A 270,181-nucleotide genomic window follows, 5' to 3' on the forward strand; every position below is an offset into this window, starting at 1 on the left:
TACCTTCTTGCTTTACAAAAGTCTAAGGGCCATGTAACATGTTAACGTACATGAGCAGACAATGTTGACCATGTTTTCTTCATGTTCATTCCAAAGCATTTTTCCAAATTATATTCTAAAAGAAGAAAAAAAGTCATGACTACATTGTTCTTTAAACTGTTCAAAGGATTATTTACATATTTTGTTCATGATTACAACATGGCCTACCCTGGAAGTCCTTATTAACCTGCACCTTACTATTTTTCTTTTTTTGGGAAAGCAAAAAAGAGGAAAATATTTTGTTTACAGAAAACTCAATTCTACAAGTGTGTTAAATGGCAGTAAAAAAACAAACAAACAAAAAAAAAAACCTATGTATCCTTAGATGACGCAAGGAGCATAAGGTACTTTACGTGAACAGGAATGACGTTGCAAAGGGAGGCGGAGCCCTCGTTGATCATGTCTACATCCTACAAGGAACTGTCCATTCTGTGCAGGTGTTCAACAACCATTTAATGTTTTACGAGTCTTTGGAAATAATTTTACATAGGATTATTTTATCATCATTTTCAGACTTCTTCCATTGTCTTGTTTCATTTCCACAAAAAGGTTCTGTTTGGCATGCAGGAATCCGCAAACTAGACAAACGGCATCAGTACTTTGCGCTCAAGAATACATATTTGACTGTTTTCAGAGCAACAAACGCAGACCCTCTGTAGATTTAGCCTGGCGGTGTGTTTGTGTTTTTTTTTTTTTACTTCCATATACTTCTAGGCTGAAATGACAGAGAACTGCTCTATAAATATGATTTTCAGTACATTGTCATATTTTGTTCTTCTTCCATGGTTTTTCTTTAACGTAAGTTGTACACTTTTTTTTTTTTTTTTTTGTAAAATCAGGTGCCCTTCTCAAATGCCTTTTTTTCATAGAGAGCACTTTAGTTATGTCTTGATTGTGTGATTTATTATAAGTGAAAGTACCTGTGACATAGGAAAGACTTTGTATCCAATAACGTGTGTAAATGTCTGTATACTGAAATATACCAAACAAACTCTGCTTCTAGCATTCATTCAATGTTTGTCCTATTGATTTTATTTTCTTGACTGATTTACACAGATGATAAAGTTCAAATATGGATAAGCTATGGCTGTGGACGAGCTACATGTCTCAGCCTAGCTGCCTAAGGGGGTGCCTGGTTATCTATCTTTTTACCCTAACTAGTTTTTTTTAATTAAGTGTTCCATCCTTCCTTTTTTTTCATACTTGCATAAATCTATAGACTGACACCTTGTGCTCAAGAGAATGGACTGTAGCTCTACTGAATTGAATGCACTATTTTTAGTAGAGCTACATTCCCTTCTCTTCAGCACCAGCTATCAGTCTATAGATTTTTTTGCATCCTTTTGACCCAACGGTCTGTTCCCAGTCTGCTACCATTATTTTTGGCAGCTAGGAGAATAAGCCACTATATGATTGTCCAGCTTGGATGTCTAAAAATCTCTTGGAAAAAGCGCCAATATGTTTTTTATATAGCCATAAATCTCTCTGCATTAAAACAATTCTAAAAGCCATTGAGGTTGATTTATTAAAACTGGAATGTGAAAAATCTGGAGCAGCTCTGCATAGAAACCAATGGGCTTCAAGGTTTTTTTTTTTTTTGTCAATCCTTAAATTGTTAATAAACCCACACCCGTAAAATCGGTCTGTATATGCAGTAACGCGTGCGTGTTATACTTGCTGAGGAGTTAAACCTCCATCCATTGTGCAAAAAGGCTTTCTCTGATCCTCCTTTTACTGCCCAATCCATCTGCTGATAGTACAGAGCATTGGAGGCACTCTGCACATGCTCAGTTTGGTGTGTGTTGCTAGAGATATTTTTTTTTTTTTTTTGGGGGCTGGGTATATGTGATCAGCACAGGGCCAATCGGCACTGTCCAGACAGAGGGTCAGGCATTATACAGCCTCGGAAGAGAATGAAAACTCTTTCTACAAGCTTTAACCAGTGCTCGGCTGGACACTGATAGACTGCTATATACTGCTGATGAGGAAAGGTATTTAGCAGTTTATATTTATTATTGTTCATTTCCATGTACTGTGGGAGACCAGATATAGTGAATGCAGGGTTTAGTAACACTGTAATTGAATAAGCTGAAGTTAGAAGCCGATTGGCTACCATGCACAGCTGCACCAGATTTTGTACTCTCCAATTTTAATAAATGAACTCCACTAGGACCTGTGTCAAGGAGGTTTTGTTAAAGCGGGGGTTCACCCAAAAAAAAAATGTTTTTAACATGACATTCAGCCGAGTTGTCAGAATGACAATCGGTTGTTTTTTTTTTATTTCAGTGACGTACATACCGTATTTTCACCGCCGCTTCCGGGTATAATCTGCGGGACTGGGCGTTCCTAATTGACATCCTTCCGACCGGCGCATACAGCGCGTCACAAGTTGCCGAAAGAAGCCGGACTGCGAGTCGGCTCTATACAGCGCCTGCGCACCGACGTTCGGCTTCTTTCGGCAACTCGTGATGCGCTGTATGTCGCAGATAGGAACGCCCAGTGCCGCAGATTACATACCCGGAAGCGGCGGTGAAAATACGGTATGTACGGCACTGAAAAAAAAAACAGCCGATTTGTCATTCTGACAACTCGGCTGAATGTCATGTTAAATAAAAATGTTTTGGGTGAACCCCCGCTTTAACGTCGGAACAGATTTTTACCCTATACAAGTCAATGGAAATACAGAAGTGGCTTGATGCAGCAATGATCAAATGGAAGACAGGAGTAGGCCATCTGCAGGTAAAACATACCTGTCAATGAATTACAAAAACCTCAGACTGGTGGGGAATACTAGCAGAATGCACCTTACACAGGTCCTTAGTGTGCCTATAGCATATCCAAATACGTGATAACATGGCAAAAGTATCAGTGGTATTCAGTAGCCTGCTAAGCCACATATAATCTGTTAATTTACCATGCCCTAAATTGCAGAAAGACAATTTGAGTGACTGCTGGTTGGTTTGCTACAAATAGGTTTGTTGGAAACTTAAAAGACTCTGGCATCTTAAGCATCATCAGCGGCGCTATACCGTCGGATTTGCCACGGGATTCGGTCGCTAGCAGCCGATAAAGGCGCATTACGGGCGGTATTGCCGCAGTTTCCCATTGTTTTAAATGGGAAGGAGCGGTATACACGCCGCTCCTCTCACCGCTCCAAATATGCTGCTGGCAGGAGATTTTCTTCTCTCCCGCCAGCGCATCGCCTCAGTGTGAAAGCCCTCGGGCTTTCACATTGAGTATGCAGTGCAGGAGTTTTTCAGGCAGCGCTATTTTTAACACTGTACCGCCTGAAAAACTCCTCAGTGTGAAAGGGGTCTTAGGCCTCATGCACACTGGACGGTAAACAAATGCTGCTTTTAGGAGTGCTTGTTTTTTTTTTTTTTTTTTTCTGCCTATAAACGCGTGCTTGTGTCAGAAAAATACCCCACGTTCAGGAGAAGCAGCAGTTTTGGCAGAACAAATGCTTGACATGTCAAATGTGTCTAAACATACATTAACACTTGCCGTGTTAAGCACTTTGGCATTAAATTATTTCAATGGCCAGAAAAATTATTATCATGGCCAAATAAATAATTTAACACCCAAGCGCTTAATGCATCTAAACGCGCTTTTTTATGCTGCTTTTCTTCTGGCAAAGGAAAGGTGTTCAGGAAAGTTGAGCAAACACCCCAGTGTGCTTGTGGACTTTATACCTTTCTGTAGCGAGTTTGTGCTTTTACATACATTAAATAATGTTAAAAATTAGTTTACTTGCATCAGTTTAAATGCATTCACATCAGAAAACACATGCTTGCTACATGACGGTCTGACCAAAATTTGCTTCCATGTACATCGCAGGTAACCTGGTGCATATAGAAATACAATGACAACCATGTAAACTGCACTTTTCTTACTACACTGTATGTATAAACAAGTGTATGTGCTGCAAGTGTGAATGACGCCTTCATGAATCACTCCCTTCAGGCTCTACCTTTTCTTAGCCGTTTCCTTTTTGTTTTTTTGCATTTAATTTATTTTTACCCGGTACTTTTTTGTAATGCTAATTTTTGTAAATGGTTCGGATCTGCTCCATCAGCTGACGGCAGATAGTAGCCCACTGTCACCTGACTATGGGTCACAGGAGGACAAAAGAAAGTACCGTCCTGTATACCCTACAGTGTGGCCTAATTTTTTTTACTATTTAGCATAGTCGTTGGCAGCAGTGCTAAAATGTTTTGGAAGCTGTATGATAATAAGTGGAATTGAAGCTCTAGCTGTTTCCATTAAAATACATTGTATATTTATATTTTTCTTTTTTATTATCAGGGGTCAAGTCCTGGAGAAAAAGTGTGGGAACTCCCACCCAAGATCCACTCCCCCACCAAAAAAAAATGATACGCTCATATGCATAATTACTTAACCACATGTTTTTTTTTTTTTTTTTAAGCAAGTTCTTTCTAACTCGTGGCAGACCTCCGCAATGTCTCCTGGGAACAATGACAAAAGCTCCCAGGAGACATTGCGGCATCGAGGAAGTGACGGAATACCCGCACACTACCCTATGAATCCATATACAGGAAGCTGCCAGTAACAAAGGATTACTAAGGTTCGCCTGCCCCTGACAGTGACTCGAGCTGGGCATCGCCGCTTAGTGAAGGATTGGCTCGGGCGGCTCGCCTGCTCTAGTCTTGCAAAGGGAACTGCGTTCCTGCTGTGAAAAAAGTGCAGGGACTCCGTTCCCATGCGTTCCTGCAGGACTTGAGCCCTGTTTATTATGCTATATAATTTGGCAAATGGACGCTGCTGTAATAGCTAGAACTCCAAGAAACCACATGACACCCCCCCCCCCCCCCCCACTTCGATTGGCCTAATAAAAATTACCTGTTGGTGCTTAGGTTTTCATACCTGGCCATAAAGGTGTTCAGGTGTCTTATCTTTAAGCAGAGCAGCCCAATCGATATGTGTTTTTCAATAAAGGAGACGTGTGGGAATGCGCAAAAAAAAAAACATGCTCGCCATACTGCAGCTGTTCCCCCGTTGGCTCTAAGCCAGAGCACTAAGTGATCACATGACTGCTGATCATTCAGTTCTTCAGTCTTCCCAGGAGCAGAGAGGAGTGACTGTCAGTCACCACTGTCTTTTCTGCCCCTCCAGCACTCGCTGGAGTGCTGGGCTGAGGAGGTGGCAGAAGCGGCTAGCTCAGGCTCTCAGTGGCGCGCTGAGACAGCTGCAGATCAGCCATCTGAGTGGAGCCTGATATTGTCGGGATCCTTCCAGAGTCTGGAGTGGCTCTGAAATGTCAGCCGACTTTAGCCTGCTGTTAACTGGCTCTGGGTCAAAGGAGAGCACAAGTAAGTGCACACCTGTGACTCACAAGAGAAGTATGGCCAAAAAAGCTTTGGCCATGCTTCTATTTTAAAGTGGACCTACTGTAATTCTATTGTGTCCTGTTATTTTCTTTTTATTGAAAATGTAATTAATAGACATTTTCACTTTTGTAATTTTTTTTTTTTTTAACCTACAGATAAGCTTATAATAAAGTATAGTAAAATGAATATCCCCTAAACGGTTCCAGCGAGCAGCAGCCGGTCGTGATACCGCCCCATGCGTTCTGAAGGAACAGCATACCCATGATATTCGTTCAGAGCTGTGTGCCATGGCTGAGACTCCCTCGCGTATGTGCGGGAGTGATGTAATCAAGCAGCCGCAGCCTGCAAACCCTGGGGAAGATGGAAGCCTCTTCAGCAGTGACAACGCACTGCTGGAGGGCTTCATTTTAAGGTAACTTTCATAATGTGCTAGTATGCGATGCATGCTAGCACATTATGCCTTTGTCTTGCAGGGGGGAATCAAACATTTACTACTGCTTTAAGTCATAAGCTAGTAGCAGAGAACATAGTTTTACTATTATGAATGGAGCACGCAATGCTGGGCATGCCAGGCTCCACTCCCAACAGTAGAACTCTCTCTCCACAGCTGCTTTCCAAGAGGAGTTTGAAAGATACACATTGACTGGATTGTGCGCCCTAAACTAAGGCATGGGATGCTGAAAGGGAGGGTTTTGCTGGCTTTCCCTAATTAAAATGTTTGTTGGAATTCCTGAAGACCCCTTTACCAGCTCAAATTGGGAAAGAAGTAGGAATTGTCATTTTTACAATGGACACTACAGCAGCTAAAATCATAATTGTTGGATTTGTTTTCCTATTGTGCTGCAGGATATTAATATGAACTGACTCAACAGAAAATTACTTTTTACACATTTCCCTGGTAACCTCATCCATTACTTTTTACACATTTCTCCGGTAACCTCATCCATTACTTTTACACATTTCTCCGGTAACCTCATCCATTACTTTTACACATTTCTCCGGTAACCTCACCCATTTTTCTTTTACACATTTAACCTCACGCATTAACACTTCGGAAACACAGAGGTGTGAATGCAGCCTCAATGTTTCTGATGAATAGGGTCTAAAACCAACAAAGCGATAAAACAAAAAAGAAAAATAGACTGCTGCACAGGGAACCACTGCCTGGTGTGGAAATTATTAGGATAATTGTTAGCAGTTGGGTCTCTTTTGTGCATTTGGGTGGGGGGTCTCTGTGTGTTGTGTGGAGGGTGAGTGGGCTACATATAGACTCTGATCTCCTTTTGGGATGATCGAGTCTCTTTCTCTTGTTAGTCACTGGTCAATGCCGTCTTTTTGAGTGGGTAACTTTGGGGTACTCCTTGGGTAGGTTTATCCCATTCTGGGTAACCTTTGTTTTTAATGCCTTACATACGCATGTTCTGTTTTGATATTTATCATAATAAATTTGTAGTAAACTCTTCAGGGTGTGCAGCAGTCTATTTTTCTTTTTTGTTTTATCTCTTTGTTGCATTGTATATTGGATTGCACCCCCGACAATATCGGTGAGTACTACATAATTGACTAGTAGGTGGGAATCCCATGTCCTTTTCTTTTTTACTATAGGGTCTAAAACCAGGGGTCAATTTTGTGAGTGGAAAGCCTTGTTTTATTATATTTATCTAATATTGAACAGGTTGTTTCCAAGTAAACAAATCAAATGTTACGTAAGACTTGCAATCCACTGAAATTACAGCAAGGTGGTATATTTTGTGTTTTTTTGATAGGGGTAGGAGATGCTTGTCTGAAGTGGTTTGTTTTTTGGAATGTTTCGAAGTGACAACACCAAATTTTGGATTTCAAAGACCTAGGGCCAGATTCATGTAGAAATCCGGCGGCGTAGCGTATCCCATTTACGTTACACCGCCGCAAGTTTTCAGCGTAAGTGCTTGATTCACAAAGCACTTGCCTGTAAACTTGCGGCGGCGTATCGTAAAGCCGTCCGGCGCAAGCCCGCCTAATTCAAATGGGGCGTGTATCATTTAAATTGGGCGCATTCCTGCGCCGAACGTACTGCGCATGCTCCGTTTTAAAATTTCCCACCGTGCTTTGCGTGAAATGACATCGCCCCGACGTAATGTTTGGAACGGTGACGTGCGTTTTATGTGGCTATTAAATGCACAATTTTGGGAGTTACTAAAACACTTAAATTGGGAATAAATAAAAGGCATTTTTTTTTTTTAACAAACTGCTAAATATTCAGTGAGATGTTCCGTCGTTATAGATACAGGTTTTTACCTCCTAATCATGTTTACTTATGGATGAATAGCCCTATATATTTGTGTTTATGTTTTATATATGGTAATTGTAGAAAACAAAGCATAGATCTGTACTTCCCTTTTATAGTACTGTTTCTTCCTGTTCTATCTGTTTGAGTATCGTTTCATTGTATGGTATTCAGTATAATGTTACTATGCTTGGCCGCACCCAAATTATGCTCAAACAAATCCATAGCTGTGACCCTCTGGTCACTTTATGCAGGCCAAAACCAAACATGGCACTGTCTGAGCAGATCCAGATTTGACTAATTTGTGCACCAGAATGGCTGCACGTTTATGGGCATGCTTCTACGTTTGGGATGTTAGACAAATTTATATAGAGATTTCCATATAGTGTGAAATAAGAGTACCTGGAATCTTCAAAAAGCTTGGATGTTTCACTATCCCTATTCAAGATCCAAGTAAATATGTGGGAGGGGATGTCTTTTAGATTGTTTATGTCCATCAATTAGCAAACATGGTGTAAAATCATTAGCTAAACTAATTGGCAGTAAATGGGTAGTAGCTTTATTTTCCAGAAGCTAGATTCAGCTGCCCAGTTCTCACTCTGAGCTGGGCAGAGACAGCAGAAAGACTGGAGCATGCAGCTCCAGCTTTCATGTTCTCTGTGCTGTCAGACATGGCAGAACAGAGGAGTGGTCATTTCTAATTAAGGAAAGAGCTTGTGTACCTTTTGCTAATTAAGAGCAATGTCTGCTCCATTTTTATATTTAAGAATGGGGCTTGCATCACTCTGTTAATTCCTCCCATGGTGTTAATTTAATAGTAGGGAAATACTGACAAAATGTTGCAGGAAGTGGCATGCAAGTAGTCCTGCTCTGTTCAGCTTACAGAAATATATTTTTGCATTCACAAATATGAGTTCTAAATAGTTGAATCCACCTTTTAAAGTAGGGGGAAGATCACCGCTCAAGGTAGGTCTATTGTAGGGTCGTTTCACAAATATAGGACTCCAAGGGTGCAGGCAATGCACTAAGGCAAATATTGGTATAAAAATGAGGGATGGACAGCCGTACTCCAAACCAAACGGGTTGTCTTTATTCAAATCAACAGCAAGAACACAGCAGATCACAGCAATAGGAACAGGAGAATACCGACGTTTCGCAATGGCTTCAGTGCTTATTCATGACTGAAGCCAGTGCGAAACGTCGGTATTCTCCTGTTCCTATTGCTGTGATCTGCTGTGTTCTTGCTGTTGATTTGAATAAAGACAACCCGTTTGGTTTGGAGTGCGGCTGTCCATCCCTCATTTTTATACCAATATTCACCTTTTAAAGTAGATCTATGGTGTGCCATTAAAGTGATACTAAACCGCACACTATTTAAAGCAGAGTTCCACCCAAAAGTGGAAAGTGGAAACTTTCTGCGCTTTCTGAATGGCCCGCCGCCAGGCTATTCAGAAAACGCAGCGCGCTTTGCGCATGGACAGTAGGGAACCGGATTCCAGGACAAGTAAGTGTCCTAATATTAAGAGTCAGCAGTTTTTGCTGGGGGTAGGGACTGGTACTCCGCTTTAATGTACATTTCCCTTCTATTTCTGTATATGAATGATGACACAAATTTTAATAAAAATAATCCTATCAATAAACGGCTGTCACATGACCCAGCTCTTTCCCAGCCTGTCTGCAGGGAAACAGTGGCAGGAAGAGATTATAGCCCTCTGCTGCTGGTCACATGTTCAAAATAAAAAAAACAGCCTTTGGAGTAAAAGTAAATATTAAAACAAACCGTTAGAAATTATATATTTAAAATCAAATATTTAATATTTTTTGGCAATAAGATGGTGTGTGTGGATTTATGCCCGTTACAGGCTGTGTCACGCCCCTGCAGTCTGTCTTTGAATAACAGGGAGATGAAGCCTCCATCAATCTACATGTAATATTCCACCCCCATTGTGCTTAGCTGGTTAGTGGGCATGGAGGAGGGAGCAGACTGTCATTTACCACTATGTGTACACCCACATGTGTGACTCTATAGTCACATGGACGGCTCAGATGGGATAGGGAGGAAATGCTCAGCATAGAAACTCACTGAGCATGTGCAGAACTGCCACCACAGCTCTGCAAAATCCCTAGCTGAATTGGGGACGTAGACAAAAGGTGGAGATGGAGAACAGCAGATCAACCAGTTTTTTTTTTTTTTTTTGCAGAATACATAAAACAAATCTCATAGTGACGGAGTATGAACAGCATGTAATACACCATTTATTGATATTTGTTAAAACCACCAACTGAATGTAGGCAGTTTGGGTGGTAGGCAGAATTCTCAGGCAGAGGAAGCCAAATAATTCCTATGCTTCATCATATTTATAGTCCTTAGCTACAGCTATTAAGCCAGAGGTGGTATGGAATCGGCTCACAGGAGTGCTCTGGATAACAAGTAAACATTTGAGTTGTCCTAATCTATTCTGAATGTAAGCAGCATACTAGGCAGGCACATTTAAAGCCAATTTTTCACTTTAGATCCACTTTAATATAAAGTAGTGTCTAGCATTGTCTGCTTTCACTTTAGTGTTGTCAGACAATGAAATCATTGACAGCTAAAGAGCAGCTGTGGGTTACTATAATTAAATCCATTTCATGTGTACTGGCAACCTTAAAGTGTAACTATGGGCAAAATTAAAGTGACATATGATGCAATCTGCTACTAGCATTTACAGAGCAGTTTTCATTTTCCTAAATCCCCCCCGTAATATAACTTTAACCACTTCCCGACGGCCGTACGACTATATACGGCCGCAGGGTGGTTCTACTTCTCTGGGGCGCCGTGTTTTTACGGCCGAAAAATTACAGATCGCCGTGAACGGCCAATCGGAGTGGCCGTTTGCTAGGCGATCTGTGCGGCCAATGAGAGATGATCTCATATGTAAACATATGAGATCATTTCTCATTGCCGGCTCTCACACTGACAGCGTGCTGTCAGGGAGAGAGGAGACCGATCTGTGTCTCTTGTACATAGGGACACAGATCAGTCGCCCCCCTTCCCCCAAAGTTAGAACACTATATAGGGAATACATTTAACCCCTTCCTCACCCCCTAGTGTTAACCCCTTCCCTGCCAGTCACATTTATACAGTAATTAGTGCATATTTATAACACTGATTGCGGTATAAATGTGAATGGTGCCAAAAATGTGTCAAAAGTGTCCGATGTGTCCGCCATAATGTCGCAATCGCAATAAAAATTGCAGATCGCCGCCATTACTAGTAAAAAAAAAATAATAAAAAAATAATAATTCTGTCCCTTATTTTGTAGGCGCTATAACTTTTGCGCAAACCAGTCGCTTATTGCCATTTTTTTTTTTTACTAATATATATATATATATATATTCAAAATTGTCGCTCTATTTTTGTTTATAGCGCAAAAAATTAAAACCGCAGAGGTGATCAAATACCACCAAAAGAAAGCTCTATTTGTGGGGAAAAAAAGGACGTCAATTTTGTTTGGGAGCCACGTCGCACGACCGTGCAATTGTCAGTTAAAGCGACGCAGTGCGGAAACACAAAAAGTCCTCTAGGCAGGAAGATGGGTTTAAGTGCCCAGTAAGGAAGTGGTTAAGCCCGGTACACACAGTAGTTTTTTTTTTGTTTTTCATTCAACCCAGCGGGCTGAACAAACGAAAACTAAGGAGCTCATTGTACGAACTATGCGGTGTTAGTACAGTGTTCTCCTCACTGTGCTATTGTGTTCTAAAAGGCCCCCCCCCCTTCTGCCAGAATACACCAGTCAGCACTCCCAGCCATATACTGCAAATGCTGAATAGATGGCGATCGGCTGCTCAGCAGAAGTCGGTCATTAGATTGACTGCTGTCAGACAAGCACCTTTTACACACAGGCCGAATGTCGACTGTTTTCTACTGTACTGGCTGATTCCAGCCGATATTCTACCCGTGTGTACGGGAGCTTTCCTGTCTGTTGATCCCGTCAGTAGATGTTAGTTTTCCCACATCATTTAACAGGGTGACAACACTGCTTTTTTTATACAGTAAAATCAGACAGCAACATTGTTGCCCTGGTCTGAGATTATAATGTAGTTTTAAAAGGACTTTAAGTGGGAGATAAAAGCCCAACTACAGTTTTTTTTTTTTCGGATTGGTTTAAGCAGTATGAATAAAAGCTGACCATTCTAAGCACCCCTGTCAGTGTTATAGGTATGTTCCAACCCCTGCAGCAATCCTTTTAAAAAAGGATTTATTTTTATTTTAGCTAAATAGCTTCCTTTACCTTACTGCAGTCCTGGTTTCATGTTCTCATTGTTCGTTTTTGCTTTGATGTTCCTGTAAATTCTCTCTGTTCTGGACACTTCCTGGTTGTCTGTTTCCTGATAACCACAGTACTGGGAGATTTCTCACGGTGGTCACTAATCAAGGAGGTGTGATTACTGTGTGCAAAACGAAACTGGATTGGTGCTGAGGAGTTTTAGACAAAGTATCACTGCCCTCTATTGGCTGACTGCCCAATAGTGGCTCTCTGTACATCAGAGAACCAGCAAACAACAGCAAAAACGAAACTACACTGCAGGCACATTATATGATTGTTTGTTTTTTATCTATTTTTAATCATTTTTAAAAGGAATCAGTTAACTATTATGTCTCTATACCCTGTAAACAGTCATTCCAGCTAAACATTTTTTTTCCTTTAGTGACCCTTTAATTGAAAGCGTGGAAATGAAAAGTCAGCTGATATAACAATTTTACAGGGGGTATGAAAAAAAAGTTGCCGTGTTGATGCCAATGACAGACTCATACATGCCCATATAGCATGAACGGGCCATTTTTTCCGGCACCTCAACTTCAGGTGCTGCGTGCAGACATCCTGTTGCAATGGGTTAGGACACAGCAGCTGCACAGACGCACCCACAGGTCCTAATGTGACAGGCGTGTGGGTGAGCAGCCTGAATACACTGTCACTCACCCACACGCCGGTCGCATTAGGACCAGCTGCTGTGTCTTAATACACTCCAATGGGCTGTCTGCATGCAGCACCTCAAGTCAAGACAACGGGGAAAAAATGGCCTGTTTATGCCATACATGCATCATTGCCCATGTTATTGAAACCTTAACAGCTGGTAGTGTGTATGTGTGTTTTTTATTTATTTTTTATTTCTGTAGATAGGTTAAAAGAAATAAACATCATCACAGTTGCAGACGTCTTCCTAGTGGTGTTCTGTAAGCTGCCCAATTATTTCTTCCGGCTCCCAATTCCTGCAAATGTGATAGGCTCTACTGCATTGTACAGAGCAGACAATCTAACTGATCCACAATGCAGAACATTCTAATCTCTTGATCTGAGAAAAAATGGATATAAAATAGATGAAAGTTTTTTTTTTTTTTTTTTTTTTTTTATCCTCGGCATAATTGTGTAGATCAATATTTATCAGTGTCAGGCTTGGTTCACACCTATGCGAATTGGATACAAGTTTCCCTGCATTCAATTCGCATGACAGGAGATTGTGACCGGCACTCAATGGAGCCGGTTCACACATGTCCCGGGTGGCTGCGGAGCGAATTACATAGGGGTCCTGTACATCTTTGGCTTCATTTCAGGTCTGAATTCAGGCAAGAGTTCAGGCCTGATAAGTCCCTGAAACAGAAAACCGTGACGCACCAGACCCCTGCTCTCAGCCCCTCCTGAATTATTAAGTGTGAACTCCGCCTCCAATAGATTTTAGTTTATTGTGCCTCCATCGTTCAGTCGTCAAGATCTACTGGTACAAAAGTCCAACAAGCTGTGTTCCATAATCGCTATTTAGGGGCTTTTCTTTCACTTTCCTAAAGTATAATTGCGCTTTCCCCATTGAAGACAAGGCAACAGGTTTTCTTTTATTTTACGCAGGAATTTCTTTTCATTTCATGTGGCTGGAGAGGAGAGAGAGGCATTTAATTATCCTGCAGCGGAGGCCTACATTAAAGCACAGATTCACTTTAAATCAAAGATACCAGAAAATGTATTTCGTTTTAAATTTTGTTTTTATTCAATTTTTTAAAACACAGATATAATTTACATTTCATTGCCAATAAGCGCATAAAAAGATTCATATTTAAAATGAATTCAACATTTCATACACATAAATAACAATAACAACTACATAGATAACAACAATATGGGTCAATCCTGCATCCTCCTGATCTTTCTTTCTCTCTCTGCCCTCTCCCCCCCCCCAAGGGGGCGAAATGAAGAGGAAAAAAAAAGGGAAAGGGATTTCCTTCCCCTCCCCCTCTCAACTACCCCCAACCACCTATTTACGTGTTAAGTGCCCAATTCCCGTTTCTTGTCCTTTAGTGGCTGTGCCATCTATTATCTGTTATTATGAGGGGACGAGAGTAACTCTCCCATTACCTATATGCCTCTCTCAAAGGAGAAGGACAAAAAAAAAAGGAGGGGGTAGAAGGAGAAAATCCCGCTACTCACCCATACTATATTATTTAACGTGCATCGTGTACTTCTCATCCTTTAATTAACTCCTGTGACTTCTCTAAATTTTATTTGAAGTGAGGGAAGAAAAAATAAGGGGGGGTAAGAGGGGGAAACCCCCATACTATATTATTTAAGGTGCAACGTGCATATTTATCCCATCTCTTATCCTTTGATTAATTCATGTGATTACTGTACATTTCTATCTTTGAGGGGGGGGGGAGAAGAAAAAAAAACACCCTCCGATACCCGAAAATTTAAAAGGCTACATGAATATTTTTTTGACCTATCACAATATACACAGCAACAGTATGGGGGGAAAAAATACTTTTTAAAAACCTTTTTCAAACTTTCTGCGCTGTAATTGCAAAAAGAAAATTACCATTTTGTTAATTGCTTTTACCTATTAGAGCAAAAGGCTGACGGTTATGTAGATTTAGTTATCTTAGATGTTGATGCATTTACTTGTGTATATTTATGAATGCTTTAAGCAGCTCTTTTATATATAGAAATCATTTTTAACATCTGTATACATTTTTCTTTAAACTTTTGAAAATTCTGGAAGCAAAATCTCCTTACTTCTACTGCACACATCCCAGGAGGGGGGTCTCCGTCACTTTTGATGGATTATTATTCTATTTTCTATTGAGAATTAAATTGTGGCGGTGGACACAACCATAGATGGGACAAAGCTAGGAATCATGAAAAGATTTACCACTACAGGTGGTCCCCTACTTACAAACGACTCCTACTTACAAATGGAGGGACACAACAGGAAGTGAGAGGAAATCTTCCCCTAGAAAGGGAAATGTTCTCCTGTAAGAATTATTATGGTTAAAAGGTATCTCCACGGATGCTTTATCACCAAGGCTTGTTTCCACAATAACCCAACATTTTCAAAATCCAATTGTCATTGGCACAGAAAGTGAGGTGAAAGCTTCTCAACAGGAGCAGAGACGGCAAAACAAACTTTACAGGGGTGATAATTCTTCCCTATGCTATCCGAAAAGCTTAAAAAAATTTTTTTGGGCTAAAGCTAAACTTTAAAAAAATGCCCCTGTTCCGACTTACAAACAGATTCAACTTAAGAACAAACCTACAGCCCCTATCTTGTTTGTAACCCGGGGACAGTCCTCCAACCAGCTGGTGACTTGTTCCACCAGGCTTCACCTTATCTGACATAATTTTGAATGGGATGACACTTTAGTCATTTTAGCCCATGAACCTTTTTTCCCTAAGACCCCTTTCACACTGAGGAGTTTTTCAGGCAGTACAGCGCTAAAAATAGCGCTGCTATACCGCCTGAAAAACTCCTGCAATGCATACTCAATGTGAAAGCCCGAGGGCTTTCAAACTGAGGCGATGCGCTGGCGGGAGAGAAAAAAATCTCCTGCCAGCAGCATCTTTGTAGCGGTGAGAGGCGCGGCGTGTATACCGCTCCTTCCCATTTAAAACAATGGGAAACCACGGCAATACCGCCCGCAATGGGCAGTATTAACACTTCATCGGCCACTAGCGGGGGTTAATACCGCACCGCTACCGGCCGAATCCCGTGGCAAATCCGACGGTATAGCGCCGCTATTTTTAGAGGCACTATACCGCCACCGCACCTCCCGCCCCAGTGTGAAAGGGGCCTTAATCCCAGAATTTTCAGCAATGTCTCCATTCTGCACTTAATATATATTTTTGTATTTATCGTCTACTTTAACCTATTATACATATATACTTGTGACTTCACATGCCTTCCAGTGTAAGTAAACACAAAGGGAAGTGTGTTTACAGTGATTGGGGGGAAGACCAGGAACTAATCATTTCAGCTCTTGGACTTGGCGCTGGACCTTCTCTGTCACTGACAGCTGCTAGTGCCAGCGGAGCCACTGAGTCCTGGTGCCATTTTAAAACTGTGCTGGGACAAACAGGAGCTGTCCCTGTGCCATTTTAAAACCTTGCCTGGGACTCAAGTTATTAGAACTGCCCCCCATACAGTAAGTTGTCTTGCTAGGGCTTTGTTATTTTAAGTGACAGTTGTAGTTACTTTGGGATCCACAAAACATATGGTTATAGTTTTTACATTTTCACCTGGAAAAGCATGTTACCTGTGCCTATTGCTTGTGCTTTTGTCATATTTAGGTTTTTATTTTGTCATCATTTTTTTTGTTTTGTTTTAAATACAGCTTTTATCTCTTGATAAATGTATAATTGATGTCTACAGCTTTCTGAATTTAGCAGACAGATCAATGGTAATACAAGAAACCCTGACTGCCAGGCCGTTTCTGATGCATAGCAGATTAGTGAACTTTTTCCAGTGTTTGAAAAATGCTTCCACATGTTAACAATTCAGGATTCAAAAGAAACAAAGTAGATACACGTGTCAGTTTTACATTGCTCCTGCGGGTGAAAACAAAATACTTGTACTGTGTAATGCTCAAATGCTAGTTTAAAGCCCAAAACTCTGTGTAACCTGAGTCTTGTAGGAAACATTTTATGGCCTTTAAAAGCCCATTCACGCTGAGCCGCGGGGAGTGTTAATGTTAGAGCGCCGCTAGCAGCTGAAGAAAGGGTTAAATGTGCCTGTGTAGCACCGCTCCAAAATCGCTTTGTAGGAGCTTTGGCATAGGTGCCCATTCATTTCAATGGGTAGGGGTGGTTTAGGAGCGGTGCCAGCACAGCGCCCCAGTGTGAAAGCACTCGGGAGGGAAGGCATTTTTCATTCACTTTACAGGCGCTATTTTTAGCCCTTTAGCACCTGAAAAATGCCGCAGTGTGAAAGGGGTCTAAGCCCAGCAGTGTGATGCATTGTTTTGAATTCCACTAAAGGATGAGCTCAGAATGAACAGGCTACATTTTTTTTCCCCAGCTGCCTTTGTAAAATTCCCTTCCGTCTAAAGGCTTCCCTTCCGTCTAAAGGCTTCATTGTTTTTTACACATTCTTTCTTCTCTTCCCCATAATTGAATTACATTGTATTTTGCAGAGATAGGACCATCAAATGAGTGGTATAGAGCCACGTAAGCACTGGAAAATGGGCACAAAAAAAGGTTACATACACATCTCTGGAATAATAATAGCCTTTTGCAATATCCTAAGCTCATATTCCACAGCGCCAACCTAACTGCATTCAGCATGCCTCCCGTTCCCTCCTCAATACTGCAAAGTGAGCGTGCATTGTTTTCAATATGACTTGTTCCCACAAATGTGTTGTTTTGCTTGCTGCATTTTATGCACAGTAATCTGCATTTTGATATGAAATCAAATTGAATGGGGATTCTCAACCTTGTAACATGCTTTAAAGCTTATTTCCATGTTTCAGTGAACTTTAGTTTTCTTGGACCAAACAGTTTCAATCTACTTACTTTACTAACAGATGCAGCAGTTGTGTGCACTGTATAAACTATTTAGCCTCAGCTGATTTTCGTCCAGCTCACAGAACAAAATCGAGTCAGGGTAGCATTGCTCAGCCATTCAGAGAAAGTTTTTTTGTGTTCTATGAAGAATTCAAAGCTTCCTCTGATTGAGGCAACGAGGAGCAGATGATGTTGCAAGCCAATCAGAGTAAGCTTTTTATTCATTCACTAAATACAAAGCTTTCTGTGAATGGCTGAGTAGCACTCCAGTCTGACTCAATTTTGGAGAAGGACAGGAAGTCCTTGTATGCTGTATGTAACTGAGGCTAGATACACGGTCCACGTGAACTATTTAAAGGTAAATCAAACCTGGAGTTAGGCTTTAAGTCACATAGGTTGTTTACTTTGCATGGGGATTTTGCCTTAGCTTAGTGAATGAGATGATGCTCTTTTGACTTCCACTGAAAGTTCACTGAAACATGGAAATCGTCTGTAATGTGGTATGAACAAGTCCTGTAATGCACTGGATGGATTTACATGTGGAGCTGGTCAGTGAACAGCTTTCTGTTACCATCCCTATCCGTTGCTCTTCCAGATGGCATACAGTACAGACCAAAAGTTTGGACACCTTCTCATTCAAAGAGTTTTCTTTATTTTCATGACTATGAAAATTGTAGATTCACACTGAAGGCATCAAAACTATGAATTGACACATGTGGAATTATACATAACAAAAAAGTGTGAAACAACTGAAAATATATTTCATATTCTAGGTTCTTCAAAGTAGCCACCTTTTGCAGCAGACACATCTCTAGAACTGGTAAGAGGAGACTGTGTGAATCAGGCCTTCATGGGAGAATATCTGCTAGGAAACCACTGCTAAAGAAAGGCAACAAGCAGAAGAGACTGGTTTGGGCTAAAGAACACAAGGAATGGACATTAGACCAGTGGAAATCTGTGCTTTGGTCTGATGAGTCCAAACTTGAGATCTTTGGTTCCCACCCCCGTGTCTTTGTGCGATGCAGAAAAGGTGAACGGATGGATTCTACATGCCTGGTTCCCACCGTGAAGCATGGAGGAGGAGGTGTGGGGGTGCTTTGCTGGTGACACTGTTGGGGATTTAATCAAAATTGGAGGCATACTGAACCAGCATGGCTACCACAGCATCTTGCAGCGGCATGCTATTCCATCCGGTTTGCGTTTAGTTGGACCATCATTTATTTTTCAACAGGACAATGACCCCAAACACACCTCCAGGCTGTGTAAGGGCTATTTGACCAAGAAGGAGAGTGATGGGCGCTGCGCCAGGTGACTACCTCTTGAAGCTCATCAAGAGAATGCCAAGAGTGTGCCAAGCAGTAATCAAAGCAAAAGGTGGCTACTTTGAAGAACCTAGAATATGAAATATATTTTCAGTTGTTTCACACTTTTTTGTTATGTATAATTCCACATGTGTTCATTCATAGTTTTGATGCCTTCAGTGTGAATCTACAATTTTCATAGTCATAAAAATAAAGAAAACTCTTTGAATGAGAAGGTGTGTCCAAACTTTTGGTCTGTACTGTATATGTTCAATGTAGTAATAAGTATTCATCCACACAGTAGATTGATCTTCCGCACAGTTTTGTTCTTCCACACTCATTCCTGACATGACTTACAGGAAAGCAGTCTGGAATCGTGAGGTTTGCCAGTAAGAATATTTATTGATATATTGCATATAGTACAGGTCTGGGAGCATGAGTTTTTTTAGTTAATTATTATACGTTAGAAGTCTACCACTTGATTACAAACATTTCCACACGTGGAGGATCACAACAAAAGCTTTGGAAAAAGGAGAATTTCTTTCATAATGATCATTTGTCTTTCTTGGTCCTTGGTACTAAGCTCTGCACCTTACTCGCCCCACATGACCAGTCATGTCTGCATGCCATTCGCATAGATAGGCCCCCCATTCTAGTAAATGGCTCAATAGAGGGTGGGTGGTATCCTGCCATCAATAGAAAACATACAATAAATAAGGAACAGTATTTGGTTCCCCTGGTGCCTATATGTTGGCATACACATGGTAAAACACTCACTAAATGGGAGGGATGGATACAATATAGAATGTACTGCCAAATAAACACAGTGGATGATATAGTTTGTCTTCCAAATTGTACTGAAGAGAGCAGATCCATATTGTACTTCAACGATTCTCTGGTGTAGACAGCTCAGGAGAAAGCTACAATTCTAGTGGAGCAAACAGCTACTACTTGCTGGGGTGTAAGCTTGTTGAATCAGTTTGATTATCCAGTTGGCAATAGACCTCCTTGGAGGCCTCTTCCCCTCTGCTGGAGCCTGTAGGTTTCACAAATAACCTCTGAAAAGCCCTAAAAGGCATGAAGATTCTAAGAGCATGTACAGTTCATAAAGAATAATATCCCTTGACAAATAGAGGCAGCGAGAACCATCTACTGGCTTATGTGTAAGCTGGAAGTGACTTTGGGGAAAAATAGAATTGGCTGAAGCGCTATTATTGGGTAGAAAGCGATAAAAAGGTTGAAGTTATCTAAAAAAAAAAATCTGCGAGAGTCTATAGCTATATCCAAGACAGATTGTTGTACTGGAAGATTCAAAGAAGTGAATCGCTTGCTGCTAGCCAATGTACTAAACTTCTGCAACTTCAGTCTTTAAACATCCAGGCCTTTGAAGCTCGATGCTCTGGATTAGGGTGAAGACTGTTGTTCTGAGACGGGAACAGAGCAAACATTGGCAGTAGCAATGAATGCCTAAGGGAAGCATCCAATCCCCCAGTTAGCCAGCATGGATGATAATGAAATAGCTATGTTTCTTTAGTTCGATAACGGGGCTCCAACCTCCCAAATTCTTCACGATAAATCCTGGGAATTTTTCTAAAGTGAGCACCAGGCATACCCTCAAAAGGTGTTGTACTGTAACCTTCTGTGTAAACTCTGGTATTGATTGGGGTGAAAGGGTGACCCGGAGCAGCAACCTTGAAAAAGCAGAAATGGTAATATTCTATTGCATTTCTATCCTGACATTTCTCCATCCAAGCACGCACAATTTCAATTTGACCCTCATTGTGAGGCCCCGTACACACGACCGAGTTTCTCGGCAGAATTCAGCCAGAAACTCGATGGGAGCCGTATTCTGCCGAGAAACCCGGTCGTCTGTACACTTTCGGCCGAGGAAACCGACGAGGATCTCGTCGGGCCGAATAGAGAACATGTTCTCTATTTCCTTGTTAGTCAATGAGGAAACTTGGCTCGCCGAGATCCTCGGCGGTTTCACAAGGAACTCGACGAGCAAAACTATGTGTTTTGCCCGTCGAGTTTCTCGGACGTGTGTACGGGGCCTAAAGGATTGTTCTCTCCAGAATGTGCACACTGGGCCGTAGGAGAATGCATGTCTTGATCTAGATGTGTATAGTTGTTTGTTCATCCTTCTGTCTTGATGCAAAAGGCCTTGCTTACCTTTTGTCTATTGATGGCTACCAAACAGGGGGTGACTATCTAAGGAAGTCTTGCACCAGCTTTGTTTGGCTATAGCTCTGCCATCAACCTGCTTGTAACTTGGCACTGTTTCATTGAGAGACTAGCAAACATGCGGCCTGTCTCCATCCTAACAAACCGTTGTTTTGATGTACTCTATTCATGCTTTGATAGATTTGACCACTGTTGTTAGAGCTACTGCCAGTCTGCAGGCTCTCCAGTGGCTTAATAGACTTTTTTTGTTAAAAACTTTTTGCCCAACATCTAGCAGGGCAGCTAAAAACACAGAAGAATACAAGGTATGAGGATATAGAAAAGTAAGCAAGCAGTATTTTGCATCTGAAAGTAGTCAGGCAAACTCTGGTCATACCAGCAAATAAAGTAACAAAATTAAGTGAAGAAATGAGCAGTAACGTGTCACTTAAGTGTAAGGCCGGGTACACACGGACAAACATGTATGGTGAAAGCGGTCCGTCGGACCGTTTTCACCATACATGTCTGCCAGAGGGCTTCTGTACGATGGTTGTACACACCATCGTACAGAAGTCCGCGCGTAAACAATACGCGGGGCGTGTCCGCGGTGTCGCCGCGTCGATGACGCGGTGTCGCCGCGACAATGACGCGGCGACGTGGGCGGCCCGCCTTTAAAATGCTTCCACGCATGCGTCGAAGTCATTCGACGCATGCGAGGGACGGCGGGCGCCTGGACATGTACGGTAGGTCTGTACTGACGACCGTACATGTCCGAGCGGGCTGAATTCCAGCGGGCTGTTTTAAAACAAGTCCAGGAATATTTGTCTGCTGGGAAAAGGCCCGGCGGGCAAATGTTTGCTGGAATTCGGCCCGCTCGCACCTACACACGACCAAACATGTCTGCTGAAACTGGCCTGCGGGCCAGTTTCAGCAGACATGTTTGGTCGTGAGTATGGGGCCTAAGATGTACAAACAAATGACCTGTACGCACCAACCCTACAAAATTATATGCTAACTTGAGCAAAAAGTGAATCTCTCTATAAGATCTGAAGTAGCTTCTTATAGCCTTATTGATACATCTAATAAGGTATGGGACTGCATCCAGTGGAGGATGAAGCTGAATGGACTCTGACCAAGGACAAGCAGTATAAGCTAGCCATAGATGAATCAAAATTTAGCCAGTTCAGCAGAGACCGGCTGAATTTTGATCTATATATGGCTGTTCCTGTTACAGAGAAGTTGATCTAATAATTGACTTCCTCTCATCGGCATGTTGAAAAATATTACTTTGATCAGCGCTGTTGTGCTGATCAATACATTTTGACAGTGCAAGAGTCCTACTGTCAGAATACAATGGTCCAGCGGGAGGATTCCTGGTGTGGATGGAGAAATCCTGCTGGCTGATCAAAAATAAACAATCTATGGTCAGTCTAACACTTGTTGGGTGAGGATAAGTGGGCTGTCACTTCAAACAATGGTTTATATATATACCATGTCAATGGTCCTATGGGTTGATTATGGAGCAGAGCCAAGATCCATGTAGGCTGCAATGAAGGTACCAGGGAAGTGCTTTTGCAAGTTGGACAATTTGTGTTATGATTTCAATAGATGAACATTACACCTATGTGTTCTTGGGGTAAAAGAAATTCAGCGGTTTAAAAAATGTATTTGTGGAGAACCAAAATTCAGTTTACATGTTTAGGCAACATCGGAAAAAATGAGAAATACCGCTACTGGTTTACAGCTAGATTGCTTTACTTTCAAATGCAGTTTTCAGCTTGCATACTGTGGGCCTGAAACGGGTCTTAAATTAAAGTGGAAGTAAACCCTCCTATTGTTTTCAGCCAAGGAAGCTGCCATCGTGGCCTCTTTTTAATCTGCAACTGCCACAATGATGCACATGTGATCAGTTATGAAACCAGCCATTGGATGGTTTGACAGTTTGGATGAGAGCACAAGCAAATGTGACATCTAGCATTTCCGGCATGCCGGGAATGTTAACTGTTTTTTTTTAAACTATCAAATAGATGGGTTTACTTCCGCTTTAATATAAAGTCATTGAGTTGTACCCATAATCCTCAATAAGAATCGGACTAATGCCGTGTACACATGATCGGACATTCCGACAACAAAACCGTGGATTTTTTTCGGACGGAATGTTGGCTCAAACTTGTCTTGCATACACACGGTCACACAAATGTTGTCGGAAATTTAGATCACCAAGACCGCGGTCACGTACAATACTACGACGAGCCAAGAAAAATGAAGTCCAATTTTCGACAGGAACTTTTGCCATTGGAAAAAAAAAAGAACCAGCTCTCAAACATTTGTTGGAAATTCTGTCTGATGGAGCGTACACACGGTCCGAATATCCAACCAAAAGCTCACATCGAACATTTGTTGACGGAAATTCCGATTGTGTGTACGCGGCATTATAATCTGGCTACTGGTTAGCTGAAGGTTTAAATTTGAATAGCTGTAGACAAAACGGATACAAAATTTTTGTGGCACCTTTTCCATGCTAGTCTCCTTCATGAAAGGTTCTGAAAGAACTGGTTTTGTTCCCCATGCCAACCAATTGGGTCCCCTTTTTTGTTTTTGTTTTTATTCTTTAGACACATAGGTAAAAGACAAACATATCTTTTGGATGTCGTAACAACCTAAACTTCAATGGATGTATGTATGTCTTCCCAACAGCTAAGGGTGCACCACTGGCTCACACATACCCACCCCTCTTATCAGACCATTTTTTGACTACCTTAACGATGGACCCTTTGTAGATTGCACATCTTTTAAGTCTGTTAGCAGTTAGGCATTGTGCAGTACAACAAAAAAATGTCAATTGAAAAATAGCTTTGTTCCTTTCAGTAGCTCCCCCTCTTTTGACACAGGGACCGTTCTTCGCCGCTTCCGTCAACAGCCGTACAAAAAACAGGCTTTGCTTCAAGACTCCGTAGTGAATATCATATGACCAAATATACAAGGACTGTTATTTAAATGTATGCTGAGTGCTTTCTCTGTACAGTTCTGCTCTGTTAACATGTGTATCAGACTAGTGCCTGTTTTTCCTCCCCATAAAAAAATCTCCCCACAAGGTTATTCTCTTATAAAAAGAAGAAAAAAAAAAAACATATTTTAGGTTTGTTTTTCAGACATTGAATTATTTGCTAGTCCGTTTAAAACTGTGGTGTTTAAATTTTATATTTGTGTGTAGATTTTGATGGCTAAAAGACGTCGATAAATGTTTTATCTGAAGTTAGTATTGTTAAAAGAAAATGAAGTAACTGTTCCAAACACAACTGCTTTGTAACACATTAATAAATATGCTGAACGCTACTCTAGTCATGATCCATTGTTACCCTCCTAACCTTACCCTTTTCCTGCTTTCTTTTGTCTGGCTTATTTTTCTGGTGTGTTTAAAAAACACTTATTGCAGTTTTTATAAGGAATAACTACTTTTTTCATTAACAAGTGCAGCTAAATCTAAAAGATGCATGCTTTATATTTACACTATATTGTAAAAAGGTATTTGGTCGCCTGCACAGTCTTATGGCCCTTACACACGATCCGAATTTCGGGCGAAAACGATCGAGGACGAATCGTACGATTTTCGGATCGTGTGTATACTACTTTCGAGAGCCGATCACGACAGTTCATCTGATATTATTCGATCGGACAAGCACGAAAATTTTCCTTGTAAGATCTCAGATCGTACGATTTTCGTTTAGTCAGTATAGTTCTCGTCCGAAAATACAATACAAATACATTACAACACATGACATCACTTCCGATTTTTTTCCCCCTGTTGTACAAAAATTTTCGTGACTTTCATAACCTATTCAATTTTACTTGCGACTATTAAGCGAAAAAAGTTGTACAATCGGTCGTACGATATTCGGATCGTGTGTACGAGGCATTAGGCTGTATTCTCACCTATGCATTTTTAGTGCCTTTTGCAGATTTGCATTACAGACCGTGTTCCATAGGAAACCATGTGAAATGGACTGTAGTGCAAATATGTAAAAAGCACTAAAAATGCATAGGTCAGAATCCAGCCTTGAGCTTGGTACACACGATACGAACATCAGAAGAGAAAAATCTTAAAGCGGACGTGCCATGGGAACAAAATATTAAAAGCCAGCAGCTACAAATACTGCAGCTGCTGACTTTTAATATTAGGACACTTACCTGTCCTGGAGTCCAGCGCCGATCGCAGCAGAGCACGAGCGATCGCTCGTCACTCTGCTGCTCCCCCCGCCATCCACGCTGAGGGAACCAGGAAGTGAAGCGCTGCGGCTTCACTGCCCGGTTCCCTACGGCGCATGCGCGAGTCGCGCTGCGCCCGCCGATTGGCTCACACGCTGTGTGCTGGGAGCCGAGTGTTCCCAGCACACAACGGGCGACAGACGGGATGTGACAGAATGCCTGTCTTTTGTCCGTAGCGTGTGGACGGAAGTGGGTGCAAATACCTGTCTTTAGACAGGTATCTGCACCCCCCTCCCCCCTGAAAGGTGTCAAATGTGACACCGGAGGGGGGGAGGGTTCCGATCAGCGGGACTCCACTTTAGGGTGGAGAACCGCTTTAAGATCTGTGGATTTTTGGATCGTTAGTACAGTGCTTTCGACAGCTGATTTGACTTTTTCATGTGCAGGCTCTAAGGGCCAGATTCAGAAAGAATTACGTTGCGCAGCGGCGGCGTAACGTATCCCATTTACGTTACACCGCCGCAGGTTTACAGCGTAAGTGCCTGATTCACAAAGCACTTGCCTGTAAACTTGCGGCGGTGTAACGTAAATCGGCTCGGCGCAGGCCCGCCTAATTCAAATGGGGCGGGCACCATTTAAATTAGGCGCGTTCCCGCGCCGAGCATACTGCGCATGCTCCGTCCGTCAAATTACCCGACGTGCATTGCGCTAAATGACGTCACAAGGACGTCATTGGTTTGACATTAACGTAAATGGCGTCCAGCGCCATTTACGGACGACTTACGCAAACAACGTGAAATTTAAAATTTCGACGCGGGAACGACGGCCATACTTAACATTGCTTAGACCACCTAGGAGGCAGCCTTAACTTTACGACGCGTATCGCTACGGAAACGACGTAAATTTAGATCGACGGGCATCGCGGACGTTCGTGAATCGTCGTAACTAGTCATTTGCATATTCTACGCCGACCGCAATGGCCTCGCCACCTAGCGGCCGGCCTAGAATTGCAGCCTAAGATCCGACGGTGTAACACAAGTTACACCTGTCGGATCTTAGGGCTATCTATGCGTAACTGATTCTACGAATCAGTCGCATAGATACGACAATCGTATCTCCGAGATACGACGGCGTATCAGGAGATATGCCGTCGTATCTCTTCTCTGAATCTGGCCCTAAAATTTTTGTCGGATGTGAACTCAAGGGCTGATTTTCGGATGGTCAGTACAGAAATCATCATACAAAAGTCGAAAGTACAAACCCACGTGATCAGAATCGAGGAACAACTGGGAAGAGTTTGGTCTTGTAAACTACTGTTCGTAATCTAGAATTAACATTTGTGATGTGGCAATTGATGAAATGTCAAAATGCAGCGCACAGTCTCTTCTTCTTTAATGGGATAATAATGAAGCTGCTCTGCTGGTGATACTGATGTAGTTATGCCAGACGTATTTGAATATCGCGAATCAACGCTCACCAAACTTCTACTAACATGAAATTAGCAAAAGGGGCCCAAAGGGTGACACTTGAGAAATGAACTTCCTCTTTATTCTCTCATAGTACGTCACTACGTTTGTGTTTGTCAAACGACAATTTGCGGACAGTTAGTATGCTGGACAAAATCCTGCACACCCGCTTTTGACAAAAATCACACAGTCATACAGGTCTTCGTCCGTAGGGTTCAATATTGAGTTGGCCCACCCTTTGCAGCTATAACAGCTTCATCTCTTCTGGGAAGGCCGTCCACAAGGTTTAGGAGTGTGTCTATGGGAATGTTTGACCATTCTTCCAGAAGCGCATTTGTGAGGTCAGGCACTGATGTGGATGAGAAGGCCTGGCTCGCAGTCTCCACTCTAATTCATCCCAAAGGTGTTCTATTGGGTTGAGGTCAGGACTCTGTCCATGGCAGTCAAGTTCCTCCACCCCAAACTCGCTCATCCATGTCCATATGGACCTTGCTTTGTGCACTGGTGCACAGTTATGTTGGAACAGGAAGGCGCCATCCCCAAACAGTTCCCACAAAGTTCGGAGCATGAAATTGTCCAAAATGTCTCAGTATGCTGATGCCTTAAAAAAGTTCCCTTCACTGGAACTAAGGGGCCAAGCCCAACCCCTGAAAAACAACCCCACACCATAATCCCCATCACCAAATTTTTTTGGACCAGTGCACAAAACAAGGTCTATAAAGATATGGATGAGCGAGTTTGGGGTGAAGGAACTTGACTGGCCTGCACAGAGTCCTGACCTCAACCTAATAGAACACTGCGAGCCAGTCCTTCTCGTCCTTGTATCAGTGCCTGACCACACAAATGCGCTTCTGGAAGAATGGTCAAACATTCCTATAGACACACTCCTAAACCTTGTGGACAGCCTTCCCAGAAGAGTTTCAGCTGCGATTCAGGTCCACATTTTTGCCTGAATTCGCACCTGAACCGGACCCAAAGATGTACAGAACCTAGATCTCCCATCTAGACCGTGGCTGCCCTGGACCTGTATGAACCGTCTCCATTGAGAGCTGGTCACAGTCTCCTGTCGTGCGAATTGGATGCAGGGAAAACGCACATGCAATTTGCATATATGTGAATTCAGCTTTGGGCCTGTACACAGTAGTGTATTTGGGTTTTGTGCTACCCTAGGCCTGACTAAACTTGTGCAGCCCCTAATTTAAATATGACCCACCCCTTCCTGTCAAGGCCACACCCCTTTCTGTTTAAGACCCATCCTGAAATTTTCGAGTGGGGACACTAGTTCTTAGGGCCTGGGGGCAATGGATTCCCTTAATTTGCAGAGATTTCCTCTCACTTCCTGGGGCGGGAAGTGAAGGGAAATCTCTGCGATGGGACAGGGATGGTAAAAAAATAAACTGACAGGGGCTATAACACTCTCTTACTCTATCCAAAATGCCTATAGTTCTATTTTAAGCACAAATTTGTGATAATTTTATGGAGAGGACTATGAAGATATAACCATGCCAATGGTGCAGCAGAAAACATATAGCACATTGAGGAAGATTTTGTGGTCCAGGCTGATAGGACAGTCAAAATTAGAAGCAGCTTGCGTTAGATTAACAGTGTAGCACAATCCGGCGGGGACTCTTTCCATGCTGGCCCCCTGCAAAGTGCTGCCCTAGGCCTGGGCCTTGTTGGCCTAGGCCAGGATACAGCATTGCATGTACACATGGCATGGCTGCAATGCTTTTCTTCAAGGGCATGAGGAAAAAACATCACATTCAGAGTGCAACATTGAGGCCTGATTCACACCTATGCATTTTTAGTGCTTTTTGCATTTTGCAGATTTGCACTACAGAACGTGTTCCATAGGAAACCATGTTACATGGACTGTGGTGCACATCTGCAAAATGCAAAAAGCACTAAAAATGCATAGGTGTGAATCAGGCCTTAAGTTATTGGGGTCGTGCCACAACTGCATGCAATGAAGTATGGTAAGGACTCAGAGACAACATATCACCTCCCAACAGCCTGTCTAACTGCTCTCTGAAAAGCAATCAACTGTGGATTTTCAAAGGGGCGGCAAGGACTGCCACACATCTGGACAAGCCCTTACTGATCACAAAGATCTGTGTGAACAAGCTCTTAGGTGTGTTACAATTGCAAAGCTGTGATTTATCTGTGTCATATGCCTTCAGTACAGTACAAAAGATCACATGGCAAAAACAAACAGCCAGCACACACAATAACAATGTGCAAAGAAACAAAAATGTTTAAATCAAACAAAATAAAGCATATAACAATAGTCTGTGGGGTAGATTCAGATAGATTAGCGGATCTTTAGATCCGCGTAATCTATCTGATTTACGATCCGCCAGTGCAATTTAGCGAGGCTAGTGCATGATTCACCAAGCACTTACCTCGAAAATTGCACTGTCGGATCGTAACTCCCCCGGCGGAATTCAAATTCCGCGGCTAGGGGGAGTGTACAATTTAAATCAGGCGCGTTCCCGCGCCGATTTAACTGCGCATGCGTAGCCGGCGAAATTTGCCAGTGCGCATGCTCCAAATGACGTCGCTAGGACGTCAATGTTTTCGGCGGCTACGTAAATTCCGGCCATCCGTATTCCCGATCGACTTACGCAAACGACGTAAAAATTTGAATCTCGGCGCGGGAACGACGGCCATACTTAACATTAGCTACCCCTCATATAGCAGGGGTAACTATCCGCCGGAAAAAGCCGAACGCAAACGACGGTCTTGAATCGGCGGTTCTCCTCATTTGCATATCCAACGCGTAAAAAACTGCGACGACACCTAGCGGCCGGCGGTAGATTGCAGCCTAAGATCCGACTGGTGTAAGTCACTTACACCAGTCGGATCTAAGGGAGATCTATGCGGAACTGATTCTTATGAATCAGTCGCATAGATCCGACCGTCGGATCTCAGAGATACAACGGCGGATCAGGAGATCCGCCGTCGTATCCCCTTGATGAATCTGGGCCAGTGTCTCTATGTACAATCTCAAACAAATCCACTCACGTAGTACTATATGTGCAGTCCCACCACCTACTAGACTGCAGCTCACCACACCAAAATGACTTCTTGTTCAAAGGTAAGTCAAAAAGCACCTCATAATCTTCTCTTCAAGGAGTCAAACTTCCTTTCCATTATGACATTGAACTTCATGTAGATGGATATTTTCACTGACAAGTTAATAGATTCTTGTACCAGCATACAGCGAGGAAAGAGAAAAAAGGCTTCTCATACTTTCGTCGCCCCTCCAGCCGGAGGGGGTATAGTAGGGTGACCACATTTCCAAACTGCCACTCCCCTCCTTCACAAAAATTTGCCAATTTTAACGTTTTTCAGGAGCAGTGATTCTAATTATGCCTAAAGTGCAACAATAAAAATGAACAATTCCTCTAAATATAGTGCCTGGGGGGTCCCCTTAGTCTGCCTGTAAAGTGGGGCATGTGTACCATGTATAGAACATGCTGAAGCAAAAACGAAATTTATAAAGAAAAAAAAAAGAGTAAAATCACATATGCAATTGCTGGCACCCGGCTATTGAAAAAAATAAAAAAAAACTAGTGCCCCCCCCAGTCCATACCAGCACCCACGGGCTCTACCCCCCACCTCAAAGCATCACGTCCCCATCTTACCCTGGCTGGTGGTTGTGGTGGCATGCAGGCAGGGGGGTTATCAGAATCTGGAAGCCCCCAAAGGGTCTGGAATGGACAAGGGGAGGGGGACCCCACGCAGTGTTTTTTTATTTTTTTACTTTTTTTTTTACTGGCAGCTTTATTTTTTATTTAGCTGTCAGTGGGAAAGCCTATTGACAGCTGAAGGCTCATCAGTTGTTAGAGACGCCGGCTTCCCAGCCCCCCTCTCTCATCGGGTGGCTGTGTCAGTTTCATTCCGGGACATTGTATTGTCCTGGAATGAAGGTGCCCGGGACCTGGGACAGAACTGCAAAATGCGGGACTGTCCCGGGCAATCCGGGACACGTGGTCACCCTAGGGTATAGTGTACCTGGACAGGCCTCTCACACCGACCTGGCAGCCAGGGTATCACTCGGAGCACTGGCAAGAAAGAAACAAGTCTCTGCCACAGACCTGGTGCAAATGAATATCAGGAAAGAACCTCTGCCACAGGCCCTTCCCCCGAACGTAGAATTATGAAGTGAATCTTCCCAGTGAATTTAGTGCCTGAATCTCCCTCAGGTAGCTTTCACTTGGTCACCGACTGACAGGTTGATGACATCCAACCTCTCAGTGTCCGGTCACCTCGATCCCCGATGGATTGTCTAGGCCCTGTTGGATTGCCTGCCTCTCTGGCTCTCCTCAGACTGACTCGCCACCGAACAGCACAACTCGCTTGGGATCTCTTCTCAGGATTTGGGGACCCAGCAGACTGCTGGGGCCCCACCATAGCTTCAGTTGCTCCTGGCCATCAGGGTCCCGGAACCAAGAACTCCGCGTAGCACGTGCGCCCCGGCCTGGTAGGCCATATCGCCGGGGGCCCGTGATGTGTGGTCACCCTGAAGGTGGGTGCCACACCTGAAACCAGGGAAAACGAACCCCGCCAGAATGGCGTCTGTCCCTAAAGTATCCTCCCCCAGCATGCTTCGCGAGGGAAAACCCCTCCCGATTGGCTGCTGGCAAGAGGCACTCCCACCCAGACTCCACTGGCGCCATCTGTAGCCCCGGGGTGGAAAAGCACCCCAGGAACACAGAATGAACACACAATAGAGCCCAGCTGAAACAGAGGCTTAATTTACACAAATTACCTGGATGAGAGTTAACTAAGGCCCCTTTCAGACTGGGGCGGGAGCTGCGGTGGCGGTATAACGCCGCTAAAAATAGTGGCGCTATACCGCCGGAATTGCCGCGGGTATCAGCCGCTAGCGGTGCGGTATTAACCCCCGCTAGCGGCCGATAAAGAGTTAATATCGCCCGCAATGCGCCTCTATAGAGGCGCATTGCGGGCGGTATTGCCGCGGTTCCCATTGTTTTCAATGGGAAGGAGCGGTGAAGGAGCGGTATACATGCCGCTCCTCTCACCGCTCCAAAGATGCTGCTGACAGGAGATTTTTTTGTCTCCCGCCAGCGCATCGCCTCAGTGTGAAAGCCCTTCGGCTTTCACATTGAGGTAGCTGGGCAGGAGTTTTTCAGGCGGGATAGCAGCGCTATTTTTAGCGCTTTACCGCCTGAAAAACTCCTCAATGTGAAAGGGGCCTTACTCTCTCACCCCCCTCTAAATTTAGGATAGCACCTGTACTGAAGGTACACAGGCGCTACACAACTATTCCTTTTATATTGGCTTTTGGAATTTACAAATCCAGCAATTTAGAAATCAGATGAAAGGTTTAGGATGTGCAGAATGTGCGGTGGAGGTATAGCGCCACTATTTTTAGCGCCGCTATACCGTCGGAATCGCTGCGGTATTCGGCCGCTAGTGGTGCGGTATTAACCCCCGCTAGCGGCCGAAAAAGTGTTAATACCGCCCACAATGCGCCTCTGCAGAAGTGCATTGCCGGCGGTATTACTGCAGTGTCCCATTGTTTTCAATGGGAAGGAGCGGTATACACGCCGCTCCTCTCACCGCTCCAAAGATGCTGCTTGCAGGAGATTTTATTTTCTCCCGCCAGCGCATCGCCTCAGTGTGAAAGCCCTCGAGTTTTCACATTGAGAGTGATGGGGCAGGATTATTTCAGGCGTTATTTATGCAATATTTTTAGCGCTAAGACGCCTAAAATACTCCTCAGTGTGAAAGGGGCCTTAGTGGTGGGAAACACTTTCAGGCTGAAATGAGGGACAAATGAGGAGGAATGAGGGACAGAGGGACATTGCTCCAAATCAGGGACAGTCCCTCAAAATCGGGAACAGTCGGGAGCTATGCCTGAAGCCTTTAGGCTGCATTCACACCTTGGCGTACAAAATCGCGGCGTTTTGTCCCGCGAACTGCGGCGACAAATTGTGGCGTTTTGTACAGCGATTTGCGGCGACAAAACGCCGCGATTGTGAATGCAGCCTTACCCCCTCTATGGAGATGGTTCACATCTCCAATGCCGCCTGAAAAAAAGGTCCGGGACTTGTTTTCAGGCGGCAGGCGTACGGCGTTCGGCGTTCAGCGTGGAGATCTCCATAGAGGGCAATGTGAAATCATCCCTCCAGCGTCTCAGGGGCAGGTGCGGCGTCGCACTACAGGCGTATATACGCCTAGGTGTGAACGGGGGCTTAGACCTGCATCACAGGCATGGTTTTACTAGGAGACCGTAATAATGATAGCCGTCATATTTCCACAGCACAGGTTTAAAAGAAAAGAAAAGTTGTTCCTGTTTTTTGACCTTGTAGTATGAATCATCCTCAGTCTGACAGTGCGTTTTATATAAGACAGTATTTACATCCTGCCAAGCACCATCGTCAGAAGAATGTGTTTAGTCAGAGACATGACAACCAACACGTTTGGAATGTGTGTGTTATAAAACATCTAATCTTGAAAAATTGTGAATTATTTATTTCTGAAGCCAAATCTGTATGGTGGCTTTTGTAACAAGAAATAGCCAAAGGAGCACAGCACCCCCTTCAGGACACCTTGTGAAATTAGCAATTCTGCTGAAATGCTGAAATAAACCGTGGGGTACACATTATAGGAAAACCAGGGTCCGATTTTCCTTCGTTGTTTCACAGCAAATCACAACCGATGAATGAAAATTTGTACGAAAATTCTCATACGACAAAGGCTTTTTTTTTGTTGTTTTTTGGTTCTGATCATGCGCAGTCTTTCTTTTCTGATTTTTCTCGTACGAAAAGCGCACACATTAACCACTTGCCGACCAGCCGCTGTCAATTATACTGAGGCGGGTTGGTTAGTTCCCGTAATTCGCCGTCCTAGTACGTCGGCTCAGAAACTCTATTTTGTGGTCAGCGGGGGAGCCAATCAGCGGGTTGGGCGGACTCGATGTTCGCCGGCCACCCGCGATCGTATCAAAAATGTTGGTTTTGTGTCCGATCTGTCTGCCGCAATGTCGCAGTCCTGCTAAAAATCAAAGATCGCCGTCGAAAAAATAAAATAATAAAAATGCCATAAATCTATCCCCTATTTTGTAGACGCTATAACTTTTGCGCAAACCAATCAATATACGCTTATTGCATTTTTTCTTACCAAAAATATGTAGAAGAATATAAACTGAGGAAAAAATGTGTTTTATTTATTTTTTGGGGGGATATTTATTATAGCAAAAAGTAAAAAATAGATTATTTTTTTCAAAATTGTCGCTCTATTTTGTTTATAACGCAACAAATAGAAACCACAGAGGTGATCAAATACCACCAAAAGAAATCTCTATTTGTGGGGGGAAAATAGGGCACAAAATGTACCCGTGTTCAGCATCGCATGACCACGCAATTGTCAGTTAAAGCAACGCAGTGCTGTGTCGCAAAAAATAGCCTAGTCATAAGGGGGGTAAACCTTCCGGGGCTGAAGAGGTTAGCTGGTAATTGCGCGGTCATGCAACGCTAAACCCAAATTACATTTATATAATATATTTTTTCAAACTAAAAGAGTTTTATTTTGGGGGTAACCACTGTGTTTTTTATTTTTTTATTATTTCAACGAAAAAAAAGACCAAACATTTTGAGAAAAAAATAAAACATTTATACCTCGAACAGTATTTTTTACTTTCTGCAATAAAACGTATCCAATAGAAAAAAAATAAAAAATAAAAATTTCTTCATGCCCCGAACACACGCTCGGGATTTCCGACAGGAAAAAATCAGTCGGGAATCCCAAACTGAAAAAGGAGAAAGGGAAAAGGAGAGCTGGTTCTCTTTTTTTTTGCCGACGGGTTTGGCAGTTTTCCCATCAGAAAAACTGCGAGGGAGCATACACACAGCCGGGATTCCCGGCCAAAAGCTCTCCTCGCAGTTTTCCTTTCGGAAAACCCGGTCGTGTGTACGGGGCAATACATTTAAGCCAAAACATGTCTTTGGTAAAAAAAAAAAAAAAAACACAATGGGGAAGATCCACAAAAGAATTACGCCTGCGTATCTATTGATACGTTGGCGTAATTTTAAATGTCCCGCGTCGTATCTTTGTTTTGTATCTACAAAACAAGATACAACGGCATCTGGGATCGATCCGACAGGCGTACGTCTTAGTACGCCGTCGGATCTTAGATGCAATTTTTTGGCGGCCGCTAGGTTGCGTTTCCGTCGAATTCCCGCGTTGAGTATGTAAATTAGCTAGTTACGGCGATCCACGAACGTATGTCCGGCCGGCACATTTTTTTACGTCGTTTGCGTTTGGCTTTTTCCGGCGTATAGTTAAAGTTGCTGTTATGAGGCGTACTCAATGTTAAGTATGGTCGGCGTTCCCGCGTACAATTTTGAATTTTTTACGTCGTTTGCGTAAGTCGTTCGCGAATAGGGATTTGCGTAGAATGACGTCACCGTCGTGAGCATTGGCTTGTTCCGGGTTAATTTCGAGCATGCGCACTGGGATACCCCCACGGATGGCGCATGCGCAGTTAAAAAAAAACGTTTACGTCGTGTCACGACGTATTACCATAAAACACGCCCCCATTACATCCATTTGAATTCCGCGCCATTACGCCGCCAAAGATACACTACGCCGCCGTAACTTACGGCGCGAATTCTTTCAGGATTCGAAGATATAAAAATAAGTTGTGGCGGCGTAGTGTATCTTAGATACGCTGCGCCCAGCGTATTAATGCGCCGAGGTACGTGGATCTACCCCAATAAGTGTATATTGATTGGTTTGTGTGAAAGTTATAGCGTCTACAAACTATGAGATATATACTGGATTTTTTTTATACTAGTAAGGGTGGTGATCAGTAGACATGTGCAATTCGTTTAGTTCCGAATTACCGTATTTATCGGGGTATTGCGCGCTCCGGCGTATAGCGCGCACCCCTAATGTGGACCCGCAATTCCTGTAAAAAAAACATTTTAGTACTTACAGTTTTGGTGTCTTGCGCGGCATCCATCGGCAGCCTCGTCGGGTCCGGCGTTCGTCTGCGGCTTCGGTGGTGTCCTCCCGGCTTCTCCCGCGCTGTCTCCCCGTCGAATCGCCGCTTCCCGCGCTCAGTTTGAATGCCTGGCCGAATGTAGCCAAGTGTACTGCATTCGGTATATGTCGGCGCAGGCATTCAAACTGAGCGCGGGAAGCGGGTATCAGCGTATATCGTGCTCCCACGATTTTCCCCTTATTTTAAGGGGAAAAAAGTGCGCGGTATACGCTGATAAATACGGTAGTTTTTTTTATGAATTTCAACAAATTTGTTCATTCGGAAATATTCGAATTTATGAAAAAACGTTAAACAAATTTTTCCGAATATTCGTAGGTTCGAATATTCGAAAATTCATAAATTTGGATATTCGAAAATCAAAAAACCCGAAAATATGAAAATCCCAAAATAAGAAAGAAAAGCGGAAAATTCTAAATGTAGTTTGGCTACAGAGTAGAGGTGGGGGTTCCGGAGAGTAGAGGCAGGGTACTGCAGATTAGAGGAGGGGGTTCTGGAGAGTAGAGGAGGGTGTACCGCAGAGTAGAGGAGGGGTTCCGGGGAGCAGGGCGGGGTCCCGGAGAGTAGAGGTAGGGGTACCGCAGAGGAGGGGGTCCCGCAGAGTAGAGGCGGGGTCCCGGAGAGTAGAGGAGGGGGTCCCGCAGAGTAGAGGCGGGGTCTCGGAGAGTAGAGGTGGGGGTACCGCAAAGGAGGGGGTCCTGCAGAGTAGAGGTGGGGTCCCAGAGAGTAGAGGTGGGGGTACCGCAGAGTAGAGGAGGGGGTTCCGGAGAGTAGAGACGGGGGTCCCGGAGTATAGAGGTGGGGGTCCCAGAGAGACGAGATGGGGTTCCCGGAGAGTAGAGGTGGGGGTCCCAGAGAGAAGAGATGGGGGTCCCAGAGAGTAGAGGTGGGGGTATAGCAGAGGAGGGGGTCCCGCAGAGTAGAGGCGGGGTCCCGGAGAGTAGAGGTGGGGGTACCGCAGAGGAGGGGGTCCTGCAGAGTAGAGGCGGGGTCTCAGAGAGTAGAAGTGGGGGTACCGCAAATGAGGGGGTGCTGCAGAGTAGAGGCGGGGTCCCGGAGAGTAGAGGTGGGGGTACCGCAGAGGAGGGGGTCCCGCAGAGTAGAGGCGGGGTCTCAGAGAGTAGAGGTGGGGGTACCGCAAATGAGGGGGTCCTGCAGAGTAGAGGCGGGGTCCCGGAGAGTAGAGGTGGGGGTACCGCAGAGTAGAGGAGGGGGTTCCGGAGAGTAGAGACGGGGGTCCCGGAGTATAGAGGTGGGGGTCCCAGAGAGAAGAGATGGGGGTCCCGGAGAGTAGAGGTGGGGGTACCGCAGAGGAGGGGGTCCCGCAGAGTAGAGGCGGGGTCCCGGAGAGTAAAGGAGGGGTTAGGGCAGAATAGAGGAGGGGGTTCCGGACAGTAGAAACGGGGGTCCCGGAGAGTAGAGGTGGGGGTCCCGGAGAGTAGAAACGGGGGTCCCGGAGAGTAGAGGCGACACGGGAATGTCTTGTATGTGGTGGATTTCCAGTAAAGATGGCGGCACTGGAGAAGAAGGAATAGGGAGACGCTCTGCTTCAATCAGGACATTGCTGGACTGTGCATTGTATAGTATTGTATGTGTTGTTGTTTTTTTTGTGACAGGGATGAGGGGTAAATATATTTTTTGGGGGGTGGACAGAGTGTAGTTCCCTTTTATTAGGGGTGTTAATATCACATTTTTATATTGATAAGCCCTTGTGCTCCTGTGAGGGATTAGAGGTCCGTCCTGTGGAAAGTCTCCTCTCTCTTCCTTATTCTGTGAAGTCCCCGGGGATGCCACACACAAGATGGCCGCCGGGGGCGGACGTTCTCTGCCTCCCTCACACAGGCGGGATAGACATGGCTATGTGTAAAGGGAAGTGATCCCATGTGATGGAGTTTTTCGTTAGGTGGTGTGTATGAGAGGAGCCGGGCTCTGTACACCGGACACCATGTCCATAGAGGACATCTTCCTCTACCAGGTCCCCGCCGCCGTCATGTGTAACTTCTATGAGGTGATGGACTCTCTGGAGGACTCTGACTGGAAGAAGTTCGGTGAGTGATGACAGCTGACAGAAGAGGGGGAGGGGGGATACATGTGAAGGGACAGATGATAATGAGGGGACAGTTGATGATGGGGTTAGGAGGGACAGATGACAGGACATGTGATGGTTAGGGGACAGATTATTGAGGAGGGACATATGGTGATGATGACGAAGGGGGACAGCTGATAAAGGTGTGAGGAGGTATAGATGAATGAAGAATGATGAGGGACTGATGATGCTGAGGGACTTATGATGATGAGGGACTGATGATGGTGAGGGGGTTAATGAAAGACAGATTATGATGATGATGATGGGGTGAGAAGAGACAGATGATGATGATGGGGTGAGAAGAGACAGATGATGATGATGGGGTGAGAAGAGACAGATGATGATGATGGGGTGAGAAGAGACAGATGATGATGATGGGGTGAGAAGAGACAGATGATGATGGGGTGAGAAGAGACAGATGATGATGATGGGGTGAGAAGAGACAGATGATGATGATGGGGTGAGAAGAGACAGATGATGATGGGGTGAGAAGAGACAGATGATGATGAGGGGGGGTGAGAAGGGACAGATGATGTTGAGGGGGGGTGAGAAGGGACAGATGATGTTGAGGGGGGGTGAGAAGGGACAGATGATGATGAGGGGGGGTGAGAAGGGACAGATGATGACGAGGGGGGGGGGGGGAAGGGACAGATGATGACGAGGGGGGGGGTGTGAGAAGGGACAGATGATGACGAGGGGGGTGTGTGAGAAAGGACAGATGATGACGAGGGGGGGGGGGTGTGAGAAGGGACAGATGATGACGAGGGGGGGGGGTGTGAGAAGGGACAGATGATGACGAGGGGGGGGGTGTGAGAAGGGACAGATGATGACGAGGGGGGGGGGGGTGTGAGAAGGGACAGATGATGACGAGGGGGGGGTGTGTGAGAAGGGACAGATGATGACGAGGGGGGGGTGTGTGAGAAGGGACAGATGATGACGAGGGGGGGGTGTGTGAGAAGGGACAGATGATGACGAGGGGGGGGGTGAGAAGGGACAGATGATGACGAGGGGGGTGTGTGAGAAGGGACAGATGATGACGAGGGGGGGGTGTGAGAAGGGGCAGATGATGATGGGGGGGGGTGTGAGAAGGGGCAGATGATGATGGGGGGGGGGGGGAGAAGGGGCAGATGATGATGGGGGGGTGAGAAGGGGCAGATGATGATGGGGGGGGGGGTGAGAAGGGGCAGATGATGATGGGGGGGGGTGAGAAGGGGCAGATGATGATGGGGGGGGGGGGTGAGAAGGGACAGATGATGATGAGGGGGGTGTGAGAAGGGACAGATGATAATGAGGGGGGGGGGTGTGAGAAGGGACAGATGATGACGGGGGGGGGGGGTGAGAAGGGACAGATGATGACGAGGGGGGGGTGTGAGAAGGGACAGATGATGACGAGGGGGGGGTGTGAGAAGGGACAGATGATGACGAGGGGGGGGGGGTGAGAAGGGACAGATGACGAGGGGGGGGTGTGAGAAGGGACAGATGATGACGAGGGGGGTGTGTGAGAAGGGACAGATGATGATGGGGGGGGGGGAGAGAGAAGGGACAGATGATGATGGGGGGGGGAGAGAGAAGGGGCAGATGATGATGGGGGGGGGGTGAGAAGGGGCAGATGATGATGGGGGGGGGGTGAGAAGGGACAGATGATGATGGGGGGGGGGTGAGAAGGGGCAGATGATGATGGGGGGGGGGGGGGTGAGAAGGGGCAGATGATGATGAGGGGGGTGTGAGAAGGGACAGATGATAATGAGGGGAGGGGGGTGTGAGAAGGGACAGATGATGACGGGGGGGGGGGTGAGAAGGGACAGATGATGACGAGGGGGGGGTGTGAGAAGGGACAGATGATGACGAGGGGGGGGTGTGTGAGAAGGGACAGATGATGAGGGGGGGGGTGAGAAGGGACAGATGATGACGAGGGGGGGGGGGTGAGAAGGGACAGATGATGACGAGGGGGGTGTGTGAGAAGGGACAGATGATGACGAGGGGGGTGTGTGAGAAGGGACAGATGATGACGAGGGGGGGGGGGTGAGAAGGGACAGATGATGACGAGGGGGGTGTGTGAGAAGGGACAGATGATGACGGGGGGGTGAGAAGGGACAGATGATGACGAGGGGGGGGTGTGAGAAGGGACAGATGATGACGAGGGGGGGGGGGGTGTGAGAAGGGACAGATGATGACGAGGGGGGGGGGGTGTGAGAAGGGACAGATGATGACGAGGGGGGTGTGTGAGAAGGGACAGATGATGACGAGGGGGGTGTGTGAGAAGGGACAGATGATGACAAAGGGGGGGGGTGAGAAGGGGCAGATGATGATGGGGGGGGGGGGGAAGGGGCAGATGATGATGGGGGGGGTGAGAAGGGGCAGATGATGATGGGGGGGGGGAGAAGGGACAGATGATAATGAGGGGAGGGGTGTGTGAGAAGGGACAGATGATGACGAGGGGGGGGGGTGTGAGAAGGGACAGATGATGACGAGGGGGGGGGGGAGAAGGGACAGATGATGACGAGGGGGGGGGTGAGAAGGGACAGATGATGACGAGGGGGGGGGGGTGAGAAGGGACAGATGATGACGAGGGGGGTGTGTGAGAAGGGACAGATGATGACGAGGGGGGTGTGTGAGAAGGGACAGATGATGACGAGGGGGGGGGGGGGTGAGAAGGGACAGATGATGACGGGGGGGGTGAGAAGGGACAGATGATGACGAGGGGGGTGTGTGAGAAGGGACAGATGATGACAAGGGGGGGGTGTGTGAGAAGGGACAGATGATGACGAGGGGGGGGGGGGTGAGAAGGGACAGATGATGACGAGGGGGGGGGGTGAGAAGGGACAGATGATGACGAGGGGGGTGTGTGAGAAGGGACAGATGATGACGAGGGGGGTGTGTGAGAAGGGACAGATGATGACGGGGGGGGGGGGGGGTGAGAAGGGACAGATGATGACGGGGGGGTGAGAAGGGACAGATGATGACGAGGGGGGTGTGTGAGAAGGGACAGATGATGACGAGGGGGGGGGTGTGAGAAGGGACAGATGATGACGAGGGGGGGGGGTGTGAGAAGGGACAGATGATGACGAGGGGGGGGGGGTGTGAGAAGGGACAGATGATGACGAGGGGGGTGTGTGATAAGGGACAGATGATGACGAGGGGGGTGTGTGAGAAGGGACAGATGATGACAAAGGGGGGGGTGAGAAGGGGCAGATGATGATGGGGGGGGGTGAGAAGGGGCAGATGATGATGGGGGGGGTGAGAAGGGGCAGATGATGATGGGGGGGGGGGGGTGAGAAGGGACAGATGATAATGAGGGGAGGGGTGTGTGAGAAGGGACAGATGATGACGAGGGGGGGGGGGTGTGAGAAGGGACAGATGATGACGAGGGGGGGGGGGGTGAGAAGGGACAGATGATGACGAGGGGGGGGTGTGAGAAGGGACAGATGATGACGAGGGGGGGGGGGAGAAGGGACAGATGGTGACGAGGGGGGGGGTGTGAGAAGGGACAGATGATGACGGGGGGGGGGGTGAGAAGGGACAGATGATGATGGAGGGGGGGTGTGTGAGAAGGGACAGATGATGACGAGGGGGGGGTGTGAGAAGGGACAGATGATGACGAGGGGGGGGGTGTGAGAAGGGACAGATGATGATGAGGGGGGTGTGAGAAGGGGCAGATGATGATGAGGGATGATGAGGGACATATGAATGAGGGATGATGAGGGACATATGATGACGATGAGGGACAGCTCATGAGGGGGTGCGAGGAAGAACAGATGAATGAGGAGTAATAAGGGATAGATGATGATGATGATGAGGGACAGATGAGGGATGCTGTCTCCATGTTTGTATGTTGATAGCTCTGTGGGGTTTTTCTGATTATTGATGACATCTCATTTTCAGTTCTATCAAGGGAGGGTTGCTCGGGTGATTTGCGTCTAGGGTTGCCACCTCATCCCTTTAAAAAGGAACACATATGAATTACACAGGTTCTGAGGTTAATTTAATGCAGGTAAGGCACCAAATGAGTCTAATTACCACCTTAATTAGCCACAGAACCTGTGTAATTAATATGTGTTCCTTTTTAAAGGGATGAGGTGGCAACCCTATTTGCGTCTATCATGGGAGGGTTGCTCGGGGGATCTGCGTCTATCATTGGAGGGTTGCTCGGGGGATCTGCGTCTATCATGGGAGGGTTGCTCGGGGGATCTGCGGCCTGTTTTAGTCAGTTTGTAGATGTTGGAAACTTCTGATCCTGACAGGTGAACAATGAGACATTTATAGGGGAAGTGATGCTCGGTTGTTTTTCCCCTTTCTGTGACGGTATAAATGTATTTACTTCTAGGCAGAAGATATTTTTTGCATTGGAACTTGAAAAGCCACTAGAGATGAGCTCAGGAATTCTCTCAAGTCCAAAACCTTGCTTTTTTTTGGGGGGGGGTTCTTTCACTTTCAATGATAATGGTAAACGGAGCAAAGGAATCTCCCTAAAGGGGGCGCTGACAGCAATAAAAAATTACAGGGGCTCTAATCCATCTCCACGCCATCCAAAACTAAAATAAACATTTTTTTTTGTCTGGTGATCACTTCATCTGACAGAATTCTCCAACAGTGGCCCAGATTCAAGAAGCAATTGCGCCCGTGTAACCATAAGTTACACGGCGCAATTGCTTACTTGCTCCGGTGTAACGAGTGCTCCTGATTCAGGAACCTCGTTACACCGATTGCAGCCTAAAATCTGCGCGGCATAAGACTCTTATGCCTCGCAGATTTTAGGCTGCATTCTTGTGCTTGCCGCTAGGGGGCGCTCCCATTGTAATCGGCGTGTAGTATGCAAATTGCATACTACCAACTGATTCACAAACTTGCGCAGGCCCCGCGTAAGCCAGGTACGGAGTTTCCGTACGGCAACTTTAGCGCAAGGCTGCCCTTTCTAATAGCAGGGGCAGCCAGTGCTAAAGTATAGCCGCCGCTCCCCGCGCCGTGAAATTTGAATTTCACGGCGTTTGCGTAAGTGATTCGTGAATGGCGCTGGACGCCATTCACGTTCACTTTGAAGCAAATGACGTCCTTGCGACGTCATTTGCCGCAATGCACGTCGGGAAAGTTTCCTGACGGAGCATGCGCTGTACGCTCGGCGCGGGAGCGCGCCTAATTTAAATGATTCCCGCCCCCGGCGGGATCATTTACATTGCGCGCGCTTACGCCGGGCAATTTTGCCGGCGCGCCCTCGCAATTCACGGAGCTACTGCTCCGTGAATCGAGGGCAGCGCAAAATATTTGCGTGGGCGCAGGGAAAGATCGTTGCCCTGTGCCCGCGCAAATATAGCGCAATTCTACCTGAATCTGGGCCAGTGAGTGCAGAATCTGGTGGAGCTCTGCATAGTAACCAATCAGCTTCCAGGTTTTATTGTCAAAGCTCATTTGAAGAAGCTGATTGCAAAATCCGGTGCAGCTGTACATGGTGTTGGCCAATCTCCTGTTTTAGTAAATCGATCGTACTGTGCAGCTTCTGTAGCCCAGTGTGATTATGTCATTGACAATACCGATCACATGACTCCCTGCTCACCCCCCCCCCCCCCCCCTCTCACCGTTCCACAGTCAGTGCAGACTACTCCCAGATTTAATCTTTCATTCATTAGTACACGTGGTTTCGATTAAAAGTAACTGAAGCGACGGATGACTAGTAATTATACCTGTTCGAGTTTCACAACAAGTTGTGACTTTTGTTGTTGTTGGCAGACACGTGTTTCAGTTAATGGAAACGTTTTTTACACCTTAATGCAATCTATGCATTAAGGTGAAAAAACATCTCATGACGCCGCCCGAGCCCCCGTTTTACTTACCTGACCCCTCGAAAGTCCTGTTCGCCGCTCAGCCTGGCCGCTGATTGGCTAGAGCAGATGGATTGAGAGCAGCGCAGCCATTGGCTGGCGCTGCTGTCAATCATATCCAGTGACGCGGCGCGGCCGAGTGATACAGCGAGCGGCTATGGCCGCTCGCTGTATCACGGGAGCGCGCCCGCAAGGACTAATCACCATGTGAGCTCTCTCGCATTAAGGTGTTGAGTTCTTGCGGGGAGGACCAGAGACAGCCGCCGAGGGACCCCAGAAGACTAGGTTTGGGGCCACTCTGTGCAAAACGAACTGCGCAGTGGAGGTAAGTATAACATGTTTGTTATTTTAACCACTTGCCGTCTGCCTTATGCAAAAAGACGTCGGTAAAGTGGTTTCAATATCCTGAGTGGACGTCCTATAACGTCCTCAGGACATTGAGCCGCTGCGCGCCCCCGGGGGCACGCATCGTGGCAATCGTTGTTGCAGGGTGTCAGTCTAGGTAAAGAGTCTCTGACGAAGACTCTTTACCACGTGATCAACCGTGTCCAAAGCCCATCCGCGCCGCCTATCCGTGCCCATCCGCGCCGCCTATCCGCGCCGCCTATCCGCGCCGCCTATCTGTGCCCATCCGTTTCGCCTATCCGTGCCGCCTATCCGTGCCCATCCGCGCCCCCTATCCGTGCCGCCTAACCGTGGCGCCTATCAGTGCCCATCATCAGTGCCCATAAATGCCACCACATCAGTGCCACCTCATCGGTGCCCATCAGTGCCGCCTTATCAGTGCCCGTCAGTGCAGTACCATCAGTGCCCATCAGTGAAGGAGAAAACTTACTTATTTACAATGTTTTATAACAAACAAAAAAAACTTTTTTTTTGTCAAAATTTTCGGTCATTTTTTAATTTTTTTTTTGCAGAAAATAAAAATCCCAGAGGTGATCAAATACCACCAAAAGAAAGCTCTATTTGTGGGTACAAAATGATAAAAATTTAGTTTGGGTACAGTGTAGCATGACCGCGCAATTGTCATTCAAAGTGCAACAGCACTGAAAGCTAAAAATTGGCCTGGGCGGGAAGGTGTATAAGTGCCCGGTATGGAAGTGGTTAAAGACATTTTTTTCCCCTTTAGTGACCCTTTAAAACCCATCTATGGGTAAAAATGAAAGTGTATGTGAACCCTCACTTTGTAAAATAACCCATTCAGTTTAAAATAGAAATGTAAGGCAAGTGATCACATACCCTCTGTTCTCAGCTGCATAAAGCACTAGGGGAGGAAAAAACAACAACGCACTGAACGGCTGTGCAGGGGGGGGGGGGTGGCAGGACAAGTCTGATGGAGAACAGGCTGAGTTCCCAGCACAGCCAGAAAAACTGACCATGCTGTGCTTGCATACCTATTCTGGTCAGTTTTTAAAGCAGAGGAACTAGCAGGATCCACCGGGGATTTCACACAAAGAAAGCAATTTATAGAGAACAGAATGCCTTTTCATACAGAGAAGAGGATGGAGAGAGAAAATATGTGCTTGGTGACAGGCAATGGGATGTAAGGTGTTGTCAGAAACCATGAATCAGACCGAGACAAGGCGATCTCAGGACGACTTCAGGGGCGACTTGCAAAATGACTTCTTTATTGAAGTCAATGCAAGTCGTACAAGAACATTTTTCTAAGTCAGAGCGACTTGAGTCGCTCCTATTAGAACGGTTCTATTGAACAGAGCGGAGCGCGACTTGTCAGGCGGCTGAGTCGCCTGACGAGTCGCCCCTGTGTAAACCGGCTCTTAAATCACACTAGTTTAATAATAAAAACATAAACAGAGTAAGCGTAGTCAAAACATAGCCAGCGTTCAGGAACCGGATCGGATAGTCGGCCAAGCCAAATGTCAGAGAGCCAGAGATATATACGTAGTAGAACAGCAAGCAGGATCTGGAGCCAGAAGAGATGTCAGCCGAGCAAAGTCTTTAACAGGACCGCAGGTGAAAGTCTCTGTGATGTCGGTGAAGGCAGAGCGCAAATGAGCTGGAAGGCTTTAAGTAGGCAGGACTGACGGGCAGAATCATCAACAGGTGAGTCACTGTGGAGAGATAGGAGCTGGAAATTAGCCAACAGCTGAGTTGTAGAGCTGCACTATTCTGGCTAAATTGAGAATCGCAATAGATAGATTGCAATTTTCTCACGATTCTCACATTAACCACTTGACGACCACTGCATGTAAATATATACGTCGGAAGAATGGCACGTACAGGCAGATGGACGTGCCGGTACGTCCCTGCCTAGACGTGGGTCGGGGGTCCGATCGGGACCCCCCCCCGGTACATGCGGCGGTCGGTAAGCCTCTGGGAGCGATCCGGGATGAGGGGGCGGTTGTTCGTTTCTGGCCACAACCTCGCGATCACTCCCAGCCAATCTCCTTCCGCCGAAGGACTTCCTCTGCCTGTGTAATGTAAACACAGGCAGGAGGAAGTGATGTCATCTCTCCTCTCTGCGGTATTTTCGTTCGGCGAGAGGAGAGAAGACATCACAAAGTGAGTTGCACCAACAGCACACAACACACAGCACATTTAACCTCCCCAGTGACCCCCCCGATCACCACCCCCCCCCAGCCCCCTGTCACAGTGTCACTGATTGCAGTGATCATTTATTTACTGATCACTGCATTTAGTGACAGTTAAAAGTTGCAGGGCAGTTAGTCTTCGGCCCCTTTAGGTCCAGTGTAGCCCCCTACCCCCCCCCCCTAATAAAGGTTTAACCCCTTGATCACCGCCCTAGAGTTAACCCTTTCACCCCCTATTGCCAGCGTCACTAAGCGATCGTTTTTCTGATCGCTGTATTCGTGTCGCTGGTGCCGCTAGGTAGCTAGTTATTTTTTGAGGTTCGCCACCAGGTTTTTATAGCGTTGGGTACCCCCATAAATTTTCTAAATAAATGTTTTAACCCCTGATTGCCCCTAGAGTGAACCCTTTCATCAGTGATCACCGTATAAGTGTTACTGGTGACGCTGGTTAGCCAGTTAGTTATTTAGGTTCGCCGCCAGGTTTTTATAAAGCGTCAGGTACCCCCACCCGCCATGGGCATACGTGGAATTACACCCCAAAATACATTCTGCTGCTTCTCCTGAGTACGGGGATACCACATGTGTGGGACTTTTTTGGAGCCTAGCCGCTTATGGGACCACAAAAACCAATCACCGTCTTCAGGCTTTCTAAGGGTGTACATTTTTGATTTCACTCCTCACTACCTATCACAGTTTCGGAGGCCATGGAATGCCCAGATGGCACAAACCCCCCCAAATGACCCCATTTTGGAAAGTTGACACCCCAAGCTATTTGCTGAGAGGTATGGGGAGTATTTTGCAGATCTCGCATTTTGTCACAAAGTTTTGAAAATGTGAAAAAGAAAAAAAAAAAAAAAAATTCTTTCTTCATTTTTAAAAATGAAAGCTGTAAAATTCTCACTATGCCTCTCAGCAAATAGCTTGGGGTGTCTACTTTCCAAAATGGGGTCATTTGGGGGGGGGGTTTTGTGCTATTTTGGCATTTTATGGCCTTCGAAACTGTGATAGGTAGTGAGGAGTGAAATCAAAAATTTGCGCCCTTAGAAATGCTGAAGGCGATGCTTGGTTTTTGGGGCCATACGCGGCTAGGCTCCCAAAAAGTCCCACACTTGTGGTATCCCCGTACTTAGGAGAAGCAGCAGAATGTATTTTGGGGTGCAATTACACATATAACCATGGCATGTGTGAGCAATATATCATTTAGTGACAACTTTTTGTACATTTTTTATTTATTTTTTTGTCATTATTCAATCACTATTCTACATGCCTCTCAGCAGTTTCCTTGGGGTGTCTACTTTCCAAAATGGAGTCATTTGGGGGGGGGTTTTGTACTGCCCTGCCGTTTTAGCACCTCAAGAATTGAGATAGGCAGTCATAAATTAAAAGCTTTCTTTAAAGTATTCCTTTAAAGGAAAAAAAAGCGGAACGACAAAAAAACGCTAAAAAACATACTCTACATCTAAAGTTACTGTCTTTTTTTTATATAACGTCCAGTGTGCATGAGGCCTTAAAGTGGAATTATAGACAGCAAATTCTAACTATTCAATCTACCCTGTAAAAGAAAAAGATGTCTATACTTGCCTATTCTTAAGCTGCTGTGGTCCGGTCACATGGTCGGGTCCCAGCGCTGACTTCAGTGTTGAGGAGATGAAGTAACAATGGCTGCAGAGCAAAGTCTTACCATGGGGTATCCCGTTGTCGGCTGTCCCTCCTCTACACCGAGGCCGGTGCTGGAAACCGGTCATGTGATTGGACCATCTTTTCTTTTTCTCTTATTTAGAATTTTACCGGAAATCCTTAGATAAATCTGCTGTGATTTTGCCCTGATGGGTAAAGTACAGGTTCTCTTTAACTGCTTTAGAACTTGCCACGGCACAATCGCTCTCCTGCGCGAATCGCTGTAGGTATATGGCGGCTCGCGCAGGCTCAGTTGTGGTCCCACTTCACACGTGCACGCGGGTCGGGGTGGACTCAATGTCCTCCGGCGGCCTGCGATTGCCTTGTACAAATGCCCCATCATTGGTGTCAGTGATAGGAATAGTGTCCCATCATTGGTGTCAGTGGAAGGAATAGTGCCCCATCATTGGTGTCAGTGGGAGGAATAGTGCCCCATCATTGGTGTCAGTGGGAGGAATAGTGCCCCATCACTGGTGTCAGTGGAAGGAATAGTGTCCCATCATTGGTGTCAGGGGGAGGAATAGTGTCCCATCATTGGCGTCAGTGGGAGGAATAGTGCCCCATCATTGGCGTCAGGGGGAGGAATAGTGTCCCATCATTGGCGTCAGTGGGAGGAATAGTGCCCCATCATTGGTGTCAGTGGGAGGAGTAAGGCCCCATCATTGGTATCAGTGGGAGGAATAGTGTCCCATCATTGGTGTCAGGGGGAGGAATAGTGTCCCATCATTGGCGTCAGTGGGAGGAATAGTGTCCCATCATTGGCGTCAGTGGGAGGAATAGTGTCCCATCATTGGCATCAGTGGGAGGAATAGTGCCCCATCATTGGCGTCAGGGGGAGGAATAGTGTCCCATCATTGGCGTCAGTGGGAGGAATAGTGCCCCATCATTGGTATCAGGGGGAGGAATAGTGTCCCATCTTTGGTGTCAGTGGGAGGAATAGTGTCCCATCATTGGTATCAGGGGGAGGAATAGTGTTCCATCGTTGTTGTCAGTGAGATGAATAGCATCTCATATCGGTGGGAGGAATAGTGCCCCGAGGGCCTGATAAAGGTAAGCAAAGGGCCCCCAAGCCGCAGTTTGGAGACCCCTGGCCTAAACTGACGAAGAAATGTATTTAAAAAATAAATAAATGTGGGATATTTATTATAGTAAAAAATATTGTTTTGTTTTTTCAAAATTGTTGCTCTTTTTATTGTTTTTAGCGCAAAAAAACAAAACCACAGAGGTGATCAAATACCACCAAAAGAAAGCTCTATTTGTGGGGAAAAAAGGACACCAATTTTGTTTGGGTACAACGTCGCACGAACCGCGCAATTGTCAGTTAAAGCGACGCCTTGCCGAATTGCAAAAACTGCTCTGGTCATTAAAGCGGTAGTTCACCCTCCTTTCCATCATTAGACCATTAAATTCGGCATCGTAGCGCGAGCTACGGTATGCCGGTCTTAAATTTTTAATCCCCGTACTCACTGTGGTATCGCTGATTGAAGAAATCGACTCCCGCGGGGAATGGGCGTGCCTATGGAGAGGGAGGATGATTGACGGCCGGCTCTGGCACGTCACGCTCCCCGAAGACAGCCGGAGTAGGTCTCGGCTATTCACGACGCCTGCGCACAGGCTATGCGCAGGCGCCGTGAATAGCCAAGCCTATTTCGGCTATTTCCGGAGAAGCGTGACGTGCCAGGGCCGGCCGTCAATCACCTTCTCTCACCATAGGAACGCCCATTCCCCGGATTCTTCAATCAGCGATACCGCAGTGAGTACGGGCATAAAAAATGTAAGACCGGCATACCGTAGCTCGCGCTACGATGCCGAATTTAATGGTCTAATAAAAAAAAACTTTTTATTTTTTTTTAACAGGGCGAACCCCCGCTTTAAGGGGGGTAAAACCTTCTGGAGCTGAAGTGGTTTAAGATTAAAAATAAGCCACTTCAATGCATTTTTTTTTTTTTTTCCCTAAATACACATCAAAGCAAACCTCAGAGATTACTTGTCTTCAAAATCCCGGTATCTCGCGGGTTCCAGTAATAGGCCACATACCTGTAAAATAGTATTTTAGTGCTTTGAATAGCTTTCTCTGTTTCCTTTGTTGGCCATGTACCGTATAGCAGATGTTTTACATTCCAATCTCCCATAGATACTGCTAATGTTTAACTCTGGGTTACCTAATATGATTTACACACAGCTTGGTCTCTCAAATTTCCTGAGTACCGTATATACTCGAGTAAAAGCCGACCCGAATATAAGCCGAGGCATCTAATTTTACCACAAAAAACTGGGAATACGTATTGACTCGAGTATAAGCCTAGGGTGCCCATCTGCATGCCTCACTGTGCCCATGCCTCGACTAACGTTTAACATGGGAGTCTATAGAAGGGGTGCCCAGATTTGAAAAATCAGTGCTTCCCAGCCGTAGGTCCCCCAGACAACAAACTTTGCACACTTGTAGAGAAGAAATGTGGCTACATGTGTGCCAAGTTTCCGGGTCCACGGGACCTACGACCGGCCGGTATCGGGTCCCCAAAATCACCGGAGAAATTACCATTTAACATGGGAGTCTATGGAAGGGGTGCCCAGATTTGAAAAATCGGTGCTCCCCAGCTATAGGTCCCCCAGACAACAAACTTTGCACACTTGTAGAGAAGAAATGTGGCTACATGTGTGCCGACCGGCCGGTATCGGGTCCCCAAAATCACCGGAGAAATTACCATTTAACATGGGAGTCTATGGAAGGGGTGCCCGGATTTTAAAAATCGGTGCTCCTCGGCCGTAGGTCCCCCAGACAACAAACTTTGCACACTTGTAGAGGAGAAATGTGGCTACATCTGTGCCAAGTTCCGGGTCCAGGGGACCTACGACTGGCTGGTATCAGGTCCCCAAAATCACAGAAGAAATTACCATTTAACATGGGAGTCTATGGAAGGGGTGCCCGGATTTTAAAAATCGGTGCTCCTCGGCCGTAGGTCCCCCGGACAACAAACTTTGCACACTTGTAGAGGAGAAATGTGGCTACATGTGTGCCAAGTTCCGGGTCCAGGGGACCTACGACCAGCCGGTATCGGGTCCCCAAAATCACCGGAGAAATTACCATTTAACATAGGAGTCTATGAAAGGGGTGCCCGGTTTTTAAGAATCGGTGCTCCCCGGCCGTCGGTCCCCCGGACAACAAACTTTGCACACTTGTAGAGGAAGAGTGGGGCTACATGTGTGCATGTTTGAGGTACATGTTTGTTGTCCAGGGGACCTACGGCCGGCCGGTACCGGGTCCCCAAAGTCTGGGAGATCAGGCGCAAAAAGGTGACTCGAGTATATGCCGAGGGGGGCATTTTCAGCACAAAAAAATGTGCTGAAAAACTCGGCTTATACTCGAGTATATACGGTATATCTGCAATTTGCCTTGCTTTGGACAATAAAGTATAACCACAGGCAACATTTTTTTTTTTTTTTTTTTCTTAGTTGTGGAGATGGATTAGAACACCTGTGAGTTTTCTCAAATAACTTTTTATTGAAAAGAAAAGATTGCTTACAGCATAAGGAGATAAGGCACACATCTGCCTGTGTTGCAGGTATTCAGGCAGTGATTAATGTGGACTGTCTTCACGTTCCTAGACAATAGCTAGCACCAGTGGCGGTTCGTCCATAGTGGGCGCTGGAGCGCCGCCCCCTCTGGCTCTCACCGCCACTGAGTCTAATAACATAGATTCATGCATTGCATGAATCTATGTTATTATCGCCGCTGTTCTATTCAGATGGTCGGCGCTCATGTCCGGCCATCTGAATAACGGCAGCTGGTTGGCTGTACGGAAGTGCCTATCAGAGCCAACGGCTCTGATAGGCTTTTCCGAGTACAGCCCTCGGGTCCCGGAAGCTTATACAAGGAACGCACTAGGGATGAGCTCCTTGTATAAGACTGACAGGCGTCTCAGCCAATCAGGTTCACCGTTTCTGGTAAGCTGATTGGCTGAAGCGTCATCGAGGGCGGGAGAAGACATCGAGGGATGGTGGAAGCAGGATGGCTGACCCCAAAAAGGTAAGTGCCGGGCTGAAATGTGGAGAGGCGTTTTACAGGGCACAGTGCCAGAATTTAATAGGACACAGTGGTGACCACAATTGATGGGCACAGTGGTGACCACAATTGATGGGCACAGTGGTGACAATTGATATCACAGTGGCTACGTGTAATGGCATGGCACAGTGGTGACAGTTGATTGGCACAGTGGCTGCGTTTGATGGCATGGCACAGTGGCGACAATTGATGGCATGGCACAGTGGCTGCAATTGATGGGCACAGTAGCTGTGTATGATGGGCACAGTGGCTGCAATTGATGGGCACAGTAGCTGTGTATGATGGGCACAGTGGCTGCCTTTGATGGGCACAGTAGCTGTGTATGATGGGCACTGTGAGGCTGCAATTGTTTTTTTGTTTTTTTTTGTTTGTTTGCGCCCCCCCCAAAAATTTGGAGCACCAGCCGCCACTGGCTAGCACAGAGCTGAGGTCGAGGATGCCATATCGTAGTTATTATTATTATACAGGATTTATATAGCGCCAACAGTTTGCGCAGCGCTTTAACATAGTAACATATATAAGTACACTGCAAAACGTTAAACATGGGGGAAGTCACAAGGGTACTTCCAATAGGAGGAAGAAAGAAAGAAGAAACGGGAAAGAAATAAAATGAGGGGAAGAAGAGGGAAAGGTCACCGAGTTCGCTCATTTACCTGGTCATGGCGGGGTCCTCCCGAAGGCGCCATGGCCCCCAGATAATGTCGTGTGCCTCCAATCTGTCCTGTATCCTGGCAGTCATTCTCTCCATCAGCTCCACATCCCTGATTCTAACATGCACAGAAAGAGAAATGTAATAGCTGGTGTACACCTGTGAGTTTCCATTGCTGTCTGTGCCCCCATTGGGCAGATTCCCCCTTTTTCTATTTTTCCTGTTTACCATTATTATTAAAAGTGAAAGTAAAAGAAAATACCAGCTGTCACGGGGTGGCAAACTAACATCATCCCCACCGGGAGATGGAAGGCAGCGAACGTTGCAAGCCGATTAGGGCTTCAGGCTCGAATCATGTGCTAAAAAACAAACAAAAAAAAACCCCCATTGGAATACATGCGTCCGGTGCCCTGCATGTAGATTAGGGGCCGAGCGCATGGAGTTTCCCGGTGGGCCGATGGCTCAGTGGGCCAGCTTCAGTGACAGCTGACCGCCCCCCCCATCCGCTCCTCTGTCTCTCCCTTCCCGCAGCGCTCACCTCCTCTCCCTACCCACAGCACTCACCTGGGGGGAACAAAGAAGCAGGGGGAGGAGCAGAGGAGCAGGGGGGACGACAGAGGAGCATGGGGGAGGGGACAGACAGCTGACTCAACAGCTATGGCCTGGGAGTTTCTCACTTCTGCCTAATCTTGTCCCATAAGGGGGGGGCACCAAACTGATTCTTTGCCCCCGGGTGAAATAATGTCTAGCTTCCCCACTGGTACTGCCTATAAGAGTTCCAGTACCAGTCGTTCTACTCTAATAAAGTAGAACGGCTAGTGGCTAGTGAAGGGGGAGAGGGGGCTTGGGTGGCCGGGGGGGGGGGTGCGGGAGTTCTCCAGCCACCATGGGAGAGACCGGTCAAGGTGGGCCAGTCTGAATGAATTCCAGGGCCAAATTTCTGTCCCAGTCCAGCCCTGTTTCCGAGGTACAAAAAACGTGAGATTTCAGTAGTAGGCGAGTCATGGCATACATGATGTTGATATCCCAGGAACCCTTGTGAATCGCCTAGGCTATTAAGACCAGGAAGTTATGTAGAAAAACAGGGGGAAAAAAAGGTATTTACCAGCCAAAAAAAAATAAAAATATTGCCCATTGTGAAAACTATGCGCTAAGGGCATGCAGCACAGCCAAAGAAAAAATGGGTGAAACTCCACTTTAAATGTACAAAATATCGGCACCGAAAAAATGATCGATCCCTAAAGGCGTTGGCAAAGGCAATTACGGTGCTTTAGAACATTTTTTTTTTTTATATATACTTTCAGTTCCACTTTAAACATTTTACAATCCGGGATTTATTTAGCAATCTCACGTAACCAAATATTCTAAGAACAAGACGTCGTTCTAGGAGTTCCCCATATTGCAAAAGTGAAAAATGGCATCACTGCAATCTACACAAGACACCTCCAAATGAACCTCTTTCTTTGGCCACCCCCTACAGAGCGTAGCATACTAGCTCATTATGAATTACTTACCTGAGATCGAAGCCCCCAAAGTGGTCCTCGATCACCTCATCCACCACCGCCATCTCTCCCGGAGTGAGTTGCGGGTATCGCTGCTCAGGCGCTGTGACTGGATGGAGCAGCGATAACGTCACGATCGCCTTCACTAACGGCACGCTCAGTGCACCGTAGACATCGGTGCCCCTTTTTTGGAAAATATCTCCTTAACCGTGTAGGTTAAGGAGATATTTCTTGAACCTACAGGTAAGTCTTTATCTTGGCTTACTTGTAGGTTAAAGTGGTCTGTAAGGGTTTACAATCACTTTACAGAACGAAGTGCCCTGTCTAGAGACCTTGGATGACATTCACCTAATCCATTTCATATTTGTGTGCCTTTCTAGCTGCCCCTGTATGGGGGTAGGATCGGATTGCTGGGGTGGATTTACTCAGGCAATCTTTACTGTTCTTTGATAAAACCTCTAGTGCTGGTCCCATTCTTATTCCATTTTCCTTCCCTTCGAATGTTTGTTTAGCAGCAGGATCCTGCATGCATGGCCGCCTACCATCTAATGTCTGTAGACAGCTTCACACATTACCCTCCCTTCAGATTCCCATTTGTCTTTATTACAATTTTTGATTAGGATGTGTCTCTGTGAATGCGCGAGTGTCCTTGGTAAGTGTCTTGAAAAAGATGAAAGGCTTGCTGCAGTAAAACGAAGGACGTTGCATGGGATGTCTGATCTCTGTTCGTAATTGTGGGTAAGTGCGTCGGTCACAAAAAGAGAACATAGAAACATCACCTAGTCACACCACCTGCGAAAAGGGTCAGTGATTCAGCAGTGAGCAGGGAAGTTACTGATCAGAGTTACGGTACGTACTGTAAATTATTTTATTTATTTTTTAGGCCTGCGGGCTAAACAACGGAAATCTAACAGACTAAACAATGCGAATAAACAAATCTCTCACACTGGCCATTGTATTTTGACAGCAGGCACTTCTGGCAGTCAGAATACCCAAACAGTGCCTGTGTCTGATTGGATGCAGGCATTGTTCAGCCGACAATTTTCTGACCGGCTCCTTTGCGTTTTCAATCAAAGAATGTTGGGCAGAGCCAGGGGCAGACTGACCATTGAGGCACTCGGGCACTGCCCGAGGGCCCCATGCCACTAGGGGGCCCCATCAGGGTTGCCAGGCTCAGTAAAACCAGGGACAGTATGTAAAAATCAGTTTTTTTTTTACATCTGTCCCTGATATGTCCAAAACCGACATGCTTTTGATGTGAAAATTCAAGATGTTAGCTGCCCCACCTCTGTACTGCCTCCTGGCTTGGTGGCCATCTGTAAGCCCGGGGGCCCTATAATCTTCTATTACCCGGGGGCCCCATGAGTTGTCAGTCCGTAAGAGAAGGACTGAAAGACCGTTGGCGCGCGCACGTGCGCGCACTGTTAGAACGCAACAAACCGTTCGGAATTCCAGCGTGCATGCACGCGCGCAAAGAATACACGTTTTCCGTTTTCATCGGACATGTCCGCTCGGAGATTTCGGTCTGATGGCTGTACACACCATCAAACCGAAATCCCAGCGGACAGAGAACGCGGTGACGTAAACGACACCGACGTTCTCTATCGCGCGAGTTCAATGCTTCCACGCATGCGTTGAATCAATTCGACGCATGCGCGGGATTTCGGTCCGCTGGTTAGACGTACTAACCAGCGGACATGTCCGACGGACAGCTCTCCAGCGGACAAGTTTCTTAGCATGCTAAGAAACTTTTGTCTGCTGGAAATCTGTCCGTTAGACTGTACACACGATCGGATCTGTCCTCTGAAACTGGTCCGCGGACCAGTTTCAGCGGACATGTCCGGTCGTGTGTACGAGGCCTCAGAGGACATTAAGGTGGGATTCACAATCACACTTTTATCACATGAACCTCTTTCCTGGGCTCTTCACCTTAGAGAGCAGCGTGACCCAGCCCTGGCTACCACCGACTCCTTCTTCTCGGACATGGCCCAACTTTACGCCGATCCTTTCTATCAGCAGTCTGCGGAATCCAGGCTTGGCAAATTGCAACAAGGGACCAGGCCTGTTGAGGACTATATCACTGACTTTCGGGTCCTAAGCGCTGACACCCAATGGAACAGTCCTGCCCTTCGCCACTGGTTTCGTCTCGGCCTCTCAGACATTTTAAAGGATGAACTAGCCAGAGCCGAAATCCCAGCGTCTTTGGAAGATCTAATTAGTCTTGTCACTCTGATTGACCGCCGACTACGTGAAAGGCAGGCTGAGAGAACCAAAGAAATCCTTTCTGTGACCCCAAGCCCCAATCCGTCTACTACACCTCCCAGCCAGAAGGCACAGCATAAGGCGTACCACAGAAGTTTTCCAAGGGCACCCCTTTCTCCGGCTGAACGCCTCAGGCGACAACGTGCCAATCTGTGCCTCTATTGTGGGGAGGCAGGTCACTTTGTACAGACTTGTCCAGTAAGGACCACCAAAAAACGTCTTTGTCAGCCCCATATGGAGCATCTTCTTAGAGAAGGTCGGTCACAGCGTTCCCTCCCAGTCATCCTTCAGTTTGCCGGGAAGACGCTCACAGTGGCAGCAATCATTGACTCCGGGGCCTGCAGTTGTTTTGTGGACTCCACATTTGTTTCTCAGCATCAGCTCCCCCTGTGCACCAAGAGACAAGGTTTTCAAGTTCACTTGGCTGATGGCTCCAGTATTAAATCTGGTCCAGTCACACAAGAGACTGCACCTATCTTCTGCCAAACTCCGTCCGGTCACCATGAATTCCTCCGGTTGGATGTCATAACTTCACCTATGTTTCCCATCATCCTTGGCATTCCATGGTTAAGAGCCCATAACCCACACATTGACTGGCCTACTGGAGTTGTCACCTTTTCCTCCAATTACTGTCTGGCACACTGTTTCCCGGAAAGGACTGTTAGCACCGCTCCTCTTCTGAGTCTTCAGCCTGACCCAGAAACCATTAAATTGATTCCTCGGGCTTACCATGAATATCTGGACGTGTTTAACAAAAAAGGTGCAGACACTCTTCCGCCCCACAGGACATATGATTGCCCCCATCGAACTATTACCCGGGGCCAAGATCCCTTTTGGCCGTATCTATCCTCTCTCTGAACCTGAACTGGAAGCCCTACGTGCCTATATCGACGAAAGTTTAGAAAATAAGTTTATCCGGCCCTCCACGTCACCAGCCGGTGCCGGTATCTTCTTTGTAGAGAAGAAAGATCACTCTTTAAGACCTTGCATCGATTATCGGGACCTTAACAAAATTACTGTTAAAAACAGGTATCCTCTTCCACTGATCCCTGAACTGTTCCAGAGATTACGAGGGGCACGGGTATTCTCTAAATTAGACTTAGGAGGAGCATATAACTTGGTCAGAATCAGGGAAGGAGACGAATGGAAGACTGCCTTTCGCACACGCTTTGGCCATTTCGAATACCTAGTCATGCCATTTGGGCTCTGCAACGCCCCAGCCACTTTCCAACATCTAGTGAACGATGTTTTTCGGTACTATCTTGACTTATTTGTCATAGTTTATGTAGACGACATCCTGATATTCTCTGAATCCCTTGAATCTCATCAGACCCATGTAAAGAAAGTGTTGTACCGACTCAGAAAACACTGCATTTATGCAAAGGCTGAAAAATGTGATTTTTGAAAAACAAACTATACACTTCCTCGGTCTTGTTATCTCTGCCGATGGTATCTCGATGGACCCACAGAAGGTTACATCTGTTCTGGAATGGCCTGCTCCCACTGACAGGAAAGCCGTTAGCCGTTCAGCGGTTCATGGGATTTGCCAATTTCTATAGGAAATTTATTAAGAATTTTCTGGTATCATTTCCCCTATCACGCAATTAAATAGACAGTGCATACCCTTCCAGTGGACACCTGAAGCACGAGGCCTTTGAGCAATTAAAGATTCTGTTTACTTCAGCTCCCATCCTTGGCCTTTGTATTAGAGGTTGACGCTTCTGAAATGCTATACTGTTCCAACGTCAGGGCCCCAAGTCCTTGCTGCACCCTGTGTCTTTTTTTTCAAAAAATTAAATCCATCTGAGAGGAATTATGACAGCGGAGACCACTGAGAAAGCGCTGTGCTACTCACACATGCGCAGTTGGGAACGGGCAGTGAAGCCACAAGACTTCACTTCCTGATTCCCTCACCGAGGATGGCGGCAGGGGCAGCGGAGAGACGAGTGATTGCTCGTCTTATGCTGCCAACATCGCGGGCACATTTATTAAAAGTCAGTAGCTGCAGTATTTGTAGCTGTTGGCTTTTAATATATATTTTTTTGCGGGACCTCCGCTTTAATTGGTTAAATGCAACAAAAAGAAAGCTCTACCTGTGTGCAAAAAAAGATAAAAATGTCACAGGGGTACAGTGTTGTATGGCCGCGCAATTGTCATTCAAAGAAAGTGTGAGAGTGCTGAAAGCTGAAAACTGGCCTGTGTCCGGTAGGCAAGGCATGTTTTGAGAATTCCTTTATTCGCAGTACACATACTGGGGCAGATCCACAAAAAAATTACGCCGGCGTATCTATTGATGCGCCGCGGAATTTTAAAGTTCCCGCGTCGTATCTTTGTTTTGTATCTACAAAACAAGATACGACTGCATTTGGGATCGATCCGACAGGCGTACGTCTTAGTACGCAATAGGATCTTGGGTGCATTTTTCCGCCGGCCGCTAGATAGCGTTTCCGTCGAGTATGCAAATTAGCTAGTTACGGCGATCCACGAACATACGTCCGGCCGGCGCATTTTTTTTTACGTCGTTTGCGTTCGGCTTTTTACGGCGTATAGTTACCCCTGCTATTATGAGGCGTACTCAATGTTAAGTATGGCCGTCGTTCCCGCGTCGAATTTTGAATTTTTTACGTCGTTTGCGTTAGTCGTTCGCGAATAGGGATTTGCGTAGAATGACGTCACCGTCGTAAACATTGGCTTGTTCCGGTTTAATTTCGAGCATGCGCACTGGGATACCCCCACGGACGGCACATGCGCCGTTTAAAAAAAACGACGTTTACGTCGGGTCACAACGTATTTACATAAAACACGCCCCCATCACATCCATTTGAATTGCGCGCCCTTACGCCGCCAAAGATACACTACGCCGCCGTAACTTACGGCGCAAATTCTTTGAGGATTCCAAAAAAAAAGTAAGTTACGGCGGCGTAGTGTATCTTAGATACGCTACGCCCGACGCAAAAATGCGCCGATGTACGTGGATCTGCCCCACTGTAGCTACAGAGGCTTGCGATGACATGGTTTAAAGCTCTTGTACTGCTTGTTCCAAATTGCTGTCCATAGACCTTTAAAATTGCCACCAATTCTCACCGCCCACCGCTTCATAAATCAGTACAATTTATATGCAAAACTTTGTTATCAGATTCTGTGGAATTTTTATGTTCTGCAAGGTTTTGTTTTAAGGTGTTTTCATTTCTTTATATTTTCATTTTATATTTTCCTGGTGCTTTTCCTTTCCTTTTCCTGCTTTCATTGAGGGACAGTCCCCGAACCTTTCATACTGCAGATGTGTTTCCTTTCACTGTTTGCATAACCTCCTACTCCTACGGGTTAAAGGGGAATCCCCTCATGATCATCTTATGACAGCTGTGACCTCATGCAGCATTGCTATCTCCCTGGTAAGTCCCCTGTAGCATGCACCCTTATTTAAAGTTTTTTTTACACATGAATGTCCTTTCTAGTCCAGTTACAATGGTCATGTAATGTATCTGACACTAAGAACACCAGACACCTGGTGGGAAAGACTACAGGAACAAAAGTTCAGTTGTTGCCCATAGATACCAGGCAGGTTTCATCTTTTATTTTCCTTGATGGGGGGAAAAAACAAAGAATCTGATCTTGGGCAAGAACTTCCCTTTTTTTCTTTCTTTCTTCAATAATTTTTATTTCGATGAAAGCTGAAATGTTTACAGAAAGAGACAATGCGTAAAATCCTTGGTGGGTTTATTAAGTAATCAAATTACAGTAGTAAGTAAGCAAAAGCACCTTAAGTTTGGTGTGTGTCGGCCGGCACACAACCAAAAACCCATCCATCGGGACACCAGAGAGATGGTGACGTCATCACGTTGCTCCGCCCTACACATTTTGTCACAAATAACGTCGTCCTGGGGCACACTGTGTCACCATCTTAAAGCGGAGTTCCACCCAAAAATTTAACTTGCGCTTTTCGGAACCTTTCCCCCCCCTCCACTGTCACATTTGGCACCTTTCAGGGAGGAGGGGGGTGCAGATACCTGTCTAAGACAGGTATTTGTACTCACTTCCGAGCATAGACTCCCATGGGAGTCACGCCACCTCTCCCCCGCTGTCTCCTGGGAAACACGCGGGGACCAGTGAGGTGCGCCGCTCTACTCGTGCATGTGCAGTAATGAACCAGGCAGTGAAGCTGCAATGCTTCACTTCCTGATTCCCTCACCGAGGATGGCGGTGGGGGCAGCTGAGAGACGAGCGATTGCTCAGCCTCGGCTGCCGACATCGCGGGCACGCTGGACAGGTAAGTGTCCATTTTTTTTTTTTTTTAAGTCAGCAGCTGCAGTATTTGTAGCTGCTGGCTTTTTAAAAAAATAAATAAATTTGGGTGGCCTTCCACTTTTAAATACATTACGGAATTTACCAAGCCTCGCGTGTCCTGCCTAAAAAAAAAACAGCAGCAAAAAATACTGTGGTTGTTGACTTCTACAAGAAGGACACTTACCTGTCCAGGGCGCACGCAATGTCCTCACCCGAAGCCAATCTGTCCCCTTGGCTCTGGGTGCAGGCACCGGCATTGCTAGCAAGGTAATCAGGAAGTGAAGCCTTGTGGCTTCACAGCCTGGTTCCCTACTGCGCATGCACGAGTCGCGCTGAGTGGTCCCTGCTATCGTCTGGGACCTGTCTGTCTTCCAGAAGACAGCGGGGGGACACGAAGAAGGGGCCAAACATAGCGTAGATCAGTGTTTCCCAACTCCAGTCCTCAAGGCACACCAACAGGTCATGTTTTCAGGCTTTCCATTATTTTGCACAGGTGATTTGATCAGTTTCACTGCCTTAGTAATTACCACAGCCGTTTCATCTGAGGGAAATCCTGAAAACATGACCTGTTGGTGTGCCTTGAGGACTGGAGTTGGGAAACACTGGCGTAGATCACAGCGGATACTGCAGTGATCTTTTGCCAGAAGTGGGAGCAATTACCTGTATTAGACGGGTATCTGCTCCCCTCCCTGAAAGGTGCCAAAGGTGACACCGTAGGGGGGGAGGAATCCGGACAGTGGCAGTTCCATTTTTGAGTGAAACTCTGCTTTAACCAAGAACGAGACTTGGTTAATCCTGTATTTGGGATGGTTACGCAGTGCGCTGCCCCATGCCCCAGGATGATGTGATTTATGACGAAACGCGTAGGCCAGTGCTGACATCAACTCTCATGTGTCCCGACAGACAGGTTTGTTTGGTTGTGTGCTGGCCGACGCACCAAACTTAAGGTGCTTTTACTCACTTACTACTGTAATTGTATTACTTTTCAAACCCACCAAGGATTTTTTGCTGTTTTTTTGGTGCCTAACTCCTATCAAACTCACTGAGTGACATGGGAAGTGTGGAGAAACCCTGAGGTGTGGAGAGAGGCCCCCGGCTGGGTTTTAAGTCACAGGCTCCCATGACCCCCCCATCTTTGCACAGAGGAACATGATCCATATGGACATCACATTTTATTTTTATTTATTTTCTATCTATTGTTTGATATATCATAAAGGAGTGAGAGGGCCACATGTGGCCCAAAAAAACACCCGTTTGACCTTTGCATGCATTTGATGAATAATTCCTATCTTTTTTCTGCTTCAGGGATGTGAAAAAAAAAATCTGATTTTTCTTTTGTTTTTTTTATATAGAAAATAAAAGATAATCTAGTGTTGGTACATCTTTAGCGCTGTATATCGTCCTTTTTCTCTCTAGCGTGCGTTCTCTTTCTGTCCCTAAATTTGACATATTTGATTTACTTTGCCTATTAATGTAGAAATTTCTCTGGACACATGCCGGTTTTCTCCTACACCATGTACAAGCTTGAGTGCTTTTATATTACGGCCCCTGACTGCTCAGCCGAGCGGTGAATTCCTAATATGCCGTTCTTGTCACAGCCTGTTGTGCCTACCATTGTTCTACCAGGGAATTCTGGCAAGTTCAATGTGCGTTCTGTTGTGCTGATCTATGGCCACAGGGTCAAGGCAGAGCTCTGAATGAATTGCAACACGGCAGCACTTCCAGCGTCTAAACGGTTGTTCCTCTGAAAAGCATTCTGCATTTAGATCCCTTTTCAGAGCCATTTGGCAGGCGGTGAGGAGGCGATGCAACGTCTCTTCACCACCCCTTTTAACCCCATAACTGCCGCACAAATGCACTACAACTGCGCGCATTGCGTTCATTGTGGGGCTTTTTCGGCTCTTCCTTATTCACATGATCTTTTTTTTGCCACGGGCTGCAGCATGTGAACACCCTCCTTCTCTGTCATTGCAAACGCAACTGTGCGTTTTTATTGTCCCCCCCAACCGCAAGTCTAAACAAGGCCTAAGGCTGGGTTCACATCTATGCATTTTTAGTGCATTTTGCAGATTTGCACTACAGAACGTGTTCCCTAGCCACTTAAGCCCCGGACCAATATGCTGCTAAATGCCCAAAGGCGTTTTTTACAATTCGGCACTGCGTCGCTTTAACAGACAATTGCGCGGTCGTGCGACGTGGCTCCCAAACAAAATTGGCGTCCTTTTTTCCCAACAAATAGAGCTTTCTTTTGGTTTTTATTTTTTGCGCTATAAACAAAAATAGAGCGACAATTTTGAAAAAAATGCAATATTTTTTACTTTTTGCTATAATAAATATCCCCCAAAAACATATTTTTTTTCCTCAGTTTAGGCCGATACGTATTCTTCTACCTATTTTTTGTAAAAAAAAATCGCAATAAGTGTTTATCGATTGGTTTGCGCAAAATTTATAGCGTTTACAAAATAGGGGATAGTTTTTTTGCATTTTTATAATTTTTTTTTTTACTACTATTGGCGTCGATCAGCGATTTTTTTTCGTGACTGCGACATTATGGCGGACACTTCGGACAATTTTGACACATTTTTGGGACCATTGTCATTTTCACAGCAAAAAATGCATTTAAATTGCATTGTTTATTGTGAAAATGATAGTTGAAGTTTGGGAGTTAACCACAGGGGGCGCTGTAGGAGTTAGGGTTCACCTAGTGTGTGTTTACAACTGTAGGGGGGTGTGGCTGTAGGACTGACGTCATCGATCGAGTCTCCCTATAAAAAGGATCACTCGAGCGATACGCCGCCACAGTGAAGCACAGATCGCTCCCCGTTCTTCAGCTCCGGGGAGCGATCGCGACAGAGCGGCTATCAACGAATAGCTGTGCCGTCGTCCCGGATCGCTCCCCGCAGGAATCCGCCCGCAGCGGGGGGGTCACGATCGGACCCCCCCACCCGCTAGAAGGCAAGGACGTATATATACGCCCTTCTGCCTGTCCGTGCCATTTTGCGGACGTAAATAGTCGTGCGGCGGGCGTTAAGGGGCTAGAAGACATGTTAAAGTGGGGGTTCCGCGGTAATACGTTTTTTTTTTTCAAGATATAGGGTACTTGGGTCTAAGGTCCCCGAACCAAAGAGCCAAGAATGGGATAAAGGGGCCAGTTAGGACTATCGCGGTACCGGTACAGAGATACTGGTACCACGATAGTCCTAACTGGTACCACGATAGTCCTAACTGGCCCCTTTTCCCCATTCTTGGCTCTTTAGTTCGGGGGCCTTAGACCCAAGTACCCTATGTCTTGATCTCAAGGATGATGGTACCTCCCACTATAATATTAACTTATTTTACCCCTGAGGCTCTTTTTCAAATTTCACGTTTTTTTTCAAGATGCTTCTGGCGCTCTTACCTTTTATATAATATGATACTCGCGTGTCCTAATTTTATAGCCGCCAGCATTCCTATTCAGCCGCAAAAGATCATTTTATAAAATTCTGGGATGGACGCTTCCATCTTGCTTGTGGGCACTCTGAAGCCCACAAGCAAATCCTTCCGGGATGCGGCGAATGCTGATGTCCCAGCATTCACCGCTCTATCCCGCGCATGTGCAGTGTTGACGGGGAGCGGCGCTGTCGACACTACACAGTTGCCATCACAACGGCCGGCGTCCTGACAAGTTCACGCCCCGTTGTGACGACACATCACTCCCAGGAGACATCACGCACGGCCGGGGAAAACTAAATACACGCCCACTCCCGCGGGAATGAAACCCGGAAGCCACAGGAAAAGCTTCTGAAACGAGGTAATGAATGACATACGGAAAAAAAAAACGATGGATACTACATATATTAAGGCCGGTGGTGTTAGTAAGACGAACTTGATATTTAGGGTGAACCTCCGCTTTAAATGGACTGTAGTGTAAATCTTAAAAATGCACTAAGACCCCTTTCACACTGGGGTGTTTTTCAGGTGCTTTAGCATTAAAAAAAAGCGCCTGTAAAGTGCCTGAAAAAAAGATGCATCTGGAATCCCAATGTGAAAGCCTGAGTGCTTTCACACTAAAGCGCCTGAAAAACGCCCCAGTGTGAAAGGGGTCTTGGCGTTAAAAAAAAAAAAAAAAGCGCCTGTAAAGCTCCTGAAAGAAGCCTCATCTGCAATCCCAATGTAAAAAGGCCGAGTGCTTTCACACTGAGGCGCAGGGTGTCAAAAAAAGTCCTGCAAGCAGCTTCTTTGCAGCGCTTTAGGAGTGTTGAATACACAGCTCTCCTAAAGCGCCCTTCCCATTGAGGCTCTTTTTTTAACAACTAAGCGCCTGAAAAACGCCCCAGTGTGAAAAGAGTCTTTAGCGGAGCTTTACCAGCGTTTTTCGGGTGCTGGCAGTGTGAAAGGGCTCTGAAAGCACTCGGGCTTTCACATTGGGATTGCAGATGAGGCTTCTTTCAGGCGCTTTACAGGCGCTTTTATTAACACCAAAGCGCCTGAGAAACGCCCCAATGTGAAAGGGGTCTAAAAATGCATTGGTATGAATCCAGCTTTAGTGCTGCGTGATATTTTGGATGCAGGGTGGATTTGATTTAAATCAACTCCTATTTTAAATCACAATTTTTAAAGAGCAACTGTTATCTCTGTCCTGCAGAGGCTCCTCCTCTGACTTGCTGTTAACTCAGTGTTTCTCAACTCCAGTCCTCAAGGCGCCCCAACAGGTCATGTTTTCAGTGGCGAGTGGATGCCCGCTAACAGGCGCTGCCATGATGGATCTAAAATGACAAGTGCTCTTTAAATGTGAGGACTTATTTTTGCTGGTTGTTAGGAAACCTTCATTTTGTAAAATATTAAAGATTCTATTTAGAATAATAAGCTGATAAAGGAATATTCCTGAACTTTGTTTTATCTCATAATTACTGTGAAATTGTGTAAATGCATCAATGCAGTGCATGTTATCTCATCTTGCAGAGCTTGGAATAATTGAATGAGTTTACCAAAAATTTTACTATTGCAGAATATACAGCCTCATGCTACATAACTAAGCTCCATTTCATGCTGAATAAACGAAATTATTAATGTATCTTAAATATAATTTAATAATTTAATATAAAACATCCAATTAAAATGAATAAATACAATTATATTGTGTGTGTGTGTGTGTGTGTGTGTGTGTGTGTGTGTGTGTATGTATGTATGTATGTATGTATGTGTGTGTATATATATATATATATATAATTTTTTTATTTATTGATTTTTATGAAAATTTCTTTTAATAAAATGCTTTAAAAAAAATTATATATATATATATATATATATATATATATATATATATATATATATATATATATATATATTTTACACATACATACATACATACATACATACATACATACATACATACATACATACATACCAAAAGTTTGGACACACCTTCTCATTCAAAGAGTTTTCTTTATTTTCATGACTATGGAAATTGTAGATTCACACTGAAGGCATCAAAACTATGAATGAACACATGTGGAATTATACAGAACAAAAAAGTGTGAAACAACTGAAAATATATTTCATATTCTAGGTTCTTCAAAGTAGCCACCTTTTGCTTTGATTACTGCTTGGCACACTCTTGGCATTCTCTTGATGAGCTTCAAGAGGTAGTCACCTGGCGCAGCACCCCATCACTCTCCTTCTTGGTCAAATAGCCCTTACACAGCCTGGAGGTGTGTTTGGGGTCATTGTCCTGATGAAAAATAAATAATGGTCCAACTAAACGCAAACCGGATGGAATAGAATGCCGCTGCAAGATGCTGTGGTAGCCATGCTGCTTCAGCATGCCTTCAATTTTGAATAAATCCCCAACAGTGTCACCAGCAAAGCACCCCCACACCATCACACCTCCACCTCCATGCTTCACGGTGGGAACCAGGCATGTAGAGTGCATCCGTTCACCTTTTCTGCGTCGCACAAAGACACGGGGGTTGGAACCAAAGATCTCAAGTTTGGACTCATCAGACCAAAGCACAGATTTCCACTGGTCTAATGTCCATCCCTTGTGTTCTTTATCCCAAACAAGTCTCTCCTGCTTGTTGCCTTTCTTTAGCAGTGGTTTCCTAGCAGATATTCTACCATGAAGGCCTGATTCACACAGTCTCCTCTTACCAGTTCTAGAGATGTGTCTGCTGCAAAAGGTGGAAGAACCTAGAATATGAAATATAGTTTCAGTTGTTTCACACTTTTTTGTTCTGTATAATTCCACATGTGTTCATTCATAGTTTTGATGCCTTCAGTGTGAATCTACAATTTTCATAGTCCTGAAAATAAAGAAAACTCTTTGAATGAGAAGGTGTGTCCAAACTTTTGGTCTGTACTGTATGTGTGTGTGTGTGTGTGTGTGTGTATGTATATATGTATATATATATATATATATATATATATATATATATATATATATATATATATATATATATATATATATATATATATATATATATATATATATATATATATATATATATATATATATATATATATATATATATATATATATATATATATATATATACATACTTTTTTTTTTTTTTTATATATATATATATATAAAAATGTATATTCTGATATCGCTGTTTTACAGTTTATTATTCTAAATAGGAAACCTTTATTTTGTTTGCAAATATTAAAGATTCCAACTACCAGCAAGAATGAGTCCTTACATTTTAAAGAGCATCTGTCAATTCAGACGCGCGTATTCATGCTTATTTGCGCGTTTGCATACAGCGTCGACCGACGTTTTTGTACTTCAATGTTTTTTATTTTAGCCAATAGGAAAAATGATCATCTTTTCATCACTTGTTGCTATGTTGGTAGATTTTGTTTATCTTCTGCCTGAGTGAAATGTTCTATTGATTAAAGCGACGAAACACCTGTAGCAAACGATCGTTGTTGCGCTAGTCGCTTGAATCGCGCGTTTCCATTACTTTTTATGGGAATTGGAAACGCTCAAAAACGACCAAACCGCCCGATACGCGCGACAAAAAAGGGTCCTGAACTTGTTTGAGCTTCAGGCGTTCGGCGTCAGGCGTTTTGGAGTGGAGATGTGAACCATCTCCATAGGGAATAATGTATTTTTTCCCCTCTAGTGTATTTGAGCGTCGCGCTTCAGGCGACAAAACGCTCAGGCGTGAATGCAGCCTTAGGGGGCATCCACTCACCTGCTGCTGTCACGCCCCTCACCTTGTTGTGTCACTCACTGACTTATTATATAAATACATAATTAAAAAAAATGTTATCAAATTTTTTTTTTTTTTTTTTTTTTAAATCATTGATTTACATCCCTGGGCCCTAAAACGGAAACGGACAGAAAAAAATAAAATGTTGTGTGCACGTGCCCATTTAGTTTCGTCATTTCTTTCTCCGGAGTGTCGCATTTCTGAAATGATCCTGGAGACGTAGCAGTTTTAGTCGCTTCTATTTCTTAGTAAAGTTGAAAAGGCCGGTGTGCGTTTTTGTTTCCTATTCCTCTTTATGACTCTTGAAGCCGAGTGTTGCTTAATTTATGAGCCTCACGTATTGGTGTCAGAGTTTGGTTTCAGGATGAATCACGGCTGTTTTGGTAGCTCCAGCCTTCCTTCTTTATAGAGACGAGTGAAAAAAACAAATCAATCCTCTCCTGTCATAAGGAATTATATTTTAATGGTTGTGGGTGGGGTGCCTGGTAGTTAGGAGCTGTGTTTTGTTTGTTACCCTTTTAATGTGTAATTGGGGTTCCTAATGGATTGCCTTCCCTCATTTTAGTCTTATGCACAGATTAGGAAGTGAGAAGAAACTCATGTTAGAATTATGTAATGCGCATTCCTGAATCCCAACTGAGCCGTTGCCAGGACTGCAAATAAATTGTTTTATCAAAGTCCGCCATTGGGAGCGCAGGCTCGTAATTCCTTCTAATGCGCTGAATCTGGCTGTCTGGCAGCCCTGCCCTTGGCTCAGTCTCAAGTGTTTTGATCTTTAAAACACATAATATAATGTATTTTTATTATTATATACTCTGTATTACTCACATGTAAGATTTGTTACTAAACCCACAACAGTAATATCAGCCTGTATAGGCAGTAAAGCATGCTTGTTATACTCGCCGTGGAACCTAAGGGGTTAATCCATTGTGTAAAAAGTAGAGGTCGACCGATACGGGTTTTTCTCTGGCCGATGCCGATATTTAGAAATCAGGGCGGCCGATATATAATGCCGATTTTTACGGCCGATATTTTAGGCCGTTTTAAAAAAAACAAAAATTGGTGGCGCTGGCTCATGGCACTAATTGGCACTGGAAGATTGCACTAGCAGAAGGCACTGATTGGCAGGTGGCACTTATTGGCACTGGCAGGTTGCACTGGATGGCACTGAAAGATGGTACTAGCAGATGGCACTGACTGGCAGGTGGCACTAATTGACACTGGCAGGTTGCACTGATTGGCAGATGGCACTAACAGGTGACACTGGCAAGTGGCACTGACTGGCAGGTGGCACTAATTGGCACTGGATGGTAATAGTGGTGCAGTGAGTAGCACTTTCGCCTAGCAGCAAAAGGTTCGCTGGTTTGAATCCCAACCACGACACCATCTGCCTGGAGTTTGCATGTTCTCCCTGTGTCTGCGTGGGTTTCCTCCGGGTACTCCGGTTTCCTCCTACACTCCAAAGATATGTTGGTAGGTAAATTGGATCTCGTCCAAATTGGCCCAGTATATATGTATGTATGTGTGTATGACTGTGTGTCCCTAGCGTGTCATGATCCTATGGGGTAAAAATGACTGCACCAGCGAAGCTGATACTGGCTGGAAAAAGCGACCAGAGGCGATTCAGTTCGCATGCGTTGCGCTATACTAGTCTTTCATTCATTCATTCATAGTTAGCACTGGCAGATGGCACTGTTTGGCATTGGCAGGTGGCACTGATGGCTTTAGTTGGCAATGGGAGGTGGCACTGGATGGAAGGTGGCACTAATTGGCACTGGCAGGTGGCATTGGCAGATGGCACTGGACGGCAAGTGGCACTAATTGGCACTGGCAGGTGGCACTGGTGCAAAAAAAATAGTGTCACCCCCCCTCAGTACAGACCCCCCTCTCCCTCCAGTATAGAACCCCCCCCCCCTCCTCAGTACAGACCCCCCCCCCCTGCCCCGTAGTACAGACACCAGAGAGAGATGTGTGTCCCACGAGCGTGGGCCCCTCCTCCTCTGTGTTTGTAAACAGAGAGGAGGGCCGCCGCGCTGGGTGTACCAAGATGGCTGCGGCTCCGGAGCTAGGCCGAAGCCGCAGCCTTTCCTGATGCTGTGACCGCTGCGGCAATCCGCGGATTGCCGCTGTGGTCACCGCATCAGGAAAGGCCGCGGCTTCAGCCTAGCTCCGTAAACGTGGCACTGCTAGTGGCCATGTTAAATATCGGCCTAATTTGGATAAAAATCGGCCGATGCCGATTTCTCCAAAACGGCCAAATATCGGCCTGCCAATATATCGGCCAACCTCTAGTAAAAAAGATCCTGTCTTCTCTGATCCTCCCTTTCTTCCACAGTTCCCAATCCATCTCCTAAAATAACAGAGCCTCTGGACTCACTCTGCACACGCTCAGTTTCGTTTCCCTGGCTATTAAAGCTGCATGATTCTGGCTAAAATGAGAATCACGATTTTTTTGCTTGGAATAAAGATCACGATTCTCGCAGTGTAACATCTTCTTTCACATTAAACAAAAAAATTTGGCTAACTTTGCTGTTTAGTTTTTTTTTTTATTATTAAAGTGTATTTTTTTTTTTGTAAATTGCATTTGAAAAACCGCTGTGAAAATACGGTATGACATAAAATGTTGCAACAACCACCATTTTATTCTCTAGGGTGTCTTCTAAAAAAAAAAAATATCATGTTTGGGTGTTCCAAGTAATTTTCTATGAGGTGGAATAACAATGTTAAAGTATGGCCGCCGTTCCCGCCGCGAGGTTCGAATTTTTTACATTGTTTGTGTAAGTCGTCCGAATCGGGAGTTGCGCCGTTTACATCCACGTCGAAATCAATAGGCCCGTACGGCGTACTTAGCCGCAATGCGCACTGGGAAATGTAGGCGCCCGGCGCATGCGCAGTAGGCAAAAAACGTCAAAAACGTGAGGTCAAGCCTCATTGCCATTAAACACGCCCCCCTCCAACCAATTTGAATTAGGCGCCCTTACGCCCGCCGCGTTTACACTACGCCGCCCTAAGTAAGGAGGTAAGTGCTTTGAGAATCATGTACGTGCCTCTCTTACTTAAGGCGGCGTAGTGTAAACACGCTAGGCTACGCCGCCGCAAATTGGCGCGCCCCTACCTGAATCTACCTACTAGTCTCTGAGGGGAAAAAAAATCCCTGGATAAATTGACATATACAACCAGCCCTTTAAGGGAAACCATAATGCTAATGGAGTTTGACACCAAAACGTAGGAGGACATCCCTCAAAATGATTACGTTTTAGATAATTGTGCATTTCCATTCTTGTGCCAGCAGTTTGGGGAAGGTGCTTTTCTGTTCCAGAATAGCTGCACACCAAACTCATAAAGCCTGATCCATCAAGACATCGCTTGGTGAGTTTGGCGTGGAGGAACTTGAGTGGCTTACACAGAGCCCAGAACTTCAGCTTTACTGAACACCTTCAGCAGGGCTGGATCTAGGGGGTGCTGGGGGGGCATAGGGGCGCAAAAGGGATGCACTCCCTTTTTAAGAGTGCATCCATGAGCCAGTCTGATGCAGACAGTTGATATAAGGAGGCACCCTGAGGAGAATCCATGTAGAGGACACTCTGATGGGGACAATTGTTATAAGGGGGACTCTATTGGGGACAGCTGATTTAAGGGGGCACTATTGATGGGGACACCAGATGCAAGGGTGCTCTCTTGATGGGGACACCAGATGCAAGGGTGCTCTCTTGATGGGGACACCAGATGCAAGGGTGCTCTCTTGATGGGGACACCAGATGCAAGGGTGCTCTCTTGATGGGGACACCAGATGCAAGGGTGCTCTCTTGATGGGGGCACCAGACATATGGGGTGCTCTCTTGATGGGGACACCAGATGTATGGGGTTCTCTCTTGATGGGGGCACCAGACATATGGGGTGCACTCTTGATGGGGACACCAGATGTATGGGGTGCACTCTTGATGGGGATACCAGATGTATGGGGTGCACTCTTGATGGGGATACCAGATGTATGGGGAGCACTCTTGATGGGGATACCAGATGTATGGGGGGCACTCTTGATGGGGATACCAGATGTATGGGGGGCACTCTTGATGGGTATACCAGATGTATGGGGGGCACTCTTGATGGGGATACCAGATGTATGGGGGGCACTCTTGATGGGGATACCAGATGTATGGGGGGCACTCTTGATGGGGATACCAGATGTATGGGGGGCACTCTTGATGGGGATACCAGATGTATGGGGGGCACTCTTGATGGGGATACCAGATGTATGGGGGGCACTCTTGATGGGGATACCAGATGTATGGGGGGCACTCTTGATGGGGATACCAGATGTATGGGGGGCACTCTTGATGGGGATACCAGATGTATGGGGGGCACTCTTGATGGGGATACCAGATGTATGGGGGGCACTCTTGATTGGGATACCAGATGTATGGGGTACACTATTGATGGGGATACCAGATGTATGGGGGGCACTCTTGATGGGGACAACAGATGTAAGGGTGCACTCTTGATGGGGACACCAGATGTATGGGGTGCACCCTTGATGGGGATACCAGATGTATGGGATGCACTCTTGATGGGGACACCAGATGTAAGAAGGTAATCTTGATGAGGACACCAGATGTAGGGGGGAATCTTAATGGGGACACCAGATGTAAGGGTGCACCCTTGATGGGGACACCAGATGTAAGGGGGCACCCTTGATGGGGACACCAGATGTAAGGGGGCACTTTGATAAGTAGTTATGATGTAAAGGGAGACTCTGATACCCAACTTTAGAAATGTTCTTTAAGCTAAATAGATACACATTCCCCAAAAAAGACTAAAAAATCTTGTAATCTGGTGGAAAAGCCTTCCCAAAACATTGGCGATGGGGGATTCCATTTTAATGCCCAAGGTTTTGTAAATGGGATTTCCAAAAAGTTCATATTGGTGTGATGGTCGGATCTTCACAGACTTTTGACCATTGTGGTCCAATAATGTAGAAATGTCTGCCAGAAAAAAACTATCGTTAAACCATTTGATGTCTATACTATTTGCAGAGAGTCTCCCTTTCACTCCTCAGACAGTGATTGGATGTTTGGAAACGATCTGTCAGCTGAGTCTATCTGCTCCACACAGAGGCTCATCACCTACAACTGTGCATGATATTGAGCCCTGCAGGCACTCCTTTCTTCCATCCTTATTGTATTCAGTCTATCCAGACACGCTGGTAGAATTTCCTACTGAAAAGATGTTTTTTATGATTGATTTGTTAAGGTCTCCACCTAGTCAATCACCTTTGACAAGCTATAAAAACGTAACGTCAATGTGAGTTATTTTTTAAATGTCCCCGTCAGATCATAAATGACAAAGCAAACCTTTTTACATGTTTCTCATCTGACTTTATAGACTTCTATTAACCATAGAGTGATGCAAATAAAATCTGAATGGAAAAACTCCAGCAGATTGGCCCATCTACGTTCTACAGCCTGCATGGACAAATTACCCACAGCTGGCCCTGATGGCTGCCAAAATACCTTACCAGTGGCTGCATCTGATTGGATACAGTCCCTGTTCGACCTACAATTTTTGTCCCAGCCTCTTAGATTTATCAGTATCGTGCAGGAGAGGGCCAACAGATTTGCACAGTGTATTGCCAGCTTTGCAGACCTTTAACCAGGGCTCGACAAATCCCGGGCGCCAGGTCGCCATGGCGACTAGAAATAGGGTCCTCGTTTTCTCTCTCTCTCTCGTTCTCTCTCTCTCTCGTTCTCTCTCTATCTCGTTCTCTCTCTCGTGCTCTCTCTCTCTCGCTCTCTCGTTCTCTCTCTCTCTCTCGTTCTCTCTCTCTCTCTCTCTCTCTCTCTCTCTCTCTCGTTCTCTCTCTCTCTCTCTCTCTCTCTCTCTCTCTCTCTCTCTCTCTCGTTTCTCTCTCTCTCTCTCTCTCTCGTTCTCTCTCTCTCTCTCTCTCTCTCGCTCGCTCGCTCGCTCGTTCTCTCTCTCTCGTTCTCTCGTTCTCTCTCGTTCTCTCGTTCTCTCTCTCGTTCTCTCTCGTTCTCTCGTTCTCTCGTTCTCTCTCTCTCTCGTTCTCTCTCTCTCTCGTTCTCTCTCTCTCTCGTTCTCTCTCTCTCTCGTTCTCTCTCTCTCTCGTTCTCTCTCTCTCGTTCTCTCTCTCTCTCGTTCTCTCTCTCTCGTTCTCTCTCTCTCGTTCTCTCTCTCTCGTTCTCTCTCTCTCGTTCTCGTTCTCTCTCTCTCTCTCGTTCTCTCTCTCTCTCTCTCGTTCTCTCTCTCTCGTTCTCTCTCTCTCGTTCTCTCTCTCTCGTTCTCTCGTTCTCTCTCTCTCGTTCTCTCTCGTTCTCTCTCTCTCGTTCTCTCTCGTTCTCTCGTTCTCTCTCTCTCTCTCGTTCTTTCTCTCGTTCTCGTTCTTTCTCTCGTTCTCGTTCTCTCTCTCTCTCTCTCTCTCTCTCTCTCGTTCTCTCTCTCTCTCGTTCTCTCTCTCTCTCTCTCGTTCTCTCTCTCTCTCTCTCGTTCTCTCTCTCTCTCTCTCGTTCTCTCTCTCTCTCTCTCGTTCTCTCTCTCTCTCTCTCTCTCGTTCTCTCTCTCTCTCTCTCGTTCTCTCTCTCTCTCTCTCTCGTTCTCTCTCTCTCTCTCTCGTTCTCTCTCTCTCTCTCTCTCTCTCGTTCTCTCTCTCTCTCTCTCGTTCTCTCTCTCTCTCTCTCGTTCTCTCTCTCTCTCTCTCTCTCTCTCTCTCTCGTTCTCTCTCTCTCTCTCTCTCTCGTTCTCTCTCTCTCTCTCTCTCTCTCGTTCTCTCTCTCTCTCTCTCGTTCTCTCGTTCTCTCTCTCGTTCTCTCTCTCTCTCGTTCTCTCTCTCTCTCGTTCTCTCTCGTTCTCTCTCTCTCTCTCTCTCTCTCGTTCTCTCTCTCTCTCTCTCGTTCTCTCTCTCTCTCTCGTTCTCTCTCTCTCTCTCTCTCTCTCTCGTTCTCTCGTTCTCTCTCGTTCTCTCTCTCTCTCTCGTTCTCTCTCCGAGTATTTGCAAAGCTTTTAGCAATCTTTCATCTCAATCTTCAAACCTCCGTTTCTGTGTGGGAATGTTGAAGCCTAATTGACCTTTCAGTTTATGCATCAAAGCAAAAGGTTTGCAAAGCCTCATGCCGCGTACACACGATCATTTTTCGGCATGAAAAAAACATTGTTTTAAAAAAATTTCATTTAAAATGATGGTGTGTGTGGGCTTCACATCATTTTTCGGGTTCTGAAAAACGTCAAATTTTTTTTTCCGAACATGCTGCATTTTTTAACGAAGTTTTAAACTATGTTTTTCGGGTTGTAAAAAATGATCGCGTGTGGGCTAAAACGACGTTAAAAAACCTGCGCATGCTCAAAAGCAAGTTATGAGACGGGAGCGCTCGTTCTGGTAAAACTCCCGTTCATAATGGAGTAAGCACATTCATCACGCTGTAACAGACAGAAAAGCGCGAATCGTCTTATACTAACACGGAATCAGCTAAAGCAACCCCTTTATAGCGCAGTCGAACGTGTTGTACGTCACCCCTTTATAGCGCCGTCGTACATGTTGTACGTCACCCCTTTATAGCGCCGTCTATAAAGGGGTGACGTACAACATTTATAAGTCAAGTTGATCCAGGGAAAATCTTCCCCTTTATAGTGCCGTCGTATGTGTTGTACGTCACCGCGGCTCCATAGTGATCGGCAAGCACTAGCTCTGACTTAGCAGGGGGTGTGCCAGACATCTGTTGGCAGGGGTAAGGCTTCGCTACTCGAGCTGTGGCTTCTTTCCAAAGAAAACAAATTCAAGGACTTTGCATACTTTTGTATTTAATACACCAGAAATTTATTTAGCCGATTTTAAATTGAAAGTGCAGTTAGGCATTTAACCACTTTCATACCAGGCATTACACCCCCTTCCTGCCCAAGACAGTTTTCAACTTTCTGCACTGTCGCTGTTTAAATGACAATTGCGCGGTCATGCTACACTGTACCCAAACAGAATTTTTATCATTTTCTTCCCACAAATAGAGCTTTCTTTTGGTGGTATTTGATCACCTCTGTAGTTTTTATTTTTTGCTAAACAAATAAAAAAAAGACCAAATATTTTGAAGAAAAAATGTTTTTCTTTTGTTTCTGTTATAAAATTTTGTAAATAAGTACGTTTTCTCCTTCACTGATGGGCACTGATGAGGTGGCACTGACAATGGGCACTGATGGGTGGCACTGATGGGCGGCACTGGGCGCTGAAAGTCTGCACTGATAGGTACTTATGGGTGGCACTGATATGCGGCACTGATAGGCATTGTGGATGGGCACAGATTGGCAGCTGCCTGGGCATTGATTGGCAGCAGCCTGGGCACTGATTTGCATATCCCTGCTGGTCTAGGGTGGCATACCTGGTGGTCCAGTGTGAGAGGCCATCCCTGGCGGTTCTGGCGGTATCCTGGTGGTCCTAGGCGGGCACCCAAGGGGGGCTGCGCTGATAGTCAATCAGCACAGACCCCCCCTGTTAGGAGAGCAGCTGATCGGCTCTCCTCTACTCTTGTCTGTCGGACGCGAGTGAGGAAAAACCCATCAATGGCTCTTCCTGTTTACATCGTGATCAGCCATGATTGGACATGCTGATCACGTGGTAAAGAGCCTCCGTCGGAGGCTCTTTACCGAGATCGGTGTAGCGGTGTGTCAGACTGGCACGCCGCACCACTGATCACCGCGATGCACGCCCCCACGGGCATGTGGCGGCTGTTATCCTGCTTGACATCATATGACGCCCAGTCAGTAAGGCCCCATTCACACCTAAACATAGCGTTTTCAGGCAGAAAGTAGTGAAAATTTGCCGCACTTTTTACTGCATTTTTTAACGTGTTTTTGCCGCGATTTTTTACAGGTCAAAAGGTCACCAATGTAAAAAGCAGAAAAACGCCCAAATCTGCCTAAAAAAAAAAAGTCCTAGAACTTGTTTGCGCCTCAGGCGTTTTGGAGTGGAGATGTGAACCATCTCCATAGAGAATAATAGATTTTTTCCCCTCCAGCGATTTGTAGCTTCAAGCTACAAAACGCTCGGGTATGAAGGTGGTCTAACTGAACCACGCCCGACCATCATTCTGCTATAGGCCGGGCGGGAAGTGGTTAAAAATAATTTTAATGGGAGTGCTGCCATATTAAACGATATGCTAGCAGATTTTCTACAAGCTGGAAGCAGTGCTGAAGGTTACTGAAGCCTGCTAGCAGCTTGTTAAAGGTGAGCCTGTCACTACAGGGTCAAAACAGAAAACAAGAGGCCCTACATTTACTTTTGCGGCTGCCCATCTGTTGAAACGCCACAATCCAGTTTCATGTATTCCACACTTCCGAGTGTAGAATACCTTCTGCCCTGCCCCAAGGTGTGACCCATTCAGCTGGCTCGTAGGTGGTACAGGCCAGTGTGAAGAACAGCGTGTGCCAGGGAAGCGGGTATTCATTCTACTTAAAGAGTTGAATACTTGAGGTGGATGAGGGAGCAGTATAATGGCCAACACACAGGCTGCTGAAAAGAGAACTATAGAGACTCTTCTTTTATAGGTACAGTGCATCCGGAAAGTATTCACAGCGCTTCACTTTTTCCACATTTTGTTATGTTACATCAGGGTTTGACAAATTTGCTTGGAATCTAGGAGCCAGCTAAAAAAGTTAGAAGCCAGAAAACGCACCCCGTCCCGACGAGCTTGCGCGCAGAAGCGAACACATACGTGTGCAGCGCCCGCATATGTAAACGGTGTTCAAACCACACATGTGAGGTATCGTCGCGATCGGTAGAGCGAGAGCAATAATTCTAGCCCTAGTCCTCCTCTGTAACTCAAAACATGCAACCTGTAGATTTTTTTAAACGTCGCCTATGAAGATTTTAAAGGGTAAAAGTTTGTCGGCATTCCACGAGCGGACGCAATTTTGAAGCGTGACATGTTGGGTATGAATTTACTCGGCGTAACATTATCTTTCATAATATTAAAAAAAATGGGGATAACTTTACTGTTGTCTTATTTTTTAATTAAAAAAATTTATTTTTCCCCAAAAAAGTGCGCTTGTAAGACCGCTGCGCAAATACGGCGTGACAGAAAGTATTGCAACGATCGCCATTTTATTCTCTAGGGTGTTAGGATAAAAAATCTATATAATGTTTGGGGGTTCCAATTAGAGGGAAGAAGATGGCAGTGAAAATAGTGAAAAATTACATTAGAATTGCTGTTTAACTTGTAATGCTTAACTTGTAATACCAACGGCCACCACCAGATGGCGCCAGCTCACACATCTGGTGGTAATAACTAGTAATACCAACGGCTCACCACCAGATGGCGCCAGCTCACCTTCCAAGCCATGGCGACCTGGCGCCCGGGATTCGTCGAGCCCTGTGTTACAGCCTTATTCCAAAATGGATTGAATTCATTCTTTTCCAAAACATTCTACAAACAATACCCCATAATGACAATGTGATGGAAGGTTGTTTTGAAATCTTTTTTTATTAAAACTAAAAAAAATCCTATGTACATAAGGAATCGCAGCCTTTCCTCAATACTTTGTTGAAGCTCCTTTGGCACCAATTTCAGGTTCAAGACTTTGAGTATGATGCCACAAGCTTGGCACACTTATTTTTGGGCAGTTTCTCTCATTCTTCTTTGCAGGACCTCTCAAGCTCCATCAGGTTGGCTGGGGAGCGTCGGTGCAGCCATTTTCAGATCTCTCCAGAGATGTTCAATGGAGTTCAAGTCTGGGCTCTGGTTGGACCACTCAAGGACATTTACAGAGTTGTCCCGTCACTCCTTTGTTATCTTGACTGTGTGCTTAGGGTCGTTGTCCTGTTGGAGGATGACCCTTCACCCCAGTCTGAGGTCCAGAGCAGACGTTCATCAAGAATGTCTCTGTACATTGTTGCATTCATCTTTCCCTCGATCCTGACTAGTCTCCCAGTACCTGCTGCTGAAAAACATCCCCACTGCATGATGCTGCCACCACCATGCTTCACTGTAGAGATGATATTGGCCAGGTGATGAGCGGTGCCTGGTTTCCTCCAGACATGACTTTTGCCATTCAGGCCGAAGAGTTCAATCTTGGTTTCGTCAGACCAGAACATTTTATTTCTCATGGTCTGAGAATTCTTCAGGTGCCTTTTGGCAAGTGGGCTGCTATGTGCCTTTTACTCCACAGCCCATTGCTCCAGTGAGTGAGGAGAAAGCAGAGAGCAGATGACTGACAGTCAGCAGCTCTCTGCTCACAGAGCTGTCAGAACCGAGCGATCGGCGGTGTTCGAGCGCTCGCTTCTCAGTGCAGAGGATCCAGGGGACAGATGCATAAAAAAAAGGAAAAAATACCTATTCTTCTCTTTTAACCACTTCCATACAGGGCACTTATACACCTTCCCGCCCAGACCAATTTTTAGCTTTCAGCGCTGTTGCAATTTAAATTACAATTGTGTGGTCATGCTACACTGTACCCAAACAACATTTTTATCATTTTGTACCCACAAATAGAGCTTTCTTTTGGTGGTATTTGATCACCTCTGGGATATTTATTTTGTGCAAAAAAAATTACCGAAAATTTAGAAAAAAAAACGTTTTTTTGTTTCCGGTATAAAACATTGTAAATAAGTACGTTTTCTCCATCACTAATGGGCACTGATGGTACTGCACTGACTGGCACTGATAAGGTGGCACTGATGGGCACCGATGAGGTGGCATTGATGGGCACCAATATGCGGCACTGATGGGCGGCACGGATAGGTGGCACGGATGGGCAGGGATAGGTGGCACGGATGGGCAGGGATAGGCGGCACGTATAGGCACTGATAGGCTGCATGGATGGGCACTGATAGGCTGCATGGATGGGCACTGATAGGCTGCATGGATGGGCACTGATAGGCGGCATGGATGGGCACTAACTAATGTGTTGTACTAATGGATGCCAATCAGTGCCAAACAATGCCTGCCAATCAGTGATGCCCATTGTGGGCACTGATTGGCATCCATTGTGGCACTGATTGGCATCCATTATGTGTCATCCCTGGTGGTCTAGGGTGGCATACCTTTGATTTAAATCCCTGGTGATCTAGTGGAATCCCTGGTGGTCCAGTGGGCATCCCTGGTGGCCCAGTGGGCATCCTCAGGGGGGGCTGTGCTGATAATCGATCAGCACAAACACCCCCTGTCAGGGGAGCAGCCGATCGGCTCTCCTCTACTCGCGTCTGACAGACGCGAGTGAGGAAAAGCCGATTACTGGCTTTTGCTGTTTACATCGTGATCAGCCGTGATTTGGACACGGCTGATCACGTGGTAGAGAGTCTCCGTGAGAGACTCTTTACCGAGATCGGTGTTGCGGGGTGTCAGACTGACACCCTGCAACAACGATCGCCGCGATGCGCGCCCCCGGGGGCGCTCAGCGGCTCAGAATCCTGAGGACGTCATATGACGTCCAGTCAGGATTCTACAACCACTTTGCCACCGTCAATATGTCATTGGTGGGCGGCAAGTGGTTAATGATCAAATATTTTCTTTCTGCATGTTTGATCGCCCTAATGATATGTTGTGCAAATCTAGGAAGCTTTTGCTTGTAAAGTAACTGTGAATCCAATCCATAGCTTTGTCTGGGATCTGTGAGAGATCTATTGCCCAATGCCTTACCAGGTCTCTTTATATTTGTATTTTATGTGGGTTGGATCTTTTCCAGAAAAATGAGCACACAATATTGCTTGGCAAACAACATGTTTTCTGCTTGTTTGATCCCTCAAATGATATCTTGTGATATCCAGTAAGACCTTACTTAAGGTTAACTTATAAACACAATTCAGATCTTTGTCTATAAACGATATTGCCCAATGTTTTATCCAGTCATCCTCCTCCTTTTTTACTTTTTCATAGCCAAGATGTCTAAGGCTGGTCACATACCTTAACCACTTAACCCCCGGACCATATTGCTGCCCAAAGACCAGAGCACTTTTTGCGATTCGACACTGCGTCGCTTTAACTGATAATTGCGCGGTCGTGTGACGTGGCTGCCAAACAAAATTGGCGTCCTTTTTTCCCCACAAATAGAGCTTTATTTTGGTGGTATTTGATCACCTCTGCGGTTTTTAGTTTTTGCGCTATAAACAAAAATAGAGAGACAATTTTAAAAAAAAAAATAATATTTTTTACTTTGTGCTATAATAAATATCCCCGAAAAATATATATATAAAACTTTTTTTTTCATCAGTTTAGACCGATACGTATTCTTCTACATATTTTTCCTAAAAAAAAATCGCAATAAGCGTTTATTGATTGGTTTGCGCAAAAGTTATAGCGTTTACAAAATAGGGGGTATTTTTATGGCATTTTTGTTAATTTTTTTTTCTACTAGTAATGGCGGCGATCAGCAATTTTTTTTCCGGTACTGCAACATTATGGCGGACGCTTCGGACAATTTTGACACATTTTTGTGACCATTGGCATTTTTATAGCGATCAGTGCTATAAAAATGCATTGGATTACTAAAATAATGCCACTGGCAGTGAAGGGGGCGGGAAAGTATGTTCCCTGGGTGTGTTCTAACTGTAGGGGGGTGGGACTGACTAGGGGAAATGACCGATCTTCTGTTCATGCATTGTATGAACAGAAGATCAGCATTTCTCTCCCTGACAGGACCGGGAGCTGTGTGTTTACATACACAGCTCCCGGTCCCCGCTCTGTAACGAGCAATCACATGTGCCCAGCGGCGATCGTGCCCGCCGGGCACACGTACGGGAGACGTGGGCGAGCGGCCCTAGTGGCCTGCGTGAGAACCGACGTTATATTACGTGCTCTCGCGCAGGGGAGCCAACCTGCCGCCGTAAAATGACGGCGGCAGGTTGGCAAGTGGTTAAAATATATTTATTTATTGCAGGTTCTTATGTAGCGCCTTCAATTTAAGCAGAACTTTTACACGTATTTATTATACATTCACATCAGTCCCTGCCCTCAAGTAGCATACAATATAAGGTCCCTAAGGCCCCTTTCACACATGCAGACAGTATGTCCACTTTTTCATCCATCAGTTTACGGATGAAAAAGGGACATACATTAATCCCTATGAGATAGCGGGTGTCAGCAGATGAACATCCCCTGACACCCGATCTCATCGATGTCCGCAATGCTCAGATTCTGCAGACGGAGGAAGATACTATTTTCCATCCGTCTGCAGAGCGGATCGGTGGAACTCGGACAGACAGTCTGTGTTCATGAAAAAGAAAAAAATTTGCACCAATCTAGTTAATGACACTCAAGTCCATTGTGAACAACACAAATAAATAATATAAAAAGTCCAAAAATTAATAATGTTCTTGTGACAGACAACACCCGGTGCACCGATATTGATGGTGAGCCACCACCACATGGACAGAGGCTTACCAGATGGTAGGTAAATAACAGCGTTATTATGCAATCCACAGCAGGATATCCAGATAGCATGGACACAACACGGGATGGAATCAGGTATACAGCTCAGATCCTTATGTAATCATCCACGGAGGGATGTGGTTGAATCAGCACAGACAAAAACCTCTAAGACCTTTCCGGGAGCTCAGCAGCATGTCATGCAGGAAAGAAAGCCGCACATGGTGTAATACGTCCAACGTTATTTATTTAAAACAAGATAAAATCTACTTGCATCCATGAAATGTAATAGCAGCATAAAAGAAACAAATGCCGGCCGGCATGGATAGGAGCCCTTCCTCCTCGTACAAACGCGATGACGTCACTGCACGCCGTAACCCAGTAACATAGTCCGTGTTCATCTGATCCCCCCCCCACAGTGTGCGGGGACCGCCCTGTCATTGGCCGGCTCAACGGGGATCAATGGAGCGATCCCCGCTAAGCAAGCAGATGAGACATGTACAGATCCTCACGGGCACACCTGGCACACCCCCCGTGCATGCCTATGACTTTAATGCTAAACATATAGGCCTCATACACACCATAGATTAAACAGAGGACAACGGTCTGATGGACCGCTTTCATCGGTCAAAACCGATCGTGTGTGGGCCCCATATGTTATTTAAAGCGGATGTGCCATGGGAACAAAATATTAAAAGTCAGCAGCTACAAATACTGCAGCTGCTGACTTTTAATATTAGGACACTTACCTGTCCTGGAGTCCAGCGCCGATCGCAGCAGAGCACGAGCGATCGCTCGTCACTCTGCTGCTCCCCCCGCCATCCACGCTGAGGGAACCAGGAAGTGAAGCGCTGCGGCTTCACTGCCCGGTTCCCTACGGCGCATGCGCGAGTCGCGCTGCGCCCGCCGATTGGCTCACACGCTGTGTGCTGGGAGCCGAGTGTTCCCAGCACACAACGGGCGACAGACGGGATGTGACGGAATGCCCGTCTTTCGCCCGTATCGTGTGGCCGGAAGTGGGTGCAAATACCTGTCTTTAGACAGGTGTCTGCACCCCCCTCCCCCCTGAAAGGTGTCAAATGTGACACCGGAGGGGGGGAGGGTTCCGATCAGCGGGACTCCACTTTAGGGTGGAGGACCGCTTTAACCATCAAAAAAAAGCCAATTTGCTATAAATTTAACCGATGGGGAAAAAAACGATCGTTAGTAGGCACAACCATCGGTTAAAAATCCACACATGCTCAGAATCAAGTGGACGCATGCTCGGAAGCATTGAACTTCGTTTTTTATCAGCACCTCGTTGTTTTTTTTACGTCCCCGCGTCATGACACGATCGTTTTTTTAACCAATGGTGTGTAGGCGCAACGGACCATCAGTCGGCTTCATCGGTTAACCTATGACAACGGTCCATCGGTCCGTTCTCATCGGATGGACTGATCCTGTGTACGCGGCAATACCCTGTATAACGGCTGCAATTCACAGTACAGCTTCTAGAGGTCGCAGAGAAGTCAAAGAACACAAATAAAGACAATTTATTTTGCAGGTCAGCAACAACCTCCTGCTCCAGACATACCAGGCCATACTAGAACAATCAGGGGTAAAGGCCAGACTTTGTTTGGCTTCAGCATTCTGACCTTAATCCCCATTCCCTATTCAGAAGAAGACCTGTCACCACACATTAGGACTCCATGGCTCAGCACTGTGCTGCAACCTGCCGTGCTCCGCGCTCGTATCAGATATTTCTTCAGTTTTCTTTTCAGTTATTTACTCTCCTTTATCTATTGCAGTGGTTCTCAACCTTCTAGGGCCGTGACCCCTTGATAACATTTCCCAAGTTGTGGGGACCCCCTAACAGTAAAATTATTTTCGTAGCGTGGGTTGTCAGCACCCAAGGCAAGACAAGTAATTTACGCCCCTAACCTTTACATTTAGCGCTCCCTGAGTCTTTGTATTGGCAACTATAATCGCAGGCAGTGTAACTCACTGTCTCCAGCTTCACTGTGTCTCCAGCTCTGTGGGGTCTCCCAGCAGTGACACCTAAGCCGAAATCAGGAGATGGGGTCTCCTCCAGCCCCTCCCACTTCACATTCCTCACCAGTCAGCTGACCTCTAGTTTTTGCCCCCCAGCCATGCCGTAAACTGAATTGGCGCCTGCGAAGAGGCTGAGTGGGCAGCTGTGGGCTCCAGAGATAGCCCTGCTGGGTGGCTGCAAAAACGCTGGGACAGCCCAGGATTCGGTGACCCCTGGTAAATCATCATTTGACCCCCGAGGGGGTCCCGACCCCCAGGTTGAGAACCACTGATCTATTGCCTTCTGGAGCAGTAAAAACATTTCTGATATTTGGAAACGTTCTTGTAGGAGTAGTAGATTTCCCATAATGCTCTTCTTCTCTCCCATGCTTCCCGCACAATTATGGGCACTTTCTGCCTTTTCAGTTGAATGGCCGAGCTGCTGAAAGATGGCAGCATTGTCCGATATCTCGCCTCCGATATTATGCATGCCATGCTGAACAAAAGCCTCACTTAGGAAACTCACAGCCTGTTGGCTGCAGCTTAATGTGAATTCAAGCCTTCTGAGAGTAGCTCCTTTTATTAAAATCCTTTTAACTCGCAAAAGAAAGCCTTCAGCTGGGAAATGACTATACACGGCTATAAAGGGCTTGGGTTGTTCATTGTTAAAGAAGGACTTGGATTTGGATGCTTGTCTTTATATAGACCGTAGTGAAGGAGCTGGTAAAAATCTAGAATTGTGTATAATCCTTTTTTTTTTTGGGGGTTCTGGGAATGGTGATAATCTGTAAATTTGCAGCACTGGACATCTCAACAGATATGTAGCCAGATTCACGTAGATGTGCCTAACTTTAGGCGGCGTAGCGCATCTCATATACGCTACGCCGCTGTAAGTTAGAGAGGCAAGTACAGTATTCACAAAGAACTTGCGTCCTAAGTTACGGCGGCGTAGTGTAAATGGGCCGGAGTAAGCGCGCGTAATTCAAAGTAGGCTGTAGTGGGCGTGTTGTATGGTAATGAATTGTGACCTCATGTAAATGACGCACCTAACGAACGGCGCATGCACCGTCCGTGAACGTATCCCAGTGCACATGCTCAAAATCACGTCGCAAATAGTCAATGCTTTCGACGTGAACGTAACCTACGCCCAGCCCCATTCTGAATCGGCTTACGTAAACGACGTGAAATTCGACAGCTGTCCCGAAGTCCATACTTAACATTGGCTGCGCCATCTTTTCGGTGGTTTATCTTTACGCCTGAAAACGCCTTACGTAAACGGCGTATCTTAATGCGACGGGCGTGCGTACGTTCGTGAATAGGCGTATCTTGCTCATTTGCATATTCTCTGCGTAAATCGCCGTACATGCCCCTAGCGGCCAGCGTAAATATGCAGCTAAGATACGACGGCGTAGGAGACTTACGCCGGTCGTATCTTAGCAACAGAGAAGCGTATCTCAATTTGAGCATGCGCTTAAAGATACGACGGCGCGGATTCGGACTTTCGGACTGTGAATCTGCCTATTAAAGTGTATACTAAACCCATATATTTTTTAAAATGTCAAACATGTTTTACTTAAAGTGGTTGTGAACCCGAAAAACAAAAAAAACAAACCCTGTAAAAGACAAAGGCATAATAAGCTAGTATGCATCGCATACTGGCTGATTATGAAATGGTTACCTTAGATCAAAGCTGTTGCAGTGGCCCCCGCACACCGATGTGACTGGCGACATGTCTCCTGGAGTTATTTTCGTGTTTTTGCAGGCTCCGGCGATGTGACTGGCCCGAGCCGCGATGATGTCACATGCGCACGGGAGCTGCCGGTCGCAGCGCGCTGCTGAAGAAACGACACGAGCGAGCCGTTTCTTCAGTGCGCAAGCGCCACTGACGTTGGTGCAAGTGTATATGGTGGATATCTCCTAAACCGTGTAGGTTTAGGAGAGATTTACAGTACCTACAGGTAAGCCTTATTATAGACTTACCTGTAGGTACAAGTGGTGTAACAGTGTTTACAACCACTTTAACTGCTCTGGTTTTGCACAGAGCAGCCCCAATCCTCCTCCTTCTGGGGTCCCCTGCTGGCACTCCTGGCTCCTCCCCATTGCTAAGTGCCCATCATAATAACATTCAATTACAATATGGCTTGTGCAGCAATCATATATGCAACATTATTTTTATTTTTTGTCATATATTTTCTTTCTAATAATTATGAGTCATATTCCAAAAATAATAAAAATCACATTCTGCTACTTTTATCTTGATTTAGGGATTTTACTATACAATCGGGAAGAACCGTAGAAAGTTGGGGGAAAAAGAGAATTTGCAACTTTCCCCAAGTTCAATAAAGAAGAGGTATTAAGCCAGGGACTCTAGCCTACCCCCAACCTAGTCATTATCTGGTTGAAAAAGGGACTAGATATCGCTTTTCAGCTTGCCAGGCAGCTCACATTGAACTTTTTGGAAGCCTTTTTGGAAAGATCAGCTGCAGAAGAACCTCAGGCTTTACTATTGACTATTCCTTTGTACTTTGCTTGCCCTTTTTGCCAATGTCTCCACCATTTAGGTCCTCTGAGAAAAAGAAAGAGACTAGACCTGTTATCGTCTTATGCCACGTACACACGATCGGAAATTCCGTCAAGAAAACCGTGGATTTTTTTCAGACGGAATTTTGTCTCAAACTTGTCTTGCATACACACGGTCACACCAAATTCCGACCGTCATGAACGTTGTGACGTACAACACTACGACGAGCCGAGAAAAATGAAGTTCAATGCTTCCGAACATGCGTCGACTTGATTCCGAGCATGCGTAGGATTTTTCTCCGTCGGAATTCCATACAGACGATCGGAATTTCCGACCAAGAACTTTTCCCGTCGGGAAATTTTGAGAACCAGCTCTCCATGTTTCCTTGTTGGAAATTCCAACAGAAAAATTCCTACACACGGTCAGAATTTCCGACCAAAAGCTCACGTTTCCGATTGTGTGTATGCGGCATTAGAATGTATCCGATGCACACAGAGGAGAGGAAGTGTTGAGAAGACTCAGAAATTTAGAGCGGTTTGTGTTGTCGTCATACTTCATGGGAGCGATGAGCAGCATCTTGGAGCAGACTCAGCATTTCATGAATGAACAGAGACTCCATTCATACACAAAGCTAGGCATAGTTATGTGCAATCACATGAACAAAGACACAGGGAAGAGCCCTTCTTCACAGAAACAGTGCCATGCCTTCTTTGCTAATCTGAACATTCATTTTTTTTTTTCTTCTGTAGTTTAGTAAACCAGCTGAAAACTATTTTAGGCTCCCAGATTAGTTGAATATACAGCATGCAGTTCATATGGTCGGTTTTTTGCAGTATTCAGTGCGAACAAGGTAGGGTGAAGTCTCGTGCCCGTAAATGAGAAATCAAACGTTATCTTCATGCTTACTTTACATCAGGGTCTGACAAAATTGCTTGGAATCTAGGAGCCAGCTAAAAAAGTTAGGAGCCAGAAAACACACCCCGTCCCGACGAGCTCGCGCGCAGAAGCGAACACATACGTGAGCAGCGCCCGCATATGTAAACGGTGTTCAAACCACACATGTGAGGTATCGCCGCGATTGGTAGAGCGAGAGCAATAATTCTAGCCCTAGACCTCCTCTGTAACTCAAAACATGCAACCTGTAGATTTTTTTTAAACGTCGCCTATGAAGATTTTAAAGGGTAAAAGTTTGTCGGCATTCCACGAGCGGACGCAATTTTGAAGCGTGACATGTTGGGTATGAATTTACTCGGCGTAACATTATCTTTCATAATATAAAAAAAAATGGGGATAAATGTCAATGGTCCCAAAAAAGTGTCTGATCTGTCCGCCGCAATGTCACAGTTTCGATAAAAAAAAATCACAGATCGCCGCCATTACTAGTAAATAAATAAAATTATAATAAAAATGACATAAATATATCCCCTATTTTGTAGACGCTATAACTTTTACGCAAATCAATCAATATACGCTTATTGCAAATTTAATTTTTACCAAAAATATGTAGAATACATATCGCCTTAAACTGATGAAGACATTTTTTTTTTAATTGGGATATTTATTATAGCAAAAAGTACAAATAAGTGTGTTTGTTTTTTTTGTTTTTGTTTTTTTTAAATTGTCGCTCTTTTTTTAGTTTATATCGCATAAAATAAAAACTGCAGAGGTGATCAAATACCACCAAAAGAAAGCTCTATTTGTGGGGGAATAAAAGAACGTCAATTTTGTTTGGGTACAGCGTCGCAACGACCGCACAATTGTCGGTTAAAGCGATGCAGTGCCGTATCGCAAAAAATGGCCCAGTCAGGGGGGAGGGGGGGCTGAAGTGGTTAAGGGTGAGGGGGAATTATCTGTACAAGCCTGTGCATTGCACCTGGGACATGCTGATTGCGATTGAAATTTTAATTTTAACTGGTTGCCGACCAGCCGCCGTCGTTTTACGGTGGCAGGTCGGCTCCCCTGCGCAAGAGCCCTTACAAGAACGTCGGCTCTCGCGCCCGACTCCCGTGCGCGTGCCCAGCGGGCGCAATCGCCGCCTGGCACACGCGATCGCTCGTTACAGAGCGGGGACCGGGAGCTGTGTGTGTAAACACACAGCTCTCGGTCCTGTCAGGGAGAGAAATGCTGATCTTCTGTTCATACAATGTATGAACAGAAGATCAGTAATTTCCCCAAGTGAGGCCACCCCCCCTACAGTTAGAACACACCCAGGGAACATACTTAACCCCTTCCCCACCCCCTAGTGTTAACCCCTTCACTGTCAGTGGCATTTTTATAGTAATGCATTTTTAAAGTGCTCTGGTCTTTGACCAGCAATATGGTCCGGGGGTTAAGTATTTAATATAAGTGTGTGTGTGTATAATTTTTTTTTTTTTTTTTTTCAAAAGGTGGACTTTGCTTTAATCTCATCACATAGGTGAAAGCTGATCTGTGATTGGTTGCTATAAATTACCGCTGACCATTTTATGTTCTTGCAATAATCACTGTGCTCCACTTTTCTTTATGTATTGGATGAAATAAATTTGTGCTTTTTGGTACCAATAATAATAATAATAATAAATGGCTTTTTAGGTGTTAAGGTATTTAATGCAATCATCTGTTTTTCAGCTTCCATGATCATATTTGACCAGACGGCTCTTCGCCTCCTGGAACAGCCGGGACGCCAGCGCAACCGGACAGAGGCGGTCATGTGGAACTGGATGAACAGAAACGGCAGAGTGGGAGAGCTGCTGTCTGTTTTGCAGAAACTAAGTTTATGGCGCGCTCATGGCATCTTTGAGTACTGTAAGTGGTTTGTTTTGTTTAGATGGTTTATCTTCAGATGAAATCACATGTACATTTCCTGAAGCCATGGAGAGTTAAAACATGTTTTTTATAGTCGTCTCCCAAGCTGCTGACATAACTAAATATTTAGTTGGCCAACCGGAAAAAGGAAAAACGGTGTGTGTGCAACCTTGGTGCTGGATGGCCGAGGTCCCCCTGAACCCATACTTCATAAACATGGCACAAGACCATACAAACAAGATCCCCAAGCCTGTGACAAAGCTTTTCCGTCATGACTGTCATTTTATTTCATGATTTAAAACGTCGTTTTTTTTTCATCACAAAAAACGACCGTCTGTACGCGGCATGCGTACAGACGGTCGTTTTGATGGAAAAAAAAAACGACGTTTTAAATCATGAAATAAAATTACGTTTTTGAAACTTCATTTTCAAAAACGACGTTGCCTACACACCATAGTTTTTACACAATGCTGTAGCGAAGCGAGGTTACGTTCACCACTTTTTTTCATTGAAGCTCGCTTCATAACTAGCTTCTGGGCATGGGCGGGTTTAAAAACGTTTTGCCCCACACACAATCATTTTAAATGATGTTTTTTAAAACGTCGTTTTTTTTTTCATCACAAAAAACGACCGTCTGTACGCGGCATCCGACATGAGATGATGCCTCATTAACCATATCCCAATATACATGGAATGTCAAATGAATTCATGGCTGTGAGATGAGATGGCTGATGACTTTGATTGGATGCAATAGAAAACATGCCCCCGGATACTATTGTTTCTCCTTAGTGGTAGTGTCAGTCATTGTCGCTCTCCTCCTGCTTCCTCTCCTCTCTATTGACTTGGCATGTTAACAAAGTGCTCCACTGTGAGTTGTACCAGAGGGTGGAGCGAGATCATGCCTGTCGTCCAGCCAGCCAGGGGCAGCCTGAGTCCATAATTTGCCTTTAAAGGAGTTGTAAAGGTACAATTTTTTTTCTCCAAAATGGCTTCCTTTACCCTAGTGTAGTCCTCCTTCACTTACCTCATCCTTCCATTTTGCTTTTAAATGTTCTTTTTTCTTCTGAGAAATCCTCACTTCCTGTTCTTCTGTCTGTAACTCCACACAGTAATGCGAGGCTTTCTCCTTGGTGTGGAGTGTCATGCTCGCCCCCTCCCTTGGACTACAGGAGAGTCAAATCTGTACTGACTCACCGATAAAGAGATTAAGATTCAAAAAGCGAGAGTGAGAACAGTCATTTCAGACTTTATACATAATCTTTATGTAGAAAACAGTCTCCATTTCAGTCTTAATCATAAAACTTGTGTGGTCCAACACGATTCCCAAAAAATCAGTGGCCACCGATGTGAAAATCTATCATCAAAAACAGGGAATGAAAGACTGACCAGTGTTCCTGGAACCCCACTCCACTGAGATCTTCACCGAACGCTGTACAGCCTCTTCTGCCAAAATCCACCCCACCCGTGCAGTCAGTGTACCTTCTGCACCTCATCAACTCTGATTATTCCAGAGGAGAGTTCATATTGTGCCTTTCCACGGCATGGTATATGCACCCGGAAGGTGCACTGGCTGTATGGTGCTGGACAGGTTGTATGGTAAAAAAAAAAATGGTAGAGTTGGGTGTGGTTTTGGGGTGATTCCACTCATGTGGTAAGTGCTTTTTACCCATGGGTTGTGCCAATCCAAACTGTATTTTAGAGCCTGGAAGCCCACTTTTAGACCCCTTTCACACTGGTGCCGCCCATAGCGTCGGCGGTAAAATAGCGGTAAAGCACAGCTATTTTACCGTCGGATTTGCTGCGCATTTCGGCTGCTAGCGGGGCGCTTTTAACCCCAGCTAGCAGCCGAGAAAGGGTTCATACCGCCCGCAATGCACCGCTACAGCGGCGTATTGATGGCGGTACGGCAGTGCTGCCCATTGATTTTTAATGGGCAGGAGCGCATTAGCAGCGGTGAGTTCACCGCTGCTAATGCGCTCCAAAGAAGCTGCTGGCAGGACTTTTTTCTGACGCCCTGCCAGTGCACCGCTCCAGTGTGATCAGACTGATCAGTGTGATCAGCCGGGGGAGGGAGGGACTGATGTCACTATCTGCTGTGATAGGTCGAAACAGACTGAGAGCAGCCCCAGGCCAGCAGACTTAGAAAAAAAAAGCCACGGAGGCAGCCATTGCGTTACACAGGGCAACTGTCTTCACTTTTCAACACCTTCTTATGATTCCAGGGGGTGGGGCAGTTGTCCCCCCCCCCCCGCTCTATGGTGCGCTGCCCATGCGTATGGCCTGCTTTAGACATCAGTCAGATAGTATGGAAAATTTATTTGTACAGTAATCCGCAGTGGTGTATGTATCAAACTATGTGGATTTTCTTCCATACTACAAATGATCCAGAGGAGTGCCCAACGATCACACCTGCAAATCCGGCTTGACACGTGTAAAATCTGAGCCAGTCATGGCATATTAAGCAGTCTGATATTGTGTTAGTTATACCCATAACACAGACACTGAGATCTTCTTGTGTAGGCTGGAGCTGGCCAGACACCAACTACAACATCCGCTCCGTCTCCTTGCCAGAAGCAGTTATTATAATCTGTTATTATGTTATGTTTAACCCATCTGATTTATAGCACAGTCATCCTGTTCAAAGACAACTATGACCTATTAATGTGGTGACATTGCCATTCAGGTTCAAAGTGGTTATTCGGCTGCATGTCTTTGGTTAAAACAAGCGTATTTTGATTGGTTTGCGTGAAAGTTATATCGTCGACAAATTATTGTGTGTATGTATGTATATGTGTGTGTGTGTGTGTGTGTGTGTGTGTGTGTGTGTATGTGTATATATATATATATATATATATATATATATATATATATATATATATATATATATATATATATATACACACAGGGATGGACTGGCCATTGGGACTACAGGGAGTTTCCTGGTGGGCCGATGGCTCAATGGGCTGGCTTCAGTGACATCGGACCGCCGCCCCCCCTTCGCTCCTCTGTCTCTCCCTCCCTTCAGAGCTCACCTGGGGGGAACAGAGAATCAAGGGGAGGAGCTGGGGGGACGACAGAGGAAACATGGGGGAGGGGACAAACAGCTATGGCCTGGAAGTTTCTCACTTCTGCCTAAACTTGTCCCATGGGGGGGGCACCAAACTGATTCTTTGCCCTGGGTGAAATAATGTCTAGCTTCCCCACTGGTACTGCATATAAAAGTACCAACCGTTCTACTCTAATAAAGTAGAACGGCTAGTGGCTAGTGAAGTGGGAGAGGGGGCTTGGGTGGCTGGGGGGGGGGGGGGTGTTGTCCGGCCGCCATAGAGACATGTCAAGGTGGGCCAGTCTGGATGAAGTCCAGGGCCAAATTTTTGTCCCAGTCCAGCCCTGTCTATATATACTGGGATTTTTTTTTATACCAATAATGGAGGTGATCAGCGACTTATAGCAGGATGGCGTGCAATCTGACACTAACTGACACTTTGTGAGAACTAACTGCCACTGACCTCGCCAGTGACATTATTACAATGATCAGTGCTAATAATATGCACGCTCACTGTACTAATGACACTGGGCAGGAAGGGGTTAACATCCAGGGCACAGGTGTCAAACACAAGGCCCACGGGCCGAATCCGGCCCTCCAGGCCATTTCATGTGGCCCTCGCACGTCTCCTGCAGCTGCACCTCCTCCAGACCCATACTTTCTGCTTTCAAGCAATGCATCCAGCTTCTTCCCAGCAGCAGCATTAGAAAAGGGGGTGCACTGTTATGTAAGGGAGCTTGGGGGACTCGACTTCTGATGGTGGGGGGGCTCTTGACATCTAATGTAAGGGGAGGGGATGCACTGGACATCTAATGTTACAGATACAACCGACCCTTTTGAGGACAATCATAATGCTGCAGCCCACAATGAAATTGAGTTTGACACCCCTGATCTAGAGCAATCAAGGGGTTAAATCTGTGCCTAACAATTGTTTGTGTGTACTGTGTTCTGCTTTTACTGGGGATCTAGATGTTTTCATTTGCTGCTTAGCTGGGAATGAAAAACCAACTAAATCCCATGTCACTGAACAAAGCTCCGTGTTTACACTTAAGTACACACGATTGGATATTCCGACAACAATTGTCCGGCGGACGTGTTTTGTCGGACAATCCGACCGTCTGTATGCCCCATCGGACAATTGTTGTCGGAATTTCCGACAACAAATGTTGGCTGTGCGTGCTCTCAAATTGTCCGACAACAAATGTGTGTTACGTTGGATCATCCGATCGTGTGTACACAAATCCGTCAGACTAAAATCCAAAGTGCAAACATGAATGCTCGGAAGCAACGCTAACCATAAGACAACATAAACAGAAGTTACCCAAAAGGTGGCGCTAAATAGCAGAAAGACCACATAGTATGTCTATTACGTCACTACGTTTGTGTTTGTTGGCTGAAAATGTTGTGTCGTGTGTATGCATACCAAGTTCACGGACTACGCCCTTCGGACAGAAATCCACGGATTTGTCCGATCGTGTGTACGAGGCAAAAATAGACATACTATTTATCAGCCCTCTGTGTCTTATGGACGCAGAGGGCTGACTCGGGAGCGAGCATGCATGAGTGCCCCCCACAACAAGTGACTTGCTATGGGGGGCACTCAGCAAGGGGAGGGGCCCAGAGCACCTACAGGGGGACCTGAGAAGAGGAGAATCAGGGCTGCTCTGTGCTAAGTATAACATGTTTGTTATTTATTTATATATATATATACCGTATTTATCACGGTATACCGCGCAGCCCCAAAGTTGACCCAAATCCTGTGGGCAAAATTTTTTTTTTGTGGTTTTTGTACTTACAGTTTTGGTGTCTTGCACGGCGTCCATCGGCGGCCTCGTCGGGTCCGGCGTTCGTCTGCGGCTTCGGGTGTCCTCTTCTGCGGCTTCGGGTGTCCTCTTCGGCGGCTTCGGGTGTCCTCTTCGGCGGCTTCGGGTGTCCTCTTCGGCGGCTTCGGGTGTCCTCTTCGGCGGCTTCGGGTGTCCTCTTCGGCGGCTTCGGGTGTCCTCTTCTGCGGCTTCGGGTGTCCTTCTGCGGCGGGTCTGGTGTCCTCTTGGGCGGGTCCGGTGTCCACTTCCGCGGGTCCGGTGTCCTCTTCCGCGGGTCCGGTGTCCTCTTCGGCGGGTCCGGTGTCCTCTTCGGCAGGTCCGGCGTCCTTCTGCGGCGTCCTCCCCGCTCGTTTCCCGCGCCGAGTTTGAATACTGCGCCGACATATACAGAGCGCAGTACACTCGTGTATTGTCGGCAATGCTCGGCTACCCGCGCTGACGTCCTGTACGTCCAGGACGTGAGCGCGGAAGGAGCCGAGACTGCCCGACTATACCCGAGTGTACTGCGCTCAGTATATGTCGGCGCAGTATTCAAAACTCGGCGCGGGAAAGCGGGCATCGGCGTATACCGCGCACCCACGATTTTGCCCTGATTTTCAGGGCAAAAAAGTGCGCGGTATACGCCGATAAATATGGTGTATATATATATATAATGTTTCTTTTACAGTCACTTAAATGTTTTTTTTAGAGAGATACTGTGTATGTTTTTTAATTTGTTTTCATCTCTTTAATCTATTGAATAAGCTGCAGTAAGACAGTACAAATCTATGTCTGTAATATTTAATTGTAAAAGCTTTTAGTCGGCCAAAACTGGAAGAATATTCTACAAGCTCACGTTGTTTGTGGTTTGAGGTTTGGAAATAAAGTCCTTGTATGTAAGAGAGAAAATAAAGATTATCTAGACAGAAAAGGATCTTTGTTCTTGGTGGCCAGCAAATCCTATGGGAAATCAATAAGACATTAGAACAGAAGTATTTCAGCTTAATTTGTATTAATTTGTATAATTTGTAAAAAAAAATGGGGGAAAAAAAAAAAATGTTTTACTTACCCTAAATAGCTGTTGCTATGCGGAAGTGCCAAATCTGCCTCTTCATCCTCCGCGGTGGATTCTCTTCCTCCTCCTACACTCGGTGTCTTCTTGTGAATGAGACGCGCTGCATTCTGGGAACTGTGTGTCCCCCAGAAAGCAGCCGGCCCATTCACAAAGCGCTGCGCTGCTCGCGCATGCGCAGTAGGAAACGGGCAGTGAAGCCGCACAGCTTCACTGCCTGTTTCCCTTACTGTGGATGGCGGCGCTTGGAGCTGCCAAGATCGAGAATCGGCCTCGGCGGGGGCCGACATCGCTGGCAGCTAGGACAGGTAAGTGTCCTTATTAAAAGTCAGCAGCTACAGTGTTAGTAGCTGCTGACTTTTAATTTTTTTTTTTTTTGTAATGGAACCTCCGCTTTAATGTATTCTATACATTAAGATAAAAAAAAACGTTTGTGTGTAGCAGCCTCCACAGCACCCCCCAAAGCCTCATAAACACGGTCGGATTTTTATCGGACAAAGCGTAAGACTTTTGTTCGAAGGGGGTTGACCATGAACTTGTATTGCATACAAACGGCAAAAAATTGACAGCCAACAAAAACAAAACTGTGTGTGTTTTTTCAGCTCTTTAGCTGCGACTTCTCCTCTGACCCGCTGTTGACTCACCGACACTCCCATTCACTTTAATGGGGCGGCTGGTGATGCGGCAATGACACAACAAGGTGAGGGACGTGGCAGCAGCAGGTGAGTGGATCCCCCCTAACACTGCATTCACACCTAGGCGACAAAACGCCTGAAGTGCGACGCTCGTGCCGCTGGAGGGGAGAATTTCCATTGATGTCTATGAGATGGTTCACATCTCATAAACGCCGTACGCCTGCCGCCTGAAAACAAGTCCCGGACCCTTTTTTTCAGGCGGCATTGGCGTTCGGCCATTGACATCAATGTAAATTCTTTGTGAAAAAAAAAAAGTAACCTAATCGCGGTTACACGTTCTATTTTAAAAAGGTAAAAACCTTCAGCCTTTACAACCACTTTAAAAACTTGTATTTCAATTTTTGGTAGATGCGGAATGAATAAAGGGCAGCGCCAGTTTAGGCACTTTGTGCTGTATATACTTTATACCTTTTCCTGCTTTCCTTATACCAGTAATTTCAGTGTTCAGGGATGTCTCCTGGGAGTCTATAAAAACTATCCATGCAAACTTCAAACACCAGGAGAAACTCCCTGTCTATAAAAATTGTGCCGAGTGTGGAAATCATTACCTGTGGGAGATGTGATGTAATATCTGGAAAAATTCTTCAAAGAAATAAAAATTAATACTGCAGTGTTGTATGTGCCTGTGCTGGCATAGTGCAGATGGCAACCAGATGGCATCATTGTGGCATTATACGGCCCCAACACCGGGCCGTAGCGTCTCTTCTGTCGGGCCGTGGGGGAGAGGAGAAATTTCAGCAGTGCGGCAGCGGGGGAGAAAGATTACATCATCTCTCATTGCCTGCACTGCTGTTCCGCCCTTACAGGGCTGCGAAAGCTGCTTAACACGTAAGAGAGAAAATGACATCATCTCTCACCGCCCGCCCTCACTCGCATGTGCCTGTGTTCTCCTACAGTTAGTTTACCCACGCCGAGGAGAGGCTGACAGCGTTGTACCTGGCTGCAAGTACTCTGCAATGCTAGGGGCGGGGAGCTTGATTTTACATGCAAATTAATTAGGCAAGTGACATTCCCATCTGGTGGCAGGCAGCGTGGCAAGTGACATTCCCATCTGGTGGCAGGCAGCGTGGCAAGTGACATTCCCATCTGGTGGCAGGCAGCGTGGCAAGTGACATTCCCATCTGGTGGCAGGCAGTGTGGCAAGTGACATTCCCATCTGGTGGCAGGCAGTGTGGCAAGTGACATTCCCATCTGGTGGCAGGCAGTGTGGCAAGTGACATTCCCATCTGGTGGCAGGCAGCGTGGCAAGTGACCTCCCCATCTGGTGGCAGGCAGCGTGGCAAGTGACCTCCCCATCTGGTGGCAGGCAGCGTGGCAAGTGACATTCCCATCTGGTGGCAGGCAGCGTGGCAAGTGACATTCCCATCTGGTGGCAGGCAGCGTGGCAAGTGACATTCCCATCTGGTGGCAGGCAGCGTGGCAAGTGACCTCCCCATCTGGTGGCAGGCAGCGTGGCAAGTGACATTCCCATCTGGTGGCAGGCAGTGTGGCAAGTGACATTCCCATCTGGTGGCAGGCAGCGTGGCAAGTGACATTCCCATCTGGTGGCAGGCAGCGTGGCAAGTGACATTCCCATCTGGTGGCAGGCAGCGTGGCAAGTGACCTCCCCATCTGGTGGCAGGCAGCGTGGCAAGTGACCTCCCCATCTGGTGGCAGGCAGCGTGGCAAGTGACATTCCCATCTGGTGGCAGGCAGCGTGGCAAGTGACATTCCCATCTGGTGGCAGGCAGCGTGGCAAGTGATCTCCCTATCTGGTGGCAGGCAGCGTGGCAAGTGACCTCCCCATCTGGTGGCAGGCAGCGTGGCAAGTGACCTCCCCATCTGGTGGCAGGCAGCGTGGCAAGTGACCTCCCCATCTGGTGGCAGGCAGCGTGGCAAGTGACATTCCCATCTGGTGGCAGGCAGCGTGGCAAGTGACATTCCCATCTGGTGGCAGGGAGTGTGGCAAGTAATTTTATACACCACCCCCCCCCCCCACACCCTGCGCGTCGCATATCATTTTTTATTTTTTTTACAATGCGTTCTTTTTGGGGGGGGGGGGTGTTTTTAATTTTATTTCGATTTTTATTCTTTTTCCAATTTATAACCTTTTAAATATTTATTTATTACAATTCTTTATGTCCTGTTGGCTTTGGTGAGATATCGGGGGTCTAAACAATGTCCTGACCTCACCATTTTGAGACAGAGAAAAGGACTGAGGACACAGCTTCCCCACACCCTTTGTCTGCAGCCTCAGCTGCACTGAAGATGAATGGAGAGAAGACAGAGGCTCCTCTCCATTCATAAACTGAAGCAGAGTAAACACAGTTTACTATGCTCAGTTGTGAATGGACAGACAGTGATCATTGACTCTGTGAATTCAGAAAAGGAAGGAGCCGGTAAATGACAGATTTACCATCTTCTTCATCCGGTGGGGGCAGTTACAAGCAGAGAGGAGGAGAAGCGGCTGTCATAAAAGCTATAAAGGAGATCGGTGCTTGTAACTGCCTCCACCACTGCACCGACCATCTGTGAGGCTGCTCCCCTCCCCCCCCCCCCCCCCCCACTACACTGAGGATGCCGGGCCTGATGCAACAGGTATTGGATTAGGCATCAGAGCATTTGCATGAATACAAGTACTCATGCAAATACTCAGTATTGGTGCGATCTTACTAAGTGCTTTTAAATAAGGTCATAGCTACTCAATTATATTGTCACTTTTCGACAGGGTTGACAATGGCTTTTCTCTAAGTATTTTATAGTCCAGATATTTTGCGTTTATCAATCTGTAAATTGTTCTTGATTCTTTATCGCATTTCCTCCACTGGCTTCTACTCACCCAATAAAATGTAATTCAAAATACTAACAATAACTTACAAAGCCATCCACAACTCTGCCCCCAGCTACATCACTAACCTAGTCTCAAAATACCAACCTAATCGTTCCCTTCGTTCCTCCCAAGACCTCCGACTCTCTAGCTCCCTCATTAACTCCTCCCATTCTTTCCTCCAGGACTTTTCCCAAGCCTCTCCCATCCTATGGAACTCCCTACCCCAATCTGTCTAACAATCTCCTACTATGTTTGCTTTTAGACCATCCTTGAAAACCCTTTTCTTCAGAGAAGCCTATTCTGCCCACACTTAACTGTACTTTTATTTTATCCATCATCTCATCCCCCACAGTTATTACTTTTTATTTTTATCACTTGACCCTCCCTCTTGGATCAAAAGCTCTAACGAGCAGAGCCCTCTGATTCCTCCTGAATTGAATTGTATTGTAACTGCCTGCCCGTTGTAAAGCGCTTCCCAAACTATTGGCACTTTATCAATCCTGTATAATTCTAATAATCACAGTGAACTATATTTTGCCATATTAATATTTGTATTCTTCGGAACCTAAGCCCCCATTCACACCTAGGCGTTTTGTCGCCTGTAGTGTGACGCCGCAGCAGCCCCGAGACGCCAGAGGGATGATTTAACATGCACCTCTATGGAGATGGTTCACATCCCCACGCCGTACGCCTGCCGCCTGAAAAAAAGTCTTCATCTCCATAGAGGGGGTCAAGGCTGCATTCACAATCGCGGCGTTTTGTCGCCGCAAATCGCGGTACAAAACGCCGCAATTTGTTGCTGCAATTCGCGGGACAAAACGCTGCGATTTTGTACGCCTAGGTGTGAATGCAGACTTATAGCTGCTCCCTGCAATATTATTGTGGACAAAAGATGATTTGCTATAAGAACATCTAAAAATGTTTCAAAAGTGGAACTTCCGCTTTAAGTATTCGTGACCCCCTGACATGCCACATTTGGCATGTCATTTTTTTGGGGGGGGGGGGGCCTGAAAGAAGAGTTCACCTCTCCCCCCTCCCTTCCTGCAATCTTCTGGGATAAGTCACAGGTCCCAGAAGATTGTCGGGCCATACGTAACGCACATCTCGCGTACGTGCCTGGCTGTGGAGCCACAGCCGGGCGCCCACGCTTGCAATGCCGGCGCCACAGAGAGGAGGGGGAGAGAAGTGAGGCTTTGGGGCGGCAGCATCGCTGGACCATGGGACAGTTGAGTGTCTGTTTATTAAAAGCCACCAGTTACACTTTACCACTTTTACTTTGAAGAGGAATTCCGTTGTTGTTATTAGGGGTGCAACGGATCACAGTTGATCCGTGATCCGAACGGGTCACCCCCTTCGGATCGGAAAACACACTGTGATCCGCGGATTGCCGCGGCTCCGGAGCTAGGCCGAAGCCGCAACCTTTCCTAATGTTATGGCCGCGGCTCCGGAGCTAGGCCGAAGCCGCGGCCTTTCCTAACGTTATGGGCACTGCTTCGGCCTACCCCGGGAGCCGCAGGAATAACATTAGGAAAGGCCGCGGCTCCGGAGCTTCATCTTGGTACACCCGGCGGCGGCCCTCCTCTGTTTACACCCACAGAGGAGGAGCCCGCACTCGTGGGACACACGCTGGGAGTGTCTGTACTGCCCGAGCAGGGTCTCTTGCCCTGAGAGGAGGAGGGGGGGTCTCGTGCCCTGAGAGGAGGGGGGGTCTCTTTCCCTGAGTCTCTTGCCCTGAGAGGAGGGAGGGTCTCTGTACTGAGAGGAGGGGGGGTGTCTGCACCGAGGGGGTACTATAGTTGGTGGGGGGGGGGCATGTGTATATTACAGTGGGGGGGGGGGGGGGAAGATGTGTATATTACAGTGGGGGGGGGGGGGGAGATGTGTATATTACAGTGGGGGAGATTTTTTTTTTTTTTGCCGATCCGAAAAATGATCCGATCCGTGACTCCTGATCCGAGGAACGATCTGAACCGTGAGTTTTTTGATCCGTTGCACCCCTAGTTGTTATGGTAGCAGCTAGCTACCATAACCCCGGTACCCTCTTCAAGAGCGGGCGGTTCTCTTTCAGATCATAGTGGTCTCTGCAGCGGATACGCTGCAAGATCACTTTTATCTGCGGCGGGAGAGGGACAACAACCACCATTTTATTCTCTAGGGTGTTAGAAAAAAAAGATATAATGTTTGGGGGTTCTAAGTAATTTTCTAGCAAAAAATGTATGTTTTTAACTTGTAAACATCAAATCTCAGAAAGAGGCTCGGTCCATGTTATCATTTCTTTGTGCATGTGTATATTAGACCCCTGACTGAACAAAGATTGTATATTGCTCCCAGCACAGTCATGAGAGCAAAATAGTTAACAATGTATGTAATCTCTCTCTACAGGGAGGTCGGACTACCAATCTCGTTTGCCACCCGCTCCGAAGACCTATCCACCCAAAACACCTACCCCTCCACCCCCCTACAGTCAGCCTTGTACAGAAGAGAATCGGCTACAGAAGAAGGACCCGTCCCCAAGCCTTTCATATGCTGAAACGGTGCATTCCTCCGGTACTTCTACTTTATACTTTTCAGATTTTACAAGTGGGAAAAATTGGAAGCACCATAAAATTGTTGGAAAAAGTTTGGGGATTTCTGCATGCATTGCTTCTCGATTGTGTTTTTTATCTCATACTAAATGAAAACATTATTTAGAAAACCCCTTATAGAAGTTTACAGTTCTTATATCTATCCAAAGCAAACAGCTTAAAGCGGAGTTACGACAATTATTATTATTTTTTTTTTAAAGTCGGCAGCTACAAATACTACAGCTGCTGACTTTTCAAATAAGGACACTTACCTGTCCATGGCGCCCGCGATGCCGGCACCTGAAGCCGATCTCTCTCTCGGGTGATGCCGCCGCCATCTTCGGTGAGGGAATCAGGAAGTGAAGCCTTGCGGCTTTCCAGCCTGGTTCCCTAATGCGCATGTGTGACTTGCGCTGCATGATCCCTCTGGTCCCTGTGTGTCAGCAGGGGGGACGGAGGAGGCGAAGAACGTGGCATAGATCACCGCCGGTGGCTTAGCTATCTATGCCCGGAAGTGGGAGTAAAATACCTGTATTAGACAGGTATCTGCTCCCCCTCCCCCCGAAAGGTGCCAAATGTGACACCGGAGGGGAGGAGAAACCGGAAAAGCGGAAGTTCCATTTTTGGGTGGAACTCCGCTTTAAACTATCAAAGTAATTGATGGGAAAAATAGACCAGCTTCAAGTGTTAAAATCTACTGTCCCTGTCTTGTTATATTACAAAGGATGTTTACATTCCTTGTAATAGGAATAAAAGTGACCCAAATAAAAAAAAAATGAAAAACCATGTCAAAATTTAAAAAGTAAAATAAATAAGATTTTTTTTTTTTTTTTAAAGTGCCCGTCCCGACGAGCACAGGTGCAGAAGCGAACGCATACGTGAGTAGTGCCCACATATGAAAACAGCGTTCAAAACCACACATCGTTAGCGCAATAATTCTAGCACTAGAGCTCCTCTGTAACTCAAAACATACAACCTGTAGAATTTTTTAAACACCTCCTATGGATATTTTTAAGGGCGCAATCTTGAAGCGTGACATGTTGGGTATCAATTTACTCATCATAACATTATCTTTCACAATATATATATATAAAAAAAAAATTGGGCTAACTTTACTGTTGTCTTATTTTTTTATTTAAAAAAAGTGAATTTTAAGACCGCTACGCAAATATGGTGTGACAAAGTATAGCAACGACGCCATTTTAGGGTGTTAGAAAAAAAATATATATAATGTTTTGGGGTTCTGAATAATTTTCTAGTTTTTAACATGTAAACACTAAATCTCAGAAAGAGGCTCAGCCCTTAAGTGGTTAAAAATAAAATTGATGTATTCTGTAGTTGTCTGTGATATTTTGCACTGAGAAGGAGCTGGGTCATTCATCAAATATTGGAACCACAGAAAGGAATCTAAACGAGTGGTTGGCTTTAAGGCCATGTAACCCCAACATCAAGGTGATTTGATTTTGGAAATATATAGGGATTCCCAAATTTTTACATCTCCTGTTATGTTCTTGTACAAAAAACATCTGCCTGGACATGACACCATGGTGACTGGAATAAGGTGACTTACCCATACAACTATAAGCCTGCATTCACACCTGAACCGTGTGTTTTCCTGCTGATTTTAAAGTTGTTGTTTTTTTGCAGGCGTTTTAAAGATGTGTTTTTGCACTCTTGTCAAGCTTCAGGTGTTTGTTTTCTGGGCTGGGCAATGGGAAGGGAGCAGCTCTGTAGGAGGAGAGGAGTTCTTCAGGTTTAAAAAGCATTTCATGCGTTTACAGGCCCTAAATGTTTTTTTTTTTTTTTTTTTTAAACATGGGATGCAGAGCGCAGAATGGAATTCTGCATGTTAAAGTCATTGTAAAATCTTGTTTAAAAAAACAAAAGAACAAAAAAAAAATGTTATACTTAACTCCTCTGTGCAGTGGTTTTGCACACAGCAGCCCAAGTCCTCCTCTTCTCGGGTCCCTCTTCGCTGCTCCTGGCCCCTCCCTACTATCGAGTGCCCCCTACAGTCACCACCTTCCTATGGGGGTACTGGAGCTGAGTCACAGCTCCGTGTGTCCATTCAGACACAGACCCCCGACCCCGGCCCTGCCCCCTCTCTCCCCTAACTGGCTGGCTGACTGACTTTGACAGCCACAGGAGCCAATAGCGCCGCTGCTGTATCTCCGCTGAACAGGAGGAGTGTCCCGGACAGCTTGGACATCGTTGGACAGAGATGGGGCTCAGGTAAGTGTTATGGGAGCTGCTACACACACACATAGAATGCATTAAGATCAAAAACCTTGAGGCTCGGTTCACACCTATGCAAATTGGTTGCGGCTTACACTGCATCCAATTCGCATAACATTTTAAAATACATTTATTTTAATGAGGTTGGTTTACATATGTGCAAGTGCGTGTGCGTTTTCTAGGCATTGCGGTGCGAATTGTCTGCACATTATCTTCTATGGGAACCCATCTGATTCGCAGATATGTTCCGTTCTGAACAGGAATTCTATCACTGCTTACTACACTTCCCCCCCTCCCTTCTCCCAGGTCGGTTAATCCACAGCTACAATGCAGAGGAACCGCTGAACAGCTCTGTTTTCTCTTTGCAGAGAAAACAGAGTTCGAATTTGCACCGCACAAGTGTAAACCCAGCCTTAAACTCCTTTTAAAGTGACACTAAAGTAAGAAAAAAAAATTATTTATTTATTCATGTTCTACTTCCCTCCACTGTGCAGCTCATTTTGCACACAGTGGCCCCGACCACATCTTCTGGGGTCCCTCGGCGGCTGTCATGGCTCCCCCTCCGCAAGAGCTTTCCACCTTTATACGAGCGAGCTCGCATGGTGGAAAGCTCTTGCGAGCACGCTCCCGTGATACAGCGGCGGGCATAGCCGCCGACTGTATCACTCGGCCCCGCGAAGCCGAAAACTGTCATGGCCGGGTGCCCACAGTTACAATGGAGGCGCCGTCGGAGAAGGGGGGAGACGAGCGAAGCTCCGGGCGGCGCTGGACCGTGGAACAGGTAAGTGTCTGTTTATTAAATGCCAGCAGCTACACTTTTTGTAGCTGCTGACTTTTAATAAACATGAAAAAAGGCTGGAACTCTGCTTTAAGGTGAAAAAACATTTACCTTTACAACCCCTTTAAGTGTATCGAGAAACAAGCAGAAAAACTTTCAAATGTGAATGGGGGTGCAGACATTCATATAAATCATTTGGTTGTTCTCTGCAAATCTTTTAGCAATTTTGTATAGGAAACACCACAAGAATGTTTTTATATATTTATTTGTTTTGTTTTTATCTAGGAATCCCACTACCTTTTCCAGGACCCCCTCCACCACATCTGATAAGTGGCAGTGTGTGTCCGCCTCGTGTGTCAGGTTCAGACAGTAGCAGCAGCAGCACTGGCAGTAATACCCATTCCTCCATACAAGTAAGTCCACAGCATCTGACTGTGTAATCAGGCTCTGTGCAGGAATGAGAGAATGTTATTTATGTCAACAGCCATTGAGAGATACAGGAATAGTAAGAAATTACAGGCCGTTGGGTACTATTGCTGCCACCCGGGGGTTCAGTGGCAGAACAAATAAAGAGGAAGCCAGCCCACTGAATAAGCCTGCCTCCAAACATTGTGCTGGTGTCCTAAGAAGTTGTACTCCTTTTCCTTGCATGTTTTCTTTCTTTTTTTTGCTACTCCTGAATCAACATTCCTGATACTCCATGAATGATTTTGCTCTTCAATCAAGACTTCAGACGCACTGCTTGATCTTGTTTCTATACAGCACCTATCCGGATCATCTAATCCTCTGCACTGATTTGGAAACTGTACCGAGACTGTCGCAGGGCCTGCCTGTAAGGCGGTCCGTTTTTATCTGATCTCCCCATAGCCAGTTGTCATAGCCCCACACCAAATTGTCATTATAACAGGTTATTTCTCTCACATGGCATGCACATTCCACAAATGACACTTTGTGGGTGTTTCCATTGTCCTGGTGCTCCAGGGCCTTCAAAACTGTAATAGGTGAATGAGAGATTAGGGGCCAGATCCACGTACCTCAGCGCATCTTTCCGTCCGGCGTAGCGTATCTCTGATACACTACGCAGCCGTAACTTACAGCGTATTTTCTGTATCCTGAAAGAATTTGCGCCGTAAGTTACGGCGGCATAGTGTAACTTTGTCGGCGTAAGGGCGCGCAATTCAAATGGATGAGATGGGGGCGTGTTTTATGTTAATACGTCTTGACCCAACATAAATGACGTTTTTTTTGAACGGCGCATGCGCCGTCCGTGGGGGTATCCCAGTGCGCATGCTCCAAATTAGCCCGCAACAAGCCAATGCTTTCGACGTGAACATAATTCTACGCAAAGCCCTATTCGCGAACGACTTACGCAAACAACGTAAAATTTTCTAAATTCGACGCGGGAACGACGTCCATACTTAATATTGAGTACGCCTCATATAGCAGGGGTAATTTTACGCCGAAAAAAGCCTTGCATAAACTACGTAAAAAAATGCGCCGGCCGGATGTGCATTTGTGGATTCGCGTATCTAGCTAATTTGCATACTCGACGCGGAAATCAACGGAAGCGCCACCTAGCGGCCAGCGTAAATATGCACCTTAGATCTGACGGCGTACTAAGACGTACGCCAGTCGGATATAGCCCAGCTTCAGGCGTATCTTGTTTTGTGGATACAAAACAAAGATACGCTGGAGCAAACTAGAAGTTACGCGGCGTATCAATAGATAGGCCAGCGTAACTGCTTCGTGGATCTGGCCCTAGATGTGTCATTTATGCTCCTAGAACGCCTGAAGTTGCTACTTCAGTGTTGGGCCTCTGTATGTGTCCAGTCTCACTCATGTGGTATCGCTGTACTCGGGAGGAACAGCAGAATATATTTTGGGGTATTATTTGTGGAATGTGCATGCCATGTGAGAGAAATAACCTGTTATAATGACAATTTGGTGTGAAAAAAAATTAAAATATCTTAATTTTGCAAAGAATTGTGGGAAAAAATGACAACTTCAAAAAACTAACTATGCCTCTTACTAACTACCTTGGAATGTCTACTTTCAAAAAAAGGGGTGATTTGGGGGGTATTTGTACTTTACTGGCTTGTTAGGGTCTCAAGAAATGTCAGTACATCAGGTGTGATCAAATTGATACATTTTCAGTAATTGCTTGTAGACCCTATAACTTTCACCCAGACTAAATAATATCCACAATTTTTTTTACCAAAAAAGATATGTAGCAGTATGCATTTTTGGGCAAATTTTTGAAGAAAAATTACTTTTTCGCAAAATTTTATTTTTTTTACAAAATGTACATTCTTTTTTCATTCATAGCGAAAAAAATAAAAACCGCAGAGGTGATCAAATACCACCAAAAGAAAGCTCTATTTGTGTGAAAAAAAAGGACGAAAATTTCATATGGATACAGTGTTGCATGACTGAGTAATTGTCATTCAAAATGTGAGAGCACCGAAAGCTGAAAATTGGTCTGGTTATTAACCACTTAACGCCCGCCGCACGCCTATATACGTCCGCACAATGGCACGGACAGGCAGATGGGCGTATATATACGCCCTTGCCTTCTAGCGGGTGGGGGGTCTGATCGGGACCCCCTCCGCTGCGGGCGGGATCCCTCGGGGAGCGATCCGGGACGACGGCGCGGCTATTTGTTTTTAGCCGCTCCGTCGCGATCGCTCCCCGGAGCTGAAGAACGGGGAGAGCCGTATGTAAACACGGCTTCCCCGTGCTTCACTATGGCGCTGCATCGATCGAGTGATCCCTTATATAGGGAGACTCGATCGATGACGTCCATCCTACAGCCACACCCCCCTACAGTTGTAAACACACACACAGTGAACCCTAACTCCTACAGCGCCCCCTGTGTTTAACTCCCAAACTGCAACTGTCATTTTCACAATAAACAATGCAATTTAAATGCATTTTTTGCTGTGAAAATGACAATGGTCCCAAAAATGTGTCAAAATTGTCCGAAGTGTCCGCCATAATGTCGCAGTCACGAAAAAAATCACTGATCGCCGCCAATAGTAGTAAAAAAAAAAATAATTAATAAAAATGCAATAAAACTATCCCCTATTTTGTAAACACTATAAATCTTGCGCAAACCAATCGATAAACGCTTATTGCGATTTTTTTTACCAAAAATAGGTAGAAGAATACATATCGGCCTAAACTGAGGGAAAAAATTTTTTTTATATATATGTTTTTGGGGGATTTTTATTATAGTAAAAAATATTGAATTTTTTTTCAAAATTGTCGCTCTATTTTTGTTTATAGCGCAAAAAATAAAAACCGCAGAGGTGATCAAATACCACCAAAAGAAATCTCTATTTGTGGGGAAAAAAGGACGCCAATTTTGTTTGGGAGCCACGTCGCACGACCGCGCAATTGTCTGTTAAAGCGACGCAGTCCCGAATCGCAAAACCTGGCCTGGGCATTTAGCTGCAAAATGGTCCGGGGCTTAAGCGGTTAAGGGTGTTTAAGCACCCAGTTGTCAAGTGGGTAATTGCTGGACTTTAAATTAGAGGAAAATATAACATGTATTTGGAATTACAAGATGCCCAAGCCCCCAATCCTATGCAGGTATTTTTTTTTTAATGGCATCACTGTTCTTAATAGAATGTTATCTCTTCTCCAGGAATCTTTCCCCTCCGTTAACCTAGTAGAACCACCCAGGAATTTGAGGTGGAATTTTCAAGAGGTGGTGGAAGGTACGAGGAACTTCTCCCCGTCGTTGCAGATCGGAGAGGGCGGCTTTGGCTGTGTGTATAAAGCAACCATCCGGAACACCGAATACGCAGTCAAGCGGCTGAAGCAGGTATGCTGTATCTTCACCCGTACAATAGATACTTTGTGTGTGTGTCTTTTTATTTTTATCTTGCTTTTTTAATAATGCTGTAGACATTGAATTTGGCTTTAATTACAATGTTTTATGAAAAGTTCATTTTTTATTTGGTCCCTACATTATTTTAACCCAGTAGTGCTGGAGCATTATGGGAACATTTTGTTTGCACATTCGAAAAAGGGCCTTATATGAATTTTTGCTCAGCAATACATACCTAGCAGTGGTTTTAGTACTACCCCATTCTATCCAAAATGTTTAACCACTTCCCGCCCGGCCTATAGCCGATTTACGTCCGGGAAGTGGTTATGAAATCCTGACAGGACGTTCTAGAACGTCCTGCAGGATTTCATGCCGCGCGCGCCCGTGGGGGCGCGCATCGCGGCGATCGGTCTGACACCCTGCATCTCCGTTCTCGGTAAAGAGCCTCCGGCGGAGACTCTTACCACGTGATCAGCCGTGTCCAATCACGGCTGATCACGATGTAAACAGGAAGAGCCGTTGATGGCTCTTCCTCACTCGCGTCTGACAGACGCGAGTAGAGGAGAGCCGATCGGCGGCTCTCCTGACAGGGGGGGTTCGCGCTGATTGTTTATCAGCCCAGCCCCCCCTCGGATCGCCACACTGGACCACCAGGGATGCCCACCCTGGAGCACCAGGGTGGGCAAAAAAAAAAAAAAGCCTGCAAAAAAAAAAAAAGTCTAAAAAAAAGCATTAAAAAAAAGAAAAAAGATGCCAGTCAGTGCCCACAAATGGGCACTGACTGGCAACCTGGCAAAAATCGGTGCTGCCACCCCAGTGTCCATCAGCGCCACCCCAGTGTCCATCAGCGCCACCCCAGTGTCCATCAGCGCCACCCCAGTGTCCATCAGTGCCACCCCACAGTGCCCATCCATGCCCAGTGCCCACCTATCAGTGCCCATCTGTGCCGCCCATGAGTGCCCAATGCCGCCCATGAGTGCCCAATGCCGCCCATGAGTGCCCAATGCCGCCTATGAGTGCCCATCAGTGCCGCCTATGTGTGCCCATCAGTGCCGCCTATGTGTGCCCATCAGTGCCGCCTATGTGTGCCCATCAGTGCCGCCTATGAGTGCCCATCAGTGCCGCCTATGAGTGCCCATCAGTGTCGCATACCAGCGCCGCCAATCAGTGCCACCTCATCTGTGCCCGTCAGTACTACCTCATCGATGTCCATCAGTGCCATCTCATCGGTGCCCATTAGTGCCGCCATATCAGTGCCCGTAATTGAAAGAGAAAACTTATTTACAAAAAAATTAACAGAAAAAAATAAAAACGTAATTTTTTTTCCAAATTTTCAGCCTTTTTTTAGTTGTTGCGCAAAAAAAAAAAATCGCAGAGGTGATCAAATGCCACCAAAAGAAAGCTCTATTTGTGGGGAAAAAAGGACACCAATTTTGTTTGGGTACAGTGTAGCATGACCGCGCAATTGCCATTCAAAGTGCGACAGTGCTGAAAGCTGAAAATTGGCTTGGGCGGGAAGGTGCGTAAGTGCCTGGTATGGAAGTGGTTAAACAACTTTTGATTTTAAATATACCTTATGCACTTATTGGGTCAGGTTCACATCAATATGTGTTTTGTTAGTGTGTTTTTTTTTGTTTGTCTAAGACCCGGTTCACGTGTCGCGTCCCATTCAATGCAATGGAACCGTTCTAATAGGAGTGACGCAAGTCGCTCCGACTTAGAAAAAGGTTCTTGTACGACTTCGGGGGCGACTCGGGGTGACCTGCATTGACTTCTATACAGAAGTCGTTTTGCAAATCGCCTCTGAAGTCGTCCTCAGGACGACTTGCAGAGTCGCCCCCGAAGTCGTGCCGCTGCAGTGTGAACCGACTCTTATGTATTGGTGTGTTTTAGGCCTCATGTACACTGCTGCTGGTAAACGGACGTTTAAAGGGGCTGTAAAGCTTCATGTTTTTTCACCTATGCATTAAGTGCATTATGCACTTTCAGTATCACACGGGATCGCGCCCTCAAGCTAACCCCCTTGGGAGAGCACTTCCCAAAGGGGGGGGGTTAGCTCTTGCGGGGAGGAGCCGAGACAGCCGCAGAGGGACCCCAGAAGACAAGGATCGGGGCCACTCTGCAAAACGAACTGCACAGTGGAGGTAAGTATGGTATGTTTGTTATTTAAAAAAAATAAAAATGAAACCTTTACAACCCATTTTTAGTCTTCTGCAATTGTTTTAGTCGTATTTAGTCGACTAAATCGCCAGGACATTTTAGACGACTAAAACGAATTTTAGTCGACTAAAATCTAATGGGTAGAGTTAAATTGTAATGCATTATTTAAGCATTTCTCTGCAATTTCCAAACTCATTATATACTATTGGAGTGAAAAATCCGATATGTTTTTATTTATGGTATTGAGGTATGAACATGCACTACAGACCAGTGTTCATTTTGACGTCACATTTCAATTTAGTCTTAGTCTTTTGACTAAAATGCCATTTTAGTTTTAGTCATATTTTAGTCATCTCAATTAGTCGTATTTTAGTAGACTAAAATGTTTTAGTCGACAAAATTAACACTGGTCTACATCAGCAGCTACAAATACAGCAGCTGCTGACTTTTAATATATGGACACTTACCTGTCCAGAGCCCGCGATATCGGCACCCCAGCCGATCTTCGCATCAGCTGTCGGATGCAGCCGCTGCCATTGCCAGTAAGGGAACCTGGCAGTGAAGCCTTTCAGGTTCAGAGCCGTTTCCCTACTGCACATGTGCGAAGAGTGCTGCGCTTTCTAATTGTGGCACCGAAGGGGACCGAAGGGGATCGGAGGAGACGAATAAGTGCAAGTTCCACTTTTGGGTGCAACTCCGCTTTAAGTACATGTGTTCCTTACTGCATGTGAGGGCGTTATATATATTTTTTGATGTTTACAAGCTTCCTGTGTAGTAAAAAAACAGTGACAAGTACTCTTTATGGAGATCACTTTTGATGCATTCTCTGCCTCCAACTAACAGAGATCTGGAATAAATGGTCCTTAATCTGCAGGTCAGCTGGCTGCTACCACTGGGATACTGAGTTTATGAACCTGGAAGTGCTCAGAACTGTGGGCTTCTGGATTCACATATCACATCAGGAGATCATTGAATGGGAACTCAGTCTGCTGTCACTCTCCATTCCCAATCACCCTGCTCACAGGGAAGCCCAGGGATCACAAAGGGAGGGAGGAGGTGGTGGCTTTACTGCATTATCACTGTGTTTTAGTGACTTGGTGGCTCTACAACTACCCAGATCACTTCTACTAATTAATAGAAAACCAAGATATACTGTGTGTGTGTGTGTGTATATATGTATATATATATATATATATATATATATATATATATATATATATATATATATATATATATATATATATATATATATATATATATATATATATATATATATATATATATATATATATATATATAAAAATTTATCAAGATTATGGTTGCTATTGCTGCTTTAATAATCTGTATTTGTGGCACAGTGGCTAAGTGGTTAGCACTTCTGCCTAGCATCACTGGGGTCGTTGTTTCCTAACCACGACACTACCTGCCTGGAGTTTGTTTGTTCTCCCTGTGCCTGTGTGGGTTTCGTCCGGGTACTCTGGTTTCCTTCCACACTCCAAAGACATGCTGGTAGGTTAATCAGCAACTGTCTAAATTGGCCCTAGTATGTGTATGTATGTGAGTTAGGGACCTTTAGATTGTAAGCTCCTCGAGGGCATGGACTGATGTGAATGTGCAATATATATGTAAAGCGCGGCATAAATTTACGGCGCCATAGAAGTACAGTGGAACCTCGAATTGCGGGTAACGCAGTGAATGAGCGTTTCGCAATAGGAGTACTGTATTTAAAAAAATCCTGACTCGGTTTGTGAGTGTTGTCTCGCAAAACGAGCAGGATTCAAGCCAAAGCCGTGTGCAAGACCGCGTTTGGCCTGAGGTGGGGGGGGGGGGAGCGCTGGAGCAGAGCCGAACAGCGCTGTTCGGAAATGCTCAGAAAATCTTGGAAATACTTAGTTCCTGAGCCTTTCCAAGGTAGTTCGAGTTCAGCCGAGGTGTCCTCGTGCCTTTCCATGTGTTTCCGAGGCTCCCTGGTGCCCCCCCCCCCACCTCTGGCCACATGCGGTATTGCATGCCATTGAAGTCAATGAGAAACAAATTATTTTCAATGGGGAAACTCGCTTTGATATGCGAGTACTGTACCTGTAATAAGTAAATACATTTAAATTTGTGTAGAAAAAAAACAAACTGGTTGTCTTATGTACTTTTAGGATTCTGAATTAGAATGGAGCACAGTGAAGAAGAGTTTCCTTACGGAGATAGAGAAACTGACATGGTAAGAACGTTCTGTAAAATGCAGCCACAGCATTCTAGATTATGTTTTTCTTATGTCATACTTTATTTGAACAAAAGGCATATAGAGAATGAATTAATAAGGAAGTGTTTGCGATTTCACAGCCTGCTACACATTTGTTAAACATTATGTAATGATAATTCAAACTCACAATTGCAAAGCCTTCATTGAAAACAGTTCAACTGTGATAATAAAACCAGTTCTTTAGAATGACCCTGATCACGCCTCGTACTGTATGACGCAGGAGACCCAGAGATGACTAGACAGGAGAGTAGGAAATATTAGGGATTAAATAACCGGTCCCACAGGGGTTAACTCCAGAGTACTGACCCACAGTGCCAGCAATATTTCCTCTTTAGAGAAAGAAGGTGCCTCTATGTCTGTACAGTATTTCAGTTTTAATGCATCATTAACTTTTAGGAGCCAATCTTGATGGGTTGGCAAGAGGTTCGATTTTCGGATCCAGACCTTTTTTAGCTCATGTGCAATACACAAAACAGTAAAAGTAGTATGGGCCAGATTCAAAGAAGTACGCCGGAGTATCTGCTGATACTCCGGCGTACTTTCAAATTTGCCGCGTTGTATCTTTATTTGTAATTCACAAACAAAGATACGACGGCATTTGGCTAAGATCCGATAGGCTTACGGCTTTGTGCGCCTTCGGATCTTAGGATGCAATACTTTGGCGGCCGCTGGGTGGAGATCTCCACGTCGGGTATGCTAATTAGCTGTTTACGGCCATCCACGAAGGTACATGCGTTCGTCGCATTCTCTTACGTCGTCGCTAGTCGGCTTTTCCCGTCGCAAAGTTACAGCTGCTATTTAGTGTAACAATAGACAGCCCATGTTAAAGTATGGCCGTCGTTCCCGCGTCAAATTTAAATTTTTTATTTTTTTTTGCTTAATGCCCCGTACACACGGTCGTTTTATGTGATGAAAAAAAATGACGTTTTTAAAAACGTCACTTTAATTGACCGTGTGTGGGGGAAAACGTTGTTTTATGTCTTCTAAAAAACGACCAAAACAAATTGAAGCATGCTTCAATTTTATGTGTCGTTTTTCAAAACGTCAACTTTTACTTCACAGAAATTGACCGTGTGTAGCAAAAACGTCGTTTAAAACGACGTTTTTTCATCCGCGCATGCCCAGAAGCTACTTATGAAGTGAGCTTCAATGGAAAAACGTGGTGGAACGTAACCTCGCTTTGCTAGATCATTGTGAGAAAAACGATGGTGTGTAGGCAGCTTCGTCTTTGAAAATTGAAGTTTCAAAAACGTCGTTTTTTACTTCACAGAAAATTTCATTTTTTTTCATCACATAAAGTGATGGTGTGTACGGGGCATTAGTCGTCCGGGAATACGAAAGTACGTAACACACGTCGCCGTTCAAAACATTACGTCGGGGCGACGTCATTTAGCGCAAAGCACGGCGGGAAATTTCAAAACGGAGCATGCGCAGTACGTCCGGCACGGGAACGCGCCTAATTTAAATGGTACACGCCCCATTTGAATTAGGCGGGTTTGCGCCGGACGGCTTTACGCTACGCCGCCGCAAGTTTACACGCAAGTGCTTTGTGAATCAAGCACTTACGATGAAAACTTGCGGCGGTGTAACGTAAAGGGGATACGTTACACCGCAGCGCAAGTACGTGAATCTGGCCCTTTGTGTTTGTCTCTTGTCTACAGCCAAGGGAGCCAAGCATCCCAAAATACATTCTAGTGCAGGGGTCTCAAACGGGTGGCCCTCCAGCTTTTGCAGAACTACAAGTCCCATGAGGCATTGCAAGGCTGACAGCTGCAAGCATGACTCCCAAAGGTAGAGGCTGGAGGGCCACCAGTTTGCGACCCCCCCTGATCTAAAGGGATTATAGCCGGGATCGCCCTTTACCTATCGATAATGATGTAAGTTAGAGTACTGCTGCTGCATAGTTTTAATTTAACCACTAAACCGAGCCTCTTTCTGAGATTTGTTGTTTACAAGTTAAAAACACATATTTTTGCTAGAAAATTACTTAGAACCCCCAAACATATATATATATATATATATATATATATATATATATATATATATATATATATATATATAAACACCCTAGAGAATAAAGTGGTGGTCGTTGTAATACTTATTGTCACACCGTATTTGCGCAATGGTCTTAAAAGCGCACTTTTTTCGGGGGGAAAAAATCACTTTTTTTAATTAAAAAATAAGACAACAGTTAAGTTAACCCAATTTTTTTATATTGTGAAAGATAATGTTACGCTGAGTAAATTGATACTCAACATGTCACGCTTCAAAGTTGCGCCCGCTCATGGAATGGCGACAAACTTTTGCACATAAAAATCTCCATAGGCGACGTTTAAAAAAATTCTACAGGTTGCATGTTTTGAGTTACAGAGGAGGTCTAGGGCTAGAATTATTGCTCTCGTTTTCCCATTTTCATACAAGGGCACTGCCCACGTATGCGTTCACTTCTGCGCGCGAGCTCGTCGAAACGGGGAGCTTTAACCACTTCCCGCCCGGTCAATAGGAGATTGACGTCCGGAAAGTGGTTGTGAAATCCTGACTGGACGTCTGTTGACGTCCTGCAGGATTTCATGCCAGCGCGTGCCCGTGGGGGGCGCGCAGCGCGGCGATCGGTGATGCGAGGTGTCAGTCTGACACCCTGCATCTCCGATCTCGGTAAAGAGCCTCCGGCGGAGGCTCTTTACCACATGATCAGCTGTGTCCAATCGCGGCTGATCACGATGTAAACAGGAAGAGCCGTTGATGGCTCTTCCTCACTCGCGTCTGACAGACCGCGAGTAGAGGAGAGACGATCGGCGGCTCTCCTGACGGGGGGGTTCGTGCTGATTGTTTATCAGCGCAGCCCCCCCTCGGATCCCCGCACTGGACCACCAGGGAGTGCCCCCCAGTGCTCAATAGAGCATAAATACATATAAATAAATTAAAAAAAGTTTTTAATGCACTCGAAGCCAATCAGTGCCCACAAATGGGCACTGACTGGCAACATGGGCACTGACTGTGCCCAGCAATGCCATTAGTACCACCCCTCAGTGTCCATCAGTGCCACCTCTTAGTGCCCATCTATGCCCAGTGCCCATCAGTGCCGCCTATGAGTGCCCATCAGTGCCGCCTATGAGTGCCCACCAGTGCCACCTCATCGGTGCCCACCAGTGCCACCTCATCGGTGCCCACCAGTGCCGCCATATCAGTTCCCATAATTGAAGAAGAAAACTTACTTATTTACAAAAAAATTAACAGTTTTATAGCACTAATCACTGTATAAATGTGAATGGTCCCAAAAATGTGTCAAAAGTGTCCGATATGTCAGTCGCAATGTCACAGTCACAATAAAAATTGCAGATCGCCGCCATTACTAGTAAAAAAAAAAAATGCAAATAGCTCCTGCTGGATTTTGCTTCTAATCCCCTTGTGGAGGCTTCCATTTGTGGATGGACATTTTATGGTTACACAACCGATCACATTGCTATAATCTTTTTATATGGACCATAAACTGAAGGACTTATGAATAAATGGTTGTGGAATGAATCCTCTTCCCATGATTTCTTATGGGGAAATTCGCTTTGATATGTAAGTGTTGCATGTATGGGTTACATGTTTCTGGAAGGAATTTTGCTCGCAATCCAAGGTTTTACTGTATAATGTTTAACCACTTACGGACCGCCCGCCGTCGTTATACGTTGGTACTTTGAAGAGGAATGCCGTCGTTATGGTAGCAGCTAGCTACCATAACCCCGGTATCCTCTTCAAGAGTGGCCGGTCCTCTTTCAGATAAAAGTGGTCTCTGCGAGAGATACGCTGCAAAATCATTTTTATTAAGCGGGATAGGCCCCCCCCCCCCTCCCGCCACTCTCCGGTGCACTCAGTAATCGGCGGAGGAGATCGGATCCTGCAATGGGGGCAAAGTGAATCTGCAATGGGGGGCAAAGTGAATCTGCAAAGGGGGGGTGGTGAGTCTGCAATGGTGAGCGCGGTGAGTCCGCAATGGTGGACTTAGTGAGGCTACATTGATGGGCACAGGTGAGGTTGTGCTAAAGGGAACTGATAAAGTTGTTGTTAATATTTATTTTTGTAACTTAATTCTGCATAAAACATTTCACAAGATAGAGGGCGTGATTAGCGAGAGAATTGGGGGCGGGGTAGATGTTGGGTGGGGCAACTAGTGGCGAGTAACCCTTGAGGCCTGGCTAGTGGCTCAAGACTTGAAATTTTGAGCCCTGGTCTACAGTATATATATATATATCTCTATTGTCTGTAGATCACTATGTTTCAGGACAAGCATTCCTTTGCGGCTTGCTTATTCAGAAAAGGATGACTTATGTAATACTTTGTTATTTTAGGTAATCGCTGCGTTACTCCTGAATAAACAAGCCCAGAGCAGAAATTGCTTTGGCCCTCAGGGCTTTACAGGTGCAAAAGCTGAAGTGGTGAATCAGTTTTTATTTTATGTTTTTCTCCAAACCGTGACTAACAAGATAAACTAAAAAAAAAAAAAAAAAAAAGCATTCCGGAAAAATGGAATGTAAAGTTTTGTGTGACTGAGTGAAATGATGGTCATTTTCAGAGAGATCAGAGCCTGGAGCGTCTGTGTGGGTGTAGTTCCCCTTTGAGGTTAAATTTGGATACAGCTGTACAGTCTGACTTCCAGGAAAACGCGTCGATGGTTATAATTGTTTAAACTAGTGATGATTGCAGTTTTGTGTCACTGATCTGTATTTTTGCAATTTTGCGGCTTATGCTGACACGTGATGGGGCATTAATCACCTTACACTGATTTCTGTGGTTTCCCTGCAGTCTTCGTCACCCAAACATCATTGACCTGGCTGGTTACTGCATGCAGGGAGAGGAGTACTGCCTTATTTATCTGTATCTACCAAATGGCTCCTTGGAAGATCGACTGCAACTCCAGGTATGACCAGCAGGGCGGGGCTACATGGTATCGGAACCCATTATAATAGAGAATAAAAGAGTCATTCTACTTAAAACGTGTCTAAACCCAAAAACAAAAATGTAATACAGTAAAAACTTGGTTTGAGAGCGTTTTGCAAGACGAGCAACATTTTTTAATAAATTTTGACTTGATATACAAGCGATGTCTTGGTATGAGAGTAGCCTCATGTCACAACTGAGTATAAAAGAGAAGAGAGGCGCCTCTAATGCCGCGTACACACGATTGTTTTTCGGGTTGTAAAAAATGAAATTTTTAATGGTCTAGGAAAAAAAGGCCTTTTTTTTTCAACCAGATCGTTAAAACGGCGTTGCCTACACACGATCGTGAAAAAAAAGTGCTCTAGCAAAGCGCGGTGACGATGGCGATACAACACGTACGCCGGCACTATAAAGGGGAAGTTCCATTCGGATGACGCCACCCTTTGGGCTGCTTTTTCTGATTTCGTGTTAGTAAAAGACGATTTGCGCTTTTCAGCCTGTTACAGCGTGATGAATGTGCTTACTCCATTACGAACGGTAGTTTTACCAGAACAAGCGCTCCCGTCTCATAACTTGCTTCTGAGCATGCGCGGGTTTTTCACGTCGTTAAAGCCCACACACAATCATTTTTTACGACGTTAAAAACAACAACGTTAAAAACGTTGTGAAAAATTAGAGCATGTTCTAAATTTTTAATGCCCATTTTTTACATCGTGAAAAATGCTCTGGAGCCCACACACAATCGTTTTTAATGACATTAAAGAAAAAACGGTCGTGTTTACGCGGCATAAGTATAGTAATATGGTTACATTTAATGAAGATACAACATTTACCGACATATTGCTACACTTAGGACTCTTTCACACGGGCGGCCCGTTCAGGTCCGCCTGCCAGTTTTTTTGGCGGACCTGAACGGGTGCTCCGTGCTCCTCTATGGAGCCGCGGATGTCAGCGGTGACATGCCCGCTGACATCCGACCCGCTCCGATCCGCCAAAGTGTGACGGAGGAAAAAACCTACTTTTCCATCCGTCTGGTGGATCGGATCGGGTGAACACAGACAGACGGTCCGTGTTCATCCGATCCCCCCCATAGGGGAGAGCGGAGAAAAGACAGGGCGGGCCCTGCACAGTGTGCGGGGACCGCCCTGTCATCCGCCGGCTCAGCGGGGATCAACGGAGCGATCCCCGCTGAGCAAGCAGAGGTTCACGGGGCGGGTCATTACTGATCCGCCCCGTGTAAAAGGGGCCCTAGGCCCCTTTGACACTGAGGCGCTTCTAAACTGCCAGTAAAAACACTGATCGCTTTTCAGGCGCTTTTGAAGAGCTTTCCATTCATTTCAATGGAGAAGGGAGTTTTTCACAGCCCTGCCAGCACACTGCCCCAGTGTGAAAGCATTCATTGATTGAATACGTTTTCGTGAGCTTTTTAGCCACTTCCATACCAGGTACTTACGCAGCTTCCCGCCCAAGCCAATTTTCAGCTTTCAGCACTGTCGCACTTTGAATGGCAATTGCGCGGTCATGCTACACTGTACCCAAACAAAATTGGCGTCCTTTTTTCCCCACAAATAGAGCTTTCTTTTGGTGGTATTTGATCACCTCTGCGATTTTTTTTTTTTGCGCAACAACTAAAAAAAGGCTGAAAATTTGGAAAAAAAATTACGTTTTTATTTTTTTCTGTTAATTTTTTTGTAAATAAGTTTTCTCTTTCAATTACGGGCACTGATATGGCGGCACTAATGGGCACCGATGAGATGGCACTGATGGACATCGATGAGGTAGTACTGACGGGCACAGATGAGGTGGCACTGATTGGCGGCGCTGGTATGCGACACTGATGGGCACACATAGGCGGCACTGATGGGCACACATAGGCGGCACTGATGGGCACACATAGGCGGCACTGATGGGCACACATAGGCGGCACTGATGGGCACACATGGGCGGCACTGGGCACACATAGGCGGCACTGATGGGCACACATGGGCGGCACTGGGCACTCATAGGCGGCACAGATGGGCACTCATGGGCGGCACTGATGGATACTTATGGGTGGCACAGATGGGCACTGCTAGGTGGGCACTGGGCATGGATGGGCACTGTGGGGTGGCACTGATGGACACTGGGGTGGCGCTGATGGACACTGGGGTGGCGCTGATGGACACTGGGGTGGCAGCACTGATTGTTGCCAGTCAGTGCCCATTTGTGGGCACTGACTGGCATCTTTTTTCTTTATGTTTTTTTTTTTATTTTTATTTTTTTTATTTTTTGGCTTTTTTTTTTTTTTTGCCCACCCTGGTGCTCCAGGGTGGGCATCCCTGGTGGTCCAGTGTGGCGATCCGAGGGGGGGCTGCGCTGATAAACAATCAGCGCGAACCCCCCCTGTCAGGAGAGCCGCCGATCGGCTATCCTCTACTCGCGTCTGTCAGACGCGAGTGAGGAAGAGCCATCGGCGGCTCTTCCTGTTTACATCGTGATCAGCCGTGGTTGGACACGGCTGATCACGTGGTAAAGAGTCTCCGCCGGAGGCTCTTTACCGAGATCGGAGATGCAGGGTGTCAGACTGACACCCCGCATCACCGATCGCCGCGATGCGCGCCCCCACGGGCGCGCGCGGCATGAAATCCTGCAGGACGTTCTAGAACGTCCTGTCAGGATTTCATAACCACTTCCCGGACGTAAATCGGCCATAGGCCGGGCGGGAAGTGGTTAGGCACTGTTTTTAGCGTGAAAGCGATTGAAAAGCACGTTAGTGTGAAAGTGGTCTCAGAGCCTCCTCTCTTTAATACTCTTGAGCTCCTGCTGGATTTTTCTTCTAATCCCCTTGTGGAGACTTCCATTTGTGGATGGACATTTTATGGTTACACAACCAATCACATTGCTATAATCTTTTTATATGGACTATAAACTGAAGGGCTTGTGAATAAATGGTTGTGGAATGAATCATTTGAGTTTCCATTATTTCTTATGGGGAAATTCGCTTTGATATACAATCGCTTTGGATTACAAGCTTGTTTCCAGAACGAATTATGCTCACAATCCAAGGTTTTACTGTATACTACATTTTTTTTTTATGTTGCTCCATATTTTTTTAAATGTTTAAATTTTTAAAAAAAAAATATTTTACAATTGTTTTTAATTAATTACAATGTAATGCAATGTAAAGGAATGATGCCCTATATGTCTCCCTGTAGCAGCTGAAATGGAGGGAGAAAGACCCTGTTTCAGCTGCTGCAGAGAGCAGCGCAGGGCATCTTTCTGTAATTGCCCCTCTGCCCAGCCACACTGATTCCTCCTGCTATTCGGACCCCTCTGTGTTGCTGGACCCCCTACAGGAGGGCTGGTGGTCCCCCCCCTATCATGAAAGTGCTTAAAAATGGAGGGTTTATTATCACTTTAAGCGATGGTCTACACAGCTACATTCTCATTGTCTTTGTCTGTGTTTGTTATAACATATGTCTTTCGCAGGGCAGTTTTCCAACCCTCTCGTGGAAGCAGCGTCTGGGTATCATGCAGGGTGCCGCTTGTGGGATACAGTTCTTGCACACCTGCCAACCTAGCATCATCCATGGAGACATCAAGAGTTCCAACATCCTCTTGGACCAGGCCTTGGTGCCCAAAATAGGGGACTTCGGCCTTTCTCGATTCAGTCGGTACACATGTGATGCAGGCAAAAGCCGCACTTTGGCACGAACCAGCACTGTGAGGGGTACGCTGGCGTACCTACCTGATGAGTATGTGAAAATGGGGAAGCTTACTTTTGAACTGGACACTTACAGCTTTGGAGTGGTGAGTGATGGTCTTTCCTGACATACAGAGGCACGACTCTGCTCTTCATATCTCTGTATAGCTCTTTTCATATCTAGCTTCCGGGTCCCATGCTGATTGGCCAGCCTGGTGTATTGTGAATACAGGAGGTGGCCGTCCAGCACAGGCACCATTCAGAGAATGCTTTACATTTTCTGAATCATTGCAAAGCTTTCTCCGATGAATGAGGTGGAGAGGCGGGTGGTGACGTCATGGTCTCCAGCTCATCCAATCAGAGAAAAGCGTTCTATGAATAGTGCCCATGCTGAGAAGCTGACCCCCTGTTCAGAAAGCAGCAAGCCCATTTAGCCTGCAGCTTCCATTCAGAAGCGAGTGGAGATCACTGGAGTAGCGGTGTCTTCATTAGTGATTCCCAGCCTTTAGGGCATCGGTCAGGTATGGTATATACTAGGGTTGTCCCGATACCACTTTTTTAGGACCGAGTACAAGTACCGATACTTTTTTTAAATGTGTCCCCAAATGCAGCCATGTCCCCCCACAAATGCAGCCATGTCCCCCCCCTATGCAGCCATACTAGTATCGGTATCGGGACAACCCTAGTATATACATAGTTACATTTGTCCAAGCCGGACTAAATTATGTAAAAATATACCATACCTGGAATTCATTTTTTATTGTTTACAAATTTCTTGCATTATTCAACCGCTTGAACTCCAGAAGGTTTATCCCCCTTCATGACCAGGCCATTTTTTGCTAGGGACGAGCAAGGGGTTATATGTGTGCCTAGCCAGTGTTTTTGTGTACTATGTGTGCTACTTTTACTAAGGGATGTGATGGATTTTACTCCCGGAGCTCTACATTGTTTACATATGCAGAGCTTTGTCCAGTCTCTCTCCCCAGCGATTGGCAGGTGCCAACAGACATCCATTCGCTGGCACCCGCTGATCAGCTTCTGCTGTGACTAATTACAGCAGGAAAAGAGAGTTTGGTCTCTCGGGGCGCAGATAGTACACCCTGATCCTACCCAATTGTGTTATCATAGCAAATAAATTTTCGTTATTTTCACACTACTCGCCAATCAGGAGGCAGTTCAGTGAGACCTGTTTCCTGATTGGCCTAGCGCTGTGAAAGAGAAGACACACTGGAGCCGGAACCGCCGCTGCCCGGAGGACACATAGTAAGTGCTGAGTGGGGGGTTATGTGCTGGCTGACAGTGACGCAAACACCCTTGACCGCCCCCTGGTGCAGGGGAGGGGGGGGTGCATGAGTGCTGCACTGCCCGGAGGGGGGAAGGTAGTGCTGGTTGTTTGCCATCCCCCCAGAAGAAAAGCCACCGCTGGCCCACCCCCTAGGCGGGAGTGCAGAATAACGTGTGTGTGTGTGTGTGTGTGTGTATATATATATATATATATATATATATATATATATATATATATATATATATATATATTAGTGCTGTCAAGCGATTAAAATTTCTAATCGCGATTAATCGCATTAATGTCATAGTTAACTCACGATTAATCACAATTAATCTCAAACGATCACCTTAACCATGGGTGCTCAACCTTTGGCCCTCCAGCTGTTGCAGAACTACAATTCCTATCATGCCTCTGCATTTGGAAGTCATGCTCGTAACTGGCAGTGACTTGCAATGCCTTGGGACTTGTAGTTCTGCAACAGCTGGAGGGCCACAGGTTGAGCACCCATGACCTAAACCATCCTCCCAAGACCTTCTATTCTCTAGCTTCCTTGTTACCCTCTTCCATGCTTGCCTCCTGAACTTCCCAGAGGCTTTCCCAGCCTCTGGAACGCCTTAACCCAAACCATCTGGCTACCTTCTACTCTGTCTACCTTTAGACAATCTCTGAAATTTCATCTCTATAAAAAGGAAGCCTATCCTATTTCTACTGGACAACAACTTTTACTTTCCCTATATTTTTTTTGTCAGCACGTACCTCTTAATCCCTTAAACCTGACGGCGATCCCGCGGGAGTGGGCGTTCCCAAGCACTGCCTGTGATTGACAGGCTTCCGAACGGCGCATACTGCGCGTCACAGGTTGCCGTCAGAACCCGAACGTCAGTGCGCATGCGCCGTATAGAGCCGCACCGACGTTCGGGTTTTTCCGGCAACCTGTGACGCGCAGTATGCGCCGTTCGGAAGCCTGTCAATCACAGGCAGTGCTTGGGATTGCCGTCAGGTGAAAATCTGGATTAAGAGGTACGTGCTGACAAAAAAAAAAAATGTTTTAAAGGGTAAACCTTGTTAATCACGCGATAAAAAAAATTGACGGCGTTAAAATGGGTTTGCGTTAACGCCGTTAATAACGCGTTTAGCTGACAGCACTAATATATATATATATATATATATATAATACCTAATCCTGTCCAGAACGCCTGCCCTGTAGCAGTAAATCTATGGGACGGTCGTTAAGTTGTTAAATATCAATTTTCTAAAAGGTGTTTCTGTCATCTTTCAGGTTGTCGGTGAAAAAGGGGTTCTGTCAGCAAATTTGTCTGTATTGTCAGTATGGAGTTGGCACCTCTGGTCATGGGTTTTAGATTGACTTCTGAACATCTTGTGTGTAGGACATTTTTATGGGAGGCCAACATATATTTTGTAGCACTTCCGCATTCTGCGCTGCATTTTCTGCAATCCCCGATGTTATGAATTCCTGCTCCCCCTAGTGGTAAAAAAAAAAAAAAGTTTCTTCTCAATGCTAAATTACAATCAGAGTAAAAAGTTGGGTAATCAACATGAAACCTTTTCTGATCATTTCCTTTGCATACAGTGCAGACTGCACATTTTACGTAGCGGGCAGAAGGGAGGCTGTCTGAAAGGAAGTATAGCCAACTATAGACTTATTTCCTGTGTGTTTTTTATTGCTCAAGTAAAAATCCTTAGTCATATTTGGTGTCAGGCTTACATTCACGTTTAGCCTTTTATATGCATTCTTTGCTGCTTCCGAATCCATATTTATATCGGATCCAGGCTGCATGTGAAAACAGTCAGTATACTGTCAATGCTTTGCAGCACCTAGATGATGGATGGGATAATTTTTTTTTTTAAATACTACTAATGGTGGCGATCAGCGACTTATAGTGGGACTGTGATAGTGCGGCGGGCAATCTGTCGCTGGGGTGAACTGACTAACTGCCACTCACATCACCAGTGACACTAATACAGTGATCTGTGCTAATAATATTCACTGTCCTAATGGCTCTGGCTGGGAAGGGGTTAACATTTAGGCGCAATCAAAGGGTTATCTGTGTGCCTAACAATATGTACTTGTGTACTGCTTTCCCCAAGCAAGGTACCTGTTTTTACTCTCTGCTTCGCAGGGAAAGAATAATTGGCACATTGTCGCTGCCAGAAGAGAGCTCTTTGTTGTTTACAAACACAGAGCTCCCCTCTGTCATGCACTCATCTGACCAGTGGGTGCTGGCCATAAATCATTGGCCAGGACCTGCTGACCGGCTTGTGCTGCAGCGAATGGCATAACAGCCAGGGTGGTGGGCGTGCGCCCCCTACCCAGAAGAAGCGTATCACATACATGTATATGAACCGGTGCAGTGGGGCCGCTCTGCTGCAGTATATCTGCGGTAGGCAGTCCCCAGGTGGGTAATTAACTTCTCAGACCACTCTAATTATTTGTCACCAGTCTCACGTGTTCATAGAATGTACAATTTATTTTCTGCATATTTTATCTGTTTTTGTTTGTGTTAGGTCTTACTGGAAATACTGACAGGACAAAAAGCTGTAGATAATGAAGAAAGCAGTTCTCACACTAAGTATCTGGTAAGTTTTTTTTGTTTGTTTTGAACATGAATTCATGCCACAATGAACAATCCAGTTTGGATAGATGCTGCCAGGTTTAATCGCCCACCAACTTCTTCCATGTAATGGGGATCCTTGTATCTCTTCATTCTCTGAACCACCCACCTCCTCTTATGTGTAATGGATATCTCTGCAACTCTGTATTTCCAGGACTGTCCACCTACCTCTTCCATGTAATGGGCATCCCATGTTCTCTGCATTCCCAGGACCACTTATCTGCCTCTTCCATGTAATGGGGATCCCATGTTCTCTGCATTCCCAGGACCACTCATCTGCCTCTTCCATGTAATGGGGATCCCATGTTCTCTGCATTCCCAGGACCACTCATCTGCCTCTTCCATGTAATGGGGATCTCAGTGTCTCTGCATTCCCAGGACCACTTATCTGCTTCTTCCATGTAATGGGGATCCCAGTATCTCTGCATTCCCAGGACCACTTATCTGCCTCTTCCATGTAATGGGGATCCCAGTATCTCTGCATTCCCAGGACCACTTATCTGCTTCTTCCATGTAATGGGGATCCCAGTATCTCTGCATTCCCAGGACCACTTATCTGCCTCTTCCGTGTAATGGGGATCCCATGTTCTCTGCATTCCCAGGACCACTTATGTGCTTCTTCAATGTAATGGGCATCCCAGTATCTCTGCATTTCCAGGACCACGTATCTGCTTCTTCCATTTAATGGGCATCCCAGTATCTCTGCATTTCCAGAACCGCCCACCTGCTTCTTCCATGTACCGGTAATAGGGTCTCAGTATTTGTACATTCCCAGAATGCCCCACCTACCTCTTCAATATAATAGGAATTCCCAGGATCTCTGCAGGACCTCCCTCCTGACCCAATTGTTTGTACATAGAATCACATTAGGTTCACCCTTTGGAACGGGTTACATGTTCCACCCATTTTTAGGGTGGAACTTGTTCCAGCTCCTGCCACCAGTTCCTGTCAGCCGACGCTCCCCCTTCCTTTCAGTGTGACCAGGGTTGCCAACCTCCCGTAGCATTTTTTACTGAATTTTACTAAATTTACAGATGGAACACTTTTCTTTTCTTTTTTTACTGACAACCTGAAAAATGACAACTCCATATAAAAACGAAGACAATCGATATTTAATCGTGATATGGAAACACTGACAATACCCATAACAAGTAATTTGCCTATTTTACACTAGCAAAAGTCAACACAACATGACAAATTATCAACCCCTGATATTTACAGACCGTTCCAAAAGTCAAAGATTTTTACAAACTGTCAGTAAATTTACTGAGGTTGGCAACCCTGAGTGTGACAGATGGCCGGGTGTCCTCTCCCCGCACCTACTGTCAACACACCTTTTATTCACAGTTTCCTGTGAATGAATTAACTACAACTACCATCAGCCACCACGGCTGACGACTTGTAGTTCTGGATGATGAGCGCTCTTGTAGTTCACGCACAAACCCTGAAGCTTTCCAACAGACAGCCCATATAAAGGTACTGGTTGTCTGCATTAAACATGCTTGAATATTTCCTAAAAAGTTCTCTAAAATAATAAAATAAAAAAAGCCTGCCGATATTTTGTTTTCTAGATTATCTTTCCGCCACCAACCAGCTGATAGAATGCTCCCTGTGCTTTGCATTTGCTTTCTGGTTTGTTTGGGGAAAGCAGTGAGCCAATCACAGAAACCATAAATGAGATCACTGGAATCGTTTTTATGCTGTAGACACACAGGAGTATGTTGTGACCAAATCCAATTTTGTTTTAAATGTACAGTGGAAGTATATTTTCCATATGATGCATACAGTACATGATGACTGCATGCTGTATCTTTACAGAAGGATTTAGTTAATGAAGAGGAGAGTGACAAGGAAATGGAATCTAGTTCTGTGAAGGGCGCCATCAAAGTGTCAGAAGACAAGCAGTCCAGGGCAGCTTCTCGTATCTGCCACCAGCACCTGGATCTACGGGCTGGAATCTGCCCTTTCGAGGTCGCCCAGGACCTTTCATTGCTTGCTTGTCGATGCTTGGGTCGTCAGAAGAAACGTCCCCGCATGGTGGAGGTAACTGCTCACTTGTCAATGTAAATTCATAAATATATAATCTGAACCCCTGGTCCAAGTTACAGCGGTGAGCTGGGCATTTCATGCATATGGGATGTATTTATTATAATTGTGAATATAAAGTTTCAGAGGAATATAATGTCAAACTTATAATCCGTATACTTATGAAAATGGTCCCTTGCTTCGTAAAGGGGTTGTAAACCCTCAAGATTTTTCACCTTAACCACTTAAGACCCGGACCAAAATGCAGCTAAAGGACCAGGCCCCTTTTTGCAAATCTGGACTGCGTCGCTTTAACAGACAATTGCGCGGTCGTGCGACGTGGCTCCCAAACAAAATTGGCGTCCTTTTTTTCCCACAAATAGAGCTTTCTTTTGGTGGTATTTGATCACCTCTGCGGTTTTTATTTTTTAGGCTATAAACAAAAATAGAGCGACAATTTTGAAAAAAATGCAATATTTTTTACTTTTTGCTATAATAAAAAATCCCCCCAAAAATATATATAAACGTTTTTTTTTTTCCCTCCGTTTAGGCCGATACGTATTCTTCTACCTATTTTTGGTAAAAGAAATCGCAATAAGCGTTTATCGATTGGTTTGCGCAAAATTTGTAGCGTTTACAAAATAGGGGATAGTTTTATTGCATTTTTATTAATATATATTTTTTTTTTACTACTAATGGCGGCGATCAGCGATTTTTTTTGTGACTGCGACATTATGGCGGACACTTTTGACACATTTTTGGGCCCATTTAAAATGCATTGTTTACTGTGAAAATGACAATTGCAGTTTGGGAGTTAACCACAAGGGGGCGCTGAAGGGGTTATGTATGACCTAATATGTGTTTCTAACTGTAGGGGGGTGTGGCTGTAGGTGTGACGTCATCGATTGCGTATCCCTATAATAGGGATCACACGATCGATGACGCCGCCACAGTGAAGCTGTGTTTACACACAGCTCTCCCCGTTCTTCAGCTCCGAGGACCGATCGCGGGACTCCAGCGGCGATCACGGAGCTTTGGACTGGGTCGCGCCCGTGACCCACGGCTGGGTACTAGCACAGGACGTACCTGTACGTGCATGTGCCCAGCCGTGCCATTCTGCCGACGTAAATGTGCAGGAGGCGGTCCTTAAGTGGTTAAAGTGTTACTAAACCCAGTAATATGAAAATAGTTCATCCACCCCCAAAAGTGTCCACAGCTTAGAAATCTTCTTTTTATATTAAAATATTGGCACTATATACCTTTTTGGATGATCTGTATACCACGGTTACATGATAAACTGCACAGTTTCTCCAATGCTGAGATTTTCACTACAGCCTGTATACACGCTCTCCAGCATAAAAGACACAACTGAGCATGTGCAGGTTGGCAACTCTTCCTGTGTTAGTTGGCCTTCCCCCAGATAGACAGTGTACACAATGTATACAATGTATACAATGCAGAGGATTAACCCCTTTAGTTCCACAGTAAATATAAGAGCTGGTTCACACTGCGGCGGCACGACTTCGGGGGACTTCTTTATAGAAGTCAATGCAAATCGCCCCGAGCCGCCCCCGAAGTCGTGCAAGAACCTTTTTCTAAGTCGGAGCGACTTGCGTCACTCCTATTAGAACGGTTCTATTGCATAGAGTGGGACGCGACTCGTCAGGCGGCTGAGCCGCCTGACGAGTTGCCCCAGTGTGAACCGGCTCTTCCCAATCCATGCGCCTGGCCCCTCATCTCCATGCAGGGCGCCGGATGCATGGTTTTTAATGTTGTCGTTTTTTTGGAAACACGTGATTAGAGCCTAAGGCTCTAATCGGCTTCCAAAAAGGGTGGGCCCGGGGGGCAGAGCACTACGCCCTGAGCCCACCCAGTTGTGTGACAATAGCGAATTAATATTTGCTGTTGTCTTCATGCTTCTCCTCCCGGGCCAGTCAGGAAGCAGGGAGTCTTCGGACTTCCGACCAATCGGGTCTCAGAACCTACTTTCTGTTTAGCCGGGAGGAGAAGCAACGTCTGTTAGGTCGGGAGGAAGAAGCCCCAGCTCTTCCCTCGGCTAGAGCAAGCAGCAGCAGCCCTACCCCCTCATCCTCGATCCTCGTCATCTCCTACAGCGGTGCAAGTTTGCCCCCCCTCCAAAAATACTGATCACCAGCCCCGCCTCTGCTAATCGGTGTTCCCACTACAGAATGCTGAAGTCTGAGGGCCACACATCACATACCAAAGGGCCACATGCAGCCCTCGGGGTACAGGTTGGGCACCAGGGATTTACATGAATGGAAAGGACTATTGCTTGAAAAAGAATGTCCTTCTTGATTTTCATTATTTGAGTAAAGGAGCTACAGTACCAGATTTCACCACAAGGTGGAGCCATAGTCCTGTAAAATCTGTCACTCCAGTGAGTCTACTGTACAATTATTGACTGGAATACTTGTATGCACATTGGGTTGATCTCAGGAGAATCACACAATTCAGGAATTCAGACAGCTCTAAGGAAATTCTGGGCTTGATTTACTAAAACTAGAGAGTAAATCTGGTGCAGCGATGTATGATGGCCAATCCGGGTCTGGGCGTTCCTAGTTGATTGATCGGCTCTATACGGCGCCTGCGCAATGACGTTCGGCTTCTGTCGGAAAGTCGTGACGCGCAGTATGCCCCGGTCGGAGGAACGTCAATCGACTAGGAACGCCTAGACCCGCAAGAATCATACCGGAAGCTGAGCGATGAAACGGCGATAACGAGGTATGTACGGAAAAAAAAAAAACAGCATACCCGCAATGTAATCAGTCTTCTAAATGTATTGTTAGAATTTTTTTTTAGGGTGAACCTCCACTTTAAATATGGTATAGTGTATAGTGCCTTGAAAAAGTATTCATACCCCTTGAAATCTTCCACGTTTTGTCATGTTACAACCAAAAACATAAATGTATTTTATTGGCATTGTATGTGATAGACCAGCACAAAGTGGCACATAATTGTGAAATTGAAGGAAAATTATAAAATGTTTTTTTTTTATTCAGCCCCCTTTACTCTGATCCCCGTAACTAAAATCTAGTGGAACCAATTGCCTTCAGAAGTCGCCTAATTAGTAAATAGAGTCCACATGTATGGAATTTAATCTCTGTGTAAATAAAGCTGTTCTGTGAAGCCCTCAGAGCTTTATTAGAGGACATTAGTGAACAAACAGCATCAAGAAGGCCAGGGAACACACCAGACAGGTCAGGGATAAAGTTGTGGAGAAGTTTAAAGCAGGGTCAAGTTATAAACCAAATCTCCCAAGCTTTGAACATCTCACGGAGCTCTGTTTAATCCATCATCTGAAAATAGAAAGAGTATGGCACAACTGCAAACCTCCTATCAGGATTCAAGCCAAAGCAGTGTGCAGTACCACGTTTGGCCTGTAGTGGGGGGCGCCGGAGCCTTTTGTAAAAATGCTTGGAAAACTATGGAAATATAGGGCCAGATTCATAAAGACTTACGACGGGCGTATCGGTAGATACGCCGTCGTAAGTCCGAATCCCCGCCGTTGCAACTTTAAGCGTATGCTCAAACTGAGATATGCTTAAATGTTGCTAAGATACGACCGGCGTAAGTATCCTACGCCGTCGTGTCTTAACTGCATATTTACGCTGGCAGCTAGGGGCGTGTACGCTGATTTACGCCTAGAATATGTAAATCAGCAAGATGCGCCGATTCACGAACGTACGCCTGGCCATCGCAGTAAAGATACGCCGTTTACGTAAGGGGTTTTTAGGTGTAAAGATAAACCACCAAAAAGATGGCGCAGCCAATGTTAAGTATGGACGTCGGAACCGCGTCAAATTGTTAACATTTTACGTCGTTTGCGTAACTCGTCTGTGAATGGGGCTGGCTGTAATTTACGTTAACGTCGAAAACATGACGATTTGCCGACGTCATTTGGAGCATGCGCACTGGGATACGTCCACGGACGGCGCATGCGCCGTTCGTTGAAAACGTCAAATACGTGGGGTCGCTAGTATTTTATACGCCCCCAACCAGCCTATTTTAAATTAGGCGGGCTTACGCCGGCCCAGTTACACTGCGCCGCCGCCGTAAGTTACATCGCAAGTTCTTTGTGAATACGGGACCTGCTGCTCTAACTTACGGCGGCGTAGTGTATCTGAGATACGCTATGCCCGCCGAAATCTACCTGAATCTAGTCCACTCCAGCCTTTCTGAGGTTTTCTCTGAGTTCAGCCGAGCTGTCCTCTGGCCTTTCTGGGTGTTTCCGAGGCTCTCCGGCGCCCCCCACCTCTAGCCACCTCTGGCGGTATTGCATGCCATTGAAGTCACTGCAGAACAAATTATTTTCGTTTCCGTTGACTTCTATGGGGAAACTCGCTTTGATTTGCGAGTACTTTGGATTACGAGCGTTCTCCTGGAACGGATTATGCTCGTAATATGAGGTTCAGAGGCGGCTCTTTAATTAAGCGGTCGCCTAAGGCCTCGCACTCACAGGGGCCTCACGGCCGACTAACTTGCCCAATGCATTACCCCAGTTTTGAGGGATGGGGGAACCTAATGCTGCTGTGCTCAGGCAGCATTAAGAGCCCTGACTCAGAAGCGGGGCCGCCAGCATCCCTAACAATCAGTGAATATCGGTGACACCAACCCTTGTGACGTCAGTGACCCAGCATGCCCTCAGTCAATGACGTCACAAGGGGGCGGGTTCACCAAGTGATATCACCCGGTGGCCCCACCCTTTAGTTTTTAAAGAGCAGGATCTGGGGGCCGCCTTGTTAAAGGGGGCTTCCAGATTCCGATAAGCTCCCTCCCCGCAGACCCCCCACAACCATCAGCCAGGGTTGTAGGGAAGAGGCTCTTGTCCTTGAATTATTTTTCCCATCATGGGCGTGAGTGGGGCCCCATTTCAAGTATTGCCTAAGGCCTCACAAAGCCTAGAGCCGCCTCTGATGAGGTTCCACTGTATATCTAGAATCCAGAGGTGATTCATAAGCGTGTTTAGACCAAGCTCAATCGCAAGATCGCACGCTCAGAGGTACGGTTTTTATAAGTTATTTCACATTTAATTAGTTAGGATTAAGTAAGGTAGCGTGGCATTTTCTCCTTCATTTTTACAACACCACACGCCTAATGAGTACGTGATCAGTGCCAGCTGCTGCTCATCTCGTTTTTCTCAGTAATAATAGTAAGTAGCTGGCAAGTTTTTACACACAGAGGGATAGAATGTCGTCTGTATTGCAAAAATCAATAAAGGAAAAAATCTTCCTTTTAAGAAGTGACCATAATAGTACATCTAAAAGCTGTTCATGCTCTTTGTTTGCAGGTGTTTACTGAAATAAAAAGGCTTCAGGAGCTCTTGACCTCGATGGAGATTGGACGTGACGGCAGCGATCCCTGTGCTGGTGCTTTTGCAAGATCGGGCTCCTTTCCGCCAATGTTGGACCTCCTTTCCAGTTTGCAGGATTCAATCCTCAGCCCACAGGAGAACACGGACAAATTTACCGCGTGTGGCTTTCATGTGAATAACCCGGTGTTCGGCAGTGTGCGCCCTTACAGCTACGACGTCTCCCAGAGCGTGGAGGACAAGCCAAGCAGTCTCTGTAGTTTACCTTCTTGTGAAAGTCACAGGACTTTTCAGAGGACTCCGAATGAGCCCGTGGAGAGTGATGAGAGTATTCCTGGTCAGTCCGCTTTCTCTGAGGAACGTCGGTGTGAACTGAGGAGACAGCAGTGTAATCCGGTGCACCGGGGATTACAGTGCCGGAGCACAGCAGCTGCAGCACCCAACCAATCTCAAAGCCCTGTGATTGGACAATGCCATGGCTCTGTGCAAGAGGGGAGCAGCTTGTCGTCATCTGGCTCACAGGGTAGGTTTGCAATGATATTTGTACATAGTGTTCGTGAAATCACAAGTCTTTTTAACCACTTAAGCCCCGGACCTTTAGGCAGCTAAATGCCCAGGCCAGGTTTTGCGATTCGGCACTGCGTCGCTTTAACAGACAATTGCACGGTCGTGCGACGTGGCTCCCAAACAAAATTGGCGTCTTTTTTTCCCCACAAATAGAGCTTTCTTTTGGTGGTATTTGATCACCTCTGCGGTTTTTATTTTTTGCGCTATAAACAAAAATAGAGCGACAATTTTGAAAAAAATGCTATATTTTTTACTTTTTGCTATAATAAATATCCCCCAAAAACATATATAACATTTTTTTTTCCTCCGTTTAGGCCGATACGTATTCTTCTACTTATTTTTGGTAAAAAAAATCGCAACAATCGTTTATCGGTTGGTTTGCGCAAAATTTATAGTGTTTACAAAACAGGGGATAGTTTTTTTTTGCATTTTTATTTATTTATTTTTTTTTACTACTAATGGCGGCGATCAGAGATTTTTTTCGTGACTGCGACATTATGGCGGACACTTCGGACAATTTTGACACATTTTTGGGACAATTGTCATTTTCACAGCAAAAAATGCATTTAAATTGCATTCTTTATTGTGAAAATGACAGTTGCAGTTTGGGAGTTAAACACAGGGAGCGCTGTAACATTTAGGGATCACTGTGTATGTGTTTACTAGTGTAGGGGGGTGTGGCTGTAGGAATGACGTCATCGATCGTGTCTTCCCTATAAATGGGATGACGCGATCGATGCGCCGACACAGTGAAGCACGGGGAAGCTGTGTTTACACACGGCTCTCCCCGTTCTTCAGCTCCGGGGAGCGATCGCGACGGAGCAGCTATAAACGAATAGCCGCGCCGTCGTCCCGGATCGCTCCTTAAGCCACGCGGACCGCCGCATGTACGGGGGGGGGTCCCGATCGGACCCCCGACCCACGTCAAGCAGGGCACGTATATATACGTTGATGTGCCTGCCTGTGCAATTCTGCCGACGTATATGTACATGAGGCGGTCCTTAAGTGGTTAAGGCTCGATTCGATTCACACCTATGCATGTTGCTTTTGAGCGTTTTTGCAATGCTTTTTGCGTTTTTACCGCGATTTGCGTATTTTTTTATTTTTTAGCCATTAATTTTAATTTTTTTACATTTCCTTTAACCGGTTAACGCCCGCCGCATGTACATATACGTCCACAGAATGGCACGTACAGGCATATGGGCGTACATGTACGTCCCCGCCTTTCCACGGGTCGGTGGTCCGATCGGGACCCCCCCCCCCCGGTACATGCGGCGGTCGGTTACCCGCGGGGAGCGATCCGGGATGAGGGCGTGGCTATTCGTTTCTAGCCGCCCCCTCGCGATCGCTCCCCGGAGCTGAAGAACGGGGAGAGCCGTATGTAAACACGGCTTCCCCGTGCTTCACTGTGGCGGCTGCATCGATCGAGTGATCCCTTTTATAGGGAGACTCGATCAATGATGTCAGTCCTACAGCCACACCCCCCTACAGTTGTAAACACACACTAGGTGAACACTAACTCCTTCGGCGCCCCCTGTGGTTAACTCCCAAACTGCAACTGTCATTTTCACAATAAACAATGCAATTTAAATGCATTTTTTGCTGTGAAAAGGACATTGGTCCCAAAAATGTGTCAAAATTGTCCGCAGGCACGAAAAAAATCGCTGATCGCCGCCATTAGTAGTAAAAAAATAAAATAAAACTATCCCCTATTTTGTAAACGCTATAAATTTTGCACAAATCAATCGATAAACGCTTATTGCGATTTTTTTTTTTACCAAAAATAGGTAGAAGAATACGTATTGGCCTAAACTGAGGGAAAAAAATTATATGTTTTTGGGGGATATTTATTATACCAAAAAGTAAAAAATATTGATTTTTTTTCAAAATTCTCGCTCTATTTTTGTTTATAGCGCAAAAAATAAAAACCGCAGAGGAGATCAAATACCACCAAAAGAAAGCTCTATTTGTGGGGAAAAAAGGACGCCAATTTTGTTTGGGAGCCACGTCGCACGACCGCACAATTGTCAGTTAAAGCGACGCAGTGCTGAATCGCAAAACCTGGGCATTTTGCTGCCTAAAGGTCCGGGGCTTAAGTGGTTGACAACCAGCTATAAACAGGTTAAAAAAAACGCAAAATCGCGGTACCTGCGTTTTGGATGCAGGTCCATCGAATTCTATTGCATGCAAAACGCTGCTTTTTGCAGAAAAAAAAAGTCCCTGACCCGTTTCCAAAAATCCAGAGGCACAAAAAAGCATTGATGTGAACATGTTCCATAGGAAACCATGTTAAAAAATATCCCTGCATTTCTGAAAAATGCATCAAAAAAGCATTAGTGTGAATGGAGCCTAAAAGTGAACCTATTTAGTATTTTCATACAAGGCAAAGCAACAGGTTCACTTAGAATCCTTTCACTCTGAGTTGCTTTGCAGGCGCTATAGCGCTAAAAATAGAGCCGCTCCAGTGTGAAAGCCAGAGTGCCCGAGTACAGCGTCCCAGTGCAGGAAAAATGCAGCATGTTCTACTTTCTGGCACTGGAGCTACAAGCACTGGTGTGAATTATTTCATTGAAAACCATATAAGCTACTATCCATGCGAAAAAAACGCACTGAACTGCATGAGGTGTGAACTGGCCCTAATTGTAAAAGTGACCTAACATTGGACATCCTCCCCTCCACCCCAGTCCCCGTTGTACTTATCTCTGGGGTTGCCGATCTGTTGGTACCGTCATAGCTGCTCCAGCGGGGCAAGTTTTTCAAATCCCCACTCTTCTCTGTCAGAATCCATCTGGTCCCTCCTGGAAGCATTGACCGAGAAGAGTGGGGATCTCAAATCGCTGGAGCGGCAGCGGGGATTGTTGACGGCTCAACAACCCTGGGGGTAAGTATAGCAGGGGTTGGGGGTGGGTGGGGAGTTTGTCTGGTGTTTAGTTCATCCCTTTTTTCTGTAAAGGTTAACTAACACTTTAACCACTTCAGCCCCAGAAGGATTTACCCCCTTAATGACCAGGCCATTTTTTGCGATACGGCACTGCGTCGCTTTAACTGACAATTGCGATGTTGTCCCCACAAATAGAGCTTTCTTTTTGTGGTATTTGATCACCTCTGCGGTTTTTATTTTTTGCGCTATAAACAAAAAAGACCAATATTGAAAAAAAGCAATATGCTTTGCTATAATAAATATCCCCAAAAAATTACAAAAAAAAAAAAAACGAATATCTTCCTCAGTTTAGGTATTCTTCTACATATTTTTGGTAAAAAAAATCGCAATAAGCATATATTGATTGATTTGCGCAAAAATTATAGTGTCTAAAAAATAGGGGATAGTTGTATGGAATTTTTATTACAATTAATTTTTTTTACTAGTAAAGGTGGTGATTTTTATCGGGGTTGCAGGGGGACAGATCGGCACTTTTGACACTATTTTGGGACCATTGACATTTATACAGCGAAGAGTGCTAAAAATAGCTGGTAAGGGGTTTTCTGACTGAAGAAGTCTCTGACCCCCTTACTGAAGAAGTCAATGCCCTGACGAAACGCGTCTAGGGGGTGGAGCTTGCGTACTGACGTCATACCGCAGCCATTTTGAGATTTGGATGTTTCAATGGCTTGAAGTTTGCAAAAGCTGATTTTTAAGTGTATCTACGACTTTTTATAATATTAACCACTTGACATGCTCTATTGTTCCGACAGGACGTCATATGACGTCCTGTCATTTAGAGCCGGCGCGCGCGCGCACCCGTTGCGTCACTGGAAACACAGTGCGTGTGCCCCGCGATTGCCCAATAACTGAGCAGGGACGTGGAGCTCTGTGTGTAAACACAGAGCTCCACGTTTTGTCAGTGAGAGAGGAGACCGATCTGTAAAGCCACGTCGCACGACCACGCAATTGTCTGTTAAAGCGACTCAGTGCAGAATCGCAAAACCTGACCTGGGCATTTAGCTGCCTAAAGGTCCGGGGCTTAAGTGGTTAACAATGTATTGACACTCCCAGCAGTTCGCATATGGCAGTGTGAACTGCCGGGCGAGTCAGGTGCGATGCGGGAACCCGCAGTGGATTCGCAAGGTTCCCGCATCGCACAAGTGTGAACCCAGCCTAAAAGAGCATCTCCTCTCACTCCAATGTGATAGCCCGAGGGCTTTTCTCACTGGAGCGGTGCGTTGGCAGGGTGGTAAAAAAAGTCCTGCAAGCTGCATCTTTGCAGCGCTGTATACACCACTTCTAAAGTTCCCCTGCCCATTGAAATCAATGGGCATCACCGCCGACAAAGCGGGCGATTTTAACCCCTTTTCAGCCGCTAGCGGGGGTTAAAAGCGCCCCGCTAGCGCCAGAAAAAAGACGATGAAGAGCCGCTAAAAATATCGGTGCTTTACCGCCAACGCCTCGGTGTGAAAGTAGCCTAATCTTACAAAATCCCTGACTTCTGTGCAAGTGTAATGCCGCGTACACATGGCCGTTTTTCGGCATGAAAAAAAATGACATTTTTCAGCATGTCCAAAAAACAACGTTTTTCCAACTTCATCATTAAAAACGACGTTGCCCACACACCATCGTTTTTGAAAAATGATGAACAAAGCGCGGTGACGTACAACACGTACGACGGCACTCTGAAGGGGAAGTTCTATTCGCCTTGGGACTGCTTTTAGCTGATTTCGTGTTAGTAAAAGACGATTCGCGCTTTTTTGTCTGTTACAGCGTGATGAATGTGCTTACTCAATTAAAGCGGGAGTTCACCCGAAAAACAATTTTTAACCTTAGATTGATGCTCATTTTGTCTAGGGGAATCTGGTAGTTTTTTTAAAATCGAAGCAGTACTTACCGTTTTAGAGAGATCTTCTCCGCCGCTTCCGGGTATGGTCTTCGGGACTGGGTGTTCCTATTTGATTGACAGGCTTCCGACGGTCGCATACATCGCGTCACGAGTAGCCGAAAGAAGCTGAACGTCGGTGCGGCTCTATACTGCGTCTGCGCACCGACGTTGGGCTACTTTAGCCTGTCGGAAGCCTATCAATCAAATAGGAACGCCCAGTCCCGAAGACCATACCCGGAAGAGGCGGAGAAGATCGCTCTCTAAAACGGTAAGTACGGCTTCGATTTTAAAAAAACTACCCGATTCCCCTTGACAAAATGAGCCTCAATCTAATGTTAAAAATTAACTTTTCGGGTGAACCTCCACTTTAAGAACGGTAGTTTTACCAGAACGAGTGCTCCCGTCTCATAACTCGCTTCTGGGCATGCGCGGGTTTAAAACGTCGTTTTAGCCCACACACGATAATTTTTTACAACCCGAAAAACGACATTAAAAAATGCAGCATGTTCGAATTTTTTTTTGGTCGTTTTTCAGAAGCCGAAAAACGATGTGAAGCCCACACACGATCATTTTAAATGAAATTTTTTAAAATGTCATTTTTTTTCATGCCGAAAAAAAAAAACGACCGTGTGTACGCGGCATAAGACTTGTTACTAATATGAAGTTAAAGTGTAGTCACGCTAAATATTGATTTGCTTTCGATTTTTCTTCTGTTGGCTCACTTTACCGTTTTGTAAATTGATAAAAAAGAATTAAAAAAATACAATGAAAATATTTTATATATTTTTTTTAAAAGCATTCTTACATCACAGCATTTCTTCACACCTGCCTAAAACTTTTGCACAGTACTGTGTATATATATATATATATATATATATATATTTTTTTTTCTGCTAGACAGTACATAGCTACTGTGACGTTGAAGATCCCCGTGTGTGAAGTCTTCATAAGTTGCTTAGTTCAGAATTGTATTTTCACTGTGAAGTAGAATGTCGGTGTTGTATGATTGTAAATGGCATCATTCTCCTTCCAGCTATCTCAGTGCCACATCATCAGATCGTCATGAATCCAGCCAAACAGAGATTTGTGGAGCAGCTGGCGCTATATGACCAGGGGAAAATAAACAGCCTCGAACTGTTGTACTCTGGAAACAGTCCAGGTAACCAGCTTTGCAGAGGTCGTCTTCTGGCACACGTCGCTCTTCTCAGATGTTACTCTGATCAAATCCTTACTGCTGCACAGTATTACTTTATATAATGTTGACATATGATAGCCAATATACAGTATTATCTAGGTCATTTAAATGCTTTCCATCTAGATATAATCAGTATTCTTAAAGCAATTGTAAACCTCCCCCCCCCCCCCCCCACAAAAAAAAACCTGCAAGAGAAAGGCATAATGAGCTAGTATGATTAGCATACTAGCTCATTATGAATTACTTACCTTAGATCGAAGCCGTCCTTGTCTCCCCCTCTGGCCGCAGACATCTCTCAGGAAGACGTCACTCTGCACATGCGTGAGGGAGCCGGTGACTTGTCGTTAAGGTTCCCCTATCGAGATGGTTCCTGTAAGGACTGCGCAGGCGCAATCCTTGCCGACGGAAATCTCCGAACCTCGGCCGGTGTATTGTCACATTCTGCTGCCTATCGTAGAATGCTCCGGAAGTCACGTGGCGGCCAACTGCGCATGCACGATGCGTTCCAAACGCAAATGCGATGCGTTCCAATGGATTCACGACAGTACACACCAGTGAAACCTCGTCGGCATCCAGGCTCTTTCCCTAACATCCCCGTGGATTGGAGGATGTTAAAAAAAGAGCCAGGAGGCCGAGCGAGCGGAGCGAGCCGTCCGAGCGAAGCGAGGACGTGAGGCCGACAGGCCACTTTCCTCTAAATCCACGTCGCCCCGGAATGCCGGGTTCGCTGGTGTGTACTGTCGTAAATCTATTAGAACGCATTGCACTTGCGCTTGGAACGCATAACGCATGCGCAGTTGGCCGCCACGTGACTTCCGCAGCATTCTACGATAGGCAGCAGACTGTGACACTACACCGGCATCCAGGCTCATTCCTTAACATCCCAGTGGATTGGAGGATGTTAAAAAAAGAGCCAGGAGGCCGAGCGAGCCATCCGAGCGTCGCCCTGGATGCCGGCCAAGGTTCGGAGATTTCCGTCGGCAAGGATTGCGCCTGCGCAGTCCTTACAGGAACCATCTCGAAAGCCGGAACCATATCGTCAAATCACCGGCATTGAGAAATCCGGCAATCTCAGTGTGCATGCGCCGTAGACAACGGTGTATTCCTTGTGGCAAATATCTCCTGAACCATGTAGATTTTAGGAGATATTGAAACTTCCCACAGAGGGTTTACAACACCTTTAAAATATTGGTGCATAGGGAAAAAAAAAACTCCAAACAAATGTTTGTGTAAAATATATTTTTAGGGAACTTTTTGACATTTTATTTATATTTTTTATGCAGCGTTTGTTCCTTTTTATAATAAATGTAGGTTAGAAGAGGCGATGTTTCCTGAGATCGCTTATAACTGGTCAGCAGTACAGTGCATCTGGAAAGTATTCACAGCGCTTCACTTTTTCCACATTTTGTTATGGTACAGCCTTATTCCAAAATAGATTACTGTATATACTCGAGTATAAGCCGACTTTTTCAGCACATTTTTTGATGCTGAAAAAGCCCCCCTCGGCTTATACTCGAGTATCTCGCTGCAGTCGGCGGCCGTCCATTGTAACAAAGCCCGGCCTCCCCCTCATCCGTGATAGGCTGAACACCAGGGCTCAAGTCTTGCGGGAACGCGTGGGAACGGAGTCCCTGCACTTTTTTCACAGCAGGAACGCAGTTCCTTTTGCAGGACTAGAGCAGCCGAGCCGCCCGAGCCAATCCTTCACTAAGCGCCGATGCCCAGCTCCAGTCACTGTCAGGGGCAGGCGAACCTTAGTAATCCTTTATGTTACTGGCCGCTTCCTGTATATGGATTCATCGGGTAGTGTGCGGGTATTCCGTCACTTCCTCGATGCCGCAATGTCTCCTGGGAGCTTTTGTCATTGTTCCCAGGAGACATTGCGGAGGTCTGCCGCGAGTGATCGTGGGATTTAGAAAGAACTTGCGGTTTAGTAATTATGCATATGAGCGTATCATTTTTTTTTTTGGTGGGGGAGTGGGTCTTGGGTGGGAGTTCCCACACTTTTTTCTCCAGGACTTGACCCCCTGCTGAACACTGATACAATGCTGGGGCCAGTGTTCAGTGTTCCGTCTATCATGGACGAGGAGGAGACGGGGCTTTGTTACAATGGACGGCTGCCAACTGCAGCATGACACAGCGGGAGATCAAAGGTAAATGAGTGAGGTCACAGTGAGGCTGCAGATGGGCACAGTGAGGCTGCAGATGGGCACAATGAGGCAGATTGAAGCTGCAAATGGGCATTGTTGATCCTCTTTCACTTACAGTAGCTGCTGCATTTCCCACCCTAGGCTTATACTCAAGTCAATACGTTTTCCCAGATTTGTGTGGTAAAATTAGGTGCCTCGGCTTATATTTGGGTCGGCATATACTCGAGTATATAAGGTAAATTCATTATTTTCATTATGTTTAAAATCTTTGCAACTTTATTAAAAAAATCCCATGTACATTCCGTGTGAAGTAAAATATTGCAATGATCAACATTGTATTCTCTGCTAAAAAATATAATATATATATATAACGTTTGGGGGTTCCAAGTACTTTTCTAGCAAAAAATACAGCAACAAATGTCAGAAATGGGCTTAGGCATGAAAGGGGTAAAGCGTGATACTAAACATAATACAAATAGATTTTGGGTTTCCATGCACAGATCTTCTCCCTGAGAGAAGGCATCAGTAGATCATTTATTTTGCCAGCAAGATGCACAAGCCTTGTGCATTGGGTCTTTGTGGGCTTACCTTTTAATCGGAAATTTTCATCATTAAAGGGGCTGTAAAGGTTCATGTTTTTTCATCTTAGTGCATCCTATGCATTAAGGTGAAAAAACATTTGAGTACAAGCCCCCACCCAGCCCCCGTTTACTTACCTGACCCCTCAAAAGTCCCGCGCTGGCTTCTCATCCGGGGTTCTCGGGTCATTCATTGGGTGATTTAAAGCAGCGCAGCCATTGGCTGTCAATCACATCCAATGACGCAGTGCCCCGGAGGCGGGGCCGAATGAAACAGTGAGTGGCTATAGCCGCCGGCTGTATCTTGGGATCGCGCCCGCAAGAACTAACCACCATGCGAGCTTGCATGAAGGTGGATAGTTCTTGCGGGGAGGAGCCGAGACAGCAGCCGAGGGACCCCAGAAGACCAGATTCGGGGCCACTCTGTGCAAAACGAGCTGCACAGTGGAGGTAAGTATGACATGTTTGTTATTTAACCACTTAAGGACCGCCTCCTGCACATTTACATCGGCAGAATGGCACGGCTGGGCACAGGCACGTACAGGTACGTCCTGTACTAGTACCCAGCCGTGGGTCGCGGGCGCGCGCCCGGTCCGAAGCTCCAGGACCCACGGACCCGATCGCCGCTGGAGTCCCATGATCGCTCCCCGGAGCTGAAGAACGGGGAGAGCCGTGTGTAAACACAGCTTCCACGTTCTTCACTGTGGCGGCTGCATCGATCGTGTGATCCCTTTTATAGAGGGACACAATCGATGACGTCACACCTACAGCCACACACCCCTACAGTTGTAAACACACACTAGGTAAAACATAACTCCTACAGCGCCCCCTGTGGTTAACTCCCAAACTGCAATTGTAATTTTCACAATAAACAATGCATTTTAAATGCATTTTTTGCTGTGAAAATGACAATGGTCCCAAAAATGTGTCAAAATTGTCCGAAGTGTCCGCCATAATGTCGCTTTTATGGAAAAAAAACACTGATCGCCACCATTAGTAGTAAAAAAAAAAAAATGCAATAAAACTATCCCCTATTTTGGAAACGCTATAAATTTTGCGCAAACCAACCGATAAACCCTTATTGCGATTTTTTTTTTTTTACTAAAAATAGGTAGAAGAATACGTATAGGCCTTAACTGAGGGAAAAAAACTATTTTTATATATTTTTGGGGGATATTTATTATAACAAAAAGTAAAAAATATTGAATTTTTTTCAAAATTGTCGCTATATTTTTGTTTATGGCGCAAAAAAATAAAAACCGCAGAGGTGATCAAATACCACCAAAAGAAAGCTCTATTTGTGGGGGAAAAAAGGACGCTAATTTTGTTTGGGGGCCCTGTCGCACGACCGCGCAATTGTCAGTTAAAGCGACGCAGTGCCGAATCGCAAAAAGGGGCAAGGTCCTTTAGCTGCATTTTGGTTAAGTGGTTAAAACATTTTTTTTTACCTTTACAATCCCTTTAACCATCTCCTGGAGATTCCTATTAGTCTGCATTGTTATGTTCACCAGCATACACACACATTGTAGGCTCAGGTTACTTTTTTTCCCTCTAACAAACGAGTTAGGAGGCAGTATTGTATTAATGATACAACTTTCTGTCTTTTTCTCTAGGAAACCGCTTGGAGCCCCGAGGGCATCCAGAAGAAAGTGACGACTTTCCAAGTTAGCTTCTTGGCAAGCCTGCTATAGGGGAAAGATATACTACTTGGCACAACGTTCTCCTTCTACTTGCAGAACCTTCAGCTTGCTGTTGGTGTTTATCTACAGGAAGCCAGAATGGACCTGCAAGATCAAATGAAAAGGAATGATGTTTACTCGCCGGTGAAAACGTTCTGTTGTGCGGTTGGACCAGTAAAACAGTATTCTATGCCCAGTCGAAGCAGGAAGGGCTTTCTCTGTGTGTTATGTAAAGCTATGTTCCTAATGACATTTCCTGTACACAAGACGGGGTGAGCTTACCGCTACGTATCGCTGGCTTGTGTGTTTAATAATGGGAGAGCGTTTGTTTATATTTATTATATATGTTTTTTAATAGATGATTGTGCTTTAATATAGTCTGTTTTTGGCTATTTCCTATTGGTTATTGGCTCATAATAAAAGACAACTGTACTTTTGGTGCAATTGTCCTTTTGAGATATGTCCCCACCCAGTGGTGGCTGGTGCTCAAAACACTACACGCCCCAACCACCCCCCAGGCACTGACTTGCACTATCCCCCACCCCCCCAGGCACTTGCCGATCCATGGCCTTACCTTATGCTGTGGTAGAGGTGCAGGGAAGTGGTTGTAGAAGGAAGAGCCGGGGCCGTTGCTTTTCCTCCTGGTCAAACAGGAGGGGGATCCTGAGACCTGCTTGGCCGGGAGAAGACTCCCAGCCAAGCGGGTCTCAGGACCTGCTTCCTGATTGACCAGAAGGAGAAGCAACGTCCCGGCTCTTCCCTCTACAACCTCCTCCCTGCACCTCTACCGCAGCATAAGGAGAAGCAGGAAGACATTAGCGAATATTAATTTATTAATGTCACACAAGTGGGTGGGCTCTAATTGGCTTCAAAAAGGGTGGGCTCTGGCCACCCTGTTTGAAGTCGACTAGAGTCTCTGGCCCAGATTCAAGTAGAAATTGCGTGATATTTGCGGGGGAGCAGGGCAACGATTTTGCCCTGCGCCCCCGCAAATATTTTGCGCCGCCCTCGATTCACCGAGCAGTAGCTCCGTGAATTGCGAGGGCGCGCCGGCAAATTTGCCCGGCGTAAGCGCGCGCAAGTTAAATGATCCCGCCGGGGGCGGGAATCATTTCAATTAGGCGCGCTCCCGCGCCGAGCGTACAGCGCATGCTCCGTCGGGAAACTTTCCCGACGTGCATTGGGGCAAATGACGTGGCAAGGACGTCATTTGCTTCTAAGTGAACGTGAATGGCGTCCAGCGCCATTCACGTTTCACTTACGCAAACGCCGTGAAATTCAAATTTCACGGCGCGGGAAGGCCGACTATACTTTAGCATTGGCTGCCCCTACTATTAGAAGGGGCAGCCTTGCGCTAAAAGTAGCCGTACGGAAACTCCGTACCTGGCTTGCGCGGGGCCCGCGCAAGCTTGTGAATCAGTGGTAGTATGCAATTTGCATACTACACGCTGATACACAATGGGAGCGCCCCCTAGCGGCCCCCGCAAGAATGCAGCCTAAAATCTGCGAGGCATAAGAGCCTTATGCCGCGCAGATTTTAGCCTGCAGTCGGTGTAACGAGGTTCCTGAATCAGGAGCACTCGTTACACCGGAGCAAGTAAGCACTTGCGCTGCGTAACCTATGGTTGCGCGGGCGCAAGTGCTTCTTGAATCTGGGCCTCTGACTCTAATTGTATGCTTAAAAATAAAAAAATAAAACACATTGAAATCCATGCGTCCTGCATGTAGATTAGGGGTCGGGTGCATGGATTTGGTGGGTGGTGCCCCTAATGAGCGGGCCACCACTGTACCCACCCCCTGAGTGCAGCCCACCTAGAAAAATACTTCCTCCGTCCTGTCCCTGTTTTCATTGAGCATTCCTTTGGGGAGAGGCCTACTCTGTAGACGCACAGGAAGCCACCAGAAGTATGGCTCCCCTAAGGAATGAATGGAGGCATGGTGCGCTTGTGCAAGACGAAGAGGACAGAGCAGTGATGCTTTCAGAAGAAAGGCCCTGTGGGGGAATAAAGGTAAGTATTGGACCAGGTTAGATAGGGAACTAAACTGATCAGCCAAAACTTTGACCACAGACAGGTTACATGAATAATGTTGATTATCTCATTACAATGGCTTCTGAAAGTGGGTGAGCTATATTAGGCAGCGAGTAAACATGTTGTCCCTGAAATCATAATAAATGGGCATCACAGTTAGGTATGGACATGCATAGCCACAGACTTGTCAGGGTGCCCATGCTGACCCATGTCCACAGCCAAAAGTGCCTACAATGGACACGGGAGCACGAGAACTGGACCACGGAGCAATGGAAGAAGGTGGTCTTGTCTGATGAATCACATTTTCTTTTGCATCATGTGGATGACTCGTGTGTGTGCGTCTCTAACCTGGGGATGAGATGGCACCAGGATGCAGTAAGGGAAGAAGGCAAGTCAGGGAGGCAGTGTGGTGCTTTGGACAATGTTCTTCTGGGAAATCTTGTGTACCTGTCATTCATATGGACGTTACTTGTTACATATCACCTACCTAAGCATTGTTGCTGACCAAGTACACCCCTTCATGGAAACGGTTTTCCCTCATGGCAGTGACCTCTTTCAGCTGGATAATGTGCCCTGCCGCACTGCAAAAATGGTTTGAGGAACACAACTAGCATGAGGTGTTGACATGACCTCAAAGTTCTTCAGATCTCAATCCAATCGGGCATCTGTGTGAGGTGCTGGAGAAACAAGTCTGGTCTGTGGGGGCCCCACTTTGCAATTTACAGGATTTAAAGGATCTGCTTCTGACATCTTGGTGCCAGATACCACAGCATACCTTCAGAGGTCTAGTGGAATCCATGCCTAGACGGGTCTGGGCTGTTTTGGTGGCAAAAGGGGAACCTACTCAATATTAGGTGGGTGAGCATAACATTATGACTGATTATGTATTTTCTTTATACACCAAATATCACAACCAGAGAGGTTTCGGCTACCATTTTCCAACCTAAAATAAAATGACAATATGACAGATGGAATATAGTTTCTTCGTAAAACTGATATTTTCAGGTTTATGCTGGACCATGTTATGCTCTGACACTGACCAGCACACAGGAACAAAGCTGAGGCTGTCAACCAGTCTGTGTGCTGAAGCTCCCACCTTTTTAGCTCTTGGTGTCAGGATAACTTGTCAGATGTGACTCCTACAGAGGAACGAGGCAACAGAGAGAAATGACACTTAGGGACAGATTCTCGTAGAATCACAAATTCACAAAGCACTTGCCTGCAAAGTTGCGGCGGCATAGCGTAAATCACGCGGCGGAATTCAAATTCGGCGGCTAGGGGGCGTGTATCATTTAAATGAAGCGCGTCCCTGCGCCGAACGAACAGCGCATGCGCCGTCCCTAAAATATCCCAGTGTGCGTTGCTCCAAATGACGTCGCAAGGACGTCATTGGTTTTGACGTGAATGTAAATAACGTCCAGCCCCATTCACGGACGACTTACGCCAACGCCTTAACTTTTTAAAGTTTTCGACGCGGGAACGACGGCCATACTTAACATTGTTGCACCGCACTTAGGCCACCATGTAGCAGGGGCAATATTACGCCGGGAAAAGCCTAACGTAAACGTCGTAACTTTACTGCGTCGGCCGCACGTACGTTCGGGAATTCGCGTATCTAGCTAATTTGCAAACTCGACGCGGAAATCGACGGAAGCGCCACCTAGCGGGCTAAAAAAAAAATGCAGTTACGATCCGACGGCGTAAGAGACTTACGCCTGTCCGATCCAATGGATATCTATGCGTAACTGATTCTAAGAATCAGTCGCATAGATACGACGGGCCAGATTAGAACTTACGATGGCGTACATGGCGCTGCGCCGTCGTAAGTCCTTTAAGAATCTGGGCCTTTGTGCTTAAAATTGAAACAAGCACACACTATAGAGGGATATGTTATGTTCATATTTTAAGTCAGAGGTTTACAACCACTTTAATTAAAATTCAATTGTTCTAAAGGTACAGGAAAGCTTTCATGAGTGTTCTGAAAATGCCAGTTGCATGGCTGTCTTGCCTCTAAGTGTTTGAGCTGCCAACTTCAGAAGTGTGCAGATAAGGACTTCTGGTATATACTTCTAATCTGTGTACATGTTCTGGATCAGTGACTTAGGCCGGCCATAGACTGTTTAAATAAACTGGCCAAGATTCAAACCATGTATGGACAAGCTGACTGTACCCAAGTTGATGGATCAGTCGACTTGGGTACAACCAGCCTGCCAGATTTTAAATGCGATTTATTACTAGCTAATGGCACATTGGAACACAATGGCTCAGAGGCAGGGATTCCCCTTATCAACACTGGGGCAGATCCACAGAGAGAGTACGCCGGCGTATCTACTGATACGCCGGCGTACTTTAAAATTTCCCGTGTCGTATCTTTGTTTTGAATCCTCAAAACAAGATACGACGGCATCTGGGTTAGATCCGACAATTCTTCGGCGTCCGCTGGGTGGAGTTCTCGTCGTTTTCCGCGTCGAGTATGCAAATTAGCTATTTCCGACGATCCACGAACGTACGAGCGGCCGTCGCATTCTCTTACGTCGTCTCCAGTCGGCTTTTTCCGGCGTATAGTTAAAGCTGCTGTTTTGCGGCGTATAGTTAGACTTGCCACGTTAAGTATGGCCGCCGTTCCCGCGTTTAATTAGAATTTTTTTTTTTTGCGTAAGTCGTCCGTGAATCGCGGGATGGACGTAATTTACGTCCAAGTCTAAACAATGATGTCCTTGCAACGTCATTTCGCGTAATGCACGGCGGGAAATTTAGGGACGGCGCATGCGCAGTTAGTTCGGCGCGGGACGCACTTCATTTAAATGAAACGCGCCCCCTACCCGCCCAACTTGAATTCCGCGCCTTTACGCAGCTTGAGATACACTACGCCGCCGTAACTTATGGCGCAAAATCTTTATGGATTCGAACCAAAGCCAGGTAAGGTACGGCGGCGTAGCGTATCTCAGATACGATGCGCCGGGGCAGATCTTTGTGGATCTGCCCCACTGACTGTATTGATGGGGGAATCAAACCTATGGTTGCAGGAAAAAAATGTGCTCCTTTTATGGCCGGCCTTTGAACATATTGAAGCCACTAGGTTGGGATACATAACAGCCTGTCAGAATTTTAGACGTTCAGCACTGGCAACCCCTATATTTTTCACAATTTACGTGATCGGCTACTTCATATTCGCCACTCTGATCTAGGTACTGCTGCCAATAGATATGGTTCCTTTTTCAAATAGTAAGTGTTCGCTGCACACCTGTCACTTCCGTTCCTCAACTAGACTTATTATTTATTGGCTATTAGAGACGAGATTGTAAATGCTTCTAGACTGCTGAAGTTTTATAAAGAGGCCATTTAGGAAATTATTACTCTAATGTTGGGGGCCGTACAGTACCAATTCTGACCACTAAAGTAAAGAGGGAGATCCACTACTAAGGCTCCAAACTTCAAAGCTGATACTCCAAGTATGATCCTAATTGCATATTTACACTGGCCCAGCTTGAACCAATGTAAGTATGCATATCGCATACCTGAGTAGAACAGCCCTTGAAGCTACTGCGTAGGTGGAGGACGAAGGGTCACTAACCTCACTACCCACCTTCGTGGCCTGCTGATGTGCCACTGAGGAAAAGTCCACACCACTTAGTGAGATTCAAAAGGCCCATTACAGCATTGTCACCCTATATCACAAAGAAGCCTAGAGACTTAAACTGGCAGGATGAACAAATGTGTTGGACAGCAAAGAAAAGGAGAAAGTGGAAAGCCCTTCACTTGAATAAAGGTAAGCCCACTTTGTAATTTAATAGTGAAGTTTTTCTATGTGCCTTTACCCTTTAAGGATCCCACTTAAAGAGGAAGTAAAGTGCTTGAGTGTGTTATTTTTTTTTGGTTTTTGCCTGTAAAGTAAAGGCATACTGTGCTAGTATGCTTTGCAAACTAGCACATCATGTGAAACTTACCTGCAAACGAAGCCCTCGTTGTTTTCGCCGGAGGCTGCATCCATCTTTGCCCGTCTTCCTTCCGGGTGCTCTGTGACTGGCCGGAGCCACGTGATGTCACTCTCGGTCCCGGTCACGGCACAGGGTTCTGAAGAAATAGCACGGGTGGCCATTCCTTGAGAGTGCATGTGCCTAGAACACCTTTGGGATGAATTAGAGCGGAGACTGCGAGCCAGGTCTTCTTGTCCAACATCAGTGCCTGACTTCACAAATGCACTTCTGGAAGAATGGTCAAACATTCCCATAGACCAGGGGTGGGCAATTATTTTTTCGATGGGGCCACATGAGAAACTAAAAATATTTTGGAGGGCCGGGCCAAAAGGCTAAACTCAATACTGCATAAAATCAATTGTATTTCTTTATAAAAAGCAGTAAATATCATTGTTGGACAACTGGTAGGAGTACTTGTTATAGTTAAACAATGAAAAAGTGAGGTTGCCTTACAAGAATTTTTTTTTAATTTATTAAACAAAATTTCCCAAAACAATGAACATTTTTCACTATTTGTGACTCATATTAGTGAAAATTTCCAGAGAGGATCAGAGACTGCGCACATGATACCAGAGAGGATCAGAGACTGCGCACATGATACCAGAGAGGATCAGAGACTGCAGACATGATACTAGAGAGGATCAGAGACTGCAGACATTGTCCCCATAAAGTCCTGCCAAACGACAATGTATGCCGTGTCATAAATTATGGTTTATGTATGTCTTATTGTCTTAGTGATTGATTCACATCACAACTTCATTGATAGCTTTTTTTTTGTATGATTTTTAGTTTTGCTCATTACTGCCACACACGTGCAATGCATGGCTGCATGTGTGTGGCAGTGATGAGCAAAAGCAAAAATCATACAAAAAATAAGGGTATCAATTTCAAATCAATGAAGTTGTGATGTTAATCAATCACTAAGACATACATAAACCAGTGTGCCATCAATTTCTGCCAGTGTGCCATCAATTTCTGCCAGTGTGCCATCAATTTCTGCCAGTGTGCCATCAATTGCTGCCAGTGTGCCATCAATTGCTGCCAGTGTGCCATCAATTGCTGTCAGTGTGCCACCAGTGTGCCATCAATGACACAGAAATTACTTCACTTGAGTCCCCATTCAAACCTGAGCATTTGGTTGCACGATTATCGAGACGTGAAAATGCTCAAGATGAAAAATCCCATTATTCTCAATAGCCTCTTTCACACCTGAGCATTATGTGAACCTTTCAAAAGGACAAGTGCTTCTTTGGGGTGGAATTGCATGTTTTTGGCCCCAGTGACTTTATTGGGAGCACTTGAGAAAAGTCTCTAAATCAGCTGGTTAAGCGCTCATGCTAAGAGTGAATGGGAGTACAAACTGCAATTATGGAGACTTCAGGCTATTATAGTACTGTTAGGTTTCTGTGGTAGTGAGCCCTTGTAGGATGCCAACTCAGGGTTCCCCAGGGCGTGGAGTCTAAACCAAAGCTTGCTTCTTCACCAGGCTCTTTAATGATGGGGATGGACTTGCAGCAAGCTGGAACCAGGTCACAGCCCACAGGTACACCCAGCTAATGACACGGAGACCACTCGCATATGCAGGATACAGATGGCAGAAGACGAGAGGATCCCCATTGAAAACGTCATTCTATGACGAAACGCGTCTGGGTCAACGGCGTGCAGTGACGTCACCGCGTTCTCACGAGGAGGAAGGGCTCCTGTTTATGCCGGCCGGCATCTGTTTTTACACGCCTGTTTTAGCTTTATCTCTGTAAGTAGGTTTTTACCTTTTAATAAATTTGTCGTTTGGACAAAATCTGGTGCAGTTTTTCTATATGACATGGTGATGAGTTTCCGGAAAAGCCTAAGAGGATTTGTCTGCGTCAAGTCTGTTTCATCCCTCCGTGTATATATGATTGTTATGATTTATGCTGCACATCTTATCCTGGCTTGGGGTTACACTCTGGATATCTGCTGAGACCATTATTAACGCTGTTGATTGGTTTATTTCTGGTAAGCCTCAGTCTGTGTGGTGGTGGATCACCTTATCATCAGTGCATCGGGTGTTGTCTGTTACAGTTTTTCAGTGTTACATCGTATGGACTTCTACCATTGATTAATTTTCTGTGGTTTAAAAAGAACTTGAATGTTATATCATCAGGCTGGCGCAATTTTTACTTTTTTCTACTTTTTTCCACCGAATACACAAACACTCGGCAAACATGAGCTCAGAGAACTAGGAAGTTACTCAGGCAACGCTGGCTGCCTGAGCATGTCTTATTATAGAGGGAAGCAAACTGAGGCGGAACACATAGTGATGGAAAGAAGGAAACAAGTACGACAGGCAATGCCCATAGGTGAGCACAGAAACCAAACCACCCATGTGAAATAAATCGCTGGTCTAGAAGAACCACACAAGCAGGAAAGTGCAGACTAAACTGTGACCGGTCTCTTGGAAACATATTTATATGCCTAAATATAAATAAAAAGCAGTGCAGCGCTCTGATAAAACTACTAACGCACATAAATACAAAGAGTCCCAGAGTGTGGAGTTCTGAAGCAAAAAGGTGTCAACAACTGACACACCAGCAGGAAGGAAGAAGACTCCTCGATAGTTCCCACCACCAGAGGTACGGGCCGCTCACCTTAGTAAATGGATCTCTGAACTAACAGAAAGGTCATTCATGCAGTCCTTTGATAAGAATAATCATAAAGTTGAGAGGGCCGACTTCCTGTATGGTCCTCCAGTCGATCTCCACATTCATTTGATAACCCCAGGTCACACTCTTAGACATGCATTGTTCATGTAAAATTCAATGAAAGAAATATAGTGCTCTCCGTTTGTTTAACCACTTAAGACCCGAACCAATATGGCCCCTTTTTGCGATTCGGCACTGCGTCGCTTTAACTGACAATTGCGCGGTCGTGCGACGGTGGCTCCCAAACAAAATTGGCTTCCTTTTTTTCCTACAAATAGAGCTTTCTTTTGGTGGTATTTGATCACCTCTGCGGTTTTTATTTTTTTGCGCTATAAGCAAAAATAGAGCGACAATTAAAAAAAAAAAATGCAATATGTTTTACTTTTTGCTATAATAAATATCCCCCAAAAATATATAAAAAAAGTATTTTTCCTCAGTTTAGGCCGATACGTATTCTTCTACATATTTTTGGTAAAAAAAATTGCAATAAGCGTTTATTGATTGGTTTGCGCAAAATTTATAGCGTTTACAAAATATGGGATAGTTTTATGGCATTTTTATGAATTTTTTTTTTTTACTACTAATGGCGGCGATCAGCGATTTTATTTTTATTTTTCATGCCTGTGACATTATGGCGGACACATCGGACACTTTTGACACATTTTTGGGATCATTGTCATTTTCACAGCGAAAAGTGCTATAAAAATGCACTGATTACTGTGAAAATGACACTGGCAGTGAAGGGGTTAACCAGAAGGGGGCGCTGTAGGGGTTAAGTGTGTTCTAAGAGAGTGTTCTTACTGTGGGGGGGGCGTGGCTGTGCGTGTGACATAACTGATCGTCGTTCCCTAACACAGGGAACAGACGATCACTGACAGCCACACTCACCTCTCCCGGTTCTTCCTCTCTGTGACCCGAACGCGGGACACCGGCGGCGATCGGGTCCCGCGGGCACGGTCACGGAGGACAGGACCGGGTTGCAAGGGCGGCGGCGCACTCGCGACTCACGGCTGGGTATCTTAAAGGGGATGTACCTGTACGTCCATGTGCCCAGCCGTGCCATTCTGCCGACATAAATAGTCGTGTGGCGGTCCTTAAGCGGGTAAAAAAAAGGCACTAATTTAATGAATAAAAGAACTACTCACAAAAGCGGCACTGATACAAGACATGTAGTATGCATAAAAAACAGGTAGGTGGCTTTACTGATGTCACGTAGCCCCCCGCACGCGTATCGTCTGTGGGTAAGGACTGCCTTTTTTTTTAAACATCACTGCCACCCATCAGTGCCCATCACTGCCAGCTATCTGTGCCCCTGATCAGTGCCCACTAGTGCCATCTATCAATGCCCTTCAGTACCACCCCTCAGTGCCACCTATCAGTGCTGCCTTATTGGTGCCCATCAATGCCGCCTATCGGTGTCCATCAGTGCAGCCTCATTGGCGTACATCAATGAAGAAGAAAAATTACCCGTTTGCAAAATTGTATAACAAAATATTAAAAATATAAAAAAAAAAATTGCTCTTTTTTTTTTCACCGCAGAGGTGATCAAATACTACCAAAAGAAAGCTCTATTTGTGGGGAAAAAAATAACATTTTTCATTTGGGTGCAGTGTTGTATGACTGCGCAATTGTCATTCAAAGTGCATCAGCGCTGAAAATTGGTCTGGGCAGGAAGGGGGAGGGGGGGTTTAAGTGCCCAGTAAGCAAGTGGTTAGGCAATACCGTTTTAACAGACTGCATTCCTTTTCTAGCCACCATTACTGCTTATTTCATGTCAATGTTATTACTAAAAATAATTTTGTCATATACAGTAGAGGTTGATTTACAAAAACTGGAGAGTGCAAAATCTGGTGCAGCTGAGCATGGGAGCCAATCAGCTTCTAACTTCACATAGTTCAATTAAGATTTGCCAAAAACAACCTGGAAGCTGATTGGTTTCTACGGCAAATTTAGCATTCTCCAGTTTTAGTAAATCAATCCCATAGAGTGGTTGTCAAATACTCTCAAGAATGCCAGATTCCTTATCCTTTTATTTATTCTCATATCTCAGCTTATAGTTCACGCTAATGTACCATGAACTGCAGATAATGCAATTTTAGGAAGGGGCGCCCTGAGAGTTATTTCAGCGATTCCACTGGGTTAAACTCTGCCCAGCAAATGTGCTTTATAGGACCTTCAAATTCTATTAACCACTTGCTTACTGGGCACATATAACCCCCTCCTGCCCAGGTGAAATTTCAGCTTCCGGCACTGCGTCGCTTTAACTGGCAATTGCGCAGTCGTGCGCCGTGGCTCCTAAACAAAATTTACGTATTTTTTTCCCCACAAATAGAGCTTTCTTTTGGTGGTATTTGATCACCTCTGCGGTTTTTATTTTTTTGCGTATTAAACAAAAAAAGAGCGACAATTTTGAAAAAAAAACAATATTTTTTACTTGTTGCTATAATAAATAGCCCAATTAAAAAAAAAAAATTTTTCAGTCTAGGCCGATACATATTCTTCTACATATTTTTGGTAAAAAAAAAAAAATCGCAATAAGCGACTGGTTTGCGCAAAAGTTATAGCGCCTACAAAATAGGGGACAGCATTTTTTTTTTTTTTTTACTAATAATGGGGGCGATCTGTGATTTTTATTGGGACTGCGACATTATGGCGGACACATCGGACACTTTTGACACATTTTTGGCACCATTCACAGTTATACAGCGATCAGTGCTATAAATATGCACTAATTACTGAATAAATGTGAATGGCAGGGAAGGGGTTAACACTAGGGGGTGAGGAAGGGGTTAAATGTGTACCCTGCATAGTGTTTCTAACTGTGGGGGAAGGGGGGTGACCGATCTGTGTCCCTATGTACAAGGGACACAGATCGGTCTCCTCTCTCCCTGACAGGACATGGATCTGTTTGTTTACACACACAGATCCACGTCCTTGTCTGTGTAACCGCCGATTGCGGGTGCCTGGCGGACATCGCGGCCGACAGGCACGCCCATCAGCATCTCAGTGATGTGGCAGGCGCGCGTACGCCCCCCAGTGGCTAGAGGTCGTATATAGATGTGATTGGGGTGTGTTTCCGCGCCAAATGTGAAAAGTATATTAATTATAAATCAGAGATATAAATAATTACTTAAATTATTGAGCCGCTCCTCTGGTTGTATATAGATGGCCTCCCAGCAATTGGCATCCACACTGTGGCCGTATATAGTCGTACGGCCGGCAGTAAGTGGTTAATGACGAGAGAACGTGACATCATACACCACACAGCATGTTTTTTTTTTTGTTTTTTTAGGATATACCAATTTATTATTGCCACATATAAAGATATTTTAGACTACTTTAATCCAGTACTTTAGTATGGCAATTATATATTGTATGCAGGCAAAAAAGTTTCATTAAATCTTATTAAACTATAAAATTAAAGGGGCAAGAAACCTACTCCTCAACAAAGATGAGACATCACCTTAAAAGAAACGTACTGAAAAAAGGGAAAGCAGTATGTCCCATATTAAAAACAACATGATGGTTGTTTATGATGCACAGTTTATTAAACCAAATGTCATCTATTAGGGTTTATATCTACTGGGAATAAAAGGAAGTCCAATACTGACCAGTGTGTAAAGAATACTAAGCACCAGGGGCGGACTGACCACTCGGGCACTGCCCAAGGGCCCCATGTCACTAGGGGGCCCATCAGGGTTGCCAGCCTCAGTAACACCAGGAATAGTATGTAAAACTCTGTTTTTTGTTTTTTTTTAATTCCAAGATTATAGCTGCCCCGCCTCTCCAGTACCTTTTCAATGTGTGTATGTGTATTCTGTGTGTATGTATATTGTGTGTGTATATTGTGTGTGTATACTGTGTGGCCCCATAATCTATTGCCTGGGGGCCCCAAAATCTCCTATTGCCCGGGGGCCCCATAATCTCCTTTTGCCGGGGGGCCCCATAATCTCCTTTTGCCCGGGGGCCCCATGAGTTGTCAGTCCGCCCCTGCTGAGCACCCAAAAGCTCACTGGGGGCTCAGTGAGAGAAATGTTCTACGAAGGTGATTATACGCCAAACGGGTAAATTCTGCGGGGCCCCTTCCTGGCCTTCAGAATATTTTTGATGACTGTTGAAATCTAGAAAGTTTCTAATTTGCTTTTAACAGACTCCTTACTTTTTAAACATTTCATGTGCGGTTGGACGTATAATCTTTATGGCAAAAAGTAGAAGGTCCAGAAATCCATGCACATCATTTCTGGAAACTAGGGATGTGCCGATACCAAGTATTTTCACGAGTATGCATACTTGTGGGAACGCTCTTGATACTTTGCGATACTATTTGCGTCAATACAAAAAAAATGGACGCAAAGAATCTAATGCGATTTGAACAGGAATCTGGTGCGATTTTGGTCCGAACCGCAAACTATTTCCCCCCAACAATGAGAGAAAGCTGGGAACACGCCACTCAAAGCCACCTGTGAGGATCTGATGAGCAGCCAGGAAAATCTAATGGCAAATCAGCAGCTGAAGGAGATGTATAGGCGATCTGACCCCAAGCTGACATCACTTCCGCCCTATACCCACAGGGGTCCCGGAACTTCTCCAGCGGGCCAGGATTTTCTATCATCGGTGGAACCGGGATACTATGCAGATTTTGCATTTGGCCACATATGAGTTATAACATTTTTATTAAACTTCCCACTAGATGGCGCTTTCCTTTCTATACACACACACACAGGAGTGGTGGGGGACATCGCACTACATTCCTGTTCAAATCGCATGCGATTCTTTGCAGTGCAATTTCCGGCCATTGATTTTGTATTTTTGCAAATCACGCCACAAAGTATCGATACTCTGTATTGAGTACTTGACCGAAAGTATGTCAAATGCCACACAACTTGAAGTTTGACCACAGATAATGATTGTTTGAGAACATTCATTGTGGTTGAAGAAGTGTTGACTGTCTGCCAGGAGATTCTAGAATCCAGAACATAGACTGAAACTTCTTCCATGTGTGTTTCTTGAAGACCTCTGCATCCTGTTGGGAAGGGTTTAACTCTGCTTCTTGCTCTGAAGGAGATGGCTTCATTGTGCTGATTGTTCTGATGTTGGAAAGGCTAATAGGCCCTGGAAAAATGCTCTTAAGCCTCGTAGACACGATAATATTGTTGGCCAACCGAGTGTGTTATTTTTGTCAAAAGGAAGTGTGCCAGGATCTTGTCTTGCATACTACCATTACACAATTGCTGTGCCACAATCACGAACGTAGTGACGTACTAAGAGGAATTTCCACTCTTGAGCGCCACCCTTTGGGCCCCCTCTGCTAATTTTGTGTTTGGTGAGCATTGGTTCCGAGCATATGTGTTTGTACTTTCGACTTTTGTGTGGCGGATTTGTGAACTGACCATCCAAAAATCAGATGGCAAACCGTTGTCCGCCAAAAATCCTCCGTTGTCTAACATTTGTTGGTAGAAAGTTGGACAACAATTGTCAAAAGGATTGTATTAACGGTAATATTTTAGGACAACAGTCTGTCAACAGACAATCCCCTGCCAACAATCGTACCGTCTGTACAATATGCTGGATGACTTGTGCCTCGTTTCCACTGAGCGGTTCGGTACGGTTCGGTACGGTACGCTATTTTGGGTGTTTCTATTATGAAAGCGTGCCATAAAACCGAACCGTACCAGACCATTCTGGGTCCTGCTTCAGATATGGGGCCATAGAAAATGGAACAGTTCCATTAGGGCGGAGATGCAATACATTCCACTGATTGGTGGACGTGCTAGGCATTTTTTCTAAATCCTGTATGGTCCCTACAGTCCGATTTGCAGTGGAAACGCTCACGAGAATAGACCGGTCCGTTCTAAACCGTTCCAAATCTACTGACCCGAACCGTCCTGTTCAGTGGAAACAAGGCATTGGTTGACAAGAGAGGGCTACCTCCCCTGTTCTTGGTGATCACTCCAGACAAGCTGGTATATGAAGTAAGGAGAGTGTTCAGGTTTAAATACAGTAATACCTTGGATTACGAGCATAATTCTTTCCAGAAGAATGCTTGTAATCCAAAGCACTCGTATATCAAAGCGAGTTTCCCTATAGGAAATAATGGAAACTCAGATGATCTGTTTCACAGTCACTGCTTGTCTATGCAGTACCACATGTGGCCAGAGGCGCTGGAGACTCTCAGAGACACTCGGGAAGGGAGTGTTTCCGGGTGTCTCTGAGCGCCACTGGTGCCCCCCCCCCACCTCTGGCCAAATGTGGTACTGCACACAACAGCGACTTGAATGCTGCTCGCAAAGCGAGTCAGAGTTTTTTTGTTTTTTTAACTAGCTTGTATTGCGAAACGCTCGTAAACCGCGTCACTCGCAATCCGAGGTTCCACTGTACCAGACTTTGTGGATCTAATGAATTATTTGGCTTTCTCCAAAGGGAACTCTAAATGCAGTAAACCAGGTGAAAGCTGATTCATTTTGATACATTTTTGTTTTTACAGTCAGACACCCAAACTCTTTATTTAGATTTGACGGAAATTTTAGTAATATTTGTTAGTGTTTTCTTTCAATCTGACAGTCACATATTTTTTTATTTTTGTAATTCAGTCTAAATTGGTATTATAATTATGACCACCATGATTTATTTTCCCTGCGTGGATAAGCTGTATTTAATGATCGGTCTTGTGCAACAGTGTATCTTTTTCATCACTCAACATTGGCGAGCGCTGTCCTAAGCAGTTCGCTGCTTTAGGCCCCTTTCAGACGGACGGATAGAATGGTGCTTTTAGCTGCGGATTTTCTATTTTTCTACCGCAGCTAAAAGCACACAATGTTTTCCTATGGCCCCATTCACACACAGCGTTTGCGTGCGATTACGTTACATGCGGTTTGGTGCGAATAGAATTGAATGCGTCCAGGTGCGATGTAGCGCAGCTATATGCACATAACCGCAGGTAATCGCAGTCTTTTTTGTCAACTGCGGATAGCAGCGTTTAACCACTTAAGCCCCGGACCTTTAGGCAGCTAAATGCCCAGGCCAGGTTTTGCGATTCGGCACTGCGTCGCTTTAACAGACAATTGCGCGGTCGTGCGACGTAGCTCCCAAACAAAATTGGCGTCCTTTTTTCCCCACAAATAGAGCTTTCTTTTGGTGGTATTTGATCACCTCTGCGGTTTTTATTTTTTGCGCTATAAACAAAAATAGAGCGACAATTTTGAAAAAAATTCAATATTTTTTACTTTTTGCTATAATAAATATCCCCCAAAAACATATATAAAAAAACATGTTTTCCTCAGTTTAGGCCGATACGTATTCTTCTACCTATTTGCGCAAAATTTATAGCGTTTACAAAATAGGGGATAGTTTCATTGCATTTTTTTTTTTTTTACTACTAATGGCGGCGATCAGCGATTTTTTTCGTGACATTATGGCGGACATTTCGGACAATTTTGACATATTTTTGTGACCATTGTCATTTTCACAGCAAAAAATGCATTTAAATTGCATTGTTTATTGTGAAAATGACAGTTGCAGTTTGGGAGTTAACCACAGGGGGCGCTGTAGGAGTTAGTGTTCACTTAGTGTGTGTTTACAACTGTAGAGGGGTGTGGCTGTAGGACTGACGTCATCGATCGAGTCTCCCTATATAAGGGATAACACGATCGATGCAGCCGCCACAGTGAAGCACGGGGAAGCCGTGTTTACATATGGCTCTCCCCGTTCTTCAACTCCGGGGAGCGATCGCGACGGAGCGGCTATAAACGAATAGCCGCGCCGTCGTCCCAGATCGCTCCCCGAGGGAATCCGACCGCCGCATGTAGCGGGGGGGGGGGGGTCCCGATCGGACCCCCCACCCGCTAGAAGGCAAGGACGTACATGTACGCCCATTTGCCTGTACGTGCCATTCTGTGGACGTACATTTACATGCGGCGGTCGGGAAGTGGTTAAAAATAAATAAAAAAAACAAGGGACCCAAACAAAAACAAATAAAAAGGGTTGCTATGTAAATGAATACCGCAGCTAAACGCGGCCGCAATTAAACACACATAAACGCATGTAATCGCAATGTGCAAATGCAGCTAATCGCAGTGCCTGGAGCCTTGAATTTCACAAAACATTTGTAGTGCTTTTAACTGCGGCTAAACAGCCGTCCGTCTGAAAGGGGCCTTATTTATTTATAATTTTTTTTAAGGGTGTCATGTGCAAAGAACATAGCAGCTGCCTATTTGTAATTATTGTTACAGTATTTTATTCTCTTACACTCTAAACTCCACATTTTTTTTGTAACAATTTCAATCTTTCTTTAGGGCTCGTTCTTTCTTTATCATTACAGAGGAGAAGGGGGCACTCTTTATGTCTGGAGGAAAAGAGATTTAACCTTCACATACGGAAATGCTTCTTCACAGTAAGAGCTTTGAAAATGTGGAATAGCTTCCCTCCAGAACTAGTTTTGGCTAGCTCAGTAGATTGTTTTAAAAAAGAGCTGGATGCATGCACAAAATAGAACTGGACGCTAGTTTTTCGAGTTATTGATGCCAGGGGTAGTTGATCCAGGGAATATCCGATTGCCTCCTGGGGGATCAGGAAGGATTTATTTTCCTCCACTGAAGTTAATTAAGTGTTTTTTTTTCTTTCCTCTGGATCAACTATGGGTATAGCATAGTGTATATGGAGGTTTTCTGTTCGTGTTTTTTTTTGTTTGTTTTTTTTAATTAGTTGAACTGGTGTCTTTTTTTTTTTTTTTCAACCTTATTATGTAATTATGTTGACACCAGAACGTTCAGTGTATGTTTCCCACACCGTGTTAAAAACACACTGCGGTTGCAATCTGTAGTGGGTGTCCATGGTGAGCTAACTACACCCCAAATTGGGTTCTTTCACGTCGGAAAAGCGCACGGTGTCATGTGGAGTCCCCCAAGGATCCCCCCTGTCACCGGTGCTTTTCAACATCTATCTTCGCCCTCTCTTTGATATTATCAGTAGCCAAGAACTACTCTATCACTCTTATGCAGACGATATGCAACTGTATTTTCGCATCTGCAACAAAAAGGATCATCATCCCAGTTTAGAGAAATGTCTCTCTTTGATAGAAAACTGGATGACAAAGAGTTATCTTAAACTCAACAGTTCAAAAACAGAACTTCTTATGTTTCACGCCAGCCGAAAGAGTCAACTGGCAACAACCTGGACACCCCCGCCCATTCTGGGCCAAATCATCACCCCTAGCTCCAAAGTCAAAAGTCTCGGGGTCATCTTCGACACCTTCATGACAATGGACGCACAAATAGGGTCAGTAGTCAGCGGAGCGCACCATTTGTTGCGCCTACTACGCAGACTTATTCCATTTATCCCCAAAGAAGACGTAGCAGTCGTGGTGGGAACAATGGTGAATTCCAGACTGGACTATGCTAACGCCCTGTACCTCGGACTCCCAAAGTACCAAATCTCCCGTCTGCAAGTCGTTCAGAATACGGCCGCCAGACTGGTGACTGGGAAAAAAAATGGGAATCAATCTCACCTTCGTTGAGAACCCTTCACTGGCTGCCAGTAAAAGACAGAATTGCATTTAAAGCACTCTGCCTGACACATAAGTGCATCCATGGGAAGGCTCCGCAATATCTTTGCGACAAGATAGAACCTCACAATTCGAATCGCGTTCTGCGATCCACCGACCAAAATCTGGTCAGGGTACCAAAAACCAAATACAAGTCCAAAGGAGAAAGAAGGTTTGCTTTTCAGGGTCCTAGACTATGGAACGCTTTACCAACCAGCATTCGGTTGGAGGAAAACCACCTGACTTTCAGAAGACGGATCAAAACTCTGCTCTTTTGATGTCATGAGACACGAACAACTAGCGCCCAGAAGCGATTCAGTTCGCATGCGCCGCGCTTTATAAGTTTTTCATTAATTAATTAATTAATTCATTCAAATGCAGGTCGCAAATACAGTGCGTGTGCCTGATTATGGATCTCATGGTACAGAATAGAAATCACAACTAATAAGCTGACCATCTATAAATGACTAGATAAAGGCAAGTGGTGCGTTGGCATGAGTTACCATTCGGCATGTGCTAAACATCATAGGTAACATACATTTCAGGCAGACAGACGTCCCCTTTACTGCATAATTTGAAGTGCAAAATTTCCCATGGGATTTGGATACCCAGATCTTTCACTGATCTATGGAAAATTGTATTAGTGTAATAGGCGCTCTCGTCGCCATAATGCGAACTCGTACGATGACCGCGCAATGACGTCATCGCCCGGCGCCGCCTGTGTTCCAACTTGGAAGGCGGAAGTGCCGAGCGCAATCAGCGCTGTATTCAGCACCTGCCACGCACCTATAAACAGAACAGTGTGCAGACTACACACTGTTCTATTATTGTCGGCCGTAGCCTGCTTGGCTACTATTGAACTACTGGCACCATCAATCCCCATGATACAAAACTTGCTATACTGGACTCTATGGCCATCTAGCTAATGCCTTCACTGTATAATGCTGCCATTTCTGGGCACACCTTAAAGAGATCTTCCTTCCTGACACCCTGCACTACGGAATCCCACGGCTGCTAACATACAGCAAGACTCAAGCTCTGCAAACGGATAAGTAGCAATTGTTTTTTCTTTTAGTGCCTAGTATTACCTGCTACATATATTACTCCTAATTCAATTGCTGTAATTGACTCTGGCTTACTAAGAACTAACATACTACTTGGGATTGTCTGTTGTGTGCTCAGTTGCTTGCTGTGAAGTATCTTAAAGGAACATATACTTCCTATTTAGCTGAGCTATATTTGCCTCTCTTGCGCAACTATCAGTTGCCCACACTATTCCTATTTACTACGTGCTTGACATAAGTTATTACTTGTTTAAGGGCTCACACCCTAAGTTACTGAACATGTTCACCTTAAATTTTCTATGCTAAGGATTGAAGGTGTTTCATACCTGCATCCTTAGTGGCCTAATGCATTCCTATATGTGAGAGAGATGATGTAGTGAACCCCCAAACTCCTGTGTTCTGATTGGAGTGACACCTGGGGTCCAATACTGAAATCTCACATAACCTAGGGAGGTGAATTGAATTCTTTCCTTAACCACAGTTGTGGTTCACTCATGTTCACAATAGTTTGTGACAATTAGATTAGATTGAGTGATGATGCTTTAATAATCGTTAAAACATAGTCTAGAGAGATCTGCAATTTGGTTACTACAGAGTGTATCTAAACCAACAGCCTTTTTTTTTTTTTCGTTTTGGATAGTGTAGGAAAAGATTAGAACCAGGCCAGTTCCACCAATTAGGCAAATCGGTGGTGCACACAGCGGGGAATCGCACACAGACTCCCTGGGGTTTGCAGCTGGGAGTGCAAAATCAGACTCAATTCTGAAAAGAAACCAATCGACTTCTAACCTCCAACTTGTTCAATTAAGCTTTGGCAATAAAACCTGGAAACAAATTAGTTTATATGCAGAAGTGAGCCTGATTTTGCACTCTCCAGCTTTAGTAAAGCACTGTCCTTAGTGCATGTTCAGCCCCGTGAATGTTTAAACCCCGGGCCAACTGGTCTTATCAGTCATTATGATGCAGACTTGACTATGCAAATGCCCTCTATCTTGGACTCCCAAAATACCAAATCACTCGTCTGCAAGTCGTTCAAAATACGGCCGCTCGACTTGTGACTGGGAAAAAACCATGGGAATCAATCTCACCTTCTCTGAGATCCCTTCATTGGTTGCCCGTAAAAGACGGAATCACTTTCAAAGCACTCTGTCTAACGCATAAGTGTATTCTGGGAAATGCCCCCCAATATTTATGCGAGAAACTAAAAGCTCACAACACCAATCGCATTCTTCGATCCACCAACCCAAATCTACTCCAGATACCCAAAGCAAGATACAAGTCCAAAGGAGAACGAAGATTTGCGGTCCAAGGACCCAGACTATGGAACGCTCTACCAACCACCATCTGATTGGAGGTAAACCACTTGGCCTTCAGGAGAAAGATCAAGACCCATTTCTTTTGAGGGCCCAGGGAATGGATACCAAGCACCCAGAGGCGATTCAGTTTGCATGTGTTGCGCTATATAAGTTTCTCACTTTCTCACTCACTCAGACAGCTGCCTGCATCATAGCAACCAATGACACTGTGTGCCCCAGCAACCTTCATCCTACCAACAAATGACACTGTGTGGCCCGGGTGCCATCATCCTACCAATGAAGGATGCTGCCACACAGCATCTTTTGTTGGTAGGATGCAGACAGCCCCTGCCACACAGTGCCACCGGTTGCTATGGTGCAGGTGGTTGTCTGTGTCCTGGCAACCAGTGAAGGGGTGGCCAGCAAAAAATGTCTGGCTTAGGTGGCATCTTCCCCGGCATGGCACCAGTTAGAACCTCTGTCAGGTTTTTAATACTGCGTGTGTCCCCATTAGGGAGATTCTCTCTCCCTCCTGGGGATCACTGTCACTGAGACTGAAAGTGAGGGAAAGTCTTAAAGTATGAGATGTCACCAGAAGAGGATTCTAATGGGGACAACTGTTCCAAAGAACTGTCTGAGAGGCAATTTCCCCCATTTTATAGAATTTTTTAATCAATGGTTGTTATGTAACGGGAAGTACAGGGAAAATTTACTCCATGGGACAAATCTCTTAAAGGGTTTGTAAAGAATTTTTTTTTTTATCTTAACCACTTAACGCCCGCCGCACGCCTATTTACGTCCACAGAATGGTACGTACAGGCAGATGGGCGTATATATACGTCCCTGCCTTCTAGCCGGTCGGGGGTCCGATCGGGACACCCCCCCCCCGCGGGCGGCTTACCTCGGGGAGCGATCCGTGACAAGGGCGCGGCTATTCGTTTCTAGCCGCCCCCTCGCGTTCGCTCCCCGGAGCTGAAGAACGGGGAGAGCTGTATGTAAACACGGCTTCCCCGTGCTTCACTGTGGCGGCTGCATCGATCGAGTGATCCCTTTTATAGGGAGACTCGATCAATGACATCAGACCTACAGCCACACCCCCCTACAGTTGTAAACACACACTAGGTGAACCCTAACTCCTACAGCGCCCCCTGTGGTTAACTCCCAAACTGCAACTGTCATTTTCACAATAAAGAATGCAATTTAAATGCATTTTTTGCTGTGAAAATGACAATGGTCCCAAAAATGTGTCAAAATTGTCCGAAGTGTCCGCCATAACGTCGCAGTCACGAAAAAAATCACTGATCGCCGCCATTAGTAGTAAAAAAAAAAAAAAAAAACTATCCCCTATTTTGTAAACTCCACAAATCTTGCGCAAACCAATCGATAAATGCTTATTGCGATTTTTTTTTACCAAAAATGGGTAGAAGAATACGTATCGGCCTGAGGGGAAAAAAAATGTTATATATGTTTTTGGGGGATGTTTATTATAGCAAAAAGTTAAAAAATATTGCATTTTTTTCAAAATTGTCGCTCTGTTTTTGTTTATAGCGCAAAAAATAAAAACCGCAAAGGTGATCAAATACCACCAAAAGAAAGCTCTATTTGTGGGGGAAAAAGGACGCCAATTTTGTTTGGGAGCCACGTCGCACGACCGCGCAATTGTCTGTTAAAGCGACGCAGTGCCGAATTGTAAAAACCCCTTGGGTCATTTAGCAGCATATTGGTCCGGTCCTTAAATGCTTAAAAGGAATCAGTTAACTATTATGTCTCTATACCCTGTAAACAGTCATTTCAGCATAACATTTTTTTTTATTATTTACAACTCCTTTAAGTGCCTTTGTTAACATTAGATTAAAAAGAATCAAAATAATCTCTATGGCTCACTATTCGGATCCATATCTGTATTATAATTGAGTTGTGAAGATGAGCATTAAAGGCGGCGTGCCATTCAACAACACTTTAAGTCAGAGTTGCCATTCGACAAGCTTGAGAAGAACATCCAAACTTTCAAACTTTCTTTGAGTTTTCTATCCTTTAATCTTGGAGAATCGATGACGGTCTAGATGAAGTAGAAAGCAGAAGGCATAATGGAACTGTAGGATGTCACAGACTTTGGACCAGAAATGGCCAGTTAGTGTCTGAAACAGGAAATATTGGGCCAACCAGTGGTCAAGAAGCTTTAATCCAACAAAACCAAGGCAAGAGATTAGAGCAAAGCTCAAGTACTTCTTTGAGGAAGAGTCTCCATGCCTGTTCTGTAATTTGACGCCGGAAACCACTGCCCATAGGATATGCACAGCCAGGGCAAATTCAAATCCTTGTGGGTGAAATATACTGAAAAAATAGCTGCTTAATGACAGGACTTCTATTAGTAAGAACTGCCGCCTGTTCCAGTGTCTCAGTATGGAGTTGCACCAGATGATTGCCCATGCAAAGATTGGCAAGGTAAACCACTGATCGAGAACTGCAGACTTGTGTGTCTGAGTAGAAATCCGCGCCCACTGGACTGGGCCGTAGGCCAGTGCCATCCAGGAAAAGACATTCTTCAGATAACTACCAGTCCGCTCTTTAACTCCATTCGTTTTCTCCTCTTGAACGAGCCAGTATATGCCCAAAAATACGTATCCGAGATTGACAAGGGAGTTGAAAGGCATTGATAGAAAAACAGGAAGTGTAGAACTTGGCTTCTCGGCATAATGACTAAATCCTAGTTCTGTAGTGACAGTATCCAACACACCTAGGCTCACAGTCACCAAGCACAGTGTAAAAGCTCCTGCCACGTGCCAGAAAGAGCTGCCTTGCTCTAGAATATGTGCTACTTTCATGTCTCGAAATGATACTCTTTGTTTCACAGTAGTGCTGTTGAATTGCTGAAGAATGCAGAACCAGCTCACAAGCCGCAAGTAGGCAGGGATGTCTTTTTTTTAACGTATTATTCTCCACCTCCCCTTTTCAGTTTCTAAAGCTCTTCCTGAATGTGGCTATGCAGAGAGGCGTCCCAGTGCTGCAGAGGTTACGATTGGCTGCTTGCTTGTTTCATGCATTCCCTTGTACTTTGCACAGTCCCCAACCAATAAGGCTGTGCCTTTTAACCCAGAGCCAACAAACCAGGAAAGGTGTTTTTGTTTTTTTTTCACTTTAAAATGCACTTTGCTTGAGCTGTCTAATTGTTTTCATTTGATTCTTCCACATGTGAGAATACCGTTAGCAACCATTATTCAATTCATTTAGATCACTGTAAAGAATATATATATATATAAGTTTTATATACAGTGAGGGAAAAAAATTGTTTGATTTTGTACGATTGCCCACTGACAAAGAAATGATTAGTCTATGGCCCAGATTCTTAAAGGACTTACGACGGCGCAGCGCCATGTACGCCGTCGTAAGTCCTAATCCGACCCGTCGTATCTATGCGTCTGATTCTTAGAATCAGTTACGCATAGATATCCATTAGATCCGACAGGCGTAAGTCTCTTACGCCGTCCGATCTTAACTGCATTTTTTTTGACCGCTAGGTGGCGGTTCCGTCGAATTCTACGTCGAGTATGCAAATTAGCTAGATACACGAATTCCCGAACGTAAAGTTACGACGTTTACGTTAGGCTTTTCCCGGCGTATAGTTGCCCCTGCTATATGAGGCGCAGCCAATGTTAAGTATGGCCGTCGTTCCCGCGTCGAAATTTGAAAAAGTTACGTCGTTTTCGTAAGTCGTCCGTGAATGGGGCTGGACGTCATTTACGTTCACGTCGAAACCAATGACGTCCTTGCGGCGTACTTTGGAGCAATGCACACTGGGAAATTCCACGGACGGCGCATGCGCCGTGCCGCAAAAACGTCAATCACGTCGGGTCACAGTAGTGTAACATAAAACACGCCCCCCCTTCCACATTTGAATTAGGCGGGCTTACGCCGGCCGATTTACGCTACGCCGCCGCAACTTACGGAGCAAGTGCTTTGAGAATACAGCACTTGCCCGTGTAAGTTGCGTTTTTTATTTTTTGCGCTATAAACAAAAAAAAAAAGCGACAATTTTGAAAAAAAACACTATTTTTTACTTCTTGCTATAATAAATATCCCAATTTTGAAAAACTACATATTTTTTTCTCAGTTTAGGCCGATATGTATTCTTCTACATATTTTTGGTAAAAAAAAATTGCAATAAGCGTATATTGATTGGTTTGCGCAAAAGTTATAGCGCTTTCAAAATTAGGGGATAGAATTGTGACTTTTTTTTTTTTTTTACTAGTAATGGCGGTTATCTGTTTTTGTCAGGACTACGACATTACAGCGGACACATCGGACACTTTTTACAGGCTTTTGGGACCATTCACATTTATACAGGGAACAGTGCTATAAATATGCACTTATTACTGTATAAATGTGACTGGCAGGGAAGGGGTTAACCACTAGGGAGGCTAGCAAGGAGTTAATGTGTTCCCTGGGAGTGATTCTTACTGTGGGGGGAGGGGACTGACTGGGGGAGGTGACCGATAGTTGTCCCTATGTACAAGGGACACACCATCGGTCTCCTCTCTCTGACAGGACGTGGATCTCTGTGTTTACACACAGAGATCCACGTCCCTCCCGGCAGGGGTTTCGGGTCATTGTCATGCTAGAATACCCATCCATGACCCATTTTATATTTCAATGTTTTTTATTGAAAGAAAGAATATTACAACCATACAGAAGCATCGCCACAATTTCTGAAAGCGTCAATGAACACCTGAGAGGTCTCAATCATAGTACATAACAACTTATATCGTTTGGCATCATCGTCCTGACAACTAAAACGAGTACATAACAAAATACTCCAGGGTAAAACACAAAGTGTAGTCCCCCCCCAATTATTCAATGACCCAACCTTAGTAGGCCCAAGACCTATCCGTCAAGAGACCCCAAATACATCCCACCACCAATATTGCTATCCAAACGGGAGGACCCGCGTTGAAAATCTTCCGTAGGAAAGGTGGAGGCGTAACGAAATGGGCAGAAACGTATATAGAAAAGGAAGAAAAGAAAGAGAAGAAAAGAGAGAGGATAGATAAGAGAGCGACCGGCCAGCCCCTAGATATCCGCCACCATGACCCATTTTAAATGCCCTGGCTGAGGGAAGGAACTTCTCATCCAAGATTTGATGGTACATGGCCCCATCCACTGTCCCTTTGTTGCGGTGAAGTTGTCCTGTCCCCTTAGCAGAAAAAAAACTTCAAAGCATAATGTTTCCACCTTTGACAGTGGGGATGGTGTTCTTGGGGTCATAGGCAACATTCCTCCTCCTCCAAAAATGGCGAGTTGAGTAGGTGCCAAAGAGCTTGATTTTGCTCTCATCTGACCACAACACTTTCACCCAGTTCTCCTCTGAATCATTCAGATGTTCATTAGCAAACTTCAGACAGGCATGTACATGTGCAGGGGGACTTAGCTGACGCTGCAGGATTTCAGTCCTTCACGGCGTAGTGTGTTATCAATTGTTTTCTTGGTGACTCTGGTCCCAGCTGCCTTGAGATCATTGACAAGATTCCCCCGTGTAGTTCTGGGCTGATTCCTCACCATTCTCCTGATCATTGCAACTCCACGAGGTGAGATCTTGCATGGAGTCCCAGACCGAGGGAGACTGACAGTTATTTTGTGTTTCTTCTATTTGAATATAATCACACCAACTGTTGTCATCCCCCTCACCAAGTTGCTTGGCGATGGTCTTGCAGCCCATTCCAGCTGTCCAAGGATGTCGGGGACAAGATTGTAGACCTACACAAGGCTGGAATGAGTTACAAGACCATCGCCAAGGAGCTTGGTCTGGGGCTCCATGCAAGATCTCAGGTTTGATATAATTTAAAATACTTAGTGTGGACCAAGCTGGTCCAAACAAACCATTTCCTTCATTAATACATGTGCCTGTTGGGAATGCTGTATAAACTCTATGTAGCATCAAAATAAATAAGACTTCCCGTCCTGCTCCTGGAATAAAATTGAGTCAGGTTGAGAGCTGCTCGGCCATTCACAGGAAGTCTTGTATTTTTTTGAATGGATACAAGGCTTCCTCTTAAAGCGGGGGTTCACCCGTACATAACACTTTTTACCCTTAGCTTCATGCTCATTTTGTCTAGGGGAATTGGCTAGTTGTTTTAAAATATGAGCTGTACTTACCGTTTACGAGATGCATCTTCTCCGCCGCTTCCGGGTATGGGCTGCGGGACTGGGCGTTCCTATTTTGATTGACAGTCTTCCGACGGTCGCATCCATCGCGTCACGATTTTCCGAAAGAAGCCGAACGTCGGTGCGCAGGCGCAGTATAGAGCCGCACCAACGTTCGGCTTCTTTCGGCTACTCGTGATGCGATGGATGCGACCGTCGGAAGCCTCTCGGAAGACTGTCAATCAAGAAGGAACGCCCGCTCCCGAAGACCCATACCCGGAAGCCGACGGAGAAGATGCATCTCGTAAACGGTAAGTACAGCTCATATTTTAAAACAACTAGCCGATTCCCCTAGACAAAATGAGCATCCATCTAAGGGGATTGTTTGAAAAAATTGTTTTATGGGTGAACTCCCGCTTTAAGAGTAAGGAGGCGGGCTGACAGCTTGCTAAAATCTCCACCTCAGCTAATCAGAGGAAGTATTCATTCATAAAGCACAAAGCTCCCTGTGGATGGATGACTTGATTGTGTTCCAGGAATGGGACTGAAAGTCCCTGTTCTGCTGTCGATGTATACAGCGATGTATACTGTAAGTAGCTGATACTAAATCCACTTTATATGTTGTTCCCAATAGCTGTATGTATTAGTGAAGGAACTAGCATATTTTTCGCTCCATAAGACACACCTGACCATAAAACGGACCTAAGAAAACCAGAAAAAAAATTATTCTGAACCATATGGTGTACTAAAATATTTACCAGTGCATGAAATGCAGCCTGACCTGTGGCTGGCGACCGGCGAGGATGTCCTCGCATCCGCATGTCACTCAGACAAAAGAAAGAGCAGCCCGAGCGGCCGCTGTGGCCGTACCCCATTCGACCGCTGGGAATGCTCTGTCTTCTGTGAGGGACAGGCCCAGGCAGGAGATCATCCGGCACTTGCAGGAGATGGCCGCCCAGTATTGTGACATGGTGGCAACGGGGGGGCTTGGTCCTGATCGGTATTCGCTCCTGAAGACGCAGAGACATTTCCCCCCATTTTTTTTTATGATTTAAAGCGGAGTTCCACCCAAAAGTGTAACTTCCATTTATCTGATTCCTCCCCTTCTCCGATGCCACATGTCAGGGTACCAATTCCGCCAGACACAGAATCCCGCACATGCGCGGTAGAACAGCGCTACCGTGCATGCCTGTGCGCAAATTTTTGCGCGCGCATACGCGGCCCGGCAGCGCACGCACGCGGACCCTTCGGAACCAATCAGAGGCCTGACCGGCCTATATAAACTAGCTTCTGCCCTTTGACAGGTTGCTGGTTTGTCATCGGCTCCTGTCTGTTTTCTTCTGCTGCATTTACCCTGTTTGACCCGGATTTCCTAACGACTCTACTCTCACCCCTGAAACCTGACCTCGGGCTTACGTCCCTGGATTGCTGCTGTCTCCTGCCCTTGACCTTTGGCCTGTATCTCTGGACTCTCTGCCTTCTCCAATCCTTGACCTACGGCTTGCTCCTTGGATCCGTCTCCAGTTCTTGTTCCCGTCTATGTGCTCTGAGTTCCCGGACTGTTGTTACCTGATCCTCAGTTGTCACCAGTGAACCACCTCTGCTCAGCCATTAACCAGTGCACCAAGTCTACTACTCCACTTCCGGTACCTCCTTGCTCTCTCCCCTCTCTGTTCCAACTCCAGGGGGCGAATTGCGCCGGGTCACAAAAGTGAGCCGCCCTCAGCATCTCGGCCTCGGTAAGTACGGTTCCTGATACACATTTGACACCTTTCGGGGCTAGGGGGGCGGGTACCTGTTTTTTACAGGTAACCTGTCCCCACTTCCAGGAGATTGGACCGCGGGCGACTTACGTCAGCAGCTCGGCCCTCCTCCTCCCTCCCCTTCTGCCTGGCCAGTGAAAGAGCGCAACGCGTTTCAGGCATGCACGGTAGGGACCCGGCCATGAAGGCGAAAGGCTACACTGCCGGGTTCCCTTAACTACAATGGCGGCAGCAGCACCCGACTAGCCGATGTAAACATTGGCTGCAGTGCCGACATCGCTGGATTCCAGGACAGGTAAGTGTCTTAATGTTAAGTCAGTAGCTACAGTATGTGTAGCTGCTGACTTTTAATTTTTAAAGGAGCAAAGAAAAAATTTACAAAATACATACAACTCTTTTTATATTGGTCTCGCAAAAGTTGAAGCTGCTCCTAAGACCTCTGCAATTCTCAACTCTAGTTCTTGGGTGCTCACTCCTCTGGGGACCAATTACACTTACAGTGCATACATTTTAGCAAAGTTCTGGAGCTGAACACTTTTTCCAAGAGGTTAGTATATCTTTAAACAACGAAGGCAGGCCATAGATATTCCGAATTTTCTTTTCTGCAACCACCCAGGAAAGAAATTTGCACAATCTCTTCATCAACACACAGTGCTGACAGGGGAATCCCTCCTGCTATTGTCTTCTCCCGGCAGGGGACCAGGCGGGGGAAGCCGTCCATGCCAGAAAGACACAGTGATTATTGCTAGCAGCCGCTAGCAATAATCACAAGTAAAATTTGGCAGGCCCACGCACGGTTTGAATCTCGGTCAGTTCAGCAGTAACCGGTTGAAAGTCGAACCGTCTATGGCTGGCCTAAGGCAAGCTATACATGATGTGATTTTCTTTCCTGCAACCCGTGGTTGTAGAAAATCTCGATTCCCTCGTACTCCCGCAAATACCCCCGATGCCTAAATAGAATACTTGCACCCCCTCCCCCCGCCACCACCGTCGTATATCGCAAAGCCGCTGCCGCGTTAATCACCGCGCAGGGAACATTAGAGTCAGCTTTCGTTTGAATAGCTGTTTTCCCCACCGCGCATAGACACTCCCCCTTGCTCGGGATTGGACGGATCTGTCCAATCGCGAGCAAGGGGGAGTGTCTCTATACATAGCGCGGCAGGGAAAACAGCTTATTCAAACGAAAGCTGACTGTAATGTTCCCCGCGCGGTGATTAACGCGGCGGCATCATTTAGGTACGGGGGACATGGCTGCATGTGGGGGGACATGGCTGGATATGTGGGAGACATGGCTGCAATATGTTTGGGGACATGGCTGCGTATATGTTTGGGGACATGGCTGCGTATATGTTTGGGGACATGGCTGCAATATGTTTGGGGACATGGCTGCAATATGTTTGGGGACATGGCTGCGTATATGGGGGACATGGCTGCAATATGTTTGGGGACATGGCTGCAATATGTTTGGGGACATGGCTGCAATATGTTTGGGGACATGGCTGCATATGTGGGGGACATGGCTGCAATATGTTTGGGGACATGGCTGCAATATGTTTGGGGACATGGCTGCAATATGTTTGGGGACATGGCTGCAATATGTTTGGGGACATGGCTGGATATGTTTGGGGACATGGCTGGATATGTATGGGGACATGGCTGGATATGTATGGGGACATGGCTGGATATGTGTGGGGGGCCATGGCTGCATATGTGGGGGGACATGGCTGCATTTGGGGACACATTTAAAAAAAAGTATCGGTATTCGGTATCGGCGAGTACATTAAAAAAAAGTATCGGTACTTGTACTCAGTCCTAAAAAAGTGGTATCGGGACAACCCTACCTAGCCAAGAAGCTGGTTGTACCAAAGTCGATCTATGGATAGACTTTGGTACAGTCAGCCTGCCCATAGATGTTCGAATCTCTGCCAGTCCCTGTTGAGCCGGCCGAGATTCTAACCATCTATGGCTGGCGTGTGTCCTTTCACACAGGCGTCATCGGGTCACTCACTTTTTTTTTTGGCTAAGAAAAAAAATGAAATGCGGATTCAGGTTACATCAGTTTGCACATTCATATTCCATTCAGTTTACATCCATTTTTTTTTTACTTCTCCAATCAGAGGTGACAAAAGTATTAACAAAAAAAATGTTCTTGCCTAAAAATGGACATAAAGGGTTGGCATTCTTTTACATCCGTTTAGATCTGTCTGCACAGAAAAGGACACAGCCTTGTTCTGTTTAGAAAGAACGGACCTGAACACACAGCTGTAGGAAGATGTAAACTGATGATCATCCATTTACATCTGCCCACCCATAGACATACATTGTGGTTCAGTCTGGATCTGTCTGAAAACTGGCAGATGGATCTAGACTGAACACTCATGTGAAAGGACCCTTAATGATAATCAACATGGAGAGCATGTGTATATATAACGGAAAAGGCAGAAGGTTTTTTTATCTTAATGCATTAGGATAAAAAGCCTTCTGTGTGTAGCAGCCCCCCCTCGGGCCCCTCTAATACTTACCTGAGCCCCCTCGCTATCCAGCGATGTCCATGAGTGTCTCAGCTTTCCCCGCTGATTGGCTGAGACACAGTAGCAGCACCATTGGCTCCTGCTGCTGTCGATCAAAGTCAGTTAGCCAATCGGGAGAGAGAGGGGGTAGGGGCGGAACCGCAACTCCATGTCCGAATGGACACATGTAGCAGTATCTCGGCTCAGGTGCCCCATAGCAAGCTGTTTGCTGTGGGGGCACTCAACAGGAGGGAGGGGCTAAGAGAGCCGAAGAGACATCCGAGAAGAGGAGGAATGGGGCTGCTCTGTACAAAATAAACTGCAATAGAGCAGGTAAGTAGAACATGTTTGTTATTTTTATCGAAAAATAAATAAAAAACGAGACTTTACAATCACTTTAAAGAAATGTTTCTTTCTTGGCACTAATCAATGGCAGCTTACATATGGTAGAATGCTGCCATGTTGTGCCAGGTAAACGCAAAACTGTTAAAAATACTTACTGTAAATCTTCCTTTTCTAGCACCAATTCATGGCTTCATCCTACCACATGTATGCTGCCATGTTGGTGCCAGGAAATATAGCTTTTCCTCCTCCCTTTTCTCCTCTTGCAACATGTTAGATGAAGGATCCTGAGTAGAGTTTCTGGGCCAGATTCATAGATATTTGCGGTGGCGTAACGTAACGTCTTTAAGTTACACCGCCGCAAGTTATCAGCGCAAGTTCCTGATTCACCAAGCACTTGCGTGTAAACTTACGGCGGTGTAACGTAAAGCCATCCGGCGCAAGCCCGCCTAATTAAAATGGGGCGTGTGCCATTTAAATTAGGCGCGCTCCCGCGCCGAACGTTCTGCGCATGCTCCGTTCGGAATTTTCCCGCCGTGCTTTGCGCGCCAACGTGTTTTTTGAACGGCGACGTGCGTAACGTAATTTCGTATTCTCGGACGTCTTACGCAAAAAAAAAACATTTAAATTTCGACGCGGGAACGACGGCCATACTTTAACATGGAGGAGTAATTTTACCCCATGTAAATAGCACTCTTAACTTTACGACGCGAAAAACCGACGTAAGAGAATGCGACGAACGCACGTACCTTCGTGGATCGCCGTAATCAGCTAATTTGCATACCGACGCTGGAAAACTACGCAAACTCCACCCAGCGGCCGCCGGAGAATTACACCTAAGATCCGAAGGCGTACGAAGCCGTACGCCTGTCGGATCTTAGCCAAAAGCCGTCGTATCTTTTTTTGTGAATGACAAATAAAGATACGACGCGGCAAATTTGAAAGTACGCCGGAGTATCAGCAGATACTCCTTGATACTTTTTCTGTGAATCTGGCCCTCTGTTCTTGTGCTGAACAATAAAGTTGATTTTACCCTTTGGAAGTGGTGTGCAGCTCCAGGCCGGTTACCAAATAATTCATATTATTCGTTGCCCCACAAGGAGCTTACAGCGGCTTTACCACATTTACACACCTACTACAGACAATTTTGGGTGGATGCTGAGTAACCTAAACGCTGGATAATCCAACAGAGACCCCAACAAATATAAAGCATATTAAAGTGGAGGTTCACCGTTAGAGAGCACATTTTCCCCTTAGATTAATGCTCGTTTTGTCTAGGGGAATCGGCTATTGGTTTTAAAATATGATCCGTACTTACCCGTTTACGAGATGCATCCTCTCCGTCGCTTCCGGGTATGGGCTGCGGGAATGGGCGTTCCTTCTTGATTGACAGTCTTCCGAGAGGCTTCCGACGGTCGCATCCTTCGCGTCACGATTTTCCGAAAGAAGCCGAACGTCGGTGCGCAGGCGCAGTATAGAGCCGCACCGACGTTCGGCTTCTTTCGGCTACGAGAGATGCGACCGTCGGAAGCCTCTAGGAAGACTGTCAATCAAGAAGGAACGCCCGCTCCCGAAGACCCATACCCGGAAGCGACGGAGAAGATGCATCTCGAAAACGGGTAAGTACGGCTCATATTTTAGAACAAATAGCCGATTCCCCTAGACCAGTGTTTCTCAATTCCAGTCCTCAGGCCCCCCCAACAGGTCAGGTTTTCAGGATTTCCCTCAGATGAAAAGGCTGTGGTGATTACTAAGGCAGTGAAACTGATCAAATCACCTGTGCAAAATAATGGAAATCCTGAAAACCTGACCTGTTGGGGGGGCCTGAGGACTGGAATTGAGAAACACTGCCCTAGACCAAACGAGCATGAAGCTAAGGGGAAAAGGGCAACAATTAAATAAATGGGTGAACTCCCGCTTTAACTCCATGAATGTTTCTGGTGGAAACAAAAATGTAAGTGATAAAAAGCCACAGTCTTAATTATTATTTTTTTTGTGTTGCCCAAAATAGTTGTTTTTCTTTGCAACACTTAATTACATTAAAGTGTCGGTTTCCATGGAAACACAGCAAGTACAGGTAATGCTAGGTGTGAGGAATCTCATTCAGCGTCTTAGAACAAAGTGACACCAAATGTTTCCACAAACTCATTTATTCGTAGTAACCATATGAACAATGGATGGGTCTTGGCTAGCACCAGTGAACTGAGCTTAGCCAGAATGGGAGGCGAGCTGTTACATTACTTTTCCAAAATATCAGAAAACTTAAAAAAAAAAAAGGTGCATATCTTGTTTTCTCATCTCAACCCAACATACAATCTTCTCCAGAGCTACATGAGCCTATTTAAAGCGGGGGTTCACCCAAAAAATTTAACATTAGATTCAGCCGAGTTGTCGGAATGACAATCGGCTGTTTTTTTTTATTATTTTATCCCCGTACAAACCGTATTTTCACCGCCGCTTCCGGGTATGTCTTCTGCGGGACTGGGCGTTCCTAATTGATTGACAGGCTTCCGACCGTCGCATACTGCGCGTCACGAGTTGCCGAAAGAAGCCTAACGTCGGTGCGCAGGCGCCGTATAGAGCCGACTCGCAGTACGGCTTCTTTCGGCAACTCGTGACGCGCTGTATGCGACGGTCATAAGCCTGTCAATCAATTAGGAACGCCCAGTCCCACAGAAGACATACCCGGAAGCGGCGGTGAAAATACGGTTTGTACGGGGATAAAATAAAAAAACAGCCGATTGTCATTCTGACAACTCGGCTGAATCTAATGTTAAAATTTTTTTTTGGGTGAACCCCCGCTTTAATGAATCTCAACAAGTCAACCATACACCAGTAGCATTCATATGAAAATTCAGCAAAATGTGTTATTTGTCACGTCATTCGATGGTACCATGATGATAACAAATTTTGTATGATGCAGTACTGTGCAAAAGCTTTAGGCAGGTGTGAAAAAAATGCTGTAAATGAAGAACGCTTTCAGAAATATTTTATTTTAATAATTGGCAAAATGGAAAGTAAAGTTCTTCTAGGTAGACTTACACACAGGAACTCGGCAGGTAGGTTTTTCCAAACATCTTGGAGAACTAAGCACAAATCTTCTGTGGATGTCGGCTGCCTCAAATACTTCATGTCACCCCAGACAGACTCCATTATGAGATCAGGGTTCCATCACTTCCAGGACTCCCTGTTCTTTACACTGAAGATAGTTCCTAATGACATTGGCTGTATGTTTGGGGTTGTTGTCCTGCTGCAGAACAAATGTGGGGCCAATCACATGCCTCTCTGATGGTATGGCACGATGGATATCTGCCTTCAATTCTCAGCCTTAAAGCGGAGCTCCACCCTAAAGTGGAACTCCCGCTGATCGGAACCCTCCCCCCCTCCGGTGTCACATTTGACACCCTTCTGGGAACACTCGGCTCCCAGTACACAGCGGTAGCCAATCGGCAGGCGTAGCGCGACTCGCAAATGCGCTGTAGGGAACCGGGCAGTGAAGCCGGAGCGCTTCACTTCCTGGTTCCCTCACCGAGGATGGCGGGGGGGGGGGCAGCAGAGTGACGAGCGATCGAAAGGCGCTGGACTCCAGGACAGGTAAGTGTCCTAATATTAAAAGTCAGCAGCTGCAGTATTTGTAGCTGCTGGCTTTTAATATTTTTTTTCAGCGGACATCCGCTTTAAGGACACCATTGATCCTGACCAAATCTCCAACTCCATTTGCAGAAATGTAGCCCCAAACTTGTAAGGAATCTCCACCATGCGTCATTGTTGCCTGCACTCTGCTTCACTCATTATGAATGAATGAAAAACGTATAAAGCGCGGCGCATGCGAACTGAATCGCTTCTGGGTGCTAGTTGTTCGTGTCTCATGACATCAAAAGAGCAGAGTTTTGATCTGTCTTCTGAAAGTCAGGTGGTTTTCCTCCAACCGAATGCTGGTTGGTAAAGCGTTCCATAGTCTAGGACCCTGAAAAGCAAACCAGGGACCCTGAAAAGCAAACCGCTCTCCAGTCCTTCACCAACAAAATGCCTCCTGCTACAGCCAAATAATTCACATTTTGACCCATCTGTCCAGAGCACCTGCTGTTATTTTTCTGCATTCCAGTTCCTATGTTTTTGCTCAGAGAATTTTGTTTGCTGAGATAAGACTTAATAAAAAAAATGTTCCATCCTCCTTTGATTTTTTTCTTTTTTTTTTTGGCTCGCTATTCTTAAAAACAATTGTTAATTTGTCTCCATTAATTCTTAAAAAAATCAAAGGTTCCAAAAACAAATGTTTGCCAACGAAAATTCTGCTGATTTGTGATTAGCTTTGAAGTGGCTTTAAGAGCCTTGAGCTTTCTTCACAAAAGAATAAAATGCAACAGTATCTATATAAAGCAATACTTTTCTGTTGCACACACTGTATAAACAGTCGTACAATCCAAATAGAGTGCTGGCAGATGTAGTGTACACTTCCCTGCCCTCTCCCCTAAGTATTATCTCACTGACATGTTGACATTTTAATTTGCTGTTTCCTTAGGCCAGGAAAATATACATTACTGAAGATGCACAATGCTCAAGCCTTTCCTCTGTATAAAACTACTCAATGTAAAAGTAGAACTAAACTCAAAAAATGAAGATGCGCTATCCTTTAGGAAACATCTAGAAATTTTACCTAAACAGTAACCTGAGAGATTGCCCTTTGTCTTGAATGCCTCCTGAATAGGGATGAGCTTCGTATTCCAGTCAAACTCATATTCGACTCGAACATTGAAATACGAACAAAACGGGTCGTTTGCGCCAAATTCGAGTTACGTTTCACAGACCATAATTCACTGCGGCATCGCTGGCTGATGATTGGCCAAGCATGCACTATGACCCGCATGCTTGGCCAATCACAGCTTGCAAATAACGGAGAGCCATAATTGGCCAAAGCCAAGGTGGCTTTGGCCAATTATGGCTCAGGGGGTTTAGTACACGCCCCACACTATAAAAGGCCGCCTGCAGGTCGGCCTTGTGTAGTGTGTTGTGGTTAAGAGAGGACAGAGAGAGAGAGTGTCATTTTTTGCAGGTAGATAGAGCAGGCAGGCAGGCAGGCTAGTCAGTTAATGTTACAGTGTGTAGAGGATATATATGCATCCCAGGTGTTGTACATATATTTATACACTGTATAGTTTAGCTAGATCAGCTCTTCCTAATTTACTGGCAGGCAGGTGATTGTGCTAGCTGCAGTATTGTTACGTGGTTTATTGCCTGTGTCCTCTGTAGTTTGCACCTAAAGCTACTTGGTGTGTACTGGCCGTGTGCTCTGTAGTTTGCACCTAAAGATTCAGGAGCAGTTATTTTAATGATGCTTAAATTAATAAAAAAATAAATATTTAAAATTCCTTTAAATATTGTACCTCCTGGGTGTCTATAGTATGCCTGTGAAAACGTTTTTGCGAACCCGGGTCTTGCCCGAGGTCCTAAAAAAAACGACCGTTTTTAAAACTTTTTTTCCATTGATACATGTTCCCTGGGGCAAGACCAGAGTTCTCAAAGACGTTTTTACAGGCATACTATAGACACCCAGCAGGTACAATATTTAAAGGAATTTTTAATTTACTGTAATTTTTTTTAAATTTAAGCTTTATTAAAATCACTGCTCCTGAAAAAACTACAGTTTTTAAAACTTTTTTTCCATTGATACATGTTCCCTGGGGCAAGACCCGGGTTCTCAAAGACGTTTTACAACAATAACTTGCATATTAGGCTTTAAAATGAGCACTTTTGAAATCGAACGTTCAAGTCCCATAGACGTCAATGGGGTTCTAAATGTTCGCGCGAACGTTCGGTCCGTTCGAAGGTTCTGGTGCGAACCGAACGGGGTGGTGTTCGGCTCATCCCTACTCCTGAAACACAGCAGTGCACTTCCTGTGTGAAGGTACTCCATAACGCTCAAAGCCTTGTTCTGTCTGAGCAGTCTCCAATAAAGTTTTGTGTGGATGATACCAGCGGTATGTGACCCTCCTTTTCAGACTTGCATCTCCCACCCCCCTATATTGCACTCTCCAAGTGCAGAAGAAGGTCCTGATTCCTGCCCGACGAGGGGTGCATGGTCTTGAAGAGTTGTGATAGCCGCTTTCCCAATGCTGTTTACCACTCGGCTAAGCCTCTTTGAGTCTCTGATGGGGAGTAAAGGCACTTAGGCTTTCTGCTCCTCTTTGGCAGGGGTCCTGCCTCTTTCTCCCGGCGATCCGGTGACCTGAGCAGTATTGAAAAGCGCATCTGACTTTTGGTTCAGTGTCCTGTTAAGCCTCTTCCCAGTATCCTTCCTCAGCCCTGTGTTGGAAATCCTCACAAGTGGGCAATGATTCATTTTGACCACTCTTCCCTTCGCTCTGATAGTCTTCTCCAAGCAGACATTTAACAGTTCTGTGCCCAACCTATACCTGCATCTGACAAGCTGAATCTATGGAAGGGGTAGTGGGCTTTAAAGAACCAACAGTTCCTTTTTCTGTTCTGAGGTAAGAGCTGGACAACCCAGCAGCAGCAAGTAGAATTGATTGTGGGCCTGAAGTCAAGGCATGGATGGTGGAGCAGATTGTAGGCAGCTTCTCCTGGAGGGTTCGCTCTGTGTAGAAGCTTTCACAGAGGGTAGACCATCCATTCTATCCTGTAGGCTTGTATGAGATAAAAGTTTGGTGACTGTTGTACCAGACCACAGATAGGAAAAAACGTCATCCCCATTGGTTGCTTGATTTGACTCTCAAATTTAATTTTTAAGCATTTTTCTTAAACTGCCTAGGATCAAAACATTGATTAACTTTTGGCAATAGCTGTCTTCTGTGCCTTCTTATCGGTGACTGGGAAGTGAGGTGGGGAGGGGAGAGATGTCCCAGGACCTGAAACTAAACAGAGAAAGCCAGCAGAAAGAGTCTGTACCTTTTTATTGTGCTAATTCAATGAAAGCTGTGAACCATGGAAGACCATACAGGAAGGAAAAGAGGGGTTGGCTGTAGGGGGTGACAAGTTGCATGGGGACACTTGGTTAGCCCTGTGTCCCTAGCATCATCTGCTGCAGGAGTGTGAGTGGACTCTGTGCTGGTCTGCACCACCTCCCCTTCACAGCTTAAAGCGGAGTTCCACCCAAAAACAGAACTTGCACTTTTCGGAATCCTCCCCCCCCCCCCCCCCTTCGGTGTCACATTTGGCACCTTTAAGGGGGAGGGTGGAGCAGATATCTATCTAAGCCAGGTATTTAATTCCACTTCTGAGCATAGATAGCCGCAGTATCCACGGATATCTACACCAGGTCCGGTCCCTCCTCCGCCCCCCAGCTATCTTCTGGGAGACGCACGGGTCCCAGAAGACAGCAAGGACCAGTGAGAGCATGCAGCGCAACTCACACATGTGCAGTAGGGGACGTAAGGCTTTACTTCCTGATTCCCTTACCGAAGATGGTGGAGCCTGCACCCGAGAGCCGAGTGGGAAGATCGGCTTTGGGTGTCAACATTGCGGGCGCCCTGGACAGGTAAGTGCCCATATTTTAAAAGTCAGCGGCTGCAGTATTTGTAGCTGCTGACTTTTAAAAAAAAATAATGTTGGCGGAACTCCGCTTTAAGTTAATACTAAAACCAAAAATAATAATAGAATGCAGAGGCAATTATTTAATATGATGAAGAATACTGTAGATACATTTAAATAGTCTTACAGACATGACTGGCCCTCTAAAGGGCAACCATACTGCTGATGCGGCCAGCAATGAAATGGGGTTTCACTAGGGCGACCACATTTCCAAACTACAATTCAGGGACACCCCCGTCCCAAAAATCAGCTTGTGCTATATAGAATCACAGCACAGTGATTGGACACAAGAGGCGGGATTTATGATTTCTCCAATCACAAGCAGGGGGCGGGATTGTGCTCCTCCAGGCATTCCCGGCCAGGACAAGTACTGTCAGTGAGTAAAGCGGTAATGTGGCGGCCTTTTTTGGGGGGAATCAGATTGGCCCGGGGGGTTTCATTCCGGGACACTGTATTGTCCTGGAATGAAGGTGCCCGGGACAGACCTGCAAAATGCGGGACTGTCCTGGGCAATCCGGGACACATGGTCACCCTAGGTTTCACACTTCTGCACTAGCTACTCACTGTTCTACTTGCTGGAGAGTAAGCTGTACGGAAGGATCAGCAGTGCAAAGATCTCCTTGCTTCTTCTTGACTAATTTTGTGGATCAGAGCTTCCTCCACCAAAGTCTTCTCCTCTACCAAAATGGCCTCAGGCCAGGTGCACAGGGTGGAACAAATGTGGAAAAGTGTCAGGGAGACCACAGGCAATACTGGGAACTAGTCCTTTGTCATCAGCTTGCCTTTTCTGAGCACAGCTTTTTTGATGATGATAACTTGAGGCAGATGTGATCCTGTTATGATTTGATTTCTTTAATTTCCCCCCCTCATTCCTTTGTTATTTGACTCTCCTTTTCCCTTTCTAGGTCACTAGGAAGCTACACATCTGTTTCCCATTCTTGTCCTGTTTCACGTTCAGCCATAAGAATAGGAAAACCCCTTCACCATTTTATTTACTGAGGGAGCCCTAATTGATTAATACTCAGCACTCTGGGAGTCTCTCGTCACATGTTAACGTCTTGTGGCTCAGCAGAAAGCCAATGTAGAGAACCTGCCATAAGAGTCCTTTCTGACGTAGAGACTATGCAGTGTATGGTTATACAGGGTTCACTATCTATTACCCAGGCACAGAATAAGGGCCCTTTCACACTACTCTGTAGCAAAATTTTAGTAAAAATGCTTTTTTTTTTTTTTAACTACGGGTTGCCTGTACCTGTGAAAAATAGACTTATGACTCAAATGCACCAAAAAACACAGATTTCATTAGGAAGCTGCGTTTTTGGTGCAGTTTTCAAAACCACACCAAAAATGCAGCATGCAGGACTTTTCAAAACACACTGCAACTGTAACACAGTGGTGTAAAGAGTCCCATAAGATTTAAAGGGAAACCTTTTTCTTGTGTAGCACCAGTGGCGGCTGGTGCTCAAAATTTTTGGGGGGCGCAAACGAAAAAAAAAAATTGCAGCCTCACTGTGCCCATCAAACGCAGCCACTGTGCCATCAATTGTCACCACTGTGCCATGCCATCAAATGCAGTCACTGTGCCATCAATTCGCACCACTGTGCCATCAAACGCAGCCACTGTGCCATCAATTCGCACCACTGTGCCATGCCATCAAACGCAGCCACTGTGCCATCAATTCGCACCACTGTGCCATGCCATCAAACGCAGCCACTGTGCCATGCCATCAAACGCAGCCACTGTGCCATCAATTGTCACCACTGTGCCATGCCATCAAATGCAGTCACTGTGCCATGCCATCAAACACAGCCACTGTGCCAATTGTCCACCACTGTGCCCTTTAATTGTCGCCACTGTGCCCATTGATGTCACTGTGCCCATTGATGTCACTGTGCCCATTAATTGTCGCCACTGTGCCCATTCATGCCACTGTGCCAGTTGTCCCCACTGTCGCCACTGTGCCCATTGATGTCACTGTGCCCTTTAATTGTCGCCACTGTGCCCATTCATGCCACTGTGCCAATTGTCCCCACTGTGCCTATTGTCGCCACTGTGCCCATTGATGTCACTGTGCCCTTCGTCGCCGCTGTGCCCTGTAAAATGCCCCTTCCCCCCCCCCGCCTGGCACTCACCTTTACTGGAGTCAGCCATCCACGTCCTCGACCCTCGATGTCTTCTCCCGCCCTCGATGACGCTTCAGCCAATCAGGTTACCGGTAGCCAGAACCGGCCAACCTGATTGGTTAGTCTGTCAGTCTTATCCAAGGAACGCACCCCCCCCCCCCCCCGTGCGTTCCGAGGATAAGCTTCCGGGGACCCGAGGGCTGTACTCGGAAAGCCTATCAGAGCCGCTGGCTCTGATAGGCACTTCCGTACAACCAACCAGCTGCCATATTCAGATGGTCGGCGCTCAATGTCGGCCATCTGAATAGAACAGCGGCAGCGGTGACAATAACATAGATTCGTGCAATGCATGAATCTATGTTATTAGACTCAGTGGCGGTGAGAGCCAGAGAGGGCGGCGCTCCAGCGCCCTCTATCCCTCTATGAACGAACCGCCACTGTGTAGCACTACCCCCGAAGGAGCTGCTGGTTTAGATTTGGGTCTGCCGTTACCTTACTGTTCACCATGTTTGTCCTAGGGGTCCTTCTTGAAGAGTTACAAATGTCCACACCAACACTTGGTTTCCTTTTGCTTCAAACGTTTTATTAACAAGTTCCTTTAGAGCAGTGGTCCCCAACGATTTTTCGAAGGGAATGGCTGGTGTTGGCGCTTCAATCATCACGACACCATGGTTGATATGGTGTCAGGGTGATTGAAGCGCATTATTTCTATTATTACATTGTAGTAATAAATTAAATAGTTCAACTTGCCATAATGTAGAATCAGTGGAAGCCCTGAGCGTGCCACGCTGCCTGCACCAGATGTGGATAGTCACTTGCCACGCTGCCTGCACCAGATGTGGATAGTCACTTGCCACGCTGCCTGTCACCAGATGCGGAATCTCACTTGCCACATCACCTGCCACAAGATGTGGATTGTCACTTTCCACATCACCTGCCATCCTTACTGCCTCAAGATGTGGAATGTCACTTGCCACGTTGCCTGTCACCAGATGCGGAATGTCACTTCCCACATCACCTGCCATCCTTACTGCCACAAGAAGTGGACTCTCACTTGCCACATCACCTGCCACAAGATGTGGATTGTCACTTTCCACATGACCTGCCATGCTTACTGCCACAAGATGTGGATTGCCACCTGCCACGTTGCCTGTCACCAGATGCGGAGTGAGTGGAGCGCCCCTTGTGGGTATATCATGCAGACAGCTGAGGGGGTTAATTCAAGTCCCAGCACACCTCACCTGTACTCCCACACACAGCTCACCTGTCACATCTCTGTGGGATCGCCCATCTAGATGTAGCAGGGTGTCTCCCTCCTCATGCTGCAGCGGTATCACCTAGCAGAGGGAGGATCCAGGACTCCTTCATCTGTCACTCTCTGGCTCCACCCTTCTGCAAATTCCTGCTTAGCTTTCCGGGGGGCCAGCAATCTGCGCCGCTGAACAAGGACTCTAAGTTTTCCCAGCGAGGAGCCGCAGGAGAGAGGCGATGTGGGGCAGGCAGTGTGAGATGTCATCTCTCTGCTCCCCGCCTAACCTCCAACACTGAGGCAGAGCACTGGCTTTGAGGGCGGAAGAGCGGCGATGCAGGGGACGGAGAGAGATGATATCTCTGCTTGCCCGCCCGCTCACTTCTTCCATCCACCCAGCGCTCTCATGCCGACAGCCCAGCATGTCTCTTGACGGCCGGCCGCACCCGCGGCCCGCCTGCAGAAGGGCCACGGCCCGGTAGTGGGCCGCGGACCAGGGTTGACGACCCCTGCTTTAGAGGGACAGAGGGTTAGGGAAGATTCAGGTACCTTGCTTTGCGGATTGCGGGTATAATCTTGGATCCAGAGGGCAACTGTCCCACACTGGATTCGGCGACCACTGGATAGGCCTCTCTCACTGGCCTAGCAGCCAGTGAGAAGCTTGCTCAACAGTCTTTGCCTAATGTTGGGTGTCCTATGTGTGTGGATGTTGCTGAGATTTGTAAAGCTATGCCATTTCGTTTTTTTACATTGGGTTGCCTTGGGATTGTGCAGAATTTTAAAAGGGTGCCTTGACTGATAAAAAGTTGTGTCAGCATGGCTGCTGGTAATCTCCATTATGGGCGCATGTGACAAAGCAGGAGCCATAGCAGCTGGCAGTAAGTCATTTGATCGATTGACTTTTGTACAATCAGCCTGCCCATGGATTGAAATCCGTCCAATTCCTGCTGAATTTCACTCCGTGTATGGCAGGCTTATAGGGTAGGGTGACCAGACATCCCCGTTTTCCGGGGACAGTCCCTGGATTGAGGACGCTGTCCCCGGATTGCAGTGGCTTGGGAGAGGGCATCTGGTGCTCCCACCCCGGTGCAACATTTGGGAGGGCGCAAAATCATTACTGTGCCTCCCCCAAGTGTGCTGTGTTGCTCCTTCCAGGGACTCCTATGGTCCAGCCTGTCCCACATGATCCCTCTGGTGAGGGTGGCCTTTGAGTGTGAAAACGGTGGAGGGGAGGGGCGGTGCAGAGCGTACGGCGGCTATTGGAGAAGCTCTTGGCAGGGGATACTGAGGAGCGGCTGGGTGTCGGGAACAGTACCGGTGCTGGGGAGAGCCCTGCTCCGGTGGATTATCATGGAAGCCATGGAGAGTTGAGCAAAATTAACCGATCTACACTGTTCATGTAGGGGGGGTATGAGTAGTGCAGGAATCAGGTAGGTCAGTGTAGTGGTCAGTATAGAACTCAGTGCAGTGGTTAGTGTAGTGGATAGTCTAGGAATCAGGTAGGTTAGTGCAGTAGTGAGGTAGGTCAGTGTAGGGATCAACTTGGTCAGTACTACTGTACTAGTGGAAGGGACTCAGTGAGTGCTAAAAGTCTGGCTGGAGGTGCAAATTTCTTGCCTTGTTCTGGGCGCTGACAACCCACGCTACACCACTGGCTGCATATATAATTTGAGGAAAATTGTTTACCATTTGCCACCAAAAAAATAAAAAATATGTCCCTGGATTTTTAATTAAAAATCTGGTCACCTTATTATAGGGCTACATGTCTCCTTTTGTTACTTATTATGCAACCTCCAGGTCCCAGCAGCCAGAAGTCCTTACTTTCCCTGCCTAGCAATGGTAAGCAAGTGACCTGAAACAGTATGAGGCGATTTTTTTTTTTTCCTGCACCGACGCCTCCCCTCACTCTGTGTCCAGCCCCATACAAGTGAGGAGGTCCGAGAAATCGCTCTCGGTAGCATCACACAGGGTGCCCCAAACATTTATAAAGTCTGTATTACTGAAAGTGCTCAAAATGCTTTCTATTATCAGGTACAACTTTTTGCAGATTGCTATATTTCATTGTGCAGAACAACTACGCAACCATTTAAGAAAAAAAACCTTTGTGTTAATGGGGACTGTTGTCACCAAACCAACTTGTAGTAGTGCATTTTAAAAATATTCAGTACCGTGCAATGACCTGCAATTTTTTTTTTAATATTACACACATTAGAGCCAGCATAGTAAGGGCATTTACTTTCGGCGTTTTTTTTTTTTCTCTCTGTACATACCTTTATATTCTGTTTTTTCTCCAGGGCTTCCGATGACTGCGGGACTGGGCGTTCCTATCCTTCCGTTGGATGATTGACGTCTTGTGAAACAGGTGACCTGTCACACAACGCGCATCACCAGATGTCGGGAAATAGTCGAGCTGCAAGTCGGCACTATACGGCGCCTGTGCAGTCAGCTCTACACGGCGGGCGCAGGCGCCGTATAGTGCCGACTTGCAGCTCGGCTATTTCCGGAAATCTGGTGACGCGCGTTGTGCGACAGATCACCTGTTTCACAAGCCGTCAATCGTCGAACCGAAGGATAGGAACGCCCAGTCCCGCAGTCATCGGAACCCTGAGGCAGGGATAGGAACGCCCAGTCCCGGAGTCATCAGAACGCGGAAGCCCTGGACCAAATCAGAATATAAAGGTAAGTACGGAGAAAAAAAAAACTGCCTTCCTATGCTGGCTCTAATGTTAAAAATCGTTTTTAGGGTGAACCTCCACTTTAAAGTCAGCTGGATGGAAAACATCAAACCAGCGCTGAAGACCACCTGAAAAAAAAAGTTTTTCTCCGTCTGCAGAATCAGAGGATTGTGGAACCGGGTGAGATCGGGTGTCAGCGGATGTTCATCCGCTGACACCCGCAATCTCATAGGGACCAATGTATGTCCCTTTTTCATCCGTACACGGATGAATGAAAAAGCGGACATACGGTCTGCCCGTGTGAAATCGCCCAAACATTTTAGTGACACAGGACAATTTTTTTTCCCCCACAGTAAACACAATGGGATTATAAAATACCTGGGACATATTTGGGTGCCCCAATGAGAGTAGTAATGTGGTGTACTTGGGCGAACACTGGGTGTGGCTGACTTCATTGCCCCACCGTCCAGTGATGCCAAACCTGCCCCCAGAATGCCACCCGCAGCTCAGGGGCGGCAACAGCTTTGTGTGTGAATATCTTGGTTACTTGGGAGCCACAGTCCCATCTGTATAATGTGTCCGGGTTTCAGACGGACTAAAACCCAAATTGTCTGGGTGAAGCCTGGACAGATGGCAACTCTAGTCTGCTAATATATATATATAATATGTTTGGGGGTTCTTAGTAATTTTCTAGCAAAAAAAAAAAATGTTTTACATGTAGGAGAGAAGTGATGCAATTTGTGCGTTATGGAAGTGGTTAAAGCGGGAGTTCACCCATTTATTAAAAAAAAAAAATTTTCCCCTTAGATTCCTGCTCGTTTGGTCTAGGGGAATCGGCTATTTGTTTTAAAATATGATCCGTACTTACCGTTTTCGAGATGCATCTTCTCCGTCGCTTCCGGGTATGGGTCTTCGGGAGCGGGCGTTCCTTCTTGATTGACAGTCTTCCGAGAGGCTTCCGACGGTCGCATCCATCGCGTCACTCGTAGCCGAAAGAAGCCGAACGTCGGTGCGGCTCTATACTGCGCCTGCGCACCGACGTTCGGCTTCTTTCGGAAAATCGTGACGCGATGGATGCGACCGTCGGAAGCCTCTCGGAAGACTGTCAATCAAGAAGGAACGCCCATTCCTGCAGCCCATGCCCGGAAGCGACGGAGAGGATGCATCTCGTAAACGGGTAAGTACTGCTCATATTTTAAAACAAATAGCCGATTCCCCTAGACAAAACGAGCAGGAATCTAAGGCTAAAAAGTGCTCTCTAAGGGTGAACCTCCGCTTTAAACATGGTGCAGGAAATGCACGCAAAACGCAGGTTTTCGTTCCTGCACCATGTTTTGGTGTGAACTGGCCCAGAATCCTGATCATTACCTCAGGTATCAGTGAGTATAGGTGAATTCTGACCTCATATTACCTCAGGTATTAGTAATTCCTGTCAGGATAGGACTGAGAAGCAGAGACATGTCACTAAACCCTGTGAGGATAGGTCAGAGAAGCAGAGACATGTTTCATTATCTCCCAGCAATGAGTGGAACATTGTAACATAAAAGTTTCCTCCTCGCACACTCATGCATCTTGTGTTTCTAGAAGCCTCGATTTCCATCTCTCCTCTTCTTACGTATTTATGTAAATGAGGCCGCCATGTTTCCCGCCTCTCGCAAAACAAACGGGGGGAGGGGGAGGAGTAGACACACCAAAATGGCGACATCCTTTACCTCGTGCCAGCAGCCTTAGCAACAGTTGCTGGGAACTGAATTGTAAGATGGCGGCCGCTCCTGCCGAGGAGGCGCCATGACAGTTACTGGGAGAAAGCTGGCGCGGTAGCAAAATAAAGCCGAACCTTCTGTTGTATGGCCGTGTGGGGCTGAGAAATGCCATGAAAGTGTAAGCTGGCGAGTTTTTACAGCCCAATTATCAAAAATCCGACTAGGCTTTGGTCGCGCCGAGCGCCTCTCCCTTTGTAGTCCAATCAACATCCGGGCACGCAGGAAGAAGCGGCCGCCATTACTGTGTCTTCCTCCTGCGAGGGGGGAGGAGTGGTCGACAAGATGGCGGCCGGTGGCCGTTAACATGACACGGTGCCTGTTATAAACAATAAAATAACAGAGCACAGTCTTTATTACACTGTAAACTGGAGGCAACGGTGTGCCGCACAACTGACATAGCCGTACGAGGCGCCTGCACCGGGGGCTGGCCATGTTATTGGTTTATAAGAGGCTATGGAGTCGTCCTCCTCCTACTTCTTGTGTTTGTGTTCCAGACGTGGAGGGTGCGGCTACGTTCTAATATGGCGGCTCCCACACAGGCAGGAAAGCTTCTTCGGCGTCTCCCTGCCAACGTCCCGTCATGAAACAGCCAATGAGAGAACGCAGATAGCGGCTCAGTGTGCTGAGAGCACTGAGCGTGTGCAGAATGAGGTGGAGTACAATGCTCCATACACCATAAGGGTACAAATCACCTCATAGTACAATATTATCAGGGTACAAATCGCCTCATAGTACAATATTATCAGGGTACAAATCACCTCATAGTACAAAATTATCAGGGTACAAATCACCTCATAGTACAATATTATCAGGGTACAAATCACCTCATAGTACAATATTATCAGGGTACAAATCACCTCATAGTACAATATTATCAGGGTACAAATCACCTCATAGTACAAAATTATCAGGGTACAAATCACCTCATAGTACAATATTATCAGGGTACAAATCACCTCATAGTACAAAATTATCAGGGTACAAATCACCTCACAGTACAATATTATCAGGGTACAAATCACCTCATAGTACAATATTATCAGGGTACAAATCACCTCATAGTACAATATTATCAGGGTACAAATCACCTCGTAGTACAATATTATCAGGGTACAAATCACCTCATAGTACAAAATTATCAGGGTACAAATCACCTCACAGTACAATATTATCAGGGTACAAATCACCTCATAGTACAATATTATCAGGGTACAAATCACCTCACAGTACAATATTATCAGGGTACAAATCACCTCGTAGTACAATATTATCAGGGTACTAATCACCTTAAAGAGAAAGTAAACCCTTTTAAAAAAATCAGGGAAAAAAACCTGTGCAAGAGAAAGGCATAATGAGCTCAATATGAATTACCTGGGATCAAAGCCCTCAAAGCGGTCCTCGATCACCTCCTCCATTGCCGCCATCTCTCCCGGGGTATCACTGCTCCGGTGTTGTGACTGTCCGGAGCAGCAATCACGTCACTCCTGCGCATGCACGCGGGAGCCGCTAGTGACGGCACGATCGCCTTCACTAACGGCACGCTCAGTGCGCCGTAGACATCGGTGCCCCTTTTTTGGAAAATATCTCCTTAACCGTGTAGGTTAAGGAGATATTTATGGCAGACTGAGGTGGAGTACAATGCTCCATGCACCACAACATGTATAATTCACCTCATAGTTCAACATTAGCGACTGAGATGGAGAAATACTATCCTCCATACACCACACAGTACACAAATCACCACACGACTCTGCTAATATAAAGGCTGATTCATACACCCCAAAGTATGCAAATAATTTAAAAAATGTCACATTATGGCAGACTGAGGTGGAAGAGGAGTACACTGCTCTATACACCACACCATGCATAGTTTGCCGCAAAATAATATACTATTACGTACTGAGGTGGAGTACAATGTTCATCCATAAACCACCACACCTTGTATAATTTTCCCGCAAAATTCTATAATATCACAGACTGAGTTGGAAGAGTACAATGCTCTATACGCCTCACAGTACACAAACCACCTCACAATTCCACATTAAAGACCTGAACACACAATCGGATATTCCGACAACAATTGTGTGATGGAAGGGTTTTGTCGGATAATACAACCGTCTGTATGCTCCAGCGGACAATTGTTGTTGGAATTTCTGACAACCAATGTTGGATAGCCATGCTTTCAAATTGTCCGACCACAAATGTGTTCCGTTGGATTATATGATCGTGTGTACACTAGTCCGTTCGGATTGAAATTCAAAGTACAAACATGCACGCTCCGAAACCAATGCTAACCATCAGATATTAGCAGGAGTTTCCCAAAGGGTGGCGCTAAGGAGCTGAAAACCAAGTCATTTTGTGTATGTTGGCTGAAAAAGTTCTGGCGTCTGTATGCAGAACAAGTTTGTGGCCAATGCCCTTCGGACAAAATTCCACGGATTTGTCCGATTGTGTGTATGAGGCTTTACACAGACTGAGGTGTAGGAGTACAATGTTTGTCCATACACCACACCGTTTACAATTTGCTGCAGTATTCTATACTATCACAGACTGAGGTGGAGGAGTAAAATGCTCCATACACCACACAGTACACAAACCACCTCACAATTCCACATTAACACAGACTGAGGTGTGGAAGTACAATGTTTGTCCATACACCACACCGTATACAATTCGCTGCAGTATTCTATACTATCATAGAATGAGGTGGAAGAGTACAATGCTCCATACACCACACAGTACACAAACCACCTCACAATTCTATATTAAAGACCCTAAGGCCCCTTTCACATTGAGGCGTTTTTCATGCGGTACAGCGCTAAAAATAGCGCTGCTATACCGCATGAAAAAATCATGCCCTGCAGGCTTCAATGTGAAAGCCCGAAGGCTTTCACACTGAAGCGGTGCGGTAGCAGGACCGCTCCAAAAGTCCTGCTAGCCACATCTTTGGAGCGGTATAGGAGCGGAAATCATGCATTGCGGGCGCCGCGGTATTAACCCTTTTTCGGCCGCTAGCAGGGGTTAAAACCTCACCGCCAGCGCCCGAATATTGCGGTAAATACGACGGTATAGTGCGGCTATATCGTCACAGCACCTCCGCTGCCCAATGTGAAAGCAGCCTTACAGACCGCTTTAACCTACAGGTAAGCCTAGATTAAGGCTTACCTGTAGGTGCAACAAATATCTCCGAAACCTACACGGTTTAGGAGATATTTGCAAAAGAAAGTCACCGATGTCTACGGCGCATGCGCTGTAGTAGACAACGGCGTGCAGGCGCACTGAGCGTGCCGCTTCTAACAGCGATCATGCCGTTAGTGGCGGCACCTGTGCGCATGTGTGGGAGTGACGTCACAGCGCCGGAGCCGCGATATGTGGAAGTCACTCGTGGAGAGATGGTGCCGACGGAGGAGGGCAACGAGCATCGCAGGGGGCTTTGATCTCAAATAAGTACTTCATATGCATACTAGCTCATTATGCCTTTGTCTTGCAGGGTGTTTTAGGAAAAAATAAATAAAAAAAAAAGAGGGTTTACTTCCTCTTTAACACAGACTGAGGTGGAGGAGTACAATGTTTGTCTATGCACCACACCGTAGTACATGGTGTGGTGTATTGACAAACATTGTACGCCTCCTCAGACTGTAAATGTATAGAATACTGCAGCGAATTATACACAGTGTTCATATATATATATATATATATATATATATATATAGGAAATTATTTTCTTTTTATTATATTTTTCATTTATTATTATATATAGATTGTATTATTATATTGTTTATTTTATTATATGCTAATTATTATTGGGACAATGTCTTGCATATATATATATAATATATATATTTTTTATTTTGTATTTTATTTTGTATTAGTGGAACAATTACGTTTTTGTGATATATATATAAAAAAAATATATTATTTTGTATTTTATTCTATAAATAGAATATGTTCTTTTTTTTTTAGGAAAATTCCTCTCAGAGTTCTATCAAAGTTGATCTTTCACAAGCCAACGTATGACTGTATATCAAAATGTATATTTTATTTTCTCTTTTTATTCCATTTAGTCATGTAATATAGGATTAGGAGATTTTCTGTCAGCTCCGTTGTATAGAAGGTGATTTTTGCACACAGGCCGCAGTCCGTCTTTCCGCCCCGCCCCCTCTCTCTCACCACACCGCGCGGCGCAGTCCCCGCCTCCATCTTATTGTCTCCGGAGGAGGAGGAAGACGGGAGGCGGTCGCTGACAAGATGGCGGCTCCCAGGGAGGCGTGAAAAGAGACTCCGGTGCCCTATCCCGCGTTCGCTCACCGATTTTCCCCGACGGTTCACTGTTTTTGAATTGCCCTCACCCGGGTGCTTCTCGGCTTCGCTCTATTTAGCCGTTTTTCCCCTCAGATCCGCCCGGTTCAGGGAGATAAGCGGTGGCGGCGGGGGTGGAGCCTTCACTTTTCTCCTCCATCACCGGCGGACTAGCCGCTTCCTCGGTTCCGGCGCTCCCCTCTCTTCACATAACTACTTCCCCCCTCCCGGATTTTTGGCGCCGCCGCGGCCCGTGTCCCCTCCCCCTGTCAGGTTGGTGTCGGTGTGTTGTCGCCCCGCTCGCCGCCATCTTTGATTCTCCCTTTATTGGTTTGTTTGGACGGCACAAGATGGCGGCTCCCATGGACTCCCTCAGCTCCGCGTCTCCCGGGCGGCTTTGAGAGAAAAGAGCGGATCGGAGAGGACAGAGAAGAAGGCGGATCGTCTGAGCGGAGCGGGGGGCAGTCGGGGCTCCACAAGCCGGAGTGAGGGGCGGGAAGGACTCAACAGGCGGCTTGTTTTCTCTCTCCGGCCGCCGTCATAAAATGGCGGCTCCCATGGAGGGATCAGCGCCTCAGTGAGAGCCGGCTAGGCCGCAGCCCGCCTTCCTCCTTTTATCACCCCACAGCTTTTATTATTATCCAGCCCGGAGGCCTCTGATCCCCCTTCACCTCCTTCACACTATCCACCCACAAAACTCAATCCTACACCCCGTCAGCATGGCTTCCTCCCCGGCCGTCACTCCCGCCTCCGCCGCCCTGCAGCCCCGCTGGAAGCGAGTGGTGGGCTGGTCGGGCCCGGTCCCTAGGCCCCGGCATGGACACCGGGCTGTCGCCATCAAGGAGCTGATCGTGGTGTTCGGTGGAGGCAACGAAGGCATCGTGGACGAGCTTCATGTCTACAACACCGGTGAGTGCGGGAGGGAGGGGAACTACAAGTCCCGGCACGCTCTGCGGCCTACACACTGCTTTACGGCTACAGTCCAGACAGACCTTTATTATACAGATCAGGCCTCCAGGAGACTACATGTTCCAGCATGCTCTGCCTAATGGAGCCTGGAACCGGCGGGCGGGCCTGACAGCTGGGGAGGAGAGAGCGGGAACTACAGATCCCAGCATGCACTGTACTGATGAACTACAGGTCCCAGCATGTACTGTATTAGTGAACTACAGGTCCCAGCATGCATTGTTAGACTGGCATTGTACTGGTGAACTACAGGTCCCAGCATGCACTGTATTAGTGAACTACAGGTCCCAGCATGCACTGTATTAGTGAACTACAGGTCCCAGCATGCACTGTATTAGTGAACTACAGGTCCCAGCATGCACTGTATTAGTGAACTACAGGTCCCAGCATGCACTGTATTAGTGAACTACAGGTCCCAGCATGCATTGTTAGACTGGCATTGTACTGGTGAACTACAGATCCCAGCATGTATTTAGCCTATCACAGATCCCAGCATGTACTGGTGAACTACAGATCCCAGCAAGCATTGTTAGACTGGCATTGTGCTGGTGAACTACAGGTCCCAGCATGTACTGTACTGGTGAACTACAGGTCCCAGCGTGTACTGTACTGGCGAACTACAGATCCCAGCATGCAATGTTAGCCTATCATTGAGCTGGTTGTGCCGGTGAACTACAAATCCCAGCATGTAATATTAGACTGGCATTGAGTTAATGGAACCTGGAGCCGGTGGTCGTGACAGCTGGTGTTTTTTTTTATATTGGGGAGAAGGTGGGAACTACAAGTCACAGCATGCCTTGGTAGTCCAACGGTGAGCTGATTAGGTTGGTGAACTACAAGTCTCAGAATGCATCCTTAGCCAGGTGGAAAGAAGGCAATTCTGGTGAACTACAAGTCCCAGAATGCACCGCTGGGTTCTCACTGAGCTGATCATGTGGCCTCCTGTTCAGTGGGCATGTATTGTTTAGTACAGAAGTGATAGCTGGGAATGGGGGGGGGGGGGGGGGAGGGGTGATTGGAAAGAGGCCTTTGGTGAACCACAAGTCACAGCATGCTTTCCCAAATGAACACTGAGCTGGTTGGGTGGCTTGATCGGTCAACTACAAGTCCCAGCATGCATTGTTAGACTGCTGCAGAGAAGGCATTTCCGGTGAACTACAAGTCCCAGCAAGCATTGTTGACCTAGCTTGATAAGGGGGGGTGGTCTGTGGACTAAAAGACCAACCATGCCCTTGCTAGCCAGCAAGGATGAGTTTCTGGTGAACTACAAGTCCCAGCATGCTTTGCTCAGCCAGATTCTGAGTTAATGGAGCCTGGAATGGGGGGGTGGAATGCATTGTTGGGTAATAAGCAGGCATTTCTGGTGAACTACAAGTCCCAGCATGCCATGGTTTGCTGATTTGACAGCGGTGGTGAACTACAAGTCCCAGAGCATGCACTGCCAGTTATAACACTAAGCTGAGTGTGCAGGAACTACAAGTCTCAGCCTAACACTGATGATTGGGAAGAAGGCAAGTCCCAGCATGCACTGCGGGCCCGCCTGATATGACAGCTGGGAAGATTAGGAGTCTGTGGACTAGAAGTCCCAGCATGCATTGCTAGTATAAGACCGATGATTGGGTAAAAAGAACTTTGGTGGACTACAAGTCCCAGCAGTGCACCCCGGGGGATGTGTGTTTCTGAATGTGGAGGGAGGAGCTGTGTACAGGTGATTGGAGGTTGTATTGTAGGGACACAGACAGGGGAGATGCAGCCGCCCCCCTCCCCGCCAGCACAGCGATGCACTTCTGCGCTTTTTAAAATCCACAAAGAAAAATGGCGGGTTTACCCAGCAGGAGGATCAGAGACAGACGAGAGGGCGGGGCGCCGTCACACAGGAGAAGGGGGGCGTGAGCGGCGCTCGGAGGGGAGGACGTAAACGTTGATCGAGGAGGTGGGCGGAGACGGCGATCGGACGGGGGCGGTGCCGGGGTTTTGGACCCAAGACTGGTGCGGGGGTCGGGGCTGTGGGAGCTCACGCTCTCCCCCTAGTGGTGGCACACGCTGCATGTCTCATCGGCTGCACACAATCCAGGGCTGGATCTGCTGTGCAGCTGTGTTGTTCCAGGCAGATGTAATAGACTGGAGCTGTGCACTAATCACGTGGTTTTCTCTTCTGTATTTCTACAGAATGCTATGGGAGGGATATTGTCGGGCTTGGAAGTGTAGTCCCAATGATGGACAATGGGGGAGACTTGTTAAAACCAGAGTCCTCCAGAACCTGGTGCAGCTCTGCATAGAAAACCAATCCGCTTCCAGGTTTTATTGTCAAAGTTTATTTGAACAAGCTGAAGTTAAGACGCAGGTTACTATGAACAGCTGCACCAGTTTGAGGAAATCTCCCCCAATGTCTGCTAATCCAAAAGGAAGGAAGGAAGTGTAAAAGTATTCTGTTTATGTAAGAGTAGTGAGTACTTGGCACAGATGGGTAGTGAGCCAATCAACAGGGGTGAATGTAAACATGGATCTATCCTCCAAATAAAAAATAAGACCAACCTTCAGCACTCTGTCCTTTTTATCTGCTGTCATTTGTATTTAATAAGTAAAATATAACCGTGTCCAGAGCTTTGCACCCCCCCCCCCCCCCACAGCATCTGATTCCTCAGCTTATCTGATCACTAAATTCTCATATAGTCTTCACTTTTTTCTGTCATTTTAACAATTGCTGTATGGATTCTGGACGTTTGATTAGTATTTGTTTTCCTATCTTTTATTTGCTTTGTGATCAAAGTGTCTTAAAGCGGGAGTTCACCCGAAATTTTTTTTTTTTACCCTTAGATTGAGGCTCATTTTGTCTAGGGGAATCGGGTAGTTTTTTTAAAATCAAAGCAGTACTTACCGTTTTAGAGAGATCTTCTCCGCCGCTTCCGGGTATGGTCTTCGGGACTGGGCGTTCCTATTTTATTGACAGGCTTCCGACGGTCGCATACATCGCGTCACGAGTAGCCGAAAGTCGGTGCGCAGGCGCCGTATAGAGCCGCACTGACGTTCGGCTTCTTTCGGTTACTCGTGATGCGACCATCGGAAGCCAATCAAATAGGAACGCCCAGTTCTGAAGACCATACCCGGAAGCGGCGGAGAAGATCTATCGCGTCACAAGTAGCCGAAAGAAGCCGAACGTCAGTGCGGCTCTATGCGGCGCCTGCGCACCGACTTTCGGCTACTCGTGACGCGATGTATGCGACCGTCGGAAGCCTGTCAATCAAATAGGAACGCCCAGTCCCGCAGCCCATACCCGGAAGCGGCGGAGAAGATCGCTCTCTAAAACGGTAAGTACTGCTTAGATTTAAAAAAAAAACACCCGATTCCCCTTGACAAAATGAGCCTCAATCTAAGGTTAAAAATTAACTTTTCGGGTGAACCTCCTCTTTAATTTGGCAATAAAATCTAAAATATTCATCCAAGTTAGTGGATGTGTATTGGAAAAGTCACACTTTGAACATGATACAATAGATGAGTAGTGCAGACATTAGTCGCCTTCATTTTGTGTTCAATGTTTCAGTCTTGCTCTGTATTGTATCAAAGCGAGGACTCTACATTTTTTATTTTTTCCCTTCATGGTGCTGATAATCGGAATTGGTCTTGTCATGGATGATTACTTTTTTGCATGGATAGTTTTGGTCTAGATAAAACCGTTTGGTGTGAACAATCTGTCTCCAGATTTTCTTCTGCTGCATCAGTGAACTGTCAAAACGCCTTTCTAGATTTTTTTTATTTTTTTTGTATACATTCTCCACCCCCCCCCCCCTCATGTATATAGCTGAGGCATCGGCTAATGAGTTCTCATGTGACCAATCGGCTTGAAGCTGCTGATGTCGTCACTCTAGCTAGCTGAGGATCCAGGCGCCAATTTCAACTGTAAAAAAAGGTGCAGCTGTGTTTCCTCTCCAACAGAGATCAGCTTTCTTTATGCCGCATGTATGTGGCTTCTTTGCATTTTTTTTTCATTACTGCAGTTGCAGAGTATCTGTATTGCTTTAGTATTAATAGCCCAACAGTTAATAGACAGTTGCTCATTGCATTTACAAATTGGTCACATCTAGGCTCTTTTATTAGAGCACATTTGGGAGAAATTTAAGATTTGTGCACAGAGAAATGCAGTTTGCTTTTTTGATCTGCTTCTGCAGCACATTTGGCTTTTTTGCACACATTTTTATTTATATTTCAATGTTTTTATTAAAGAAAAGAGCAGAATAGTCAACATACAAAGGCCAATCTTCAAACAAATGCCGTTTCCAAAAAAAGTAATTCTAATCATCGCACAATATCAGTACCTTGTGTAGAAAAGAACGAAAATAAAACAAAAACAAACCCAACCCCTATAGGAGCCTAGATACCAGTATAGAAACATACGCAAGTGGGGTAAGTATCAAAAAGAAATACCGAGTGATACATAACATGGGATCTGTATAAAACTCCTGAGAGTCTTGGGCTGCATTCACACCTTGGCGTACCTAATCGTGGCGTTTTGTCCCGCGAATTGCGGCAACAAATTGCAGCGTTTCGTACCGCGATTTGCGGCGCCAAAACACAGCGATTGTGAATGCAGCCTTCCCCCAGGTCCACATATCCTATGCCGAAGCCGCCTAAAAAAAAAGGGTCCGGGACTTGTTTTGAGCTTCAGGCGTTCGGCGTGATGTGAACCATCTCCATAGAGGGCAATGTAAAATGCGCTTCAGGCGTATATACGCCTAGGTGTGAATGGAGCCTTAAGAGCAAACAGGATTCTAAAATGACCTAGTGCAAATTGAAAACAAGTACATTCAAGAATTAATAGAGGGAAAGAGAGAGAAAGAAAAAGAGAGGAAATAAGGAAAAGTAGGAGAGTAGAAGAGGGTCCATTTTTTATTTTTTTAATATACTTTAGTGGAGTAAAAAAAATGCAAATCGTGGCAAATGCACTACATGCTTTTCTGTAGCTCTTCCATTGAAGTCTATTAAAAGAAAAAAAAACAGATGTGGACGTGTCCCGTAGGAAATCATGTTAAATTAATGGACTGTAGTGTGTTTCTGTAAAAAGCATTAAATGCATAGACATGAACCTCCATGTCTCATGGACTGCATACAGCCAGGGCTAGATCAGCTGTGTTGTTCCAGGCAGACTGTATCTGTGCACTTATCACGTGGTTTTATCGTCTGTGTTTTTAGAGAATGCTATGGGAGGGATATTGTCAGGCTTGGAAGCATAGTCAACATGAAATGCAATGTCATAATGTGCTTGTATGTGTCAAATACTAACACATTATGTGAAACGTAACTTAAAGGGGTTGTAAAGGTAAAAACATTTTTTCCCCTTAAAAAGCTTTGTTTACCTTAGTGCAGTCCTCCTTCACTTACCTCATCCTTCCATTTTGCTTTTAAATGTCCTTATTTCTTCTGAGAAATCCTCACTTCCTGTTCATCTGTCTGTAACACCACACAGTAATGCAAGGCTTTCTCCCTGGTGTGGAGTGGGAGGGGGCGAGCAGGAGAATCAGGACGCCCACTAACGCACAGCTCCCTTCTCTATCTACAACATCGAGAGCGTCCTGCTCGCCCCCTCAAGGGAGGGGGCGAGCACGACACTCCACACCAGGGAGAAAGCCTCGCATTACTGTGTGGAGTTAGACAGAAGAACAGGAAGTGAGGATTTCACAGAAGAAATAAGGACATTTAAAAGCAAAATGGAAGGATGAGGTAAGTGAAAGAGGACTGCACTAAGGTAAAGGAAGCTATTTAGGGGATGATTTTTTATTTTTTTTTACCTTTCACAACCCCTTTAAAACTAAGTCTTCAAGTGGCGCGCTGTCATCACTGAAGGCGTTTCCATCTTCAGAGTTCGCCGTTTTATGGCACAGGGTTTTGAAGGAACAGCACTGGTATGCCCTTTCTTCAGAATGCATGCGCCGGTGATGTCGCTGGCTGCATGTACAGTAAATATATCTTATATGGCAGTGCTCGACAAAATCCGGTCGCAATTGCGAAAAGAAATTGAAAATAAATTGTGACCTAGCGCCCGGGGAAACTTAGGTCTGCAGAAGCCCGCAAAGCTGCTGCCTCAATTACCGGCCAGCGTGGGCCCGCCGCGATCGCACGGAGACACAGGATCCTGTGTCTCCGATCGCGCGGCTTTGCGGCCTTCTGCAGGCCTAAGCTTCCTTCTGTGAAGGCCGCAAAGCCGTTGCCTTAATTACCGGCAGGCGCATGGTGGGGGTGCACGGAAGACAGCACCAGGTGAGAATTGCGCTACAATTTTTTTTTTTTTTTTTTTTTTTTTAACCTTCATGATTCATATTTAGTGTAAAAAGTCTCTCTTTCATCAAGTCAGTCCCCCACCATCAGGAGAGACAACCTGACCAATACAATCATAGTGTTGGTAACGGAAGTGACGTTCAGTCGCCGCCATCTTGCTACACTCCGCACTCCTCCATAATAAGGATACACTGAGAAGGGGGAAAGTGGACATCTTGTTACACCCACCGGTCTTTTGCATTTGAAACCTATATTTAACAGTAAAGTGAGTTTATATAGTGAAATTCTGTACTTGGAACTCCGTCTCACTGTTATGATGTTGAATAGCAGCAGCAAGCCGGGTGATCTCACAGGTTTGCTAATCTGACCGACGTTTGCGGCTTTTAAAATTCAACATCTAACCAGTCAGATGGAGTTTAGTACAAGTATATCACTATATAAAGTCACTTTCCTGTTAAAAATAAGTGTAAAATGCAAAAGTGTGGTGGGTGTAACAAGATGTCCGCTTTCCTCCTTCTCGGAGTATCCTTACTATGGAGGAGTGTGGGGTGTAGAAAGATGGCGGTGACGGAACGCCAATTCTGATAGGTCGTTGAATCTGAGGAAACGGCTGCCCTTACTACGGTAATGGCTTACAGTTCTAAAACAATAACATTGTCTCAAGTTCTTGTTTGTTTTGGTGAAGGTTTTGATTAGAAAATGTCACATGGCACTATAAAAGTGATTTAGTGTCTCTCACAACAATAGAACTTGTGTAATGACTGATGCACAAGAAAATGTGCCGATTATTAAAAATACTTGTTTCTTTCTAACCCTCCCTCACAAGTCTATATAAAGGGTTGTATTTTTGACAAGCTATTCATTTTTAATGTGCTGGCAGATACGCACAAAGTATAGCAGATGCGACTTTTAAAATCGCGGTGCACCAAATGGCATGATGGTACATGGGTGTCGTGCATTTTGGTGGCCTCAAACAAGCTTTCTAGATGCATTTGGGGTTCCGTTCACATTTAAAGCGGAGCTCCGCTGGAAAAAAAACTATTAAAAGCCAGCAGCTACAAATACTGCAGCTACTGACTTTTAATATTCGGACACTTACCTGTTCTGGAGTGCAGCGACGTCTGCAGCAGAGGATGTGCAATCGCTCGTCTATCTGCTGCCCCCACCGCCATCTTCGGTGAGGGAATCAGGAAGTGAAGCGCTCCGGCTTCACTGACCGATTCCCTACGGCGCATGCGCGAGTCGCGTAGCTCCGTCCTCACTGGTCCCTGTTGTGTTCTGGGAGCCGAGTGTTTCCCAGAACGGGCGGGGGCAGGAAGTGACGCACTACCCGCAGAATCCCCTCAGAGAGGACTCCCGGAAGTGGGTGCAAATACCTGTCAAAGATGAGCGGAAGTTCCACTATAGGTTAGAAGCCAATTGGTTTCTAACACATTAAGTTCTCAAGTTCCTGGCATGATGAGGTGACAGAAGATTTAAAGCTGAAATTCTATAAAAATGTGTTCCCATAACGGCAAGATCTCCCCAGAGGACCCACAGCGGACACACTGGACCTATACCTTACATTGCAGTGGAAGTTTTCCATAAGGTGTAAAATACTGATAGGAAATGGAACACAGAGTTCTGCATCACTGATGTACCCTTAGTTGTGGGGGGGGGGGGGGACTTGTAATAACCTGACTGGTTGTCATAAACATTGGTGCTTTGAAGACTCGCTTAAATGAATGGAACAAAGGTAAATGACCGATGGAAGAGATCTGTGTACTTTTAAGCACCTGTGGGCATTTGTTTTAGGTTTTAATGCATGTTAATTGCATGTGCTGACGCGAGACTTAAAGGGCGAACAAATCTAAAGCAATGCTGGCTTTTATGTAACTTAATAATGGAGTTAACTAGGGCTGCAACTAACGATTATTTTCGTAATCGATTAGTTGGCCGATTATTGTTTCGATTAATCAATTAATCGGATAATAGCCTTAAAAAAATTAAAAATTTAATTGTTTTTTTTTTTTTTTTGGGCAGATTACAAAACACAAATTGTCACAAAAACACATTACATGCTTTTCTGCAGCTTCACCATTGAAGTATATTAAACCAAAAAAAAAATCAAAATGGCACCGTTTTGGATTAAAAAGTCCTTGCCCTTTGCAAATACGCAGCAGCTGAAAAAAAACATGGATGTGAACGTGTCCCCTAGGAAAACATGTAAATGAACTGTAGTGTGTTTCTGCAAAAAGCACCAAAAAACAAAGGTGTGACCCAGGCCTGAGATGTTTAGTATCATGATGGGGTTAAAAAACAAAAATAAGTACAAAAAGAGCAAATAATCGCTACTGAAGGGGTTAATTTTTTTTACGTGGGACAGTGAAAGTAATATTTACAGTAGCGATTTGCTTTTTTGTACTATAAAGGGCTAATTTTAGTTTTTTTAACCCCATTATGTTACTGGCCGATTAATCGATTATGAAAATGGTAATCGATTAATTTCATAATCAGTTAGTTGTCGATTAATCGATTAGTTGTTTCGGCCCTAGTGTGGTAACAAATCGGTGTTGATGCTTCAGAATCATTAGGCCTGTCATACAGGTGAGCTTGTAGCAGCCATTAAATCATCCTACAAATCATCATGCATGCCAGTGATTAACGTCAAATTGCACCTAGTGATTGCTATAGTCTCTTGTAATTTGCCTTTAAAAAAAAAAAATGTAATTATATTTTCCCCTTTCAACAGGTGTAGAGTAGTTGCATGAAATGTTGCACCTAAAGCAGAGTTCCAGCTTTTTTTTTTTTTTTTATTTTTTTTTATTAAAAGTGAGCAGCTACAAAGTATAGCAGCTGTGTTTTAATAAACGCACACTCGCCTGTCCCACAATCCAGCGATGTGGACACCTGAACCCTCGCTTCTCTCGCCGGCCTTACAAGCGTGGGCACCCAGCTGTGGCGGCTCCACATGCACGAGTCTCGCTGCGTCACCTCACCTCATTGGTTGGGCAATCTTCTGGGACCTGTGACGTGTCTCAGAAGATTGCAGGCAGGGGGAGTTGAGAACTTCTGCTTGAATCGCCTGAGTGGGAGCGGGTACCTGCCAAAACGAGGCGGAGGTGGGTTTAAAGCGCAACTTCCCCTTTTTGGTTGAGCTCTGCTTAACCACTTGCCGACCTCCTCATGTATTTATTATATACATTATTATTTATACATTTATGTCAGCAGAATGGCACGGACAGGCACATGTACGTACCGGTACGTCCTCTGCTTGACGTGGGTCGGGGGTCCGATTGGGACCCCCCCCCCCCCCGTACATGCGGCGGTCGGTAAGCCTCGGGGAGCGATCCGGGACGACGGCGTGTCTATTCGTTTATAGCCGCCCCGTCGCGATCGCTCCCCGGAGCTGAAGAACGGGGAGAGCCGTATGTAAACACAGCTTCCCCGTGCTTCACTATGGCGGCGCATCGATCGAGTGATCCCTTTTATAGGGGAGACTCGATCGATGATGTCAGTCCTACAGCCACACCCCCCTACAGTTGTAAACACACCCTAGGTGAAACATAACTCCTTCAGCCCCCTGTGTTTAACTCCCAAACTGCAACTGTCATTTTCACAATAAAGAATGCAATTTAAATGCATTTTTTGCTGTGAAAATGACAATGGTCCCAAAAATTTGTCAAAATTGTCCGAAGTGTCCGCCATAATGTCGCAGTCATGAAAAAAATCGCTGATCGCCGCCATTAGTAGTAAAAACAAAAATAATAATAAAAATGCAATAAAACTATCCCCTATTTTGTAAACGCTATAAATTTTGCGCAAACCAACCGATTATTGCGATTTTTTTTTTTTTTTTTTTTTACCAAAAATTGGTAGAATACGTATTGGCCTAAACTGAGGAAAATTTTTTTTTATATATATGTTTTTGGGGGATATTTATTATAGCAAAAAGTAAAAAAATTGCATTTTTTTCAAAATTGTCGCTCTATTTTTGTTTATAGCAAAAAATAAAAACCGCAGAGGTGATCAAATACCACCAAAAGAAAGCTCTATTTGTGGGGAAAAAAGGACGCCAATTTTGTTTGGGAGCCACGTCGCACGACCGCGCAATTGTCTGTTAAAGCGACGCAGTCCCGAACTGTAAAAACCCCTTGGGTCTTTAGGCAGCATATTGGTCCGGGGCTTAAGTGGTTAAAGCCAAAATGCTATTTTTTTTTCTGGCCAGTGGAGATGAATAAGAACACTTGTCAGATTTTATTGCTGTCTGTGCCCCCGTTGGATTTACCATCCCTATTTAATTGTGGGTTGTTCGCAGAACAAGAATAGAGGAGAAATCTCCTAGTTCTGGTAACAACCAGGATTCCTTCACTTGATTGATTTTTATCTCGCTTCCTGTTTTGGCTATGGTACAGGAAGTGAAGGAAAATCGCCACAGTGGGAACACAGATGACAATAATCTTATAGGGGGTGTATACTACTCTATCCTTTTTAAAGTAGATGTTCAACCTACCTTTTAACAATCTCTAAGCTGCATTGTTGCCCCCTTCTTCAACACGTTTACGACTGCCCAACATGTGCAGTGGAAGAAGGGTGGGTGTAATGTGCATGTATGCGTCACTGGGTGGCCATCATTTTGAGAGCACTCTGCCAGCACAGAGAATGTGACAATCAATCAGTGGTCACATGAGCAGCCAATCTTTACTGCCCCCCCCCCCCCCCCCCCCCCCCCGGTGTTCTATAGTGTTTTTTTAACCACTTGCCAACCAGCCGCTGGGGAAAAAACACGGAGTTTCAGGAAATAGACTGCCTTGCCCTGGCCATAGATGATGCAATTTTCTTTGGTTGCAGGAAAGGAAATCACTTAATTGGGGAATTCCTCCAGTAGAGCTATTGTGTTCTCCCAGCGGGGCAGGTGGTATGGGGCAGTCACCCCTACCGGGAGAACACAGTATTAAAGCGGAGTTCCACCCAAAAGTGGAACTTCCGCTTAAAGCGGGGGCTCACCCTAAAAAAAAAAAAAATTTCTAGCATACTAGCGCGAGCTACAGTATGCCTTTATTTTATTTTTTTGCGCCGTACTCCGTTTAATCCCGTAGTTAATTTTCAGTCTAGGCGTTCCTATGCAGAGGGGAACATGATTGACGGCCAGCTATGGCGCGTCACGCTTCACGGAAATAGCCGAAATAGGACTTGGCTCTTCACGGCGCCTGCGCAGGCAGCTCCTAGTCTGTGCGCAGACGCTGTAAAACGCTGAGTCCTACTGGGGAAGCGTGACGCGCCATAGCTGGCTGTCAATCATTGTCCCCTCTGACTAGGAACGCCCATTCCCCGCGGGGAGTCTGAAACTTATCTCCGGGATTAAACTGTGAGTACAGCGCAAAAAAATAAAGGCATACTGTAGCTCACGCTACTATGCTGTATTTCATGGTAGAAACTTGCATTTTAGGGTGAACCACCGCTTTAATCCACTCCTCGCCCCCTTACGTGCCACATTTAACATGTAATTTTTTGGGGGAGGAGTGGGACTCATCCAGTTCGTATCAGTGTGAACCCAGCCTAAGGGAGAGATACTTCACATACTCGGCTTTGACAAGTAATCCTATTTAATGATCCTACTTATGTCTTTTGCCAAGTTTGGTTTGGATGATAATATAAATGGCCAATACTGAGCTGAACAAATAACCGCTAGTGTGAAATATTTCCTTTTGCCACGGTGTGGAAAGATCTGCGTTGGCAATATTCTAAAAGCAGTTAGTTGAATTTGACTTGAATCCACGAATGTCCTAGTGGTTATCAGATGGTTGTGGTGCGTGTTACCAGTAGTTGTTTGCATATGATAAGAGAAGATAATGCAGTGTGGTTTATGAAGGCTGTTTATATGACATCTTGGAGAAAGGCTACTGGTCTGACAGCTAGTTATGGGTGCTTAAAGTTACATTAATTCTAAGTCGCCTTTCACACTTGTGTCCTGTGACTGCAAAGTCGCATGACAAGTCTTGCCCCTATGATTTCCAATGAGTACTGTGTATATCTGTGCAACTTTAATGTAGTCCCTGCACTACTTTTGGTTCGACTTTGTCTGTCATCTTGAGGTAAATGGACCTCAAATTGCATCATTGCTTAAGTCGCGTCAAACTCGAGCGACTTTCAGGTGAAAAGGGGCCTCGGTTTGTGTGTGTTTTTTTTTTTTCTTTTTAACCACTTCCCTACCGCCTCATTGTGAAATGACGGCGGCAGGAACCCCTCCTCGATCCGGGTGGATGTCATATGACATCCTGGCGCTCTAGGGCGCGCGCCCGCGGCGACGCTCGTGACCCAACGCGGGTGCCCGGCGGCCGCGATTGTCTGTAATCACGGCAGGAGTGTGGATCTGTGTGTGTAAACACACAGATCCACACTCCTGTCAGTGGTGAGGAGACCGATGTGTGTTCCCAGTACAGAGGAACACACATCGGTCTCCTCCCCTTGAGAGTCCCCTCCCCCCTACAGTTAGAACACACCTTAGGGACACATATTAACCCCTTCAACGCCCCTTAGTGGTTAACCCCTTCCCTGCCAGTCACATTTACACAGTAATCAATGCATATTTATAGCATTAATCGCTGTATAAATGTGAATGGTCCCAAAAACGTGTCAAAAGTGTCCGATGTGTTCGCCGCAATGTCACGGTGACAGTAAAAAAATCGCAAATCGCCACCAATACTAGTAAAAAAAAATAATAAAATAAAAATGCCATAAATCTATCGCCATAAATCTATAACTTTTGCGCAAACCAATCAATATATGATTATTGCGATTTTTTTTTTTTTTTACCAAAAATATGTAGAAGAATACATATCGGCCTAAACTGAGGGGAAATTTTTTTTTCTTTTTTTTTTTAAAATTGTGATATTAAATAAAAAAAGTAAAAAATATTGTGTTTTTTTTTTTTTTAAATTGTCGCTCTTCTTTTGTTCATAGCACAAAAAATAAAAACCGCAGAGGTGATCAAATACCACCAAAAGAAAGCTCTATTTGTGGGAACAAAATGATAAAAAAATTGTTTGGGTACAGTGTAGCATGACCGCGCAATTGTCATTCAAAGTACGACAGTGCTGAAAGCTGAAAATTGGCTTGAGCAGAAAAGTGCGTAAGTGCCCGGTATGGAAGCGGTTAAAGAACGCCACCCTTCCACACACTTTACAGTTCTTTTGGTCCAAACAAACTATGTCCCCCACTAACATGTGAGGCCGCTGGATGTGCAGTATAATCTGTAGCTGCAGAGACTTCCTGTCCCATACACGGAACACAGAAGGGTCTAGCCCAGCGGTGCTGAGAGCAAGCAATGAATACAAAGCTTCCTCTGAATAGCTGAGTCAGAGAGGCGGGCTGATGGGGGTCATAACCTCTGACTCAGCCAATCGGGGGAAGCTTTGTATTCATTGAAGGATTATATTGCTTCCTGCTGGGCAGGGTTTGACAAATTTGCTTGGAATCTAGGAAACAGCTAAAAAAGTTAGGAACCAGAAAACGCACCCCGTCCCGACGAGCTTGCCCGCAGAAGCGAACACATACGTGAGCAGCGCCCGCATATGTAAACGGTGTTCAAACCACACATGTGAGGTATCGCCGCGATTGGTAGAGCGAGGGCAATAATTCTAGACCTAGTCCTCCTCTGTAACTCAAAACATGCAACCTGTAGATTTTTTTTTTTTTTTTTTTTTAAACGTCGCCTATGAAGATTTTAAAGGGTAAAAGTTTGTCGGCATTCCACGAGCGGACGCAATTTTGAAGCGTGACATGTTTGGTATGATTTTACTCGGCGTAACATTATCTTTCATAATATTAAAAAAATGGGGATGCATTTACTGTTGTCTTTTTTTTTTTATTATTAAAAAAATGTAATTTTTTTTCCCCAAAAAAGTGCGCTTGTAAGACCGCTGCGCAAATACGGTATGAAAAAGTATTGCAACGATCGCCATTTTATTCTCTAGGGTGTTATGATAAAAAATATATATTTAATGTTTGGGGGTTCTAATTAGAGGGAAGAAGATGGCAGTGAAAATGGTGAAAAATGATATTAGAATTGCTGTTTAACTTGTAATGCTTAACTTGTAATACCAACGGCCACCACCAGATGGCGCCAGCTCACACAAGGAAGAGCTGGGGACTTCACAAAGCCGCGGCCTCACCTAAAACATCCTGCCCGCAGCGATCCTGGGAAAAGGCCGCTCGCGGCCATTTTACCAGGATTGCGGCGAGCTGCGGGCAGGATGTTTTAGGCGAGGCTTCGGCCTAGTCTGCGGATCGCCTTTTCCCCAAGTCGCCAGGACGCTATTTCTAGTCGCCCTGGCGACCGAGATTTGTCAAGCCCTGCTGCTGGGGTAATGTAATCCATCAATGAGTCAGTTTGTGACCTCATCAGCCCAACTCTCTTACTCGGCTATTCAGAGGAAGCTTTGTATTAATTTCTAGAATACATTGCTTGCTGAGTGCCGCTGGGGTAGACTCTTCTGCGTTCCGGGTATGAGACAGGAAGACTCCGCTTGCACTCGGAACACAAAGCCGCAGCAACATACAGTTTATACCGCGTATCTAGAGACCTCACATGCTAGTGAGTGACATAGTTCATTTGCGCCAAGCTCGGCCTAAACAAATTGTATAAAGTGTGTGTGCAAAGATGGAGGACTTCTTTAACGCGGTGAACACAATAAAACGTTCCCCCCCTGTAAAAAAAATTGTTCTTGCCTCAGCACTTGCAGTTTGCAAATTTTTAATGCTGCTGGATCCTGATCTCTGTGCTGCTTCCCTGAACTTTCCATCTTAAAGTGGTTGTAAAGGCAGAAGGTTTTTATTTTATTTTTATTTTATCTGTGTGCAATGTCCATCTTATATTCTCCTTGCAGATTGGCTGAGACACAGCAGCAACACCATTGGCTCCCGCTGTTGTCAATTAGTCAACTAGCCAATTGGGGGAGCGGGGCCAGGTCAGGATTGCCTGAAGGGACACAGGGAGCTGTGACCTCGGGTTCCCCAATAGAAAGCTGCTGGCTATGGGGGCACTGAACAGGAGGGAGGGGCCAGGATAACAAATGGGGGCCAGAGAAGAGGAGGATCTGGGCTGCTCTGTGCAAAACCACTGCAACAGAGCAGCTAAGTATTGCATGTTTGTAAAGTCTTTGTTATTTTTATGGGGGGGATCGCTTTAAAATGAAAGTTAACAGTGGATTATGTGGTCTTCAGCCAGTCTGTTGGCTTGAAAAAAGGAAGAGGGGGGGAGTAGAAGAGTGCCTTGCCATCATAGTCTACAGGGCTGTGTGTTTCTATTGATGGATGCAGTGTAGGTAGAGAACTGTAGTCCTTGCATGCACGAATGTAATGCTGTGCAGTTTATTTTGGGCTTTATATTATACAGGTTGTTTGGGTTTTTGGTATACCAGATATTTCACACATTGTGTAATATCAGGGGATGATGTTCTTTATGGTGGAGTGGGGCGATTGTTGTTTTGTAAGGTTGGGGTCTAGTTTGGACAGGCGCTGTCACCCATACTGCATGCAGGCTACCTTTTTTGTTTTTGCATCTGTATCTGCCCTGAACTGTCTGCAGGCAGGATATGGAGGTGGATGTTAAAATTTGACATCCATTCAGGAGCGTCTGCACATGCATCTATGCCCGTGCAGCCGCTGCATCTCTTGCGTTTCCTGAAGTGTGTTTAACCACTTCTTTACTGGGCACTTAAACCCCCTTCGTGCCAAGACCAATTTTCAGAGCTTTCAGCGCTGACGCATTTTGAATGACAATTGCGCGGTCATACAACACTGTACCCAAATGAAATTTTTTTATCTTTTTTTCCCACAAATATAGCTTTCTTTTGGTGGTATTTGATCATCTCTGCGATTTTTATTTTTTATTTTTATTTTTTTTGCGCTATAAACACAAAGACAGAAAATTTTGAAAAAAACACTTTTTTACTTTTTGTTATAATAATAATAATAATATCCCATTTGTTTAAAAAAAAATAAAAAAATTCCCTCGGTTTAGGCCGATACGTATTCTTCTACATATTTTTGTGAAAAAAATCGCAATAAGCATTTGGTTTGCGCAAAAGTTATAGCGTCAACAAAATAGGGGATAGATTTATGATTTTTATTTTTTTTGTCAGACCTGCGATATTGCGGCGGACGTATCGGACACTTTTGACACAATTTTGTGACCATTCACATATATACAGCGAACAGTGCTATAAAATTGCACTAATTACTGTATAAACGTGACTGGCAGTGAAGGGGTTAACACTAGGGGGTGAGGAAGGGGTTAAATGTGTATCCTGGGTGTGTTCTAACTGTGTAGGGGGAGGGGACTGACTTGGGGAGGTGACCGATGCTGTGTCCCTATGTACAAGGGACACAGATCGGTCTTCTCCTCCCCCTGACAGGACGTGGCGCTCTGTGTTTACACACAGAGCTCCACGTCCCTGCCTTTCACCGCCGATCGCGTGTACCTGGAGGACATCGCGGCCGCCAGGCACACGCATCGGCCCCCCCCCCTAGCGATGCGCCGGCCACGTTGTTTACCCGCTGCGCGCCCCCCAGTGGCGTGGACGGGGAATGTCAACAAGAGGACGTCCACTCGGCACTTGAGAGCCGCGCTGTGGACGTCTTTTGTCCATAGCGCGGATCCCAAGCTGTTAATGGGCTGAAGAACACGCATGTGTGTACTGGAGTGTAACAGTATTATTTGTGATGTTCTTTCACTCCTTTTCACCTAACAATCCAGTGCTGTTGGTAGCTAGAATGCAGATGCTTGATCCCACAGCCTTGTAGGTTTCCATACTGCAAGCAGAACAGCTGCAAGCACCACAACAACCAATGATGCTGTGCAGCCTGACTGCCTGTGTTTCACAAACCAGTGACACTAGGTGGCGCTACTCCTGAAATATGTCTCCTGTATCCCTAAATGTCCTGGCACGTTCTCCAATATTTGGGAACCATTGCTCCAAAGCGGTGGTCATCAACCCTGTCCTCAGGGCCCACTAACAGGCCAGGTTTTATGTATTGCCTTGTGGAGATACAGACTAGAATACTGCAAATGATATCGCCTGTGATTTATTTCAGTTATCTTGCAAACCTGGCCTGTTAAAGGGTTGATGGCCACTGCCCTAAAGCTCACCAGAAGTGCAAGCTTAGCTAGGTGTCATCAACTTTAAATTATTACAGTGAGCTGTTTTGGCTTAAAGTGTGATGTAATGTTCTTTTTATAATGTATTTTTAAGGAGCACTAGTTATCTTAATGTCATCAAAGGCACATTCCCATGCTTTAGCACTTTCTAAAGTGTTGCATTGATGGCGCAGTTTGATAAGTTACACAAGGTTGTGTGATTGACCCTCTAGACAGAAACTTGTGGTTATGTGTCATCCAGTGGCTCACGTGACCTATAACTAGTCATGTTGGACAAGTTTCCGTGCAAACACACAGATTTTCAATACATTCTATACACAGAAATACAGAAGCTGTCATTGGTTGAGCACCCTCCTGAGAAATGCTGGTTTGATGGCTGCGGTTTTGACCTGGAATAAGAGCACATCTCGGGGGTCTGAGAGAAGTGAGGAGTCCTAACATGTATTTTGTGTGGTAGAAGCCTGCTAGGAGTAAAGCCTTTATATATATATATATATATATATTAGGGCTGTGCGTTAAACGCGATATTAACGGCGTTAACGCAAACCCATGTTAACGCCGTCAATATTTTTGTCGCGCGATTAACGCAGGAGCCCTCGGGTGGACATGCAGAGTGTGCAGCGGCGCGGCGCGGCTTACCTTTTCGCTGGATTCACAGACAAGTTACTCACCTTGTCCCTGGATCCAGCGATGCCACCCCGCTGTGTGATCGAGCGGGTCCTCCTTGCTTGGCGGTTCCTCCTTGCTTGGCGGGTCCTCCTCGCTCGGCGGGTCCTCGCTCGATTCACAGTGCCTGTGTGACGCCGATCTCCGTTCCCTGCGACGTTACGACGCACGGGAGCGGAGAACGGCGCCAAATTTAAAAAAGTAAACAAACACAATGCATACAGTATACTGTAATCTTATAGATTACAGTACTGTATGTAAAAAATACACACCCCCCTTGTCCCTAGTGGTCTGCCCAGTGCCCTACATGTTCTTTTATAAAATAAAAACTATTCTTTCTGCCTGAAAAACTGTAGATTGTCCAAAAGTGTCCCTTTATGTCAAAAATGGTTTTAGATCAGCTAGAAAACAGCGATAATAAATTATAATCACTTGCAGAATTGTGCGATATTTGTGGGAAAATTCGTCATAAATTAGAGCGATTAATCGTGAGTTAACTATGACGTTAATGCGATTAATCGCGATTAAAAATTTTAATCGTTTGACAGCACTAATATATATATATAGTTGGCGGGGGGTATTGTCTCACAGACTGTTGTCCTAAAATCTGACCGTTGGTACGCTCCTTTTGACAATTGTCCAACTTTCGGCCAACAAATGTTGGATGACAGACTAGTAAATTTTTGGCGGACAACGGCCTGACGTTAGATTTTCGTGTTGTTGGTGCACAAAAGTACAAACGCGCATGCTCAGAAGCAATGCTCACCAAACACAATTAGCAGGAGGGGCCCAAAGGGTGGTGCTCAAGAGCTGAAATTTCTCATAGTACGTCGCTACGTTTGTGTGTTTGGCATGACTATTGTGTACCATTAGTATGCAAGACAAACGCCAACGTATACAGGCATACCCCGGTTTTAAGTACACAATTGGGTTTATTTACTAAAGCTGGAAAGTGCAAAATCAGGCTCACTTCTGTATAGAAACCAATGAGCTTCTATCCCCAGCTTGTTCAATTAAGACTGGTAATAAAACCTGGAAGCTCATTGGTTTTTATGCAGAAGTGAGCCTGATTTTTTGCTTTTCAGCTTTAGTAAATAAACCCAATTGTGTACTTAAAACCGGGGTATGCCTGTAGTGTGTACGAGGCTTAAGGCTCAGTTTACACCTGAGACGGTTCACACCACAGCAGGGGTCCGGTGTGTGCTGGTTCACCCTTTCTGGTCCGATTTCAGCCCGAATTTTGAGCTGAATTGGCACCTGAAACGAACCAAAAGACGCTCAGCGTTATTCTGCAAAACGCAAAGGACCCGCTGCAGAGAGATGTCAAGCGGCTCCATAGAGAGCTAGTTAAAATCTGAATTGGATGAGGGGATCCCGCATCCAATTCGCAGTGGTGTGAACCTGGCCTAAGGATGTGTTTACACAATGCAGGTGGGACCTAATGTGTGCCATACCTGCACTTCCCCTTGTAAAGAACCCATTCATTTCATTGTGCTGTCCTACGCATGGGAAATGCTGAAAAGTCATCCCCCCGACCCTTCTGCAAATTTGCAAAAAAAATTCTATTGAAGTATGTGGTAACTTGAAAAATACCTTCTGATGCATCCAAACTTTATATATATAAATTTTGTTAGAGCTGAACTATGGGATTTGTTTACTAACCTTTTTATTTGGTATAAAATGGTGGTACAATAAATATAGTGCCCAGACTCCTTGCTTTTTCTATATATTTAGTTAAAGTGGAGTTCCACCCATAAATATAACATTACATCAGTAGTTTTAAAAAAAAAATGTCATTAGTCCTTTAAGAATTTTTTTTTTTTTTTTTTTAGATGCCTTCAAAGTGTTGTTGCTAGACAGAATAGATGATCTTCCCTCTTCCTGCACCTAGGTGCTTAATGCTTCCTAACCTACACCGCACAGACTCCTGGGAATGTAGTGGGTGTAACTTTCCAGGAGTCTGTGCACTCCCCAGTCTCGAAGAATCATGTGACTTGGACAGTACAGGTGCTGAAACCTGATCTGAAAACTATTACATTGCTTGTGCAGCACTGAGCATGTGCGAGATCTGCAAGGCTGAAATCCAGGAAGTCATACAATCTGGCTTCATGATGCCCACACTTAAGATGGCCCCAGTCAATTTCTATTTTATAAAGTGTCTAAATGCTGTAACAACCTAACAAAACGGACCTTAGTTTACAGACTAACTTTACTAGAATACATTAAGCTTGTGTATTACAGGGGTATTTATATTTAAAAAAAGGAAATTGTGTCCGGAACTCCGCTTTAAATCTCTTAAAAACCTATCTTCCGTATGCTGATAAAGGGGTTAGTGTGTGTGTGTGTGTGTGTGTGTGTGTGTTTTTTTTCTTTTTCTCCTAGCGAACTGCAATCCATTCTCTGGGTTCACACTAGATGTCCAAATTCGCTGCGGATTCTGCATCACATCTACGTTGCAATCAGTTCTCATGGACAGGTTGCAGAGTGTATGTTAACGACCCACAATCTGTTTACAAAACACGTTGTGATTTTCAGAATCGGTTCACATGGGTGTGAACACCCAATGCAATCCAATTCTGGCGCAGACAAAAAAGGGGTCCAGCAACAGTTTGTGCAATTTAAGCCACACAAATCCATGGCTCATATTGCACCCCAGAGACATCGCATGTAATCCACAGGCGCTCTGATTCCAGTGTGGATTACATGCAGTGTGAACCCGGGCAACGTGTATGTGTGTGTATAGATGATTTTCCAAAACGATAAAAGTAAATTGCTAAACGGCAAACATCCGCTTCCCCCAGCACGTGTGTGATAAAAATTATCTCTGGATGCTGAAATGGCCCTCGGTGTAATTGGCATGCACAACTGTTACAAGAATTGATCCTGAATGTATTAAACTTTTTTTTGTTGCTGTGTGTAATGAAATATTATTCTGCTTCCTTCCAGCTACAAACCAGTGGTTCATTCCAGCAGTCAGAGGAGACATTCCTCCAGGTTGTGCCGCTTATGGATTTGTCTGTGATGGGACTCGGCTACTTGTCTTTGGAGGAATGGTGGAATATGGCAAATACAGCAATGATCTATATGAGCTACAGGTGTGTAAAGCTATAGTGTGTGTGTGTGTGTGTGTGTGTGTGTGTGTGTGTGTGTGTGTGTGTGTGTGTGTGTGTGTGTGTGTGTGTGTGTGTGTGTGTGTGTGTGTGTGTGTGTGTGTGTGTGTGTGTGTGTTTTTTTTTGTTTTGTTGATAAAGTTGCAACGTTTAAACCACAAATGAATTTTTCTCCAGGCTAGCAGATGGGAATGGAAGAGGTTGAAAGCCAAAGCACCAAAAAATGGTCCACCTCCATGTCCTCGACTAGGACATAGCTTTTCATTGGTTGGAAGCAAATGCTACCTGTTTGGTGGATTGGCTAATGACAGCGAGGACCCAAAGAACAATATTCCCAGGTAAACTGTTGCATTTCTTTTGTACTAGTTCAAGAGCCAATGATCTGTTTTTAATGTGCAGAAATCTGATGAGGGTAATTTGCTGGAACAGCTGCTCTTGGCAACCAATCTGCTTCTTTTCATTTTTTCCAAGCATAGCTGAAGCTAGAAGCTGATTGGTTACTATGCACAGCTGCTCCAGATTCTGTCTGCACCAGTTTTGGTAATTCTGTTCCCCAATATTTTTTAGGTACCTTAATGATCTCTACATCTTGGAGTTGCGTCCTGGTTCTGGGGTTGTATCCTGGGACATACCCATAACTTATGGTATATTGCCCCCACCTCGGGAGTCGCACACTGCTGTGGTATACACAGAAAAAGAATCCAAGAAGTCTCGATTGGTGATCTATGGCGGTATGAGTGGATGCCGACTTGGGGATCTCTGGATTTTAGATATAGGTAAGCTGCTGTAATTAACTTTGTTTTAAAGTGCACCTTCACCCAGAATTAGACTTTCCACTGCTGTATTGTATTATATAATTAAAAATGTCCCCTCATTTTAAAAGGGACTTAACTTTTCCCTAATCTCAGGTTTCCCTTCTGCAGTCTGTGTTGTGCTTGGGAGAAAGCAGGAAATATAAGGAATTCTCTTCAAAGTGAGAATTTTCAGTTTTAGAAAGTTGTCAAAGGACCAGGTTTCCTATTGGAGGCTACTCTGATGAAGTTCAATTTTTGGATTCCCCTCTCCATTTTTGTCTGGGTGACAAAGGTCGTCGGAAAAATTAGAAGGGTGAATGTTCCCAGTGGGAAAACTGACAGCAATAAAAACTTGGCAAATGGTCCAATGATTTTTACATACACTTTAAAGTGTTCGTAAAGGCTGAAGCTTTTTACTTTCATGCATTCTGAGCCTGATCTTTCGCCAGCGATGTGCAAGAGAGCCTCGGCTTTCTGGGACTCTCCTTCATTAGCTGACAGCAACAGGAGCCTGTCAATCACAGGCATCGATCCAATGAGGAGATGGGGGAACGGGGGCCGAGCCGCGGTTGTGTGCGTGAATGGACATGCAGAGCACTGGCTTGGGAGCGAACCTGCTTGGGTGCCTCCACCCAGCAAGATGCATAGTAATGTCCAATGTGCTCACTGTCCACCTATAATATTTTGAGCAACAGTCAACTATATTGTGTTTCGGGTTGAGTACTACTGTCTAAATTGGTTTAATGTAGTCGTGTTTTTTTTGTGTTTTTTTATTCCTTAAAAAAATCCTTAAAGGGGAGGTTCACCCTATAAAAAAATCTAACACTACATCCAGCCCACTTCTGCAGATAAAATGACACTGATCTTTTCTTTTTCTTTTTTTTCGCCATAGATAGCGTTTAGCCTTAGAATTCACCGCGGCTTCCGGGTAGGGAATCCCGCGGGAGTCGGCGTTCCTATTGACATGCTAAACGACAGCGCTTCACGACTTCCCGAAAGAAGCTCGGCTCTATTCGGTGCCGGTGCACAGGCGCCGAATAGAGCCGACCCGAGCTTCCTTCGGGAAGTCGTGACGCGCTGTGTGCGCCATCGAACTGGGCTGGATGTAGTGTTAGAATTTTTTTATAGGGTGAACCTCCCCTTTAAGCTGAGACAGGTGTTTAATTGCTGTATGGTTCTTTGGTCCCCCATTATGGACCTTGCCTTCTCTACTTTCTCTTTCGTTCATAGACGGACACAGCCTTCATTGACCTTAGGGTTATGCTTCTTCCTACCAGGAGATTTAGGCAGAATTCTACAGCACTTAAGGTGTTAAAAACTTTCCTTCATGCTGCTCCTCCCAGGGGGCGTGGCTCCCCCAGGCATAACCCACACCCTGCTTTAGCAGCCTCAGTTTGTTTTCTGCCTAACGACAGGAGGTCAAGGCTATCTCTGGAGTTCCTGGACTCTGGAGTTTTTTTCTGGCGATTTTTTTTCTCGCTTTTTTTTTATTATTTTGTTCCTGCATTTTTGAATCCTGCGATTCTTCTATCAACAGCCGACTGGGTGACAGGCTGGGTCCTCGACTCTTGTAGTCCCCCCATGTTCGGCCTTCGAGCGTGTGCCGGCCCTCAGCTCAGCTTTGGGACGTCCACGACAGGCCCCATTGCTCCAGGGGCGGCCGGGGAACTTTGGTTCTAGGGCACACATATGACTGGTCTCTATGGCTTTGTCACAGTGTGTCTGGCCGACAGCCATGCCGTTTACGGACGTTGGTTCTGTCTGGGATACCTCCAGCCGGTAGTCGCAGGACAGGTAAGTAGTGGCCCCTTACTCAGGTAAGTGGTCTGGCTGGTGGTTTCCCTGGGGAGGTCGACTGAGGGTCCGCCCTGCTTTCCTCTCTCCCCTTCCTCTCCCTCCTTCCCCTGACTGGGTAGTGGCTGTGAATGGGGGCCTCCTGGGTTTTCTTTGTTACCACCGGGGCCCGTGTGTTGTTAGGGGGACTGTGTTGTTACTCTGGGGGGTGCTGCTGTGTGCTGCTGTGTTCTATGTGGTAATTTTTACCTCAGACAGCGGCCGTCTTGGAAATCTCCTTGGTAACGCTGTGATTCTTTTCTGAGGTAACAGACAAAGCAGTCAGGGCTGCTGTGTTCTATGAGGTAATTTTTACCTCAGACAGCGGCCGTCTTGGAAATCTCCTTGGTAACGCTGTGATTCTTTTCTGAGGTAACAAAGCAGTCAGTGCTGCTGTGTTCTATGAGGTAATTTTTACCTCAGACAGCGGCCGTCTTGGAAATCTCCTTGGTAACGATGTGATTCTTCCCTGAGATGACTCGGCACAGCCTCTGGTCAGTTTTAGTGCTGTTACAGTTTTAGTGCTGTGAATCTTCCATGAGGTGAATACACATCACAGTCAGCACATCAGAGCACACCTGAGGTTTTTCAGCTCCCTCTGCAGCTGGGTGGGGTGGTGAATACCGGGAGCCCCCATGCTCTGCAATAGCAGCAAGGAGGTGACCAGTGGGGTTTTTTTGTCCTGCCTTGCAGGGTGGGTGACTCAGCGCTGACACTATGGAACTCAAGCTATGCCTGAGTTAACCCTTACCGCCCCTCCCCCTGCCACATCTGTTATGTTGGCTGTCCTGGGTTTCTTGCCAGGTTTGAAGCAGCTAGTGCCCGGATGGGGGGTAAAAAAGCGCCCCCTCCCTGAAGCCTGCTTCTGGGGATGACACAGAATCGCTGTTTTTTTCTGGTTCTGTTATGTCAGAGGCTGCGGGTTTTAACCCTTATGGATAGTGAGGATGACTCTGCTGCAGTCAGTTGCTGGCAAGAATTTGTTGGAGCTCTTGTTTCTGCGGTGCGTGAGGCTCTAAAAATTGAGGATGTGGCGGAGACACCTCCGTGTCAGTACCATCAGACTACCACGCATCGCTGAAGTGTTTCCTTGTGTTCCTTATTTGGACTATATGTTATACAAGGAATGGGATGCACCGCAAAAAGTTTGTCAAAAAACTTTGCAACCCGTTACCCCCTTGAGGGGGGCTTTAAAAAAAAAAAAAAAAAAAAAAAATGGAGGTCTCTCCTCCGCCAGTGGACCCCCCTGTGTCCAGACTGCGCAAGGCCACCACATTGCCTGTGGAAGGGGCTCCTGCATTTCAGGATCCCGCTGATAGGAGAGTGGAGGCCGTGGCCCGCTCCCTATTCACGGTGGTGGGTTCGGCGGTGAGGCCGGCTCTGGCCGGGGCCCTGGCAGGCCCCGACTAAAAGGGCGAAGCTCCTGCTGCAGGAGCTGGAAGAAGGACCTCTAAGGTGGCCTTGGTGATCACCGTTAAGGGTGAACGGTCCTTTTGGGTCTTCCCTGACTGGCATCATTGAGGATGCCACAGGTGGTAAGCGCATGCTGTTCCCACGGTTTGGGAAGGGCTAGGGACCTCGCCCTGTGCAAGGACCCTCCTTGCCTACCTCCGAGCGTTTTTTTCGCTCGCCCTGTGCGGTGGGGGTAGGTCTACATGGTGCTTGAATCCCCGCTGCGGGGTAGCAGCGCACCGGATACCGCATGCCTAACAAGTCTGCGGACATACCTGCTTCCGCCTGAAGGTCTGCTCCCGCCCGTGTCTCGGGTGGGAGACTGGCTTCGCATTGCGAAGTGTTTTCCTTGGGGTACAAGATTGAGTTTCTCTCGTCTGCCAAACAGGTTTTTTCCCTCCGGCTTCTGGCCTCCTCCGGTTCGCCGGTTGACTCCGTCAGGGGCTGTCCAGGATCTTCTGGTCAGGGGAGTGATTGTGCCAGTTCCCTCGTTGGAACGGTCTCGGGGTTTTACTCCATTCTGTTTGTGTCCCCATGGAGGATGGGGCCCGGTCGATCCTGGGCCTCAAGTCCCTCGTTTTGTTTTGTCAGGTTTTTCTGGCATCCTTGGATGTCATGAACGTGTACCTGCATATCCTCAAACCACCAGAGATTCTGTGCTTTGCGGTCGGGGGGGACCATTTTCAATGGTGTCCTTCCCATTCGGCGGGTTTTCGCCAAGGTGCTCGTACCGATACTGGCCCGGCTGTGACAGCGGGGGTTTGTTATGATGGGATGTCTGGACGACATTCTCCTACGAGCTTCTTCGAGCTCTGCATTGGTGGAGCCGTGTCTATCACGTGTCAGGCTCTCCGAGTGTTCGGCTGGTTTCTGGATTGTCCTGAAATCAGGGTTGATTCCGTCTCAGGGATACCTGAGACTGGTCCTGGATTCCTCCGGGGCGGGAGTGTTTTTCTCCTAGCGGAAAAACTTCAGACTCTGCTATCTGCTGTGCAGCAGTTGCCGACCCAGAAGCGGTCATCTCTGCGATTCTGCAGGAAGGTTCTGGGTCAGTTGGTAGCCTCTTTCGAGGCGGTTCCGTATGCCCAATTCCACGCCAGGGTACTACGGAGGGAACTGCTGTCACGATGGGACTAGCTTCCGTCATCTCTGGATTACCAGATTCAGTTGAGTCATCTGATCATGTCTCCCCTGGTATGGTGGCTGGCGTTTCCGGTGCTTCGGGCCGGAAAGTCATTTTTTCTGCAGGCCACTGGACAGTGGTCACGACGGATGCCAGCCTCTACGGTTGGGGAGGGGCGCTTGGAGCACCCAGTCAGCCCAGGGGCACTGGATTTAGGTGGAGTCCTGCCTACTGATCAACGTTCTGGAGCTCCGAGCAATCAAGCTTTGCCTTACCAGGTGGTCCCTGGATCTACAGGGCCGACCGGTCAGGATCCTGTCCGATAACACCACATCTGTGGCGTAGGTTGATCATCAGGGAGGCACACTGAGTTCTGTTGCAGCGACGGGGGTCGCGCGCATCCTTTCGGTGGGCCGAAGGGTCCGTTCCGGCTCTATCGGCCGGGTACATTCCGGGAATACGGAATTGGCTAGCCGACTACCTAAGTCGCACTGCACTGGGCCAAGGAGAGTGGTCTCTCCACCCGCAGGTGTTTCGGGGTCTGTGCCGAAAGTGGGGCACTCCGGACGTGGACCTTCTAGCGTCCCGTCTCTATATCGGTAGGTGCCACGGTTCGTGGCCAGGTTTAAGGACCCGTGGGCGGACGCGTCAGGCGCGTTGGTGGCTCCTTGGGGTCGCTGTCGCCTACTTTACACCTTCCCTCCTCGGAAGCTTCTTCCTCGCCTGCTGCGCAGAGTAGAAGCTGTAGGGATTCTATCGGTCCTGATTGCCCCAGATTGGCCGCGTCGCTTCTGGTACGCGGACCAGGTGCGTCTGCTGGCAGACGCCCCCTAGCGTCTTCCCCTGGGAATTGATTTTCTGTTACAGGGTCCAATCTTCCACCCTGTTTCACAGCCACCGGCCTTAGCGGCGTGGCTGTTGAGAGCCAGGGGCTTAAGGACCGAGGCCTATTGGGCTCGGTGGTCTCTACCGTGCTGCCTGCACGGAGGTCTACCTCCACGTAGGTTTTTTCCTCATACATGGAAGGCCTACTTCTCTGTGTGTGGGGGGATGAACTGGCACTCTCGTACATGCGTTGTGTACAGGATTCTGCTGTCTTTGCAGCAGGGAGTGGTTCAGGCTCTCGCCTTACGTACGGTTAGGAGCCAGATTTCTGCTCTGGCTGTTTTTTACTTGCAGCGACCCTTGGCATAGCACTCCTGGGTGCGTGCGTTGGGTCAGGGGGTCTGGCAGGTGGCCCCTCCGGTGCGCCCTCCATTACCCCCATGGGACTTGAATTTAGTCCTTTCAGTGCTTCGGGATGCTCCCTTTGAGGACATTCGGGAGGTTTTTTGTTTTATTGTCACAAAAGGTGATTTTATTTCTGGTAGCAATTACCTCGATCAGACGGGTGTCTGTCTGTTCTGGTGGCCTTGTCTTGCAAGGCTCCCTGCTTGGTCATCCGTAAGGATGAGGTGGTGCTGCGGCCGCAGCCGTTTTTTCTCCCTAAGGTCGTTTCGGCTTTTCACTTGGATGTGGACATTGTTCTTCCATCCTTGTGTCCTCAGCCGAAGAACCCGAAGGAGGCCACTTTACATTCTTTGGATGTGGTTCGGGCCCTTCGAGTTTACTTGTCGGCGACAGCTCCGTTCCGGATGTCGGACTCGCTGTTCGTGTCTGTGTCCGGTCCCAGTAAGGGCCTGGCAGTTTCGTCGGCCACCATTTCCAGGTGGATCCGACGGATTGTGCTTCAGGCCTATGCCCTGAAGGGCGGGCGCCCCCCTTTCGGGTCATGGCGCATTCGACCAGGGCGATCGGGGCCTCTTGGGCTTTCCGACACCAAGCCTCTGTGTTACTGGTGTGTAAGGCTGCGACCTGGTCGCCGGTCCACGCTTTTTCAAAGTTTTATATGGTGGATGTGAGTGCATCTTCGGATGCCTCCATTGGCCGCAGGGTGTTACAGGCGGCAGTTTAAGGTTGGAGTTCCTCCGTTGAGTAACTCCGGTTTTTGTTTGGGGTGTAACCTGTTTTTGCTGTGTTATTTTTCCCACCCCTCGAATTTTTTTGACACTGCTTGGGGACGTCCCTAAGGTCAATGAAGGCTGTGTCCGTCTATGAACGAAAGAGAAAAAAGGATTTTTGTACTCACCGTAAAATCCATTTCTCTGAGTTCATAGACGGACACAGCACCCACCCCTCTGTTTGTACTGCTTGTTACGAACTGAGGCTGCTAAAGCAGGGTGTGGGTTATGCCTGGGGGAGCCACGCCCCCTGGGAGGAGCAGCATGAAGGAAAGTTTTTAACACCTTAAGTGCTGTAGAATTCTGCCTAAATCTCCTGGTAGGAAGAAGCATAACCCTAAGGTCAATGAAGGCTGTGTCCGTCTATGAACTCAGAGAAATGGATTTTACGGTGAGTACAAAAATCCTTTTTTCTTGGTTACCCCTGTCTGGGGGACAAACAAGGGTTCATTTACCAAGCAGGGATGTAGGTGGCAATTAAAAGAAAAGATTTTAATGCTTCTCTGTGGTTTTGTGTCCCGCATTCATGGTTCTGAGTTTTCCACATTTGATCTAGAACGAAGTGTTTGAATTCTGCTTTATAGGGGTTGTAAAGGTAAATTATTTATTATTATTATTATTATTATTATTATTATTATTATTTATTATTATATATATTTTTTTCTAAATAGCTTCCTTTACCTTGGTGCAGTCCTCCTTCACTTACCTCCGTCCTTCGATTTTGGCTTTTAAATGTCCTTATTTCTTCTGAGAAATCCTCGCTTCCTGTTCTTCTGTCTGTAACTACACGCAGTAATGCAAGGCTTTCTCCCTGGTGTGGAGAAAGCCTCTTGAGGGGGCGAGCAGGAGTGTCAGGACACCCACTAACACACAGCTCCTTTCTCTATCTGCAAAGTAGAGAGTGTCCTGACTCTTCTGCTCGCCCCATCCCCCCTCAAGAGGCTTTCTTCACACCAGGGAGAAAGCCTCGCATTACTGTGTGGAGTACAAGAAAAACAAAAAACTGCGCTACAACACAATAGTCTCAAGGCAGCAGCTAACGTGCGAAGTACACAACAAACATAAAAAACATAAACAAAAAGCTGCACAGCTTTTTGTTTTTTATACTGTGTGGAGTAACGGACAGAAGAACAGGAAGTGAGGATTTCTCAGAAGAAAAAAGGACATTTAAAAGCAAAATGGGAAGGATGAGGTAAGTGGAGGAGGACTGCACTAAGGTAAAGGAAGCGATTTAGGGGAAACCTTTTTTCCTTTTACAACCCCTTTAACAGGAGATATAATAGTTATATACAAATATCCAGGTTCACACTGACTGCAGTAATGAAATCGTGCAAGTTCAGCTGATTTTGCACAATTTCACTCCCGACTTTGGGGGCGATTTTTTTTTTTTTTTTTTTTTTAAAGACGTCTGTGCGGTTCCTGCACAGATGTCAATGGAAAATTACACCCCGAAATCGCCAAAGTAGTACAGAAACTACTTTTGTGTATTGGTGCGGCGTGGCAACAATTTGGACGCTGCCATTTCCACTGATTTGGAATGCGATTTAACACGTCAAATCGCATCATTGTGAACCAGGACGAAAGGGAATTTGTCAAGAGCAACTTAGACTTGCATTGGGGAAAAAGTAAGGTTGTCCCAGTAAATTTGGGACTCTAGATGGGGTCAGTGACTTGGATAAAAATGTTCCTATTTATTTAGGATGAAAGCCCAAACGCCAGAAAAATGCGTGCGAATAGCAGCGTTTAGTCTACCTTTGCTAACCACACTCTAAAAAAAAATATATGGATGTCTGGCCCTTTTTTTATTACTTTATTAGATTTGGAAAAAGCATTCAACAAGTGTCTTTGGACCAAATGCAGAGTGTCTAATCCGCATTGTTAATGCTGGCGATTTAGAATGTATTGAAACCAATAGACAAGCATGCCAGCCAGGCAACCATTTTTTAACCACCAGCAATGGCAGTGTACATAATTAAATTTTCCTTTCTGAAGGGTATCATAAACCACATTACTTGCACTGACTTTTTCTGAATGATTACCTTTCTGGTATACAGCGATCTTATCTAAGGCATGTACATATTGTTTGTTTAGACACGCTGACCTGGAGTAAGCCTAGTCTGAGTGGTGCTGCACCTCTTCCCAGAAGTCTTCATTCTGCCACAACCATAAGCAACAAGTAAGCCCTTGTTTTTATCTTTCATCCTTTATCACTGAAATTAAAGTGTGTGTTTTATTTTTCGTTTTTATATGGATCTTAACTTTTGTGGGGTGTTTTTTTTTTTTCCCACACTTTTTAGAATGTATGTCTTTGGAGGCTGGGTTCCCTTGGTAATGGATGATGTTAAAGTAGCCACCCACGAGAAGGAATGGAAATGTACAAACACCCTGGCTTGTCTTAACCTTGGTAAGTGATGTGGTATATTAAAGATTAGGAAATATGGCTGTATGACTACTTGATGTGTATGCTGATAGATCTACTTTTAATTTGCAGACTCCATGGCTTGGGAACATATTGTCATGGATACCCTGGAAGATAATATTCCACGGGCTCGTGCTGGCCACTGTGCTGTGGCAATCAATACACGTTTGTACATATGGAGTGGTCGCGATGGCTACCGAAAGGCCTGGAACAACCAAGTGTGCTGCAAGGACCTGTGGTACCTGGAAACAGGTGGGTAGCAATCAATGTTGTACCTGGATACTGTGGCAAGTAAACACTGTCATGAATTCTGTGCTTTATTAACTTGGTTTGTTTGATTTTCTAGCAGCATCTGTAATGTATAACACAGTTTATCTGTTCAAAAATTTAGGCTGCCAACTATTGTGCCCAGGAGGCACAGTGTACAGTAGCAGGACAGATGGGTTTAATAGAGTTGTCAAATGTCAGGTTTTTATTTCTTTTTTTGTTTTGTTCCGTTGTTTTGTGGTTCCATTTCTTTAGACCTCACATCTATTCCCCAATTAATGTATATTAAGTTGACGATGTCTTAAAGTATGATTGGGTGGTCAGACGCATTAAAGCCCTGGGGCTATTTGGTGCGTGCCTTGCAGCCCTTGAATGCCAGCAGTGGAACTGTTTCCAGTCTGTTTGCTACAGCACTTTAGCATGTCTGCAGTTTGCCTATTTGCTTCCATTAAATTCTGCAGCCTTTCAGGCTTCTGTAGAATTACAGCTGCTGAATATTAAATTTGGCGCTTATGTACATGGGTGCCATTAAGGCCCCTTAAGTCTCATAACATGACAACCCCCTTGCTTAAAGGGGTTGTAAAGGTTTGTGTTTTTTTCATTTTAATGCATTCTAGGCATTATGGTGAAAAACCACCTGGCTGTCACAAGAGCTGAGCACCTGCTCTGCGCGTCCACGGCGTCCTCTTCTCCAGAGTCTCAGCGTTGCTTGGATAGCTTGATGGCAGCAATTGGCTCCCGTCAATCAAATCCAATGACGCAGCCGCTGGGGGCGGGACTGAGTCATACTGTGTCTATGGACGCAGAGTGTATGACAGGGAGCGCGCCCACAAGGTAATCCTCTCGGGAGAGCGCTTCCCAGAGGGGGTTAGCTATTGCGGGGAGCAGCCACTCTGTGCAAAACAACTGCACAGTGGAGGCAAGTATGACATGTTTGTTGTTTAAAAAAAAAATCATATGGGACACATCGCAGGTCCCACAATATTGCCTGGCCAGTTGCAGAGCGCGGCTTGCGCATGCCCGGCTGTGAAGCCGGGTGCCCACAGTGACAATGACTGTGCCTTAGAGAGAAGCAGAGCTTTGTACGCCCGCATCACTGCACCGTGCGACCAGGTGAGTGTCCAATTTAATAAGTCAGCAGCTACACTTTTTGTAGCTGCTGACTTTTATATGGGTGGAACTCCGCTTTAAATTAAACCCATTTTCTAAGTAGTTGTCCATAAATTAAACTTATGCTGCCAAAATATCTGGCAGGGTGGTAAATTGCAATACATAGTTGTGTATAAGGGGATATTATTGGCCAAGCCTGCCTTTTGCAGTCCCCGACAGAAGTGATTATTAATCTTTTATTAAGAGTCTTGTGGGCTCTAACTCATTGTCGTGTTTTTTTTTTTTACAGAAAAACCGCCAGCACCTGCCCGTGTTCAGCTAGTCAGAGCAAATACCAATTCTTTGGAGGTGAGCTGGGGATCGTGTTCCACCGCAGACAGTTATTTGTTGCAACTTCAGAAGTATGATATACCCGCTGCTGCAGCAGCCATGTCTCCAGCCAATCCTGTTCCGTCTGTGCCAGTGAATCCGCCCAAGAGCCCAGCTCCTGCAGCAGCTGCTCCTGCAGTCCACCCTGTTGCCCACACAGGCATCACCCTGGTACCACAGGCAGCTTCTATGCCTCCAACAACTATACAGGTCTTGCCTTCAATCCCTGGGAGTCCAATTGCAGTTTCTGCTGCTCAACGTCCACAGAGTATGTTTCCTACTGAAATGTATTTTTGCTTGTGTGTTTGTTTTTTTTTTTGTTTTTTTCCCCCTCCTGCATCTGCTTTGAGTTTTGACCAAATGCCAAAATTTTTTCAGCTGTCCCAACTCTCCTGAAAGTTCAAGCACCTCAGTCCACAGTAGGCTCGCAAATGGTTACTGTTCGGCCAGCTACACAAATTGGAAAATCTCCAGTTACTGTTACCTCGCTTCCTCCTGGTGTGCGCATGGTAATGCCTGCCCAAAGCACTCAAGGCACTGTAAGTATTTTTTTTTTACCGTCAATTTCCATCAAGCAGCTCCCTTTTTTTAAACTGAGAGCTCTGTACATCGTCGGTTAAATCTTTTCCTACATAGGTGTATTTTGATTGAGTGGTATCTGCCTTGCAGGCTATTGGCAGCAGTCAGCCAATGAGTGGCATGGCTGCTCTTGCTGCAGCTGCTGCTGCTACACAGAAGATCCCTCCTTCCTCTGCACCCACAGTACTGAGTATGCCTGCTGGAGCCAGCTTGGTGAAATCTGTTGCCATGTCATCCGCTACCACTCTTCCCACATCTATGAAAGTGGCAACCTCTCCAATAATGGTAGGGATCTAGACTTTGTTTTGCTTGTGGGTTTACAGAGCAGGAGTGTAACATTTTCCTGGATTTCTTTGAAATCCTGCACTTGATAGTATGGTTAGATTTTATGGTCTTCTAAGGAAATGTTAGGCTAACAGAATTTTATAAGGTGCAAGATATTCAGACTTGGCTTCATGCTTTCTTTTCTGTTTTGCAGGTCAGTAACCCAGCCACACGCATGCTGAAAACTGCTGCAGCACAAGTGGGCACTTCAGTGTCTTCTGCCAACACACCTAATCGTCCTATTATCACTGTGCATAAATCTGGAACTGTCACCGTTGCCCAACAAGCCCAGGTTGTAACCACAGTAGTTGGAGGCGTCACCAAGACCATCACACTGGTGAAAAGTCCAATTTCTGTCCCTGGTGGAGGCCATTTGGTAAGTTGGGCCTTTTGGCTTTTAGGGGGGTTTACTGGCTATATATTGCTGTTGGCTGCTTGTTCTTACAATTTTTGTGTTTCTTTCAGATTTCAAATCTTGGTAAAATGATGTCTGTCGTACAGACTAAGCCAGTGCAGACATCTGCAATAACAGGACAAGCTTCTTCGGGGCCCCTAACACAGATCCTACAGGTGAATGGCGGGATTTATTTTCCATTGCTGACCTATTGAAAATGCCAATTGTCAGGCTTGTGGCGTCAATGCTAGTCTGACCTGGAGAAAAATATGTAGACCAGAAGTTTTTGACTTGCTGTTCAGTGTCTCGCCTGTTCAGGATTGCCAGGCAAATGGCATTTTCAGAAAGACATTGCAATATATTTCTCTTATATATAAGTTCCTTTCTAATTTGTCTTTCATGCTTTTTTTAAAGAATTTTGCGGTAGAACTGTAAGCCATATAGCTTTGTACCTGATCGTAATCTGTTTCCTTCATTCATGTGCAGACCAAGGGACCTCTTCCTGCTGGAACAATACTGAAGTTGGTGACTTCAGCAGATGGTAAACCCACAACTATAATCACCACAACGCAGGCTGGAGGCACGGGAACCAAGCCTACTATTCTAGGCATCAGCAGCGTGTCTCCAAATACCACCAAGCCTGGGACCACCACCATTATCAAAACTATCCCTATGTCTGCCATCATAACTCAGGCAGGGGCTACAGGTACTACCCTTTCCTTGTAATACGAAGCAGAGCACAAATTTTGTGTACACTTCATAGCTTACAGGGGGAAAAAGTAAAGGATTTTCTTTGCTGCCCGTGATAGAAGTAGCATATAGGTGCAACTTCATAGCGGCTTTAACCACTTCAGCTCCGGAAGATTTACCCCCTTCATGAGCAGGCCATTTTTTTGCGATATGGCACTGCTTTACTTTAACTGACAATTTTTTTTTTTTTTTACTTTTCTGCCATCAAACCCATCCAATAAAAACATGTAAATGTAATTTCTTCATAAACTTAGGCCAATATGTATTTTGCTACAAGTTTTTGGAAATAAAAAATCCCAATAAGCGTATATTAAATGGTTTGCACAATAGTTATAGCATCTAAACTATGGGATATTTTTATGAAATTTTTTTTTTTTATTCAGAATTCTATTTTATATTTTTTTTTTTTTTACTATTAAGGGCAGCTATTAGCAACATGGTCCGCTGCAATATCGCAGTTCTGCTATGTCTGACACTTTTTGGGGACTAGTGACACTAATACAATGATCGGTGCTAAAAAAAAAAAAAAAATATGCACTGTCGCTTTACTAATGACACTGGCTGGGAAGGGGTTAAACATCGGCTATCAAAGGGTTAACTGTGCCTAGCCAGTGTGTTTGTGTACTGTGTGGGAGGTGCTTTTACTATGGGAAGACATGATCCATGTCCCTGCTTTGCACAAACGCAGGATCCATGTTTTCCCTACTGACAGAATGGCGATCTGCCTCTGTGCTAAAAGATCGGTGGGTGCCGGCGGACATCAAGTCCGCAGATCAGCCCCTGCTGTGTATAATCCTGGGGAGTGGGTCGCCAGCGAGGTACGTGATCCGGCTTGGTTTTGCCACCATAGAAGTTATACAGGTGGCAAGTGGGTTTAAGGTCCCTTGGCTTAATTTTCATTAATTTGATCTTTTGGTGTGTTTTGCTCAAAGATTGGCTGTTCTGCAAGGCATTTCTTTGCAGTTGTAGAGCTTGTATTAGAAATGTATAATTTTTGTTTGTTTTAATTACATGCTTCTGTGCTTCTTATAGCAGGTGTTACAAGTACCGCAGGGATGAAGTCACCAATTACTATCTTCACAACTAAAATGGTAACGTCGGGCACTGGAACACCAGCCAAAATAATAACTGCGGTTCCCAAGCTCTCAGGTCATCATCATCATGGTCAGCAGGGGTTAACCCAGGTAGGTACATTGGCAAATAAGTGGCCCAATTGTGTTTTTGTTTTCTCTATCGTTCATTGAAGGACACAGCTTAATTATTCAGGGATGAAGGTGGCGGCGTCAAACCCATCTGTGAGGAAATTAAAGGGACACTAAAGGTTCCCCATTTGTTTAAAAAAAATAAATAAAAAGTCATACTTGCCTCCACTGTGCAGTTTGTTCCTGATCTTCTGGAGTCCCTCGGCAGCTGTCTCTGCTCCTCCCCCGCATTAGCTAACCCCCTTCATGGGAAGCTCTCTCCCAAGGGGGTTAGCTTGCAGGCGCGCTCCCGTGATACAGCCGGTGGCTATAGCCGCCGACTGTATTACTCGACTCAACCAATGAATGAGCCAAGAAGCCAGCGTGTTCATGGCGCAAGACTATCGAGGGGTCAGGTAAGTAAACTGGGGGACCGCTAATCCTCGAATTTTGTTTTACCTTAATGCATAGAATGCTTTGAGGTGAAAAAAATGTACCTTTACAACCCCTTGAAAGCCGTGTCCTTCAATGAGGATTTTATGATGAGTGCAGACATCCAAATTTTTGATTTAAATACAAATTTTTAATCTCATCTTCCACTAGGTGGTGCTAAAAGGTGCTCCTGGCCAACCTGGCACAATACTCCGAACTGTTCCCATGGGTGGGATGAGACTAGTCACTCCTGTGACCGTTTCTTCTGTTAAACCAACTGTCACTACTCTCGTGGTGAAAGGGACCACAGGTAAGTGGTTTATGCAAAATATAATGGCTTATAGAAGATTCCTTAGAACAGAATACAAAAGGCTTTTAGACTGTTTAGACTAGATTTTTTTTTTTTTTCCTGTGGCAGTGTTGCGCTTTGTAATAATAATAATTGCATGCGTTCACTGACAGTATTTGTACCTTTCAGTGCAGGTGGTGTGACTTCCACCCAATCTCTCAATGGGGAGAGTACCTGTCACCTGCCCAGTGCTATTGCATGGTGGTTTTGCTAACCCTTTGGGATAGCAATAAAGTAAAAGCGGAACTAAGCCCATCGCGCCTTTTTTTTTTTTTTTTTTCTCCCCCCCCGGTTTAAAATGTTTCACTTCCGGAATGCATGGTTGGCGAATTGTCACATATGCTTGTACTTGCAACTATTAAACCATTAAATGGCTGATTACTTGTGCAGAACCATGGCAGTTGCAGATCCAACAGAAGCTAAGAGCTTCCTTAGCTGAAAATTAAGGGAGGGGTTTTAGTTCCGCTTTAGATATAAATATTAAATGTAACGCCCGTTGCCCCCATGCACACCCGCAACTTATACCCACACCCAGGGTGCGTACGTGTATGTAAACCACGATTGCACCACACGTGATCTATCGCCGCAAACATTGGTATGAGAGCAATCCATTCTAGCATCAGAGCTCACAGTTTAAATTGTAGCTCATCAGCTTAAAGTTAAGTGTTGTCTATGGAGATTTTTGAGTACCCTTGTCTTGGCTCACCATTATATAGAACAGATGAATAAGAACCAATATCCAGTCTTGCAACTGCTCTAATTTTTAATCAAGTATTAACAGTAAAGCTGCAATTGTGGGGTCTGCACCCAAAAAAAAGCAAAATTGCATCTATACTGTTGGAGGATTGGCTCTTGGGAGTGCGGCTCTTGTTCATTTATTCTCCTTATAAGCGGTTAGTGCTGCATAGCTTGAAGTATTGAGCAAGCATGTATGTATTTAAACATAATTTTTTTTTTTTTTTTCCTTTGCACTTAGGAGTGACCACTCTTGGCACAGTCACTGGTACAGTTTCCACAAGTCTTGCAGGAGCTGGCGTACACAACACGGCTTCACTTGCTACTCCAATTAATACCTTGGGTACCATAGCCACCCTCTCTAGTCAAGTGATCAATCCTGGTGCCATTACCATGTCTGCCGCACAAACCTCTCTTACTGCTGCTTCAGGACTGAGCACTCCCACAATTACTATGCAGGTAAGTGTAGCATTGGATTTGTCAAACTACAATAAAAAAAAAAAAAAAACTGCACCAGACAAGCTGTTAAGCTAAGTTAACACCTATGCAGGTTGTAGTTGTCTTTCCTGGTGGATTTTTATTTATTTTTTCCCTGGGACTGCAAGCACTGGTGTAAACTATGCCATTAAAAAAAAAAAACATATAACCTACTTTCAATGCGTTTTTGATGCAGGGAAAAAAACTCTCTGGACTGTGAACTGGCCCCTAAGTCCCCTGAGGCATTGCAAGCCACTGACCATTACAAGCATGGTGGAACTTGTAGTTCTGCAACCGCTGGAGGGCCACAGGTTGAGCATCCATGCTTTACACACACAAACTTTAATGGCATCCAAGTCTTGGTCCGTATAACAGTTTCCACTTTTCTGGGAAGGCTGTCCACAAGGTTTAGGAGTGTCTATGGGAATGTTTGACCATTCTTCCAGACGGCCTTCCTAGAAGAGTCAAAGCTGTTATAGCTGCAAAGCGTGGGAAAACTCAGATTGAACCCCCATGTACCAAGACTGGGATGTCATTAAAGTTCATGTGTGTAAATTACAAAACAAAGTTCAGCACATAAAGCAGTCCAATGAAAGTCCAAACAGAAGAATGAAAGAGGACTAAGGGTCCCAGCAAGCACCAAGAGACTGCATGTGGCAGGCACAAATCGGAAAACTATGGTGACAGACCCTCCACCTCCCAGAGTACTCGCTTTGTTCACCTTTAATTATGGACCACTGTGCTAACAGATGGTCAAATGCACAGGTCCCAAGTTCTCTTCATTCTTCTGGTTGGACTTTCATGGGACTGTTTTTTGTGCTGCACTTTGTTTTGTAATATGCTATTGGGATTATGTGATCTGTGTTGGCTGCATTAGTCGATTCTTTATTTTTATTTTTTGCGCATTGATTTACCTATTTGCATGTAAAGGCAGGCATCCCAATACTTGTGGTAATATAGGGTATGTTGACCTCCTCGTTTGCCATAAGATTTGTAATTCTGTTCAGCCAGTCTTCTGCCAGATGGCATAGCCTATCCTGGTCCCCCCCTCTGCAGTTAATTGGTACAGCTTGGTTGAGGACACACCTAACAAATTGATAAGATGGTGAAGTTGGCACAGGTTCCTGGTCATGTTTTCTGCCGATTTTTGCCTTACTGTTGACCATCAAATGGGACACATGTTCATTTTTCTCTTTAAGTAGCTGGAATGCAATTACTGGGGGGAAAATTCTGTAGTATGTTTCCTCAGCCTGCAGGGGGTCAATCGTGCTTTTTATGTACAGAATTGTGCTATTGGTGCCAGAACTACAGTTTAAATTAATTTGTGTCTTTTTTGTTTTTTCCTTAGCCAATATCGCAGCCTACACAAGTGACGTTAATCACAACTCCCAGTGGTGTGGAGGCTCAGCCAGTCCATGACCTTCCTGTCTCCATTTTGGCTTCACCAACTTCAGATCAACCCACAGCAACTGTTACTATAGCCGATTCTGGCCAAGGAGAGCAGCCTCCGGGAACAGTAACCCTTGTATGTTCCAATCCTCCTTGTGAGACTCACGAGACAGGAACCACAAATACACCCACCACCACCCTTGTGAATCTTGTTCAGCAGCCTGGAGGAACGCTTCAGTTTGTGTGCGAAGGACAGGAGCCTGGAACCTTTGTAACCACAGCCTTGGGTCAGGCGAATGGTAATGTGGTCAGAGTTTGCTCTAACCCTCCATGCGAGACTCACGAGACTGGAACTACACAGACTGCAACGACTGCAATGTCAAATATTGGTCAGAATGGTTCCATAACAAGAGTTTGCTCAAACCCTCCCTGTGAGACCCACGAAACTGGAACTACACAGACATCAACCACCGCAAAGTCAAATATTAGTAGTGAGCAGACCGGAAATGTATGTTCTAATCCACCATGTGAGACGCACGATACCGGCACAACTCCAACTTGCACCACAGCCAGAGGTAACCTTGCCAATGAGCAACAGGAGAACGTGCAAAGGCCAGGAAATCCACCCTGTGAAACATTACAAACTATATCCACACATACAGTTATGTCTGTGCCTGGCATTACCAGCGGGAAATCTGAAAAGGTACCACAGGTTTGTAGCAATCCACCCTGTGAAATGCACGAAACTTCCACAACCAATACGCCAACTGTGGCGACATCTAATCTTGCAACAGACCAGCCAGGCAGTGCTGCGCAGGTGTGCCCTAATACCCAGTCTGAAACTCGTGAGAATCGTGATACTAGTACTACCAACACGCCCACCACTGCAAGACAAAATGTACCATGTGAGACCCATCAAACAGTCTCTACAAAAACTACCATGTCCCTAAATACAGAGTTTAGCTCCGATTCAAAACGCCTTTTAGAGGTAGATGGTAATTCTGGAAGTTGCAAGAAAATCAAACCATCCAGCCCTGAAGAAACACAGTCGGCGTGCAATAAAAGTCCCTTTGAAATCACTGGCACTACTCAAACGGCAACTACAGCCAGGTCCAATATCCACTGTGGTCCATCCGAGAATGGACAGAGATCTGAAGGTGACTCTTGTGAGACCCATCAAGCAAGTTCCACTCAGACTACCATGTCTGTGTCAGAAGACAATCAGGTTGTAAATCCGCCATGTTCTAACCCACCATGTGAGACTCATGAAACTGGTACAACCAACACTGCAACTACAAGTAGTTCAAATATCGCAGCACAGCAGGGTGAAAGTTCCCAGCAGTCCTCCAGTGAAGCTGGCCAGACATCTACAACACCCAACACTTTAGAGCAGCGGGTGTGTTCCAACCCACCTTGTGAAACTCATGAGACCCATACTACCAATACAGCAACCACGTCTTCATCTAACATGGGAGGTAATCAACCTCCCGCACAACAAGTCTGTTCAAACCCACCATGTGAAACCCACGAAACGGGAACTACCCACACAGCAACCACCGTCACAGCCAACATGGGGGATAATCAAGGTGAGAATACGTCTTGTTTTTGTGTATTTTGTTCTGTGTACTTGGATTTGTCACACGGGCCAGATCCGGTTTTGCTCAACAGGGCATCTGTTGGCGGTTTCACCGCTGAGAGGAGCTCCCGAATGACATGACCTGGACAACGGCCCACTCTGCGCTATGGGCAGTCTGCTGTGAACAGACTGGCTGTCCGTTTACACCCAACTTGCCCTCCAATCTGGCCAGACAGGCGACCGGATCAGTCTTCAGTATGTTTTGATCGGGCTGGAGGTAGCCGGTTGTAAATGGGCACAAGTCCGTCTTGCATCCGATTGGGGATAATGGCGGGTCTGTTGCAGGCGGACCCTATCGGGCCGCCCATGTGAAAGACCCTAATGGTTCTTTAACCACTTAAGCCCCGGACCTTTAGGCAGCTAAATGCCCAGGCCAGGTTTTGCGATTTGGCACTGCGTCGCTTTAACAGACAATTGCGCGGTCGTGCGACGTGGCTCCCAAACAAAATTGGCGTCCTTTTTTCCTCACAAATAGAGATTTCTTTTGGTGGTATTTGATCACCTCTGCGGTTTTTATTTTTATTTTTTGCGCTATAAACAAAAATAGAGCGACAATTTTAAAAAAAATTCAATATTTTTTGCTATAATATCCCCCAAAAACATATAATTTTTTTTTTTCCTCAGTTTAGGCCGATACGTATTATTCTACCTTTTTTTTTTTTTTTTTTTTTTACTACTAATGGCGGCGATCAGCGATTTTTTTCGTGACTGCGACATTATGGCGGACACTTCAGACAATTTTGACACATTTTTGGGACCATTGTCATTTTCACAGCAAAAAATGCATTTAAATTGCATTGTTTATTGTGAAAATGACCGTTGCAGTTTGGGAGTTAACCACAGGGGGCGCTGTAGGAGTTAGGGTTCACTTAGTGTGTGTGTGTTTACAACTGTAGGGGTGTGTGGCTGTAGGACTGACATCGATCGAGTCTCCCTATATAAGGGATCACTCGATCGATGCAGCGCCATAGTGAAGCACGGGGAAGCCGTGTTTACATACGGCTCTCCCCGTTCTTCAGCTCCGGGGAGCGATCGCGACGGAGCGGCTATAAACTAATAGCCGCGCCGTCGTCCCGGATCGCTCCCCGCGGGAATCCGACCGCTGCATGTAGCAGGGGGGGGGGGGGGTCCCGATCGGACCCCCCACCCGCTAGAAGGCAAGGACGTACATGTACGCCCATTTGCCTGTACGTGCCATTCTGTGGACGTACATATACATGCGGCGGTCGGGAGGTGGTTAAAAGAAAAAAAAGGCGTAGATATCGCATGACTTCTTGCTTTTGGTAAACAAATATTGGTTACTTTTTCTGAGACTGCAAAGGGCTAGTAAGTACTGGAATGCTTAGTTTTGCTTTTAACATATGTCATATCTGCGCAGTGTGTGTGTGTTTTTTTTTAATATATTAATATTCTTACCATAGATGGGGAAAAACCTGTGATGGTCAGCTATTGGTTTCGTAGTAAAATTCACAAATTTTCTTATTCATGCTACATATTGTCCTGGAGTATAGAATGACTCCTGGGAGGGTGCATAGGGTAAATTGCTCAATGGTTATAAAATGTAATTGCTCTGTTTTGTATCGTTTTCATAGCTTTGTGTGCCTGATGCAAATGGACTGCTTTTATCTGTTTTTGTAGAACCGCCAGCTGCGAATGGCCAAGGAGAGCAGGAGACCGCCCCCACAGAGGACGCCGCCTCAGGCAACAATGCTGATTCTGCAGCTGCTGCATCTCCAGTGACTATTGTAGCCGTGGCAGCTTCATCCTCATCTCCGGCACATACGGCGCAGCCTATCGTTCCTAGGGCCGTAACTACTGTGACTCAGTCCACTCATCTGCCTGGACCTTCTGTTCCGGTAAGCAAAATGTATTCTATATTGGTATCCTTTTCTAGTCCCTAAGCGGTTTTAAGCATGATAAAACCTGTTTTTGTATTGGTTAAGCTGAACTGCACAATTAATCGATAAAAAAAAAACACAATTTAACCTCTTTCCTCCCCTCCTCACGATCTTAATCTGTCGTTTCAACAAGTGCAGAGCTTTTTTATCTGCTCAGAGCTGTCGGTTTATCACATTGCTCTGTGCTGAGAGATAAGAGGAAACCTTGTATCATTTTGGTTCTTTTTAGATCAAAGGGATGAACTTGGGTCTGTAAACAAGGGCAGTTTAACCACACACATAGGTTGGACTTGTGCCTCTTTATTTTTTCAACCTTGCCTGTTATGTAACCACTTAAAGACTAAACCTTTTTCTGACGCTTGTTGCTTACAAGTTAGAAATCAGTATTTTTTGCTAGAAAATTGCTTGGAACCCACAAGTTATATTGGCAGAGAGTAAAATTGCAATATTTTTTGTCACGCTGTATTTGCATTCGGCATTCTTTTTAAACACAATTTTTTTTTTGGAGGGGGGGAGATTCACAATGAATTTTAAAAACGAAACAGTAAAGCTGGCCCAATATTATCTTTTTTATTTATTTATTTTTTTAATAAATATATAACGTTAAAGATATTTTATGCCGAGAATTGTGATCTTCTAAGCAAAACAATTCTCATTTTATCCAGAATCGTGCAGCTCTAAACTGAACTAAGGGTTGTTTTTTTTGCAGAATATTTCATCTATGACTGAACCAGCCCCAGAGGATGCAGCACAGAGTTCAGAGGCTGTCCCCTGCAATGAACAAGCCGGAGCTCACTTGTCAAATATGCTCCAGCCTCCTGAAAGTGCTCAGGCTGAGCCTGAAGCACAACCTATGGACACTGCAGTGCCGGCACATACTGAAGCACAGCTACAAGCAGCAATGGAAGCCAACCAGGTTCAAGAGGCAGCTGCTGCTGCTGAGCAGCAAGGAGTGGAACAGCTTTCCCTTCCCCAAGAACTTATGGCAGAGGGTCAGGCAACCACCCTAATGGTCACAGGGTTAACGCCTGAAGAATTGGCAGTAACTGCCGCAGCCGAGGCCGCTGCACAAGCTGCTGCCACAGAAGAAGCCCAGGCATTGGCTATACAAGCAGTTTTACAAGCTGCACAGCAGGCAGTGATGGGTAAGTTTTTATATAGTGTGGAGGAGGGATATTGTAAATGAAAGATGTGTAATGGGGAAATGTTTTGCCAAGCAGGCACTAATGATGCCTTGGTTTTAGATGCTTCTGGATTTTAGAGTGCAGCAGCTCCTTGGCTTCTTAATGGCAGCCAAATGTTAAAACCTTGAGGACTTGTATTAAAATAAAAAATGTCTAACTGGAGCTTGGCACAAAATACAGGATTTATTCAGGAAAAAAGTATACACATTTCTAACTTTTTATAAAAGTAGATTAAGTATTTCCTTTGACATATATACAATGTACAATTTACTCTTCCTTTCATTGAAGGCCATCCTTCATGATGGGTTTGATGTTTTGCTCCTGTAGGTGGCAACATTAAACCTATCTGTCATGAAATATGGCTGTGTCTTTCAATGAACTTTTTCAAATATAGCCACCAAATTGTGTATTCTCAATAGGCTGAACACTGTTTTCACTAATAGATGTTGAGACATTTCATGTACCCATGCTTCTTTGGGACTGTAGTGTACACCGTTTCCAAGCCTGAGGATAAAATAGTCAAATCTATTTATTTCCAGCATCACACAGGCCCTGTCATAAAGTGGATCAGAGTGTGCTCACATCTTTCTAACAACTGCCTCTCTGAAATAAAGACCACATAGTATTCATAGTTTATAATTCTCTAGACTGCCATTATTCATTCTGATGAGTACCTCTAATATTGGCTACATGCTTTATCGGGGCTCGACAAAATCTGGGCGCTGGGTCGTAATTGCGACAAGAAATTGTGACCTGGCGCCCACCGGTAATTGAGGCCGCGGCTTTGCGGCCTAGAAGGCCACAAAGCTGCAGCCTCAATTACTGGCCATCGTGGGGGGGCACGGAGGCACAGGATCCTGTGTCTCTGTGCACCCCGACCTATCGCGCGGCGGGCCTACGACGGCCGGTAATTGAGGCCGCGGCTTTGCAGCCTTGTGAAGGCCCAAGCTCCCTTCTGTGACCTGGTGCCATCTGGTGGTGGCCGTTGGCATTACAAGTAAAACAGCAGTTCTTAAAGGGTTTTTTCACTGCCATCTCTTTCCCTTAAAATTAGAACCCCCAAACATTATATATATTTTTTATTCTAACACCCTAGAGCAGTGGTCATCAACCCTGTCCTACAGGGCCCACTAACAGGCCAGGTTTGCAAGATAACTGAAATACATCACAGGTGATATCATTTGCTGCTCAGTGATTGCAGTATTCTAGACTGCATCTCCCCAAGGTAATACATAAAACCTGGCCTGTTAGTGGGCCCTGTAGGGCAGGGTTGATGACCACTGCCCTAGAGAATAAAATGGCGATCGTTGCAATACTTTGTCACACCGTATTTGCGCAGCGGTCTTGCAAGCGCACTTTTTTTTGGGGAAAAAATACACTTTTTTAAATTAAAAAAAATAAGACAGTAAAGTTATCCCAATTTTCAATTTTTTCTTTATATTGTGAAAGATAATGTTATGCCGAGTTAATTGATACCCAACATGTCACACTTCAAAATTGCGTCCGCTCGTGGAATGCCAACAAACTTTTACCCTTTAAAATCTTCATGGGCGACGTTTTAAAAAATTCTACAGGTTGCATGTTTTGAGTTAGAGGTGATCTAGAGCTAGAATTATTGCTCTCGCTCTAACAATCGCGGTGATACCTCACGTGTGGTTTGAATACAGTTTACATATGCGGGTGCTACTCGGGTATGTGTTCGCTTCTGCGCGCAAGCTCATCGGGACGGGGCGCGTTTTCTGGCTCCTAACTTTTTTAGCTGGCTCCTAGATTCCAAGCAAATTTGTCAAACCCTGTGCTTTATAATGGTACTAAGATATTGGAACCTCAATCGCATTACTGTTGTACCCATGAAATACCATACATAAAGTTCCAATTTATACTGTTTGTCGTGTGTAAAATGCTGTTTGTTTTTGTTTTTTTTTGTCTGGACACTTTATGTTCTGACATTTGACAGACCATAACAAAAATGTTGACAAATTCTAGTCTTTCCTCACTCATGTAATGTAAGGTCAGCCAGCATATGTCCACCCAAATCTAAAATATTGTCTTGCTGTGCTGAACATTTTGCCTTTCAGAGGGTTGTAAAATCTTAGTTTGTAATGGCAAGCCCATCGTCTTTGGTAAAATAGAACTATAAGCAACCCCCCCCATCTAATTTTGGATAGGGTAAGGGAGTGTTCTAACACCTGTAAGATTTATTTTTGCCATCTATTTTTTTTTTTTTTTTTTTTTTTTACCTTCACTTCCTGTCCCTCAGCCAAACAGGAAGTGACAGGAAATACCTGTAAATTAGGGGAATCTCTTGGGAACCCCCCAGGTCATCAGAACTAATGTCCTCATTGGAAGATTTCCCCTCCATTACTTGGGGGTCAACCCAAAATTTGGGGATTTTCTTTTAATTTCACCTTTTTAATGGTAAACAGGACAGATGGAGAGGGTGAATCTTCCTATTGGGAACACAGACGGCAATGCAAACCGGCAGGTGTTCTAATCCCTCTCCACTCTATCCAAAAGAAAAAAAGGTTTTGCCTTTTGTTTTAATGCATTTAACTGCCCAATCCAGGCTACTATGGGGCCATTCCATATGATGGAACACAGCATTAAGAGGATAGGGGTACAGCCTTGCATTGTGTGTGAGTGTGTGTAAGTAACATACGTTTTTAAAGCTGTGTAAACTAATTAACTTTTGTTTTTTTCCATCGCTGGTTTCCAATTAGCAGCTGGCGAGCCAATGGATACCTCCGATATGGCTCATGCTGAGCTTCGTCACCTGACCACTGAAGGCCCCGCCACAGCAATACCAATAGTTCTCACCCAGCAGGAACTGGCAGCTCTGGTTCAACAGCAGCAGCAACTGCAAGAAGCGCAGCATCAGCAACATTTACAGCAGCAGCTTCAGCACCAGCATCAACTTCATCAACAGCAGTTACAGCAACTTCAACAACTGCAGCAGCTCCACCATGTGCCTACAGAAGCCCTTGCACCCGCTGACAGCCTCAATGATCCTGCCAGTGAAAGTAATGGACTCAATGAGTTAACAAATGCAGTGACTAGTTCAGTGGCTCTGTTACCTTCTACAGCCACAGATAGTGAGTGCTAGAACTAAACAGATGCTTTGTGAAGGTGTTTTGCATCTCCAATCGTTATTAATAAAATGCTGCTTTTTCTTTAACAGGTTTGGCTCCAATCAATACCTTCACAACACCTCAGCCAGTGGTACTCGCCAGTCCGGCTAAATTACAGGCTGCAGCAGCCCTTGCTGAAGTAGCAAACGGCATTGAATCGGTATGTCATTCTAAAGTGGGCATGTTAATCAGTGATGTGTTTGTATTTTTTATTTTTTTGCAGTTTGTGTTAATCAGGACAAAGTGTGGCAAAATCTTCCCTATGGGGACTCCTAGCAATAAGAACATGACAGATTCAGCAAAGACTTTTATAACAGAGCGGATATCACTCGCTCACTTTTGTACCCCAGTATTGTCCCACACCGCAGCCTATTTATAAAATGCCAGCCATAATGAGAAGCCCTTCAGTGTCTAAGTTCTCAGTGTTTTCATTACACTGTACCTCTGCTGGATTGGATTCCCTTCTTCCTTTTTTTAATATATTTTTTGTCTTTTGCTGCAAAAAAAAAAGTGAAAGGAAATGCTTCCCAAATGGACAAATGGCAAGAACACTTTGGGTTCTCTTTTACACAGGGTGGCTCCGCTTGGAGTCTGCTTTCTTAGCGAGGAATCTGTCTGCTGATCTCTGCTGAGCAGACACGGCTAGCTCTCCTCTATTGACGGTCAGATGTAAACCCTGACCACCTGTCTGTTTACACCCGAATGCCATCCGATCCCTTGGACCAGTTTTCTCAACTGCAGCCCTGGGGCCAGATGCATCCCCTTGCTTGCTTTTATCTGATCCTTGGGGCACTATTTTCATCCACTGATGCCAACAATGGGACAAAATGCCCCCCACAAACATGAATGACGGGGCAGGATGTCACCCTATGACACCAAAGATGGGGCACAATTTCTACCAATGATGGGGGATAATTCCTCCCAATGATGGGGCACAATTCTTCCCACTGATGCCAACAATGGGATGTTATTCCTCCAACTGACACCAGAGATGGAGCACTTTTTTTTTTTTCGTCTCTTATTCCCACTGACATCACTTTTTCAACTCCCAATGACCACAGTCCGGCCCCGCTTAAGTCTAAAGAACAGTCACCTGGACCTTTGTTTAGAAAGTTTGGAGACCTCTGCCTTAGACGTCTGTTTTTAGCAGGTTGGATATCAGCGGGTGTACACGGACACCTGTCATTTTACACCTGCCGCTCCATAGAGGAGGGTCTGATCTGGTTGGGCTTGAAAGACTGACAAGTGGAACCGATCGGTCCACTCATGCAAAAGAGGCCTAAGATAGGTGTTTAAAATATAAGCTTTTCTTTCAGAAGCACCAACGTGAAATGGTCATAATTTGTAAAATGTATTGATTCTCTGTAAAATTTTAAGATCTACATGCTTTTTCTCATGTACAGAAACCGGACTTGCCCCCTCAGCAGCCCAAGGCCCCGCTGAAGAAAGAGAATCAATGGTTTGATGTCGGTGTAATAAAGGCTACAAACATGATGGTGACCCATTACTACTTGCCTGCTGACGACACTACCAATGATGTAAGTATTGTTGTAAGACACTCGCGCCTTGATTAAATAACAAATGTGTTTTAAGTCGCTGCTGTCCAGTATTAACTCCACTAATGGGGCAAGGTAAATATAAATAAAAGAATAGATGGCGCCTGCTTCTCAACACAAATTCCTCTTGTAAATGTACCCAGTTGGTATACTTAATATTAACTTAGGATAATTGGATACACCATATAACTATGTATCAACATAACTGATCCATTACTAACATTAATGCAGGATTTGTGTGAACCAAAAAACCATTATTAAAATAAGTGACAAATTAATAAATGGTGTACATTTTTGATTAAAACAAATTAAAGTTATGAAAGTGCAAAATAGTCCTTTTCTTTATGCTATAGTGCGCCGTGTCCTAATGGAGCTGGTGATCCTTCTCCTGGGATGGTGTAAAATTCCAAACTCACCAGATGGGTTGGACTCATTTTGCCTTGCGGCAAAAAAAGTCGGACGTGTCTGTATGTTTGTTGGGGACCAAAACCAATGCTGTAACTTCCGGTTGCTCCTCTGGGGTGGGTGTCCTCCAATTGTGGCTCCAGAACATCAGGGGTAAATCATTTGCAGCACATAATGGAGGAAAGGGAGAGCTCCTCAGAGCAAAATCCTTGGGTTTATTTGTTAAAAACGGCTTACAAAATCAAAAAACCTGTCCCTCGGCCTGTGCAGTTGTGGATACGTGGTATCTATTCAGCCCTGTGCCTGCGTTGCCCTCTTCTGGCCAGAAGTGACCTTTTAAAGAGGAAGTAAACCCAGTTTAAAAAAAAAAAAAACTCCTTTAAGACAAAGGCATAATGAGCTAGTATGCATAGCACCTGCAGCCGTCCTCTTCCAATGCTCGGGCAGCTGACATCTTGCCCGGGGGTTACTTCTGAGCATCACGGCTCCGGCTCTGTGATTGGCTGGAGCCGCGATGACGTCAGGCCCGCAGGAGCAGCCAGTGACTGCATGGTCTCAATCGGGAACGGCAGGCTACAGTGCGCCTACGGCGCATGCGCTGTAGACAGCGGCGCCTGTGATTTTAATAAATATCTCCTAAACTGTGGAGGTTTAGGATATATTTGTTGCACCTACAGGTAAGCCTTAATCTATTCTTACCTGTAGGTTAAAGTGGCTGTAAAAAGTTTACAACCACTTTAATGAGTCAGCTTGACATGTTTCGTCCATTTGAGATGCAGCCTTGTCAAAAGCAAAAATGGAAATGTAAGTTTGCTGACTGACGTTTTGCAGTTGAGGCCTGTATACCCTTTAAGTATTAGCAGTATAGGTGTCCTTTCCATAACAGGCAGCTTTAAGCATCAAATGGGATGCCTAGCCAATCTATTACTTTACCCTCAGAATCTGTGGAAATACATGGGTCTAGTCTTCCATGGGTCTAGTCTTCCATGGGTCTAGTCTTCCATGGGTCTAGTCTTCCATGGGTCTAGTCTTCCATGGGTCTAGTCTTCCATGGGTCTAGTCTTCCATGGGTCTAGTCTTCCATGGGTCTAGTCTTCCATGGGTCTAGTCTTCCATGGGTCTAGTCTTCCATGGGTCTAGTCTTCCATGGGTCTAGTCTTCCATGGGTCTAGTCTTCCATGGGTCTAGTCTTCCATGGGTCTAGTCTTCCATGGGTCTAGTCTTCCATGGGTCTAGTCTTCCATGGGTCTAGTCTTCCATGGGTCTAGTCTTCCATGGGTCTAGTCTTCCATGGGTCTAGTCTTCTCTAGATCAGTGTTTATCAACTCTAGTCCTCAAGGCGCCCCAACAGGTCATGTTTTTATGATTTTCCTCAGATGAAACGACTGTAGTAATTGCTAAGGCAGTGAAACTGATCAGATCACCTGTGCAAAATGATTGACGGCCTGAAAACGACCAGTTTGGGTGCCTTGAGGACTGGAGTTGAGAAACTCTGATCTAGATCTCTTCATAGAAGGGCTGCTATCATCGGCCCTCTACTGTTAGTCTGAGACGCTTACCCCTGCCAAATAGTTGTCAGTATTGTGTTTGCAGGCTGTGGAAAATATTTCTTTGATGCTTTACTTATCTGGTGAGAGGTTTGCTGAATTTGGAGCGTTATTGGATACATCTTGGAACTTGTATGTGTTTTGTGCTTGCAGGATGACTCCGGTGTCCTACCAGATTACAGCCAATTAAAGAAGCATGAACTACAGCCAGGCACTGCCTATAAATTCCGTGTAGCAGGAATTAATGCTTGTGGTCGTGGACCCTTCAGTGAAATCTCTGCCTTCAAGACCTGTCTACCTGGTTTCCCAGGTGCACCGTGTGCCATAAAGATCAGCAAGGTACTAATGGTTTAATAGTAAATGGTTGTCATTTGTTTCCAGCCTAGGAATTCATGTACCATCTGGAGCATATTAGAACAGATTCTCAGCCTTCAGATCACACATGCGGAATGTTTCATGGGAGCAAATACAGCTGTAGTTTGTGTACTCTGATCATAGCTGGATATGGCTACAAATGTCTCCCAGTGTTCAGAGGGTTGGGGATTAGGATTTCCAACTTGCATTTCCTAATGACTATCAATGTAGGCTTTTTTTTTTTTTTTTTCCCCCCCTCTAACATGCTAAAGTATTAAAGGCCAAGCACAAAAACGTAGTAATGATTAAACCTCAGTAGCCCCCGTGGTGTGTAAACGATGCCTTTGAAAAATCAGATATGTAACTTGTAAATGTAGCCAGAGCAGAGCTGGTAATGGGACCAAGCAGCTCTACCAACTACAGACTACCTGCAGAAAACTAGAGGGGGATGGATATTGGACTAGTCTCCCTGCACAAAGAAAGCAAGAAGGGTCTGGTCTTTATCACCCCTGTACAAAAGCAAAGGGCAGGCTATTCAAAGATCTAGAAGAAAGGAAGGATACACGTGCCTCTTGTATTTATGCACTATTTGTTTACTTAAGTATTTTAATACACAGAAGTGTCAGGCACGTGCAACACAGCGTGGGTGAATCTCTGTTGCAGCCAGTGCAAAAGAAAAGGGGGGGTGCGACATGTGAGCGTCTTCCATAATGGCAGTCCTCTGGCCTCAGCTGCCAGCTCCTGTGCCTGAGCTCTGTCGAATGACCGAGTAGGTGTTGTCATCCCATCAACAGAACAGAAATGCTCCACGTTTATACAGTAGGGTTATATGCTGCTACTTTCAGCACCCTCGTATAACACTGCCCACTTCATGGGATGGAGTTTTTATGCCATTGTGCTTGAGGGATGGACCTTCTCCATACTAGTCTTTAACGCAGTTGTATATCGCTGGACTTTATTAATTTACCTTGCAAGAAAAAAAGAATTTAAATGTGCTAGTATGCATCACATACTAGCACATTATGTGAAACTTGACCCTAAAACAAAGCTGTTCCAGTGCTGCAATGTCAATGCTGCAGCCATTTCCATCATCACTCGTTTTTTTTGCTTCCGGGGTTTGCGGGCTTCGGAGTCACTCACATATATGCGTGGGAGCCGCCGTGCACAGCTTGGAAGGATCGGCATAGTGAGTGAGAAACCTATATAGCGCAACACATGCGAACTGAATCGCCTCTGGGCATGGGTAGCCATTCCTTCATAGTGCATGCACCAGTGATGTCACTTGCTGCATGTAATGCAAATATCTTCTAAACTGCACGTTTAGGAGATATTTATACCACCTATAGGTAAACCTTATTATATGAGGAAGTTTACTTCCTCTTTAATGTTTGCTTTGCACGCTTTCTTTAAGGTTTTTTAGATCAACTGAGTGTAAGAACAGATTGACAAGGTTATATACAATCTTATAACAAAGTTATGTATGTCAATCTTCTTCCTAAGTACTGCTCAATTTGCTACACTAGCACCGACATACATTTTTAAAGAGACTTTTTTTGCACATGTGAATTGACTGTTGTACACTTTCTGTTTCTACAGAGTCCCGATGGTGCTCACCTGACATGGGAACCTCCCTCTGTCACATCCGGGAAGATCATAGAATATTCTGTTTACTTGGCTATCCAAAGCAGTACGAGTGGTGAACAGAAAGCCACAACACCTGCTCAGCTGGCTTTCATGCGGGTATACTGTGGCCCAAATCCTTCCTGTCTGGTACAGACCTCTAGCCTGTCCAATGCTCACATAGACTACACCACAAAACCTGCAATCATCTTCCGGATTGCTGCCCGTAATGAGAAGGGCTATGGACCCGCAACACAAGTCAGGTGGTTGCAAGGTGAGGACACAATTGTATAATATGATATGTTTGTGGATTTGCTGACTCTCTGTTTGAAGGCCTCAAAGTACCTGCTTTTTTTTTTTTTTTCTTTTTGTTTCTTCATTTGGTGCATGCGATACTTAAGTGGCGTAACAGAACTTACTCTTGCAGGTCAATGTGCTTGTTCGTAAACTCTAGAAATACCTGTCTGAAATAAATGGCGTACACTTACACCAAGATATTTGGCACATTTAGCCCAAGTTCACACTGGGCTGCGAGAGTAAAACCGTCTGAACTTGCATGATTTCGGCTGCGATTGGAGACACAGATGTTGATGTAAATCGTGGGCTGAAATCGCAAAAAGTAGTACCGCAGCTCCTCTTTTGAAATCTGTGCAGCGTCATTGCTGGCAAATTCTGCCGATTTGACATGTCAAGTTGCATCAGTGTGAACCAGGGCTTAGCTGTGTTTACATTTTTATGTGGCTGAAATTAATAATGGGTCGATTTTATGTTGAGATTAACGACCAGCTGAGATCTTAGGGGTTCATTTACTAAGGCTGCTTTTAGCTCCGGCTGTTAGCGATTAATTGCCAATCGATTTAGTGGGTGCTTTTAACAAAGAAGGGGTTAAAAACTCTTGTGTTCTGCTGCTTTGGAAGCGCTGCCCATCCCTTGTAATGGGCAGGGGTGTGTTTGGGGCAGTGTATACAGCACTCCCAAACATGCTGCTTGCAGGACTTTTTCTAACGTCCCGCAAGCGCACCGCCCCAGTGTGAAGGTGTACCCATTGCAATGAATGGGAGGCAGTTTTCAGGTGCCATTTCTAGAGCTAAAACGCCTGAAAACTGCCTTGGTGTAAAAGGCGTCTTAATCTGGAGAGTGAAAAATCTGGTGCAGCTGTTCAAATCGTCTTCTAACTTCAGCTTGTTCAATTTAAGCTTTGACAACAAAAAAATGGAAGCCGATTAGTTTCTATGCAGAGCGGCACCAGATTTTGCACACTCCAGCTTTAGTAAATAAACCCCGCTGTGTACTAAATGGTGGGATAAGCTGCACCTTCCCTGCAATAGCCGCTGCAAAAACGCCAAGCATTCCCATACGTAGCTCTTATAAGTGTATTTGGCTTACATTAGTGAGATTGGTACCAACACGCATGGGGGCGGGATGTAAAGTGAGCAACAATGGTGATCACTTGGTTTACTATGTAGGCGTGATCCAATTTAGTCAGACTTTTCATTGGAAGATGGGGAGGCTGAGCAAAACCTGTGAACAAGAGTTGGACGCAATTATCATTTAGTGCTTATACATACATTTTGGGGTTAACACTGCCTGACATATTGACATATAATGTCTGCAAACGGCAGCGCTATCCAGTGCACTGCAGAAAAAAAATGCAGCATGCTCACCTTTTTATGCACTTAATATCACATCGGTTTCTATGGTGTGAATGGGGCAAATGGCATACAATTAATGTCTCTGCCTTTTGTGATGAGGGTATTTATCCAGCTGTGGGTTCCACGAATCTCATAGATACTCGCAGCCCAATCGCACTGTTCATGCGAGACGCACAGGGCTAACATTCATTCTGAATGGCACCCCCACACATCTTGGCCTGGTGCAGGAACTACAGGGAAACTGCATGGTCAAAGAGACCCGGTCTGAGCAAACGCTGGACTCGTGGACCAAGCCTCAAAGAGGAACTGACTTATGGAAGCTGTGCCCAGAAATTTCAGGCACAGGGGGCAAAGGACTTGTCCACCAGTATTGCCTGCGTTCTACCTGAAGCTGATCTTTCCACCATTGGACAATCCTCTTAGAAGAGGCAGGGTGGTAAACAGTACATTTATGACCTTGCTAACTCCCACACCGAATGTCCCGAGACTGACCGTGGGAGGCAGCAGTGCCTTGGATCTCGCGCTGCATGTTGTGCAGTTACAAGACTGTAGGAAATCTTGCCTATCAGGAAGTGCCCTGCGGGTTGAAGACTGATGCATCACTCAGGGTGATGCAAAGGCACAATTAACATTACTAGATGTTCTCTATAACAGCGAATCTTTATTTTCGATTTCAGTTGCACTTTGTCAGGGTGTGTTTCCACGTTCTTGTGAGAATGTTATTGCATCGGTTTCTAATGAGAGCACAACTTTTAAATGTATCATGGGTTCCTAACTAGTGTTGCTCATCTTTTAGAATCCAGCAAAGATGGTACAGTTGGCAAGCCTGGAAGTAAGCGCCCCGTATCCTCACCAGACATGTAAGTATTTGTGTTCTGACCATTTCTTTAAATGTGTACATGGATTTTGTCTCTAGCTCACCAAAGCCTTGTTCTTATGGGGTAAAAACTTGATTCAGCTGAGTTTTTACTACCCACTTTTTGTCGGGTGTTTTGTTTAAAGGGCAGAAAATAAAAAATACACAGGTGACCAATCCACACACACAGAGCTTTTTGGTGGCGACACATACAGTTGTGCGATGTTGTACCCAAAACAAAATGTAATTGTCGATTAAAGCAGCGCATTGGCTTATTAAGGGGGCAAATCCTTCCACGGCTAAAGTGGTTAAAGTAATGCAAGCAATGGCCTTGTCATGAGGGGGGGGTGTAAATCTTCCAGGGGGCAAGTGGTTAACTTGTAAACTGTGTAGCTGTTTGCCCAATACTTTACCATAAGGCCTCTTGCACACTGCATCTTGAAAAAGCTCAGTACAGCCATTTTTGTTTTGTTACTGGGCTAAGTGCCCATTCACACCTGAGCGTTTTGTCGACTGAAGCGCGACGCTCCAAAACGCTAGAGGGGAAAAAATACATTATTCTCAATGGAGATGGTTCACATCTCCCCTCCAAAAAGCCTGGCGCTGAACGTCTGAAGCTCAAACGTGATTGGGGCGTTTTTGAGCGTTTGTATTTCCCATAGAAAGTAATGGAAACGCTCGATTCAAGCGACTAGCGCGACAACGAGTGTTTGCTACGGGTGTTTTGTCGCTTTAATCAATAGAACATTTCACCCAGGCAGAAGATAAAAAAAAATCTACCAACATAGCAACAAATGATGAAAAGATGATGATTTTTCCTATTGGCTAAAATAAAAAACGTTGAAGTACAAAAACGTCGGACGACGCTGTATGCAAACGCACAAATACATATTAATACACATTAATACGCGCGACAAACGCCGGAAAAAAACGACCAAATATGAATGCAGCCTTAAATACAGCTCATTAATTGTAATGTGCCCATGTACACAGGTGTGTAAACAAGTGCCATGCCTTCTTCAGAAAAAAATAAAATAAAAAAAACAGCATTTTTGGTCAGGTGTGCTCTTGCTTATGCAGTAACAATGTATTAATAAGTTGTTTTTTTTTCTAGGAAAACTGCTCCAAAGAAGGCAAAGCCTGACCACCCCTGATTACAGAAGCTCCTGCACAGCCTTGAAGTACAGCTATCTCCTTGAACTTCCTCAAAATCCTCCCATATCCCTAATCGACTTTTTTTATCGCTTTGCCCACCACCATTTGCTTGGGGTTCGATGAATTGGTCTTTTTTTTTTTTTTTTTTTCACCGCCTCCTTTTATTTTGAAGAACATTGTGAAAAGCACATTTTACACCTTCCACCCTTCCCCCGCACACATTTATGGGAGAGTTGAATCTCTTCCAATAATCCTGATTTATTTGCTTCTGTCTTTCTGTGTGGGGGGGAGTATTTCAGGAGCCTCTGGGGTATGCTGAACAATACGGATTCTCAGTTGACAAGCAGACAGGCCTGCAAACTCAAGCTTTGTAAATGAACTGCGTAGAAGATTCGTCCAGGTCTTTTTTTTGCTTGTTTGGCATTTGTTTTTTCCTTTTTTAAAAGATGAGGGAGAGTTTTTCGGGGGGGGGGGGGGGGGGGGAAGAACTAATTTTTGTTTTGACAACAGAAGCACTTGGACATTATCTGCGGTGTAAAGGTTTTAAGACTTAAAGCAATGGGATGTTGTAAAAAAAAAAAATATACATATATATTTACACTCTTCGCAGCTCCATCCTGATGCTCGTTTTGAAGCAAATCTCTTCTGGACAGCATAGCTGCACTGGAGATGGGCATTGCCACATCCAGATGGGATTCTAGGACTGACTTGGCCAACCACCTGCTGTTTATGTTCAGTGGTGCAGATATTTCCACGCTGTTTTGGGGGTGGGGGGGGGCGGAGTAACCAGGGCTAGTGAGTGGCTCAGTGATACATCAGATGGCTTAATATTTGTTTATTTCCAGCATGGCTTTGCCAGGTCTTGGCTGGATGTGTGGTGATTCGTTTCCCATTGTGGAACTTTTTCACAATGTAACAATGGATCTTGGAAAGCAAACTCGGTTCAAGAGCACCGTCAAAAAAATTTCACATTTTATATATTATATATATATATTGCAACAGAGTTTTTTTTTTTTTTTTTTTTTTTTTTTTTGAATGGATCTTTCAATTTTTTTTTTTTCATTTGTACATCTAATTTTATTTAGTTTGTCCTGTTTCTTTTGAGAGGACTTTTGAAGGTGAATGAACTCCCTACCAATCTTGTTCTAAGCTAAAGAGCCTCACAGCTAACCCCTTTTCCTTTAGGCGGGTGATGCAAAGTTCAGTAGCCTTGCCTATTTGCTTAGGTGACATCATGTGGCATTGCAAACCTTCCTGCCAATGAAATGCTTTTATATTCTAAACTCTGCTTATGTTTCTTTTTAAGGATGTTTCCCCCTTACTTTTTGATTTTTTTTTTCTGGCTGACTTCCAAAGCAATATATAGATATAAAGCAGCACACGTTGCTTTACGGCGTGCTGTCCTAAATTTTCACTGCTCTCAGCAGTGTACGTTGAACCAATTAAAACACCCGCTTCATTCGAATCAACTTGGCGCGTTGAAAACCCTCCCGGCCAATGATTTCTTTAACAGAGGTCACCAAACCACTTATTTTTTATTTTTTTTCTCTCATTCTCCCGCCGAACATAACCAGCGCCCATTCTTGCTGGCCCACAGGGCAGGAACACCATGCGTCTGCATTGGCTATTTCTATTCAGTTCATATACAGAAGTATAAATATACATATATAAATATATACAAGCAGTTGAAGCTGTTTCATAACAGATTTCAGAAACTGTTCATTTTTTTTTTGTAAAAACTGAAAAAAATTTATAAGAAAAAAAAAAAGCGAAAAGGCAAAAAAAAAAATCTGCAGTAGCTTAAAGCATGAGGATTTTTTTGTACAAAAGCAAAACCAGTAAAAAAAAAACAACTTGTTTAAATCACATAGGATTTACATTATCTCAAGTAATGTTTAATTTTAATGCAGCCCATCCTTGTGTTTGTACATATATATAAATATACACATATATACTTTTTGCTCTGTATTTTTATTATCTCTAGCTGGTTCCAAATGTTTTTTTTTTCTGGTTCCTCACTCATGGAGCAACATTGGTTTCTTGTACAGAAGTTGCAAACGAGAAGTCTGCCCGCTCTGTTTTGTTTCCTCACCCCCCCCCCCCCCCCCTCTCTCTCTCACTTTGTAATAGGGGTCTTCCATGTCTGATGGCTTTGACTGCAGAGTACAGCAAGGGTTCCTAATATCCTTCTGTCATGAGAACATGGAGCACCTGAATAGTATTGGAGGCAGCATGTTTGAGGCAATCAAGGAGGGAAGAATGCACAGTTATGAAAGGTTTCTGACAATTCTATGAATTGCCAGCTTACTTTGTTCCGAGACTGAGTGTTTTCAAAATTAAATGTAACTAGCATCCTATTTTATGGGCAGCAAAGGCAGCAGTGTAATCTGACGTCTAACATCGAAGTAGTAGTTTTATGGTGGGAGTCAGGTCTTCAGAATAATGTAGGGTTTTTTTTTGTTTGTTTTTTTTCCTTTTTACTATCTCCCCCCTCCCCTTTTTCCTTTTTATCCTTTTTTCTTTCTTTTTTTTTTTTTTTTAACTGAGATTATCTTAACCTAGTTTTTTGGCCTCATGAAGAAATTGCAGCATTTGTTTAAACTGCTTTATTTTTTCTCCCTAATTGCCAGTTTGAGAGGGTGGCAAGAGTAGAGAGGGCACCCGCCGCTCCCGCATAAAATGACTGCTGCCGCTTCTCATTTTGTATTATAGTGTTACTGTGTTGCCGCCTAGAATCTCCTGCTAAAAAAACAAAAACACAAAAAGAAAAAAAAAAAACCTCACCTGCCTTTTTTTCTTTGTGAAGAAAAGCTATTACTTCCATTGTAGAGGAGTTCTCGAAGTGAACCAATATTACTATAGTGCTATCTGTCGTTTTTGTGCTATTTTGAACAATTAAAGACCTTTTTTGAAGTTGTGGTTTCTTGTTGTGTTGTTTCTTCTTCCCCCTTCTTTAAAGCTTTCTCTAAAAAATTTAAACAATGGTGCGCCATGTCGGGTAAAGCAGGATTTTTTTTTTTTTTTTTTTGTCAAACAGAGTTGCTCTGTCTTCGGCCTGGAGCACTGCAGTGTGGGGGCAGTGAGTGAACACTCTGTTAATGCTGGCAGGGAGTCCACTCTCTATAGACAGGTTGGACATTGTAAAACGTATGTGTGTGTGTGTGTGTGTGTGTGTGTGATATATGTCAGTATTGCATTGTATATAACTGTTGCATTCAGGTGTTAATCTAATAGTTAATTGAAACAATCGCTCCCAGCTGAGACCACCGCCTGTGGAAGGGAATTGCACATCCTTGCCGCTCTTGCAGTAAAGAACCCTCTACGTAGTTTAAGGTTAAAACTCTTCTAATTTTATTGAGTGGCCACGTGTCTTGTTAAACACCCTTCCGTGAAAACGTTTTATCCCTATTGTGGGGTCACCAGTAAGGCATTTGTACATTTTAAATCGCATTCCCTCTCAAGCGTCTCTTCTCCAGAGAGAATAAGTTCAGAGCTCGCAACCTTTCCTCATAACTAATATCCTCCAGACCCTTTAGTAGATTTGTTGCTTTTATTTGTACTCTCTCAATTTCCAGTACATCCTTCCCGACTACTGGGGCCCAGAACTGGACAGCATACTCTAGGTGTGGCCGGACCAGAGTCTTGTAGAGCGGGAGAATTATCGTTTTATTTCTGGAGTTAATCCCCTTTTAATGCATGCCAATATTTTGTTAGGCTCAGCAATGGCATGCAATGCCAAGCTGCTGCTATCATCTACTACCGGTAGGTCTTTTCCATCCTTGATTCCCCCAGAGGTCCCCCCCCCCAGTGTATAGATTGCATTCATATTTTGACACCCAAATGCATCATTTTACATTAAACCTCATTTGCCATGTAGTTGCCCATCCCATTAATTTGTTCTTGCAAGGTCAAACAGAGTCTAAGATTAATAATGTCGATCCTAGAGTGCACAGAAGCGTATGAAGAGGATATTAAGGTGGTATTGGAGGAAACTGCGGAAGACCTTTCCCTGCCTGCCACCATATTGAAGAGGGAACTTTTTGTAACATGTTTTCCAATGTTGAAAAGCTCATTGCCTCTTTCTTCTTGCCATACCCTTTGGGTACAAAGAGTCCTGCAAACTATTTCCTGTTCACTGAACCCAGATGCAACACCATTTCAAGAAAATAAAAAGTTTGGACATTTGTAAATCGCTGCATTCGGTTATGTAGATTTTACAATCTCATAAACCCATATTTTCTTTCAATCTTCTTTTATTTGTTTTTAAATAGCAAAGCAAAAATACACAGAACCCTAGGAGGCATTCCTCTGGTTTAAATCAATCAACTCATATATAAGGGGGTTATATACCTGACAATTCAGACAATACAATAATAAAAAATAATAATTCGCTTTTCGCCCTGTCATTCCTGTCCTTCTCCATACATAACCGGGGATCGGGGGAAAGAGAAAAAAAAATCCGTAATACATTATATAATTCTCTCTTATGCTAATTCTCTACCCCGTTACCCCAAATCTACTTCATTAATCCACTCCCCTAATACCATTTTGCCTCCGTACCCTTTTGCCCCCGTCCCAGCAGGAAATCCATGTCCCGTCGAGATTGGGGCAAGTATTCTGTCCCTCTCTGCCTTGCCTCCCCTTTATCCCCCCATCTGTAAAGTAACCCAAAAAACAAAATCCCAGCAGTCAGACGATCAAAACAAAACAAAGCAAAACAAACCAAAACACCCAAAAAAAAAAAAAAAAGGGGAAGAAAAGACCCCCCCCCCGGACCTCCCCACGTCCCCCCCCCTCAATCCTCATCTATCAAGGCCTTTCCCTCCTCCGAGTATCTAAATATATTCCACTCCGCCCACGTTTCCAAATATACCTTCCGTTTCTGCCTTGAGGTCCATACCAGGTCCTCTATTTTATTCAGGTCTTCCACTCTATTGAGCCACATCCTAATAGTTGGAGGCCGTGTCTGCTTCCACATCCCTGGGATACATGCCCGGGCTGCATTTAAAAGGTGGCACACCATCGTTTTCCTATATCTCCTCACTGACATCTCTGTATCTTGCAACATAAAGAAGGACCACTCGTCTGGTAGTTGTTCCCTACTGAATCTTTGCGTTATTTCTCGGACCCTGCTCCAGTATCTTAAAATCTTGGGGCAGGCCCAGAAGATATGTATTAAAGTTCCTCCTCTCTTCCCGCACCTCCAACATCTGTCTATCATATCTGGGTAGCACTTATTCAGTACCTCCGGAGTCCGGTACCACTGTGACAAAATTTTATAATTCATCTCTTGTGTCTTTACACACATAGAGGATTCAAAAATATTCCGAATTATTTTGTTCTTTTGCTCTTCTGTAAAAGGCCTTCCCAATTCACGCTCCCATTTATTAAAAAAAGGTATCTGTGACTCCTCTGTTGGGTTATTCAAAAGCTCACTAATTCTTGATAGGGAGTGCCGTAAAGTCCCCCCCCCCACTACAGTACCTCTCAAACCTTGTCAAACTTCGGCCGTATCTGGCCGGGGATTTCAAAGTATCAAGGTAATGTTGTAGTTGTAAAGACCGCCAAAAGTCAAGTTGATAGGGTAAGTCACCCATTGTCATCTCCTGCCTAGTGATCCAGGCCCCCTCCTTCAGGAAGTGCGAAGCCTGAAACCGCCCCTGTTCTATTAATTTACAAAATGGTCCTTTCGTCCAATCTGGTTTAAACTGTGGGTTTCCCAGAATTGGGAAGAGCGGTGAATCCTCCGTTGATAGAATCCCTCTCACGAATAACTTATGTGCCACCCGGAGAGTGGGACCTATCAACGGATGATTCTTAATATCCATTGAGAGCCCCCGATAACACCATGCTGCCCTCTGCAGCATACATCCGCATTGATCTTGCTCTAGCCCTGGCCATAACTTATCTCCAGAATGTCTACTCCAGTCAATAAGTCGACACAATAACGCCGCCTGGTAATATCTATAAAGATCCGGGGCCGCTATTCCTCCATCCCGTTTAGCCAATGATATTACGCAAGCCTTTATTCTTGGACGTTTATTCGCCCAGATAAATCTATTAATAAGGGACTGTGCTTGTTTGAAAAAAAAATTTGGTATTGCAATCGGGAGGGTCTGAAAGAGGTACAGAAATTTAGGTAATATGCTCATTTTGATGATGCTGGATCTCCCAAACCACGAATGGAACCCCCTCTGCCATCCATCCAGGAGGGCCCGGGTTTTGGACAATAAGGGTACAAAATTAAGTTTAAAAACTTGTGTTAAGTCCGCCGGGATGGATGTACCCAGATATGTAAGGGAGGTGTCCGACCATCTGAATCTGAACTTTAATTTCAGTTTCCTTAATTCTCTCCCTGGGATCGCCACTCCCATCGCCTCTGATTTATCATAGTTAATCTTAAAATTTGACCACTCTCCATACACACTTAGTTCTTGTATCAGGTTGGGAAGGGATTCCATCGGGCTGGTCAGACTAAACATCATGTCATCTGCATATGCTGAACATTTATATTCTGTACCTCCCAGAGACACCCCCTTAATACCAGAATTCAGCCGTATCCTACTCAAAAGTGGCTCCACCGTCAGGGCAAACAATAGCGGCGATAAGGGACACCCCTGCCTAGTCCCATTAGAAAGTTTAAAGGGTGATGACAGTATTCCATTCACTCTGACCTGCGCCACCGGGTGTGTATAGTTGCTTGCAATCCATTGCAACATCTTTCTACCAAACTCCATGTGTCTTAGTACTGCAAACATAAATTGCCAGTTTATCCGGTCAAATGCTTTTTCTGCATCCGTTCCAAAAAAGACACATGGGGTTCGGGAAGTACCAACCAGGTGGATCAGGTTCATAGTCTTAACCGTATTGTCTCGAGCCTCCCGCATCTGCACAAATCCCACCTGGTCTTTGTGGACCAATCCTGGAATGTTCCGCTGAACTCTCCCCGCCAGAATCCTAGCAAAAAGCTTCAGGTCTTCGTTCAGCAAAGAGATCGGTCTATAATTCCCACATTGGGAGGGATCCTTTCCTTCCTTAGGAATAACTGCTATCACTGCCTTCAATGAGTCAGGGTGGAACGCACCCGAGTCCCCTAAGCCATTAAACATTTTTATCATAAATGGGCCCAACTCTGACAGAAAGGCTCTGTAGTATTGAATGGTATACCCATCCGGTCCCGGTGCCTTCCCCCCTTTCCCCTTTCCCTAAACCCATATTTTAATTACAATAGAAAACAAATCCAAAAGGTTGCCATTACCATTTTTTTTCCTTCTTAAAATGGTAAATTTTCTCAGTTTAAAGGAGTTGTAAATAAAAAAACATTTTTTTTTTGCTAAAATGTCTGTCTGCAAGGTACAAAGAATAGTTTAATGATGATTTTTAAAAACGAGTAAAAAGCGATTAAAAGCATTCAAACCTCCTGGGTTTCTAGTTTAATTTTTTCTATTGACTTCCTGCTTCTCGGCGCTCGTTCATGTGAGTGCTGCCGCCGTACTGTTAGAACTACATTTCCCAGTATCCATTGCGCAGAACTACATTTCCCAGTATCCATTGCGCAGAACTACATTTCCCAGTATCCATTGCGCAGAACTACATTTCCCAGTATCCATTGCGCAGTTAACAAAAACGGGCACGAGAGCTCTGTCAGATTTTGAATAAACCGCCCACTATACCACCCAACTTGTCTGTATGACGTACAATGCGGGCTGCCGCACAAATGTAGTCCCGAGGACAGGGGGTGAGCACGTCACTGACCACAGAAAACCCCCTCGACTGTGGTTATCTACAAACAGACAAACAGGAAGTGTCCAGAACAGAGAAGAAATACAGCAACATCAGAGCAAAAACGAACTATGAGGAAATGAAAGAGCACTGCAGTAAGGTAAAGGAAGCTATTTAGATAAAAAAAAAAAAGTTTCCTTTACAACCCCCTTAAACATTTGACATGTTTGCTATTATGAATAAAATAGGTGGCACATTCTGTTTTTAATGTAGGATTATACACAGCGTCCCAACTTTATTGGAAGTGGTGCTATAGAATGTGCAGTTTATGATAACTGGATTAAAAACTGTACTTTAGTTCTCACCAGGTGTAAAACTCAGAACCAAGGATGAATACTTCCCTTTGTCACAAGCCCCAGCCCATCAAGCCTTCCAAGAACCCCCTCTTAACAATAAATGTTTATTGTGGCGCTCGAGACTTGCGACATCCAAGACAGCTGTCTTCAAACTGTCCTTTCTCGCTTTCCTGTATCCAAGCTGCCAGCTTCAGACCCAAAGGAAGGCAGCTTTAATGATAATCTTTGTCATAGAATAATTAATAACGCACGTACACAATTAATAATCAGAGAAATATTAATATCGCACGTAAATAATTAAAGTAAGCTATAAAAACCTTTTTTGTCTATATAAAAATTAAAACAAAGAATAGCGCTGCGAAAAAGAGAAAAATATTACATTTATTGATACAGAGAAGAAACTTGTATTACTCCAATATTTCCAACCATAACATAAAGGATATCACTTGTTAAAACAGAGAGGATATTGCTGAATACTGATACAACATACATGATAATATGGCTATAGAGGATTCAACAATAAGTAATGCTAAGTTGTAGAGAGAGGGCGAGAGAGAGAGATAGAGAGGTTACATCACCATGCCTGGGTCAGCTCATCCATCATGCTTCAGTCTGCTTGGTCAAGACATCATACACTGAACTGTGTCAAGCTAGGACTGTCTTTTTATACCCTTCAGATGTAATTTTTCCCACTCTAAGAATTAAAAAAACCCTCTAATATGATTGGTTGAATATGTGTCTTTTCAGAATCGCAGTTAAGGACCCCCCCACCCAGTATTCCCCTGTAGGTAATGTCCTATTGTGGCCTGTAATCGGACAAGAGATGAATGTGGTCTTCAAACAGGAGGTGGCAGGGATTCTTGTACTTCAATGAGGGGACACTTCTTATCAGATCCCCATCCCTTTGAGATAACCTCCCTATGCTAATATAGGTTTAAAAGCCTTTTGCTAGGTGAACTTCTAACATCGAGTCACGCTGTTGACTAGAAAAACAGGACAGTCTACTAACGACATATCCCAGTCTCATTAATAAAAAAAAAAGCCTTGTAAAAGAATGACATACATCTTCATATAAATCATATAAATATGGATTTGAAAAATCTCTACCACATCTTCCACCACCTTCAGGCAAAACATATGTTTGTACAAGTTCCTTTAGAGGAATAGTTTGGTTTTGTCACTGTAAATAAGTTTGAATAGAAACCTTCAAATTGGTTTACCCATTATGGGACTTAAAATCCATAAACCGATTTGTGTACCAAGTTTCCAGATGGAATCTGAGATCTGCTATTGCTTCTCTTAAAGAAGGGGAATCTTTTTTATCAGACATTTGAGATGCCTGTGCCCATATTGCAATTTACTCATCACACCAATGCTTTTTTCTGTTTGAGACCTGCACTTGGTTAGCCTTACTACCATTCAGGTACTTCTCTATAATCTGTCTTTTCATAAAAATTCTTGTCCTTCTGGCTCTTCCATGAACCCAGGCCATTCAGGTCACTTGGATGAATACCTCCTGAAGGGTGCTTCAGTCAGTACCTTGTAGGTCTTGCACACCATTGTCCTAAAGGACTATCCCGTGCCTTCAAACCTTTGGCTGGATTAATCGTCTTCCCAAAGTCTGACTTCCAGTCCTTGCATCATCTGCAGGACCTAGCCAGAAAGATTGCAGCCACAACTGCTGGGAGAATTGTTTAGAATACAAAGTAAAGCCCACAGGTAACCTCAGGAGAAATACAGGCGGCTCTGTAAAAAGATGGCGTGCTTGTTTCAAGGAGCACGATATAATGATTTTTGAAAAAAAATGAGCTGCATGGTAAAGGTGCCAAAAGCCCTTACTGCGCCAATGCCGCAAAAAAAGCCTTGTTTCAATATGCCTGACCTTGGCACACCTCACAGCTTCTGGCACACTGTAATCTGAAGTCACAAGACCAAAATGGAGCTTTATGGTCACATTCTTCTGCATATGTGATGCTGTTGGACTTAGCCTGACAATGTCCCTAAAAGCGAGGCCAAATTGACCCTTCAGTGTTTATTGCAGAAAAATGTGAAGTTCTGGAGTGGCCATTGGGCTCCTGACCTTATTATCATCAAGCCACTTTGGGGAGATCTCAAATGTGCATTTCATGCAAGACAGCAAGGACTTGGCATGACCTAGAGGTTGTACCACCTGCAAGATTTTGGGACCTCATAAACCACTATTACAAAAGACTTGAAACACATTGGCATAGCTATGTATGCTGATGATATGCATTGCCTGGGTTTGGTGGCAATACAAAGTACAGTAAAACCTTGGATTGCGAGCATAATTTGTTCCGGAAGCATGCTTGTAATCCAAAGCACTTGTATATCAAAGCAAATTTTCCCATAAGAAATTATGAAACTCAAATGATTTGTTCCACAACCATTTATTCAGAAGTCCTTTCGTCTATAGTCCATATAAAAAGATTATAGCAATGTGATAAGTTGTGTAAATTTTTTATTCATCAATGGCAGCCTCACCAAGGGGATTAGAAGCAAAAATCCAACAGGAGCTACAGAGTATAAAAGAGAGCCGCCTCTAAGTGTAGCAATATGGTTACATTTAATGAAGGTACAACATTTAGCAACTCCCATGGTTGATGATTAAGAGGCACATCTAAGTATGCAGGCATCCGGGGTAAAGCTGTCCACATAGATCAGGGATATGCAATTAGCGGACCTCCAGATGTTGCAAAACTACAAATCCCATCATGCCTCTGGGTGTCATGCTCGTGGCTGTCAGAGCCTTGCTATGCCTCATGGGATTTGTAGTTCTGCAACAGCTAGAGGTCCGCTAATTGCATATCCCCGACATAGATCGTCCTCAACACTGTCAGTCTGCAATCGTGACGGGGAAGACTACCCTGCAGTAGAGTGATCTAAAAGCGAGGCTTGAACCACTCGTGTAAGGGACGCCATCAATGGTGGTGCAGAGGACGGTCTATGTGGACAGCTTTACCCCGGGTGCCTCCATACTTAGATGTGCCTGTTTTAATCATCGACCATGTGCGTTTCTAAATGTTGCACCTTCATTAAATGTAACCATATTGCTACATTTGGAGGTGCCTCTCTTCTCTTTTATACTCAATTGTGACATGACGCTACTCTTATATCAAGACATCTCTTGTACATCAAGTCAAAATTTATTTCAAAATTTTGCTTGTCTTTCAAAATGCTCTCAAACCAAGGTTTTACTGTATTAAGAACTAAGGGTATGAAGACTATTGAACTGGGTTAATTTAATTTATTTACTTCTTGCCATGTTTTGTTTTACGATTGTGCCATTCTCTTATGACCTACAGTTGTAGAATATGAGCGGAGATTCCTCCTCCGGATTTGGATCCGATGGCTTGTACTCACCATCGGATCAAAATCCGCGTGGAATTCATCCGCGGTGACGTGTCGCGCCGTCGCCGCGATGATGACGTGCGTGACGCTGGAAGTTAAGTACTTCCACGCATGCGTCAAATCATTACGACGCATGCGAGGGAGGGGAGCGGACGGATTGATCCGGTGAGTCTGTACAGACCACCGGATCAATCCGCTGGACCCGATTCAAGCGGATACATTTCTTAGCATTTATATCCGCTTGAAATGGATCGGGCCGAGGAATCTCCGCGGATAAATATCCGCTAGGCCGTACAGACGACCGGATTTGTCCGCTGGAACTGATCCGCGGATCAATTCCAGCGGATAGATCCGGTGGTGTGTACGAGGCCTAAGAAATGTGTTTTGCCTGCTCACTCACAATGATGCATATTGCCTATGCAAACGTTTAAGCAGAACTGTGTTTCAAAATCTCTAAGGTGGTGGGGAGAACCACACAAGAACATTCTGGCCTCCAGATTCAACAAAAAACTGAACAGGCTTGTGGCCTAGACCAGTGATCTTTTAGCCTTTACAGTAGATGCTCTTATGATTCCTTGTTCTCTATGTCAGCTGGGTTCCCTTCCCTTTGACAAAGATGCTCCTTGGACTGATGTGCAAGATAGGAAAGAGGTGCAGTGAGTCTCATCACACTAAATAAACCCAGAAGAATGTGACACACAGACATACTTGGGTTTCTGGCTGCTGAGACTTGGCATCTTCCAAACAGGCAATACTTACTAGCTTGAGGCTCCCTGTTCCATCCTGCTTCTCAGTTGCTGCCTTTAATGGTATGGCCTTTGAAGTTCCTTGCCACTGCTGGTGTTACAGTGCTAAGGTACAAGAACTGCCATCTTCTGCTAGATAAAAAAATATTTTGCTCTTCACTCTTTCCTGTCATTCAGCCTAGACAAAGCACCATCATGCTGATGCTCCTAAAGCACTATGTGGCTCTCCAGGTCTCCTACCTGCCTACTGTGATTCCAGCTGCCAAACCCAAATGGGTCAGAGATGTTAAAATGTCCTTCTTAGATTTTAATTGGGACAAACTATAGTATCCATTCATTTTGTGTTGACAGTGACTTTATTCTACCAAACTCAAAATGGGTAGATTCCCTAAAGAATTCCTTGCAGGGGCAGGTCCCTGTTCCATAGAACAGCTGGAGCCTTGTTCTTTAGGCCGGGTTCACACTGGTACGACACAACAGTCGTACAACTTTCATCCTACTTTGCACTGCGAAATCAGTCCTACATTGTATCACTGATTTACTATCAGATATATCGGTCTGGATGTCACACCACTTCTTCAAACGTAATTTATCCAAAACAAACTTATAATTTTTCCTCCCCCGATCTCTCTGTCAAAATCGATGGCACAACTATCAGCCCATTCCCACGCGCCAAGGTTCTAGGTGTAGTCGTGGACTCTCCTTTTAAGCCCCACATCCAATCACTGTCCCAATTTTGCTGCCGCAACATCTCCAAAATACGCCCCTTTCTAACCAATGATGCAACAAAGCTCTTAATTCACGCCCTGGTCATCTCTCACCTTGATTACTGCAACTCCCTCCTCATTGGCGTACCCCTACATACTCTATCCCCCCTTCAATCCATCATGAATGCTGCTGCCAGACTCATCCACCTTACTAATCGCTCGGTCTCTCCTACTCCTCTCTGTCAATCCCTCCACTGGCTTCCGCTCACCCAACTAATTAAATTCAAAATACTACCAACTACCTACAGAGACATCCACAACTCTGCCCCTGGCTACATCACTGACTTGGTCTCAAAATACCAACCTACTCCTTCTCTTCGTTCTTCGCAAGACCTCCTGCTCTCTAGCTCTCTCATCACCTCCTCCCATGCTCGCCTCCAGAGCCTCTCCAAGCCTATGGAATGCCTTACCCCAATCTGTCTGATTATCTCCTACTCTATTAGCTTTTAGACAATCCCTGAAAACCCTTCTCTTCAGAGAAGCCTATCCTACCCACACCTAAAAAAAAAAAAACAGTTTTTTTTTTGTTTCCATCTTGTCCATCTGATCATCCCCCACATATACTACCTTTTGTTCCACTTGACCCTCCCTTCTAGATTGTAAGCTTTAACGAGCAGGGCCCTCTGATCCCTCCTGTATTGTAATTGTACTGTCTTCCCCAAAATTGTAAAGCGATGCGCAAACTATTGGCGCTATATAAATCCTGTATAATAATATTAATACATTGGTCTGACATCCATCTGATTTTCATGAACAGGATACTACTTTGATCCAACTTTGTGATAGTCTGACTTGTTCTTTGACCAATCAAAACAATCCCAGTGTGAGATAAATTCCTTTTACTGCTGCTGTAATCACCATGTCGGATGGTTAGGACAAGGATCCTACTTTGATCCGACTTCAATGATATTCAATGAAGTAGGTTCAAAGTCGGACCAAAGTAGTGCAGGAACTTTTTTCAAAGTCAGACCGAGTTAAGACGGCTCTCATAGGGAAACATTGATTTTTTATACGTCATGCGACATGAGCTCCTAATGTCGGAGCATTTGTCGTACCAGTGAGAACCCGGCCTTAGTTGTGATGGCTTGTTAAAAAGCATCAAAACAAGTGTCTTACGTGGAAGTGATGTACATACGGATGCATTAGCGAACTTTGGCTATGTGCTTGGATTGCTGATACATCTAAGGAACATTTGTCCTCTAAACCCTCTGTTTATTAGAGACAAGGTTATAGCGATAGGAGTGAGACATCTTGAACTTCAAGTGTTTTAAAACAATTAATTTTCCTCTTGTCCACTACCCCTCACCAGATAATGAGACCTCAGTTAGTAAAAGAGGTCAAATGAGCATGAACGGGACAATGATATTGATCCCAAAAACATGAAAGGACCAACACCTCCACCCAATTCTAAAGATGTAAACTCACCGGGCATCCAGATCTCACAGTTTATATAGAGGTCAATATATATGTTTTAAAGGAAAAGCGACAGATCAAGAAGTATCCATATTGCTATATATCTAACCATAAAAATACAGTTGCAATAAAAAGTATGTGAACCCTTTTGGAATGATATGGATTTCTGCACAAATTGGTCATAAAATGTGATCTGATCTTCATCTAAGTCACAACAATAGACAATCACAGTCGGCTTAAACTAATACCAACACACAAAGAATTAAATGTTACCATGTTTTTATTGAGCACACCATGTAAACATTCACAGTGCAGGTGGAAAAAGTATGTGAACCCTTGGATTTAATAACTGGTTGAACCTCCTTTGGCAGCAATAACTTCAACCAAACGTTTCCTGTAGTTGCAGATCAGACGTGCACAACGGTCAGGAGTAATTCTTGACCATTCCTCTTTACAGAACTGTTTTAGTTCTTGGGATGTCTGGTGTGAATCGTTTTCTTGAGGTCATGCCAGAGCATCTCAATCGGTTTGAGGTCAGGACTCTGATTGGGCCACTCCAGAAGGCGCATTTTCTTCTGTTTAAGCCATTCTGTTGATTTAACTTCTATGCTTTGGGTCATTGTCCTGTTGCAACACCCATCTTCTGTTGAGCTTCAGCTGGTGGACAGATGACCTTAATTTCTCCTGAAAAATGTCTTAATAAACTTGGGAATTCATTTTTCATTCAATGATAGCAATCGGTCCAGGCCCTGACGCAGCAAAGCAGCCCCAAACCATGATGCCCCACCATGTAAAATGAATTGTTTGATACACAGAGCGCTAGGCACAGGACTGCATAATAAACAGAGTGCTGGGCACAGGACTGCATAATACACAGAGCCCTGGGCACAGGACGTCATAATACACAGAGTGCTGGCACAGGACTGCTTCGGCATCCAAGCCACTAGGCTCATACTCAGCCAGCATGGGATGCCCTGTCTATGTTAAACCATGGACAGACTTGGTCTGGAGACTGTCCCTGGAAACCGGGAATGTCTGGGGTCACCCTACTCAATGGACTTCTTCACACTACAAAGGCCATTCGCCTTACTAGAGACCAGAATTTGGAAGGAATCTAAAAGGAAACTTCCTCAAGGAGATGGCAAATCGACCATAGGAGGAGGACCCATCTTTCTGGTGATCAGGTCCCACGTCTGCATTAGCTGTGACTGCTCCCCGCCCTGTGGCGGCCCCTCCTCTCTTCTCGTCCATCCCAGATGATGTCACAAGCAAATGGGGATGGACGAGAAGAGAGGCGGGGAGCAGCCGCAGCGAGACATATGATGAGAGAGAACTTATTACACACGCTTCCTGCCTGCGCTACTCTGCATGCTGGCTAAGTGGCTAAATCTCGATCTACCCGTCAAGCGCCAGCTGTCGGAGATTGACGGGTAGATCGCTGTGGACCTGCCATCGGCCCACCGGGAATCTCCCGGTAGTACCGATGGCCAGTCCATCCCTGCCTACGAATTGACCTTTTAAAGTAACTGTTACTGCCAAGTTTCATCAACAGCTTGTTAATGTTGCCTTGCCCCTTTTATCCATTTTTAGTTAGGCTTTGTACTTGCTGCTCTTGGTACTGTGATTTGCTCATATTAGTACATGCAAGCCCATAGAAAACGTATCCGGCATTTTTTTTCAGTTGCTGTATGTGGATTGCTGTGTGCTGTATGCGAAGCGATCTTACAGATCCAGACATAAGCAGTTTTCCATGCATCAAAAGCAATGTGCATCCAAAGCTGGAATTTTATACTACTAAAAAGGCTGCTGCCAACACTCATAAAACAGATTGGCTGGAGTATGGGCAACACGGGGACTGGTAGTCAGGACTGCTCACCCCCTACTTAAAGTGGAGTTCCACCCTGAATTTTTTTTTCCAGAATCCTCTAAACCAGGGATATGCAATTAGCGGACCTCCAGCTGTTGCAAAACTACAAGTTCCATCATGCCTCTGCCTCTGGGTGTCATGCTTGTGGCTGGCAGAGTTTTGCTATGCCTCATGGGACTTGTAGTTCTGCAACAGCTGGAAGTCCGCTAATTGCATATCCCTGCTCTAAACCTTTAAAAAAACATTTGGAGGGGAAAACAATTTTTTTTTTTTTTTACTTACCAGAATCGCCCTGTTGCTAGGTGGTGGCTCCTAATCTGCCACTTCCTGGTCCGCGGAGCTCTTCGTCACTTTCTCCCTTGTCAGTGCTCTTGGGAAATGATGTGTCATCATTTCCCAGGAGTCTGTGGGCAGTACTGTGATCATAAATCGCATTATTTCCTGACAGGAAATTACGCGATTTAGGGCGTATCACAGCGCCAAGATGCGTTTATCTATGTTGCCATAACAATGGGGCGGGGACCTTACGCCGTCGCCGTCCGTTGTTATGGCAACTTTAGAAACAATCAGCGCTACGGCCACCGGTGAATCATGCATGCGCAAGAAAGAGGTGCATGCTGGTTACCTAGCATGCGCCTTTCCTACGGTTATCCAGGAAGAGGTATCGATTGGGCTTCACACGCCCACAATCATGATGGCAACGGCCACAACAGGAGGGACAATCTAGTAAGTAGTACATTTATATTTAAGCAACATCCATATTTAAAATTATATAATCGTTTTTTTATTGAAGAATAAATTATGCTCGAAACAATAAAAAAAATAATAATGTGACCGGAACTCTGCTTTAATAGCTGGAAAACTTTTCTTTAAAAAAAAATGACCAGTACTATTTTTTAATTTATGAAAATTTATTAATATTGAACTTAAATAATAAATACATCTTCGTTTACATAAGTGGTGTTAAACGTTGGGTTTTCTTTTAGAAGTGAGAACCTCCAGAGTCAGGTATTTAAACATCTTATGTACTAAGGTGCATGGACGCAGGCAGAAGTAAGAAAGTTGGTGAACCCCTAGGCTGCATTCAAAAAATGTGTTGTGCTTGCAGTACCATTAATTGTTAATGGTACCCCAAACACAGCAAGCAAGACATGCTGTTCTGCAGGAGGCAAAATATAGATTGTATATTCATATTCTTAGATTGCAAGCTCTAAAGATCAGGGCCCTCCGATTCCTCTTGTACCAAATTGTAATGTTGCTGTAATTTCTGCATTCTGTTAAGCACTGCGCAATCTGGTGAAGCTTTATAAATCCTGTATAATAATAATATGCTAAGCTCAAAAAGATACTTAAACTGGAACTTCAGTCGTTTTTTCCATCTTTTAAATTTTCTGCCCTTGTTGTTTTAACTTTGGATAGTAATTTTTTTTTCTGCCAGTAAATACCTTATACAGCCCACTTCCTGTTTCTTATCTGGTCATTAACCTAAGCTTATGGCATCATGCACAGCTCTCTTTAACCGCTTCCATACAGGGCTGTTATACACACTTCCATACCAGGCCTATTCTGGCACTTCTCTCCTACATGTACAAATCATATTTTTTTTGCTAATAAATTACGCAGAACCCCCAAACATTATATATGTTTTTTTAGCAGACACCCTAGGGAATAAAACAACGGTCATTGAAACGTTTTATCTTGCACGCTATTTGCGCAATAATTTTTCAAACGCCTTTTTTTTGGAAAAAAATTGTTTCATGAATTAAAAAAAAAAACAAAACAGTAAAGTTAGCCCAATTTTTTTGTAAAATATGAAATATGATGTTACACCGAGTAAATAGATACCTAACATGTCACGCTTTAAAATTGCGCACACTCATGGAATGGCGCCAAACTTCGGTACTTAAAAATCTCCATAGGCAACGCTTTGAAATTTTTTACAGGTTACCAGTTTAGATTTACAGAGGAGATCTAGTGCTAGAATTGTTGCTGGCACTCTAACGTACGCGGCGATACCTCACATATGTGGTTTAAACGGCGTTTACATATGTCGGCGGGACTTGCGTGTGCGTTCGCTTCTGCGCGCGAGCTACTGGGGACAGGGGTGTTAAAAAAAATATTTTTTATTTCTTTTTTTTTTTTTTACATATTTATTTATTTTTTTACACTTTTTTTTGTTATTATCACTTTTATTCCTATTACAAGGAATGTAAACATCCCTTGTAATAGGAATGTGTGTGACAGGTACTCTTTATGGAGAGATGCGGGGTCAATAAGACCGCACATCTCTCCTCCAGGCTGGAAAGCATGAAATCGGTGAAAAAAAATTCACC

At 45.3% G+C, this 270,181-nt stretch overlaps 3 protein-coding genes across 9 annotated transcripts; 2 read left to right on the forward strand and 1 right to left on the reverse strand.

The window, feature by feature from the left end:
* The first annotated feature begins 37,383 nt into the window (after positions 1-37,383).
* IRAK1 (interleukin 1 receptor associated kinase 1) lies at positions 37,384-143,929 on the forward strand. Its single transcript, XM_040322944.1, has 13 exons — positions 37,384-37,677; positions 89,209-89,385; positions 101,192-101,356; positions 104,672-104,799; positions 108,033-108,212; positions 112,526-112,590; positions 117,424-117,538; positions 121,027-121,347; positions 125,052-125,123; positions 126,977-127,201; positions 132,492-133,035; positions 138,924-139,049; positions 143,427-143,929. Exons 1-13 carry the CDS (start codon positions 37,542-37,544, stop codon positions 143,480-143,482), a joined length of 2,310 nt encoding a protein of 769 aa, XP_040178878.1. The 5' UTR covers positions 37,384-37,541; the 3' UTR covers positions 143,483-143,929.
* Positions 143,930-165,866: 21,937 nt separating this feature from the next.
* TMEM187 (transmembrane protein 187) lies at positions 165,867-167,068 on the reverse strand. Its single transcript, XM_040325107.1, has one exon. The coding sequence runs from the start codon at positions 166,900-166,902 to the stop codon at positions 166,105-166,107; it is 798 nt and encodes a 265-aa protein (XP_040181041.1). The 5' UTR covers positions 166,903-167,068; the 3' UTR covers positions 165,867-166,104.
* A 27,339-nt stretch (positions 167,069-194,407) lies between these two features.
* HCFC1 (host cell factor C1) lies at positions 194,408-254,521 on the forward strand. Of its 7 annotated transcripts, none has more exons than XM_040322947.1 (26): positions 194,408-195,397; positions 216,477-216,625; positions 216,818-216,978; positions 217,208-217,416; positions 225,934-226,018; positions 226,140-226,246; positions 226,334-226,513; positions 227,928-228,275; positions 228,386-228,546; positions 228,677-228,871; positions 229,065-229,286; positions 229,376-229,480; positions 229,791-230,010; positions 231,090-231,238; positions 231,839-231,977; positions 232,993-233,210; positions 234,577-236,203; positions 237,892-238,109; positions 238,861-239,296; positions 242,044-242,427; positions 242,514-242,623; positions 243,867-244,001; positions 246,125-246,310; positions 247,922-248,219; positions 250,394-250,457; positions 251,568-254,521. In XM_040322947.1, exons 1-26 carry the CDS (start codon positions 195,208-195,210, stop codon positions 251,605-251,607), a joined length of 6,336 nt encoding a protein of 2,111 aa, XP_040178881.1. In that variant the 5' UTR covers positions 194,408-195,207; the 3' UTR covers positions 251,608-254,521. The 7 variants fall into 7 exon arrangements, with proteins under 7 accessions (XP_040178881.1, XP_040178885.1, XP_040178880.1 ...); XM_040322951.1 differs by having other exon boundaries at positions 242,059-242,427; XM_040322946.1 differs by having other exon boundaries at positions 194,409-195,397; positions 231,087-231,238.
* Positions 254,522-270,181: the final 15,660 nt, after the last annotated feature.

Source organism: Rana temporaria, chromosome 9 (assembly GCF_905171775.1).
Source record: "Rana temporaria chromosome 9, aRanTem1.1, whole genome shotgun sequence".
Lineage (NCBI taxonomy): Eukaryota > Metazoa > Chordata > Amphibia > Anura > Ranidae > Rana > Rana temporaria.

Coding starts and splice junctions, on each gene's coding strand:
- IRAK1 (XM_040322944.1), top strand. CDS start 37,542: ATGAGAGGAGCCGGGCTCTGTACACCGGACACCATGTCCATAGAGGAC. Junction 101,357..104,671: donor TGAAACGGTGCATTCCTCCG/GTACTTCTACTT, acceptor GTTTTTATCTAG/GAATCCCACTACCTTTTCCA. Junction 108,213..112,525: donor CAGTCAAGCGGCTGAAGCAG/GTATGCTGTATC, acceptor ATGTACTTTTAG/GATTCTGAATTAGAATGGAG.
- TMEM187 (XM_040325107.1), bottom strand. CDS start 166,902: ATGAAAGTAGCACATATTCTAGAGCAAGGCAGCTCTTTCTGGCACGTG.
- HCFC1 (XM_040322946.1), top strand. CDS start 195,208: ATGGCTTCCTCCCCGGCCGTCACTCCCGCCTCCGCCGCCCTGCAGCCC. Junction 195,398..216,476: donor GCTTCATGTCTACAACACCG/GTGAGTGCGGGA, acceptor GCTTCCTTCCAG/CTACAAACCAGTGGTTCATT. Junction 228,872..229,064: donor TGGCAACCTCTCCAATAATG/GTAGGGATCTAG, acceptor TCTGTTTTGCAG/GTCAGTAACCCAGCCACACG.